The 288,358-nt window shown below is 41.8% G+C and overlaps 6 protein-coding genes across 10 annotated transcripts; 3 read left to right on the top strand and 3 right to left on the bottom strand.

Annotated features, from left to right (window-relative positions):
- Positions 1 to 5,085: 5,085 nt before the first annotated feature.
- On the top strand, positions 5,086 to 54,371 carry ATL2 (atlastin GTPase 2). Of its 3 annotated transcripts, XM_054985348.1 has the most exons (14): positions 5,092 to 5,172; positions 28,819 to 29,078; positions 32,596 to 32,730; positions 35,766 to 35,870; positions 38,308 to 38,358; positions 41,678 to 41,734; positions 42,417 to 42,509; positions 42,744 to 42,882; positions 44,252 to 44,379; positions 46,657 to 46,713; positions 48,813 to 48,884; positions 50,097 to 50,528; positions 52,396 to 52,410; positions 52,507 to 53,002. In XM_054985348.1, the coding sequence occupies exons 1-14, from the start codon at positions 5,103 to 5,105 to the stop codon at positions 52,612 to 52,614; spliced, it is 1,722 nt and encodes a 573-aa protein (XP_054841323.1). In that variant the 5' UTR covers positions 5,092 to 5,102; the 3' UTR covers positions 52,615 to 53,002. The 3 variants fall into 3 exon arrangements, with proteins under 3 accessions (XP_054841314.1, XP_054841323.1, XP_054841306.1); XM_054985331.1 differs by lacking the exons at positions 52,396 to 52,410; positions 52,507 to 53,002 and adding an exon at positions 53,018 to 54,371; XM_054985339.1 differs by lacking the exons at positions 28,819 to 29,078; positions 52,396 to 52,410; positions 52,507 to 53,002 and adding an exon at positions 53,018 to 54,371 and having other exon boundaries at positions 5,086 to 5,172.
- A 1,957-nt stretch (positions 54,372 to 56,328) lies between these two features.
- Positions 56,329 to 68,492, bottom strand: EIF4A3 (eukaryotic translation initiation factor 4A3). The gene is made up of 12 exons (XM_054988986.1): positions 68,194 to 68,492; positions 67,717 to 67,789; positions 65,634 to 65,700; positions 65,401 to 65,463; positions 64,449 to 64,581; positions 63,190 to 63,270; positions 62,217 to 62,358; positions 61,319 to 61,457; positions 61,043 to 61,158; positions 58,346 to 58,453; positions 57,851 to 57,978; positions 56,329 to 56,718 (listed from the first exon to the last, which is right to left on the bottom strand). The coding sequence occupies exons 1-12, from the start codon at positions 68,357 to 68,359 to the stop codon at positions 56,702 to 56,704; spliced, it is 1,233 nt and encodes a 410-aa protein (XP_054844961.1). The 5' UTR covers positions 68,360 to 68,492; the 3' UTR covers positions 56,329 to 56,701.
- A 6,592-nt stretch (positions 68,493 to 75,084) lies between these two features.
- Positions 75,085 to 138,540, top strand: NINL (ninein like). Of its 2 annotated transcripts, XM_054995649.1 has the most exons (24): positions 75,085 to 75,220; positions 91,033 to 91,234; positions 93,470 to 93,566; positions 97,430 to 97,605; positions 98,258 to 98,324; positions 100,047 to 100,237; positions 101,322 to 101,477; positions 103,606 to 103,770; positions 105,281 to 105,417; positions 106,788 to 106,928; positions 108,097 to 108,271; positions 109,095 to 109,205; positions 110,958 to 111,047; positions 117,737 to 117,893; positions 118,546 to 118,608; positions 120,089 to 120,198; positions 121,110 to 121,456; positions 122,463 to 122,567; positions 129,187 to 129,256; positions 130,455 to 130,739; positions 132,271 to 132,384; positions 133,041 to 133,253; positions 136,329 to 136,442; positions 137,707 to 138,540. In XM_054995649.1, exons 2-24 carry the CDS (start codon positions 91,055 to 91,057, stop codon positions 137,890 to 137,892), a joined length of 3,450 nt encoding a protein of 1,149 aa, XP_054851624.1. In that variant the 5' UTR covers positions 75,085 to 75,220; positions 91,033 to 91,054; the 3' UTR covers positions 137,893 to 138,540. The 2 variants fall into 2 exon arrangements, with proteins under 2 accessions (XP_054851624.1, XP_054851632.1); XM_054995657.1 differs by lacking the exon at positions 133,041 to 133,253.
- A 2,885-nt stretch (positions 138,541 to 141,425) lies between these two features.
- Positions 141,426 to 152,608, bottom strand: GINS1 (GINS complex subunit 1). Its single transcript, XM_054987237.1, has 7 exons — positions 152,441 to 152,608; positions 150,405 to 150,469; positions 148,313 to 148,408; positions 147,113 to 147,203; positions 144,047 to 144,163; positions 143,614 to 143,688; positions 141,426 to 141,934 (listed from the first exon to the last, which is right to left on the bottom strand). Exons 1-7 carry the CDS (start codon positions 152,513 to 152,515, stop codon positions 141,866 to 141,868), a joined length of 588 nt encoding a protein of 195 aa, XP_054843212.1. The 5' UTR covers positions 152,516 to 152,608; the 3' UTR covers positions 141,426 to 141,865.
- A 2,110-nt stretch (positions 152,609 to 154,718) lies between these two features.
- On the top strand, positions 154,719 to 217,534 carry ABHD12 (abhydrolase domain containing 12, lysophospholipase). Its single transcript, XM_054985386.1, has 13 exons — positions 154,719 to 155,024; positions 174,471 to 174,595; positions 183,117 to 183,222; positions 191,913 to 192,032; positions 192,608 to 192,638; positions 193,237 to 193,282; positions 195,715 to 195,844; positions 203,042 to 203,079; positions 203,876 to 203,955; positions 205,220 to 205,302; positions 211,306 to 211,384; positions 211,852 to 211,979; positions 214,850 to 217,534. Exons 1-13 carry the CDS (start codon positions 154,840 to 154,842, stop codon positions 214,890 to 214,892), a joined length of 1,194 nt encoding a protein of 397 aa, XP_054841361.1. The 5' UTR covers positions 154,719 to 154,839; the 3' UTR covers positions 214,893 to 217,534.
- A 2,945-nt stretch (positions 217,535 to 220,479) lies between these two features.
- On the bottom strand, positions 220,480 to 271,391 carry PYGB (glycogen phosphorylase B). 2 transcript variants are annotated; one of them, XM_054985405.1, is made up of 21 exons: positions 270,979 to 271,391; positions 258,653 to 258,754; positions 252,460 to 252,538; positions 250,791 to 250,894; positions 249,244 to 249,375; positions 246,098 to 246,209; positions 244,964 to 245,046; positions 243,332 to 243,475; positions 242,005 to 242,097; positions 241,042 to 241,188; positions 238,879 to 239,042; positions 237,994 to 238,108; positions 237,157 to 237,258; positions 234,399 to 234,546; positions 231,107 to 231,165; positions 230,449 to 230,590; positions 227,758 to 227,965; positions 226,963 to 227,097; positions 225,269 to 225,335; positions 224,076 to 224,258; positions 220,480 to 222,545 (listed from the first exon to the last, which is right to left on the bottom strand). In XM_054985405.1, the coding sequence occupies exons 1-20, from the start codon at positions 271,219 to 271,221 to the stop codon at positions 224,106 to 224,108; spliced, it is 2,532 nt and encodes an 843-aa protein (XP_054841380.1). In that variant the 5' UTR covers positions 271,222 to 271,391; the 3' UTR covers positions 220,480 to 222,545; positions 224,076 to 224,105. The 2 variants fall into 2 exon arrangements, with proteins under 2 accessions (XP_054841380.1, XP_054841372.1); XM_054985397.1 differs by having other exon boundaries at positions 220,480 to 224,258.
- Between the last annotated feature and the right edge of the window lie 16,967 nt (positions 271,392 to 288,358).

The raw sequence follows: 288,358 nt of genomic DNA on the forward strand, positions 1-288,358 counted from the left end.
CATTCCCCACAGCTGGCTGTGGGAACCCGAGCTGGGTCTGGGGAACCCCGGAACCAACTCTTTAAAACCTACACATCTAGAGACACCCTCAGAGAAAGGATTCTGGCTGAATCAGGCAAACTGTGTGGAAACCTGAGAGCCTATTTCTGTCTAAGTCAGGCAAACTGTGTGTGTCACCTGGGTTAGTTTGTGTATATCTGAGAGAAATTATTCAATCAGGCAAGCTGTGTGCAAAGGCCTGAGTGAATCTATGTCTATGTGGATGAGAAGAGAGTTTATTCTGTTAGCAACCATTTGTCTGGAAAATTAGTGGAGTCTGTGAAATACATTTAAGATAGAACTATTCTAAAACCAATATGCTTATCAAAACTCTGCTTTCATTTTAACATTCTATTGTAATTCCACAGCTCTGTAAATGTTGTTTCTAATACAAGATTCTGCACAGAAAAATAAAAATCTGGAACATGTGTGTGCCTTTTTCAGTATTCTGCATTACTTGATATAAGGAATCATTTAGTTAGTTCAACAGGCCCAATTGCCTAAAATTTTATTTTATACAAGTTCTTGAGAATACTCTATAGAGGATAAACTTTGGTAGAGGTTACAAGACCTTCAACGGAACTACCAGAAAACCACCTCCAACTGATACTGAAAAACAGCTACAGTCATTTGAAAGTATTACCATTGTTTTGTCATAAGCTCTTGCTGCCTCCAGGCAAGACCCTAGACCAAGCCTTCAGGACAACTTCTAACAAGACTCTGAACTCATGTCAATATTCTCCTCTAAAATTAGCTTATGTGGTCAACTTATTATTAATATTAATGGGAGCACTGACAACCTAGAGTAAAGAAGAAGGGGCAGTTGTATATATTCCCTTTGTGGGGCCAGCTCAAGGGCTGGGGGTACAAGGGCAAGGCAACAAAATGGACAGGAGACAGCGACTGGCGCAGCAAAGGCCACAACTTTATTGGTTACAGTGACAGGAGCATTGGCTCAGCATGGGACGCAAATCCCAGCATTGGCTGACCTGCCTGCCTGCCAGCCAATAACCCCCACACCTCTTCAGCCCGCCTGCTGAAGAGGGGAACTGCAGGATGACAGCTAATGGGATCCACATGGGTGCAAGCCTCTGTGTGACTCCCCAGTAACCTAGAAGAAGGCATGCTCTGATAGCCCCTGAGCTGGACTTGTCCCTGCCATGCCTGATCCAAGATCCTTTATGGGGATTCCAAGCTATGAGTGAAACTGTGCCACACAGGTCCTGTTTCAAGCCAAAGGAGCCTCTCCTAAAGCAAAACCACCACCCCAAAGTTATGACAGCAGGATACAGAAAGTAAAACACCCCCCTAAACAAATCCCTTGCTAAGCTCTGCGAAAAAACCTGTGTCCCAAAAGTCCATGATGCCCCATTTCCAGAAGAAGGTGAGTCAGGAGGGATGCTGGTCAGAGCTCAACTGCCACCCAGTCTGACTGGACCCTTCCTAAATAACTGGCTGGTGGGCCTGAGAGGAAACTATGTCTTCCAGGTTCGGCAGCCAGTGATCTGCCCCCCCACACCCCCATTCCAGCCAGCCTAGCACTGATTGGCTGGTTGGGATTTGAACTTTGCAGCTTGCCGCACTTGCCATGGGAACCACCTAAGAAGGGCCAGCCGGAGCCATGCCCTCACCAGCAGCCCGCAAACTTCGGCCCCCAGTTAGTTCTGGGACCAGGGGCTTGTATTCATTAGCAAACTATTCTCCCTTAACAAAACTTTATTATGGAGTTCCAAGAGTGAACTTGCAGAGGCAGTGTGACTTGCAGCCAGGCCATGTGACAGTCACATGACGCAGGTAGAAGACCCCAGTTCAATGTGACTGGCTGAACTGGTTAGACACCAGGCATCTCTCCAGAAGCTCCTGGATTAATTTTAAGAACCACTTCACATGTTGTGAAGTTCTTGTGTGTGCTATAATGGATGACATGACGACATTGCACCAGATTATCAAAGGGAGTTTTGTCCCCTGCCCCCCAGCTCACATGCCCTTTTCTCATTGTGACCATGGTGCACAGAAGTGGCTTTAGCCTCCCATGCCCCCAGCACCATTTTTGCTTCCTCAAAAAGCCCCACTGAGTCACTATTGACTCCACTGCAAAATATACATAGTCACATAAGTACCATGTTTTTGCAAACGGAGCTAATAGTGGTTCCACAGAGAGGTTTGGGGGAGTCAAAATGGCATGAGGGGATTTGTGCGCTTAACTTTTGAGGAGAAAAGGGCATGGTGAGTTTGGGAGACACTAAATTACCACTGAATATCTGATGCAGTCCTCATGTTGTCCACGAACAAACATAAGGACTTTGTGAAGTGGCCTTTAAACCAGAATACAAATGTATGTAGAGTAGTAAGAGTGTGAGATACAAGTCAGAAATTCCTCACTTCAAATTTTTCCTCAACCATGAATTTGCTCAGTGAATGAGTTAGCATCAAGACATAATCCAGCCACATTCGCAAGGCTGCTTCAACACACCAAAATCCACTGAAAGGTAATGTCTATTGTATGTCTAGAATAATATATTGGTTTTATCTATGGGATAAAGAATTAATTTACCAAGATCAACTGATACGTATGTTTGATTATCTTAAGGATGCTGTTTGAAAGGGGCAAGAGGAATTGACAGCAAATCTACTAATTGCTTCAAAAGTATTAATTACATTATATTGGATGAGTAATAAAATCCCAGAAATTAATGAATGTGTTTACAATCTGGGACACTGCCAAAATACCAAAGCAGACATAATAAAGTATGAAAGTCTGTTCAGGCAGAAAAACTTTGGACAATGTCCAAGCAAGATGGCAACCATTCATTTTGTTTTAGGATGTTAAATATCATCTCCACTTTCTTTTCAGTATTCTGATTTTGCAAGAAACTTTTGTTTCTTTCAACTAATTTTCTTTACTCTTTGTGCTGCAAATTAATGCACACACACATGAACACACATGATCTCTTGACATCAGACTAACATAGCTATCCCTCTGGAATACCAGCACATTTGCCAGTAAGCCTGGTTGGGACTTTTATTTTAATTATTTAAAATATGTTGTTACAGTTTATCCCATCCTCAAATCAATGTGTTGGAAGACATTCATGATACATTAGCCAGATTGACTTGAAACTACCTTAAATGCAACACCACCAACTTCAGAGAATTGTGAATAACTGAAATATGTAGTGTGAGGATAAAGACGGATTACCCAGATCCACTTAGCATAGCATAGTGGATTGTTTTCCCTAACCTGTTTTATTATCCACCATGTATATAGGAGTACATGCCCGTTGCTCTTTCCTAGGTATCAAATGCTTTTGACGTCAGCTGCTCTGAGGTGCAAACTTGAGTTTCTAGGCCTTGATCAGTCTGGCCTTTATTCCATATCCTGAGCCACTGAGAATAAATGCAGCTGATATCGGGTAACTGCTAAAGCACTATAGTGATATCAATTTATCCAGGGCTTTTTTTCTAGGAAAAGAGGTGGTGGAACTCAGTGGGTTGCCCTCGGAGAAAATGGTCACATAGCTGGTGGCCCCGCTGGCACGGAGAGCAATCTAAACTCCCCTCTGTCTGGAGATCAGGGGGCAGGGCCACCAGCCATGTGACCATTTTGAAGAGGTTCCGGAACTCCGTTCCCCTGCGTTCCAGCTGAAAAAAAGCCCTGAATTTATCAAATTCACATCACCAAATTGATGGATATTTAAATCCATAGACTGAAGCCATGAACAGACAAGACATTTTTCTACAAACCAGAGAAAAGCCTCAGGTTTAGAGAAAAATCTGAAATCTTTAAAAAAAAAAAAACTGCGGGGGTTAACCCCACCCCCAATAATAAAAACAGCACCTGTAGCTTTAAGAAACAAATGCCCTCTGTAGCCATTGCTAGGCAAACCACAACCGTATTGCTAGCCTTCATGCCTTGGGTTCCATAAATAAAAGGCAGAGGGAGGGGGCAGGGCCCTTTCCAGGGCTGTTTTGGCCTTTGAGGGAGGCCTTTTTGGTTGGGCTCGGCAGTAATCAGTGGGCGACTCAATACCACTAGGTCCATGACTCACCCAGGCCCAGCAGCTCAGTAACAGCAACTACACCACCACCACCACCACCACCATTTGATTTATATACCGCCCTTCAGGACAGCTTAACATCCACTCAGAGCAGTTTGCAAAGTGTGTTATTATTATCTCCACAATAATCAACCTGTGAAGTGGGTGGGGCTGAGAGAGCTCCAAGAAGCTGTGACTGACCCAAAGTCACCCAGCTGGCTTCAAGAGGAGGAGTGGGGAATCAAATCAGGTGGAGCTTGGAGTTCTCCCAGAATTACAATTGATCCCCAGACTACACAGTTCAGTTCTCCTGGGGAAAAAATGGCAGAGGGTGGGCTCTGTGTACGGTTGCCAGCTCCAGCTTGGGAAATTCCTGGAGATTTTGGGGGTGGAACCTGGAAAGGGTGGGGTTTGAAGAGAGGCGGGACCTTAGTAGCGTAAAAGCCATAGAGTCCACCCTCCAAAGCTGCCATTTTCTCCAGGGGAATTCATCGCTATGGGCTGGAGATCAGGCTTAATTCCAGGAGATCTCCAGCCACCATCTGGAGGCTGGCAACCCTAGCTCTGTGGTATACCTTCGTTTATACGTAAATTCCTTCCCAAATTTTCTCCTCCTCAGTCACTGCCCTCAAGTCTCCAAGAATTTTCCAAGTCAAAGTTGATACCACTAAGCAGAGTCGTAAAGCTCAGAGCGCTTTATCATTTGATATCATATATCCTATGTGAATAATTCGGAAACCTAGTTCACCATGTGACATTTACCCAACGGGCTTTAGGACCCGAGAACATGTGGGGGATCTCACAGACTGCTTCAAACAGTAGACTCGAGCGCGCGGGAAAGCGCTTCGACAAGGTCGCATGCGCTCTAGCTGTTGCAGCGAAGTAGGGCAGCCGTGAGAACGCTAGAAAACATAGGGCGCTAGGACCTCGCGTTGACGAACTACGCCGCGCGCGCGCGCTGCTCGGCGATAAAGGGCTCGCGGCGGAGTTTGACGTCACGGGGAGTTAATTTTAAACCTGGACAAGATGGCGGAAGGGGACGCGGCTCGGTTTGGGCAGCGAGTAGAGCTGCCGCGTCTACAGCCGGTCTTGGCAGGTAACTAACCCCTGTCTTGACTGAAGGGGGAGGCATGGGCAGCAGGCCTTGAGGCTAGCGCCTCGCAGCCGCCTCTGTCCTGAAACTGCCGCGGGCGGGAAGGGGAGTAAGAGGGAGTCGTCTTCCTCAGGGGGCACCGCGGTGAGGAAGGCAAGAGAGGGGGTGCCGGCGCCTGCAGTTGTGTGAGAAGACAGCGACCTCTTTCACTTCCTTCTCCCTTACTCCTCTCGGCCAGGCAGCGTTTGGGGTAGGGGGTCGCGAGGCCTAGTCATTGAGGGAGGTCGGTGGGTAGTCTCTTTCCCGGTGGTTTCGGTGTCCGGCGGCCGGCAGGTGTGGCACGTAGAGCAGTATGTGGAGCAGGCAGATGGGTGACATGGCAGCCTAGGCTTGGTTAGACTTTTTCGGGCGTGAGCCGTCTCCAGTTCAGTGGAAGACATATGATGTGGGGCTGAATGGCAAAACGGTTTAGTCGGAGTATGGGGGAGGGTGCGAGTTGTCTAGTTTAGATTTACAGTGACTTTAGAGGGTTATGACGGGAGAGGTGCGTTCCGGCCAATGGCTGTGCTTCAGGGTGGGAAGATGTGGTGTATCATGATCATGGGTAGGTGGTGGGTTTCATAGGAAGTGGTGTTAGCTGCTGCCCAGAGTGTAGAATCTTTTCCATCGATATGGGTTAGTGATTGAAGTAGCAGACCCAGGTTCTTAAAGTATGACAAACAGCAGTCCGATTTGCCTCTGGGATGTTCTGTTTAGCAAGCTCTGACTGGTGTGTGGAGAGTGTGAATGATGTGCATTACCCATGTAGCATTGTGCCCAAGTTCATTGTTGATCTGTGGTGCGTGTGGTCTTGTAACCTCCTGTGGGCTGCTTCTGAAGGGGGCAGCAAAATTTTTAATCTGACTAGGAGGAGAGTGAATGTATTGGTTTATTTTTAAGTAGGCTCCTTGACTGGGTCAACTTGAGTGTGGTGTTCATTGGACATTGGTAATTTGGAATGAGGGGGTAAGTGTGAGGAAGGTGTGTTTGCAGCATTGACTCTAGTGTATTTAATCGTCAGGTGGTAGAGCTAGTGAAGACCAGCTGTTAAGATGTTGTGCATGACTGATTACTTTCAAGTAGCAGGAGTTATTGTAACAGGGGTATATGGTGTAACGAACCAATTGTGTCATGCGTATGATAGGTGTGGAGGAAGAACTGCCTCTGGTAGGTTCTCTGAAGCTGTGATTTGTAGTTGAGGCAGCAGGGTTATATGGATAAATCTCCTCTGATTATAATGCAATGCGTTCTACTTATTTATGCTGTGACCTACTTTTAATTACTCTGAATGTAATATGATTCTTTGTTCACTACTGCTTTTCCTATTATAGGGAAAGTCTGAGTTGTGCTGCTGTGCAGCCTCTCAACAACAACAACGGAGGAGGAGGAAAAGAGAGAGATATCTCTCTCAACAACAACAACGGAGGAGGAGGAAAAGAGAGAGATCTCTCTCAACAACAACAACGGAGGAGGAGGAAAAGAGAGAGATCTCTCTCTCTCAACAACAACAACGGAGGAGGAGGAAAAGAGAGAGATGTAGCGCTTGTATAATACTGCTTCCCCCTTTCCCTATAAATAAACATTGCAGATGATAGTTCTTTGGCATTGTGTGTATATTGCAAGATCCCTTACTTGCCTACGTCAAAGGACTTGGGAGGATGGAGATGACCATAGATAATGAGAGGTGCCTGCACCTAGTCAAAACTTGTAGAGCCCTGGTATGTACATAGAACATTTGTATTATGCTCAAACATTGCAGCATGACTATGACATATTTCTCACAACATGCTAATAATGGCTAGGTAAAATTACTTGTTTCTGTTCTTGAAAGTGAAGTAACCAAAAAGTAGTCTTAATTGAGGCAATACGAGCAGATTCATAATATCAGAATAATAGTCCATAATATGTGGGGGAAACATTAAAATTAGAGCATGGGCTTTGTTACTTCACATTTAAAAAAACTTTTAATCATTACATCTAGTTTAAATTTTAAGCTGGTCCCTGAATTGACAGATATGCATTGCAGTTGTATGACTTACACTATTTAAATTTTAAGTTAGTTCTTAACTTTAGAAGTAACTGAGCTGATTGCCAAATTTTAAATCAAATAAACCCTGTTCCTTTTTTTACAGTAGTTCAGTGCAACAAGCTGATTTTCAAAAGGTGTGATCAAGAGAGCCTTCAGGACTTGCACTGTGATCCCTCTTTTTTTCCCTGATAGTTTCTTACCATGTGTCAGATGGCTTCTGGAAAGATGGGAATTTAGAAACCTTGCTGCACAGTGTTTGCATCACAGCTCTGTGCATTTGAGGCCAAACTCAAGGCTATTCTGATCCCTACGTGTTTCATTGAAAACAGTGCTCTGGATAGGATGTACCAACAGTTAACGATGCAGTGTTACAAAACACGTAATGCTTGATCAGAGGCAGATATGTTGGAGCAAACATAGTTTTCCCAATGTTAAATAACTTAAAATAGAATGTATCCTGTAGGGTATGCCTACATGATTATGAAACAATTGTTTATTTTTTAGTGATTCGGGATAGATACTAATTGTTACAATGTTTAGTGGAAACCTTGGAACAAGGAGCATATTGTGGTCTAATGGCCACTTCTGATGAAGAGACCATGTGCTTCTACTTCAGTGAAATATAGGAAACAAACCATTCACTATTATTACAACAGCAGTGTAGTTATAACCCATCTTGTCATATCTTCTGTAGTTTCCCATGCTTCTCACCCTTTTCTGCTTTCTCTATAGTTACTTTGCTATGTAGATGTTGGTATCCTCTAGAAGAGGAAGAATAAGATACTAAATTCTATGTAGAAATGTGCAACCTTTTTCTGGGGAGAAACTTTTTAGATGATTCTATTCATTGCAAAAGAGGAAAAAGTTTGGATCCACCAGAGTTTTTAACTGATGGAACAGCTTCAGTCCATGGAGTGTGACTTTCTCACTGCTGCTTCCAGTTGCAGCCAAAAATGCCACCCCAAATGCTATTCCTGTGCAGGAGCAGCATTTAAGCTGCAGTGGGACAGGGGAAGTGAGAAAGTGTTACTTAACAGGTGGAAATTGCTTCATCCATGAAAATGCTCCAGTGAATCCAAGCCAGCCTGTTTGCATCCCTAGTGTCATGGCATTAAAGAAAAAGGCTTGACATTCTGGCCTGGAAACAAAATGTTTCAGCTAGGAATACACAAACTTAGTTACTTTTTGGTGCGTGTTTTAAAATATTTAAAAATCCTCTGTCTTTCCCCAGCAGTTTTGCAGCTCAATTCAAGAGGCAAAATGCAGGATGCAAAGGGCAATGTGAGCTTCCTAAATTGTTTGAAAATTCTGTCAGTTGCATATGTATAATATCTGCTAGTGCCCTCTGATATATGGCCAGGCCGGATCCGTTCACGGTAACAAACCAGTGGAATTGTGACATCCATCATATAAAAAGATTTACAACCCCCTTGCTATATAGTGTTGCACTTTGTCTTTAATACACAGAGTTAATCTGCAAACTAGTAATAAAGCTCTGCTCTGAGTAGACCTGTTATATCCTGGAAACAAAATGTCAGGAGTAGATGTGGGACTACAGAAGTCAGTAGTATCTAGCATACCTATTGTGTGAACACAGTGAAGCATTTGGCTGGAGAATCCTAAAGGGTGGGGAAGCAGGGCTCAAGAAAAAGCAAAGTGGCAAAGCCAGCTGGGTAGAGGTTTTGGAGATAGTATACTTAGCTGAAGACTGTGGCCTTCTGTCTTTGCTTGATGTGTCTATCGTTTCCTGTTCTGGGAAAGATCTAACCACCATGGTTCATGCTATGGGAACCTCAAATACTGGATTACTGGCATATATCCTGTGAGGTGCAAGTAACAATATTGAAAGAGCTGCATGGTTTACCAACATTTCTGAGTCCAATGAAGGATACTAGTATTGACTTTTAAGTAATCTCCCCATATGTAGTCTTGTTTGCCTGAAGATGTGCAAGTAACTTCTGTTTTGGAAGTATAGTTGGTAACAGTGACATCTAGGGCCTTAACTGTGATGGTGCTGCAGTTACGGATTCCCTACTCTGGGAGGTCTCCAATTGTGACTTGGCCCCTACTTGCATTAACACTCTCAGTCTCTGAAAAGGTTGAACAATACCTTTTCAGGAAGGTCTTCAAATTGGTGTGTCATATAACGATGTTCTGTGATGTTGTTGCATTTGAAGTATGTGATATCTTATTGTATCCTAGGGCCAAAGTACAAATGACGGGAGTTCTATGATTAGAGCGCAAAAGTGCAAAAAAAAAGCAGCTGAGAGTGGGGGAAAACCTGGACTAGATTTATTTAAAAGAATTATATGCTGTGTCTTTGGCAACCTTCTTGAGGTGGCTCACAAAATAAAACAAGATAAAACCACAAAAACATAAAATTAATCCATGAAAAACCCAGAGCAGTATAGTATTCTTGGTTTAAAAATACTCCCTCCTATAGCTCTTTTGTTTTGAATAACAACTATCTTAGAACTCCAGAGTTGCATATAGTTCAGCTTTCAGTTGATGTTAGGGTGAATAGGCTGGTGTGTTTTAGGGGAAAAAACTATACATATTATAGCATCTTGGTAGTTTTGTCTAATGAATAAATGCAAGCTAAAGCAAATAAATACAATATTTTGGTGATACTTGAATTTCAGCTAGAAATAACATGTGCAAAACCATTCATGTACCCATTGAGTGCATGTGATATAGGCAGTGTGCATATATATATGGCAGCTTTTAGTGAGTTTTTCACTTAAAGTGGAAGGATAATAGGAACTGGCCACTATGTTTTGCAGTTTTAGAATGAAATGTTTACATATAGACCTTGAGTATGTGCATGCTGGGCATGTATCTCATTGCAGTGTGCCACATCCAAATGTGACTTGGCCCCTTTGGTGTAGTGGTTAAGAGCACGGGACTCTAATCTGGAGAGCTGGGTTTGATTCCCCACTCCGCTTGAAGCCAGCTGGGTGACCTTGGGCTAGTAACAGCTCTCTGGAGCTCTCTCAGCCCCACCCACCTCACAGGGTGTTTTGTTGTGGGGATAATAACATACTTTGTAAACTGCTCTGAGTGGGTATTAAGTTGTCCTGAAGGGTGGTATATAAATTGAATGTTGTTATTATTATTATTATTACTTGAATTAACATTTGGATTCTTTTGCTTGAACCTCAAATACTAAACTCAGAGTTCTAAAAATCTGAAAGGATACTTTAAAATTTTTGTCCAGAGATAAACTTACTAGAAAATTGTCTATGCACTCAGGATAACTATCTGGGGTTCAGTTTCTACTATAGTCTTATATGCTAATAGCAAAGATCAGAGGATACTTAAATGTTTAGAACCATGAATGGTTAAGACAGATCTTCTTACACACCTGAAAAATGCACCAGGTTTGCAGAAAAATCTTTTTAAAAACACAGAGGTGGGGAGGCAACCAAAATAGTTCAGTTGGTATTTCAGGCTTGGGTTTTGACAGTAAAAACCAGAGGGAAGGGGCAGGACCCTTTGCAGGGCTACTTCAGCCTTTGAAGGAGGATAATTGGGCCAGGCTCAGAAGCAACCATCAAGCTACTTGATACCCCATGACTCTCACAATCCTGGCTGCTTGCTACTCTTCAACAGCACCCCCCCCCCCCAATAAGCCAGTGTAGTGTTTAGAGTTTCAGAGTAAAGATCTGGGAGACCTAGATTCAAATCACTACTGTGCTGTGGAAGCTTATTCCAGTCACAAACAGTCAATGTAACCTTCTTCTTAAGGTTGTTGTGAGAATAAGATGGAGGCAAGGAGAATGATGTAAGCTGCTTTGGGTCCTCATTGTGGAGAAAGGTCGTGTATAAATGAAATAAATTAAGAAATATAGGTGAAGATGTGGGGGGCAAATAAAAAGTAAGTTGTTTAGTGGGTTTGAAGGAGAGGAGGACGTAAGGAAAGGTGAGCACGTGAAGGCTGGCTGCCAGGAGAAGATAAAATGAAGTATTTCCCTACAAGTCCTTGCTCCACGGCTCACAATGGGACTTGCCTCTGAATAACATCATAGGATTTCTCTACATATACTGAACAGGAGCCTTTAATGTATTTTCACATTTGTGGGGAAAATATACAAAGTACCATACTTTATCACTTCTACTCAAAGCTTTCCCTGAACTTAATGTCCCATGCTGTAACCTATAAGGGTGCATTGTGCCTTCTTGGCTGCTAGGGAATGTCTTGTCTAGCCAGTAACTGTCAATTGATCCTTGTTTTGGAACTTGTGTAAGGGAGATACTAGCTAGAACACTAACATATGAATGCTTAGGTTTAGACATTACAGTTAAACTAGCATTTCTGACTGGCTCTATTTATGTGGATTAGCTTAAATCACATTTCCCATTCTGGAAGCTATATTTTCTGAAATGTGTATCAGTTGATTAACGGTTCAAACATGTTAACATCCAGTTAAAAATGTTTCGGGAGCATCATCTAGAATACATGACTATATTTGCACGTGTGTGGATAATTTTCCAGAGAAAAATGTAGCATTGGAAAATCTTCTGTTTTGGAAAACTTTCCTTCTCCCTCTGAGGCGGAGGACATCTTGGGTGATTCCCACCATCCAATCAGGGAGGCAGGAACTAACTTTCTTCCTCTTCCTGTCTAGCCTGTGGGACCACCCTCTCTTCAGTTCTGTTCCTGCCTCCAGGGAGAGCAGTTCTGCAGCAGACTAGCTCTGCTGCCTTTTTTCTCTCTATCTCTTGTTTATCTTTCTTCTTCCCTCAAACCATTCTTTACCTTATTCCTTAACTTACTTCATTACCTTACTCTCCTCCCATTTCCTCTTCTTTTACTCCTCTTGCCAAAGAAAGAAAAGAAGAGGACGAGATGGTCTCTAGAGAGTTATCGGACTCTGAGGAAAGCTTCATGGAAAAGAATTTGGGCTGTTCCCATGGAGAGCCGTCCTACCGGCGGCGGGAACAGGCCCATCCAGCACCAGCATGCCTCTGAGGCTGTATGGGTTCCCTGGCAAGGAGAATATGGGCTGTTCCCATGGAGTGCCGTCCTACCAATGGCGGGAATAGGCCCAGCCGGCACCAGCATGCCTCTGAGGCTGTATGGGTTCCCCGGCAAGAAAATGGCCTTGGAAGAGACGCAGGCCTCTCAACAGCTCCATCTTCCACAGAGGGAGCTTGTTCAAACAGCATGCCTCAGCCAGCCAGCTGAGAACAGCGCCACCTGCTGGAGCTCAATTTTGGCGGGAAACAACGCAACACACTTGCCAATCTCCTGGCAGGAGAAACATGGCTGAAACATAATCCAGACACCCAGAGCTCCAGCTGACAAGCCCAGGAGGGCCACGTAAGTGTCCCCCCGAGCATGTTATACCTCCAGAATTCCTGTCAGCAATTAGACTGACTGTGAGGGAGGAAATCCTGTTACTTTACCAGTCAGAAGCACCTTGGCCCTATAAAGATTCCAGGAATCTCCTCAGCCCTGGCTCCATGTGAATGTGGCCATGCCAATCTCCTGGCTGGAGATTTTACGGCAGGCCTTTCCCATTTGGATTTAGTCCTGCTTGTACAACAGGATCTAGCCCTGCCTTTCCCTGTCAGATGGGTAATGTATAAAGGGCGCAATTTTGCTGGTGTCTTTGAACCTTTTAACTCTTAAGACTAACCAGGAGAGAGGAAATAGTGGTGTGGTGTCTACCTCCTCCTCCCTCCATGAGTAACGCTGTAGCTCTGTGGACGAGCTTCTGCTTTGTATGCCAAAGATCCAGGCATGTTCCCCATTAACTCCAGTTTAAGAGATTAGGTAGATAAGGAGAAAAACCTCTTCCTGAGACCCTGGTGATCTGCTGCCAGTCTGAGGAGATAACACTGACCGATGGTCTGAGTCAGAATAAGGCAGTTTGTAATGTTTATCAGTCAGGGATCCCCACGGAGCAGGGGGATCGCCCTCAGATAGAGTTTGTAATGACAGGGAGAAGGATGAATTCCTTCAGATGTGGAAAAGGAAGAAAGATCCCTACCAGAACAGTCAGTCCAGCTGTCAGAATCTGAGGTCTACCAGAATTTACACCTAAGACATTCTCAGCCTTAGAGCTGTAAAAATTAGTCTTGGGGGAGTAGGACCCTTAGACTGGGAATACCAAATCCAACCCAGGGAAACGAGTCGCTTCCTAGTGAAGGTTCCTCAGAAAAGGTCCTCCCATTTCCAGAATATTTGTGGAGAAGGTTCAAGGCTGAGTGTTCTAAACCATAAGCCAATTAATAATCCCCAAACTTGGTCGTCCCCCCCCCCAAATACCCCTGTACTCACTACCTTTCTTTGCTATGAGTTGTTGCAGGTACCTGCAATGGAACCTCCAGTGGCTACTCTTCAGTCATTTGGGCTCTGGTCAGAAGATGGGTAAGGATCAGTCAGAGACCACTTAGACAAGAAGAGAGAGGCCATGCTAACAAGAGCTCACGAGGCCGTGACCATGGCTATTAAGGCTACAGCTATTGTCTCTATTGCCTCAAGAGTGTCAGGAGTATGGATCTGGAAACTGATCCAACTCCTCCTGTACAACAATAGCTGCCCCCATTGAAGGGGCAAACAGAAATGTAAGGGCCAATACCTTCAAGACAGACATCATCCTGGATACATTTACCTTTTTCTTCTAGGATTATGGTCTTGACAGCAGTGACAAGCTGGCACGCTTGAGTAAGAGCATGGCCAGCAGATTCAAACTCTAAAAATATCATCCTGGCTTACCTCTTTCAGAGAGACGAGCTATTTGGGGGTGCCCTGGGAAAGATCTAGATTGAGACCTAGGACAGAAGAATGTGTTGCCAAAAACACTCAAACAATCTGAGAGGAGATCCATTGGCCCTCAGCCTTTTATTCACAACACACACTACTAAGGTCCAGACAAGATTCCAAATGGCCATCCTGAGGTTAATCTAGGCAACCCTTTAATAAGGGGGGTCTTTTTAAGACCGCACTTGTAGTATAGTGGTTAAATAACTGAACAGTGATGCAGTACTCTGCAGGTTCAATTCTCACTGCTGCCATGAACTTGCCACATGGCCTTGGGTAAACCAGTCCTCTCAGTCCCAGCTCTCCAGCTGTATTGTGGGGATAATGCTTACCTTTTCCCAAGATCAAACAGACAGTTCTTCACACAGGGAAAGAGATCAACCTTAATACCCAGATCTCTAAGACAGAACTTGCTAGCTGTCCCGTGAGAGGCCAACTACTCTTTACCATCAAGCTTAGGTTGACAAGCAGGCAGGCCTTACACATAGTCTCACAAGGCTATTCCATACAATTTGAAAGCTGCCCTCCAGAAAGGGGTCTACTCAGTCTTCTTCTCAGTCCCTAAAAAGAATAGGGACTGGAGGGTGTTATTAGACCTCAAGTTTTTTGAACAAGTTTATCAAATTATATCACTTCTGAATGGAGACTCTGTGCTCAGTCGCAGTGATTAATCAATCAGAAGAACACATGACATCTACAGATCTCACAGAGACATACCTCCATGTACCAATTCTGACAGCCCATCAAAAATATCTAAGATTTTATGTTTAAAAAAAATTAAAATTAAAAATTGGCAGTTCTGAGCCATCCTGTTTTGGCCTGTCCATCACACCAAGAGTATTTACAAAATTCATGATCAACCCCATCATAAGTTTCAGAGACAGGGGGTATTCATGTTCACTTGTACCCAGATGATCTCCTGATCGGTTCAAGAGAAAATCTCACCACAACACTCAGTTCACCATTCAGTTCCTACAAGCTTGAACACCTGGGTTAGATCACAGTCACCAAAAGGGTTTTTTCTATCCCTCACCAAAGAAAAGGTCAGGAAGACCAAACTGCTGACTGAGACTGTCATCAGAGTGCAAACTCACTTCTCACAACACTACTGAAACTGATGGGTTTGCTAGTTGCTACCTACAATGCAATACCTTTGGGGTCGTCTATAGGCAAGACCACTTCAGACCTTTCTTAGAACTCATTAACAACAGAGCATGGAGAAGACAGATCTTCCCATTCAGATACCACTTCAGATCAAAACCCATCTGAGCTAAGGTCACCAACCCAATGCAAAGCAAAAGATTCATGATCCCTCGAGAACAACAAATATTTACAGGTGTAAGAATCAGGTTAGGCATGTCTTCCTATCAATGACGTAGAAAGGGGAGCAATTTGTCTGGCCCTGTTCCAGTTCAGAGCTCTGTATGGACAAGGTTGCAGACAAAATATATATAAACAAGCAGGGGGGATTCAAGACCTTGAAGTGACACAGGTGGCAGCAAGGATACTTACCTGGGAGGATGGTCACCTAGCTTCAATCAGAACTGTACACATCAAAGGCATATCCAATGCCCAGGCAGACTGGCTGAGGGGACAACGGGAATAGTCCCTTAAGAAACATCTCATAACACTGCACTTCACAACACCTAATGAACCTGTGTGCGCCCCAACACAGCCATCAACTACCGGGGTACATGACAAGATTTGTTTACTCACAAGCAGATGCCCTGACATTGCAGTGGCCATTAGGCCTCCTCTATGTATTACTACCCTTACCAGTAACAGACCATGCCTTTCCACCCTCCAACAGACCTCTCCGGTCAAGTTACAGCAGGGACCAATTTGGCTCCCTCATTTAGACTTACTCTGCTTAACCGTGTGGAAATAGAAAAGAACACCTCCCTAAGATGGGGATATTTCTGAGAGGTGGCCAACACTCTCCTAGCATTCAGAAAACAGTTTATGCTCAGAATTTACAACTCTTACTGGGAAGCCCTCACTCAGTAGACATTTTACACAGCCCTGACCAAGCATCCATTTGAACCAGTCAAGGATGTTCCCCTGAGAAGGCTGAGAATGAAGACTATCTTCCTTATTATGTTCGCGTCTGCCAGAAGATTTAGTCAGACCTGAACTCTGTATCTTTCCCAATAGTAAGGTGATGCCTCGTACTGTCTTCCAAAACCGTATTCCAAACTGCATAGTTTGCAAGAGATAAGGCTACCATATTTATACCTGTACCCTAAATAGATGAGGGAGAGGCTCTGACACAACCTAGATGTCAGAAGGAGGCTTAAGGCCTCTGTTCCGAATAGTGCAAATTAGAAAGTCAGTCTTACTGTTCTTAAATATATCTCATCTCAGTTTAGGGAAGAAAATGTCTTCAGCAGCAGTAGGTGCCAATAGCAAAACATACATTATCGAAACTCCTAAAAACTCTTTTCGCAGAGGTTCCTTGTGAAATACCAGCTCACTCTTTGAGGAATGCTACTACCAGTGCAGCATTACACAGGAACACTTTTGTAGAAGAAGGCTGCAAGTTTGTCAGTCTTGACCTTATTAAGATGCTACAAATGGCATCTCCTCTATTTAGATATATGATTGCCTCATCTACACATTTTTTTACACTTGAGCCCAACAAAGTGAGGGGGCTAAACATTTTCTTGACCAGTTGAAAATTAATTTACTCTGAGAGCTCAGCTGCTTACATTGCATTATAGCTCACTGATTTGCATTGGCTTACAGAACTGCTCTGAGGCTGGAAACCAAAAGCAAATATTTCAACTGTGGTATGAATTAACTGACTCTTTGCCTTGTTGCATGTGGCTCCAAAGCTGCTTCTGACACTTTCCCAAATAAATTTATTGTGTTGTATCCTGCCACTCACTGAAGTGACTCTGCACTTAGCTGAGTGGAGCATTAACCCATTGTCTCTCTTGCTCTGTCTGCTACTAAGACTTTCTTTCTTGCAAAAGTACTTAATCTCTACCCACATTATTGAAAACAGAGACCAGATGCTACAAAATAAGCAGAAAAAAGCAGATCTTTCAGGTCATGCTGTTAAGACCTCCTCATGTCAGCATATGATGCCTTTTCTGACAAGTAAAGATGATTCAGGCTGCTGCAGGCCAGGGGGCATAAAAGCAAGAGATGGTAAAACAAAAACAGATGTATTAAAGACCCTCCGCTGATCTTCTCCACTGTGTCGGAGGGTCGGCCTCGATTGGAACCATTGGCCTCAGAATCGAGGGCGACCCAAGAATACAGTGCCTCAGAACCATCGGTTCCGACCGGAGCTACAGATCCGATCCCATTGGGTTCTAAGACTCCTAGAAGCTGAACACCTTCGGTGGCCCACGAAACACCTGTTGCGCTGACCCCGACTCACTCTGTCTCTCATTCACCCCAGATCCGAGCCGAACAACCTTGAGAGAAGACATTCTTTCTCAAGCTCAAGGATGCCATTCCAACTCTCGGAAGGGGCATTGAATGGGACACTTACTCTAGATCAGCGTTTTTCAACCACTGTGCTGTGGCACACTAGTGTGCCGTGAGACATTGTCTGGTGTGCTGTGGGAAAAATTCCAATTTCATCCGTAACATGTGGCTTCGGCTCACAAATAGACCAATCATTAGATTCAAATAGACAGGAGGAGACATTGCAGTAGATCGCCGATGCGCAGAAGAGCGCCGATGGATCTGGACTCTAGAGGATTATTGCGGACGCAGCACAGAAGAGCGCTGAGTGATGGATCTGGAGGAGACATGAGCAGAAGAGCGCTGACTGATGGATCTGGAGGAGACATGAGCAGAAGAGCGCTGAGTGTGACGGACAGCGGCTATCTGGAGGAGACAAGCGCAGTAAGTACTGAGTGACAGTGAGACAGGAGCAGATACTGCAGTGATGGACAAGTTTTTGAAGAGAAAAGAACTGGACTCTGAACAAAATTCGGAGCAAGATGAGAGCCCAAGTATGAGTGGGGATCAAAAGAAAGTAAAGATGGTTAGCTCAAGCAAATTCTCTGGCACAAGGCAATATAGTGAAAGCTATATTTCATTTGGATTTACTTTCACCGGAGATGCAAAGAAACCAACTCCACGGTGCGTGGAGTGTGGTGAAAAGCTATCTAACAGTGCTATGGTCCCAAGTAAACTTAAACACCATCTCCAAACGAAATACCCTTCGCTTCAAAACAAGAATGCGGACTTTTTTGTTCGCCTGCGTGAAAACACGGAGTAACAGGCAACTTTCATGAGAAAAACCACAAAGGTAAATGAAAGAGCTCTTAAAGCTAGCTATCAAGTTGCTGAACTTATAGCCAAGTCAAAAAAGTCGCACACTGTGGCAGAGAAATTAATACTTCCCGCCTGCAAAGCTATTGTAGAGGAGATGCTCGGACCTGAAGCAGCTAAGGAAATAGCCGAAGTCCCTCTCTCAGACAACACAATTTCCAGACGTATTAATGACATGTCTGCAGACATCGAAAGTGTGGTTTTGGAAAAGATCCGTATCAGTGAGAAATTTGCATTGCAACTTGACGAGTCTACTGATATCAGTGGACATGCTCAACTCTTGGCCAATGTGCGTTTTGTGGATGGTGATGCAATTAGAGAAAACTTTTTTTGCAAGGCATTGCCAGAAAAAACAACAGGAGAAGAAATTTTTCGGGTCACATCAGAATACCTTGAACAAGGAGGACTTAAGTGGGAAAACTGCACAAGTGTCTGCACCGATGGAGCTGCAGCCATGGTCGGGCGCACCAAAGGCTTTGTGAGCAGAGTGAAGGAAAGAAATCCAAATGTGATTGTTACGCATTGTTTTTTACACCGTGAGGCCCTCGTAGCCAAGTCTTTACCAGCAGACCTAGTTCCTGTGTTGGATGATGTTGTGCGCATGGTAAACTTTGTAAAGTCACGACCCTTGAAAAGTCGCATGTTTGCAGCTTTGTGTGAGGAGATGGGAGCGAAGCATAAAACCTTGCTGTTTCATACGGAGGTCCGGTGGTTGTCGCGTGGCAAGGTCTTGGTTCATGTGTATGAGCTGCGGGAGGAAGTTAAAGTGTTTCTGACAAATGAGAGGTCAGATTACGCAGAGCTGCTTGCAAGTGATGAGTGGTGTGCAAGGCTGGCATACCTGGCAGATATTTTTCATCATCTGAATGAACTGAACACATGAATGCAAGGCCGAAATGAAAACCTGCTTACAAGTACAGATAAAATAAATGAATTCCGTTCAAAGGTGCAACTCTGGCATCAACACGTGGAAAGTGGCAATCTTGAAATGTTCACACTCACCAAGCAATGGCAAGGTGTTCACACTGCTGCACTGTGTGAGATAATAGTTAAACATTTAAAAACTCTCGAGGAGAAGTTGTCATTTTATTTCTCTTCTGTCTCCACTGAATGCCTTGACTGTGGGTTAGGGACCCCTATAGCTCAGCATCAGTTGGTGGAAAGGACATGACTTTACAGGAGCAGGAGGAACTAACTGAACTGAGACGAAATCGTGGTTTCAAGCTAAGATTTGCTGATCTACCTTTGGACAGTTTTTGGTTGGATACTGCCAAGGAGTTCCCCGTTCTGGCAAACAAAGCTATTTTGACATTGCTCCCACTTTCTACTACATATCTGTGTGATATGAGCTTTTCAAGCCTGATTGCTATGAAAACTAAAGACAGAGAGAGACTGAGAGCTGTTGACGAAGAGCTACGTGTGTGTCTTTCTTCGATTCCTGCCAGAATATCATCTTTGTGTTCAGCCAAACAGGCCCAGGTTTCGCACTGAATAAGTAATCAGAAAATTTCTTTGTGTTTATTTGATTTCTTTTGTGTTCATTTTGATAATAAGTAAACAGAAATATGAACAATTATAAAATAAAGTATTATTTCATAATAAAGTAATTATAAAATAATTTCTTTGTGTTTATTTGATTCCTATTCAAGAGAATTACTTTATATATAGTCAATATAGGCACAGAGTTAAATTTTTTTAACATTTTCTAATGGTGGTGTGCCTTGTGATTTTTTACATGAAAAAAGTGTGCCTTTGCACAAAAAAGGTTGAAAAACACTGCTCTAGATGGAGCCCCAATCCTCTGTCCGCCCCCTCACTGGATGATACAGTCAGAACCATGGACAAGCCATCTCCTTCTGATGATTTCCAAGCGTACACGGAACTACTCTTGCGCATGGCTAAGGCCTTGGAAATTGATATTTCATCTTCCGAATCTAGATCCAAAGATAAAATTTTACAACACATCTATGCTGGATCTACAACTAATGTTGCCTTCCCTGTAATTGAAGGCTTTGTTGATAGCATGAACATGAACGTGAGACCGGCTTCTACTCCAGCCACAAATAAGAAATTTGGGAGCCTGTATAAGATCAGGGACGAACTCTGTCCCTACCTTTCTCTACACCCTCCTCTAGCTTCTCTAGTCACCGAGGAGATGCAGACCAAACCGAGGCAGGGATCACATTCGACCCCTTCAGATAAGTAAGGGAAGAAATTAGATGCAATGGGCAGGAAGATGTATGCCTCAGCAGTGTTTAGCATCAAGATCACCAACTATTCTGCTATGATGGCAGCATACCAACTGTTGCTTTGGAATAAGGTGGCTACCTTCATTCCCAAGGTTCCTGAGGACCAGCGGGTTTATTTTAGAGTGATCCGGGAAGAGGCGGTTCGTTTATCTCACCATCCAGTAAATGCTAGCTGCAATGTGGCGGATACTTCGTCCAGGGCACTGCTTTTGGCTGTTGTCCTTCAGTGACATTCATGATTGCGCTTCACCGCCTCGCCCACGGAGACTAGGAATAGAGTGGAGGACTTCCCCTTTGAGGGAAAAATTCTCTTTTCAGAGAAAATAGATGAATATTTGTCCCAAAAAAGGAAGGACAGACTGCTCGTACTTACGGGGTGTTCCCACAGCAGCAACAAAGTTCTGGGAGATCCCAATACAAGTTCTACCCTAGAGGTCGCTCTCAGAATTCTCAGCCTTATGCGGCGTGCGCATTGTCAGAGCCTGTTTAACCTGTGTACAGCCATGTTTAATCCTGTAGTATTTAGTCTTCTTTCCCTCTAGGCCCCAGCACCTGCAAGGAGCCGAATCCATGAGAAAGGAAGCTGTCTTATCTATCTGCTCGACCTTGGCCAGCTCCACGTTCCTCTGAGAAGCTTTGCTGTGCGAACTCAGTGGGGAGGCTGGGCTTGGGGAGTGTGAAATGGAACCACTTTCATTTTATGATTCATTCCTATCAACACTTTGGTCGGCCAGGATCCTTAATCCTGGATTATGTACATCTGGACTTGAATGCTGTCTTTCACAATAAACCTTTTGAAATCAAAAGACCTAGTCTTCTTGCAGAAGGGAGTGAGGCAGACTACCAGGTCTGTAATGACATAGCCTGACATTTTGATAGGAATGAATCATAAAACGAAAGTGGTTACATTTCACGCTCCCCAAGCCCAGCCTCCCCCCTGAGTTCGCACAGCAAAGCTTCTCAGAGGAACGTGGAGCTGGCCAAGGTCGAGCAGATAGATAAGACAGCTTCCTTTCCCATGGATTCGGCTCCTTGCAGGTGCTGGGGCCTAAGCCCTTTAGGCCGATAGCCGAAATGACCCGCAGTACGGGCATAGTGACAACGTTGTAAAATTTCTTTTCTCAGACTGGCTGGTATATACAGTCGATCATCTTTAGCCCAGTCTCCCTCCGCCGTCTGAGACATTTTTGCTTTGGGTGCTCCCTCCTCTTCTTTTTCCACCTCGCTTTTTACTTTTGCTCTCCACCCCTTTTCCTCTGCTCGAGTCTGTGCAGTTTGACTGTGAGTTGTAACTACGCCTCCTAGTTGGTTTGGAGTAAACACTGTGTCAATAGTCTCCTCCCTCTTGCTCTGATGTTGGGGCATGTGTGATAGAGCATCCGCTAGGAAGTTAGTTTTTCCTGGTAAAAAGTTGAGGGTGAAGTTAAATTTGGAAAAGAATTCTGCCCATCTGAGTTGTTTGGCGTTAAGGCGTCTCGGGCTTTTTAGTGCTTCTAAGTTTTTATGATCTGTCCAAACTTCGAAAGGGTATCGGGCCCCTTCAAGCCAGTGACGCCATACTGTGAGAGCTATTTTGACGGCAAAGGCTTCTTTTTCCCATACATTCCAATGCCGTTCAGACTCAGAGAATTTCCTAGAGAGGTATGCACATGGTTTGGCCTTTCCGTCTTCCCCCTTTTGTAGCAGCACCCCCCCCCCCACGATGGCTGCATCGCTGGCATCGACTTGTACTATGAAAGGTCGATTTTCATCGGGGTGTTGTAATACGGGCTCAGATGTAAATTTGGCTTTGAGTTTTTCAAAGGCTATTTGGCATTGTGGGCTCCATTCCAATTTGGAGGTGGGTTTTTTTGCTTGCTCTCCTTTATCTTTTGTTTTTAGGAGCTCCGTCAATGGAAGGGCAATTTGGGCGAAGCCCTCTATGAAGTCTCTGTAGAAGTTGGCAAACCCTAGGAAAGATTGCAACTGTTTACGAGTAGAAGGAGTTTGCCACTCTTGTACTGCTCTTATTTTGGCAGGATCCATTTTTAATCCTTGCCCTGATATTCGATAGCCCAAATAATCCAGTTCTGTTTTGTGGAATTCACATTTGGAAAGTTTTATAGGGAGTTTGTGGCACATTAATGTGGTTAGTACTTCTCGTACCAACTTTACATGTTCCTCCTTTGTTTTCAAGTAAACTAAGACGTCATCTAGGTAAACAACCACTCCCTTATATAAATGTTTATGTAGCACTTCATTGATCATGGACATGTATACTGATGGGGCGCCAGATAAGTCAAAAGGCATTACAAGGTATTCGTATTGGCCCAATGGCGTATTGAATGTGGTTTTCCATTCATCTCCTTATTTAAATCTTACATGGAAGTAGGCATCTTTCAAATCTAATTTGGAAAAGATCTTACCTTGTGCCACGACGTTGAGTAGATCTCTGATGAGTGGTATGGAATAGGCATTGGTTGCTGATACCGCATTGATTCCTCTGAAGTTGGTGCAGAGCCTTAAGCAGCCATCCTTCTTTTTTTACAAACAGTACAGGAGCGGCATGAGGGCTGTTAGCCGGTCGTATAAATCAGGCTATGTCATTACAGACCTGGTAGTCTGCCTCACTCCCTTCTGCAAGAAGACAAGGTCTTTTGATTTCAAAAGGTTTATTGTGAAAGACAGCATTCAAGTCCAGATGTACATAATCCAGGATTAGAGATCCTGGCTGACCAAAGTGTTGATAGGAATGAATCATAAAACGAAAGTGGTTACATTTCACACTCCCCAAGCTCAGCCTCCCCCCTGAGTTCGCACAGCAAAGCTTCTCAGAGGAACGTGGAGCTGGCCAAGGTCGAGCAGATAGATAAGACAGCTTCCTTTCCCTTGGATTCGGCTCCTTGCAGGTGCTGGGGCCTAGAGGGAAAGAAGACTAAATACTACAGGATTAAACATGGCTCTACACAGGTTAAACAGGCTCTGACATGCGTACCAGTCCCAACTTCTTGAGAAGGAAGCAGAACCCTAGGAATAAACGGGGCTCCCAGCAACAGCACCCAAAAGAACAGGCTCATAGCCAGAAGCAGTTCTGACTATTACAGGGCCCTGAACCCAAATTTGGAGACAGGTTGAGTTCTTTCTTCTCTGAATGGTGTAAAGTCACTTCTGATAGTTGGGTTCTTGATATAGTTCTTTATGGGTATGGGTATAAAATTGAGTTTTTGGATTACCTTGTCTGTGACTCCCTAATTTTACTGAACCTGTCTCTCTCAGGGGTATAGGCAGAACTAGAAGCCCTCCTAGTGAAGGAGGCTATTGAGGAAGTTGGTGACCACTCCTCACAGTGGGGGTTTTACTCCAAACTATTTGTCATGGAGAAAAAAGATGGGTGATTACGGCCAATATTAGACTTACGTGAGTTGAATAGGTCAGTAGCTGTACGTAAGTTTCGGATGACCACATTGCAAACGGTCCTGATGCTCCTTCCTCTGCAGTCTTGGACCTGAAAGACACATATTTCTGTGTCAGTATTTCAGGAGCACAGAAAATTTTTGCGTTTCACTTATGGCAAACATGTTTACCAATACCGTGTCCTCCTCTTTGGGTTGTCGACAGCACCTCGTATCTTCACGAAGTGTGTCGTGGTTGTAGTGGCATAGCTATGAACAAAGGGCTGTTGTATTTACCCTTATTTGGACGACTGACTAATCATGGGCCATTCAGTGGATAATGTGGCTCAGCAAACTTCTGTTACGCTGTCCATTTGTTTGGAGCTTGGCCTGTTTATTAACCAAAAAAAGTCTGCTTTGACACCAGCAAGGATGGTACAGCTTATAGAGGCGCTGTCCTTGATGGCAACCGAGATAGGGTTTTCTCCCTCTAGAAAGGGTACAGAAAATTAAAGTTCTAGCGAGCCGATTCAAGCGCTGTAGATTTCCATTCTGCGAGGTCTATTCAAACCCTGTTGGGCCTCAACACTGGCCTTCACAACTGCAGTAGTATCCCTTGCTAGACTACACATGCGGACCTTGCAGCTATGGTTCACCTCAACCTTTCACCCAGAAAGGGATACACAGGAGAAGAAGCTAAGCATCCGTAGGAGAGTTCTCAAATCCTTAGATTGGTGGTTGGAGGCTCCCAACCTCCTTAAGGGAGTGCATTTTGGCCAACTGAAATTTAACATCACTATCACTACTGATGCATCTACTCTCGGTTGGGAGGTGTAAAAACTTTGTAAAATGGGGCCCTCTGGAAATAGATTTGTTTATGTCAGAAGAAAATTGAAAAATTACCTCATTTTGCTCCAGAGGGGGTATAGGCCGTGGATCATTAGGAGATGCATTTTAGTTCCAATGGTCTGACCACTTCTACTAGATCTTCCCACCCATTCTGTTGCTGGCCAGGGTGGTCGGCAAACTCCATGCGGACAAGACCTCAGCAATCGTAGTAGCCCCCTACTGGCCGAGACAACCTTGGTTCCACGGACTGATGAGATTACAGACTCAAGTCTACCACCTTCCAAAGAATCCAGACCTAGTGTCATGGAGGGGAGTTCTTCACCACAGCATAGACAAGCTTCGGCTGACAGCCTGGCTGATACTCCAGGACCCTCTGTCTCTGAGGGTGTAGCCCATGACTTACTGAATGTCCAGCACCTATCGATGCACCAGTCGTATACCATGAAATGGGACAAATTTAGCGCTTGGGAGAAGGGACTAGACCCTTTGGGTTGCTCATTCCCTGATATCTTAGAATATTTACTGTGCCTTAAACAAAAGGGTTTGTCTAATTCTTCTGTGAAAGTTTATTTAGCCGCGATATCTGCCTTTCATTCCCCTATAGATAGAAAGACAGTCTTCTCTCATCATGCTTCTAAATTATTCCTAAGAGGGTTGAATAACCTTTACACCGACTACAGCTATAGTCCCTCAATGGTCATTGCCATTAGTCCTGGCCAGACTCATGTCTAAACCATTTGAGCCCTTGGCTACATGCCATCTGAGGCTGCTGTCCCTGAAGGTAGCCTTGCTAGTGGTGGTCACTTTAGACTGGAGAATTGGCCGCTTTGTGTTGTGAACCCCCTTACTTGAAGGTTCACCCCAAGAAGTTAGTGCTTTGACCAAAGGTTGATTTCCTCCCTAAGGTAGTTTCTAAATTTCATTTGTCCCAGGAATTGGTCTTGCATGTTTTTTTCCACAGTCAATCTACAGAGGCAGAAAGGGAGTTACATACCTTAGATGTAAGGCGGGCTGTTTTGTTTTACTTGGATCGCACTAGACCCTTCAGAGTTGGTTCTCAAGTCTTCATTTGTATTTCTGGCCCCAAGAAAGGGAAAATGGCCAGGCCCCAAACATTGGCCTGGTGGGTGGTCCAGGCCATCGTGTTGTGTTATAAGGCAGCCAACTTACCTTGTCCTCTTGAGGTTCATGCTCATTCCAGCAGGTCCCAAGCATCTTTAGCGGCGCTGATGAGAGGTGTCCCAGTCCAAGACATCTGTAAGGCTGCTACATGGGCATCGGCTGATACCTTCATCAGACATTACTGGACAGGAAGAAGACAACAGTAGGCATGGCAGCCCAGCAGGTGATCTTCCTGTGACAAGACATCATCTGCTCCCACCCCGGTAATTAAGCTTGTTAATCTCCCATGTGGGACTGCACAGGAAGACCGACGATGAAAAACACTGTTGCACTTACCTGTAACTGTTGTTCATCGAGGTCTTCCATGCAGGCGCACACACCCTCCTTCCTTCCCCACTAATGCTCTTCTACTTACCTGAGAGGATGGTGGTGAAAGAGGACTGAGGTAACCGGGGGTGCCCCGCCACCTTAGATGCTGTTTTGGCAGGAAAGCTGCTGCGCATGCATGCTGGGAGGAGAGGGTGCCCCCTAGTGTTTTTAAGCTAGAAAACCTCAGATATCGGCAGGCCTGCACACACGCAGTCCCATGTGTGCCTGCACGGAAGACCTCGATGAACAACAGTTACAGATAAGTGCAACACTGTTTTTATCCCTGTTTACCTCCTTGTTAAAATGGTAATAAAATTGTTCTGGTGGTATTAAATTCATCATCAAGTCTTATTCTTGTGGCACTAGATGAAAACTTTGCCCACATTTTTGTAAAATAGGTTTTCTTTTACTATATTCTATTAACTTTAACAATTTTGATTATACAGGTTATAATTTATAATTTATTCCATTTACATTATTTATAGTCCACCTTTCTCACTGAGACTGCAGGAGGATTACACAGTGTGAATTAATACAGTCAGTTTCAAGGACATTTCAATAAACAATGTAATAAAGTCTATAAATGCAATTTGCCAGGTTTTAAAATGAGCAGTAATCCAAAATAGAGTTTAAGAAATACTGAAACAGAGCACAATCTATTTTAAGACTGACATATTAAACAACATAGAAACTACCCAGTAAGTTTACACCCAAAGCAACATACCCAAGTGTGGAGAAATGCCTTCCGCCCTAGAGATCACATTTATATTTCAATAACTGGGACTGCAATTTGTCTATGTATTGGAGCCCAGCTGCAAATTTGTAGCTGGTAAAGAAGGAAAGGTGCTGGGGATGAGGAATCGAACTCCAAGTATGCCAGTGCTTAAAGATGTAAATGGTTCTGACTAGGGGTGTGCATCCCAAAATAATTTGAGGAATCTGATTTTTTTTACTGAATCTGAGAAAAAAATTGGAATCCCCCCAAATTCTGAATTGATTCTCTAATTTGGTTCAGGTATTTCTGAAAAAAACCCCATTGTTTTCTATGGGAAAATAATTCTTGGAGATATCCGGTGGGCTGGAGGGGTCATTTTTCAACAAACTTGACCAAATTTGGATGGAATCTACCCTTGACTGTCCTCTGTACTTGGTTTTATGAAAATTAGACCCCAGGGGCCAATTTTATGGGCCCCCCAAAGATGGTGCCCCCACCCATTCTACATTATTGTAGCATTTTGTTAGTCAGTCATTCATAGGATAGCCATAGGTGGGAGGTGACTTGACAGTATATAACACACATACTTCACTTTTATTGTAATATTGCCCAGCTGGGCTGTAGTCCCAATTACTAGGCCTTATGTCCACTTCAGCTGCCAACAGCAAATAACACGAAATGTTTGTGTCAGTGAACTGCACCTCAAATTTAATTTTATCTGGATTTAAAAGCATGCAGATTGCATGCCTACATCCCAGCTTGTCTTTAAAACACTTGATCAGCTGTTGTGAAGTATGAGAAGATTTTGCTGGCTATTTTGAGCAAATTCAAAATTTAAGTGGAGACCTTAAACACGCAGCTAATATCTGCTAATGTTACCAGACAAACAAGTGTACTTTCTCTGCTAAGACGTTTTGCATGCAAACAGTTCTTTTAACATCATGATATTATTAGAATCTCTGAATAACCTCCTTGAGAGGTGAAGATTTGACTAGATGCCTGACTTGTGAATATTGTACTATTCCATTCAACATGATTCATTGCAGTTTTTTAAACTTCCATTTGGCCATTTCAGGACAAAGGTTTTTCTATGTTTGGTAGAACAGGTGAGTTTTATTCCCTCATGTTGCAGAGCCCTACTTGCTGATCCCTCTATAGTCACCACTTTTGCAGCAAGCATGCTTGCATAAAAGAGCAAGGGCACTATCACTCTTAACCTAGATAGCCCAGACAACCCTGATCTTGGAAGCTAAGCAAGTAAGGTTAGTCTTGGTTAGTAATTGGTTGGGAGACCTCCAATGATGACCAAGGTTGCAGAGGCCTTTGTTAGTCTCTTGCCTTGAAAACCCCAGCAGGGGTCACTGTAAGTCAGCTATGCCTTGAAAACACTTTCCATCACCATGGTTTCAGTTTCTTTGCATATATGCTGAGTGGGGAATTACATATTTATTTCATTAATTTATACCCTACTTAGATATATTTATATTCTTTTTTTTGCCTTTCTCCCCATTGGGGATCCAGATCAGATCACACTGTTCTCTTTTCCTCCCATTTTATCTCACAAAAACCCTGTCAGAGAGGTTAGGCTGAGTGAAAACCCAGGGTCAGGCAAGAAACTTCCATGGCAGAGTGAGGATTTGAACCTGCATATCCTGGATCCTAATCTGATACTCTAATTTACCATGCTGGCTCCCAGGAACAGAACAGTGATAGAAAGGATTCCTTTGTGGTTTGTATCTGTAGCTTGTTCTTCACTGTGTTATTCTTCTGGATGCTTGGCTTGTATTTCTGGTTTCCATTTCTTTTGGTCTGCACATCTAATGTATTAAAATTTTATTTCCTAGGGGAAAATTATGTGGATGCAGAAGAAAATGCCTTTTTGGCTTCTGATGATGAGGTGGTTACAGAAAAGCCAGGTCCAATACAGATTGTTCTTGCTCATGAAGATGATCATAACTTTGAATTGGATGAATCGGCATTGGAGAGAGTCTTGCTTCAGGAACACATAAGAGATCTCAATATAGTAGTTGTATCTGTAGCTGGTGCATTCCGTAAAGGCAAATCTTTTCTCTTGGACTTTATGCTTAGGTATATGTACAACCAGGTGGGTATCATAAATGGTGGCTGTTAAAATTAGTAATTTGAACATAATTCAGCTTTATTGTATTTTTTAGTAGAAGGATTTCATCTGGGTTTTTAGCTTAGTGATCTAAACTTTAATGTTACATTTTTGATCCAGCCCGGGAACTGGAAAGCTGTAGTTTGGGTATCAATGGCATTTTTATATTGCCACAACAAACAATTGTAACCTCTTAGAATGGCTGAATGAGACTTAATATTGCTGGAGACTTGTATATATTTTCAGTCTGACTGGAAATTAAGGGTCTTCAGTAGGAACAACTGCTTGGGTGTTTAAAGCTTTAAAACAAATAGCTTTGATTTTGACATTAGTTTATTTTTAAATTGATTACGTGGGTGACTTCAACTTATGTACCCCTTATTGGTTTAATACCAGTTCTGAATGCCTTTAGTAGAAGGTTTACTTCCAGTGATACATTCCAGATTGTAACATTTTAATATGGTCCTTTTGATTGCTGAAAAACATAGCAGTGCTTCCCTTCTGTCTTATGAAGAAGTCTGTATGACTTATTCAGTCTTCTTTTGGAGCGGTATATAATAGTTACGAGTTCTGCTGTACCAGTTTCAGTTTTGAAGCAAAGTGGTTTTGTGTGCAGTATGAAATCTTCAGTATACGATCTGGAATATACATCTAAAATGTTCCTAGAGTAGGTGAGCAAAAGAAGGTATTAGAATTCCTGTTATCTACCTCAATAAATGTATTGATTATGGATTATATTAAGAATGAGTAACTTTTCTGTGCCTCTTTGAATTTCATAGCTGTTTATAAAATGAGTTGTATCCATTCTTTATGATGGCATTTGAATGTAGTTTTTCAGAACAAGGATCATCGGTTTTAATAGTTGTGCTTATATTCCTCCCATTGCGTAGCACTCAGGTATCGCTAGTGAAAGTCTTAACTCCAGTTCGTTGTTACCACAGCACTTGTACAACTTAGAGCTTGCTTCTTCTCTGCAACTTGGGATTCTAAACACTAGTTACATAGAAACCAAGTTTATGGGGGAGACATGAACTCCAGTTTGTTGAGGTGCCCAATTTTGGACATCATGTGTAATTAGTTGAACATTTTGGTCTTCTCTCCACATCCCAGGGGGCGGAAGGATCATGCAATGGTGACCCTTAACCAGGTTCATAGTTTAGCATCTAGATACAGCTGAGAGGAATGGAACAAGAAGAGCTTAGTGGTGAAGCTCATAATTGCTTTTATTATGTTTTAATCTGAATATATGCAGGTAGCTGGTCTGCAAAGACCATATTGATCAAAGTATGCATTACTAAGGATCTGATTCACTAGGCAGTGGCTGCTTAGATTGCTGCAACTATCACATTGTCCATTCAGCCTGATCTAGTCCACAGGAAACCAATCTCATGTTTCAGTGACTAGGAGGGTTGACATTACCTAGACCTGTAGAAAATACTGAGAGGACTGTTGAGACATTTGTGCCTCTGCTTCCAATAGTTTATGGCCCCACCTGTGAACACAAGACCATTGTGGAAGGCTTTCAGAGGATGCTTGTTTGTGTTCAAACCAGATGCCTAGGAGTTGAGGAATTGCAGTGTGTGTGGTAACAATCTAGAAATTCCCCTTCAGGAATCTGTAACCTCTCAGGAGCTTGAGAAAGCTAACTTCCCCATCTTTTTTTTTCTTTAACTGTGTTTCCGCATTCTGTGGTCCTAGAGCAATATTCAGTTCTCCTCACACTTTTGGTGTCTGTATAGATAGGTGTCTTTGGCTAATTTTACAAATCTACTATTTTGTATACCTGTGGCGCAATCTTGAGTATGTGGACACCCTTACCTTGTCTGGAGATGGGCTTGTTTTGCTGCTTGTTGTCATCCATATGGGAGCCAACCACTTTTCCACAAGATATGCTTATCAATTCTATCACTGCAACACTGGGTTTATGAAGCTGGTTGTAAGTGGCACTGAGTGCATGTTAAGACTGGGCAGTCTAGACTGCTAACAAATCAGCTACTGTGCTGTTGTTAAGCAAGCCTTAGAAATATAAAATCACTCTGCAAGACTTATGAACATAAGGAAGTGAAAGGGTTCTTAATCACATCACATGCTTGACCTGGCAACTATACAGATGCTGTTAGATACAAGAAATTTCAAACCCATAAGCTTAATCACATGGAAACGCTCTGAGGAAGTAGTCTGGGTTAAAATCCTAATGGAGCTTTAGACTTGCTGTTGCTTAGTTAACTAATACACTAGTTCACTTCCAACTACTGGAAGTAAAAATATAGCTTTCTCATGTTGTCTTTATGATGCTAGGAAAAGTGGAAGGCAGTAGGAAAAGAGGAAGACTCAAAATGAGATGGCTTGACTCAATAGAAGAAGCCATGTCCTCCAGTTTGCAGGATCTGAGCAAGTCTGTTAATGATAGGACGTTTTGGAGGTCTCTCATTCATAGGATTGCCATAGGTCGCAGGCGACTTGATGGCACGTAACACACATGTTGCCTTGGATGCTTCTAGGACAATGCCATAGTAACTGTACTAGTACCAAAGTGCTAGCTGTTACATCTTCATGACCAGGTCTTCCATATAACTTTGAACAGCTCTTTCTGTATTAATCCTTAAGATTGTTAAAGATGATTACTGTGGATACAGAGATGTATGCTGCAGGCACAGTGCCCATATATGGAAGATTGTGATGTGGTTCCCTTGCTGAAATTAGTGCAGATATTGTGACAAGGTCTGTGGGGAAATAGCTTGGCTCACAACTCCTGATATCTCATTGTGCCTATACGTATATATTGGTGGGAGAACAACTCTGTTAGAACGAGCACTTGCATTTTGTAGTGTGAATGGATCGTACCCCTTTTATCACTGAGGCAGTAGATAAATTCATCAGGAGGAACTTGAGATGAGACATTCTGTAACTGGGGCCATCACTAAAGTACCTCCAGTGGGAGACTCAACTTTGCAGATTTGTGTGTTTAATGCAAACACTGTAACAAATGCTTGAAGGCTGGAATGGCATGGATGAAACAGTACAAGAAATTTTCTTTCACATTTCTTTAACTTTATCTAGATATATTTGAACTTTAAGTAACCAATGTCCAGTGTGACAGTAAAATTTGAATCCAGTGACACCTTAGAGACCAATGAGATTTTCAGAGTACAACCTTTCAAGAGTCAGCTCTATGACTTTCAAAAGGTTATTCTGAAAATCTTGTTGGTCTCTAAAGTGCCACTGGTCTCAGTCCTGCTGTTCTACTCCAGATCAACACAGCTACCCACCTAAAATTATCCAGTGTAACCAAACATCCAGCTCCTGAAGAAAGTTTAGAAATAGAGAAATGCATGTTCCAAGATAATCGTCAGTTCTAAATGGCATTGGAGGCCATCAAAATTGAAACTTCACCTTAGAATTATACTGTTGTGATTTTACTAGTCCAAGAAATATACATATGACTGTAAAATTGCCTAGAACAGCTCTTTATCTTGCTGAATAAATATGTAACTTCTTACAGAATTCATCCTCTTGGATAGGGGGGGACCATGATCCCCTGACTGGGTTTACATGGAGAGGAGGATGTGAGAGAGAAACAACTGGCATACAGATTTGGAGTGACGTGTTCGTAATTGACAAGCCTGATGGGACAAAGGTAAAACTCAATGGGCTGTTTATTTTTATTTTTATTTACGTTGATAGTCTGTCTTTTCCACAGAAACTCAAGGCAGATTACATAATGTAAAAAGATGAAGAGACCTAATAATGCAGAAGGACTAGGGCTTCAGTAATTTAGAACAAGGTATAAGTATTAAACATATTAAACCATGCAAGAAATGCTATTAAAGTAGAAATATTGCAGTGAGAGCAAGATATAAATATGCAGCAACAGATAACACGTGTTAGTAGTATAGTCCACAGTCCCATTCTCTCTATTGAAATGTCTTCCTGAATCATTCCGTTATAATGCAGCCCCTTTATAAAAATGCCCTTCTGAACGGTTCCATTTTGCATAGTTTGCGGAAAGCCCAGGTGTGTAGGAGCTTTCCTGACTTCCTCAGGCGGGCCATTCCATAGGCCATGACAGAGAATCCATGCATGGCCCAGCACTCTTGGAATCTCTTCAGCAGTTAACTTCTTAAATGACTAGTTTCCAGCCTTTTGACAGTTGCCCTTATTTAGAGAAAAATAAGTACTAGCATTAGATATATATAGTGTCAGTGCAGTTGATAGAACTCTGTGTCTAAGTTTTCTGTAGTATACCAGAGTCTAGCTTTATGAACTTAACTTCTGGATTCTAACATGTGGTGGCTGTAGGTGGGATCTGTTCAGGATTCTACTTTAGTGCAAAGATAAAGGGTATTTGGAAGAAAGAAAACAATCTGCCCTGGTACTAAAAGCTGAGGTATTCGAGCACAAGCCCCCTGCAAAAAAGCCATGAGAATGTAATAGTCTCCTTGTACACACTAGCAAAAGTGAAATGTATATCTGATCTCATCACTACTGTAATGTTCAGTCTAGCTGTGTAACGTTTTTCAGTGCTAGTGAAATAATAATAATAACATTCGATTTATATACCGCCCTTCAGGACAACTTAATGCCCACTCAGAGCAGTTTACAAAGTATGTTATTATTATCCCCACAACAAACACCCTGTGAAGTGGGTGGGGCTGAGAGAGCTCTGAGAGAGCTGTGACTGACCCAAGGTCACCCAGCTGGCTTCAAGCGGAGGAGCGGGGAATCAAACCCAGCTCTCCAGATTGGAGTCCCGCGCTCTTAACCACTACACTAAACTGGAAATCGGGTGAGCATACTATTCTGAAGATGATGTAAGCCTTGGTTTTCCCCCTGTCATTCCACGTTAGCTAGGATGCAGTCTAAAAACTCCAAATTGAAAGTCAACAGCATAACCTTGGTCTGGTTGCCTGAAGTTTCAAAAAGAATCCTTCTAAGTTAAGCAGAAAGTCTCTGTGTTAGTGCATCACCAGATTACTAGCATGTTTCACAAAATTCTTAAGATGGTATCTGCATTACTATAAAGAAGATATGAGTAGCGTTATGTTCCAAGGAACTTCCAGACCTGCTTGTGAACCCTGTCATAGGATAGGCATCTGGTGTCCTTCAGAATATCCAATAGGTTGTAGGTCTGTATTAACTTCCCTGCTGATATCCAGGTCTGCCCTGATTAATAAAAAATAATTCAATATGAAATGTCTACATCAAGTCTATTCTGACTTTTGAAACTTGACAACATTCTTCTCTGAAGCTTTTATAATACAGAAAAAACTTTCTTTAGTATAATATGGTGTTCACTAGTTTAATTTTCCTTGTGGAAGGCACAATAGACAGATTTAAAATAAGTACTATGCATTCTAAATGTTGAACAGAGATCTAAAGACCTGGTGTCTATTTTGATGCAAAGGTAGAATCCTTCTTAGTATGTTAATATTCAAAAGACTCTCATCCTGTCTCCCCCCCCCACTCAAAATGTCAAGATAACTGTAGTTCCCAGGGGATTCTTGCAAAAAAGTTGCTCAGTCTGCCCTTGACATCTGAAGTTGCAAGGTTACCAGTTAATTCTGGATTTTTGATGAGGCTAATGTATTGCATTGTTGGTTTCTCCCAAGGAAATGTAGACAACAGAACTCTGATCACCCTCCCATTTAAGGATTGTTTTGGACTGTGGGGCCTGGATATATAACTCTCTGGTTTTCTTAGGTGTCTTGGCTTCTGTATGTCTATGGCAGTATTTAATGTACCACTAGTCTGAGAGTTGTAATTAGGAATCTCCTTCCCTTTTCTACAACATTCTAGGGTTAAAATCCTAATTTGATTCAGAGTATGCATGCCCAGTGTCTTTGGCTGTGACTATGTAAATACCTGTTGGTGGGTCATCAGCCATTACATGTGCCCATCCCTCTGGCTTTGGCATTCCACAGGAAGTCTTTAGCAGATTTGGCTCTTGAGAATGGTCTGATTCATGATTGCGTAATGGAAAGGGACAAACATAATGTAAAAGCAAAATTAAAACACTAATCTACAGCCACAGGTTGCACACTCAGTAAGCAGGAATTATATTCTTACTAGTAAGAAACTACATTTAATTGTGAATGTGATGTGAGGGTTTTTTTTTGCATTTTTCTTGTACTATAATTACACAGTTTGGGCACCTGAAGTAATTTTAAGTCTGTAGTCTTTCTGCATTACTACAGCAGTCTAGTGATTTACTTAGCAGCACTTATCTAATCTTTTCTGAAGGCTAATATTGAATTGGATCCTACCAATCGATTCCACCAGTGCAAGAACTTCCTCTGTCTGAGGAGCTTCCTGTATTAACCAGAAGCCTTTGTGAGAGGAACCTGCCGGTGGAATGGACTATAGGAGCCAACACAAGATGAAACCATGGAGTTATTACATCATTGAGTTTTGTGAGTTGCTTTTACTTCACCACTCTGGATCAGAGCACATTACTAGGCTTTTGAAAGCATGTTGGTTTTTTCTAGTCCTTAACTTCTCTGTAGATGGCTGGTAAGACATGATCTGTTGTACACATCAGTTTAGTTGCCACTAGAAATCAAGGGAGTTCAATAAGTTTAATATAAGAATAGCTTTCAGTTGATTCAGTCTAATACCCTAGATATGAAAATATTCTGTGTACTCATTCTGCTTTTTAAAAAACCTGTTTTATAGGTTGCAGTATTACTAATGGATACCCAAGGTGCCTTTGATAGCCAATCAACTATCAAAGATTGTGCAACTGTATTTGCTCTGAGCACCATGACAAGTTCAGTTCAGGTAAGACTAGCTATTCTAAAAGATGGCATCTTTAAATTCCCTTCCCAAGGCTACTGCTTCAAAATAGATCTTTGGCTTGCAAATCAGATACGCAAAAAAAAATTTCAGTTTGCTTAGTTTGTTTTTCCATACTGCTAGTAAATGATCTGATTTCCTGCTGCAATATTGAAGAAGACATAACAATTGGAAAATTTAATGACCACATCTCATGTAGGGCCCATCTGATGGTGTGTTAAGAACATTAAGAGCCTTTGAGTTATAATATATAGTTCTCTAAATATGTTCACTGATATTTTACTGTGTATATTTACATAGATTCATAATCTCAGTCTTAGGTTAAGTAAGTTACTCCCTTGAGAATGTCTTCATAGCCATAATTCGTAACCTTTCGAGAATACCATCATTTTTTATGCAAAATACCTCTTCCTCTGAGATTCTTCTGAAAGCTCAGGAAGCAATGTTTTAGTATTCACCTCTGGCACCTCACAATTCACTTCTGAAGGGCAAATTCAATAATACATTAATACATTTGAGACATTGATAACACAATGAACACAAGCACAAATGTGCTCATACTTAGTCTGCAGAAAGCAGTGGGATAGGAAGCTTATTTGAGATTATTTGTTCATTTATCTATAGCCCATATTTCTCACTGAGACTGAAGGCAGATCACACAATATAAAACAATGCAACTAGAAAGCATAAAGCACTGATAAACAATATAATCCAACTAGAATTACAAAAGTTAGAAAAGCAATGCAAAGAGAAAGGTGTCAGACGTGATATCAAACAATGCAAGAAATGGAGTTACAGAAGTAGAAAATCCAGTAAGATCAAAATAAAAGTTACAATAAATATTGGAGTAGATTACAATCCTGTTCTTTTTATAAAGAAGCATATCCTGAACCATTCCATCATATTACTTCCCTGTTCCTCTTACAAAAACATCCTCCTGAACATTCCTGTTTTACACAGTCGGCAGAATGATAGAAGTGTGGGAGCCCGACACCATTCTGCAAGATGAGAACCACAACCATGAATGCCTGCACACATTAATGTCACCTTGCCTAGATCAATCTCTAGTTGTGTGCTAGATGTGTTAAAATCTGGATGCGCATCCAAACATTATGAATGATGCTTGTATTTGGTTGTATGTGACATGACGGTTCTTAGCCAGTTGAAATTTATACTTGCCAGCTGTGTTGCCCCTCCCCGAAGAAATGGCTAGGGCCTTGTTTTTGCTTTTGAACTGAGTTTTGGAGGCTCTGGGAGTGTCTCTTAAGCCCAAAGTACAGTCTGAAATATGGAATGATTTTCTTCCCTTCTGTTGCACTGTACCCATCATGAGATTGTCTGTGACAGTTGGTGTGGCAGTTGCTATTCCTTCTGATTAGGCTGAGGCTGTTACTGCAACTGCTGGAGCCTCTGTGTGTACTAGAATGGCTTGTTGTGGTTGTTGCCAAAGCACTATGCAGCTCATGTCTCCATCCATTAGTTTTAGCCCACCTTTCCTCCAGAGCTCAGGGTGTGTACAAGGCTTCCCGCTTTTGATTTTATCCTTGCAGCAGTTCTGTGACTTAGATTAATCTGAGAATTACGTACCCAAGCTTATCCCCTGAATTTCATAGCAGAGTAGCAAAATCAAAAAGAGTCCAGTAGCACCTTTAAGACTAACCAACTTTATTGTAGCATAAGCTTTCGAGAATCACAGTTCTCTTCGTCAGATGCATGGAGGGCAAGAAGAAGCTGGTCAGATATAGAGGGGGAGAGGGGAGGGAGGAGGAGATGCAAATTGCGGCTGCTTCTTGCCCTCCATGCATCTGATGAAGAGAACTGTGATTCTTGAAAGCTTATGCTACAATAAAGTTGGTTAGTCTTAAAGGTGCTACTGGACTCTTTTTGATTTTGCTACTACAGACTAACACGGCTAACTCCTCTGGATCTATAGCAGAGTAGGGATTTGAACAAAAGCCCCCCTGATCCTAGTCAGCATTAACCACAATACCTCACTTACTCTGCTGGCTGAGTGGAGATCCTTTCTGATGCTGTTCCTTTCTGCCTCTGCAGAAGCCTCTCATAGTCTTAAGAAAGGGGTGGGGAAGCAGAATGGGAGCCCCCACTACAGCTTTGTCCCCCAGCATGGCCATGTTACCTGAAGATATACAAGGGGGTGACTTAAGGGGTTCTTGCTGCTGATGAGGGATGTGTAGGGCTCTGAAATCTGATTTATGCCTGCAGTTTCTGATCTAGCAAATACACAACAATCAAATGAATTGGGGCAACATTCCTGCATGCTTGCTATTTTCCTAAAGAGATGTGTTCCCATTTTTGTTACAAGATGTTATCTCTGGGATTTGGTGCAGGGTAATTCCCTGTGGGTAATTGACTTAGTGTTCCCTTTCCTGATACATATTGTATAATCTGATACATTTTGTAGGTATACAATTTATCACAGAACATCCAGGAAGATGATCTTCAGCATTTGCAGGTAAAATTTTCTGGTATACTCAATAGCATTCTCTTAAACAGTTTGGATATAGAATTCATATTAATGTTTTGCATTAAAATTTAATAGTTTAGGACAAACCCCTTTCTCCATTGAGCACAAGCAGAAAGTGCAGAGCAGGATATTCTAAGATTGAAAGAGGAACAATATTTGATTTATAGCTGTTTTGTAAAAAAGCATGCAAACACCAGCACTTGTACCAAAATTTTTACTCTGGTGTTCTCTGGCTTTGAGACAATTGCTGCTAAGCATCTCAGCTCCGTTTAGCTTCCTCTGCAGCAGGCAAAGGAAATGTGAACATAAACAAGTTATAGAATCCCAGCTGGCAGCTCCATTATGGCCATTGATAGGCTTATCCTCCTTGCTTTCGAAGAGGATAGATACATTCACTCTAAACTGTTGCTACATTATGTGGCATTGAGTGTTGCACTTCCCTTTGAACTGAGAAGTCCCATACTCTTAACTCTTTTTTGTGAACAAATAGCCCAATTCCCCGATCATTCTTGTTGTCCTCTTCTGTATCTTTGTTAATTTTACAGTATCCAGAAGATAGCATTCAGACTGCTGCTACACCATAAATTTATTTAAGGGCAGCATGATAACCCCTAGCATAGAATAATCTTTTTTCATTCAGTTATCCAACATGACCCCAAGATGCTTTTTCCTGTTGGTCACTACCAGTTTGACCCTATCATCTTATTTGGGAAGTTAGGGTTTTTTGGCCCCATTATACATAGTCACACAGCTTACAAACTGACATAAAGAGATGTGGGCAGTTAGGCACACTGATTGTTGTTACTGCTATCAGGTGAAATGCTCAGTAATGACTGGGCAGTATTAAAAAAGAAACATACTCTAAATCTTGTCTCAGTTGTCCAAGGTTCAAGAGAAAATGCTTATTCTCTTAATCATAATTATTATATCCAATTCCAAACCTGGCTCCCAGCATGTGCATTAAAAAAATTCACACACTTGTGCCTGGTATGGACTAGAAAGATATTTATATGAACCTGAAACAGCCCCCAGATATGCACAGAAATCCAATAGTGGAAAAAAGTTGGGAGTTTTCAGCTTCAAAGCGTAACCTCTTTGGTGGGGAGGTGAGCAAGATTTCTTCTTCATCCGTTTTGAAGTTTGAGTGGCAATTCCATAAACTGTCTAAGCCAGCAGGAGCAGCAGGAAGAAAATGATACCAGCTACTTGGAGGAGCTGCCACTTCTGCTGCTGAACCAGGCAGTGACAGTAGAGGTGGTATGACGGGAAGGGAGGAGGCAGCAAGGGAGGGTGATTCTTTTCACATGTGGCGCGACAGCCTAAAATGCTAATACAGAAATGCTGCTTAGTTTCTGCATTGAGATTGAATGGGAGTGTGAACTTCTAATTGAGAGCAATATTTTGACATCAGAACTACGAAGAAAACTCATTTGAATCTGCTTGAAATGCAGCACAGCTGTTGGAGAGTTACAGGCATTGCAAGGAGAAAGTTGTTTGAAGTGTTGCAGCTGTATGAAGGCATAGAAAAACTTGGTTTTCAGTTCATAATAGGGCTGTGCGCTTCAGATTTTGCTTCGGGTAAAGTTACCTGAAGCAACCCGATTCGGAATACTTTGGTATTCCCCAAAGCTGGGCCAGAAGAATACCGAAGCAAAGCTTTCCGAAGCATTCGGAAATGCTTTGGAAAGCTTCGGGGCTTGTTTAAAGGGCTCCGCCGCTGCTTGCAAGCAGCAGTGGAGCCCTTTAAACATTAACCCCCCACCTCCCCCACCACCTACCTTGCGGTGGCTCCAGGCCAGCTCCTCTGCCGCCGTTGCGCTGCTGCCCAAGCCTGCGGGGTGGTGGGGAAGGCCAGATCTGCCTCCTCCCGCCCTTCCTGCCCCTCAAATGGCTGCAGCATGCTGGCGCCATGGTGGCCATTTGAGGGGCAGGAAGGGCTGGGGGAGGCAGAGAAAGCCCTTCCTGCCCCTCAAATGGCTGCTTCGGCGCCAGCACACTGCAGCCATTTGAGGGGCAGGAAGGGTTGGAGGAGGTGGCTCCGGCCTTCCCCACCACCCTGCAGGCTCGGGCGGTGGCGCAGCGGCAGATGAGCTGGCTGGCTCCAGTCCACGCAGCTTTGTGCTGCTGCCGCTGCCCAGCTGATAACCCAGGTAAGTGGGTGGGGATTGGAGGGATCTCCCCAGGGTTGGGTGGGGGTGGAGGGGTTGCCCCAGGGAGGGTGGGTGGGAGTCCCCCCGCTTCGGTATGTTCCGAATCTTCACGGGGCATACCAAAGGGATTCCCGAATAGAGATGGGCACGATACGCATTACGATCCAAAAAAACCCACGATAATGGCGATCTCACTATCGTGACTCAGCGGATCATGATCGGCCACGGCCAACGATCCAGCGATCGGGAGGGGACTGGATTGTGCTCGGATCGGGAAGTCAGACACTCAGGTGCCAGTAATCTATTCCCGGGGCAACGGAGCCAGGGGAATGCCTGAGCTGTGTTTCCCCTCCTTCTGTCGCCCTGGAAACCCGAATGGAAGCCCAGCTTTCCTTGATCAGCAGGGCTTCCTTCCAACCACGGAGCAGCAAAGCAGTCACCAGTTGGGAGAAGACACCCAGGGGAGGGAGGGGGAAGGGAGTGTTCTGTAGCTGTGGGCACTCCAATCTCATCCCTGCAAACCCTAATAGGCAGCTCTGACGGCCAAACACAAACACAGATGCCGCCGGCATCACCCACCGTTCTTTTCTCGCCAGCACGCTCCTTTTTGGCCAGGCGGGTGGGCACATGGTGGGTGCTGCCGGCGAGCGGCCAGACCTCCTGCCCCCTGAGGGGTGGCGGCTCGTCGCCGTCTCCCCATGCCCGCTGGGCCCGGTGGCCGCCACCAACACCCACCTTCCCACATTGCTGGGAATAGCAGCGCGCCCTGCTTTGGCCTCCATGATCCACGATCCACAGATCGGGAACGGGAGATGATCGGTGTGGAGCGTTTCGTTGGGATTGTCACTGGCGCCGATCCACGATCAGCTGGATCGGCAATTTTTTTTTGGATCGTGCCCATCTCTATTCCCGAACCCCAAATCTGCTTCAGATTTGGGGGTATTCCGAATCGGTTTCCCGCTTCGGGTAAACCTGAAGCAGGAATACCAAATCTATCCACCCGTGCACAGCCTTACTTCATAGTAAACAGAGTATCTTACTCGATGAGCAAGTACTTGAAATTCATTCCTAAGCTACTTTTGTATCTAATATGGATGCCCTGCAGTGCTACTTGTTTAAAATTCTCTGAATGGCATTCTTAATGGTTTTATTAATAGTTGTTTACAGAGTACGGAAGGCTGGCTATGGAAGAAATTTACCAAAAGCCATTTCAGGTAATAATGTGATTCCTGTTACAGTTACTACTTGGTTATAAAAGTTTGTTTAATGTTTGAGAAATAACATATTACAGTAGAACCTGATAAGTATGTAGCATGTGATGACTTCAAATCAGTATGTGAGGTAGCCTGTCATCTGTCTTTTGCAGATTGTACATCAAGGAGCCATGACTTTCCTGAGCTTGCTGACTTTTCACTCTGTGTATTCATGTACTTAAAGCCAAAGAAACCCACTTCAGATATAGAATAAGCATTTTAAGCAAGCTCTAATTGATGATGGTTGTTGTGGGTTTTCCGGGCTGTATTGCCGTGGTCTTGGCATTGTAGTTCAGGAACTACAATGCCAAGACCACGGCAATACAGCCCGGAAAACCCACAACAACCATCGTTCTCCGGCCGTGAAAGCCTTCGATAATACATCTAATTGATTAATAGATTGTAACTCAAATCTGTCTTTATTTTGGGTCCAGCTTTTCCATCTGTACTCATGTGATTAAATGTACTTAGTGTTTTATTAGGTGTAGAATCCTTTGGGAATGGAATTTGGGTCTAGATTTGCATTCATATTTTTTAGGCTAGTTGTATATGGGGGATTCAGATTGATTTGTTGAACTACTAATACCTTTTTGGAAAGACTACCAAAGTTTAATTATTTTATTTTTGTTTATATCCCATATAGACACTAATGTTCTTAATTAGAGATTGGAGCTATCCTTATGAACATCCATATGGCTTAGAAGGAGGAAAACTGTTTCTAGAAAAGAGGTTGCAGGTAAGCTGCATTTTGTACTTAATCCATACTGCTTGTTGCATAAAGAAGAAAGCATCAGTTGTCTTCGTAGAAAAGTTTCATTGCAAGCACCTAGAATAAATTGTTTTCAATTCAGTTTAAAAAGTCTTCAGTAATGGCTTGAAACTTCAAAATGCTACTATCTGGTAGAATAAACTGTGGTGCCAACAGAATCTCTAGAATCTTTCATATTCTGAAAAGTGTGTTACCTCTTAGGTAAAACTACACCAGCACGAAGAGCTCCAAAATGTAAGGAAGCATATTCATTCGTGTTTCAGTAATCTTGGCTGTTTCCTTTTGCCACACCCTGGTCTTAAAGTTGCAACTAATCCAAGTTTCGATGGGAGGCTAAATGGTAGGTTGCTTTGATATATCACTGTCCTGGCTCTGTGCAAAAACTGTACTTGAATATGAGTGCTCAGGAGGTAGTGAAAGGTGGCAGACTTGGGAGGGGGCAGTGTGTGTTTTTCCTACTGAAGAATATTTGAGCATTCTACTCAAAGATACAATTGATATAATAAAAGAGCAAATATGGTATGAGTTAGTATTGAATATGGATATGCTAGACTGACCAATGAAGCTTCTTAAATAGTCATTAAACTAGTTACTTAAAAATCCATTTGCCTTTAGTCCAGTCATTAAATGCTGCAAAGAGTTTGAGTGCACTACAACTGTATAAATGTACTTTTCAGGCTTCAAATGCCCTATTGGTAAAAAGCCTTCAGTGGGGTCTATACTGTCTTTGAAAACTGGCAGTTGCCTTGAATTGTTTCATATTTGTAATACATGTTTAACAGCTTAAGTATTAGCCCCGCTTTCTGAGAAGGCCTATCAGTTATCAACTAAATCTTTGCTCACTTCTATTCTCAGAACAGAAACCTGGTCAAGTACCCATCATCAGTGAGAGGCATTAAGTGACTGAATCTTGTTATGATCATTTGAGTCTGACAACCCTAGGTCCAAATATATGCAGCATTCTAATAAATTGATATAACTTATTCTGGGTATCTTAGAATACCAGTTAAACTGAAACAGACAACATTGCCCTTCTTATTGGCTAGCCTCTAGAAGGATAACCTGCCCTTAACCTGCCCTTCTCAACCTTTAACGCTTAAGCTTCTCAACCTCAGGCTGTGCATAGTCACTTGGAAAAGTCATCTGCAACTTTTTCCACAAGTATTGTAGAGCCAAAAGAGAAGTGCTAAGAGTACACAAAAAGTATTTCCATATTGTTTTGTTTGCAAAGCTGTGTAACAAGGCTCAAGACAATGCATCCACCTGGACTAAATCAAGATACAGACTTCCTGTTTCATTACCAATGCTGCTTTCTCCACACCCACTACCCCTCTGCATCCCCCACCCTATTCAACCACGCCTGCTATTGTCATTCGCCTGCTTATTATCATTCATCTTCTGTAATCACTCCGCTGTCCAAGATATAAGGACAGATTCACATTCTAGCTGTATCTGAAGAAGTGAGCTGTGACTCGTGAAACCTCATACCCTACCACAAATTTTGTTAGTCTTATATGTGCTACTGGACTCTTGCTCTTTTCTACTGCCCTTAACTGATAAATTAGTGTTTGTAAGGTGTTCACTTTTATTTGTGGATGTTCAGTTTGAATTGGCATGTTTCACATTAAGCTTTTATGCTGAACCTGAAGAGGTGATTCATGCTAACTGCAAAAAACTTACAACTCCTGTTCTGTGACTAATTCTGATAGACATTGATGAAGACTTTAAGAGCGAGCTACGGAATCTGGTTCCATTGCTGCTTGCTCGTGAAAATCTGGTAGAAAAAGAGATCAGTGGCTCGAAGGTGACTTGTAGAGACCTTGTGCAATATTTTAAGGTAGGCAAATAACTTGTGATCATTGATCAGCTCTAAAGAACATCTTTGAAGGAGAATCACCCTGTAAAACCCCAATACCTTGTGACCCTGAGCCCTGTTGTGTGAATGAAGTCTGCTGATACCAATGAGAATTTGAAGTGCACAATTCAGCATATTATTGCCAGACTGTTCAAAAGTGTCCTAGCTTTATGCTGTTCTGTTCTTGTAAGTCTCCTCTTGGCACAGTGAGGAACTTGCCAACCTGTTTTGGAGTCCCACAAGGTTCCAAGTACACTTAAATAGCTGGGATTTTCAGTACCTTGTGTGGGTTCTTCTAGCATGCTCATTTATATTGACTCTCTGGCTTGGATTTAGTGGAGAATTTCTATGAATGAAAGAAGAAATGATTTTTTGCCTATTTCCTCCCTCACTGCAGACCTGCCCCCCATGCGCTGTTGGCGGGGGAGGGGGGGCATTTGGACTGCAACAGGAAGGCAGAAGCAGGGAAATCGCGATCTGCTGATGGAAATCCCTTCCATCAACATATCATCACTGCTTCCAAGACTTGTAACTGAAGTCTTGGAAGCAGTGATGGTATGTTGATGGAAGGGAGTAGCCATTTCTCAGCCTTGATTATGCTATATTTGTAAAACAATAACTGTCAGAGTGGAAATCCACAGCTAAGGGGAAAAACGACAGAATATTTCAAAAATATAAATTGATCGTTAAGCATATAAAGTGGCACAGTGCGTAAATTAACAATATTCAGTAAATTACAAATGTAATATAACAAATTTCATACACATTTTTGAACTACAATCCAGCCAACTGTAGAATAAACACTGAATCCCACGTAGGTGGAAGTACAGCGGAGATAAAGTCAGTTCATTGAAGAACATGGAACAAAACTGTTCCTGTTGTATTCATTTAAACAGTCATTTTCATTATCTCTTTACACGGCCAAAAAGATAGGGGTGCGTCGTCCTGCCGCCTGAAAGACTAAGCGGCAGTGTAGCATTTGGAGATACATGGGGAGAAGGTCTGTTGACCCCTGATGCAGTTTGGAAACAAGTGTTATCAATGACCAGTTCCTTGTTGGGTCTTCAGTCCTGGAAGTATATCATCTCCTTGTTCCACCTGTAAAGAGATAAGATAATGAAAATGACTGTTTAAATTAATACAACAGGAACAGTTTTGTTCCATGTTCTTCAATGAACTGACTTTGTTATCTCCGCTGTACTTCCACCTACGTTGGATTCAGTGTTTATTCTACAGTTGGCTGGATTGTAGTGCAAAAATGTGTATGAAATTTGTTATATTACATTTGTAATTTATTGAATATTGTTAATTTATGCACTGTGCCACTTTATATGCTTAACAATCACTTTATATATTTGAAATATTCTGTCGTTTTTTCCCTTAGCTGTGGATTTCCACTCTGACAGTTATCGTTCTGTTTCTAAGGGTGCTTCTCATTTTGGTAAGGTATATTTGTAAAACAGGCAGGATTTGCTATGCAGGATAGCTTTCAGTTGTCATTGGAATGTCACAACCTCAGTTCCTCCATCTGCAGGTCGCTGTTCTGGAAGCAGTAGTAGTCCTATCTGCTCAAGTTGCAACATTTCCTTATCCTTTGGGATATAAGAAATGTAATGTAATAAAATTCCTACCTGTAGTGGAAGCCTGAGCATGTTTATTCAGAACTTAGTTCTGAGTTCACTGGGGCCTGGAATCTGGTAAATGTGCCTAGGATGGTAGCCTTACAAGTGCCATCCTATGCAGAATTGCTTCTTAATCCATTTAAGTTATTGGGCTTAGAAGGATGTAACTCAGTTTAAGATGCCATTGTATTTATGCTATAGTAATTGCAGATTAAATGCCTGCTGCTTTATACAACTTGTTACAAACAGGCAAAGGGGAGGAGTAGTGGGAGATAGGGTAGAAGTCACCTTGCCCTGGATCACGATGAATAGAATCTCTTTTTAAGAAGCATGTCAAACCCTAGTTAATACTCTGAAAACTGTACCTTTAATCCTAAGTGAGCAATTGCTAATCACCATTCTTCCCTGCAGTATTGTGCTCATTCAGGGAATATAGAGATTATAGAATCATCATTCCTCTACATTTCTAAAAGTTATGTGTAAAATAGGTTTAGACTAGTCTGATACTTGCAGAGTTGGTCTTAATCCTATCATTTATCTAATTACATCTAAATTTAAAGAGCACCTGGATGTTTGTGTTAAAAGTACAGCTGTTTAAAGTCAAATGTGGACAGTAAAATATCAATTTCATTTTCAGGCTTATATTAAAATCTATCAAGGAGAGGAACTACCTCATCCTAAATCAATGCTCCAAGTAAGTCCTTTGACACACTTGTCTCTAATGGCATAAGACTTCAAGGATTGATAGTGGTACATGTTGTTGCTAACTTCAATTCACCCCTTTTTAAATTAGCTGCTGTCAGATTTGTGTTCATAGACATAGGGTTGGTGAAGATGGAAAACGGATTTTTGCTGCTTTCCTCTGTAGCTATGCTCACTTACACCCCCCTCCTCCCAAAAAAACCCTGGCGCTGGAGGTTGGCGGCCTTCCCAAACAGTATGCAGTATGGCATAGAGGGTTGCGGCAAGAATGAGGGAATTAGCAGACTGCCCCTGTCCCTTGCGTTGCTCCAAGAATGAGAGGGACTATTTCTGCCACTTTTTCCCTTCTTTTTCCCTACCTTACCACACTGGAGGTACCTTACCTCCAGCAGTAGCTTTGGGAAGTGGTCCAGAGAGCAGATGAAGGAATGGGAAGGCAGACAGAATCCTTTTTTGTGATCTTGTTCCAATAGACTCAATTGTAAAAACTTCTGCATTGGAAAATAATGGTGTGACCTTCACCTCCCTATACATACATTTAAATGTGTTGCTTACATTTTTGAAGGAGCAAGTTTCAGTAGTACACGTACTTTCTCTGTGACAGTACAGTACCTAATATTCCTTGAGGTTCTGCTTGAGTCAAAGGGAAACTTGTGTAGTTGACAAATTCTTATGAATCTGTCTTGTACTGTAGCAAGCCCTTGGTCCGTCTAGATCAGCATTGTCTGCTCAGACTGGCAGCAGCTCTCTAGCGTCTCTGGCAAGAGGACATTCCTATGACCTACTACCTGGTCTTTAATTGGAAATGCTGGGGCTTGAACCTCGGACCTTCTGCATGCTACGTACGTGATCTTCCACCAAGCCACAGCCCCACCCATTCAGACCTATGGTCCCTCTAACAAGTACCAAGGCAATGAAAGTCTTTTCCCCCAGTAAGCCACCTTTCTCTCTTGAATGAGAGATGCTGGACACTGAAACTGATACTTGATTACTGCAGTGTGTTTAGCATGACTACCTTTGAGTTCTGCTTAAAAACCTTAACAGCGCAGAACGCAATGGTAAGGCTTAGACTCAAATCATATTCTCATGCAGAGGTACATCTTGGTAACTTTGAAAGAAGTTAGACTATCTGTGAATTCATTTTCAAGCACAGCAAAATGTCCTTTAAAATTCTGTAACAGGCTGGGACCAACTTTTCCTATACAAATATTTAAGATGGTATCGCAGGCCCTGCCAGTGTTCCCAGTTTACTAAGGTAGGTGGCCATGAGGAGCAGTGACTGTTGGCACTCCCCATTTTGTGGAATACCTGCTCTGCTAGTGGGCCCTGATGCCTTCCTTAAATTTTTAGATGCCGGTTACAAGCATTTTTATTGTCCTCTGCTTCTAGTGGTTCTGCATGTATGACTGGAGTTCCTCTTTGCTTGTTCTTTATATTAATTGAGTTTTATTACTGCTAACCCTTTTCTTTAAAAAAATCTGTCATTAAATGAATTTTTTAAATCAACTGCTGCTGTCTTCTGATGTTAGCTTATGGGTTTCTATTCTATTCTTGTGTACTAGCGCTGAAACTTTTGTAGTTATGAAGCAGTATATAAATTATTTTTTTTCCAAATACATATCACTGAACAAATCTAGAATGCTGAGCACTTAAAATTAGTTCTCAAATACTGGGCTTTTCCCATTTTTTGACATTAGTACTAAATCATACTTTGGTAACAACACGAGAAGATGACTCACTGGAAAAGACAAGAATGCTAGGAAAAGAGGAAGAACCAGTATGAGAGAGAGTGACTCAATAAAGGAAGCCATAGCCTTCAGTTTGCAAGATCTGAGTCTGTCAAATAATAGGACATTTTGGAGAGTATTCATTTGTAGGTTGCCATGAGTCAGAAGCAATTTGATGGCAGATAACACACATTCTCTATTCTGGAGCCTCATAGCCTTAAACTGTTTTAAGTTCATGAAGGATATCCTGAAAATCTGACACTGTAGTATGATTCTGCCATTAAAGGATGCAAGATTTTACAGGTGTGACTGTTAACAGACTCATGCAAGCTTTTAAAAGTTGTGTGGTGTGCTTGTTTTTAAGGCGACAGCAGAAGCCAACAACCTTGCTGCAGTAGCTGGTGCAAAAGATACTTACAACAAAGGAATGGAACAGGTATGTTATTTGTTACCATTTAAGGATGTAAATTGGCCGTAGGTTCTATGTTTCTGGCCTTAATCGACGTTATTTGCAGAAACAGACCTGTACTGGGGAAATGTGTTGGTTCAGACCCATAAACAAAATACTGATTATGGAGTAAATTTCCTTGTGAAGCCAGCGGAAGCAAATTGTGTGGAATATAGAAGAGTCAAAGCTTTGTTATCTGGCATGGAGAATGAAAGTTGATAGTTAATCATATCTGGCAATGCCCAAGTTTATTGCTCTGCCCTTCCCCCTTCCCTACAGAGCCATCCTACACAGCAGGTGCACAAGCAGGACAGCTGCCTAGGCGCCCTCTGGCAGAGCTGGCTCCTGACAGCTTAAGGGGAAAGGAGGCATTCAAGGATGATGTCAGCGTGCAGTGCTGCTTTTCAAAAGAACAGCAATCAAGTTGGCCAGCTGGAGGGACCCAATTGGGCATGTGTGCCCCCGAAGATATAGGATTATGGTGGCTGAACAGGGAGGAGCTTCCCTCTAGGTGACAACAGTTAACTGAATGTTCTGGTTAATCCAAATGCTGGATAACAAAGCTTTTACTGTAATATTACATCACCTCAGGCGTCATTCTATTTTTTCTTTACATTTTATTTGAACTTCATAGAACATAATTGACAGCTTAGCTGATGTCTTCAAACACAGATCTGAAGTGCTGTATAGTTGATCTCTGCAGACGTAATAATGAAATATGGCTGGGATGGAAGGACAGGAATTTGTACACAACAACAAAGAGACTGGGGTTGGGAGTATATGATTCTGCAGCTTGTTCCCTAATTATAGTTAACAGTTGCATCTACAGTTTTCTACAGAGATGATTTAGTAAATTGCAAAATGTAAAGTTGAGTAAAACATGTGTGCCTTGATTGTTCTATATTCATTATTCTGATTTTGCCAGAATCACATCAGTTTGAAATTGCTTGATCAGGTCGCTACGATTCTTATTTATCATAAAGTGCTTTCAAATGGCCTGTGGCCCTCTATGTATCAGCTGTCACTTTATACTGGTTCCTTAACTGTAGGTACTTCCACAACATTAAAGTTGTTAATGCCAGATCTCCAGTGCCATTTCCATTATGTCTCCATGCAGAGGTAGAAAAATAACTAGAACTTTTAAGTGAATGACAATTCAGCTTAGGTAAACTAATTGGTTAACTTTGTTCATTTTAACAGGTTTGTGGTGGAGATAAGCCTTACATTGCTCCTGTGGACCTTGAACGAAAGCACCAAGAACTTAAAGAGTTTGCTATAAAACAGTTTCGTTCTGTGAAAAAGATGGGAGGTGAGGAGTTCTGTCGCCGTTACCAGGACCAGCTTGAAGAAGAACTTGATGACATCTATGCAAATTTTGTGAAGCACAACGATGGCAAAAACATCTTCTATGCTGCTCGCACCCCTGCCACACTCTTTGCTGTCATGTTTGCCATGTACATAATCTCAGGACTGACTGGCTTCCTTGGCATGAACTCCATAGCTACCCTGTGTAACCTTGTGATGGGGTTAGCTCTTGTGTCCCTTTGTACTTGGGCCTATGTTAAATACTCTGGGGAATTCAGAGAAGTTGGAACACTCATTGATCAGCTTGCTGAAGTATTATGGGAACAGGTTGGTATCTCTAAGAGTTTACTTTTTTGAAGGAACCTACCGGCTTATCTACTGAATAGTTGTTGGGCGCAAAAGAAGTCTAGCTGCCAATTTCACAGGAATGTAGCACAAATTGCAAGGTGCAGTAGAAAAGCATCTGGAGGAAATAGCTTTGAAGCATCTGGAGGAAATAGCTTTGAAGTCACTCCAGGATATCTTCCAGTATCTCAATAGCTAATACATACAAGCATTTTTTCAAAAGCTACAGAAGACAGATCTATTCAGATAAGTCAATTTCCAGAGGAATGTAATAGAGGTTTGTTTAAAACCTTAAAGGTAAGTATGAATTATCAAGGGGGGGGGGGTATCATCAGAGCTGTGTGGTTCACCTATCATGCCACTATGTGGTTAGTCAGTCATAATGCTGAATGAAAAGTTCGAAGGAGAAATCTAAACAGGGAAGACCAACTTTAGAATAAATGAATAATCTACAAAATTGTTAAATTGTTAAGTACATAAAAGTGGGAGCTTAAAGAAGGTACTAGTGTGTGTGGCAGCGGGGAGGGGTAATCAGTCATTAATTCATTACCAAGCGACACAAGCCTTTCTACAATGGGTATCCTAGCTTTTAGCTTATATACCAAATTTGCATTGCAGATCTTGATAATTTAGAGTTTGCTGCCTTAGTAAGAAACTTAATTCATTTAAGCACTTTTACATCAGTAGTTTTTCCAAGATGCTGATGTTACTCATTACTGAGATTTTGTATAAGTATAGCCAGTGGAAATGTTCATCTGAACTTGGGTTTCAGGCACACTCTAAGATGCTGTTTGTTGCTCCTTCAGTATATGTGAATGAATTTGTTCTGATTAGGAAACTTGGCTTTAGTCCATATCTTTACATCACAAAAGGGAACTGTGCCTCTCAGTCTGCACGAATCAAGTCTTCTATTATTGTTAAGTCCAACTCCTACTAAGCAGCTAAAAGTATTGATTGCTGGCTGTTTGAAATTTGGCTCCTAGGAATAGTCACATCTTCGCCACTTAGATCAAAATGAGTATTATATCCTTTTAAGTTAAAAGGACTTGATGTTATATAGCCTGTGAGCTGCACATAACTAGGATGAACTTTTCCTCAGGATGTCTGAATCTTGGTACAAAATCATAGGTACAAACCTTTCTGTTCACATGCTTTCTGACAAAAGGCCCTGTATTTTTAGATAATCACTACTGTAATAATGTTACATAAGGCTTACAGCTAGTTTTATTTATAAATTTATTTGCAGGGATGGCTCTTCAGAGATTTGTCACCCAGAAGGACAGAGGTTCTTGTGGGATTTGATTTGACACCTTGTATGCCTTTAACTCAAGATGCTTTACTGTTTAGAATGTCAATACATTGAGTAACAAATCTCCATTATGAATACATTTCATAATACTCAAGCTTGCTGAGTAACGAAGTGTCATTGGGTGCCAAACTACATTTTCATCTCATTAATCTCCAAAATATATCTATCTATCAGGTTTTAATTATTGGTTCCTTGACCCAGTATAAACAATGAATTCTGAGTAACAGGGTGAGGGAATGATCTAATATTCTCCAATGCATCCAAACTTGGATTGCCAAATGGAAGGCATAGGTCCTAGCTAACTTGCTGTCTTAAGTCCTAAGAATAGTTTTCCCTTGTCTAAGCCTTCTGACTTATGGCCATCTGAATTTGCTGTTTAAAATCAGATGAGGCTTCTCAGTTGGCAAGTTTTCTTGCTTGTAAGTTACCAGTTTCATTCTTAAAAGTAACTGTTCTTTCCTGTTGCCTATTTCACATGCTTGCTTGGCTACTAACCTGCTCTAAATTTTTCTATCTACCTTTTTTTCTTCCTTGCTTCAGAGGAGTCCCAAGAAGGTGAGATTCTCAATGGAGAAGGTCTTAGCTTCCATAACTCCTTTATTTTCTGCTCTATTGCCAGCCCACTTTCTAACAACTTGCTTCATATTTTAGGTGTGTTCCAAACTCTTTGAAGTTGTTAGACGTCGAATGGCTCGCCGTGCTCTTACCTCAGTGCAGCGGCAACGACTCTCCTCCAACAATAACAAGAAGAAAAATTAGCCAGTATCTTTACTTTTTCTTTATGTATTGGAAGTGTGAACACTTCACTCATATAGGACAGTAAGCAGGACCATCTGGGCCAGTTTGCATAAATGCTATAAACATACCAGGTTGATGCTGCATTATAGGGTATGAAACTGCACCTGATGTTTTTGGAGCTATAAAGTGATTTGAATTCAGGCCAATACTGCATAGGAGTTAACCACTTGCTACTCTAATTACTAACTTCATGCAGGTAGCAGTCAGTCACTACTTTTTTTTGTAATGTTACACATTTTAGTGCATTTCATATTTATTATTGAATTTAAATTGTTCATTTACCTCTTTTTTACTGTTCAGAAGATCTGATTTGTGGGGGGTTACTTTATTTTTTTTTATTTTTTTTGCATTTCTCATACTACAGGTGATAAAACCCCTTGGGGATAATTTGATTGAGGATACCATGAGACAATCGGTTACAAACTCTCTCAAAGCAGGCCTGACTGAACAGATGTCTCAGCATGCCAGGTTAAAGACAGACTGACAGTTCATCTCCATCTCAACTGCCTGCCCATCTTAGACTTGCTTGCTGTACAATGAGAACTCAATAAACCAAAGTTTACATTCTACTGTAGAAAAGTAGTTTAGTCTGACTGGCTTCCCAACTTGCTGCTGTCATCTTGTGGGAGGGGATGTGGGAGAAGTTTGTTGGCTTTTACAACTTTCTCCAGGGTTTTGCTTCTAAGATGCAACCTAGTGCCAAGGGATGGGAATGGGGAATTTTAACAGATACTAGTGTACTGTGTGCGCCCAGGGGAGGTGGTGTAGCTTCTGTCTTATGGAAACATATCCGCTGTAAAGGGTATTTCAGGGAATTATCAAACTTATACAAGGAAATCTTCTACCAGAATGTAATGTAGCCACAATGTCCCATTGAACATCAAAACTTTGAACACTTGTAGACAGTTTAACATGGATCCAGCTGAAGCTTTCAGCTGTGCAATCATGTTTGAGCCACTATATTAAGCTATTCCTTGCTTTACTGCCTTTTCTACCAGTATTACCTAAATGCATGTGAATCATTCTCTACAAATTACATTTTAGAGGTAAAAATTATAACCAAGGAAGCTATTTTCAAGTGTACATTTGTCTTGCCTTTTAAATTTGGAGATCTTGTCCTACAGGAAATGCATAACAAACAACAGTCCTTTTCTGCAGTCTTAGCCTTCGTGTATATACAATATGCCATTAATATTACTGAGGGAAGAAAATCCATCCAAAAATAAAAACAGTTGCCTACAGCTACAAAGCAACGAGTTAGGATTGTCTGTACAGTGTGTCTAGTTATTTTTTAAGAAACCACAGGGCATGTATAAAATATAAATATATAAATAAAATTTTGTATCAAAGTTTTGTAGTTTATGGCAAAACCTGGTTCTGTGATAGGCTAAGTACGGTCCCTGTAAAGGAATGTTTGTGGCTCATGTAAATGTGTGAATGCATCAAAACGATTTGGAGTTTTTTGATATATTTGTGATATTTACCTGCCTTGAGCACTGCAATCTCACCTATGGGAAATCAGTGGGAATGTTTGTTGTGAAACTTTTGTCTTTGGTTGCATTTTAAAGTTATTTCCTGTAATTTATTTTCCAGTACATGATTAAAATTGTGTATATATGAAATTAAACTCAAGGTTCTTCTTTAGAAATGTTGATTCTAATTCACTGTATTAAACTATGTGACTGCTGGGGCCTTGTTAAGGAAAAGTAAACAGACTTTCATTCACACATATGTGCTCTTTGTGAGTTTAAGATTGCAACTATTGTTTGTTACTTGATGTATGTCTAATCTACTGTAAGATACAAAACTATAAAAAGTTTTATTAGCCTTTGAAAACAGGAAGGGCCTGGATTTGTATCCCACCCTTCCAAAAAAGTACCATTCCCATTACATTGCCTGGTACGCCATTTTGAATAAGCTATTTTGAAACTTAAGGGCCTGGAACTGAAAGTAGTTTGATATGGGGTGTCTATGGGGCAGAAATCTATCATATAAACCATTCTATCCTAGGCAAAGTGGTTTTACCTCCATTCAAGATTTTCTTCACAGCTTTCAGAAGGATTACTACAGAAGAAGAAATAGAAGGTTGGAAATTAAAAAAAAAACTAGGTGAAATTCTCAAGAAGCTGTTCTTGAAAACCATCAGTATATTTCTTATCCTTTCTGGAAAAAAGTTTTCCACTTTTTTTTCTTCAGAAAAATATTTGGCTGCTTTCAACCAAATGTCCCAACTTTGAATTAAGTATGCAATTTGAAATATTCAAGTTTTATACCTGAATAATTCTGGTATTTAGACTGACCTTTTCTAAGTGGGAGACCCATGGAGTTACTTGGCTCCAGCAAGGTTCTAGGAGCTGTAAGCTTTCTTTGACAGTCGTTCTGATAGCTTGCCTCATTCATCTGCTGTTGCAGACATACTGGCTTGGATGATTTGCAGCAGTGAGGGGTGTTTTGTATGGAGGAAGCGGTTACACGTGGAAGGCTTGGAAGTAGAGTGGGGATTGGATAAATCACTATCTCCCCATATGCTATTGCTGATCTAATTCAGTGTGACTATCCTGCTATATAAAAGGCTAAGCATATTCAAGATAACTCACTTCCTACTCACTCCCCCCCCCCAAACCAGCTGGAATCATGAGCGGAGCAGGTGGAAATGTCCACCCCTGCTTCACCTAGCTGGGAACAGGATTGAAGCAGGTGCCAATGCCCATGCCCTATTCACCCAGCTCAGATCAGAAGCAAATCAAGTGGCAATACCTGCTCCCCCTTCACCTGGCTGAGAGCAGCAGCGGTGCAGGTGGCAATCCCTGCCCCCTGCCTTCACCCAGCTGGGGTCTGGAGCGGAGCAGATGGCAATCCCACTTCAGATTGCTGGGATTAGCTGTGGAGCAGACAGCAATGCCCAGCCTCCTTCGGCTGGCCGGGTTCAGCCACGGAGCAGGTGGAAATGCCTGCCCCCCTTCACCTGGCCAGGATCAGGTGCAGAGCATAAGGTAATACCTGCTCCCTTCAACCAGCCAGAATCAGGCAAGGAGCAGGTGGCAATGCCTGCCCCCTGACTTCCTCCAGCAGGGATCAGGAGTGAAGGTGGCAATTCCTGCCCCCTGCCTTTGCACGGGATCACGTGAGAAGCAGCAGGCAATGCCTGCCCCCCATTCAACCTGCAGGAATCAGGCGCGAAGCATGTTGGAATTCCCCCCCCCCCCATCCAGCCGGGATCAGTGATGGAGGAGGGAATGCCTGCCCGCCCTCCCCTTTCTAGAGACTGTTGTATTTTTCCCCACAACGGGCTTTGTTTCTAGTCATTTAATATGCTTTTGTTTATTTAACATGCTAAAACTTCATTGCAGCATTGTTTCAATTTCTGCTTTGTTCAATTTCTATCAATTCCTGCTTTTTCAAAATTCCTGTCATGAGAGAGAGGGTATCGTTAAGAAATAAAAACATGCTTGCTTGCTGGTGGGAGGATTTCACTTCCATCAGTGGGATTGGTTGCTTCTGAGTGGACACAGTATACAGCCTCAGTTTCAGTAGAGCTAGCTTATTTAAGCATCAATGATGTTGTGCATGTAAGCCTTTTCAGAATTTTGAGAATGTAGGAGGAAGGCGACTTGTATACTGAATGCCCTTACTGTCAAAATTGCCCTTGTATATTTAGTGATCATATATGAAACATATACAAAAACACTGTTTAATCAGGAAAATAAGAAAGTAGCAGGCAGGATGACAGTGAATCTTATTTACAGAAATGCTACTTGCAGGTTCCATCAAAAAAATAAATGACTTTAGACTCCAAAACAATGCTGTCTATAAAAACAAAAAAGACACAGAGGGTGTTGCCTGGATCCAATGTTACTTTTCACTAGTACAGGTCAACATCATTCTCTTAGCACTAAAGCACACCTGCACTTCTTTGAGTTACACTGAAAGTTCTTAAGATGAGTATTGGAGAAAAGCAGTCAGAAGCAGCCTTCCAGCGCTGTAGACTACCAAATCATTAACAGGATGAGCTTCTCTTTTCCACTGGCTGTCAACCCATCTTGTTTCTTCAAATAAGGTCAGCAACTAGGCAGAAAGAAAGAAGTTATTGCTACAATGGCTGTTTATCTTCTATTTGATCTTCAGATAAGAAAGAATGGATTCTTTACTTACTCTCTTCGTGCAAATAATAAAAGCTCAAAAACTTAAAACTTGCGTTTCTGTATTTGCTGGAGATGCACTGGTGTGGCAGATACAGTTCTGAACTTGAACCAGAGAGACCAGGATTCAGATCCCTTTTCAGGAATCAAGTTCAGGGGATGACTGTCAGCCAATCACAAAAACTCAGCCTAACCAACCTCACAAAGTGTTTGTGAGGATAAAGGACAGGAGTAACGAGACTCCAGACGTGTCAGCTCAAGGTCTTTTGAGGAAATGGGTTAAAAATATTTATTAAACTTGTATTCCGCTCCCCCAAGCAGGGTCAGAGTGGATAACATATCATATAAACACACTAAAATCACATTAAAAGACAAAATGCAGTAAAACAGAACTCAAGGCGGCAGACCATATTGCTTAACCCAAGCCAAAATATCCCTTGAGATGAGAACTGGTAGCCGATATTAAGCGTGTCAGTGGAAAACGGGTGAGGGGGGTTTTCAGTCCCCCCTTAAACAGGATATAATGAATACATTTCTTTTACAGGAAGTTCAACTTTTATTTAAAAAATATGCAGTACTAGGGAAACCTCAGAAGTTAAATGGGAGCTTATAAGAACTTTCAAGTGCTCTGTAGAGTTCTGTGTCTTATATAGCAGGAGTAAACCATTTACAAATGTAGAAGACACAGCAATAACAGGAACAAGTCAAATGCCATGCCCTGGTAAACTGCAGTTAAGAAGCTCTCCGAAGATGAGACAACAGTGAGCTCTGCCCCATTCCACCCTTTCACAAAGTCTAGCATCCCATCCCAAGGATCCCACCACCCTACTCTTATGTCTAATTCAAAGTGTGTATGGCAGACAACATTCACTACCATGAGCTTCTTCGAGGAATGGTAGGTTAAAATGTGGTAACCAGACAGACCGATTAATCTTGCAATCCTGTGAGCTACCATTCTCATCTAGACAATATAGCTACCAGTGATCAGTTTTCCTAGCTGTCTTCTGTGGACTTGACATCTACTTAAGTGACTACTGGGCAAAGCATTACATACTTACCATTCATGGGCATTTCATCAATCTGGGTAGAATAGTATTGTTCAATGTCTCTTAGAATACGAATGTCGTCATTCTTTACAAAGTTGATGGCAACACCTTTCCGACCATAGCGACCTGATCTACCAATCCTGGAGAAACAAATTCAGGGTCTGTGAGTATAGCAGAAATCACTATAGAAGGTAACCAGTCATGCAGAGCAAATTTCCTCTACTCTTTTCTGCAACAGTGGCAGCACCAGCTATTAATGGAACACAATTATGTACATTTGCAGTGACCTGCGCTCACTGCAGTTTTGAAATCAACACACGTTGCATTTTAAACTCTCAGAGAGTGACCCAAGCATTTTTAAGGTGCTTTGTAAAATATTTCTCACTACGAGTCCAGGTTTTAGAGGGATTTCTTTCGTTTCATCTTTCATCCCAGGTGGAAAGATGCAGCCCAGCAAACCCCCCCTTTTTTCAAGACCTCCCTTTCCCCCTTACCCTCTAATCTTACCTGTGTATATACAATTCTCTGTTGTTGGGTAGATCATAATTAATGATTAAGGAGACCTGAGGTACATCCAAGCCTCTAGCCCAAACATCTGTAGAAATAAGGACTCGGCTGTGAAAAGAAAGGAGAAAACCTCATGGTGAATCGCAGTAAGACTATGAAATCTGGAGTTAGAATGAGAGGCTGAGCTGATATGGCGAGGCTTCCCTTTATGAGACACACAGCCTTGATAGGTCTGTTAAGAGGCATCATACCTTCATATTTTTGTCTGTATACACACTAGTAGCCAAAATTGTGGAAACCTTTTGGAAAAAGTGTATTTTTGAGGTTTGATGGCTCATAACATCACTTTTTTGGGGAGTAATACCATAAAATTATAAAGATAATTTAATCAAGAATGTAATGCAATAACTTTTATGAAGGAAATTTTTTTAGAACAGTAGTTATAAAGAAGAAAATGGAAACACAGAAAAAATGAATTATATAACAATTCTCACCACGTCAGTTAATACTTATTTGGGTAACCTTTTGCTTTAATTACAGCCTTATGACGCCTTCCCATGGAGCGAACCAAGTTTTTTTAGTTCTGCAGCTGTTATAATGTGAAACCACGATTGAGTTATTGCTTCTATTAATTGCAGTTTATTGCTGGGTTGCTTCTCACTAACCAGTTTCTTTAGTCGGCTCCATAGATTTTCGATGGGGTTAAGGTCTGGGCTATTTCCAGGCCATTCAAATAGTGGAATATGATTATCTTGAAACCACTTTTTGCACACAGCAGCAACATGACATGGAGCTGAATCTTGTTGAAATATAAATGCTTCATTATCTTGGAAAAAATCACATGTGGAAGGCTTCAGTTTGGGCTCAAGTATTTCATTTATGTATTTTTGGGCATTTATCACGCAAATTCTGTCCACACCTTTTGATGTCATCCAACCCCATATCATATCTCTAACTGGGTGTTTCACGCTAAGTGTAATGCAATCAGGATGCAAATCTTCTCCGATTCTTCTCACGTATTTTATGCCATCACTACCAAACGGAGATTTTGGTCTCATCACTCATTGGTCTCATTGTTCCGCTCTCCAGTTAACATGGGTTTTAGCCCAGTTTAATCTTTTCAACCTTTGTTTGAGAGATAACAATGGTTTTTTCGTGGAATTCTAGCATTAAGACCAAATTCCTCCAGTTTGCGCCAAACAGTCCTTGCACTCAACTTCACATTGAATTGAGCCATTTCGTTCTGTATACACCCCGATGATTTTCTTCTGTCACCTAGGCTCAGTCTGTCAATTCTTCTATCATCCCTTGCTTGTGTGCACCTTTTCCTGCCTTTACCAGTCTGGTTTTGTAGTGACTGAGTTGCCTTATACCTCTTCATAAATTTAGAAATGCCACCTTTGGTTAAGTTTCCACCAATTTTTCTTCTAATTTCTTCATAACTGTAGCCTTGCTCACTTAATAGTACTACATCGCTTTCTGGGTGACCAGTCAACTCTTTGTGCCATTTCTTTAATTGTATTATGTTGAATGTCTACATTCAAATGAAGGAAAGCTACTTCATATCAAAGTAAACAAGTTGTGCTTCCTTTTCCTGGTTATTTGGCTATAACATTTGATAGAATACAGATTAACTGAACAAACTTTGTTGCATTACATTCTTGATTAAATTATTTTTCCATTGATATATAATTTTATGGTATTACTCCAAAATAAAGTGGTGTTATGAGCCATAAAACCTCAAAAATGCACTTTTCCCAAAAGGTTTCCACAATTTTGGCCACTAGTGTAGGTTTATGACAGACATGGGGCTTCAACATGGGGTGAACTGAGCATTTCAACTCCAAACATTTTCAAGTTGCTGTCTGGAGTGGATCTTTCCACTCCAAAGAGCAAGACACAATCTACATAATTCTGAGAGGGCTGCAATTTGTTTCACGTAGTAAAGGGCCTAATGAATGGGAGGGGAGCACAGCTACTGGATCTAGCATAAGATGCCATGAAGAATACTGCCTCAAAAGCACAAGAGTTATCACCCTCAGACATTCTCAGCCAGTTTGGTGTAGTGGTTAAGAGCAGCAGGACTCTACTCTGGAGAACCGGGTTTGATTTTCCAGTCCTCCACTTGAAGCTAGCTTGGTGACCTTGGGTCAGTGCCAGCTCTTCAGAGCTCTCTCAGCCCCACCCATCTCACAGGGTGATTGTCATGAGGATAACAACACACTTTGAAAACCGCGTTGAGTGGGCATTAAGGTGTCCTGAAGGGCAGTATATAAATTGAATGTTATTACTATTGTTGTTATGATGTAAGATTTCTAAGGGCTTAATGTGATCTCAGTGACCATCCCATCTTCCTCTTCACCTCCTAGACAATGCCAGAATAAATTGCATGATGCATCACTTATATGGTGTGTATTTTGAAAGGATCTCAGGAAACCTTCCTTCTCCTTGTGTGTCATTTTTCTCCACTGCAGAGACAGTTGTTCTTTTCACTCAACTAATCTTGAAAGCTTACATGAACAAGAAGTGCCTATTGTCAGAGGAATGCACTCCGCAATAAAAGGCCACCTCCGCGTCTGGGCCCTGGGCACACAGAAGGAAGGTACAGGATCTAAGCCCTAGTGAATATTTTCTCTGTTAAAGCTCACAGGAAGACCAAACCAAATATGCAGTATCCAAGAAAAAACAGTGACTTACCTAGCCCCAGATCTGAATTCTTTCATAATAGATTCTCTCTCTTTTTGAGGCATGTCTCCATGCATTGATGAAACAGTGAAGTTAGCTTCTCTCATCTTCTCAGTTAGCCAATCAACCTGAGCCCAAAAGAAGCCAGACTTAGTTCTGCACAGCAACTGGAGCAATGCAGAGAAAGTTAATGTTCTTTTCTAATGAGCCAGACATCTAATGCTGCCCTTCTTAGACCCAATGGGAATGATTCACAGTTTTACTGGACTACGTATTTCAACAACATACCTTCCTTTTGGTATTACAAAAGATGACAGCCTGTGTGATAGTGAGGGTGTCATATAGGTCGCACAAGGTATCAAACTTCCATTCTTCTCTCTCTACAGCCACAAAAAACTGTTTGATCCCTTCAAGCGTCAACTCATCACTGGAAAGGGAAGGAAAAAACTATTATTTGTACGTTACTTTTATAATCTGTTATTGCAGAGTATTCTCCACAACTGTCTGTTCAGATGTATGGTTAAACAACCAACACATTTAGCTATTTAGACCAAACATGTTATGTCTGAACACTACAGCATAAATTTAAAGAGCATGTACAGTCAGGAAGTTCTTAGATCCAATCCCACCATGAACTCATTAAGTAGCCTTTGCAAAGCCAGTGTTCTGAGCCCATTCATGGGGAGGGAGGGCTAGAAACTTAATAATAATAATAATAATAATAATAATAATAATAATAATAATAAACATTCCATTTATATACTGCCCTTCAGGACAACTTAATGTCCACTCAGAGTGGTTTACAAAGTATGCCATTATTATCCCCACAACAAAACACCCTGTGAGGTGAGTGGGACTGAGAGAGCTCCAAAGAACTGTGACTAGCCCAAGGTCACCCAGGTGGCTTCAAGTGGAGGAGTGAGGAATCAAACCTGGCTCTCCAAGTTGGAGAGCTCTTAGCCACTACACCAAAGTGGCTCTACACCAAACTGAATAAATGGAAATGGATTTTCTGTCCCTGTGGAAATAATAATACTGATCTACTTTACAGTGGGAGGGTAAAAATGTCGAGAAAAATGTTAGCAAGACAAAGGAAGCATGTGAGATAAGAATTTAGACATGCTCTGTTCTAGCTTAAGTAAGCCATCACAGATTAATGCAGAATGAAATCCTAGAAATCACTAACCGTTTCACCAAAATGCGGATGGGGTCAGTCATGAACTTGTTAGTCATCTCCAAGATCTCATGTGGCAAAGTGGCACTTATCAGAACCACCTGTGTCGCTGGGGGAAGGTATCTGTATACATCATAGATCTGTTCTTTAAAACCTAAGCCAATGCAAAGAGACAACACTGAAGGGCAAGTATGTAAGGAACATAACTTTTATTTTGAGCTACAGGAGGGCATGCAGGCATGACATACCAGTAATGAAAGCTGTACTGGTTTTAAAAGCTCACAGGTTTTCCTGCTTCAGAATATGTTTGTACAAAGTTAAAGGGGGACACTGACTATCACCTATGATCATCCCTCTTACCATTTTAAAGAGAAAAGATGCACCCAAATCCATTATAAATTTTTGGCATGAAGCTTCAGTGTTGGTGGGGCTACAACTGATAAAGACACTTAGCTTCTTGCCAATACTTGTCAGTTTCCCTATCGAATATTTATTTGCGACCCTGCCAGGTGCTCATAACTAAAAAGGCATTTTGACTGCTGTACAACATTTACCATACAGTCTACTTACAATTTCTTAATGAAGAATAACACAAGATTTCCTGTAAGTTAGTCCTCATTCGACAGTCTGGATGTATGTGGGAGAAGCATCCAGGTATTTGTGCAGAAGCACAAGAGTATGCATGTGTGCACACACGCATGTATGCATAAAATTCACATTAGGCAAAGGCATTTCTGTAAATCTAAACTCTGAAAGTTTACCAACTTGCCTGTATATATCTATAGATCACAGTATGACTTGAACACAGAATCAAACAAGTTACTGAAGCAAAAGGAATTGTCAACTTGCACCTGACATGAGCTTAAATGCAGAACTAGCATATACTGCTTCTGCAACTAAAAGGTGTATCTTAGTTTCCCATTTTATATCAAGTCTTACCTGGCAGTATAGCACAATAAACTCTGGGGCTAAAGATAATCCTTACCTTTATTCAGCATCTCATCAGCTTCATCCAAAACTAACATTTTGATGGCACGAGTCCTTAAACTTCTACGCCGAATCATATCTGAAAGATTTTTAGCTTTTGTCAAGAAACAGTGACATGAAAGAATGGCTTGCATTTTCTTGACTGCCAGGTCTTAAAATAGGACCATGCTAGAAAGACATGGGAGGTTGAAGGACTGACTTGAAGACACAAAACAACACAAAAAATAGAAAACTGACAATAGGTTAACTATTTAATTATTACTTTCCAAGGATCCATTCACTATCATATATGTGTTATGGTAGAAGACCATAAATGTAAAGAATTGGGTACAAGACTACCGCTGATGAATCTTCATGTTATAAACATCATGAACGTTTACAAACACATTACATTAATTTCCGTAATTGTTTAACAGCATAGTTGAAAAGGGAGCCACACACTGTCTTCACCTTTTAGGGAATGTTTGCAATCAAAAATTAAAAAGACAAAAAATGTGAATTACTTGTAGACTCAAGATTTTTGTCTTTGCCCTCCAATGCACCCCAAAATGCCCCTCCTCCAGGAATAGTCTGCCTACCAGCCGAAGGAAAGTCTGATAGCAACATTACCTTTAGCATAATCAGTACTTTAGGCTAGCTTTCCCTTCCTGTTAAATAAGATGAGTAGACACCTCAGAGTTCTCTTTGATATGAACAGAAACCACTCAGGCATCCTGTCTTTTACATGGGGTGTCTATTAGATAAGCAGCATCAAGTTACACACTTTTAGTCTCCATACAAGGAGTCACCTTGAACCTGCTGAGCTCCCTGAATGAAAAATGGTCATTGAGTCAGAAACAGCAACGAAGCAAAATGTGATAACAGAGAAATTTCTGGGGCAACTTCTCATCACACAGTGTATTGGGAGTTACAGATAATTGGAAGAAGGCTAGCTGGGAGAAAAGCCAAGTCTGGTATGAAACAGGCAGAAGGCAGAAAAATTATTAGTCTTTCTTCCCATCTGGCCAGCACCCCTCTCAGGTAGGATGAAAAACATGCTAAACTATATCGCTTCTGGGCCACCAGTTGGGTCTTTGCAATTTAAGTACAAACAAATGCAGAATAAAAAAAAGGAAGGATGGGAGTAAAAGGGCCATGGCTGTAATTCTCAGTCTAGCAATCAAACTGAAGAATAAAATGTATCTTAAATATGAAGCAGTCAGAAGTCTCAACTATTAGTGTGAATACTCAGTTTATTCTGCATAGCTGTCTTCTTACCAAATACACGCCCCGGTGTGCCAGCAACTACATGCTGACCATAATCCAGCTTTCTGATGTCCTCACCAACATTGGTTCCCCCAATACAAGCATGACACTGGACATTCATGTAGTCGCCAAGAGCAAGAAGCCCCTGTAAAAACAAGCATACAAATCAGAGAGTTCTCCACAACCTGAAATACAACCAAACTCCAGGATCCTTAACTGGAACTATGTCAACTCTCCAAATGCCTCAATATGTGCGAGAAAGAAAAGACAGACTGCACTACATGCAAATGTTTTCCTTATCTCATTAATTATTAGATTTCTTCCCTTCTACCCTTCTGATGTAGTTGGCCCTGTACTCTTAACACAACAGGAGCTAAATGAGGCTATGCTCTATGAGAGCAACTAATTAATATGCTTGATGGCAGTGTGGACAGGCAATGAGTTGTCAGAATTAAAGTCAAGGAAGTTCACTGGCACTGTCATAAATGCACTTACATACAAAACCAGTTTGCTGACAGATCTGAAATAACTTTATAGGATCCGTAGAACACTGAAGCCTCAATTGAATGCTGCAGACAGCAGCTTGATTTGATTGAGCTGCCACTTTCTGTAGAGCAAGATGAAAATTGTTGTCACAGGGGCCAAATGTGCCACACTACTTACTTTCTACAAAGAATAGCTTTGTAGTTCAAATTTCTAGGTGCAACGCCAAATGTAAAGGCATCCTGAATTTTTTTCTACTCCTGGCAGCATGTGTCTTCCATGAGACAGAATCTACCATGCTACCAGGCATAACAATAAAGTTACATTTCTAGAAGCACAGGTATCAGTGTTTCAATTCTGTTAAGATATCATTTAATTATCAGGAAAATGGCAAGAGGGCATATAATTTAATACATGCAGTCATTTTATTTTTTGAAAGCAACTTAACAACAAGATTTAGAACAACAGAGAATATACTTACCTTCTGAATTTGTACTGCCAATTCCCTGGTAGGTGCCAAAATCAACGCTTGGGTTTCACGAACCTGATTAAAATAATGAGGCAATAGTGAATGGATTTATCGTTCCTTCAGTATGCATTCTAGACCTTAAGTGTTCCACGATCAAGAACAGATTGATATCCAGATACTTGGAATGAAATTCAATGTTTGAAAAGGGTTCATAAAAAAATATAGTACACATAGTCAAAAGTTACCTGGATGTCCAGACACTGCAAAACAGAGATGGAAAATGTTGCTGTTTTGCCTGTTCCAGACTGTGATCTAGAAAAAAAAATTATGTAACTGAATAAATAACTAAACACATAATACACATCATCTAAGCAAGAACAGAGGCTGTAGCTCAGTAGATCACATGTTTTGCATGCAGAAAGTCCCAGGCTCAACCCCTAGCGAATCCAGCTGAAGTATCTCCTAAAGTATCTTTGGTAGCAGGTATTGGGAAAGCCACTTATGTCAAAAGATCATAGAGAACCACTACCAGTCAGAGAAGGCAACAAAGAACCAGACTGATTAACTGTTTGAGCTGGCATAACCAGAGATGTGGGGCAGAAAAATTTCCATCTCTAAAGATTGGTTGTTTCCAGGGCTTTTTTTCTGGGAAAAGAGGTGGTGGAACTCAGTGGGTTGCCCTCTTGAAAATGGTCACATGGCTGGTGGCCCTGCCCCCTGATCTCCAGACAGAGGGGAGTTTAGATTGCCCTCCACGCCAATCTAAACTCCCCTCTGTCTGGAGATCAGGGGGCAGGGCCACCAGCCACATGACCATTTTCAAGAGGTTCCGGAACTCCGTTCCACTGTGTTCCTGCTGAAAAAAAGCCCTGGTTGTTCCACAAAGTTTACAGCAATGAATGGGTGCCACTGTCAGCACAATATTAAACCACTGTGACAGTTTCAAAGTTGTATGGAATGTTTTTGAGGTGATTATCCCTAGTTATGTGAGAGCGCACATGAATGCTTTACTGATTTGTGAACTGGGAAGGAAATTAGTTTAAAACCATAAATATAATGATCCAAATAAAAAAGCAAGTTACAAATTCACATTAGTTTTGTGTGTGTTGGTCAAATCAAAACCAATCTGATTTGAAACTAATAAGTGATGCAAGAGTGATAGCAAAACTTAGGCGCCCCAGTAACCTCCCTATGAGATATACATTAATCTTCTGAAACAGACAAATAGACATTCATAGGTTATCACGCACAGTGCTGCGTTTAGGTGCACCAAAATTAGTTTGTAGGTTTCAGTACAGCTAGTTTTTTCCCTTAAGTGCCAACTATGTAAAGGAAATACGTGCTATATCGTGTTTAAAGTTTTAGATGTAGTATTCCAATAATTTCCACATAAAGCTTTGAATATAATTTTGAAATCATGCTTAATTTTATGTCCTAATAGCAACATATACAGGAAATGAAATATTTATTTTAAAAAAATTAACACAGAATACCTTTTTAAAACATATGTCAAAATAAACATGCTAAATTAGATCAAGCTTTATTTGGAGCAATGGATAATTTTTTAATTCAAAGTTTCCAAAAAGCCCAGATAACTGGGCATAAGGAAGCTTCATGTGTCTATATGATATGACATCAAAACAGCATTTTAATATATATAAAATAATTCAATAAAAATATATGAACACATGAGCATAAAACAATGTCATCTGCTGTACCATCAAACTAAAGAACAGAGCTGTTCATATACAAATCTAAGACTGAACCCATGCAATATATGTGGACTGACTTGAAACTCAATTTAATGGAACTAGATTTGCCCTGGATGTGGATTATACTAATAATTGCTTTAGCCTCCATCTGGTGAGGGCCATTTTACAGTGAATAATTCTGCACAGAATAATAAATACATCATTTTCTGAAATTTTCAAAGCACTTCACATGCACAATTTTAAGTTATCTTTCCTAATACTCCATGTATTTCCATTTGCAGGTTTTTAAGCACTGGAAGGCCACAGACAAAGACAGGTGATCACTAGAGATTACAACTATCTTCCAGGCCACAGAGTTCAGTTCCCCTGGAGAAAACAGCATCTTTGGATGATGGACTCTATGGCATTATATGCTGCTAAGGTCCCTCCCCTCTCCAAACCCTGCACTTTTCAGGCTCCATCTCCTCAAATCTCCAGGAATTTCCCAACCCAGGTCTGGCAACCCTAAATGGATAGATCGTTCTGCCTGCTGGGTGTCAGTTTGCATTTACACTGATAATACTTAAAATCCTAAAGCAAAGCCCTCCAATTTACCTCAAAGTATATTTTTACTTACTGTGCAATCACATCTCTTCCTTTAATGATCTGTTTGATTGCTCTTTGTTGGATAGCTGAAGGCTTCTCAAAACCTGGATAAATATTAAAACAAAAACAGATTTTTCTAAACTTTAACAAATTAAACCCTTAAAAAGAAACATTGCAGTTGCATAAGAAGTAGCTCCTACACAAGCAGTACTCTGGTGAAGAGAACAGCAGTCACCCATTCTTTGCTAAAAAATCACACGATGACCTCACACATACATAGCTCACATAGTTTCAGATGTGTAGCCGTGTTGGCCTGTAGTAGAAGAGCAAGATTCGGGTTCAGTAGAGCTCGACTCTCGAAAGCTCATACCCTGGAAGTCTAGTTTGTCTTTGGTGCTACTGGACCCGAATATAACTCATATAAAAATCCCCTCCCCCATTTCTCTCACGCACTTTGCGCCCTACTCGTTTATCGTCCCCCCTCCGCTCCGTCTACACCCGAGCGTACCGTAGGCGTAGATGCCGCGCAGCAGATCCTCGCGTAGGCCCATGGTATCGAAGGTGGGGGTGACGTCCACCTCCTCGCTCGTCTCGAACTCCACCTTGGTCATGTCCTCCTCTTTTAACAGCCGCTTCCGAGCCGAACCCGTCGTACCGCCTGCAGCCCCCGACATCCTGCTCTGGCGACCCCTAACTTTCGACTTCGCCCCGGGACCCTCGAATCTGGCCTCTCCTGACGAGGTCCACTCGCGCAAACGTGCGGGGAAAACTAGGCCCTGCACCACAGTTGGTCCGCGCCGAACGACCAAGGGACTGCGCATGCGCCTTAGCGCTACTTCCGACGCGCTTTCATTGACGTACATGCTTGTCGTGTCAACGAGCACCGTTAAACATTAGTTCCTTTTCAAATATGGCGGTGCTGTGCTCTGTTCTCATCGCATGCATTTCCTCACGTGGTGGTGGGTCTACATGACGTACCTCGGGACTGCGGTGGTTAACTCTGCTTAGGCGATGGTGCTGCTGATGGCATAGCTACACGGAGAAAGATTTGAAAACTACCCAAATCCTTATTTTATAGCGTGTCCACCTCACTAAAACTACACATTTGCTTTAATAAGGCTTTGGTCGTGGGAGTGAAAGGAAATGGAATCTCCCTGAGGAGAGAAAAAGATTTGCAGAAGTTGATTTCTGAGATCACGTTTGCTCAAAATGAAGCACGTACCTCTCAGGCAGCCATCCCATGACTGTTTAGTGTCCCCCTTCACTGCCACAATCCAGTACACACCCCAGCCTGTTCCCAATGCACCTTTGTTTTTCATTTTATTCAAGGGGACTGGGACATCCCAATTATAACCCTGTATTGGATTGCAGCTGTACTTGGGAGTAAGTTCTGTAGAAAATGGGATTTAGTTAAGATAGGGCAGCAGAGAGTTGTAAACTGACATAGGATAAATGTGTGCAGCTCCTCTGGCTGGAATTTGTATTGCCTTGTACATAATATATATATCAGGCCCCTGAGTCTAATTCCAGCCACTTTACTCAGAAGTTGTTGCCATTTATTTTAATAGAAATTTATTTGGGAGTAAGAGATGAGGATTGCAGTTTTACACTCCAGCTTGTGCACAGAGGCAGGCACGTCTAAACCCACTGAAATCAATTCAATGAAGCTTGCTTGGATAGGATTGTGCTGTTATTTATTGAAATGTCCTTGGAATTGGCTGTACTAACTCACACTGTGTAATCCACCTTGAGTCTGACAGTGCAATCCTGAGGAGGGCACCCAAAGTGTGCAAGGAGCTGACTAGGAGTTATGCTGGCATATCCCAGATTTACACTGGGGTATCCCTCCATGCCAGCATAGTGGCTCACTGCCACTGCGCTGTGGCTCCCTCATGGCACTAGTATAACTGCAGTGTAAGTCTCTACACTGTGGCCAGGGGGCATGCCAGGGGTGGGGCATGAGTTAGTCGGCCTGTTTCGGGCCTGGGAATGCCCCCAGCAGCAACAGAAAGTTATGATGCGAAGAATGACAGCATAGCCCAAATGGAAAAACTCGATTAACTCCCCTTGCCCAGCCCCACCCAAGTGGTCCGGTGAAGCATAGGATGCCGACTACAGTGAGAACCAATCCACTTGTGCCACCACAGCGGCCTGCACCCAATCAGCTCCGCAGGCACCCTATATAACCTCCAGCCAGGGCACCCATGAATGCAGGTAAGTAGGGAGGTAGCTGGAGGCTCTGCCTGAGAGCGCCCTGCTGTGGGGTCTTAGAGCATGAGGCACAAGAGAGTGCTCATGGTGGCACGGCAAATGTGTGCTGTGCAAACTTTGCGAAATTCAGTGAGTACCTTGCACTCACTCAGAAAGAGAGCCAAGTCCAGAATGTCTTAACAACTATCACCCAAGTTCCCTTGCAGGTTACCCGACTCCTGAGGCTTGGGGAAGGGCAAGAGTGCACTGACTGGTAAGAAGGAGCTAGGGAGCCAGCTACCTTGGCTCACTTGTTCCCACTGGCCTCCCCTCCCCCTGCACCAGTGCATGCTCAACACTGGCCTCTGCTGTTGAGGCCTGCACGAGGGGGGGGCAGCCCCTCTCCATGATTCGGTATGATTTCTGCCTGCCAAGGAGGCAGTCACTCAGGGAGCTGTGCTTGACACAGCAGTTTTGGGGGAAGGGCTTCTAGCAGCCCATGTCGGGGCCTCGTTCAGACTCTCTTGGCCGGTCTCCCACCTTGGGCAGAGGAGGGAACGCAGTTGCAGGTAGGGGTGACTGGGTGCTTGTTCTCGTTACTCCCCTGTGTTGGTGGGCACACAACCCCATGACTGTCTCCCTTGACAGGGTCAGTGCTCCAAGCAGCCATGGGAGCAGGGCAGCCAGATACGGACAAGGAGCACTGACCTGCCGGAGAAGCAATCTTCATTTGGTTGCAGCAGCACCTGCAATGACAGAGCCGCCGCTACTGCCCCTGGCCATGGATGCTCTTTCCAGACATGGCAGACCCTGCTATAGCCTGCACAAGGCCAAGCCCCTTGCCACACTTGTGTTTCTCTCAGGCAGGTAGTAACCCATCAGGGAGGCCAGGGAGTGTGGCTTTTCCAGCCCCTGGTGATCCTACCCAGCTGCCATCTGAAACCTGCCAATGGCACTGTTCCCTGGCCAGCCCATGATTCAGTCCCGCTCCTGGGAAAACAGCATGAGGAATACTTCTTTTGACTCTGACTGCCGTGCAAATGGTGCAGCTCTCTTCCCGGGCGAGGGAAGTTGGCAACACATGTTCAGCCATCCTTTTCAATTTAGACAGTTCAATAAAATGTGTTGAATAATGACTCCCTCCCTATCTGTTTGCTTGCCTGTGCATGATAGCAACCAACACCTCCACTTCCCTGTATGGCTGCCCTTTCACATATCCCAGCAAATTGTCACTGGCTCTGGGCTGGGACAGATGGGGTGGCCTCAAAGAGACTCAAGGTGCCTCCATGCCGCTGTGTGGCTCGGCTGCCAAAAGGAGCAGGTGTCTGGTGGCACCTTTGAGGCTCCAGCCTCACCCATCTTCCCTCCCCCCTTCCTCCCCTCAAAATCACTGCAGGCAGTGGGGTGGGACTTGGCGTGTTGACTGTATGTGACTGGCAGGGTGTGTGTGCCACAGAGGACTCTGATTTCCCAACAGCGCTGCTGGCATCTGATAAACCAGGTAGAGGACTGCTGCATGCAGGAAGCAAGGTTGATGTGGGGGGGGGGCAAGTGGAGTGACAACTTGGGATCTCTGGGGCCCCTCCCCTGTGAGCCCAGGCTATTCTCCCTTTTGTTGTTTGAGGAGCTGGGGATGGACTTTGGGAATCTTGGAGATGGGAGGATGGCACCTGGAGCTGTTTCTCTGGACCCACCAGCTGTCATTCCACTCTGGGGGCTGTCATCAGGGGATGAGCGTGGCTCTTGAGGTCCACCCTGCATTCTCTTCACATCTTTTTGATGCAGTGATATATTTCATTGGAGCCACTGCAAGTCGATGGGCATTCATGGCTCCCATCACATCCAGTGGGCTTTCCAGCATCTCCTGTGCTGTCCAATGGGGATTCCCATCATTCATTTCAGAACCCACCGCCACTAGCCTCTAAGGAGCTGCCTCTGACAGAGCAATCCTAAGCAGAATTACTCTAGTCTAAGACCACTGATTTCTGTGTTATGTCTGTGCCCCATTCATGCCATTATTTTCATGCTGAAACCAGTGATGCTGTTCTGAACCAGTTTCCTTCTGTAACTTGATGTCATATTACCAATGCCATAACTGTTTTGCATTCACAGACTTATAGAAGCTACAGATCCAGAGGAGTTAGCCGTGTTAGTCTGTAGTAGCAAAATCAAAAAGAGTCCAGTAGCACCTTTAAGACTAACCAATTTTATTATAGCATAAGCTTTCGAGAATCAAGTTCTCTTCATCAGATGCCTGATCAAAAGTATCTGCCCAGTTTTGATCAGGCATCTGATGAAGAGAACTTGATTCTCGAAAGCTTATGCTATGATAGAAGCTACAGGTGTCTTATCTAACGGACTGTAAAAACTCTCAATGCTGGTGACCTTGTATCCTGCTCACTCCCATGCACTGCTATGTTACAACTTTGATCTCCTGCTTTCTCAGAGCCTAGACTTGATAGTACAAGTATGTGAGATGTTCTCAGGACACATTCGCACCAAAAGTCCTGTTTGGCTGATGGGAAGGGGAAGGAGTAAACGTGTGAGTTAAGAAGAAGGGTTTTCCCACATATTGTCATTCCTGTCAGATTGATCCTTACTGCTTAGTAGCTTACCTTGCTTCTGAGTAACCCTATGGACATATCTGTGAAAATGATTTGATTTCTGAATAAATAAATAAAACCATTTAACCAAGACTCTGGATTCTTGCAGCAATGGTACAGGGATCTATCTGCCATAGCCTGTCATCCATAGCTGTGCTTAGGATTGTGCTGTGAGACTTGGGGGGTGGATCCTGAGGGATGCGGATGTGATCTTTGCTGGATCCTGCTGCCTTTCTGGACTTACTTTTCATGGAAGGGGTGCATGTTTCACGGAGCGGGGGGGGGGGAGAGTTTGCAAGCAAGTAGTGCTTCATCTGCCAGCCTAGCCCTTGTCAGAAATGGGGGTTGGGCGAGTGGGTGGGGTGGGAGCCCCTTCTGCACCTTTGGTGTGACTCTCCCCACACAGGGCAGGGCTCCTCTCAAGGCAGATGGTTCTGTTGGGGTGTGGCAAGCCCAATCACAGGTGTCTTTCTGCCCTGTGTACCTGCTCTCTGCAGGGTAGGGGAGTAGCATTGGCAGTTAGCAACTGGAAACATGGCCTGGCCCGTGGACTGGATATGCTGTTCCCTGCCACTCACAGCACCGTCAACTCCAGCTGCCCTGAAATTGGTGGATTTTGCCGGCCAGGACAGCTACAGAGCATTCTCTCTGAGCTGCACCATGCCAGACTCGGCCACCTGTGCAGCTCTCCTGCCAAAGTTCTTAGGGAGTGGACTGGTGGCATTGCAGACAGTTACACTGGTATATGGCTGCCACTGACTTGGCAGGTCTCAGGATTGCGCTGCCTGTAAGAAAGACAGACTATACATAATGAGTAAATGTTACTGGAACTACATTGAAACGAACATGTTAGATGTTTTACAATTTTGATCTTATGCAAATTTAGGCTCATCTATCTTTGTGAAAATTTGCCACTGTAGAAACTAAGAGAAGCATCAACTTTTATTTAGGAGATTGGTTTCTCCTAAATATACTTCTCAACTCCTCCATAATATTTTCCTCATTATGATAATTTCCACAACTGGGTTTGGAATTGTGTGAGTGTAATGTGTAAACTGGCATTACAATTGTGCCTTGTGCTACAATTTCTGTGATTTCCCCAGTTATTACAACTCTAGTGAAGAATGGGGAAGTGTAAAAGATGATTGTGTCTTCATGAACAGGAAATGAACTGGAGGATTAAGCTGTACAGGAACCGTATGTAAGAAGTGGTGCATAGGATATAGAAGCCAAGCTGGTATATCCAAAGAGATGGTCTGGTTGAAAATCTCTAGGGGTTGGATAATCTATAAGAAGAAAGACCAAGGTTTATGGGACCTGATTGACACATGCAGGAGAATAAGGTGGAAAACAGGTAGTAGAATGGACGATTCCAACAAACTGCAGGTGGAAGATCATGGAGGTTCACATTTTTGAAATGTGTTTAAAGCTCCTCACAAAAAGAAAGCAAGTGTCGTGGGCAAAGAGAGGTGGCGGAAGCTTTCTCCCCATGGGGCTAGTTTTCTATTTGCATTCAAAGCTGGAATCCCTCTTCTGCTATCCTGTTCTACCACCTCAGTATTCTAACATAATACCATCAAGGCAAAAAGCCTTCTCTGTGTAGCTCAGGGTCTTGTTTGAGCTGTTCAGCAACCTCTGCAGAGCAACTACACATGCTTAGTTTGCATACTAGAGATCCATTGCTTTTGTGGATACTGTGGTGGTGTACAATCTAAGCTCAAGTATGCACTTTGCACAGGTTGCAGCACAGTTTAAACAAGACCTCAAGGCCTGCCAGTAAATGTATTACTTTTTTGAATAGCATCTTGTTTGGATTTAGTCATTCTTTGAAACGTTCTCCCCTTTTCTGTTGTATGTATTATTGGCCGGATGGATTTACAATTATGTGCATCTGGAGAAGTGAAACTGACTCACAGAAGCTTATGCTAGAATACATTTTGCTCCTCTTTAAGGTGTTTCCGGACTCCTGTTTATTATATTGCCAGATATCTCAGTTCTTTGCCAGCCTCCTCTTTAAATCAGGCCTTACTTTTCATCATTGGCATGGAATTGAATTTGATATTCTGCCGAAGGTAGGTAGGCAGGGTCATACAGAAAAACATTTCAAAAGATTCGAGGATACCAGCAAACCTCCCTTCCATTCTAGAGTGTGAATGTAATTATTATTAGATGAAAAGAGCTGTGTCTGCCTCATGGTCCGCTGAACTCCCCAGGGCTTCTTTCCACGTGTTTACGATTCCATTGCGCCGCGTCAAAGGCCAGTTGTAATTGTTAGGTGGTGTTTGAGGCAGCCAGAGCCTTTTGTTTCCCGTTTGGCTTTCGCAACCCTGCAGCAGGCACCTGGCTGCGCTCCGGCTGACTCCTCCAAACCAGCAGAGGATGCCAGCAGCGGATGGAGACGAGCTTGGAAAGAGCCTGGGAGGGGAGAGAGCCGCGCGATGAGCTCAACTCGCTGCTTGCGCTGCAGTCCCGCCGAGAACAAGGCACCTACGTGGGCGGAACGGGGAAGCCGGCGGGGAGGCTGCAAAGCAGAGCAGCTCGGCTCGCGGCACAGCTCGTCAGGGGAGGAGCAGCCGCCGCTGGAGAGGGGAATCCGGGCAGGCGGCGATTGGCTGGAGGACACAAAGGGAGCGGAGGAGCGGAGGGAAGTTTCCCCGGCGGTGGCTGCGAAGGAGCGCTGCGGCTGCCTCTGCTCTGGGAATAGACGAGGAACAAGCCGGAGGGAGGACGGGGGAAAGAGGGGTAGGTGCTGCTGGGGTTTGGTTTGGCGCTTCCGAAGGGGCCCGCAATGTCGCTCTCTGCTACTCAGGAAGCTTTTTCAGGGAGAGCAAACTTGTTGAATGGTTGGTTTTGGAGAGAGAGCAGGGATCCTGTCTCTCTGCCGCAGGGTGACCCTAATGTACGTTAGTCTTTTGTTTAGGTAAGGAAAGTGCTCTTGTTCATCTTCGTTTCAGCTTTAAAAAAAATACCCTCTGCAGCCCTTTAACACTCGCTTCTGCATCTCTCCTTCAACAGCTTAATCGGTCCAGAAGACCTCGTTTCTAATTTCTTACGATGTTTTACTTGTGGCGTTAACACTTTCTCCTTTTCTCTCCAGACTGGCCGTGCCTTTTCTTGAACGGTAGACTCCTTTCAGCCTCTCTTTACAGCATTGTGTATCCTGTGATATTTGTATGCATGCTCTTAGAAACAACCCAGCATAGGCGTTGTTTTATCTGTAACGTAAATCTTTAGAAACTTATGTACCTGCGAATGCGTGCTCAATGCAGGGAATGCCGTATGAACTTAGCACCTTTAAGACTAACCAGTTTTATTGTAGCATAAGCTTTCGAGAATCACAGTTCTCTGGATCTATGACCTTGAAAAGCAAGTATCTGTTTAGCCCTGAGCTCCTACCCAAAGATGCCGTTTTTTTTCAACCTCCCCATTTGATCAAAGATGAAAAGAGAAGGCTGCTAGCTATTCATATTGATGCATATATGCTGTTTCTTTACTTTTCCAACTTATCCCACAACTTAGTCATTTGTTCTTTGAGTAGAATTTTAGCCTTGCAGTAAGTCATGAAACAAATGGGCACAGCTTCCTTAAGTGTAACTAAGAAAATTGAAAGGTAGGTTGACTAGCAGAGCTCGGCCTTGTCTGAGAAAAGAAGCCAAGCTTATTATGGGAGGTAAAAAGAAAAGAAGATTCTTTATAAAGGGGAAAATTGAGACACCACAAATCGTGAGGGGCAGAGGTAGTAGCTAGATGCCCTACAATCATGCTTTGCGGAAAATGTCACTCAGAGCATCTTTTAAAATTAGACCTTAATTATTGTTTGCATGTTTAACTTTCACAACTACCTGTGATGTTCACCTTTTTAAGATTTCATCAACATCTTCAAGACTTTTTTATTTGCTGAGAAGCAGGATAAAAATACGATAAGCAGTACTCTGTGGAACTTAAGAACTTTCTGTCAAGACATGTATGGAGATGGCCAAGTTTGTGAATGAGACAAGATGGATGCAGTTGAAATCTAAATTGGAGGTTCAGGAGGAACTTAGTCCCTCCTTTATCTCTTTTGTCCCTTCGTAAGGAGGCTTGTACAGTTTTAGAAGCGACTTCTTACATTTTGTTGGGTTTTGGTATCATTAATCGAAAGCCCTGGAAAGTAGTAAGTGGGGAGGTATTACTATAACAGCTCTTCTTGATGTGGCAATCTGGAAATCTAGGAGGGCCTGGAGAACTTGGCGGGGGGAGGGGGGCACTGAGGAATTTAAGCAGCACCCTTTCCCTTGTGTGCAATGACTACTGAGTGACAACCAGTGAAAGAGAATTGTTTTATACTGCTAACTCTGCTCTGAGGATAAAATCCCAGGTTCTAAATTTCACCATCAGGCCCTTAGTGGCTCCCAGCAACTAGTAATCAAACCTAACATTAAATAGTCAGTGTATGCTTGATCTATGTATCCTATGCATATCATCATCCTCATCCTCATTATTATTTATTTATAGTCAGCCTTTCTTGCTGAGGCTCAGTCATGGTGGATTCCACAGTGCAAGTGAATACAATATAATCAACAGCTAGGACATTCCCTGAGCAAGCTCCATTAAATGTCCTAACTGCGGATCATGTTGAACAGCTACAACAGGGTATAGTAGCAGAAAATTTGAAAACAAGTATAAAGTTGAAACAAAGAGATGAAAACTTTCTGGAACAAAGTGTAACTAATTAACATGACATCTATGGGCAATGTGGAAACTATCCAGTAGGAGAATATCTACATCAGCAGACAGTAGACAACAGTATAGTCTGTAGTCCATGTCCCTTACCAAGGCAGCTCTCTCAGCTATATTTTATGATAAAGCTGTATAATCTGAGTAGAAGGCACTCCAGAATTTTGCATATTGTGGAAAATCAAGAGATTGAGAACTTTCCTGACCTTTTTAGGCAGGCCATTCCGAAAGGTGAAGGTTACCACAGAGTAAGTGGGTGTACAGGCAGCTGTTGATTTAGCCCAACTGCAGAGTGGTATCTGCAGAAGGCCCTGTTCAAATCAGCAAAGCTGCTGTGGTGGAACATACGGAGAGAAGTGGTTTCACAGACTTTGAGTGGAAACCTATATAGAATTAATTCTGGTAGTCTAGTCTCCATGTTACCATGGCATGAATCCAGGTGGCCAGATGAGCCATGTGAAGGTAGAGGGCCATCTTCCAGGCAAGTGAGAGTTGGGAGAAGGCCTTTTTTGCAGCAGCACTTACTTGCTTTGGTAGCAGTAGCGCTGGATCCAGTATAACCCCTAGGCTCTTAACAGGCTCTGCAAGGGTCAGGCAAACTCCATTGAAAGTGGGGCATACAGCAATCCTTCAAGATTGCTGTATTCCCAACCAACAACATTTCTGTCTTGTCTGGATTCAGTTTCCATTTGTTTGCTTTCAACCATTTCATTACAGCTGTCAGACAGTGACTAAAGATCTCTACTGCATTCCGTCATAATTTGGATAGTGATATATAAAGCTGGGTGTCATCTGCATATTGATGACATCCAATTCTGTAGCTACAAATGAGTTCTCCTAAAGTTTTTACATAGAGGTTGAATAACATGGGCGATAAAATTGTGCGTCCTGATCATTTCCACTCTAAAGGTCTTCAGTAGCAATGCTTTGAGTCTGTTAATGATTTAAACCAGTCCAGGGAACTTTTCTTGATACCCACTTCTGCCTCCAAATGCTTCAACAAGATGTATTGTAGGCTGCAAATAAATCCGGGAGGAAAAACAAAGACATACGGTCTTTGTCTACATTCAGTTGGAGATCATCAACTAGAGCCATCTCTATCCTATACCTCAGCCTGAATCCAGACTAAAAAGGTTCCAAACCATCAGATTTATCCAAGAAGACCTGGAGTTGGTCAGCTACCAGGGCCGGATCGAGGAGGGGGTGGGGGTGGGGTAGTCTGCCCCCGGCACTGCCAGGGAGGGGGCGCTGGGAGCAGCTGCCAGCTGCCGGAGCGTGCAGGCGGCAGCATGGGCAGCCTCGCAGCCCCCGCGCTGCCTTTCGCCTGCCCCGCGGGACAGGGGGCAGCCAGCTTGCCATGCACCCCCTGTCCTGCAGGGCAGGCAAAGGGCAGCGCAACCGCCCACGCCATTCGCCTGCCCCGCAGGAGAGGAGGCAGCCAGCCGCCCCCTGTCCTGCAGGGCAGGCGCATGGCATGGGCAGCCTTGCAGCCCCCCGTGCTGCCTTTTGCCTGCCCCGCGGGACAGGAGGTGGCTGGCTTGCCGCGCACCCCCTGTCCTGCAGGGCAGGCAAAGGGCAGTGCGGCCGCCCATGTCATTCACCTGCTCCACAGGAGAGGGGGCAGCCGGCCGCCCCCTGTCCCCCGGGGCAGGCGAAAGGCAGCGCGGGGGGCTGCAACGCCACCCGCGCCATTCGCCTGCGGAGAAGCGAATGGCGCGGGCGGCTTCCCAGCCTCGCACGCTGCCTCCGGCGCCCCGTGTGATGATGTCACCAAAATGACATCATCACGCTGCGCCGGGAGCGCACGCGCGCTCACAAGGCCGGAATAGGGTTGCCCCGGGCGCAGGCAACCCTAGATCCGGCCCTGTCAACTACTGCCCTATCACTTTGCCCAGAAAGGTCAGATTAAAGACTGGGTGCTAATTGGCCATATAATTTTTGTTTAGGGATGTTTTTTAAAATAGCAGATGGATAACCACCTGTTTGAGTGGCCAAGGGAAGGTGCCTTGAGTTAGTGACTGATTTATGATAGACCCTAAGGGCTCATCTATGTGGTTCTTACATGATTTTAACAACCGAGATGGTCAAGGATGCAGTGCACAGTCAGCAGCCTTCACAGATGCCAGTTTCAGGCTAATATTTATCATAACTGGTTCAAAGTGGTCCATACATGAACCACATGGTGTATTAAGCATTTCTTTCACGTTGCCTGTATTACAGCTAGCATCCAGTTCAGAGTGTATCTGTGCTCTTTTATTGGCAAAAAGTGTTGCAAATGCATAGATGATTGTCTTCCTGAGCTTAAAAGGTTCAGATCTAGAAATTTAATTTTTGAAGCTCAGATTTTTGACATCATCAGACACCCTGTTTTGTCCAGTCTATGCTTCTTGTGATGAGAGAGGCTGCAGTTAGAAGCAGGGCCTTCTCAGATGTAATGCTACAATTGTAGAAAGCCCACCCCGTAATTATCATTCTGGTGCCAAGTTTCTTAAGCTTCCAGTTCCCTGGCAAAACCTGCTTATTTTTCCAAGCATTTTGCTGATGTGTGTTTTAGGATTTTGTTGAGCTTTTATGCTGCCCACATTTTTTTCTTTTATTACTAATGATGCTCTACTGGTTTTAAGAAACATTGTATTGTTTAGTGGTTAAGTAGTTGAGCAGTAAATAAGCACTCTGCTGTTTGACTCCCATTTCTGCCGTGAGTTCTTCAAGTGGCCTTGGGTAAGCCACACCTCTCAGCCCCAGTTGTATTGTACGGATAATAACTCTGACTTTGTTCACCACTCTGAGTGGACACTCATTCCCCCCCCCCCGCCCGTTTCCAGCCTTTGTCCCCACCACTACTCACCTTGCTGGTGAGGGGAGGGGCACAGGGAACAGGCACAGGAGGCCAAGTACCTGCTGGGCAATCCTGCATTGGGCACGCTCCTGTTGGGATATGCTGCCGCCACTTCTGGAAATGATGGCTGCAGGAATGCTCTCATGCTTTGCTTGGGGCCAATTTGGTCCCCAAACATGAAAAGCGGGAGTGTTACTGCGGTCAGCGCAATGATGTCACTCCCGGAAGTGATGTCATCGTGTTGGTGCCAGTGCACATAAGGAAAACCTTCGAGGTAAGTGCCAAGTCTCTCCCCACCCCTCCCTGGCCACTTGGATAAGGGGACCTGGTGACCCTGGCATTAATCTGTCCAGAAGGGTGGTATATAAACACACTGTTGTTATTATAAATGCTTACATTGATTCAAAGTTGTCTTTAACTGTTTAAGGTATTTATAATTTGCTGTTTTATTATGAGTTTAGACGGTTGTATGCTGCTTTATGAGCCAGTTGCTTGAGAGTTGCCTGGTAAAATATTGTAAATAAACATCCCAATCTAGATCTGGAAAAAAAAGTGCAGTGAAGGGGCAGCTATCAAGGGATTGCAATATCTGTCCTGTAAGTGGCTTTTTAGGTTTAGAAAAAGGATTAGAGGAGGGATGATGAAAGTTCATAAAGTTACACGTGGTGGTAATAGAGCAGGGAGAGACTTCCTTATTCTTCTTTAATGCTTCTGTTTGGAGCTACCTAATTAAATTGATTAGAAGGTTCATGACATACAAAGAGAACATTTGTTCCCACGATGCCTAATTAATACATGGGATTCGATGCTAAGAGTTGTAATGATGATTAGTAGCTTAGCTGGCTCTAAAGGAAGACTGAGTACATTCATGGAAGATAGATCTAGCCATGATGGCTAAGTGGAACGCCTCAGGGGCACTGAAAGTTGCCTGGGGGACAACAGCAGGGGAGGACTGTTGCCTTCTTCATGTCCTGTGTATGGGCTTCCTGGAAGCATTTGGTTGAAACAGGATGCTGGCCTAGATTGATTTAGGTCCAATCCAGCCAGGCTTTTCTTCTATTCTGTTGTCTTTTCTCTTGTACTACGCTTAATCAATGGGCTATGGCTTTTTGAACTTTGTGGAAGTTGTTCAGTTTTTTTCTCCAAAATGAAAGCACGTTCAAGCAGTAGCAATTTTTTTAAAAAAAAATCCTTTTACACGTGTGTAAGAATTTTAAAAAGTCATTTCTTTTTAATTGCGTTATTGTACAAATATAATATTCTGGAGTACTGTGTCCAGTTTTGGTCCCCACACGAGGAAAAATAAAGACAAAGTGGAATACGTTGAGAGGAAGGCAACAAAAGTGGTCAGGAGTGTGGAAAACAAGTCCTATGAAGAAGGGTTGAAATAATTGGATATGTTTTGCCTAGAGAAAGGAAGAAGGAGGCATGATCCCATTCTTCAGATATCTGAAGAGTCGTCACATGGAAGTGGACAAGCACTCTAAGGATCCAGACAGCAAGACTGGATCTAATGGGTTTAAGCTACACAAGGTTAGATTTCAGTTGAACATCGTGAGGTGAGAGTGGTTTGACAATTGAACCAATTAACTGAACTGGGTGGGGGCGAGTTCTCTCACTGGAGGAATTCAAGCAGACACCAGGCAACCATCTGTCAGATGTTCTATCTTTTGGATTTCCTGTACTCAGCAGGGATTTAACTAGGTGACCGACCCTATAAGGGTGAGAGCAGACAAATTTGTGAATTAGAATCATCTGGCAGGGAGATGCTATATATGTTGAAAGGTTTTGTGCTAACTAGGACTCAAGTCTTCAGTAAATTTTGTTCTGACTATGTATTTAAGATTTTGCAAGTGAAAAACTTGAAGCAATAGTCAACTGTCCCATGTAATGCTAATGAAAATGACATTTCTCAGTGTTTTGGGGTAAATGGTTTGAGGACTGTACTTACAAGTACTGCTTGACCAGTCAGCTTCTTAGTATACCATGTTTCATCTAGTAGCTCAGTAATCAGAAATAATTGAAGTGGTTTTTGTTACGCCTGTACCTACTTTTTCTCTCCTGGAATTAAAAAAAAAATATAAATAGTCTAGTTGGTAGGAATGCTTGTGTTAAAACTTAGATTTCTGGACCTACTTATACTTGTAATTTTATCCTTTTCTGTACATGTTAACATATATTTAAAATGGAGAACTTGATTCTCGAAAGCTTATGCTACAATAAAATTGGTTAGTCTTAAAGGTGCTACTGGACTCTTTGATTTTGCTACTACAGACTAACACGGCTAACTCCTCTGGATCTGTATCCAAGTTAGGCATTGATGATAGCATTAGAGGTCAAATTTGACAGTATTAGAAGAACTTTGTGTTCCTCTGTGATGATGTTCACAGTCTTGGAATGCTTTATTTTTTATGTAACCAATTGGTCTAGTTCACTGACCCACCGAGACTGCTGCCAATGTTTAATCAGAAAGATTATATGTTAACTTCAATCTTGACCAAGAAGAAAAATACAATGAGGGATGGTAGAACTGGTAAGAAATCAATCTCTTCTCCCCTCTCAGCCATGGCCTGCTATGGAATTATACTCTCCACATTCAAATGTATCTTTTTTTCTGGATTGTTTTCAACTGTTTTTTTAAAAAATTGGGTGTCTTAAAATACACAGTCCAATATATGTTTATTGGATATATGTACAACACTTCAAAAACAGTGGGGGGGGGTCAGGTCATGTGAAGCATGTGGATGGGGGGTGAGGCAAGACAATTGACTGAATAAACATTGTTAGATAATATTACACCTGTGGTTTGCAGTGCTGACTGCAGGAGAAAAATGGCATTTGTTTTTTTGTTTTGTTATGCTCATATATGTTCTTAGGAAAGAACGTGCTTTGTTAAATAGTGACAAATGGAGTGCCTGGGCCCTGTGGTGTTCAACATTTTTATAAATGATTTGGATGAACTGTTTACTGTCTTGAATGCTGGTGGTTGTTCTCCACACCTCATAGACTTCCACTCTGCTATGCTGCTATAACATAGTGATCAAGTAGCTGAGTTGCAGATCAGCACTCTGCTGGTTGGAATCCCACTACGGCCATGAGCTCGGCAGGTGGCCTTGGGTAAGCCATTCCTCTCAGTCCCAGTTCCCCAGCTGTATTGTGGGAATAATAATAACACTGACTTTGTTCACTGCTGTGACTGGGGCACTAAGCTGTCTGGAAGAGCAGTATATAAGCATAGTTATTACTACAACGCCCCCTGGGTGTGACAGAAGTGCTCTGGGACTGGAATAAAATCTACGACAACTAATAGTTATTACTGTTCAAACTTGTTCTTTAAAGTGGGTGCCAGGGGAAGGAAGCTGGGCAGTTGCCAAATTGCTCTTTCCCTAGGAGTGCAGAAGTGCAGTACGCCATCTCCATGGTTACCAGTTGCTGCGTAGCAGGGGATGCAGGTACTGTGTGGAGCCTTAAAATGGCAATGCAGGAAGTGAAGTTAGGAGTACTTGCCTTTTCAGTGGGTAATTCCCAAAATGACCGGTTGGTGGCAACATATCAAAGAAGGGACAAAATTCCTCCAATGGTTGGGAGAGCCAAGAGAGTGATGTGTCACTGGGCAGAGACTCGGGACAACTGGTGGGGCACCAAGATGACTTGGAGGACTGAACAGAGAGGTGCTCATGGGTCAGCAGTGCTTTTCTGCCACAGGGGATCTCTAACCCACATCTTTAAATTTGGTTGTATAGTTGATAGACAATTTATAAAGATATAAATTTTGTCTGTGGTGGTGTGCAGATCAGATAGTAGAAGATGATATTAAAGGTGCTAGATTTGTTCATGTGCTTCGTTTTGGTGGCTTTAGTCTGTTTTGATTCTTGAATTGTTAAAAAAAATCAAGCCATTTTGAACATTAAATGATTACAGTGGGCAATAAATAGTTTAAATAATTATATATAGTAGTTGAGAGGTTGAGAACACTTGATAGCGGGCTGTAGCACTCTGATCATGTAGAAAGGAAAGATGCCAAGCATGTATTTAAAAACTAGAATAGAAGAGGGCAAACCATAGCTTAAAGAATGGCTAGGATAGGTGCTTACACAACACTGGAAAGTCTGGTGGAAAATAACAGGAAAGACTGATTTGGTCATTTGGGGATGGAACCTAAGAAGAGAAGATCCTCTTAGTCTCTACTAAAAGGGCATACATCTGTGAAAGCCAGTGTGCTTGCTTTTCCCCATCTTCCAATTCATCTTGTAACAATTTGGGTGTATGTTGTTGGGTTCCTGGTTATATAATATTATGTGTCTTGGGGTTGCTTCATTATATGTTACGTTCCTTGCAATCTCTCCTGTCATGTCTCGCTAAATAAGTGGTTTTTAGTACTTCCCAAAGTGTTTTATAACGGTATATACTCCAGGGAAGTCCGAATTGTTCATAGCTCCCTTCAACATGTACGTGCGTTGGGAGACTAGTGCCATCAAGTTGTACTGTGGGAAGTGGCCTTCAAGTTTTATTTTCTGAGTGTTTAATCAAATGCTAGCCTGCCATCATTAGGTGCTTTGATCTTGTTGGCTTATGCGTGTCAAGATTTCATTGAGCCAGGTATCTGCATAGGTGAGACATCAGTTTTCCATTAAGTAAATACTGGATTTATTACATCCCACCTCCCCTCTCCCCCCGCACATGCATCTGCAAAGGAAATTTCCCCAAATCTTGTTCTCAGTGCTGCTGGAAGTACAGGAAGTGTTATTAACAAAAAAAGGAACAGCGTAAGGGTTGAGTCTTCCATGGCTCTCTTGCTTCATTTTGAGGAGTATGTGCAGCCTTCTGGGTGTCCAGAGGTTACGCAAAATGTGCATTAATATTTGAAGGCAAAAAGGGACCTGTGTATGCTTAAGCGACCCCAAAAGACCTTAATGATTATACGTCACAGCAATTAGAATGAACACTGAATTTTTTTGCTAGGTGGAGGGCAGGGGAAACCAGCAATTACTTTTCTTGTAATGGTGTTTTTGTTGTTTACTGCTAAAAGATGACACAGATGGTCAAATATTCCTGGCTGTACTGATTTTAAGAAGATAAATCATGAGCCCTCAGGTTGCTTACGAGATAAAGACCGAGCTCGTCGCTGTACATTGTGCTGTATACTCAAAAGGTGCCCCTGAATATAAAATGACTCTTTAAAAATATTACACATAAATAATTATTGCACATTACTATAATTTATATGCAAATATAAGATGAGCCCCACTTTTTTGGATGTATACCGTATTTGGTATCCTGTGCACCTCTCAGGTTTTTTTCACACTCCATTTTCAGTTTCTAAAAAATGCTAGGATTTATTTGTGTGAAAATAAAATTAATTTTGTACTGTTTTGTGGGTTAACTCTTTGCTTGTCCTGGTAGTAGTACTAATACTGAACCTTTTGTTTTCTCAATTAACTTCTAGAGGGAGTGGGAGATCACACGAGCAGGTGGCTGCTGGAGGACACTATAGCAGCAGCTGCCACTGCAGAAGTTTGCATATAAATAGAGTTGTTGTGCTAAATGCGGGACATGGGACTCCTTAATAACTTGCATAAGGCGCCCCCGAACATTATTTGTCTTATAAGTTAGGAAGAAAGCTTCACATGCTTCATAGACAGGGTAATATTTCATGAACCACTTTCAGAAATAAAATGAATTGGTGTGTTTTGCAAATGCTAGAATTAAGAAGTCAAGGTCAATAGTACTCAGGTCAATAATCAATCCACCTTGGCCCTGTGTCTCAAACAGAGACTGAACTTAAGTGTTTTCAGGGACTTTTGATAGTATATCTAGTAAGAGTACTAAATGAACTGTATTTCATTTGCCTTTGTTTTGTGTGCCCTTTACTCAGTTCTGTGCTGTTCTTAAGGGGCATGTACAACATAGAAGCAAAGAGCAGAAGAAGCATGATGAAGGAATAAGTAAGGGACTAGTCAAAATAAGGTAGCCACTTAACATGTGTAACTTACTATTTCAACTGACAAGCTGGCTTATCTACTTCCAAGTAAATCCATTTGCAAAAAAATTCTTTTTAACTTGTCTTACTGAGCAGCAAACTTGAGAGTAGGCCAGATCTCGCTGAAGTTAGTAGGAAGTTAGTATTCGTTTTAGCTGGGGCTGTGCTTACAGAAAGTACTTTCAGATAAAGTAATAGATGGCATGAATTGTTCTTTCTGTATCCTGTTAGCTCTCTGGGGGTGGGATTGGGGGAGTTTACGCTCAAATTATTCTAGAGTAGGAGAGTGGATCTATTATGTGGTCAACAACATGTATGCTTCAGGTTTGATCCTCGAAATCTTCTGGGTGGGAAGGATTGAAAGCCCCTCTGCCTGAGAGTGTTCAACTTTGTTGCCTGTCCAGGTTGGTAATACTGAGTTAATCAATTGCTGCTTTGAAGCTGTAAGTATGAAGGCACCCCATTTATGCTGTTCTAAGCTTCAAGAAAGAAAAGTGGGATATGAATGCTTTTTAAAAAAAAATAAAATGGCTGTAAAAACTAGATTATAGCCAAGAGGATAGGTTGTTCACCTCCATCTTATTTTCTTAGCTTTATCCCATCTTTGTCCTCACTCCTGCTTCCTTCTCTCTCTCTCTCTGCCCTTTGGACCCGTCCACTGCCTCATTCCTTTCAATGTGGACATGTAGCAGAAACAAGACCTTGGCATAGAGTCCCTGCATAGAGAGCAGATAGCTTTCATTTGTCCCAAAGGTTGGAGAAGGGTCCCCGGCTTCCCATGCCCTATCATTCAGTTTTAGTAGACAATAGGTATACTGGCTGTTGTTCATCTATGTATGACCATTTATTCCTATTAAGCATGGCAATTCTCCTCTTAGTGTGAGGCATGTTGGCTGATTGATATGCAAATGGATCTGCAAATAAGATGGTGGTTGGTGTAAAGGTTGTTAATATCACTAAGATAGTACTGTCATAGATTCAGGTAGGTAGCCATGTTGCTCTGCAGTGGAATAGCAAGATCAGAGTCCAAGAGCACTTTAAGGACTGAAAAGATTTCCATGGTATAAGATTTTGAGAGTCTCAAAAGCTTATACTCTGGAAATCTTGTTAGTGTTTCAGGATCTGCTGGGTGTGAATCTTGCTGTTCTACTGTCATGGAAACACTAATGACTCTATAAATCAGGAGACAGACATATTTGTGATACATATCTTGGTTGCAAGTTCATCACTTTATCTCCTTACAGCTCTGATTGTGCTTTGCCTGCCTGTGCCAGGAGAAGGCAGTCACAAAGGAGATATCTAGTTGGCAAAGAACTAGAAGCAATGTGTTGGATTGGTTTGTATAGTTTTGAAAGGGGCTTGCTTGCTTTTTTATAGTCCAACTTTTTTTTTGCCGACCCAAAGCAAATTATAAACTATGAAAACTGTATAAAACCTAATGAAGCATATGTTTTGCATGCAGAAAGTTCCAAATTCAGACCCTGGCATTTATAGATAAGAGTTCTTCAATAGCTGGAGTTGTTTCTTTGCCTGAGATACTGAAAGCTGCTAGTATGTTAAGTGGTCTAATTCAGTATAAGGCAGTTTCATATGTTCCATATGGAAACACTTTAGAAATATTGCATATTATAGTTTAAATGACAGGAGAGTTGATTCAGGTTAAACGTTTGGGAAAGCTTAACTGCAGGACAGACTTAGCATCAGAAAAAACCTTCAGGTTTGTCTGATATGCATTTCTGGCATAGACATGCACGCTGTTGGTTTGCTGAAAGGCAGAATTAATCCTACTCAAATTAGTGCCAGCTGTTGCATAGACCGGCATACTTGAGGGAAGGAAATTCTTGACTATACCAAATTAAAATGTGCCTTGGCTATGCTTCTGGGTGTTTAGTGGCTGTGGAAAGATTCTGTTTTCCATTTTCTAACTAGCTTTTACTGCTACCTATTTGAACAATAACAGCAAAACCATCCTTTGCTTATTAGAAAAACTACAAAAACATAGCTATTTTAGTTTGTAGTAAAACATAAAACAATATGCCTTGTAATAACTTTTATTAAAAGTTAATGACTTTTATTTTAGAAAAACAAAGTAGCTTTGGTAAATTGAGAGAGCCTGGGGGAAAAAATAACATTCCCAAACTTGGAAGAATTTGTTCTTTATCTACATTCCACTCTTATGTAATGACTTGTCCTACACTGTGAAATAGGAACATGCAGGGCAATTGAAACAAGCACTTAAAACAACACAAACAGAAAAGAATCAGCAAACTTCCTTAGCGTGAGAGTAATTTGGAGGCCAGTTCCTTTCTGAGGCTGAAATGGAGTTTATGTTGGGAGTTCACGATTGTTTATATAAATGATGAAATAAGTGTTTTACTTCCCTTAACCCCTTTCTTTTATCTGTGACTCAATTTCACATCCTTAAGCTATGACTGCAAACTCAGGGTGAATTCTTAAAATGTTGCAGTTGCATCTAGTCGAGAAAATTTCTTGGTACATGTACCAAGCGGATTTATTTCAAGGGGAAAGAGGAAGAATTGATGAAAAAGCATATAGATTCTAGAAGACACCAAGTAACAAAATAAACTTTTCATTTTAAAACTGGAAACAGTGTGCCTTCTCTATTAGATGTGGGCAGAAGATGGACTGAAATCCATCAATGGTAGGGTAGGGTACTAAGTAATTTTGGGCAGGCCAGCTAGTTTATGATGGCAGTTGAGTTTCTTTTGAAGATTACTGGATTAGACAGACCTTGGCCTGACCCAGCAAAGTACTACTTTGGTTTTTAAAGACTGCATGCTCCGGATTACTTAATACACTATGGGGATTCCAGTAATAATTACGATTATAGAACTCCACTAGTTTCTAACAGTGATGTCTTGCAGGACAGAGGTGAGCTGACTTTAGTTGTATACTATTTTAATGTGTCTGTTTCTCTCTTTGGGTGCACTCCACCTAGCATGCAAATAAGTTCACATCTTGTGCATCCAAGTAAAGTTGCCAACTGCCAGGTGGGACCTGGAGATCTCCAGGCAAAGACCAGTTCCTCTTGAGGAAATGGCTGCTTTAGAGGAGGAACTCTGTCATTCTACCCTGTTGAAGTAGAGGAACTCTATGGCATTCTACCCTTTTGTCTCCAAATAGGATTACCAGCTCTGGGTTAGAAAATAGTTGGAGATATGAGGGATGTGGCCTCTGCAGATTATACCGCCACCCTCCACAGCAGCCATTTTCTCCAGGCGAACTGATCTCTGGAGATGGATTGTAATTCCAGGAGATCTCCAGGCCCCACCTGGAGGTTGGCAATCTTATTCCCAAACCCTGACCTCCCCAGGCTCCTCCCCACCCCCGCATTTCCAGGGGCTTCCCAGCCTGGTGCTGGCAATCCTACATGCTAGGCTACTTTTCTATGTTCTGTAATCAGAAACGGGTTCTTTAGGCATTAGTTTATGTATGTAATGCAGAACTCTTAACTTTTTGTTATATTTGAAACTGCCCTTTGTTAGGGTTTGAGAGGATCAGACCATTACAACATCTAGAACAAAGCGCACTAATGCCAAAATTGTAGAACTGTAGTGAAAGGTTCATAAAGAAAAAAAGGCGAAAAAATAAAAATTCTACTTCATTACTATTCCCATGTTATTAAAGGGCCACTGGGAGATGGAGTCTTTCCTCCCAAGGACAACACTTTCTACTAAGGCCGAAACGGGGCCAAAGAAAAAGCAGCTCCAGGCTGAAAAAAACCTTTAAATGTCAGATGCCCACATATCTGTGGTCTCTGGGCAAGGACAGTGTGGCCTCTGCCACTGCTCGGGAGTCCATGGATGCTGAATTTTTAAAATTTGGTTTTGTAAGCCATCTTGAGGATCAGATGATTGAAAGGCAAGGCATGAATCTTCAAAATATATATGCTGAGAGTTTAATTTTTTATTTTCCTTATTCATTATAAATTATTGATGTATCTGTCAGTGTTGAAATGGGGTCCCCTTAGCTGACAACAGGATACTGTTTTTCTATAACTTTACAAATTTTATTTTTTGCTGAGCTAGCATACCTTGGACCTAAAGCTTGTGAACGGGCAGTTTGAGCAAAGAGACATTGCCCTGTCCAGGATACACTGAAGCAGAAGTAATAGAGTGCAAAACAGTATTAGATGAGCAAAAGGCAACATCTGTGACTCTTGGTGCTTCTGATATTGAGGTAGGAGGGTCGTTTGCACAGAATATTTTTTTTGGGGGGTGCATACCTGCTTAATCCCTCCTCTGACTGGGTTTTCCCTCCACTATACTTGTTTCTGGTCCTCAAGCCAGTGAGAAAAGCCCTTCAGAAGCCCAGAGTTCATTTCCAGATGGGTGATACTTAAATCAGGATTTATTTTTGAAATAGTTTTTTATTCTATATGTGGGGAGGTAGTTGGAGCCAAGGCCAAGAGTCTTGCCTTTAGTTCACTGAGTTCATGACTGTGCTGAGATTTGAAGCAAGGATTTTCCTGGCTTATGCTTGTATTTGCTATGCTACGGCATCTCTGTGGAATAGACTTTTAATTGTTGACTTTATGGGAACTCTTATGCTAATACCACGTTTTAATTGGTGCCGTTACATTATGCAATGTCCCATTCAGTATAAGCAAATGGAGAGTAGACGTGTGGATAACCCATATCAGAGCTGACAGTGTTGAAGATAGGGTTGAAGTAAATTAAGTATGGGAGCTCCTTAGAGCAGCAAGATATTTTTGATGCAGCTATTTCATAAAAACTGCAGGTGGCAAGCACCATTTCCCTTTTTCTCTCTGGTGGAGAAGGGAATGCCTCCATGATACTTACTACAATACATGTTACGTGTCACAAATAAGTTTGCTTTTTGTTTCAGACATTTTTAAAAATTCATATACAAAACTGATTGATTGACTGACAGCCCACTCCTAATGTGGAGGACTTCAGGTTGCACCATTAAACAGATGCAGTCAGGCTGAATTGTGTCACAGTCTTAGCTGAAAGATGTATTTTTCCCTTTTCTTAGGCTGAGTTCTGTATACTATGGGATGGAAGAAGAAGAGAACAAATATGTGTCCCAGCTCAAGGATGTTTATGACAGCTGTGACACTACAGGCACTGGATATTTGGATAAAGAGGAGCTGACAGAGCTGTGCCATAAATTGCATCTGGAGAGACGGCTACCCTTGCTTTTGGAGACACTCTTAGGAAATAACCACTTGGCTAGAGTAAGTTGCTTCAGTGCTTCTGTGCTGTTAACAACTGTAACATCATCCTCTCTTCCCTCCTTCCATTAATGAAATTGTTAGACAGCCCCTTCTCATCCTTCCTGACATGAAAGTACCTTATACTGAATCAGACCATTGGACCATCAAGGCCAGTATTGTCTATTCATACTGACAGTGGCTGTCCAGGATCTCGAGTAGAGGCCTTTCACGTCACCTACTACCAGATCCTTAACTGGAGGTGCCAGAGATTGAACCCAGGACCTTCTGAATGCCAGCAGATGCCACAGCCCTCCTGTTTGGTCCTCTGGCTTTTTTGAACCCCTTTAGCACTGTCAAACATTCATGAATGCTCCCCAAAGAATTTAGTAGCTGAGTTGCTTTTATATTACTTTGCAGTACTAACTTGCAGTCCATGACCCTTGCAAGTTCCAGGTCACTCTGACTGCACTTGACTTCTCATCCCCATTTCCTGCTATCTGGGCTTTGCATGTTCTTTAAATCTTGCCATTCCTGGGCATGAAAAAATAGTGGATGTGGGAATGAAAAATGCATTCTTTTTTGCTGTAGTGAAGTGCTACCACTTGCAAAAAGTGCCCAAGTGTAACTTCTCTTACGATCATGCCCGTACAAACTTATAACATAAGCTGTTGTATACACACAGTCGCATCCCATACATACAGTTTCATGAGTCCAGAAAGAAAAAAAGATACTCAGTTTCTCAAATGCAAATGTGCAAAATCAACAACTGCCCCTACACACTCGTTCTCTGTAGCAGCACCTACCTTATGGTGACACCTGTAGAAGGCCCTGTTCAGTTGAGCAAAGCTGCCATGGATGAGCATAGGAGGAGAGGCAGTCCTGTAGATGTGAGATGCCAAGGCCGTGAAGGTCTTTGTATGTGACAGCCAATACCTTGAATGGAACCTGATAACTGATTGGTGGCCAATGGAGGGATTGCGGAATGGGAGTGATATGTATGCTCTGCCTGTCTCCTGATGATAACTGAGCTGCATTGTTCTGAGTTGACTTTGAGGGGAGACTATTTCTCAAATGGTAACTGTATTATAGTAATGGGCTTGTTGCCTGGGCCCCAGTAAATTTTGCTTACTTTCTTTTTACTCCCCTCTCTCCTTTATTTGGCCTTGCCTGCAAAGCACTATGCTAGCAAATTCCCTAAAGGACAGATTGACTCTTAATAATCTACACTGCATAATTCCGGCTAAGAAAATACTCTGTATTTTGTGTAATTTTTGCAGTCACCTTTCTTCCACAGACAGTGTATCTTATGGGGATAAAACTAAGTCTTGCTTCCTTTTGTTTGCATGGCTTGATTTGAACTCCATAAAACTAACTTCCTGTGTATCCTTCATGGGCATCCTTCTAATTATAGCAGAAATATAAATTATTAATTTCTTCCTTCTCTGAATTAAGAGCTTCTCACATGCGGTTTCCAAAAATCTGAAAGCAAGTTCTGGCGAGTATAGCAGAAGCTGCACTTTTGATCCAAATCATTTGTTTCAGTCATGCATGCTCCAGAAATTGCTACAAGCAAAATTAACTTCTCTCTGTCTAATACATTACAGTAGTTTAGTCTCAATGTTACTGTGATGTGAATCCAAATGGCCAGATTGGTGGTGTAAGGGTAGGGGCCATTGTCTTGGCTAGACTGGTTTGGAAGAAAGTGGTTTTGAGGAGGGGGCAGCTGCATTAACTTCTTTCTCCAGCAGCAATGCTGGATCCTCTATAACTCTAGATTCAGCAAGGGTCAGTAGAACCCCATCAAAAGTGGGAGCCCAGTGTCCTTCAGGATTTCTGCCTTCCCAGCCAGCATCATTTTCATCTTGTCTGGGTTAAGTTTCACTTTGTTTACTTGACCTTTACCCATTTGACCACAGCAGTCAGGCAGTGACTCAAGGCTTCGACTGCATCACCAGGGGATTCAGTTAAAGATACAAAGCTGAGTGTCTTCAGCATATTGATGACATCCATTTCCAAAGCTGGGAATGATTTTTCCTAAAGGCTTTTTACATAGAGGTTGAGTTACATGGTGGGTAGATTTTGGTGTGACCACATAAAGGAGGGATTCTGCTGAGGGACTTGGCATCTCCCTGTTTCCCATCTGGCCTTTTTACCTTTTTCTGAACAAAAGGACAGCAGCTGAGCTTTCATCTCCCTCTGAAAGGGACTTGTTACAATACTTTTTACAATACTTTTCACTGTCTATCTTCCTTCTAGGTTAACTTTGAGGAATTTAAGGAAGGCTTTGTGACCGTGCTATCTTCAAGCATTGATCTCGGTGTTTCTGATGATGAGAGCAGCTACTTGGAGCCAGGTGGGTTAAAAAAAAAGTGAGGTGCCAGAATTTTCTTTAAGTTAATCTGTTTTAAGATTTTTAACTAAGATGTGGGTTAACCCCTAAGCTAAATATGTTATAGAGTGGGCCTGTTAACCAAGTACAATGTAATTGTTAATGTGTACTATCCTTCTCTGTTGTTAGGAGTATCGTCGTTTCTACAAGTGGGCCTTGACAGCTCTTTTCCCATGTGCAAAGCCATCCTAAAAGTGTGGTAGTTTTCCCAGCGCTATCTCTGCCCTGTATACATAGGTGCACAGTTTACATGAAGTGAACCAGATAATCAAATTACATTAATTAAATGAACCCAAAAAGTCCTGTCAAAACTATATTAATGTCCAAATATACACTTTCTGACTCAGAAGGCAATGGGTTTGACTTGCTAGGGCAGGACATAGAGGAAGGGAGAGTTGCCCCGAGTTCCTTGGAGGAGGTACTTTCTCTTGCTACTGCTTTAGGGCAGCAGATGTCAGAAAAGAATGTTTTTTGTTTTTTTTCATTGGGATGTTATTTATTGTATTTGAAACTGGCTACCCATTTCTTTACATAGTGGTAGAAAACTGATGTGCCTAGCTAGTAAACAAGTTGCTTTTCTTTCTTGACTGATGATTGAGGAAAGCATTTAAATATTTTGTTTTCAATGTGAACTATCAGTACTTTGAAGATACTGAAATACATTTAGCTAATCAGTCACGATAGCTATCAGTTTCATTTCTTCTAAATAAAATGTTAAGAGTGAGGCAACAGTCCTTTCTGCATTTGCTCCTTGATTTTAGTGGGGCTCGTTTCCAAGTAAGATACACAGGATTGAGCTGCCAGCATTAAGGCTCTGATGCATTCTGTTTGGCCTTGCATTGCAGATTTCATTAGTGCAGTAAATCCAAAGATGTTTCTTTTCTCAATATCAAGACCAGGATAATAATTCAGTAAATAACTTTTAATAGTTATATGTCCTGCCTGGGCAGCTGTAATAAGAGCTGTATTGCCTTCATTGTCCTGCCAGTTTACATCAATATGAGGGCACTGCGATAAGGCTATTACGATATCCACAAACCCCTGGTAACAGGCAATAATAAGGCCAGTCCGCTTGTCAGTCAGTCTCCCTCACTTCGCCCTCCTCGGGCCCTTGGCGGATGAGCGCCCTCAGGGTGACAGGGTTGTTGGTGCAGCAGGCGCGGAAGAGACTGAGCGGCTCGGGGCTGTCGCCACTCTCCAACTCGCCCAGCGACCAGTTGTCGCCCTCGTTGTTGTCTCAGGGGTGGCGGGTAAAAGGAGTCGTCGGAGGCAATGCTGCACGTGTCCGGCAGCTCCGAGAAGTCCTCCAAGTCCTCGTAGTCCTCCTCCTCCGACTTGCCCCCCTCGCCCTCGGCTCGCCTAGCCGGGCTGCCGCCGCCGCCTCCACCACGAGCTGCCTCGGCTCCCCCCCCGGCTCCCCAGGCTGTGGCCCGTGGCCCGGGAGCTTCTTCCCTGTGCAGGAGCCGCGGCACTTCCTGCCGCGGGGGTCGTCCCTGGACTGAAGCCCCATGGCCGGTGGCGGCCCCTTCGCTGGGGGCGGTGAGGAGGCCATCAGAAAAAAATGTTAAGGTATCTTTATTTTATTTGGCTTATACTCTGCCCTTTCTGCAAGCGGGCTCAGGGCGGCTTCCAACAAGATATACAATTAAAACATACAATAAAAACATAACCACTTGACCCAAAAAACATGAAAAACTCCAGGCACCACTAAGCAAATCAGACTATTTTAAATGATTATAGATCATGGGCACCGCCATGATATAAATTCAGGGTGGCTGCAAAAGGAGGGCATGGTGGTCAGAAGGGGGACAAAATGCTGGCTCCTAATCAAAGGCCCGATGGAACATCTCCATCTTGCAGGCCCTGTGGAACTGTAAAAAGTCCCTCAAGGCCCAGATCTCCATTGGGAGAGAGTTCCACCAGGCTGGGGTCAGGTCAGAGAAGGCCCTGGCCCTAGTCGAATCCAGCTGAATGTCCCTTGGGCTGGGGACCACCAAAAGCTACTTATCTGCAGAGTGCAAGGCCCTGCAGGGGACATAATGGGAGAGGTGGTCCCATAGGTATGCAGGTCCCAGTCCGTGAAGGGTTTTAAATACCTTGAACTGGATCTGGAACTCAACTGGGAGCCAGTGCAGCTGGCATAATACAGGGTGGATGTGTGCCCTAAACAGCGTCCACGTAAGGACACGTGCTGCTGCATTCTGGCCAGTTGTAGCTTCCAGGTCAATCCCATCATAGACCAAGTTGCAGTAGTCCAGTCAAGAGGTGACTATTGCATGGATTACCGAAACTAGGTCCTGGGATGACAGATAGGCCGCCAATTGCCTTACCTGCCAAAGATGAAAAATGTACATCTGGCAATGGCTGCAACCTGGGCCTCCATAGAAAGTGTGACATCCAGGAGCACACCCAAGCTCTTCACTGTCAATGAAGGCTGTAACTGCACTCTGCCAAGGACTGGAAGCCGGATTCCCAATTGCATTGTCCTGCGACCTAGATACCGAACCTCCGTTTTCAGGGGATTCAACTTCAGGTGGCTCTGGCACAACCATCCGCCATGGCATCCAGACACCCGGCCAAGGAGTCTGGGGCAGTGTCTAACTGGCTGTCCATCAACAGATAGAACTGGGTGTCATCAGCATGCTGCTGACACCCTAGCCCAAAGCTACGAACCACCTGGGAAAGGGGATGCATGTAGATATTAAATAACTAGAACCAGTATCTTGTACTTGTAAAAACCAAGGAAGATGCAGCATAGGGAGCCACCAATGCCTTTGTCCCTAAGTCTTATGTATCCTGAAATAGCAATGAGCACAGGAAGAGCTGGAAGAGGCTAAGTATCTACCACTTCACTGTGCCATGTACATACATGCCTGGCTTTCTTTTATTGTTCCAGACATCCAAGGAATGCAGGGTGGTATGTAGTTCTCCCCTCTGTTTTATTATAACATCTGAGGTAGGTTAGGCTGAGGTGATTAACTCCAGCAAACTTCATAGCTGGATGGAATTTGAACCTAGCTCTCTTGAGTTCTAGTCTTGTATATTAATCACTATACTGCAATGGTCTCCAGTGGACTTCCTAGTTGTGTGAGCTGGAGTACCCCACAGTTAATGGTGTTGCAATGTAGAAGTTAGCTCAGTTTCTCAAATGGTGGCTCCAGATTTGTCAGTTGATTGTGGATGGCCTAGTCTTTGAGGTCATGTACGGAAACTGGAACAGTTCAAGGATCTTGGGCAAAAGTCCTGTTGGTGAACCATTCAGTGCTTAGATCTTTTTCTAGAAGGGTAGTAAAAGAGAGCTAAGGGGTTTAAAATGGTTTCTGGCCAGCATTTAAAAAGTACTAATATAGTAGTCTTTTTGTATGGATAACCATTTCTAGAATGTGGCAATATCAGCATTTCCATGATCTGGATCTGTTGAACTTGTGTGTACCATGTATGTATTGCACTATGTAAACAGGGATCCTGCCATTAGTAGAAATGAGAGAATAATACAATGAGAGCAAGTGTGTGACTTGGTGAACAGTATGGTGGCCCTGGGAGAGCTGGGTGGTTTTGGGTTGCAGTCTGTTTGGATGGTCTTGTACGAGAAATAGTTGGCCTTTGATTAAATGAGGCTGACAAAAAATACTGAGTATGCTCTGAAGCTCTCTTTGCACGTTAATTTTGATACAAAAATAAACAGTATAACTAGCCCTTGTTTCTTACTGTTTATGTGGCTACTTATTAGCTGCTTAATTAAAAAAATCCATTGGGAATGGGAAGGGAGAAACAACATGACTCATTTAATGCCTGTATCAGTTGTGTAACATTTTTTGAACTCTTAGTTGTTCCAGATGAAGTAAAGCCCAAGTATATCAATGGAGCCAAGTGCTATGGACGCCGGACAAGGCCAGAATTCCAGGACACCAAGCTGGAAACCTCCAAGTATTTAAAAGAACAGCAAGCGAAAGCAAATATTAAAAGCCAGTTGAGACGCTCAGCATCCTTGGAGAGTGTGGAGGCAAGTCTCTGAGTCATCCACCAGCTATTCAGCAGCTGGTTATATTTTTGTGAACCTTGTTGGCTTTTGCTAAGTATTATTTTTAACAAGAGGGAAAAAAATAGAAGCTCTCTCTAAGCTATATGGAAGGGCGGGGTACAAACTTAATTTTTAAAAATTGCAGTTGCTTGGAAGAGCAACCCGTTTAAATGTCTGAGGCTCTTCTAGAAGTTCTGGTCTTTGCTGCGTAAGCATAAAATTACAGAAGCTGAGTCAGCATTCAGTAGCAGCAATGCAGATTTTCAGAGTTCCAAATTCAGCTTTCTACTCTGTCCTGAGTCTAAATGAGTAGCATAATGTCATGATAAATCCATTTTTCTGTGACCTAATGACATAATTTTGAGGATCTTGACAAAACAGCATAATGATTGACAAAATCAAGATAGACTAATGAAGTATCAAGAGCCCTGTGGCGCAGAGGGGTAAGCTGTAGTACTGCAGCCCAAGCTCTGCTCATGACCTGAGTTCAATACGGGTGGAAGCCGGGTTCAGATAGCCGGCTCAAGGTTGACTCAGCCTTCCATCCTTCCGAGGTCAGTAAAATGAGTACCCTTCCTTTTGCCGTTTTTCCTGAAAGCTCCTGGATAAAAAATGTCAGTCCTTCCCTTTGCAGAGCCTTAAATCGGATGAAGATGCTGAAAGCACTAAAGAGCCACTGCATGAGCTGTTTAAGGGTCAAGGTAGGAAAAAAGTCATATTTCTTCTAGAAATTATTTAGACAGGACTCTTATTTTTAAAAAAGAACTGCTTGAGTTGAGAAGCACAGTGGGGTTTCTCAGGATGCAGGTGCTGCAGGCCTTTGTCTGTGACCTGGAAAAGTTGCTGTCAATCAAGGTAGACCATATTGAACTAGATGGCCTAGTGGTTTGACTGTGGCTATAAGGTAGCTTCATGCTTCCATCATGTCACATAAGCAAAGAAGATGAACTTCAGCCTATCAATACTTTGCTAGTTCGTAAACTGATAAAATCAAACTTATTCTCTTTCCTCAAATTGGGTATGGGATCTGGGCCTAACTGACCGTCGGGGGAAATGGGTAGCTTATTGTGTTTGGATCTTGCACGATGTGGAGATGGGGAGGTGGAGGTTTCTTCTTGGTAAGTACCTCTCCTAGTAGACACACTGGGTTTATTCCAAGAAGGAGGGCTTTCCCCTTAGATCCCCAAACTGGCAGTCAAGCAGCATCTTACTTGCAGAGTTCATAACAGAGCATTGCAATGCCAGTGTTTTTTAGGTTTTTCCCCTCTCTTTTGTTTGTTCGTTAAGGCTCCAGGTGTACTGAGGCTTAACAGCCAAAGCCCTGAAGCTGGGGTGAGTAGGTAGGAGAGGCCTGCTTCTGTAGAGATGGACTTCCTCCCATGGTGAGGAGGAGGCTTGATGCATTACTTGCAGAGGTGGATGTGCCAGTCTAGCTTCTGCAGAGCCTCTCTCTTCCCTGTCCCTAGCTGAGAGAGAAGTAAAACAGCAGCTTGGCTTTAGTGACTTGACTTTATGTGTTGCTTGGTTTCAGGGCATCCTGCTCTGGACTTGTGGTAGATACCTCCATTTTGAAAGAGGGAATTTTAGAGACAAGCTTCATGTTATGTTTTTGGGTGCGTTGGGTCTCTAAGGTTGCACAGATCTAGTTAACTGAGGCTGTTTCCATGCGTCTTACCTGCCACCGGAACATTGCGCAAAACACCCGGAAGACAGCGTCTTCTTGCGCGAAATTGCGCCAGGAAGATGCAATTTCGCGCAAAACTCCCAGATGACGGTGTCTTCCTGATGCGATTTCGTGCGAGAAGACGTTGTCTTCTGGATGTTTTGCATGATGTTCCAGCAGCAGGTAAGACGTGTGGAAACGGCCTGAGTTTGCTGTAAGGCAGAGTTCCAGGAGGAGCTGGTCAGGTCATGTACGTTGTTTGGGGATCTATGGGAAAACCTGTCCCTTTGAGTATCATTAGCTGCAGGACCCTGGTTGTCTACTAGCGGGAGGTGATTATCTTGTAGCAATGACTCTGGAATGACCAAGAGAGGAAATTCGTAGTAAATGGTAACATTTTGTTTTATTTTTCATCACATAATGTTTCCTTCTGCAACTGATACTTGACGGATATTGTTGTAAAGAATGTCTGGTTAGATGCTTGGAGAATAAAATGCATTTTGTATGCCTGTCCCAAAAGATTTTCCAGATGAATGACAACAAGATTCCTATCACATGGGCCACATTTAAGGGTGGTGAATAATGAAGGAATCAATTTGAAAAGTTAACACTTAGAAAGGGAACCAAAAAAAAAGGGTTTTAGAGCAGAGTCAAACTTCTAGTGTAATGGTTTAATGCTTGCATATATAGCTTTTATTGGTGACTTGCAGACTAATTCATGCAAAAATACTGCTTACCTAGTAGAAGTCTACTATTACAGGCCCAATGTGCCCCTGGGATGATGATGATGATGATAGCCCTAGAAAGGCCTCTGGCTCTTACTTTGACATGACTGAGAATCAAGTTCGGGACATCTGGGAATGCCTTGGAATAGGAAACAGTGGGTACCTGGACAAGCAAGAGCTGGCTGTTGTTTGTAAGAATGTTGGACACAAAGAGCTGGAGAAAGAGGTGGGTTAAGTTTTGGAAACTTTCCTCTCAAAATCTGCATGACCTGTGAATGTGAAAATTGTGGTTATGCACAGAAGATTCACTGTGTGTGTATGTATGTGTAACACATTTCAAGAATTCACAGTACTTACACATAATTATCTTTACAGCATCCCCGTATTGTATGCTAGCAATCTTGATCTGCATTGCGGATAAATCCTGAGGGTCCACTCCTATTAATTGTCTTCCATCCCCCAATCTCTTTCTCCATGCCCATTTATGTAGGAGCAGTAGTGACACAATATCCCTTCTCTAACTAGAAAGAAGACTTGGGTGTATTTGCTTACCTTGACCCTTCAATACTGGGAGAGGCAGCGGTAATGTTAGCACTGCAATAATTGTTCACTGGAAATGACAGGGGGCACTTTCAGTACACCTGGAGAACTGGCTGAGATGGAACTGTGAATCAGGAGGTCCCTAAATTAGATCTTATGGCTGCCATGAGCTCACTAGGTGACCTTAGGCAAGTCATTCTCTGACTTTGTCCCCCCCCCCCCCAATCTTCATTATGGAGATTATCTTGGCTTGATTTAAGCTTCTGTTGTAAGGATTACAGAAAGTTTGTGTGGAGTGCTTTGAACACTAGAAAGAGCCATAAAAATGAGAGATACCATTCCCAGTCTTTTAAATGTCTTATCGACTTACTGGGTTTGGATCAGCAGAGCCTGATAGGCTGCTGCTCACAAGGATCGCCATGGGCTAGATGCTGGTTCCATTGGACAAAAAGGTATTTCTTATTCCACAGGCCAGTATTTAGGAGATGAAATTCTCAGGTTACGTTTTTGTTTCCTGTAGCAGGCTTGCTTTCTTAAGGAAATCTCTTCTCAAGGCTAAGTTTCAGTAACTCTCCTTAAGGGTGCCCTTTGTAACAGTTAAGAAGCAAGAATGATCTAATAAGAAGAGCTGTCTTGCTTCCAAGGAAATCTGGTAGTTACACCTGATACTGAACATGGAATAAATCTGCCCGGTGTGTGATGTGTTAAATTGTGTTCCTTGAAGTGAGATGTTTTAGTTGTGATGTTTTATTTTTAATGATGTTCTACAGGAACTTGAGGACCTGTTTAATAAATTGGATAGTGATGGAGATGGCAGAGTAAGTTTTAAGGAATTCCATCTTGGCTTGTTCAGCCACAATCCCATTCTTTGTCCAGTGTCTTCCACACCTCTCAAACCAAAATGGCAAAGGTTACAGAGTTATCAGGTAAGTTGAAGCATGTCTGAGAAGTGCTATAGTCAAAAGCTGATAGTATCTGAGCTCGCTAAAATATTCCAAAGTTTTGTGGAGACAGAATAAAGCAGTCTGTCGATCCACAATTTTATCCCAGTCTTTCTTTAAGGAGCTGAGGGTGGTATATTATATGTGACTCTCCTGTCATCCATTTGATCCCCCCAGCAACCCCTTGAGGTAAGTTAGAAAGGTGAATGGCATGAAGTCCCTCAATGAGTTTCATTGCTGAGGGTCAAACTAGTCAAGACATTTTTATACAAGTTGGGTTTCCTCAACTGACTCTGATACCCTCAGGTGGTAGCTGCTGCAAACTTTGTTCCCAAATGCCACAGGGGGCTAATTTGGATCAGAGAGCCTGTTTGGTGTAGCGGTTAAGAGTGCAGGACTCTAATCTGGAGAACCGGGTTTGATTCCCCACTCCCCCACTTGAAGCCAGCTGGGTGACCTTGGGCTAGTCTCAGTTCTCTGGAGCTCTCTCAGCCCCACCCACCTCACAGGGTGTTTTGTTGTGGGGATAATAATGACATACTTTGTAAATCACTCTGAGTGGGTGTTAAGTTGTCCTGAAGGGTGGTGGTGGTGGTGGTGGTGGTGGTGGTGGTGGTGGTAGTAGTAGTAGTAGTAGTTGTTAACTGCAGTATGTGGAAAGGGGGGGACTTCAACCTTCGCCCCATGCCATTTTTCTAACTCAAAATGGCACTGGAGGAATGCATTATTTGCCCCACCAGAGGTCTGCATATGCAGTATTCAGATCCGAAGTGTGCATTTAAGCCATGGCTCCCCATTCCTGGTCCACCATGCTAACCACCATGTTTCCAACTTTAAGAGATTGACCATATTTTACAGGTGCTTACAATATTGGTCTAAGGACAAAGCAGTTTTGTTACTTGTGCTATCTTGAGATGTCTTGTGTATTATTAGGTAGATCTGGCCTTCAAACACCCTGAAAGACCCCCAAAGCTAAGAGCTTTGATTCTGATTTTACACAGTACTGATGCAGCACAGTAGCTAAGGGACTAAATGGTGAACCAGGAAATCCTGGTTTTAATCTTGCCTCCATCATGAAGTTGCCAGGTATTCTTAGGTGAGCTTTGCCCCCCACAACATGATAAAGTATGTGAAGCGTTTTGAATGCATGTAAGTGCTATGCAAATTCCAAGTATTGCTGTTACTATTTATGATTCATAGAAAAGAAAGGCAGTGTAGAGTGCCTCTCACAGTATAGGGAGATACTACATAATATAGTAGGGAGGTAACTGTGAATTTCCTGCATTGTGCAAACGGTTGAACTAGGTCACCCTATGTTTCCATATGAGTGATTTGTGGGATCTGAATTACCTTCTTCTTGTGCTGTGCTTGAACAGCACAATTCAGAAGGATGTGTGTTCCTATAGAGAGAAATGCAGACAATTGCTGGTGGAGGCACAAACAGCAATCGGGAAATAAAATTGGGAGGTGACTAGAATGATACAATAATTCAGGGTCAAAAAATACATGGCTTGTACTTTTTAAAGACTCTGGCTGCAACCTGGTGCATGGCTAAATATATTTTGGATTGCAGCCTCTGGCTTAGGTCCAAAGGGCTGCACAGGAAGCTTTTCCACATCAAGTAATGTTTCTGCCCCCTACTGCTACCACTACTTTAAACAATAACTTGGAGGGGGCTGCATAAAACACAATGTTGTGCAGTATGAATATTGCTTTCCAGTGACAAAACCCCAGAAACAGACCCCTAATCAATACCTCCATCTGCTATGCGCCCTGGGCATATCCCAAGAAAAACAGCTGGTGCAGGAGCACTCATGGTGCTAAGAGATACTTTTGAGCAGGATAAAAAAGATGTTGCTGAGAACTTCTTGTTCCCAGCTTGATTTGGATGGGGAGCAAGATGACAAGATTAAACTGTGGCAAGCTTTGAAATGCTTCTCTTTGCCTCTCGACAGTGTTGCATATCTCAGCCCAGGTACAGTAGATGCTCACAGCTGTGAACATGACATGTACTTTCTGAATAAGATGTGGATTTTCTCAAGTAGTTAAAAGTATCTTGCTTTTTAGGTTTCTCTAAACTGTGTTTACTATTTGTCCCAACTGACTTCTCCAGGTTTTCAAAGAAGGGCATAGAAGCACAACTCCATCTTTCTTGTCTGGTTCTGTGGGCTTGAATTTTTTCTTCAGCATTGATGATGGTACTGGCTTTGCAAGCCCTGAGCAGGTGGTCTCTATCTGGGCCCAGGAAGGTGTTGAAAACTGCAAGGAGATTCTTAAGGTTTCTATCATTCCCTATTTTCCTGCGTAAAGAAATGTTTTGGTTTGCATAATGAGGACTTTAAAAGTGCCAGTTTTGTGGGGATGGTCTAAGACTTTCTACAAGTCAAACATGCAAGCACTTGAAGTACAAGTGACTGTACTGACAGATCTTAGTATAGTCTGACTCTTAAGTGGTTTTACAGAAAATAGGCTCTCGGAGTTTGTTGTGGGATAAAGAGGAGGTTCTACTCCTTTTTCACCCCTCCAAATAAACCTTCACCATACCACCAAATAAAATCCAATTAGTAAACTGCTGCTGTCTTGTATTAATCAGACAAATACAAGTAAATCCATATTACACATTTTGAAGTAGCATAACCATTGTTGAACCTTTCAAAGAACCCTGGGAATTGTGATTATTTTCTTGCTTGTTTTATTCTGCACAAGGCCATCTGCTTTTGACCTCCTTTGTCATCCTCCTCCTCTTTTGTCTTAGTCTGTATGTCAGAGCACCTCTCCTAAAAACCAGTTATTTGCTGGAACATCATTGGCTTATGGTTGTTGGGGGTTTTCCGGGCTGTCTTGCCGTGGTCTTGGCATTGTAGTTCCTGACGTTTCGCCAGCAGCTGTGGCTGGCATCTTCAGAGGTGTAGCACCAAAAGACGGAGATCTCTCAGTGTCACAGTGTGGAAAAGATGTAGGTCATTTGTATCTACTCAGGAGGGGTGGGGTTGAGCTGAGTCATTCTGTAAGAGTTTCCCAGGGTGTGGAATGCTAATGGCGGGAGGCTTCACTGTATCCTGAGGCGGTTCTTTTGCATATGGATTGGTGCTTGATGTGCTAATCTTCTCTGCAGGGCTATTGTCGGGTGTGGAGTGTTTTGTTGGCCTGGTGTTTTTCAGGCCAACAAAACACTCCACACCCGACAATAGCCCTGCAGAGAAGATTAGCACATCAAGCACCAATCCATATGCAAAAGAACCGCCTCAGGATACAGTGAAGCCTCCCGCCATTAGCATTCCACACCCTGGGAAACTCTTACAGAATGACTCAGCTCAACCCCACCCCTCCTGAGTAGATACAAATGACCTACATCTTTTCCACACTGTGACACTGAGAGATCTCCGTCTTTTGGTGCTACACCTCTGAAGATGCCAGCCACAGCTGCTGGCGAAACGTCAGGAACTACAATGCCAAGACCACGGCAAGACAGCCCGGAAAACCCCCAACAACCATCGTTCTCCGGCCGTGAAAGCCTTCGACAATACATCATTGGCTTAGCCTTTCTGGACTTCCTGCTATCAGTTAACATGCATGGTTGTGTTGTGTATATATATCTGACCAGCTACCTCATGCCACACATTTATTTAACCTGCCCTTTCTCTGTAATTTTATCTTCCCTGCCTTGGACTGTCAGTTTCTGTGGCTGGGGATAATGCCAATTCCATATAAGGTGCCTACTGATAGAAAGATTAAGATGCTTGCTTACATTTCTCTTAACTTTGAGAAGCTGTTTTGAATTTTTATAGAGTCTGGAATTCAACATGGAAGAGAAGGTGAACCTTTTGGAACTGTCTGTGGCCCTTGATGATGAACTAATGGCTTCCAAGAGTGGACCTCAACAGGCAGCTGTTGCCTCCTGTAGATATGCACTTCACTACCTACAGTAAATAATTTTTTGCTTTGGCATTGTGGGATGGGTACGGGAACACTCCTGCTGCCCCATGGGCATCAGTTTCCTGGGCAGAGTCCCCAGGGCTGCTGTAAATATGTAAATATCACAAAATGAGGGGGGTGGGTTTTTTCCCACCAAATCATTGCACTCCTTCCAGGCAGTTCAGGTCTAGTATCCTCATTGCCACAGTGGCCAACCAGATACCCAGAGGCAGAAGCCCAGGGGCCAAAATGTCTCACCCACATCTAATGTTCAGAGGTAGTGTGTCTCTGTGCTCTACTAGGTAGTATGTTTAGAGGTACTACACAGATTCTGTCCTTCATGCCCTTTTAAAGTCTTTTAATCTGGTGGCTATCACTATATCATGTGAGTTCAACAAGTTAACTATGCATGACCCATATAATTGGCTCCACCCATATGTATGGAGATTCTCTTTTGGCACATACATATCTATATCACAGCTATGTGGGATCATACTATAAAGAAGTGGCCTCTGTGTGGCAGTGTTTGTGTGTGAAAGAGGCCTGAGGCTCTTCTGTGTTTATAACACGTTTATATTTGTCTGTTGTACTCTCACTTAGAATTTTTAATAGCTCTACAGTATTGCCTTGGTTTCAACACCTGTATGTCAATGTATGTGTCTGAATCCTTTTATTCTGTAATGCAAACATGCATATAGTTATTTTAAAGGATTTACCATATTTTCATTTTTAGTCCTCCATGTGACCATTTAGAGTCAAGGCCTGATTTGTTGTGTTGCCACTCAAAATCCCTTTGAATGGAACTGGCCATTACATTCTGAGATATAAAAGTACTAGTTGTAGACTGAAATAACTTTGTCTGGCTAACACTCTATTAAAACCATAACAAAAGGAATCTTAAGTACCACAAACAGATGATAATTGGGGGTGGAGGGGTGAGCGGGGCGATGATACTGCCAGTGCATATATCAGGGTGTTGATCCCTGTTTTCATTATGTAATATGTGTATCAGAATGGAATAAAAACTGCAGTTACTATTCCTTTAATTCACAATAAATGCACCTTCCTGCATGGATGCTGAAGTGTTGCATGGAAATCTCCATCAGGGTTGGATTAATTTTTATTTATGCATGGCATATTTTCCTCCACATTTCTTGGATAAGACACTTCTTCCTTTAGTTAAAATCCATAACAGGCACAGAACAAATGTAAGATGTGTGTATTATTTTAAATTGTCACTTTCTCTTTTGACTTGTTACCTGTTCTGAATTGCCTGGGCAGAGGTAGGCTACGGCGCTGAACAGAATAAAATAAATATGCGGCTAATGCTTCTAGATCATTGGGATTCATCGTGAGCAGCACCTTGCACTGTCTTTGTAGAGCTCAAGTGGAACAGATCTCCTTGGAGAGAGACAAAGCGAAAATTGATTTGGAAAAGGCGGAGAAGCGGAACGTGCAGCTTTTAAAAGAGGTGGATGATCACCATAGTGCTATGGAGTACCAGAATGAGAGTAAACTCAAGTATGTGAACTAGCCTTTTGGTAGGAGGTGGTGGCCTCTTTCTCTTGGTGTGTGGCACTTGCCTATGTATGATCAGATGTAAATAGTAGCATTGCCATGCAATCCTGTGGTTCTGGAATGGAAGCATTGGTATACCAGAATCATTTTGATGCTCCAGTGAGAGTTCTATGTAGGAAACACCTTTATAAAAGTCCTTTTAGACCTGTATGCATACTGGCATGATATCCACCCCCCCCCCCCCGGCTCTTCACCCTATCAATTGTGGTGATGATACACAGGTGAAAATTTTGGGTTTAATCTGCTGTAAATTTGTCAGACAAATGTTCATCTTGATCTTGTCTTTTTAGTGATTTCTATTAGCTAGTTTCTTTGAAACATCAGCAGTTTGCTCAAAGAATCTTCAATAATCAATTCAAAAATTTTTGGCATCTTTGTAGGAGCTTGTTGTTTTTTTTAAAGGCAAACCATGAGTGCATTCATTAACAATGCAAAACATATGCCAACAAAAATTAGTGGTGTGAGTTATAAATATGGTAGTTGCCATGCGTAGTGCAGAAAAATCTCCACTCTGAATTCTGATGCTCACTAGAAATGAGGTTATTTGATTGAAATGATCTGGTGAACATTTCTGCAGTTGGAAAAAATCACACTGGCTGCCAGTCCCCATTCTTTTTCTATAAGAAAACATATTCAGCCTGGAGTATTGTCCTTTTTCTGTGCCTTCTTCTACTCTGGAAAACAGAGGGCAAAACTTAATGTTTTACCATGCATCATATGGGCCGTATGTTGGCAAAATCAAAATATGCTGTAATCTTGTCTGAACGGAAACTGTTAGCTTGCAAATATCACTTTTATGGAGAATTTTGTGAAAAGTGTCATGCCATAGATGATAACATACTGAGGGCCAACCATATATGCCATTTACATGTATATGGCATGCAAGACCCATGTTTGAATTGCCCAACATCTTTAACTTTGTTCAAAAACAGCTATGCCTTCTCTCCCAATTGGATTGGGACACTAATGCTGAAGGAAGGCTTTTTAGCCTCCTTGCTCTTTTCTGAGCTGGTGTGGGGAGGGAGTAAGAGACGTCATGGAGATCTGATTCCAGATTTCTGCTGTGTTCAGCCATACAAATAACTTGCAACGATGTTTGTATTTTATATAGAGATCTTGAACAAGATTACAGAGGAAAACTGACTGTCATGAAGTCTGAAGTAGAGATGGAATGGGAGTTGCTCTTGGATCAAGAGAACCATCAGAGATCCAAGTTGGAAGCCGATATAAAATCTCTTCAAGCGGAAGAGTCTGTCCTGAGGGAAAAGCTGACATTGGTGATAAAGGTAAGGATTTCAGCCTTCTGTTCGTCGTCCAAATGTTGGATATGTGACCTGCATTCTACATTTAGAAAATAAATCAAGTACTATGTTGGGGAAGACTGAATTCTGCAAAGGGTATAAATTATGTGAATGTGTTCAACTTGTTGCTTACCTTATTCTACTTTTGCTGGACGTGAGAAAGATATGAAGCTATACAAGGTACTATGCTACTTACACTGAAAACCCCATTGAGCAATTCCTCCCACGTCTACAACTTCATCAGGCATATTCACATTCAAGAACTGCCTTCACTGCCAAAAGGAAGCTAAATTCTACTGCCAGTAGCATATTTGGAATCATACCTATTGGATGGAATAGCAGTGTTTACATACAACTATTCACAGAGCTCCTGTATGATGTTGCCCACTGGAATAAGAGCTGATGGCACCCTCTTGGCAAAGACTTTCCTGGGATTATACTGCTTCAGCATACAGGCAGATGAAGGATTGTGTGTATTCATTGCCCACATCAGTAGTTTCCTGCTAGTGAAATTCCAGTGCATCAGGGAGAATAGTAGCCTTGTCTTCACCTTGATGTCTCTGTCATTCATCTAAGGAATTTTTTGCTCAGGAGAATATTCAAACAGACAGTTACCTATTTTCTAAAGCACGGTTGTTCAGGAGGGCTCTTTTTAACCACATTGTTGACAATGTGGCTTGTGTGAACCTTCTACATATTCAGTCTTCTGTTGTTGAAACTTGTTTGCTCAAGGAGAGCAAAACAAAGAATCCCAGGGTCATGATGTATGCATTTTCAGTGGTTTTCTGTCTTTTTCTTGTTTAACAAGGAAAACAGTCGGCTACAAAATGAAGTTGCAGAAGCAGCTCAAAAGCTTTCAGAATCTGAGAAACAAGTATTGAAATTTCAGAAGGATCTTGATTTTATGTTGAAAGACAAGGTAATTTGTTAAAAATCTTGTGGTTGTATTGTCGAAGGCTTTCACGGCCGGAGAACAATGGCTGTTGTGGGTTTTTCGGGCTGTATTGCCGTGGTCTTGGCATTGTAGTTCCTGACGTTTCACCAGCAGCTGTGGCTGGCATCTTCAGAGGTGTAGCACCAAAAGACAGAGATCTCTCAGTGTCTACTGAGAGATCTCTCAGTAGACTGAGAGATCTCAGTACACTGAGAGATCTCTGTCTTTTGGTGCTACACCTCTGAAGATGCCAGCCACAGCTGCTGGTGAAACGTCAGGAACTACAATGCCAAGACCACGGCAATACAGCCCGGAAAACCCACAACAGCCAGTCTTGTGGTTGTGTAATCAAGTTTTGCAAAGGTGCTGTTTGCACTTATTGGCCAGTGTAGGTGTGTCTTCTTAGCTATGTAATGTAGTAAGCAAATGCCTGTAAACAAATGCTACTTGCGCACATCCAGTAGAAACACAGGATTACAGCCTTCTTTGTTTAATGTCTCCATCATGTGCGAGTATCTGCAATTCCCTTATACAAAGTCTGCCCATTAGTTCATCTAGCTTAGGATCATGTGACTCACAACATCACTTCCAAGGTCTCAGGCAGAGAAAGCCTTTCTGGAACTTTTTTAACTGAAAATGCCAGGAAAAGCATCTGCGATTTTCTCCTTGAAAACATCTGTTCCAGCACTGAACCATGGCCCCTCCCCAACTGTCTTGCAATGTCTTGTCTAATATAGTTGCACTTAAAAAAAAACCCTTCTTCAATCCTTTTTTCATTTCCATTGTCCCATTTTCAGTATCTCTCCAATCAGTTCTCCTATTTTACATCCTCTCTGGTGTCATCACTATTCTCCATTAATCATCTTGATCAGTTTCTTCTGCAACCTCCTGACTTGAAAATTTTGTTGACCAACTGATACTCAAATATAGATGCAAAGAACGAAGCCCATCTAGCAGAGATGAGTGAATCTACCCCTGACCCTGGTCAGGCTTGTACTTAATCCAGTCTTCCTGGATGTCTGCCGGCCCTCCACTCTGCTTTTGAGATGGTTTTACTTCTGCAGACATAGGGCCAGGGGGTTGGAGATCTCCTAAGCCCACTGTAGGGCTCATTGACCACCATCAGCTAAGCCTTGGGGGCACATCTACAGTGTTCTTCCTGGAGTAGTTTGGTTTGGTGCCTCCACTTTTGCCCCTGTAAAATCATTCAGACCATATCACAGTTATGTCATCTCGACATGAAGCAGTCTGAAGACTCCAGCCATTTGTCTTCCTTGGATTGACTTGGGCCTAAACATTTCACTCGGGCTTCAAAATAGATAATCAAAAAAGCCCCTGCCCTCTCAATTTGGTGACCAAGCCTGAGTATTCTGGAGTTTGATGCCAATATCTGGTTTAAAAATGCCTAGGTAAGAGCGGGACTTGAGTTCTGCCCATGAGCTGGTGATTCTGCAGTCTCTTAGACTGTTTCAAACCCCCACATAGAACTTTGGCTTGTTTCTGTTGCCTTTCCATCATGTCTTTGCTGTCGTTACTGATTACAGAATAAAGAAGTAAAGCTAAATTCACTTGCTTAAAAGTATGTTTCTGTGAAGTCAAAGTAATTTCCAGTTGAGGTACCTAGAACGAAGCTGTAGTTTAGCCTTGCATTTCTGAACATCTTGGCTCGTACCAACAGTGGGTAAAGATGTTACTTCCCCATTAATGCATCTTTAAAATCTCTTTCTCTTACTTTAGCTGGGACTACTGGATCCACACATCTCAGAAATCTCTGATCAAGAAGAACGCTTTGCTGAAATCATTAAAGAATATGAGCTACAGTGTCGGGTAGGTGACCTTTCCATGGTATTATAAACAATACAGTATGTACAAGTGTGGAGCAGCTCAGAGGGGAAAGCCCAAGATACGGGTGAGGGAGTAGCCCTCTTTCTGGACTTGTGAAATCAAGGCCTGGCATACCTCATCTTGTGATTAAATAGCTGAGGAATTTTTTGACAGATGATGGTGTCATTTAGTGACATATTTCCAAGTGGCAGTTAAAATTCTCCTGTGAACCTATCCGCGCACTACAGTCATCTTTGGAGACCCTGATTCAGGTGCCCCTGTCTTCTGAGATTAGGTGGGTGGAAACCTGTGAGAGGGCCTTCTCAGTTGTGGCACCAAAGCCTTGAAACTGTCTCCCCAGGGAGACTCGTCTGTCCCCTTCTGTTGCCTTCTTCTGCCAGCTGGTGAAGACATTTATTTCGATTTTTATTCTGCCCTCCCTGCACAGGTAGGTTCAGGGTGGATTACATTAAATAGAAACGTTACAATAAAACTTGCATTTTAAACAGTTTAAAACAGCAGTAACAAGACAACGTAATATAAATATTTAAAAAGATACAAGATAACAGCAACAGAGGTAGTCAGTCTGCCACCCAACCATCACTTAAAAAACTAGATGGTGGATACCTCTAGTAGGGAGGCCCAGCTGAGCCTCAACCATACACCTGGCAGAACAGCTCCGTCTTACAGGCCCAGCAGACGGATAAGTCCTTCTGGGTTGTGGTTTCATTAGACAGAGTGTTCCACCAGGTTCGAGGCTAGGCAGGCCTCCCTGGGGCCAGGGACCACCGATAGTTGTTTATCCCCTGATTGGAGCATCCTCTGGGGCACATACGGGGAGAGGCGGTTTTGTGTCATTTGGTACTGCCTCAGTGATCCCTCCTTCCTGCCTAATGTTGTAGTCATTTTTATCTTTGTGTGTGTATTTTAGCTCTGGTTTTAATTGTTCTAAGTATGTGGATTTTTTTGTTTTAATGGTTTTAAAGATATGGCCTTGGTGGCCCTTATGAGGGCAGAAAGGTGGGGACACACTTTGTAGAACAAAATAAACAAATGGGCTAGAAAAACTGGATATTATTCAGTTTGGGAGGTTAAGGCAGGCTGAGGTGTCTTTTGAGAAGGGAAGCTATGCATATCATTCTGAACTTCTTGGATGGAAAGTGAATTTTGTAAACTGCATATTGTAGTATGTTCCATGAACTACAGAGCCTCGGGTAGGCATGCAACTTTTTGAATTCAAAAATAGGAAAACTGTATATTAAAAACCTAACACAATCTGGTTTCATTAAACCCAGAGATAGCAACCAGAAAAGTGTCTGTTCCATTATGTTGATTCTAGTGTTTGCTTGAATAAAATCATAACATTGTAATTATCCAAAGAGAACACTATTGAAGAGCAATTCTCCTCTTGAGCTCTGAAAGAGAATTCCTCTAGTTGCACTTCCATTTATGCCACATGTTTGGGTGCCAACTCACTTCTTCCCCGTTCTTTCAAACTTTCAACCTTTGGTGCTGCTATAGAGGGTGAAGGTGAGTGCTTCTTCACATGCATGTGTGATTTGGATGTTCATAGTGATTAATGCTATTTTCGCTACTTGCATGGTATCTTGTGGCAGCTTGGGTGTTGACAAGCACTTTTGTTCCTGGAAATACTTCGCACTGTGTGATTTGTATATCACAACTCATTCCTTATGCTTTTTTGTTGATTAGATCATGAAGCTTAAGACCCCTCATCAGTGTTCCTTTCATCTATAAAGTTAGCATATGTCTCCAGCTTTCAGGGTACTTTTGCCATCAGATCCACTGCCCTTCTCTCCTAACTGCTGCTTGGGGGTCCATCAACTCAAGTGCTTTAAATATTGAGCAGTAACCTTGAGTAAACATGTCACCTTGGACACTCTCAGGTGAGTAGTCAGGTTGGTCTGCTGTAGAACAGCAGGATTTGAGTCCAGTGGCACCTTAGAGACCAACAAGAGTTTCAGGGTATGATGACTTTTCAAGAGTCAGAGACAGTCTGAAGAAAGGAGTTCTGACTCTTGAAAGCTTACACCCTGAAAATCTTGTTGGTCTCTAAGGTGCCACTGGACTCAAATCCCAGATACCTTGACCTAGATGGCCCAGGTTAGCCCAATATCAGATCTCAGAAGGTAAGCAGGGTTAGTACTTAGACGGGAGATTACCAAGGAAGTCCAGGATCACTACGCAGTGGCAGGTAATGGTAAGCTGCTTCTATTCATCCCTTGCCTCAAACTCTATGGGGTTGCCATGTGTGGGCTGCAACTTGATGGCCCTTTACACACACATATTTTAACTTGAGTAAACATTTCCTCCCTGATGATATACCAGCTATACTATAAAATGTATAAGCACTTGATGAATTGGGGGCATCATACTTGTAATTCTGAAAAGGACATGGAGTAAGTTTTTCTATTAAGAGTAAGGGGAAATCTGTCAGTGGCAAAGGGATAGTGAAATAACATGCTGTTCCTCTTTTGTCTCACTCTTCATGGAACATGGCTTTTATTGGTTCATAGAAGTGAGGCAAGAGCGAGGTTCAGCTAACAGAATATTATATGGAGGTCTCTTTAAGGCCTTTGTAAATCGACTGCTTCCTCTGGTATCACACACACTTCCATCCAGATGGCAATCTTCTTGTGTGTGCATGCTTTGTTTCTATTTATTTCTGTTACAATACAACACGTTGTTGCATTCTAATCCTAACTGTATTTAATTGGACTGTGAGTACCGTCTGTCTGTGAAACTTACTTGACAAGTGAATGGCCATGATCCAGAAGACTGCACGGATTCACATACGTTGTTTTTTTTAGAGGGCAATTCTTGAGAGTTATTATAGGTACTTTTACTCTCAAGTTGTTTCTGGATGGTTTAGGGTCTGAGTAACCTTCGTCAGCACTGGTCGGAGTATCCTCTGTATTCTTTTGGTGATTAGAGCATAAAAAGAGCCCTACTGGATCAGGCCAGAGGTCCATCTGGTCCAGCATCCTGTTTTAAACAGTGAACAACCAGTTGTTCTGGAGGGCCAACAAACAGTGCATAGAAGATGAGGCCTTCCACTGATGCGGAAGTAAGCAGTGGGATCCTACAAGGATTGTTATTGGGGGCTAGTGTTACTTAATTTTATTGGACTTTTAGTCTGCTCTCCCTGCAAAGTGGGTTCAGAGCGGAGCACAACATGGTAATGTACATAAGAATAAAAATAATGGTAGCAGTTACATTGTGTTAAAACATCATAATGCAGCACACACAGTGCATCCCCATTTTCCAGGTATCAGGGCCCATGGGGCAGGTTGGCCATCTTCCTGTGGGCAACCTAAATTGGTAGGGTGCATTTCCCACACACACATACACTGGCAGGAGGCCGGTTGGAGAACCTGCTCGCCTCAACCCCCACAAGCCTGGTGGAACGATAGTAGGTCCCACTGGGTTTGGGTCTCCAAAGACAGAGAATTCCACCAGGTGGGTGCCAGGGCCAAAAAAGCCCTGGCCCTGGTTGAGGTGAGATTAATCTCCTTGGGGCTAGGAATCACCAGCAGCTGTCTTTCTACTGACTGGAGCATTCTCCAGGGAACATAGGGTGAGAGACAGTCCCGCAGGTATGTTGGCCTCAGTCCACTAAGGGCCTTAAAGGTTAAAACCAAAAACTTGAACCTGATCCGGAATTCCACTGGGAGCCAATGCAGCTGGCGCAGAACTGGTGTAATGTGCATCCTGAATGGTGTCCGAGTTAGAATATACGCTGCTGCATTTTGGACCAGTTGTAACTTCCAGAGCAGGCCCAAGGCTAGCCCAGCATAAAGCAAGTGACAGTAATCCAGTCTGGAGGTGACCATTGTATGGATCACTGTAGCTAGGTCGTGGGCAGCCAGACAGAGAGCAAGTTGCCTAATTTGACGGAGATAGGAAAAACACAGACCTGGCAACTGCTGTGATCTGGGCCTCCATTGTTAAGGAGGCATCCAGGACCATGCCCCATCAAGTGCTGGGAGCTGGATCCTCAAGCCTGGCTGTTCACGGCTCAGGTGCAGAACCTTTGTTTCCGTGGGGTTCAACTTCAGTTGACTCTGCCTCAACCATCCTGTCACGGCCTCCAAAGCCCTGGTCAGATTGTCCAGGGTGGAGTCTGGCTGACCACCCATCAACAGATAAAGTTGGATGTCATCAGCATACTGGTGACAACCCAACCTGAAACTCTGCACCAGCTGGGCGAGGGGGCACATGTAGTTGTCAAACAACATTGAGGAGAGTATCGTCCCTTGCAGGACACCACACGCTAGAGGGTGGTGTGACAAAAACTGCTCCCCGAGCACCACCCTCTGTCCGCAGCTGTGGAGCAAGGCAGTCAACCACTGTAAGACTGATCTTATCCCCACATTGAATTTGTTCATAAATGACCTGGAACTGGAGGATGAGCAGTGTTGTGGCCAAGTTTGCAGATGATATGAAACTATTCAGGAAGGCAGAAACCAGGGCAGACTGTGAAGAGCTCCAGGAGGATCTTCACAAATTGAGTGAGTGGGCAACAGTGTGGCAAATGAAGTTCAGTGTAGGTAAGTGTATCATGATGCACATGGGGACAAAAACCCCTCAACTTTAAGGCAACATCAGAGGAAGGCCTTGTCCTCTATGCCATGTTGTTGGATCTGCAGAGTTAACTGGTTGGCCACTGTGTGAGACAGGATGCTGGACTAGATGGACGACTGGTCTGGTCCAGCAGGGCTCTTCTTATGTTCTTATGCTGCCCCTGCTGAGCATTGGTATTCAGAGGTTTGCTGTGTCTGACTACAGGGTTTTCCTTTAGTCGCCTTGGCTATATAGCCATTGATGGGTCCATCTTCCACAAATCTGTCTACTCCCCTTTTAAAGCCAGCTAAGCTCATGGCCATCATTATGTTCATTGGCAGTGAATTCCACCATTTAATTATCCATTTAGTAAAGCAGTATTTCTTTATGTCCGTCTGAATCTATTGCCTATCAACTTAATTGGGTGCCCTTGAATTCTAGTATTTTGTGAGAGGCTGAAAAAGTTCTTTTGATCTACTGTCTGCATCCCTAGTATAATTACCTCCCCCCCATTGATTATTTTTCTTTTTCTAAACTGAAAAGCCCCAGACTCTTTGGCTTTTTCTCATAGGAAAGGTGCTTCCAGCCCTTAATCAACTTGGCTGTCCTCTTCTGTACTTTTTTCAGCTCTGCAATGTCCGTTTTTAGAACTGCCCACAATATTTCAAAGGAGACCATACCATACAGGGCCATTAAAATACTGGCTGTTCTAATTTCAGTCTCTTTCCTAATAATCCTAATAACCCAGCATGGAGTTTGCCTTTTTCATCACTGTTGCTCTCTGAGTCTGTATTGTTCACTCGGTCTTGGCTGGTTCGTGCACCATCAATGTCTATTTAAAGCTAGGATTTTTTTTTTTGCTCCAGTGTGCATCACTTTACACTTACCCTTACACTTACCATGCTGAACTTAATTTCCCATGTTGTTGCTCATTCCACCCTCATTAAGCTGCATGTGATAATGCTAGAACTGGTCACCAGCAGTGCCGCAATCAAAGCACTGCCTTGGTGCCCCAATGGGGGCAGAAAGGCAAGGTATAATTAAAAGTTAAGCGTAGGATATTCTTTCAGTGGAGAAGCATTAAGAGGAATATCAACAAAAATCTCTTCTGGAAAGTATGATCTTTCACTGGGCTCCATCAGGATTTTTCCCAATTTGGTTTCAAAGAGCATTTCTAAGGAGTCATACTCCAGCTCCAGATGAGGCTTTTATCTTATTAAGAGCTATCTGTCATAGGGAAGAGGCTTCTATGGGTTGAGGTAACATTTTTGTGATGTTGGGGCCAAACATATGCCGAGAGCTGGGCATGGTCAGGATCAAAGTAAATAGTGTTTGATCACAGAAAACCAGACAGTAAGGTAAGGCAGATCTGGGCTAGGTGGTCAAGGTAGAAAGACAGTGACCTCGGGAAAGAGTGGAGGGATATATTTGAGTTAGCCAAATTTAAATTGAATTAATGCTTAGTGGCTTTTCCATAACAAAGCCTGGGAATCGAATTCTGTAAGGGTGTTGAGAATATCAGAAATCCCAGGCCCTTTCGTAGTAGTGCTGCTCCTCAGATTACTTGTCCACACACTGTGACTGTAAAGTAGCCTTTTAAAACAGGTCTGTGGCACATTTTAAAAACAAACCAGTAGTTGTGGTGTAAATTCTTACAGATCAGAATCCATTTGATCAGATGCCATTATAACATTGACCTACCGTAAGACAAATCACGGAAATACTCTGGGATCCTAGGTCAAATCCTCATTTTTAAAGTATCTGTAATAGATGCTGTTCAGCCACCTTTTTGAAAGCCTCCAATAAAAGATTTCCTCTACAACCTTCCCAAGGTAGCTTTTAGCAGTGCTGTGAACTACTTTGTTTTCTACTATTGAATGGGATGAACAATTGCTGCATCTATTGCTGAAACGAAATTAGTTGAATAGACTTCGACCGCAATTCAGGTGCTGTCTGTTGTCAAAGTTCTTCCTGTGGGTTACAAAACTGTCTGAAAGTATTTGCATGCTTGGCTATTCTACTGAAGCCCAGTTGTATTATACACTGAAAGAAACCTGAGAGAGAACTTCTGCATTTGAATTTTAACATTACTTTCACTGTACTGATTGCAGGACTTGCGTGACACTAATGATGAACTACAGATGGAAGTAGAAAAGCTCCGTTCTCAACTTCAGGAGAGCAACAAGCATAATCGGGCCAGGCATAAAATGAAGGCCAAAAAACCAGAAGTAATACTTCTCTCTGATAATGTGGGAAATAGAATTACAGGTAGGTTACTGCAAGGCTTGCGAAAACTGTTTTTTAGAAGTTAAATTTCTTTAAAGGTACGAGGTATATGATGTCTTTTAGCTATTATGGGAAGAAATGCAACCCTGTATGTTCAGGGATGGGGTTACTAGGTAACCTCTGGTTGCTGGATTCTCTGCTTTAAAGGAAGTGCTACTCCTATCTTACCTGTATTTAGGAATGTCTGTAGTCTGAGAACGGTTTCTAGGGTGATGTAAGCCCAGTGTGGCAGTTTAGTCTAATGTTGTAGTCTCTAATTCATAAAGGGCTTTATGTGAAGATTAAGGTTGAGGATGTTTTCTTTATGCTTCCAGTCCTTTCCCTATGTTGTACTCTTTTTAATAATATTTTTTAAAATAAATAAATACACTTTTGCGCCACATGTCCATTAACTGTGAACCATGCCAGTTCATAGCTGCCCTGTGCAAATCCTCGGAGCCTTGTGGCGTTTCTGGCCCAGGGTAGGACTTGTTGCACTGTGCTGCAACTAATAGTCCTGGCATCCAATCACGTTTTGTTGAGCAGAGGAGTGAGCTGTGAATCATTCAGGATCTAGTAAAGTCCTTTCTCTTTTGTTCTGCTATACTAAAGCAGTAATTGAAGAACTGTTAATCATATAACCTTTTATTTGAAGACAGTTTGCAAACAGAAGGGCAGCTCCTTGGATGCAAGCATGTGCCCGTTACAGGCCAAAGTGGTAAGCGATGTAAATGCCCTTTTGTGCATGTGTGTGTGTGCGTGTGGCAAACCGAATAGGATTCTGTAGACTTCAGGAATAATGGAAGAGGAGCAACAAATCCTCATGTTGTCCCTTCCTCCCATTTAGTGTTATCTTGGTTGGGGAAGGCAACTGCCTGGCAGCACCCTTAAACGCTTATCTCTTTTTATAACTCTTTTTCCTAAAAAATAAGCATATCACCTTTAATAATTCCAGTTTTAAACAACACATAAATATGATAATGTTTAATATTAATATCAACATGAAAAACCCAACTATTTAGAGATATTTGGCAGCCTAAATCAAATATCAGTCCCTAAATCAAGTACCCATACCAATGACCCAGAGTGAGACAGTAACCAATTAACCTACTAGGAAGTCATGATAATAGGGTTTTTAACCTTTTTTTCTCTTCATAACTGAGGCAGTAATTCTTACCAACCTAGCTGAAACAAAGTTATCTCTATCCACCAACAGAAACATTAATTTAACCTGATGAAATGGACACAGGAAACCTTTCTAGTTCTAGCGCATACCAGACTATCATGTAGGTCAAATCCTCAATACACGTACAGTACAAGTACAAATCCTCAGTACACGTACAGTCACACACACTTTTATTATATGGAGTCCCATTGTATTGGCTTTCCAATATTGATAAGGGTAAAATGTCCAAACATGTCTTTGTAAATAGCTTTCCAAGTTAAAAATGTGTTAAATCAGTAAAGTAAGCCAGAAGAGAAGAAAGCTATTTTTATATTTACTTTATTTAAAGCCCACATTTTCTCCCCATTGGGGACCCAAAGTGGCTGTCATAATTCTCCTCTCCTTTGTTTTGTCCTCCCATCAACTCCGTATAAGACAAAGCTGTTCTTTGAACACTCACATTTTTAAAATATAGGGCTCCAGTACCTTGAGTTGGGCCTGGAAGCAAAACTGGGAGGCTGTGTAGATGGAATAAGACTGGCGTTATATGGCCCCTATGAACCACTCGAATCAGCTTTCTGGCTGCAGGATTCTGTACCTGTTTTGAAAGAAATGACAGGTGGTCAAAATGAATGGGAGTTTGGTAAAATTTCCATTGGAGAGTTATCTACGATGCTCACCCGTATTAGATTAAATAATTAAAAAAAATCCTTCCTGATAGTCCACAGAATTACAAAGCGAATTCATACAGACAAAACTGTCGCTAGACAGACACCAAACTTTCATTATATCTTCTACAATAAGGCCAGAGTTAACTCTTGCCATGACATTTTTTGAGCATCCCCCCTCCCTTGGAGATGTTTATATTTATTTTGAAGCTCAAAGAAAGACTTTGGGAAACAACTGGAGTGGGCCTACTTAGATAGTATAACTTCTTAGTTGCTTTTTCATATTCAGACATTCTCTATCTCTGGGGCTTGTGCATTGAATATATAAATGAAAGTCCCCTTTTCAAGAGTACTTTTATTTGTAGGTGCCACTTTAGTTGAATCAGATGGCTATTCAGTAAGTATAGAAATGGAGCTCCTGGTAGAAGAACTGAAAGAACAGCATCAAGATCTGAAAATACAGCTGGATACCAAAGTAAGCAAAGTAGAGATGTTTGGAAGACTGTCAGGCAGCTGCTCAAATGTTGTGATGGAATAATTGTGTGTATTTGTGGCAGGAAACTCATAAGATTTTCTACTTGCAATCTTCAGATTTCGTTGCTCAAACTGGGTTGAATCCAGATTAAGTTTTCTGCTTAACAGAGGGCACTTCTGTCAGTGAAATAGAGCTTTCCTGCCAACACGCCCCCCCCCCCCCACAACAGCCCATTGATCTCCTCAAACTGCTGCCTCTTGGGGACAAGGGACTTTCAGGAATGGCATGGAGGGTCAAAGTCAAGGGTCAACAGCAGGATGGGGAGATTGGTGGAAATCCCCTTTCTGCTAGAGGAAAACTGATCTGGATGCAACCCACTGTCTTCAGTTGAAATATTCTTAAATAAAGTTTAAATTGTATTTGGATAGTTATACTCTGTTTTTTTTCTCCCCACTGAGACCTAAAGTCTGTCCACAATAACTATTTCTCTAAACCAGACCAATTCCTGTATTATCTAAGCTAATGTCAGCCCTCAGTGTGCATAGTATGTATTTATAAAGTATGACCATACGTATTTGATGTTAGGTGCACTTGCAAATCATGGCAATATGCTGGAGAGGGGGATAGTAATGAATGTTCAAGATGCTAAGTAGCTTTGACAGGCCTTAAAATTTTGGAAACGTGGCTAAGTCTTCTGATGGAAAAATTCTGTGGTGAAATCTTCTGTGGCATTTCTCTAGGGAAGTCTGTTTTTCATATGAGAAAACTAAATTCCTATAATTCTTGTTCTTGGAAGGCATGAAGGATTATTTCAAGTATCCCAGTGTTAAATATTTTAAGAAATAAAAGTAGCTTGTGTTTCCAACTGTGCTTTCTCAGTTGTGCACAATCAGCATTTTTGACTGTTCCAGGTCAATTACTATGAAAGAGAAATAGAATTAATGAAAAGAAACTTTGAGAAAGAAAGGAAGGACATTGAACAAGGCTTCAAGATCGAGATTAGTGAGCTGGAGGAACAGAAGAATGATCTGGAGGAGCTGAATGTGAAATGCCAAGAGGTAATTGATGGCTTGAAAGAGCAGCTCCAGAAATTAGCACCAGTCCAAGAACTTGAGAAGAAATATGAGAAGGAAATGTTGGAAATGGAGCAATACTATGCCAAAGAAATTTCCAGTTTAGGACAGAGGCTGGCCCAGGAAAGGGACCAGTTGCAAGAGGAAATGAAAATGAAGCACGAGACTGAGATACATCGAACGAGGTTTGGTTCCATTGTCTCTTTGGAGTTCTAAATCTGTACTCTTGCCAACGCAGTTGATCATTTGATTATTTGTATAATAAAATTCGGTTGCATTGTTCCATTTTTGAACTCTTAGTATGTAGGGAGGTAACTGATAAAAAGAACTTGGGCAGGGAAGACAATGGCACAGGCAGCATGGTGGTATAAGCTTTCCATTGGTTCAAGAGAAAGGTGGTGGTAACTTTCCATTGGTTCAAGAGAAAGGTGGTGGTAACTTTGTTTACTGCTTCCCTTTCTTGATGCCTGGTGGCTTTTTGTCCATGGAGATCCCATAACCTCCGGAAATGTCTTTCATGGACTATAAATGTTACAGGAAGGAAGTAAGCTTGCATTTCTGCACATCTAGACATGTTTTTGAGAGCATGGATTACTGATGCCCTTTGTGTTGGGGAATGCTCCAGGGGGACAATTGCATGAAGCCATTCCCTGCCACTGAAGCAAGTGGCCATCTTTGTTCGCATGGAGCTCTTTGGACTCTTGGATTAAACAAAGTATCACCATAATATTTCATAAGAAATTTTGAGCACCCCATAGAACTTCCCAGGCTTATTAGATAGCAGTGTGGCTAGAAGAGGGTGCAGGCTTTTTTGCAGACTGAACCTACTGGGGGAAATGGTGAGTGTTGTGTGCTGCTTTATACACTTGTGGGTAACCCCAAATAGAATCCTATTCTGCAAGTAAGATCTGTTTATCAAAAATACTCTGTTTGAACTTGGTAAAGGTAAACCTAGAACAGTTTCTTTAAAAGTGTTGTGTACCGTAGGAAGATTTATTTAATAAAAAATTATAGTGAATATGTGTTTGCTTTTAGCCAGGTTAGTTGACACAACTGGCTGTTTCCAGAAATCTTGTTTCAAAGATGGCACAGTAGCTTTTCTAGCAGTTAGCTGAGGATGGCTAAGAATCTGCCAGCCTGATCTTTCTACACCCTCAACTAAGTCTTTCAATTTTCTGTTCTCCAATATAGAATTGAGCTCCACAGAGTGTTAGAAGACAATGATCTCCTAAAGAATAAACTGGGAAGACTTCAGCAAGAAGTAGAGGATGCTGATGAAGCAAATAAAAAGCACAGGTAGGTCGGGAATCTGTTGGGATTTCGTTTTCCTGGAACCTTGCAGAGGAAGTGCCTTCTGCTGAAGAGAACTAATCTAGGATTAAAAGTTTTCCCTCAAAAAAGGTGACTCGTGGAATAAAATGTTCATGAGATTAGACGGCAAATGCAAGGGCCAGAGATGTAATACAACACATTTTCAGAGCATGAGTACATCAATAGACCATTGTGTGTGTGTGTGCGCGCGCGCATCATTATACCAGCATCATTTTGTATGTGAACATAGCCTTTAAAAGCAGAGAGAGGGAGGAATGAACACACCATAAACCGCTGTTGTTTTTAGCCATTGCACTCTTGTTAATCTTTCAGAGACTGCATTTCCAAATAATGTTACAGTTGGGAACGTTTATTTATTTATTTGTTTGTTTATTTGCCTTTGTCACTCAGACTCAAGGTGGATTACACAGTGTGAGATTAGTACAGTCAGTATCTTTTTTTTTTTTAAAGATTTTTTATTCTTTTTATTAACTACATTAACTAACGATACAGGGGGACAGGGGAAGGAAAGAAAAAAAAACTAACAACATATAACAACACTACACTACACAAAATGCTTTCCCTTCATACTGCCATTATTAAAAAAAAATTAAAGCTTTGTATGATATTGATGGAGTGGTTGACCTTGCGAAAGACAAATTACAATTCAAATTAAGTCTTCCTCCCCCTCCTGGGCCCCGGACGTAATTCTCTCTGAGCAACTGCAGCCGCAGTGCTCGTTTCCTCCCCCCCCCCCCTCAGACTTCGCCTTTTCTTCTTGCTTGGTGTTTTGCTGGAATTCCGGATTTTTGTCCTCAAAATCCCTTAGTTGATCTTCTGATATAATCTTGCAAGCTTGATCTTTGTAACTGAACCAGATACCTTCCGGAAATAGCCATTTGTACTTTATTCCACGTTCCCTCAGAAGAGCTGTGAGCTTTTTATACTTAAATCTTCTTTCCGAACTAAAAATGGGGTGTCTTTCAGTATCTTGACTTTATTGCCCAAAAAGTCCAGATCCGCATTATATGAGTTGTATAGGATAGTGTCTCGGATCCTTTTAGATGAAAGATCGATGATGATCTCGCGAGGCAGCTGACGCTTCGTTGCATATTTTGAAGAAGCCCGATGGACTTCCAAAATGGCGCTTTTAACCTCTTCTTTAGTTGCCATCGCGGGTGTCGCCAATAGTTCCGAGACCAGACCCCATAAATCCTCATTTTCCTCCTCTTTCACGTTCTGGAGGCGCAAAATTGTCTGTGTTCGTTCCACTTGTAGCCCGATCAGCTGGTTCTCCACCAGCTTTAACTCTTTATTCGTAGCTCTCACGAGTGACGCACTTTCCCGAGCAGACTTCTCTGCCCCCCCGCTACTTCCTTAATGGTTTTCACTTCGCTCTCAATTAAGCCCACCCTTTGATCTGTTTCATTCAGCTTGTCAACAAAGGGTTTTATGGCTTCGATAACCGACCTCTTCACCAATTCCTTGAGCGACTCTCCTTTGCCCTGCAGGGCAGCCGAGATTGACTTGCCCAAAGTGGGACTCTGTTTTTTCGCTGCCATTTTAGGCGGGGGGGGGGGTGACCACCAGCCGAATTCTGAAACTCAGCGAGGGGGAAGAGCAAGCCTTCTTAGCTTCAGATCCCACCACTCCTTCGCGTGCGCTTCTAATAACAGAAGGGATTCGCTCACTTGCAGGCTTCCGCCTAGTTCTGCTCTTTGCCGTTTTCCATGGCCCGGCAGCACTCGAGGTGCCGCGCATGTCTGCTGGCCTCCATAGGGACAAACGGGCAATTTACCCCCCGCATTGATTTTCAGGGGGCTCTTCCCGCAGCGCCCCAGATCCTTGCAGATCAGCCGCCCGGTCAGGGTGCTCGGGCGCTTCCTCCCGGACCTGCGGAGAGGAGCGTCCGACATGGCCGAGAAAACGAAACCGACTCCCGATTAGTACAGTCAGTATCAAGGACATTTCCATAAACTATACCATAGGGTAAATAAATACAAGTTTACAAAGACATAGTATTAGCAAGAATCCAATACAGAGTTGAAGAAATGCTGAAACAAAACATAGTCAATTCTGGGACTGACAGACAACATGAAGCACATGTAGCACATAGCGGCACATATTTAAAGTAAATGGGTAGTATGTAAGGCAACATAGTGGTGAAGTCTATGGTCTCTAACTAATTAGTGAATCATCTGAGACCCCTTCTCTACAATACAGCCCAACTATCTGAGTAAAAAGCCTCTTTGAATAATTCCGTTTTGCATCGTTTGTGGAAAGCTAGGAGAGGGGGGGGGGCTCTCCTGACCTCCTCAGTCAGGCTGTTCCACAGGGTTATCGTTGGTTTCTAAAGATAAATTGCTTTTGCAAACCATTTGAATTGATGTTGGCAACAGTTAGGAAGAGCAATCAGCTAAAAGTTCCATTTATATGTATTCTAGATGGGGACAGCTATTTACAGTTTGACCGTTGCTGCAGCAGCTGCCAATAAATGGGCTCGCAGTAGGGCTTCTTCATGGCTGGTTTCCACACAGTATCCAGTTTGGTGTAGTGGTTAAGATAGGTGGGACTCTAATCTGGAGAGCTGGTTTTGATTCCCTACTCCTCCACTTGAAGCCAGCTGGGCGACCTTGGGTCAGTCACAGTTCTTCCACCTTCCTCACACGTGTTACCGGGAAATAGGTCTCCTTGCACATAGGGGAAATTAGCAGCAAGGAAGACAGCTATATGAGAGGGGTAACAACAGGATCTCCACCAGTAATTTAGGGAGTCCTTTCCCAAGGAGGCACATGAAACCGTTGTTCTTAATTAAAGGGTCATTTTATTCAAGGGGCAAAATTCATACACACATACACACACAAGATTGCATACAAGTGCACAAGAGGCCTAGGAAAAGCAGTGGTGAAGTTGGAATAGATTTGAGGGCTTGCAAGGCGATAATTACCTACCTGGAAAGCAGGGAAGTCCATGGAGGGAGAGCTTCAAATGCCAGTGTTCTCGGCCAGGGAGAGAGACAGACTTAGGGAAGGCACCCCAAGGGAACAGTGCTTGGATCCAATAAGCGTACACTACTCCATTTGAATGGGGCAAGGGTCCCTACTATTATAGGGCAAAGCATGCCCTGAGGTGGGAGAGTCCTCCCAGCCACTGGAACAAAGACTCCCAACGGTCAGTTCCTGGGAATAACAAAGGTATTTTTTCAAAGTTATTTTTATTAATAGAAATAAAAGCCCATAGAAAGGGCAGAAAACAAGAATAAAGAAAAAGTTTAAAAAATGGGAAAAGTTACAAGAAGAAAAAAGAAAAGAAGAGAAAAAGAAAAAGAACAATAATAATACATATTTCATTCTTTACAACATTTGTCTTATTTTTAAAAAGTTACAATCTCTCCACATTTTCTTTTCCACTATTGCCTCCCTTCTATTAGGTTTATATTCCCCCATTATCCTCTTAATGATCAAAACCACAAATCATCAAGTCACTATTCCTCATTTTGTGCAGAAAGTCAATAAAGGATTTCCAGTTAGCCAAAAAGAGACAGTGTTTTGTCTCCAGCTAAAGCTGTAAGTTTTGCCATCTCCGCTAACTCTCATTTTCATAATCCAGTTGTCTATTGAAGGTAATTCCGTATTTTTCCATTTCTGTTTATATAAAAGCCTAGCTGCTGTAATCATATACAGAAATAAAATCCCATGCCAATTTTCCAACTCTTTATCCATTCGTCCCAACAAAAAGGCTTCTGGTTTAAACTCTACAGTAGTCATTATTTTTTGTATAACCATATGAATCTGGGTCCAAAATTTTTTAGCTTTACGGCAAGTCCACCAGAGATGATAAAATGTTCCTTCTTGTTTCTCGCATTTCCAACACTTATTTGACATACTTTTGCTCATTTTGGCTAATCTATCAGGAGACAAATACCACCGATAAAGAATTTTTTTATAAAATGATGTAAGTCTAACACTCAATGTCAATTTAAGCCCCTTTACCCACATATTTTCCCATTGGTCCATCATTATATTATACTCATTTTTTTTTGCCCATTTTACCATACAGTCTTTCTCAGATTCTTCTTCCATTTCAAATTTCAGTAACAACTTACACATTTTGGAAATGTGTTCATCATTTTACATTTTACATGTGTTCATCATTATACATTTTGGAAACGTGTTCATCATTTGAACAAAACTCTTTTTCAAACTCTTGTCTTTTCCTGCTCAAAGCCCCATAGGTTTTTTTTAATCTAATTTAAATCTTTCTAAAAGCTAAGCATATGCAAACCGTTGACATTTATAACCCTTCGCTACTAACTTCTCATCTTCAATTTGCAATCTTCTTGTGAAAATTCTAATAAATCTCCATAAGTCAACCATCCCTGTTTGAAAGTCATCTCCCTTCTGTAGAACGCTACCTGTGTTGAAATCCAAAGTGGTGTCTTCTGTGTTAGTCTCAATTTATATTCGTTCCCAATTCTCAAAATAGCTCTCCTAATATAATTATTTTTAAAGTCTGTGTTGACTTTTACTTTGTCGTACCACAAGTAGGCATGCCATCCAAATCTCAGGTCATCATGACCTTCCAATATCAAGTGTTTATTGGTATGTAGGATATTCTAGTGTGGATAGAGGGAAGGAAATTACTCTTAAATGTGCTGGTCTTGGATCAACTCTGCATGAGGGTACAAGATGAAACAATTTGTGAAATCATTCTATTATCTTGGTCATGTTACATGTGCGTGGTACATGCTGTCAAGCCATGCTCGACTTTTGACGACTCTTAAGAATGAAAGACCTCCAGAATGTTCTATCATTAACATCCTTGCTTAGATATTGCAAATTAATATTGCTTTGTCGAAGGCTTTCACGGCCGAAGAACGATGGTTTTTGTGGGTTTTCCGGGCTGTATTGCCATGGTCTTGGCATTGTAGTTCCTGATGTTTCGCCAGCAGCTGTGGCTGGCATCTTCAGAGGTGTAGCACCAAAAGACAGAGATCTCTCAGTGTCACAGTGTGGAAAAGATGTTGGCAGGTCATTTGTATCTACTCAGGAGGGGTGGGGTTGAGCTGAGTCATCCTGTAAGAGTTTCCCAGGGTGTGGAATGCTAATGGCGGGAGGCTTCACTGTGTCCTGAGGAGGTTCTTTTGCATATGGATTGGGGCTTGATGTGCTAATCTTCTCTGCAGGGCTATTGTTGAGTATAGAGTGTTTTGTTAGCCTGGTGTTTTTCAGAACTGGAAACCATGCTCTGTTCATTCTTAAGGTTTCTTCTTTCCTGTTGAAGTTTTGTTTATGCTTGTGAATTTCAATGGCTTCTCTGTGCAGTCTGACAAAGTAGTTGGAAGTGTTGTCCAGTATTTTGGTGTCCTGGAATAAGATACTGTGCCCTGTTTGAGATAGGCTATGTCTTCTTGATGTTCAGCTGTAATCCTGCTTTGGCACTTTCTCCTTTAACCTTCACCAGGGGTGTTAAGTTGTCCGAAAGGACAATATATAAATTGAATGTAATTATTATTGTCCTTGTCCCAGTCCACTAGCAATGGCCACGCTACCTCCCCTTCCAACCACTAGGGCTTTTTAAAAATTGGTGACAATATTGATATGATAAAATATATAACACATTCTCTAAATGTCCAGATTTCATTATTTAAAAAAGTAAATCTCTGTCCCTTTTTATTGTGGGGATATGCTTTTCTCTCTGTATCTCCACAACAAAAGGGGCTAGGGACTTTTAAAAATAAAAGCTGGGAATTTAGAGGACCTATTACACGTCAGTCTTGGTAAGTAATCTGATGGGAGACCTACAGGGAAGACCAGGGTTGCTATGCAGAGGTAGGCAATGACAAACTACCTCTGTTAGTCTCTTGCCTTGAAAACCCCAGCAGGGGTTGTCATAAATCAGCTGCAATTTGAGAGCTCTCTTTACTGCCACCAATGTTAATTTTTTTTCAAAAAAACAAAAACAAAAGCCCCCTAGTGGCAGGGAGAGGAAATTGCTGCCAAAATCCAAACTGCCCCATCCACTTGGTAGCCATCCAGATTTACTACAGTCTTTCCCAAAGCAGAGTTAAGATTGTGGAAAAGTTGGGGAAACCCCAGAAAGTGTACAAATGTACCATGATGCTGCAGAGAAGCACAATCCCCCCACACTTCCCAACAGCATTGAACACAGAGCAAATAATTCATGTGGAAATGGCCAAATGTTTGATTGGCTTCAGTGGGTCTTAGTGATGACTAAGTTTAGCTCGACTGATTGGGGCCAATGGCTTTAGGATCCTGCACAGTTTTTCATCTCATCCCTTTTTTGCAAAAAATCAAGTGGATTTATAGCAACCAACAACCTCTGAGGCTGATACCTAATATTGCTCATTTCATAGCTGTTTCTGTACTAAGCTCTGACAACTTTTGTATCTTAAGACATTCTAAAATCAAGACTTGTTCTTCCAGGTGAGAGTAGTCAAAATCATTTTGTCCCATGAAACAAAAAGAGTCTATTAAGGCTAACACAGCTACCAGTCTTGAAATACATTATTGTAGCAAAGTAGGTTGTAAAATTAATTTTTTATAGAAAGGATTTGAATTGTGTGGTGTTTTAACCTCCTCAGAAAACACATTGATGAAATGAAGATGAAAAAAGAGAAGGCTAGGAGTGAAATGGAAGAATTAAATCAGCTGGTAAGTATTTTACTAGAATACAGTTAGGTCTTGTTTTTTACAGGCCCTTTACATAGGGCCTAATTAGATGTTCAGCAATAGGCCTGAGCCTGAGAGCATAGGTTGCTACTGAACCTCTGGGAAACCATGGAGCGCTTGGCTCTCTTCACCTCCCCTTCTCACTCTAGCTGCTTTTCCCCAGGTTGTAGGAAATGTGCTTCAGAAACCCCAGAAGGGGGGTGGTTAGGAAGAATTACAGGGGGAGAGGGTGGATAGGGGAAGATTAACCCTTTCCACCTAAACCAGGGATCCCCAGCATCGCATCTTTTCTGCCTCCCACCCAGAGCTTTAGAAAATGGGTGGGGCTCTTCCCCAGGAGTGCTTCTGATTGGCCACTGGAGATCTGATTGGCTGTGCAGATTAAAATAACGTTTTGGTGGCAGTTGCCACCACAGTGGTTTTATTTTCTTACTCCTTTTCCCCAATATATTTTTTTTAATTACCTCTTTTCTCCCTTGCACTTGGGCTTTCTTTGTGTGTATGCATGGCTTTGCCTCCTGCAGCAGCCATTTTGTGATTGCACCTATTACACTATTTCAGAATTCCAAAGGTACCCACAGACTAAAAAAAGGATGGGGACCCCAATCTAAACTTTTGTGAAGCTAACTGCAGATTTCCCATATATCTTTGCAGTTAATCAGCAGTGATCTAGCTTTTCTGATCTAGTTTTAACAGTGAACATTTAGTTCAACCTGTAGGTAGCCAAACACAGACAAGTAGGTAGATTGGAGAGAACTTTTTAAAAACAGGCTTCTGCAATACCTGCTGATTGCTTGGCTCTAACTGTTCCATGCGTTTGCAGTTGAATTGAGGTCTGCAATGCCAAAACAATTATCTAGCATTTAAAGTGTTTTCCTTTTATCTAGCATTTAAAGTGTTTGTTGAGACACTTCAAGGCACTTTTTGCAAAATGTGCCTATCTAGAAGAGGGATTTCCTTTCCTCTCCTCTCTCTCCCTGTGAGAATGCTCCTTGTCAATGTGTAACTGGGCTTAAAATATGAGAAGCGAAGCATAGGTGGAAAGCCCTTGGACCACAGTGCTTTGGGGTATGAACTCCCTTGATGTGGGACTAGGCTTTATTGTGTTGTCCTCTCCCACACAAGGCATAAAATCTTTTTTTTCCCCTAGTGATTGAACATCTGCACCTTCTTATTTCAGAACAAGCAGTACAAAGAGGAAATCTTCCAGTTAAGTTCCAGGACTGGTCAGCTGAGCCATGAACTCTCTCAACAAAGCAGCAATAACAAAGCTAACCAGAGTACCATCAATTTATTGAATCAGAGGTTTGCTGAGCTGGAGAGTGAAAAAGAGCATGAAGCTGCAGTTGCCAAGCGACTTCAAGAGGCCTCTGCTGTACTGACGAAGGAGCATCTCCAGCAACAGTTGGCATGGCAGGGAGAGAAGGCCATGCTGGAGCAAGAGCTTAAGGTCTCAAGAGAAAAGGTAAGGTGTTGATCTAAACACTGCAGAGGAAATGACTAGACATTCACACTGTGACAGCCAAATCTAACGAACACTTTAGGTGCTGTTTCTAGTGCCCAGAAAGTACATTAAGGGCTGGGCTGCTTTTAGTAGCCATGATAGGCTCCTGTAATCTTAAACTATTGCCGTGTTTGGGGAAGGAGGGGAAATAGTTCCATTGTTTACTTTTTGGGCTGTGTTGGGCGGTGATTGTAGAACAATTTTATGTTCATTCCTGTACCTGAGTTGGTAGTAGTTTATGCATATTAGAGATTGAAAGTTTCCAGAAATTTTGAAGCCATGAGGAGAAACAACAGAACTTTGGGGGGAAATTACAATATATGCAATACTTTCCTATCAAATTGAAACTTCTTTTTCTGATACAAAATCTTAGTATATAAAATAGTGGGATTGGGCATATTTATTGAAATTTAAAAGTGTAAATATATTCCTTTTCTTTATGAAGAAATTGCAAGTATACCCAGTACTGGAGGAGTTGTAAACTGCTGCACCCTATGCTACCATAGCACACGCATCTTTAATTTTTACCATCTAAAGGCAGGAAAAATAAAAGATGACGGTAGTACATAAATTAGTAAATAAAAGAAAGTATATTATTTGGACAGAAACATTCTCATAGAATCACAGGAGGTAGGACTGTCAGCATGTTTGAATATTAAGCTGAATTTTATATCATTGAAAACACTGAACTCAGAATGTGTTGTTGTTATACACATTGCATATTAATTGTTGCTAAAATATTTACATTTAAACAAATATTGAAAATACTGCAATATGAGTCTTTTTTCAACGCTCCCCAAAATTTCTCAGTGTTTCCATAGAGAAATTGATGAAGTCTTCCTGACTTTTCATGTTATACAATTTGAACGGGAAAAATCTTGCCTTAAGCGCTTTATTCATTCTAAAAGTGAAATATTTCATACAACTTGGTTTTTAGAAAAAGAATTTTCCCACCAGAAAAGTGTGGGGCTGGGGCTGGGGCGTAGGCACAGCAACCATTATTTCCCATTCTCCCCCCCCCACCCCCTGGGACTTCACGTCTCTCTGTGTGTGTCTTGGGGTAGGAGAGGAGATAACAACATTGTTCAGGAGGAACCTGCTAACAATCATTTCTCAGTTACTGCCATTTTGCTTCCTCTTGGCCCTTTTTACTGGGTATCTTATTAGATTGTCAGGTCTCAGGGCTTTTTTTGTGTGTGTCATGGCTGTGTGCGCTAGAATCCTGCTAATGTTGAATATTTTATGGCAGTAATAAAATGAGAGTTGTACTGGGCAATCTCAAAGATTGTGCCTGTAAATATCACAGTGTAATAGGACTGATGCTTGCCAAATGAGCATTTGTTAAACTTCCCATGTAATGGAATTTGGACTTCATGTTGGGCATAATGGGTTGCAGCTATTGTAAATTGCTACCAATATGGCTTGATTTGCAGGCAATGGTACTGAAGGATATTGCTTCCTCCTCTTCCCTGTTGTGTTACATTTTTCAAAGGCCAACCAATATCAGGAACTGGAGGCTGAAGTGGAGCGTTTAACCCAGGAATGTCGGATGCTGCGACTGACAAAGGCCCAGTTGAGAGAGGAGTTGGAAGAATGCCGGGATCAGGTAGGGTGGCAATGTGAAGGTGCTGAATCTGTCCGCTAATGGTGACCATCTTCCCATTATGAATTAGGGCTTTGGCATTACTAAGAGAAAGCAGTGGATAAAACCAATCTGGACAGTGAGAATGAGCCCAGAGCCTTTTCTCATAGTCAAAGAAATGTGCCCTAAGTTCGTATGATATGTAATACAATTTCCTGTTGCTACTAAGGGGAGGAGGGCATGGTGGGGGGTAGACATATCAGTGTCTGCAACTTTAAATAAGCAGCAACATAGAGCTGGAATGAATACTTCTGAGGCTGTTTTGTGCACCAATAGCACAGCCCCTACTAGGGGCTTCTCCCTCTCCTCTGCATTTTGCAAGTCATAACCTGTCATTCAGTTACTTCTTTACCACGCTAGCTATGTTTTCTGTCAGCTTTGGCTTTCGGATTCCTTGCAAGAATCATTATTGGGATTTAAATAATTTTTATATTTCAAATGCATTTAACTAGAGCTGGTGATCTTGTTTTGGAATATTTCAATCTTTGTCTGCCACTCCCCAGACTACATGCTAAGCTTCATGTCATGTCTGCAGTATGCTGAGTGTTTCCCTTCATCTGAACTTGTGAGTGATTCTCTCCATGCTTAAGTATGATGATTCCTTTTCTCTTGCAATGCAGCTGTTAGAAGCCAACACACGCTTAAGCCTGACACAGTCTCAGTATGTGCAGGAGCTGCAGCTGTTAAGAAGCCAAATGGAAAGCTCAGTGCCTAAAGACTGCCTTGCTGAGCTACAAAACAAGTTGGCGGGAGAAAAGGAAATGGTTAGGCAGTTGCAAGGAGAGCTGAACTTCCAGGCAGAGCAGATGAGACGGCAATTAGCCACACACCAGGTACGGAAGAGGTACACTTTGTTTCCCCTCATCCTAGATAGGGTGTGGTCCAGCGGGGTAGTGAGTGTTTGTGCTGGATGGGTCAAATGGGATGTAGATGGTTCCATGAATGAGCTTCTAAGCCATTGTTGTCCCCCACTTCTATATAAAAAGGATAATAACATTTGATTTATATTCTGACCTTCAAGACAACTTAATGCCCACTCAGAGCGGTTTACAAAGTATGTTATTATTATCCCCACAACAATCACCCTATGAAGGGAGTGGGGCTGAGAGAGCTCCAAGAAGCTGTGACTGACCCAAGGTCGCTGGCTTCAAGTGGACAAATAGGGAATCAAATCTGGTTCTCCAGATTAGAGTCCTGCCACTCTTACCAAACTGGATCTCCAGAGCCAGATCTGGACTGCAGTTCCGTGTGTGTGTGAGAAAGAGAGAGAGAGAGAGAGAATGCACTAAGAACAGTGAGTCAGTAATTCTCTCCTCAATCCTCTGACAAGTGGGAAGGTACTAACGCAGTTTCAGTTTTACCTAAACACAGTTCATTGGTGTAACCCAAACTCCTTAAGGACAAATATTTGTCACTTGTATAAATTAAGAAATTTATTTATATTTTATTTTGCATCTCTTTAGTTACGGGGTGAAGCAAAAGCTGCTGCTCTTCCTCTCCTGCCCCTGAAATCCTGCTCAGTGCACTCACTCCTCACCACCACCACTTTTGAAATTTTACAAGGCATTGCCAGCTCTTTCGTGCCCATCTTCTCATTTATTGTAAAAATAGCCTTAGCTTTCCTATCCTCTCCCCTCTCAAAATAGGTTGAACAGGTACACCTGATGCTATTGAAAGGGCAGAAATGCATTTTCAGAGACACAAAATGTTAAAATTTAAGTGCTGCAAACATGGGACTCCTATAATGAAACTGTACTATTTGTCACAAAAATCTGCATGCAGAATACTGCTTTGTGTGGACGAACCCTGTGAGTGCTGAAATGCGCATGTCACTGTTGGGTCTGTGATTACCACGGAGCTCACTTGGGACAAAAGGTGAAGTGGGGCCCCATCTAGGCTGGCCTCAAGCTCCCTGGAGGAAAGAGGAAATAAAAACCACAGACATTTTGCAGATTACATTTGGCCGCCCGTTGGTGGGATTCAGAAATGACCAGACATAGCTTCAGAAGTTGGCGCATATAGCTCCTGTACTATGGCAGCTGCACTGGCTCCCTGTGGAGTTCCAGATCAGATTCAATGTTTTGGTTTTCACCTTAGCAGACTGGGACCCCAGCGTATCTGCAGGACTGCCTTTGCCATATGTGCCCCAGAGGGTGCTCCGATCAGCTGATAAAAAACTGCTGGTAGTCCCTGCTCTCAGGGAGGCTTGCCTGGCCTTGACCAGAGCCAGGGCCTTTTCAGCCCTGGCACCAGCTTGGTGGAACTCTCTGTCTGCTGAAACCCAGGCCCAACAAGATCTCTGATCCTTTTGCCAGGCTTGTAAGACAGAGAAGTTCCACCAGGCACATGATTGAGGCTGGGCTGAGTGAGCCTTCCTGCAGGTCTCCTGTCTGGCGGAAGGAGCAGCGTAGTCCCCACCCTGATTTTGTTTTTCCACCAGCTAGACCATCGCTGCTCCTCCATCTCCCACCCCATAGAATGTTTGGTTGGGGTTGGAAATATGGGCCACCATCTAGAGCTGTTTTATTACTGAACTGTATATTTATGGTTTTAATGTAAATTTTATTGTAAATTTTAATACTGATGTCATCTGCTCTGAGCCTGTTTGTGGGGAGATCGGATTATAAATTTAATCAATCAGTCAGTTGCTGACTGTCCCACACCCTGGGCGGTGCAAGGACACGTCTCTCTTCCTTCCCATGCAAGTTGGTCCTATCCTCTGGAAGAGGAAAGGGTGGGAGGTCTTGCATGCCACAAGCCTTCTTGAGTAGTAATGTGGCTCCTTCTCCTCTTTGGCCATCCAGGACAGCTGGTAACCAACTTGTGAGGAAGAGGGCTGCTGCCTGCTGTTACTGGAGAGGGGTGGGTGGGCACATGCATCACCTCTGGTGCATTTGGCAGCAGTAGTTGCCTCCCTCCCTATGTTCCTCCACAACAGCTTCGCTCATCTGAACAGGGTCTTCTGTTGGTGTCAAGCTGCACACGGGCGAAATCAACAGCAGCCTGTACACAGGCTTTCTCTGTGGTGGCCCCTACCCTGTGGAATGACCTGCTTGAGGAGGTCAGAAGAGCCTTCACGCTCTTGGCTTTCTGCAAACAATGCAAAACCAAATTATTCAAAAAGTCTTTTTTCTCAGATAGGAGGGCTGTATTGTAAGGATGTGGTCTCAGATATTTTGCTAATGAGTTAGGAACCGTAGACTTCACCATTATGTTGCCTTACATATTATGTTTCTTTAAATATGTACTCCTATATACTACTTGCACTTCATGTTGTCTAATGTCAGTCCTAGAATTGATTATGTTCTGTTTCAGCAATTCTTCAACCCCGTATTAGATCCTTGCTATTGATATGTCTTTGTAAACTTGTATTAATTTATCCTATGATATTGTTTATGGAAATGTACTTGATACTGTATTGAAATGTACTTGATACTCATTGTACTAATCCTCATACTGAATAATCTGCCTTGAGTCTCAGTGAGAAAGGTGGACTATAAATAAATAAAATAGAGGTGTGAGAAGCCCATTAGTGGTGGCACTTGAAACCAGCTCTTGAAGTCACTTTGGAGGCTCCTGTTTGCATTTGTTAAATTATTAAAACATAACTTACAAAAAAAACCCCTCCTGATGCTGAGAGTTCCAATATATGATAAAGAAGGTCCACATTTTAACTAGTGACTGGAATGAAGATGCCCCTACTGGCAACTGATTTCTTGATGTAATGATCAGCACACACCCACAGACATGCATGCAGTTAAACATGCTTTATGTTTTTCTCCCTTCCAAACCAAGTCGGTGGGACAAAGTGTGTGTAAACCAGATTTGGGAGATACTGCGACTTCTCAAAAGTACATGCTGAATAATGGATAGGATGTTCCTGATGCTCCGTTTTCTCCTCTTTCCAGGAAGATCATGCAAATTCCTGTAGATTAATGGAAGAAAAGATGGAGGAGCTGGAGATGAACATGAAGAATGTACAAATAATGCTTCAGGAGAAAGTGTCCCAACTGAAGGAGCAGGTTAGTGTGGGGGATGTGTCTGCACACATGTGTAACACAATGCACTCTTCACACTGGTTACTTGACAAATGTGTTGCCCCCCTGCTAGGTCAACTTTAATCACTGGCACACTGGTATTTTCCCAGCTCACAATCTTGATACTAGCAAGCTAAGAATTAAGCATTGTATTGTACAAAGGGGATAACACCTCGATGGCCCTCACTCAGGCCTGGTGAAACATGACACTGGCTGAGGCAAAAGCCTCTTTCTGTAGGATTTTCAATACACACAGCTATTGCTTTAAACTAGGTGGCTAATTGTGTAAAGCAGCTATGCAGCTAGATCTCATGGGAAAGTGTTCCTGCTTCTGCCAATGTCATGTTTGCATAATGCTTTCCTTAATTCTAGTAGCTGTAGCTAAGTAAGCATGATAACAACCACTTCTCTGTTAAACCACACACTCCCGGTATTAAAGGACTAAACCAATTAGGAGTAAAGCACTTGTTTATATATAGAGGGTCCACTGTGAAAATGAAAGCTAATTGCAGTGTGGATCTCACTTTAACATATTGATGATGTCACGTTTGTGTTTAAATGAGTTAAGAAATTATAGCCCTCTGCCTTCTCTCAACTTTTCTCACAGCTAAACATATTTCATTTTATAGCAGCTTTTTTTTGCATTATGTTTGGGGGTGGTTTTTTAAAAAAATATTCCCAAATTCTTCTTATGCTAAAGCAGGGTTAGATTGCTTTTAAGAGCATTTCTTGTCCCCTTCTGGTTCTGGCCATGGAAGAAACAATGGTTGTAGGATCAATGTGTACATCTACTGCTTAATAATCTTTACCTTACAGGTAAATCACCATGGGTTTAATGATAGCTTGAAAATAAGCTTTGAGTGATTAATAATAATAAACTACTTCCAGTATCTTATATAATCAATTTGGGAAAAGGAGCAGCAGCTCTCTTCTTTCCCATAACTTACAACTGTAAGTATAGGCGCTATTGCACCTGCCTAACTTAGGTAGAGAAGGTACAGTAGAGAATAATGGGAGGAACAGAGTCCATATCCTATATTTTAAAAGTGGAGAATGCTAGATTATTCTATGCAGCATTGTGCCATGGGGAGAAAGCACCAAGCAGCCCAGATCATGCTCCACAAGAGGAAGTAAAGTATAGGATTTCTTCGCATCATTAGTGAAAATAGCTTTTAGAAATCATGCCATTATCAGACTGTGGAGATTTTTATCTGAGTGATGATTAAGGCCTTTTCCTTATACCTTCCAGCTTGAAAAAAATGCTAAGTCTAATTTGTTGCTGAAAGACCTCTACGTGGAAAATGCCCAGCTGATGAAAGCTTTACAGGTTTTGGAGCAGAGGCAGAAGAGCACGGAAAAGAAGAACTTCATCCTGGAAGAAAAAATCTCATCCCTGAACAAAATAATTAGAGAAATCACTCTGGCGTCACAGTGAACAAATGAATCTGTTGTTCCGTTCTTTCTGTTGATTCAAACTGGAAAGGACAATCAAGAGAAGAGAGAGGAGTTCCTGCCATGGCCAGTTTTGTTATGTATTTCAAATGTAGGCAAAATGAAATCTGAGAATCTCAAAGTCCATGGCATGTGGGTAATCTCACTTTCTCCTAGAGCTAGGTGTGGAATGCCCCTGGACCAGAAGGCATGGCTAGGTGTGGAATGTCCATGGACTAGAAGGCATGGCAACTGTCAGAAGAAAAATTCTCAGGGAGAAGAAGAAAGATGGAGGCACTGTCCAAACTGCGTCGATGGCAATTCCCTTACATTTTTTTCCAGTGGAAAAGCTAAAGCTTTTAGTGTCTTTTGGATCAAGTCCCAGAAGCAAACTTTTTGGCCCTGATTCTTTTCAGGACTGGCTATTTATTGTGAAGGCAACATTTTTGCCTCTCCTCCTTTCCCACTTGTCTACACACTGGCTTGTTTTGTATAATATGTACAGTTTTCTACAAGTATATAATCACCCCTTTAATCACATTCTGTATTGTTTGGGAAGATATGCTTAAAAATGGACAGAACCTGGGGTACTTGTTTTCTTTTGCTTTGACTAAAGCCTGACATTTTTAAATTAAATTCTATTTATATTGCGTACTTGCTGGATTTCATTCCTGTATGAATGGATTGGATATCTATTTATTTTTATGGTGATGGCAAAGCATTAATTCCAGAGCTTATGTGGGAGGAAATGGACCGGAAAAGCATTGTATTTTAAAAAGGCCAAATGTTTATCACACCTTTTACAACCAGCTGTTAAAGATGAACTCTGGTACAAAAAGATGTAGGAAAATCTTCTACCTTTTTAAAATGTTTCCCACACCCCCAAAATAGTATACTGATCTTAATTTATAGAAGGGATTTAGAAGAGAACAGTTGGCATGACCATAGACCTTGTAGGGATAGCTGACTAAAATATTGCAGTCTCACGCTTGGAAGTTTGCATGAAAGTCTGGAAATCTATTTCCTCTCCTTACAAAGTACTGCTTATACTTGTTTATTGATTAAAATTTGAAGGTCATTGTTGACAACTGCTTAACAAGATAGATCTGGTGAGGGTAGGCAAAAATGTGTTTGCCGTGCATCTCAGATTCAACGCTTATATAGACTATGCTTTGATGGTTCAATTATGTGAGGCATTAGTCTCTATCTTTGTAATAGCAGCCACACTTCTGCTATGGAATTGCACAGATAAATCCTGTTCCCCCAACCCTTTGTTCGCTTTATGAATGGGCTACCTGGATGGTGTGTAGAGAACAATCAAGAAGCAATAGGATTGAGATTCAGGCTGCGTGAGAATATACTTAGAGAACTTCTTGGTCAAGAGCTCTGGGATGAAAGGTGTTTCTGCTGCTTAAGCAACAACACATTCCATTTGATAAATGATCAACTGTAAACTCATTGTAGGTTGCTTACACACTGATGGATTGCTCCAGCTTGTTTACTTCATTTGTGCCTTGCCTTTTATGCTTCTGGGGAGTGAAGTGATTTTCGTTGTGAGGATAAAATTGAGAAGTGAGCAACAACCCTGTGAGGTAGGTTAGGTTGAATGTGCGTGATTAGTCCAAGGTCACCTAGCAAGCTTCCATGGCAGAGTGGAGATCAAAATCTGGGTCTTCCAGATCCTCGTCTGACACTCTAACCACTACACAACTGGTGCTGGTTTATGATTAAATAGCGTGTGTGTGTGTGTGTGTGTGAGAGAGAGAGAGAGAGAGAGAGAGAGAGAGAAATTTGGCATAAGGCTATGGGGAAGAAGAGTTGATCCTTTACTCCCTGCATCATTTCTTAGAATTATTTCCTCTGCCCACCTGCTATTAGACACAGTAGAGAAAAAAAGTCCTATCTGAACCAGGCTTTGTAAAGAAAATGAAAAATGGACCCAACTATAATTTTTTGAATTCGTTTGGTTTTTTCCTGTTCTCCCACAGCTTCAGGGTACTTCCTGTCACCTCCAGGGTTTCCCTATCTTTATGCTTTGCAGTGTTTTGGAAAAGATCTCAGTGAAGCCAAGGTGTCACTCATGTTGATAGGAAGGTCAAATTCCCTACATATATGCAGCAGTTCTCTAGCCAGGGATGCTAGCTGCAATAAAAGTTCCAGATGCTTGCATAACTGCAATCCAAAAAAGTATAACAAGACTTGTATTAAGACAGCATAGATAAAGTTTCCTGGAAATTACACCTGCACATCCAAGAAGCTCTTAAAAGCATACTGTGCACACACCACTCTACTTGTCTGATGAAGGAAGCTTTGACTCTCGCAAGCTCACAGCCTGGAAATCTAGTTGATCTCTAAGATGCTACTGGACCTGAAATGTGCACATAACAGGAACCTTAGTACCTGCTGATTCTTTGATAGTAGAAGAACTCTTATTTCTGTATCATGATTGCTTTGTACTTAGTACTGAAATTTGCAATAGAGCTGCAATTAATTATATATGTATACGCTTTAAAAATGTATATACATTCATTTTTTTTAAAAAAATCAGCATTTTGATGCCCATTCTGAAACAGTTGTGCTGTGAAGAGAAGAATCTGTGCTTCTGTGAAAGCCACTTCTAGCACTGACTACAATATTTCAATGAGAGGATGTTGTCTATACAAGCAAGTGGACAACTTGATCTGTAAGCCATCTATTGTCCAGCATCTAAATAGATGGCAGCTGCCTTAATAGTGAGCTGCAGCATTTAGTTTTAAAGCAATTAAAAGAACATAGAATTTAAAATGAGAAATCCCTTTTTCTTTTCTACACCAACCCTCTCCAAAGGGAGAAAAAATTAATGGAGCAAAGCTAGGTGCTATGAAGTAAAGGGGGATCTTCTTTTCATAGTCTGTTCCTAGATCCTTGTGGATTAAGCTCTGTAAAATAAAAAGTACCTCATCTTGCATTAAGTCACAGTATCAATATACTGATGCTCTTGTGTCAATCTCTTTAGGAACCGTTAGATGTAGGTAATTTTTTTCTAAACCACTTATTTCACTAAAAATCAACGCTAGTCAAGCAACCAAGGCATCAAACAGACCACCATTTGTGATTTTCATTCATAATGTTTGATTAAAGTCTTTGTTATGCCTATAAATAAAAAGATGGAAACCAATTTAATGCCAGAAAGCATAAAAGCATTTGATCTCACAAAAATTAAGTGCATTAACAGGTTTCACACTAACCCCTCCAACTCATTAAACTGGGTCTTGGCGATTTTTCAAGTCATTAAAGACAACTCTCTTGGCAACACTTGGGACTCCTCACATATTACAGATACTAACTAGCTTATCGTAACTAGTCTCTATATTTTTCTTGGTCAGATTGGAATTTTACATAATTACATTTCACCTGTTCTACATACGTTACATGGTTGCTTGGCCCTACTGTTTTTCATACTACATTACATGATTGCACAGTGAGAGCGACTCATTGCATTCAAAGAAGTGGACTCTACTCCAAGAAAGCTTATGCTGGAATAAAATTTTGTTCATCTTTAATATGTCAGAAGACTCCTGTTTATTTATGCATTAGAGCCATTATTTTAATGATTACAAAGTTATCTGTGTAATGTTACATATACAGTGGGATGACCAATGAAATACGAACATAACATGAGATCATGTTTTGCATTTGTTCACAATGTTCTGTCTTTCCAGCACTTTTGCTGAAGTAGTATGTGAGTGACACTCTAAAAGTTGTCCAGAAAGAACCATATAAAGTTAGAAACATAACAAAATCCACCTGTTTCAGTTATTTTTCTATAAAATAAACCACATTCTCTCATCGCAAGGTATTATATGCCATTTTCACAACTGTAACTTGACAGGCTTTGTGACATGGTAGCCTGCTTGCAGCAATTTAAAATCTGTTACAATTTGGTTTATGGCTACTTCTTCTAAGAGTCCTCCTGCAAACTCTTGCCGATGGCTACTTTAGGACAGGACATGCTCCAAAATTCCTTGTCTTATTAGCTGCTCACATTTCCACCGGGGCAAAAAATGCTGAGGAGGGAAAAAGAGTAACCATTTTAAAATTTGCAGCAAATACTTAAGTTCTTTGTTCAGTTCACAGACAACCTAATATAAACTTAATTCAACAGTATGACAATCTAAAGGGATTTGACAATTGTCTACAAATCTTCAGTTTAGTTCAGATGTCGTAATTGTGTGGTGAGAAGTAAGTTAGTGTATAAAATGGCACTAATTTTGGAGGAAAGATATATAAGCAAAAAAAATAGCTTTCTGTCTACTGATATTTCTACAACATATTTATGTTGAATGCTAACAATAACATTCTTCAAAGATGTGTGTTGGAAAATATTGTCAACTTCTAACTCTTCGATTTATTTTTGCTGTTTGTCTGCTTCTCTCACTGAGACCCAAGGCGGATTACAAAGTTCAAGTCAATAAATTAAGAGCTAGGACATTCGATGAACAAATGCAATAGTGTATGGGTTATAGAAATTTGATAACAGCATAAATCCAAACAGAAATGAAATGTAAAAAAACCTAAGTAATTAAGACTTAACGATGCAGAAACTAATCAGCAGGAGCATATCCACATTAACAGAAATGTAGACTAGTCTACAGTCCATATCCCTTTATGAGGGCATCTCTCCGAGTCATTTCTTACAGCACAGCCCTAGTACCTGAGTAAAAAAGCCCGCCTAAATAATTCAGTTTTGTACAGTTTCCAGAAAGCCAGGAGGATGGGAACTTTTCTGATCTCCTTAGGCAGGACATTCCATAAGAATGGGGGCTACCAAAAAAAAAAGCACATGTACAAAAAGCTATAGATATTGCCCAGCTGCAGGGTGGTATCTGCAGAAGGCCCTATTCAGATAAGCAAAGCTGCTGTGAGAAAGCATAGCGAGAGAAGTGGTCCTGCAGATATGATGGGCCAAGGCCATTAAAGACATTGTGTGTGATAGTCAAAACTGAATTGAACCCGGTATCTGATGGGCAGCCAGCAGAGTGACTGCAGAATGGGAGCAGTATGTTTGCTCTGCCCAGCTCCTGAAAATAAATGAGCTGTGGAGTTCTGTTCTGGACTCTCCGAGTTTACTTTGAGGGAAGAACTTTGTAGAGAATTTCAGATGCAAAGTTTAACCTAAGTTATAGTAAGAGTGACCAAGAACAACCTGCAGTCTGAAATGTACGTATTTCTCAAAAGTAAGCCACATTGAATTCAATGGAATGTACTCTTGGGTAAGTGTGCTTAGGACTGAAGACAAAACATGATTATAGCCATTTAAGTTGATGTAATCTGGGCGGCCAGATTTGGAAGGAAGATGACTGGGCTCCTGTATCTAATAATTATGGAGATGGAGGAAGTTTGGGTACATACTTTTCACAAGGGGAGAGAAAAGCAACATTGCCAAATTTTGTTCCTCTGAAAAGCTATTAACAAATACATAAGCTCCATTCCTCTTACATATGACTGACTGGTGTAATAATTCTTGAACACTACCTGTAGCGCCTGTTTGCAGCAGTGGCCTCTATGAAAAATAACCTATAGTACACTGTCTAGATCCAAAGCTATATAATAATACTGGGGCTCCTTCCAAATAAAAAACACTAAAGTGACTTCACCTCAAATTGTAAACATAAAGAGAAGCAGTTATTTAATGACAGGGCAGTATGAGGAGCCCTGATATTCTTTGCTCTCTTGTCATAAATACCTGGCTATTCTTCTTCAACAGAATTATTGTGCCATCATCAATCTCAAATTCTCCGTAGTCTTTTAAACATCGAACCTAAGAAAGGAAAAATGGTTGTCAGCTAATCACGGAGTCCAAGTGATGTCAAAATAAGGCTGTGTAAGTAAATCAGTAGCTACCTATGCCATGTTATTTATTAATCCTTTACATTTGAGACAGAAAAGAATTTCTAATTCCTTAGAATATTAACAATTCAAGAACTGCATCTGAATTTAGCTTTTAATTATCTATTATAATCTGAATTCTGATAATAAAATACACCAACTGTGCAAAGAATTAAACCATCTTATTTAAGAATAGGCAAACCTTTTAACATCAACTAACCAAAACCCCAGTTAAACCTAAACCCACTTGAGAGGAATAAAAGGACTACATAATTCTCAGGGTTACTTACTTCAATATACAAGCTTTTGGGGGGTTTAATATCCTGCGTAAGGTCCAGCCCTTCTCCTCCTCCTATTGATCTCATATAGGTAGCTAAAGACTTCTTATACTGGTTGAACCATTCCATCTGGAGACACAAAAAGGCCCTCTAATTAATCTTGTGTTTAAATACTATTTTCAGTCTGTCAATAAAAAAATAGTCTACAGGCAAGGAGACCAGAAAAAGATAAAATAATGGGCTAACACTTGAATGCTTAAAAAGGTACCCAAACTATACAGAGATATTAACTGTCTTGTGCTTGCGGCACATATGGGGATAGCATGCTGCTGGAAAGCAGTTAATCCCTCATTCACAGGTCAGTGGTTCCAAGGGATCTGAAATATAGCATTAACGAAGAAAAATGTGTGCACTGAGTAAGGCTGTCTGAAGGACTGCTCATACTAGACATATCACCAAATGGTATTCCTTTATTTCTTCTGGGTTAAAAAATACAGCCCACCCCAATTTTGCAAGTGTTTTGGAAATATGTTATCACAATTTGAAATGTATGTTAGCTCTAAAACTAAAAAAAGAAAATGGTCAGCAAGTAATTTGTGAACATAATGCTTTTCAGAATACTACTTGTTCATTGGTGCAATGGTTAAAATTTATTTCTTTAAACATTTAACAGAAGATGTGTAACAAAAATCTTCAGTACATATACATAGTTCTTCTCTCTGATTTTTAGCATACTGGCTTCTCAGCAGGGCATGTATTCAAATACAGGCACAACTTCACATAACTTGATGTACCTTTTTGAGCATTAGCATATGCTTAAAAATCTGTAAACTATTGGGTAAATTTGCATCATCAACCACCAAATATATATAGTCAGAAAGACTAAGTTCTGAGGTACAACTGTAGTCTCCTACAGTAGGGTGGTTAAATTTTCCACGTTCAGGAAGCTCTTTCCACGTCAACGTATTTGGTGAGGAGCCCCTGTACACTGCGGAGGACTCTGCCTGCTTTTGTTTCTTGAAGGTCGGAAGCTTGAACATCACAGTTATAGGACACCGAAGCTTCATTCATACGTTGTACCAAGTCGACGATATGCTTGAATAAGTATGAATCCAGCTCGTGTCAACTTCACATGCTCACTCTTTCCTCCTGGTTTAAAGTTAACTTCAATTGCTCAAAATGTACAAAAGCAGAAGCATGGCTCAAGAAGACTTTGTTGAAGCTCCCCCATGCACCCATACTCTCATCAGTCTAAATGAGGATTCTAATTTAATCCAGAATTATAATTCTGTTTTGTGGGGGGAAACCCTAGCTCAGCTTAAGAACACGTCTTCATTCCTACATCATGGATTTCACCAGAGTGAAACTTAAATTAAGATTTGTCACTGTACTTCACGTGAGGAGAGAAAAGCAAGTGTCACGGAAATATGGATTAGTGCACAATGTAATTTAGTAATATAAGTATATTCTAGTGAACTTTGTATGAACTTGATGTAGTTTTTTCTAGCAGGTTGTATAACCACACAGATGTTCTTTACAGCTTTGACAGCCAGTTAAATATAGTGGACAGTAGCAGATAAATGGTTCTCTAGCTGTTAGAATGGACCAATGATGATCTGTTCACTTAATGTTTCTAGTCATCTTGAATGATTTATATAGTTTATCTTCCATCTGGCCATAGTATCACTTTTTGAAGTGATTGAAATTCTGAAGAATTAACTAAATTTATTTTATATTGTTGTCACATATAAAATATCTTAGATTTCTTCACGAGATACCATATGTCAGTTATAAAAGATGCTGCTCAGATAAGGAGTTAGGATCTTGCTGGAAGAAATCTCATGCAAGATCTCGGTGAAAACAATGTAATTGTCTCTTTGTGCTGATAGAAATTCAGTGTATTTCATGGTAAACTTGACTTTGAATCAATCTTAGATTAAATTGAGAGATGCTAAGTGAATTAATCCTTGTAGTTTGTATCTGTTCCATTTTTATTGGTTCTATCTTAATAGTACTTTATATTTTGATATCTTGCTTTACTAAAAAGAATAGAGTTTATTTCACTAAAGAATAAACATAAAACTCTGAAGAGAAGTCTCTGTGTCTTGGTGGAGAGATTACAAGCAAGAAGAACCGATCTAAATCATTTTTACTAAGTAACAAGGCTCAAAAAGAGATCCCTATTTTAAGTTTCAATTTGTAGGAACTGAGACCTAAAATAGAGTTGTAATATAAATTTTGACACTGAACAGTTAGAAAGCCTTAATGAAACGTGAATAAGCATTCCATTACACAAGGGGTGCACATGAGCCTGGCAACAATTTGGGTCTGTGCACAGTCAGGCTTAAAGTGATGTCTGAATGCAGCCTTAAGACTGTGCATGGGGATATAATGTGGCACAATAGTTGTTGGCCTCACTGGTGCATAAACTGAAAGGGCACTGTAGAAACCACTCAGTTCTTCTGCAGCTCTGTATTGAGTGGAAAGATAAGAGAAGCCATAAGTATTGATCTCCTCATCAAAAGAACCCCTAGTAATGTTCCAAAGAATCCTAGACTTCTTTGGAACACAGTTTGAAGACACAGAGCTATAGTAATTTGAACAGCAGTAACGGTATGGTACTCTTTACCAGAAATGTATATTACTATGTTTAATTTAGAATAGTTCTATGTGTTCGGAAAATACATGTGGGACATGTCTCAGGAGACTGTACCCTTTCAGAATACAGGCATGAGTACTGCTCCATGTTGGACCTTCCTGCATATGGAAAGCCAGCATGTGAGAGTTTTGGAGGTTACATTTGCTGAATAAAGGAAATAAAACACTATTTTGTGCCTGATATGTGCCTGATTTTTGCTGATTCCTCCCTTTTGCTACACCCCCCTGAGCCATACTCAGTGCTGTTCTTATAGGTTTCCTGAGTTCTGGGAGGAAGCATTTTAGGGGGCACGGTGGGCTGCAGTGGAAGAGAGGAGTCCTGCTCTGCAAGTACAACTGTGCTTGTAATACTTTAAATACAACTGCATATTTGTAGTGTTCACTTATCCTCTGAAACTATCATGCAACAAAGTGACTTACTTCTTCAGCTGACATATGAAATCGGACAGCGTTTGGTAAGACACTACCATATTCCCATCTAAGTGCTCGGATGCGAAGTAAGCGGTCATACCTGAGAAAACAACGATGGCAACATAAGCAATGTATTTAGAATCCAAAACAGAAAGTTTAACCCCATAATACTTCCTGAAGGAAAAATTAGAACTTTATTATAACCTGAAAGCCTACTCTTCTATGGATGCTGCACAGAAAAAAGCTATTGTTTTGGTGTTGGGAGTCTGCACAGTCCAGCTGCTGTGTAACAGGCTGTCAAGTACAGATGCTGCAACTGGTTGGAGCACTTGCAATGATTTCTGACTTGGAAATACAGTGCCACACGCTTGCTCCTCCTCACTCGGGCTCTTGCAGCGACTCCCACAAGATGGTGGACTTATGTGGTCTTTTGACCGGAGTTGCCTGTGTTAGTTTATTTATTTATTTATTTCAAATTTCTATTCCGCCCTCCCCGCGAGCGGGCTCAAGGTGGATAACAACTTATTAAAATACAAAATACAATAAAAACAACATATTAAAATACAATAAAAATCCATACACATTAAAAACAGGATGGTGGACAGCCTTCACAGGGAGGGTTAAGATTTTATACCCCCTCCCTTTTTTTAGGCTGGCGGAGGCCCAGCCTCAGCCATATGCCTGGCGGAACAATTCTGTCTTGCTGGCCCAGCGGAAGATTAGTAGGTCCTACCAGGCCCTGATTTCAGCAGACAGAGTGTTCTACCAGGTGGGAGCCAGGACTCAAAAGGCCCTAGCTCTAGTCGGCGGGCCTCCTTGGGGCCAGGGACCACCAACAGCTGTTTGTTCCCTGATCAGAGTGTCCTCCAGGGAATATATGGGGAGAGATGGTCCCGTAGATGCGATGGTTTAGGCTGAAGGCATGTCAGTGCTTCTTGAAGCACACAGTACATCTTCCAGTAGAGCTGTGGATCAAGCCTCACATTTTAGTGTGTGTAGTCACCTTAATAATCACCAGTAATAAACAATAAAAATGTAGCCAAGCAGGTTAACTCTATTTTTTTTTAATCATGCTGGGTTGCTTACAGAGTATGATTTACCAAGTTGCCTTAAGACTCATCGCTGTTGTGCAAGTCCAACTACCCTGAAAACCTACTCTGAAATGTGTTGGTCACATTTTCCTAGTTACAGAAACAATTAAAAACTTACAGGTATGCAACTATACATCGTCGATTTCTTAGTAGAGAGCAATGGCGAAATTTGATGGTTGAAATCAACTCGCTGTGCCCTGACTTAGCTTCATTTCTAATAATAGAAGAACATGTTATATTACATACATTTTAACATTGTTAAACTTTATAAGCATACACTGGGTTGGAGCCAAACCAAAAGAACCAAAAGCACAGAAAAATATCAAGCAAAATATTCCCCTCCCCCACACACATATATTTGTGTAAGCGTCTGTTCCATTTATAGCTCTTGTGAGGGATGAGTGGGCATGGGACACAGTGAAAGACCCTACAGGGACCATCTTTCCATGGTCATATTTGTACTTAGTATTTGTTAGCTACCATGACATTCCCTCCTCCTCCTTCCCTCTTCTTTCAGTGCAATCCTAAGAAGAGTTACTCGTCTAAGCTCATTGAAATCAATGGGCTTAGTCTGAAGTACCTCTTTTTAGGATTGCACTGTTTGTCCTTAAACAGCAGAAATGGCACCAGATGCATTTTTAAAATTCAGAAGTAACTATTTTATTTATTTTAGAGGGGAAAGGTCAGGTAAAATCAGGGGCTGAAAATTTCTGAGGTAATTCAACATAGAAATCTCTGAGGTAAAATCAGTACATGCACAGACTTTAGTTCTTATGCTCTTCACACATACTTAAATTCTTATGTTTAAAGGCTTTTGTTCCTGGGTTCCCCCCCAAACACTCTAGCACACTCTCTTTTAGTATTCTCTTTCCCTTTTAGGTTTAAGAATGCTGGTACCCACTTTCTAGTACCCTAAACCCCTTCTCCACTCTGGGTGGGGCACTAATCTGTCTAGAAGAGCGGTATATAAGTGCAATTATTCTCTTCCAACACCAGTGCTTTCCTTCCGTTTTTTTTTTCTTAACCGAAGGTCTCCAAAGGCAGTTTCCGACCATACCTGACCAAGGATCTCGCTACTCTCCAGAGCTACCTCCCTGTTTGACTGGGTAGGGAAAGTCTCCTCTCTTTAGAAGATCTATCCCCTTTCTTTGGCCCGAATGGGAGTCTGCACCTACTTCCCAAACCTCCTCCAACTTTTCCCTAGTTCTCCTGTCAGTGTCAAAACTGCTCTCAGTTAGAACACCTTCTCATGCTCCATTCCTCTCAGCTAGGGCTGAAAACAGACCCTCCCCTTTCCAGCTCATGCTACCCAATCAGATCCCTTGGAGTAGCCTCTCTCTCAAATCTATCTGTCTTTGAGGGATTAACCCTTAACAGTCCTTCAGCTGTTAGTACAGCACTTCCAGGCTTTCAAAAAAGTGCAGTCTGTCACTGCTACCTCGGATTTTTTTGAAAAAGCCAAGATATAAATGTAAGTAAAACCATATGCTCTTTGGTTAACTCTTTTATGAGAATTTGTCCAGGGTGCAACTCTGGCACCTGCATGACTCCTTTACAACAACTCAGAAACCTCAGCCCTTCCAAATTCTCCACAGAAAATGAAGGAGACAACCAAAAGAATTGTGTAATTAGAGATTTTGCCATTAATAACCAAAACAGACTTCCTTGTAAAGGAGAATACAACAGCAACAGGATGACTGACAAAAATTGGGCACGTTACAATTATTTTATCAAAATGTTACAAAATTTATTTAATAAACTATCTACATTTAAAACCAACAAATTAGACTTTCCATGTAGTGCTAATTTTCTTGCTTACCTTAATTTATGGCAATGCTATTTTTCAAAATAACCCTTTTATATTTGTCAGAATTACTAGTTTTAGTATAAGCTGTTCTAAAAGCTTTACTAGCCACTGAGCCTTTTAATAATGGAGTTTAATTTGATTAACCTCTGTGCATTTTAATAAATATTATATGGGCCTTATTAAATGTTTATTTTTAGCCTGGAACACATTGTTTTACACAGAAAAGAGCATTAAAAGAGAATCCATAACCACTGAGGATCTTCTAACATTGAGGACTATTTTTGTACAAAGACAATAGTTTAGAAGATGCCCTGATTTTTCTGGTGGTTATCAAGCCAATTATCTTATAACAGAATAAATGTGCCTTTATGTCTCATTTTTGCATTTGATTTTCTTTACTTACACATCAGCTTGGTTCTGCTCATATAAAGCTTTCATTTCCTCAAGCACTTGTCTGATACCATCTTCCTGCAACAGACAAGTACCAATTTCATCAATCCTTTTGAAAGATTCTTATTAATAATTTAAGGAAAAAATTTGATTAAAAGGTGCAAAGATTTTTCCATAAAAAATGAAATCACCTAAGGTTTAAAAGGAAATTATCTACATGTGACCAACCCAGTGAAGAAAAAACAGTGTATAAGCAGCCAGGCTATCACAATAAGTATAAATGGAACGTGTATCTAAGTGCATTTGTTATCTGTACTATACTGATGATTATCCCCACCTCCATTTTAGACATAAGCAGAACTAGAACATAACTCAAAGTATATAATCAACTCAATTGTTGATTGAAAGATCAGTTGTTGGACATTTCTCTCATGCCTAGCCCCACCACTTGAGTCCAGACACTTCCCCTGCAGCCTTGGGCTTCTGCCCTCAGCCGGACTAGTCCACTGTGGCCTTGGTTGTCTCAAGGGAACATTTCCCAGCTGTGCTTGTTGCAGCTTATCCAACATTACAGAGAGTGACTTTGTTTCAAGGGTGAGATCACTAATTTTTTCTGGTTAGATGTTGGACTATGATTTGGGAGACCCAGATTCAAATCCCCACTCTGCCTTGGAATTTTGCTGGGTGACTCTGGGCCAGTCACATACAGACAGCCTAACTTATTTCACAGAACTATTGTGCAAATAAAACAGAGGAGTACAATGTAAGCCTTTTTGAGTCCCCATGATCTTAATTCATTAATTTGGCAGCTAATGTATATATTGGCAAACATTTCATAATCATAAAGACATGTCAATAAACTATCCTCCGTAAACTGTTATATACTGATACTTTGAATATATTTTCTGTTAGTTTAAATCTAATTCAAATGTAGTGATGGTTGTTGTGGGTTTTCCGGGCTGTATTGCCGTGGTCTTGGCATTGTAGTTCCTGACGTTTCGCCAGCAGCTGTGGCTGGCATCTTCAGAGGTGTAGCACCAAAAGACAGAGATCTCTCAGTGTCACAGTGTGGAAAAGATGTTGGCAGGCCATTTATATCTACTCAGGAGGGGTGGGGTTGAGCTGAGTCATCCTGTAAGCGTTTCCCAGGGTGTGGAATGCTAATGGCAGGAGACTTCACTGTATCCTGAGGAGGTTCTTTTGCATATGGATTGGTGCTTGATGTGCTAATCTTCTCTGCAGGGCTATTGTCGGGCGTAGAGTGTTTTGTTAGCCTGGTATTTTTCAGAACTGGAAACCATGCACATCATGGTTAGCACATCAAGCCCCAATCCATATGCAAAAGAACCTCCTCAGGATACAGTGAAGCCTCCCGCCATTAGCATTCCACACCCTGCGTCAGGAAATTTAAGCAGCATCAATGTGATTTTAAAATCTGCAACTAATGCTGGTACCTTCTCCTTGTAGCAACTGTTTATTGTTACTAACATTAATTGATCTCAAGTTCTGGAACGGGGATCTTCAGCGAGGCACACATGGGAACACTGACACCTTCCTGGCACCTACCACTTTTTAGAAAGTGGGCAGGGCCAGACGGGGCTTTTGCCCAGCGGGGATTCTGAGCGGCCATTGGATAAATGAAGTCAATATGAAACTCGGCCATCTAGTGTGCTACTAAAGAGGGGGTTATACCCGAATCAAAGGCCGAATCAAAGTTACCTCCGAGGAAAGAGAAACAAGTTTGATCTGGCCAGCGCATAGGAACCTTGGGGGCTTCATGATGGAAGGCGATGGAATATAAATGCAATACAGCAAATACTCTAATGTCGCTAGTGGGGTGAACGACTGTCTTCGGCTGCTTAATTTCCTGAGGAGAACAAGCCGAAGTTCCCCAGTGGTTCCGGTCTGGGGCGCGGTGGGGGAGAGAAAGAGAAGCTGAGAGAAGCCGAATGGTGTCTCTCGCGCCCCTTTTAGAATCGCCTCTCCCAAACTTCCGCTGAGGCCAGCCTGATAAATAAGCGAATGAAAAGAGCCGAGGAAAACGCTTACGTTGAAGGCTGGGAGCTGCCCGTCGCTGGCGCGGTGGAGCTCCCGGATGAGCTCGATCGCCTTCTCGCCGAACATGATAAAGCCCCGAGCAAAGGGCTCCTCTAGACCCCAAACGGCGCAGCCCGAGTTTCCCTTCCGGTTGCCTCAAAAGGCGCAAACGAAACTCGCGCCTCCGCACCGCCTGGCCAATAGAAGTACTCGCCTTCTGCCGCTTCATCTCGCACGGAAAGGCGAAAGGAGGGGCAAACGTGGCCGGTCCGCCTGTGGCCAAAGGATTGAGACGACGCACGGAGGAACCCAGCGCAAGGGCGACTCGACGGGAGCTTTCTTCTTCTAAAGTACTTCCTGCAACCCAGCTGAGCCGAAGTGCTAGGCTTACAGAGCAATCCCAAAGAGAGTTACTCTAGTCTAAGCCCTCTGATTTGAGAGTCACTGCAATAACTCTGTTTAGGATTGCATTGTTAGTTCAGAGAGTTTTCTGGCTAGAAGATGGCACATAAAGGGATGGATGTTACTCTTCTCATGACTGAATGCAATCTTAAGAACATTTGCCTGGGAGTAAGTACCATTGAATAGATCTGAGTAGACCAGCTAAGGATTACTCTGTGAAATATGTGTGTGTTATGTGTCCTGGAGTCTGTTCCGATTTATAGCAACCTCCAAATAAAGACCTCCCAAACCGTCCGATCATTAACAGACTTGCCTAGATCTTGCTAACTAGAGGACATGGCTTCGTGTATTGAGTCTAGCCATCTTATTTGGGGCATTCCTCTTTTCCTGCTGCCTTCCTACTGTGACGGAAGTACGATAGCCTCAGTTTTATCATTTTAGCTTCTAGGGAGAATTCAGACTTCATATGATCTAGAACCCACTTATTTGTCTTTTAGGCCGTCCATGGTATCTGCAGAACTCTTCTCCAGCACCACATTTCAAATGACTTCAGTTTTCTTGTCAGTTTTCTTCACTGTCCTACTTTCTGTGACATATGTGTGAAATATTTCCAGGGTGGGGAGAATATTTTTGTGTTTCTCCTTTTCCCCATGGTCATAGATTCAGAGGAGTTAGCCGTGTTAGTCTGTAGTTGCAAAATAGTAAAGAGTCCAGTAGCACCTTTAAGACTAACCAACTTTATTGTAGCATAAGCTTTTGAGAATCACAGCTCTCTTCATCAGATGCTGATTTTTCGCAGGACTGTATTTCCCTTTTTTCCAGCAACAAAATTTCTGGGCAGTTTTTCCATTGTCGTTCATACAATTGATTCAGTTTTAATCTCAGGTTGCAAAGGAGATCTGCTATATATAGTTCTACACAGATGATACCATCTGGTTCATGCTGATGAATTTGGCTCCCCTGCAAAAATCATGCTGAAAAAAAATGTGACGCAAGGACGCTGATATCGGTGTCAGTTCTTTGTGAGGCGAATCACTTGGAAACATGCGATTCTTCTGGAATTTACGTTTGTTTACAACCGAAAAAGTTGAGCAGCAGAATTGGGGAGTAAGGCAGAATGCTCTAGTTCTAAACCAGCATCAGCCTCCCAAAAGAATAACACCGCAATGTAGAATTACACACATAGATACACGAATCAAGAAGATAGGCGTGCTTAACTACATAGCATAGGGTTTCCTAACATGTTTGTGAATTCCAGTACAGAGAACAAATAAACTATTCCACTTTCCCACAAAAGCATCGCATTTTTACATCTCCCATAACATGAGTGCGTGTATAATTTGCCACGTCTCCTCTCATTCTTCTGCTGAGAGGTTGCAGGGTATTAATTTTTAAACGAATAATTTAAATTTAAAATTAATAAAAGACATAAGCGCCAGTAACAAACAGGCTAGCATGCGGCAGGACTAAACGCGAGTTCCAAGTAAACACTGGTCTTCGCTAACCCGCGTTCAAAATGGCCGCATGTGCTACCGTGCCCGAATCTTAAATGGCTGCTTGATGTTTCTTTAGAGAGAAGATCCAGAGGAGTTAGCTGTTAGTCTGTAGTTGCAAAATAGTAGAAAGTCCAGTAGCACATGTAACTTTATTGAGGCATAAGCTTTCGAGAACCACAACGCTCTTCGTCAGATGCATGTTAAGAGAGAGAAGGATTTTTTTTATTAGCCGGAGCGAATAATTTGTTTCCTTCCTTTATATGCACGATAAAATCCAGCGGCGCGGACGCCATCTTTTTCCTGGTCAAAACAAACAGAAAAAATGGCCGCCAGTCCGCCCTTTCCCAACTATCGACGCGTCTAAAGGTCACATGGCTGAGGCCGCTTCTGATTGGTGGTAGATAGGAGATGCTTGTTAGTCCTTCGGTTGCCGGGCTGTGGCAGATATAATGTAGGGAAAGGCAGTGCAGCTGGCTCGTCTTCCCTCGGGCAAGCAGAGCAGGTATTGCCGGGATGAGAAAACGGAACGAGTCTGTTACTTTGGAGCATGAGCGCTTCTCCTCTTCGGCGTCAGCTGCCGCTTCCGCTCCTTCCCAAGCCCCGCAGCTGGACAAGGGCTTCAGCCTAAGGTCGAGCCTGCGTCTGCCTGGCAGCGCCCACCCGGCTGGAGACTCCGGCATGAAGCGGCCGCTTGGCAGGTGAGCTCCTCCCCTCTTACGAGGCTGCATCGCTATGACAACGCGGCCTCGCTCGTTCTCCCTCTACCTGGTGGTGCGAGCCTGACCTCGGCCTTGTTGTTTCCATGGCAATGAGGGGCCAAATCGATGCCACCAAGACAGCCAAGCTTCCTTTTCCCACCCACTCAGACCTTGGCATCGCTATGGCAGCCCTCCCCAGAGCTCCGTTGTTGCCATTCGTGCCACCTGAGTAGGGTGTCCTTCTGTTACTGGGCTGCGAAGCTGGCCCTGGTTGCGCATTGAAGCCAGGTCTGAGGGTAATGCCCAGTTTCTGATTAGAGAAAACTTGGAGACTTCCCTGCGCATCTTTCCCACAAGGGTGTACTAGGCTTACAGGCTGCAGCTGCCGGCAAAGAATGGGTGTGTGTCCCCAAGACTGGTATCATGTAAGATCTTTCATTTGAGCTGGCTCTGCGTGGTTGTATGCATGTGTATTAAAAAGACGTATATTTGAGGTGTGTTCAGGTGAAAACTAGTTTCTGTTGATTTTGGCACCCTTCTGAAATCCCAAAAAGCTAGAAATAAATCCTCTTTTGACATTAAAACTAACAAACAAAAACAAAATGTTTTCAGTTTAGAAAAAAACTATAAATAAAGCTTTTACTAGAATTGCTGCATTGTAATTATTTCAAAATAGTGGCTGTTTGTTGTAGAAAAAAAGGAGTGATGTGACTTTTATGGATTAGAGTTCCTGTCTTCAGATGGATGGTACCTATGCAGTGTTGTCCAGGGGAGGCTGTAGGAAAAACTTTTCCTTTCATCTCTCTCCTGAAACCCTGAATCTGTCTCTCTTGCTAGAAAAATGCACATGTACACAAATCAAGTATTTTCACTCTTTTTATTCTATTGATGTCCATTGTCATTCCCCTTGGATTGTGGCCAAGTCATTTCCTGTGTTGGAAAATTTGGGAAGAGATTCCCCATCAGTAGAGGGTTAAAGGATTTATTTATTTATTATTGATAGCCTGCCTTTCCCACTGAGCAGATTATAGAATAATAAAAATGCAATCATACAGCAATGAACATCAATGAACAATGATCAGAGCACTCAAAGACCTTCAACCCAATCCTGTACGTGTTCTCCTGGAAAGTTCACTTAAAACTTACTCCATGTAGCCTTTTTCTTTCTGTTGACAAATCAAGAATCATACAGTATTTCTGTTAAGAAAAGGAAAGTCAAAACCCTAAATTGTTGACCCTTCAGTTTTTAATCTCAACAAGTGTTATCACTTGTTAGCTAGTCTTCCAGATAAAAGGAATTTAGCAGCACCTTAAAGACTAACAAAACTTATCCAAGCACAAGCTTTTGTGAGTCAGAATTCACTTCATAAGGTTTGCAGTCCTACACATCTAGTGAACTGAACTTTGTCTCAGAAACCTTATACTGGAACAAATTTTGTCAGTTTTTAAGGTGCCACTGGCCTCCTTTTGCTGCTACAGACTAACATAGCTACTTGTCTGGAAGAATATTTCAGATGTCAGATATAAGAAAGGCAAACAAAGTTTTCTGGGTAATATGAGATGTCTCCTTGGGTCCATCCTACTTTGAGTGCAGTTCTCGGTGTAATTTAATTTGGATATTGTAGCATTTTATTGTGATTCATAAATCGCTGGAACCAAAGTACCATTACTGTTTTGTACAGGGGCACTGGCTTTGCTTATATTGTACCTGTAGTTAAGTAATTTAAGTATCTTCTTTACATTATATTAGTTAAACTTTCCTCTACTGCCATCTGACCCTTCCTCTGCTCATTCAGCAGTTCTTTATCACTTCTTCCCCTCTATTTGCTTATTCATCAGTTCTTTACAATGTCTCACACTGCACTCTGTTGTTTTTCTATAACATATGCTAGTTTACAAAGTGACTTGTAATTTATGAATTGCATTTCTCGCAAGAGCATCTGAATCAGCTTAGACTGAGGGAGGGAGTGGCTTGTGCAGACCACTCAGTGAGCTTCAAAGTTGAGCAGGGATTTGTGTAGCTCCATCTATGACTGAATTCACAATTTTAATGATAGAAGAACTGATGTCATCAATATTAGAAATAGGCAAAAGTGACCTTGGTTCAAACTGCAAGGCAAGCTGGGTGAAAGTAAGAAAACAATTCTAAACTTATGTGTTGCTGGCCCACTAAACTGTTGTTTCCTCTTCAAGAAATTGAAGCCCCTTTCAGAAAGTTCACTTCCAAATGAATGGATATATTAGAATATGAACAATATTAGAATGTTTTATGTGAAAACATGCTTTACCAAGTTAATTGGACTTGCTTCCAAGCAAATACACACAGAATTGTGGTGATAATTCTGTTTTGTGGCAGTTCTTAGCAAGCTGTTTTCTTACACCTGTTTGTCTTCCAATTTGAACAGAAAGTTCACGTCATTCTGCTTATAGTATTCAAAACATTGGTTCTCCTGCCATTACTTTTCTATTCAGATCCTGTTTCATTTAAAAAGGCATTGCACCTAATATTCCAGATTTCAGAGTTGTAGGAAAACAAAACTAACAGTGAAATCCTAAACAGAATTACTGCAGTCTAAGCCATTGAAATCAGTGGGATTAGACTGGAGTAACTTTGCTTAGGATTTCACTGTAAACGCTTTCTTTTCAAATAGATTACCCAGTTTTACCTTACTGGGTTTAGAGGGCCAGTGTGCTTCAGTGGACAGGCATGTCAGTTTCTGTACTACTTTTTGAACTTTTTTTGGTGAGCATAGGTTGATAGCAGATTTATGTGTGCTTGTGTCAACATTATGTTGAATCAGTATAGGTTTAGTAATTTCCTTTTGATATTCTCATGCAAATATTTGAACACATACTTCTGAATCAGCCCAGTATTTTACTTCCACTACTACAATATACTCTGACAGCAGTTTTCCAAGGTATCAGTAAGAGGTCCCTCTCAGTCCTGCCATCTGAAACCCTTTATCTGTTGATACTGGCTGCTGAACTACTTAAATTGCTTTATTTATTACTGAAATTCATTTTGCCAGTCTGTCTTTGATCAGGTTTTATATTAACCTAAATTTCTCAAGTCATTTGTTATAAATAGCTGCTATGCCCTTCCCTCCATTTGTCTAATTTATTATTATTTGCATCATTTATACTTGGCTCTTCTCTTAAAGTATTCAAGAAGGCTTACAACAAAATATAAAAATAACAGAAGTTCTCTTGGAGAGCAATCCTAAACAAGCCTACTCAGAGTCCTACTCTGGTATGTTCAGTGGGGCTTACTTACAGAAAAGTAAAGATTACTTTGCTAGCAATTTAGAGTATTTTTGTCTACTTTGTGATTGTCTGATGGCAAAATGTAAAGGCCATTTAAATACACTTCTTGCACTGTTAACAAGCAGTGTAAAAGTAGAAGCATCTTGTTAGAACACGGCCTCCCTTCTTATTGTAGCCAGTTCTGCTGCTAGAAAAAAACAGTTTATAGTTTGTGTTCATAATGGCAGCATCATTGAAGATTAAAAAAAATCACATTGATAATGATCATCTGGTAGGTACATTGCTTGAATTTGTACGTTTGAGTTATCTTGCAAGATAAAAGGTCTTCAAAGTTGTTGGTGCTCTTTCACCCTCTAGCTCTCATTCCCTCTTCCAGAAGAAATTAGCTCTTTGATTATTGTGTCCTTGGTAGGAAAAGGGGCTCTCTTGACCTCCATCTTAGGACCCCCTCCCCCCAATTTGATAGCATTTTGCAGTTGGTCAATTAAGGATCATGTCAGAAAGTCATAGCTCCTGTGTTGTAGCTGCATGTAACTTCTTTGAAACTTGCATCATCTTCACAAACTTGGATGTCCAAGTACAATTGGCACAGATGTTGCATTTCACAATATTAATGTTCAGAAATGTGTTTGGGCCCACTTTTGGAATAATAATGAGCTTTAAAAGTTATGGGTTATAAAACAGAGGAATTGAATTCTGTTCTGTTGCCTCCTTTTCCTTCGGTTTTGTTTGCTATTTTGCTTTAAAATTTCTCTTCAAGAATGCTAGCTGCTTTTTTTAACTGAAACCTGGAATTCTTTGGACAATACAGGTACCTTATAGGGCAATCCTAAGCAGAGTTAAGTTCACTGAAGTCAGTGGGCTTAGAAAGGTGCAACTCTGTTTAGGGTTGCACTGTCAGATACTGCATATGGTTTTTATGTTGTTTGTCCCCACTTATTGCATATGAGATGAAATTATTACCTTAACAAGTAGCACCTACAGTTACTTTGACTTTTCACATAGGCTCTTCACTGAAAAGCTCATTTGACAATGTTTATTCCCTTTTAAGCTTCCAAGGGTATAAAAACTATGACTGGTCACAAGGTGCTGAATACGTGTATTTTAATTACTATTTAAGCAAGCAATTTAGTTACTAAGACAGCTTTACTTTATATGTTGGTTTTTGTTCTAGTTAGAAGAACAAAAATCACTATTTTCTGTACTTCATGTCCTTAAAATGCTTAATAAGATGGCCTCCAAGTCCTGTAGTCTACATTCATTTAGCTGGTAATGCAGCTTGTTCAGCTTTATGATTGAATCAGTTTGATATGATTTGAGGTAAGGTCAAATTGAGCTCCCTCTTTTTTTAAATTGCTGCAGGTGCTTGGAATGAAGCTATTTCCATAGTGTAGCTAGAAATATTTTAAAATGACATTTCATTTTTATATATTGTTACTAGATTTTTGTGCACTGGCTGACTTTATTAGTATTTTGTGCCTGATTCAGTGTTCTGTTTCTGTGCAACTTATGCACTTGCTCGTTTGCTTTACTATTGCGGAAAGAACTGCTTGTCCTATGTCCAAAATCACCTAGTGACTTTCAAGAAATAACTAGCAAAAAACAGGCCTTGCAACACTAACTACGGGCTTTCCAGGTCTGGTGCTGATCCAGAATATAACTCAAGAAACCTCATGAATGTTCTAAACAGATTGGAGATCATAATTGCACCACTCTCAGGGGGCTCAAAATTCTCTTGACTTTTGAAAAAAACTTGACTAATTCTCTCCCCAATTTATCTGCTTGCCTTCTTAAAACTTTCTTCTGCGAAAGTCCCCCCCCCCCCTCCCCAGTCCTCATACTATCTAAAGTTTGAGTATGTGTAGCTGGTATTTGCTTACATTTCAGCTACTTAAATTTCACCTACTGTTGAAATTTAGACTAGCTTTTTGGGGAACAGTCTTTGTATGTTACTTTAACGAATACATTCTACATCAGTTGCACTATGCTGTGTATCACTTCCTGTCACAAACTACCATAGGGTAAAGCAACTTGGGTAGATGCTACAAAACTTACAAACTATTTATATGCTACAAAAGTATTTTATTTAAAAACTTTATAACCTTCATTCTCAGCTGTAATGTCATAAAGGTGGCTTACATAGTTTGAGCAGTAAAACAATAATAAGTGAAAAGGAACCAACATTAACATCTACAAACTTTCAGTGAAAACCACAGCGAAACCCAAAGCAATAGAAACGAAAACAATAAAAACAGAGAAGCAATAAATGTTAAGAGTAGCAGAGCAGTTAAAATTAGTAAGACCAGAACAAGCTTTTTTTAAACAACAACAACAACAACAACAGGGCAGATAATACAGAGAGAAGCATAAACAACCCAAAAAAGTTGTGCAAATTTTCATCTGGCAGTTGATGGTTGATGCTAGCTGAACAGCTGTGGGAAAAGCATTTTGGAGATGAGATGCCAAAAGCAGGAAAGCCTTGTCTGTGGTAGCTACCAACTTTACCTCTGATGATGGAGGCACACACAGTAGGGTTTGTGAGGAAGATCATAATTGTCAAACAGGCTCAGATTGCCAGATGTTGCATAGATACCATGGCTTTGTTGTTTTGGTATTTCTTGGGAGTTTGTATGTGATATTCTTGCATTGGGGGGATCTCATTATATATTGGAGAACTTTTCGCTTGTAAGCATAAATACAATAAGCAGTCAAGACACTGAGCTTTTGGAGGAAGGGTAGCAGAAAATGTATTAAATAAGATGAGCCAGAGAACCATTGGCTTAAATCCAATCCCCTTGGCTGTTTTTTCCATCTCAAAAGTGTAGTAGTTGCAATCTCCATCGGGAATAATTATGTAGTGTTTGCACAAAGAGGTGTAAATAGCTTCATCATCTCCTTATTTCTCCCTTGAGACTATTGCTCAGTGCTAGACCATGCACTTTGCTTTATCTCCTGATAAAGAATCCTAGGTACCAATGTAGAGGAGATATCTCTGGGAACCTGAAGAGCCACTTCCAGTAAGCAGTACTGGACTTTGATGGTCTGGCTTGGTACCTCTCTAAAATATAACAAGATTAGAGTCCAGTAGCACCTTAAAGACCAACAAGATTTTCAGGGTATAAGCTTTTGAGAGTTAAAGTTCCCTTTATCAAGTACAAGTAGGAATGGAGATCCCCAAGCTTTTTATTCCAGCCAGAAGGTGGGAGGGTGTTGCAAGGGACAGGGTGGGTTGCTACCCATCTAGTCTCAGATGGTGGGGGCACCTGAAGCACAGCCTCCAAAGATGACTGGAGCGAAAAAGTAAGTTCTTATGGGAGAAGGCAATCCTTAAAGTATGCTGGCCCTAAGCTGTAATAAGCCTTTAAAAAACAACTCCAGCACCTTGAATTGGGCCTGGGAGCAAATTGGGGGCCAGCGTACATGGAACAAAATTGGGGTGATATGGTCCCTATGACCCATTTCAGTCTGCATTCTGGCCCAACTGTACCTTCTGGACAGCTTTCAAGGGCAGCCCTAGATTTAGGGCATGTACTACAATGGCAAAATCTTTTTCTGCCAAGAAAGGGCTGCAGTTGGCTCGCTACCCAAAGCTAGTTGAAAGGCACTCCTGGCAACTGCTGCTACCTGTTTGTTGAACAGGCTGCCCAGGTTCAGCAGCACAAACCACCTCATTCAGGGGGAGTGCAGCCTCATCTAGAACCCATTTCCTGGGTCAGACCTTCCCTCCGCCAATAGCACCTCTGTCTTGTTGGGATTAAGTTTCAGCTTGTTGTATGCAGATGTTATATGTGCATGTGCATACAACTTTACAGGGAGAGCCCAATTTTGTTTCCTGTTGTGATTGTTTCCCTTTGCAGTAAGAGAGGATGAGTGTCTGTGTTCATCCTTCTACTGCTTGGGGTGCTCCCATGTGGGATAAGGAAATAATGCAAAGTCAGTCATCAACTTGTGTGACTTTAAAGAACATTGGGAGTGCATTTTTGAGCCCATCTTTCTGCCATGTATGTAGAGCTCATTTGCCCCCCCCCTCAATTATTTACATTGAATGCAGACTGGTACTTTAAAAACCTTTACCTTTAAATCTGTAATGAGAAGTAGGCAATTCAGGTGTGGAAATATGGTAATAATATAGTATCATTTTAATTAATATTACTTTTGTTCCATTTTCTCTACATAAAGGGAGGTCAAGGCAGCATATAGAAAATTAAAATTCAGTATAAGCAACGAATACCACCATAGAATAACCACATTTTAAGAAATATACAGCCTACATAAATAAGCACATGTTTAGCTGGCGCTGGAAACCTTAGTGCAATTGGCACCATCCAATTAGAGGTGGGGGTGTTCTCTAATTAAAGCACCACTGCAGAGAAAGCCTATTTTCTTGGCCACCCACCTTTTCAGACAAAGGTGGCACATAAAGTACTGCTTTAGATGATGTCCTTGTTAATCTGGCAGTTGCATATGGGAGCAGGCATTCCTTCACGTAAGTCTTAGATATTGTGGGGCAGTGAAGATCAGTGCCCGTACTACGAATGGTGTCTGCAAACAAATTAGTAGTCAATTTCCCATTGACTTCATGTTCTCTCTCTACTATACAACACAATGAGATAATGGTTTACGGCACTGAACTGAGTGTGATTCTAGTCCCAGTTTTTCCACACATCTTCAATAACTGGCTGAATTCTCTGCTCATAAAGGACATCTCCCACTTCTTTTTACAGAGTTCCAAATTAAAACTGGGAACAGTGGCTTTTTCCTTGTTTCTAATCTTTCCCTGCCTTCTCCAAGCAGCCCTGTGTCTGCCCTCCAAAACCTTTCTGACAATTGGGAGAGCCTTGCAGATAAAATGCACCATGGTGGTGGGTGCTGCAGGGACAAGGGGTATCATGTGCAATCACTTCCCTCTAGTTGGCAGCTTGCATCACTGGAAAAGAGCAAAAGAGGCTATTTTACCTAGTTTTTCCCTTGTCATTTGTACCACAGTGAATTTTGTTGCAAGGTCTCCCAATTCTCAGGATTTGAGGGACAAGAGGGTACCAAGAGGATTATGGGGAAAAAACCAGTACCACCAGTTTCTTCCAAGAGTTCTCCCACAGGATCCAGCCTTATGATTTCTTGAAGTGTGTAAACATTGGCTGCAAGCACAGAATAATTACAAAAGTTGTCTCTTCTTGTTTTTTCTTCTGAGTCATACATAGTTAATATAGGTATGTATGGGTCAGTGGTTAAGAAAATTGAGGTAGAATAATTGATTAATTGACTTTCAGGGCAGAATAAACTCTGTTTCAGTTAAAACTGTGTGGTTTTTCAGACTGCCGCATCTGATTGGTGAGCCTTGCGTGATTTCTTGTGTAACTTTGTTTGAAACAAAGCCAAGTCATTAGGGAGCAGCCATGGAATATATTCACATCATAATGAAGTGTGAACAACAACAACAACAACATTCCATTTATATACTGCCCTTCAGGACAACTTAATGCCACACTCAGAGTGGTTTATAAAGTGTGTTATTATCCTCACAACAATCACCCTGTGAGATGGGTGGGGCTGAGAGAACTCTGCCAGAGCTGTGACTGACCCAATGTTACCCAACTGGCTTCAAGTAGAGGAGTGAGGAATCAAACCTGGATCTCCAGATTAGAGTCTTTAACCACTTCACCAAATTGGCTAGGAGATAATGATCAAGTTGTGGGATGAATCAAAAGCTTAGTTAACAGCCAGAGAACATCTAGTAATTCCAAGAACAGCCAAAGAACGTTCAGTAATTCTGCAGGTGGTTATATGAAATTCCTCCTTATTCAGCTTGGGTTGCAACCCAGAGACTAATTGTGATGACTATGTGTGCACAGCCAGGCCATTTGCAATAATTACCTTAAAATTTGATTCCCGGAATGATTTTCCATTTCCTATTCCTCCTTGCCTTCAGAGATTAGGAGGAAATGGTGGTGGGGTAGAATTGGCTTATAGGTGGTGATAGGTCCAGCTTTTGGATTGCTGAGCTAAGAGCTGTCAGCATGATCTGAGGTCTGTTACAGCAAGTTTCGCTTGAAGCCTGATATAGGAATATTGAATATACAACCAGAGGACCAACATGGACTTGCAGAGAGCATCTTATTTTCTTCTACCCTACTCTTTCCTTTATCTGCTCCCCTTCAACTATATTTGTTACTTATTTACTTCACATATCACATTTATTATATGTATCACATTTTTCTCCCAAATGGGGAACCAAAGCAGCTTACAACATTCTCTTCTCCATTTTATCCTCACAACCATGTGAGGTAGGTTAGGCTGAGAGTGTAAATGGCCCAGGGTCACCCAGTGAGATTCCATGGCAGAGTCGGGATTTGAACTTGGGTTCCCCTAAAATTCAACTACTGTTGAACAGTAGCAAGCAGCCAGGGCTGAGTAAGTAATACGAGTTATACTATCCAAATATAGCATAGAGATGCTATCCAAATAGAGATGCTGTCCTGGAACAGAAGCCCTAGGTTTACTTTACAAATTATTAATAGTACTGGAGTTGATTTCTTTCAATATTCTCTTAGAGAAGTGCTCTGTGTGTTTGTGGGAGGGGAGAGAACGTGCCTGCCAGTTAAGTTGTCCTGTTGTGCCTGTCTTGAGTTCAGTGAAGAGTGGAGTCAGGTGAGACACTTGTTCAATAACAGATCCAGACTAGGTAACTTTGGAAATAATCATCTTCCTAAGTCAGGAGTCCCAAACCTCTCTGAGCCTATGGATACTTTTGGAATTTTGAGAGGGGTGGTGACGTCGGCGCTGGCGACAATCCCGATTTAATGACCCGCACCGAGCATCTCCCGTTCCCGATCCGTGGATCGTGGATCGTGGAGGCAAAAGCGGAGGGGCTCCCTGCTGTTCCCAGCAATACAGGAACGGTGGGTGATGCCGGCGGCATCTGTGTTTGTGTTTGGCCGTCTGTGTTTGGCTGTCAGAGCTGCCTATCAGGGTTTGCATGGAAAACCCTTTTCTTTGAATGAAGGCACCAGATAACAAGCCCTGCCTTACAGTGGCCCCATCCACTTTTCTGAACAGCTCAGTGGGCACCAAGGGAAGTACTGATATGTGCCATGTTAGGGAACCCTGTCCTAAATAGTTAGTGATTTCTAAAACCTAGAAAAAAATGTCTTGAGTATTCTGAGGATTTTTGCCAAATTTGTTTGTGTATGATGCTGAGGTACTAAGACCAAAGGAACCAATGAGATGTAAAATTTTGCCTGTCAGATTGTAAGCAAGGAATGGTGGCTGTTTGGGGAGTAGATGGCACTGGCATGCTTTCTGAGTTGCATGAGGAAGATTTAATAGTTTATTCTTATGCTTCTTTTTGATTGAATTGGGGTGATTATGTGAAAGCATTTAATCCTACAGGTATTCTTGATTGCGTCTCGTTGCCCCTGTGTACTCTTGAGAAATGACTTGCCATGTTCATAATCACTTATCTTTTTTAATTTACAAAACTTAAGATGTGTACAAAAATATGTCATGAATAATTCAGGCTATAAACTGTTCTAAATTACAATTATATGTTTAGAAGGACTTGCTGCTAGTATTTGAGTGTAGAGAGCTGGAGTACCATAACTCTTGCCTCTCTTCCATGCACATTGAGAGGAAGGATGGCTGGGTAAAGTTATTTGGTGGTAGAGAGGATTCCTCTTTAGCAGGTTCAGAGACCTGTTTGCAAAAGCTTGTCCTTGCCATCTCTCTTCTCTTTCTTCAACACCATCTAACCACCCCACCCTACCAACTTGTGCTCCTGAGCTCTGTACACATAAACAAACCAAAGCAGAGTTACCTGCTTTGTAGAAACTTTCTTTCTTGCCTGTAGTGCAGAGCCCTTTCTCCCTAAGAAATACACTTTTTGCCAGTATGATTGACTTCATGGTTAAGCAATGGAGAAGTATTTCAAACAACTGGTGGGTTTAGATGATTGACTACCAGTAGAGAGAAAGCAAAGGAGAACTTCTATGAGGGTCTCTGGACCTGCCTGTATTGGGTTGTTCCTCACTTTTACTGTTCAGCTTCTGTTACTGGCTCACAGATGTCTTGGTCTTTTGGTAACGATCCTGACCTTGTCAGCAGAGACTTTATAACTCTGGCTTGTCCTCTTCCTGTCATGTGACTCTGATGCTACGTGACTAATATTTCGTGCTTGCAGTTCAGTGGGTTCAGTGCAGTTCTCTGAGGTTAAAGGTAGATCTGTGGGTAGAGAAGCACAGATTTTGAAGGGCATTTTACTTCTGACCTTTGATGGGGTTCAGTTGAGCCTGGTTGACTCAGTTAAGATCCTTGGAGTTATACTGGATCCAGCACTGCTACTAGAGAAGCAAGTTAATGCAGATGCAAAAACAGTCCTCACAACTCAGACTAGCCTTGAAGATGGCCCCCTACCTTGACATGGCTGATCTAGCCACCTGGATTCATTGTACAGTAACATCAAGACCAGAGTACTGTAATGCACTCTACATAGGACTCTCATCAAAGCTGACATGGATACTCCAGCTGGTAGAAAATGCTACGGCTCATTTACTGTAAGGAGATGGACAGGCCATGCATATCACTCCCATTCTGCAGTCACTCCATTGGCTTCCCTTCGGTTACCAAGCTAAATTCAAGGTCATGACTTTCACATTTAACACCCTTCATGGACTTGACCCTTCATATTTATGTGACTGCCTCTCCCTCTATATTCTGCCCTGGCAGCTTTGCTCATCTGAGCAAAGCCTTCTGCAGATACTGCTTTGGAGTTGGGCAAAACCAACAGCTGCCTGCACCCTTGTTTTGTCTATGGTAGGCCCCCCCACACACACACACCTTATGGTATGGCTTACCTGAGAAGGCCAGGAAAGTTCCCACTTTCCTGGCTTTCCTCAAACTATGCAAAACTGAATTATTAAGAAGGGCTTTCTGCCCAGATTATAGGACTGTGTCTTATTAAGTAGCTCAGAGAGATGCATATGTAGGGACAAGTGGATGTATGCTACTCTGCAGACATGCATCTGTTAAAGAGTTTCCACTTTGCTAAACATGCCATGTAAATTAATTATGCTTGTTTCAGAAAGATTTCATCTCTATGCTCAGCTTCATGTTTGATTTTCAAATGTTCTGCTACTATACCATTGCATCTCTTTCACTTAGTGTCCAGTTGTTCACTATTGTAGTTGGCTCAGTGAATGTCCCAGGTATTGATCATATTGTATTTTCACTTGCACTGTGTAATTTGCCTTGGATCTCAGTAAGAAAGGACTAAATAATAATAATAAGAATAGCAAAACACCAGATCTCCTCCTTGTCGAAGATCACACATGCATACAGAGACAGAAATCTCTGAGTTTTATCAGTAGCGCTTCATTGGCTTTATTCAAAGGGTTTCATTGGGTGAAGAGAAAATGAAATAAAGCCCACCTGTTTCATACAGACATATATTCCACAAATCACAAAATTGCACTTCGTTTTTACAGATTATGTAGTTGTTTGCTTTCTGGGTCCTAAAATGTATAACCACTGTGTTTTGAGCCATCGATCAAGCCTAGTATATGAAAACAGCTGCTTTCTTGAAACGCCTTGTAGTACAGGCTGACCCTGTGACTCCAACTCTCAATTCCTAAATTCAAGATTCCTGTCAAGGAACTAGTTTTTGACTGTCCTAAAGTCATCTACTGGTTAAAATCAAATTAAGGTTATGATGGCAACAGGTAACTTTATTCTAACAACAGGTGTATTAGATGTAATACTGTAGGCTGATATTAACACAGATCCATTTGTGACAGGAGGAGAGCCAACTTTTCATTTCCCTTTTTCTTATTTAGGGTATCTTTGTCGTTTTTCTAATATTTAGCTATAGGAATCTTTGTCACCATAAGTAGATGATAAATAGCTTTTACTTGCTGAAGTGATTAAATATCCCAGAGTTAGTAGACCCGTTGAAGTGCTAATTTCTATAAGCAAGGCAACTTTACCAATTATCATTTCAAAAATATGAATCCTGTCTGTTTTGGCATGTTACTCTGTCAGCTGTAATCCTACTCTTCTAATGTAGATCAATGCAGCTACCCACCCAAACTTCACTGTCAACTATTTGCTAAGGGATAGACTTTATAAATTCTGTATGGTGTAAGCACCATCTAGCCATTTGTCTTGGAATTCTTCATCAAAATGTCTCACAATGATAATCTTATGACAATAGTTTGCATTCCATTACTTACATTCTATCCTAAATCCTTTTCCCACTTTCTACAATAACTGTTCCATTCTGAACTGTTAATAGTTCTGTTTGATAGCGTACTCATTCAATCACTTAATAGTTGTTTAAACTACTCTTAGTTAAGAAGCTGGGTTCAAAGTAATCTAACAGTACTGAGGAATAGGCAATCTAAGAATTTATCATTGATTACAAGATCTTTTAATCTCTATATTATGTTCTCCCCAGTATGCATGGAATTTGTTCTGTTTAAAAAGATTCTCATAGTGAAATAATGAGACTGATATACTTTGATGTTTAGACTATTTGTCCAGTCTTCTGTTGTCCTCTTTAGGACAAGGAATACATTTCAAGGGAATGTGCTCTTCCTGCTCTTTATTATATGGAATACAATTTTTCTTCTGTCTAACCCAAGATAGTAGTAATGCCTGTTTGCCAGGCATCCTTCATGTTTGAGTTACGAAATTTTAATAATATTCTAACTCAAGAAGCAGAAGTTCTGTATAATTTTTTGCCATTTAAGTAGATTTAATATGATTAACTTGAGGGGTTTTGGACATCTTAATGTATTTTCACATTCATAAAATTCTAAGATTCCCTCAAGTCCTAACATATACGTTAAGTTTTTCGGTTAGGTTGAAACTTATATCAATGCTAGTTTATTTTATAGAAGAATACCTGAATATTTCATAGAACAATTTAATTAGTCCCAGATAATTCTTGAATTCTTTTCTTTGGATCATTGTCTAAACAGCTTTCATTCAGTTTTTAGTTCATTGATTTTTATATCCTGTCCTATTTTCATTGTCTTTTATTCTCATCGGAGATTGGCATATCATTACAAGTTAGCGTGAGGTCATCAGTAGATACTAATTTTGGTTTCCGTCTGTCCTGAAATTAATATTGTGTTAAAGTTTCAATAAATACATTGGGCAGGTGTCAAAGGTATCTGGCTTAGATACCACAAACAGAAAATTCTGTTAATGTACAACTTAATCTTAGCGTTCTTGTCATGTTAAAAACTCACACTTCGTCCAGATATCTTTGCTGCACACTATCAAAAAGCTTTTTAGCATCAGGATACATTAAGATTAGTTTTATTATTTATTACTTTTATAAAATATAAATATCTCTTGATGATCTTTAGCAGATGATCTTTGATAAATTCTGCTTGATCTATGGCAATAAGTATACAAAATTGAATTAATTCTTCCAGTAATTATCAAAGTCATTATTTTAAAATCTTGATTCAATAGTGCAATTGGACAATATACTCTGAAGTTCTGAGAATCTTCAGTAGACATTGCTGAAGAATATAAGATGCTTGTAGTAATTTCCGTGTTCTTCAATTGTATCAGGAGAAACAGGTGGCATTATCAGTGTCCCACGCTCTGTAGGAGTAAGACAGTTGCTTGGTCAGCTAGACTCCAAAGCACAGAGTAGCAGGGGCCTGGAAACATAGGGCTTGCACCTAGTGAACCAGTTGGTCAAGCAATGCAGCCTTCTCTAGCCTCAACTTAAAGATGCATCTGCTGGTAAGTGTAGAGGCTTTTGAGGCTGTGCCAGGGTCTGGCCAGGATCTTGTGAGGAATCACTACTCTCAGAACTCTGCTCTGGGTTTACTGGGAGGTTACGTGCAGCCAGTCTGGCCCTTCGCCTCCTTTGTGCTACCTCAACTTGGGCCTTCTGCAATAACTGTTTATATTGTATGCTTGCTTTCTAATTTAATTTTATCTTCAGTATTTTCCTTAATTTTCTGTGTGTTTTTACAAAGTGATATAAATATACTTCATGTAAGTGTTTTAAATGAGTCACAAACAGCATATATATCATCTGATGGCCTATTAATCTGCCTTCAGTTGCTAGCATTTTTAAAAGCTTCAGTAGGCCTGAGTTTGTTTGCAAGACCTGAGCAAAGCTGTTAATGATTGGACATTTGAAGGTTATTAATTCATAGGGTTACTGTAAGTCATAAACTGCATATGCAACCACATTTATCACTATCAATTTATTTCTGCAAGAAAAAACACATCTTGCTTTCCTCATCTGTACCTAAATCTTCCTAGATTTTAAAGCTTACTGAGAACTGAAGCACTCTCTGTGTTTGAAGGAGTTATATATGTAGGGAGGTGAAAAACTGTGGCTCTGAATTAGAGCATCTGCTTTGTTTGCAAAAGATCCCAAACTCAATCCTTGGCTTCTCCTGCTAAAAGGATCAGGTAGCAAGTGGTATGAAAGATATCTACCAGAGAACATGGATAAGCCAGTGCCAGTCTCAAGTGACAGTACTGATTTTGATAGACCAATGGTCTGGGTCATTGTAAGGTAGCTTCAACATAAAGTAAATCAGCAACTGCGAGATTTCAAAACCATTAACTACAACAGATGTTCTATCCCTTGGTAATCACTTAATCTCTCTTGAAATTGTTTCAAAATGTCATTAATGTGTCTTGGTAAATTTTTATTTTTGGTTTATTTAAATGGTGCTATGAAACCCAAACAACTTATTCATGTATAATTACCTTTATGAAGTTTTATCCAGTAATAGAATCCAGCTACTTTACAGAATTAGATTATTGTCCTAATTTTCATTTAATACACTTACTTTATAATTATTCCAATTAATGGATTTGTTCTGTTCCTGTAGATTTTAACTAGTTCATTCATTGTTCTTATGCACAGGCTTCTGTTTCATGCAGTATTTATTGATGTGAAGTCAAATGGCTATTTTATTACATTTTTGTCCAGCCTTTCTACCTGATTAGGGCCATCAAGGTGGCACACAGGTTAAAAAGTTGTTTAATTTTTTTTAAACTACACATATACAAAACAGCTGTTATAACATAAACAGGAAAATAGGTCAGTAAGGGAGTGCCAGAGAGGGGGGAAGTCTTCATCCACTGGTGGAAGACAGTGATGGAGGGGACCGAACGACTCTCCCTGAGGAGGGAATTTTTGGTGCCTTGACCAAGAAGTCCCTTTCTCACGTTGCCTTAGATGATGGAGGCATCCTCCAAAGATGACAGTAATGGTTGGATAGGTTCATGTAGGAGTAGGTAGTCCTTAAGGTAGGCTGGTCCCAAGCCATATGGGGCTTTAAAGACCAATACCTTGAATTGGACCCAGAAGCAAATTGGGAGTGTAGATGTCACATGTCTGGAGTGATATGGTCCCTATGCCCCACTCCAGTCAGCCTTCTTGCCGCAGCATTCTGTACTAGTTGCAGTTTCCTTTCCAGATGCTCTTGAAGGGCAATCTTTTAATCTTTGTTCAACTTCACTTCCACTTGCTTCAGTATGTGACCTTGTTTTTTGTAACCCTATTTTTTTTCTTTATTTTTGTTCAGGCATATATAACCCCTTTGCCAATTTTTCTCTAAGAGTTCTAATTTAGTAGCTAATATACCCCCAAATTTCCTGCTCTAGTAGTTCTTCCTGATCATTCTTATGAGTGTCTTTATTCTCTCTGTTTTGCATTATTATAGCGTAGCAAGATATTTGGCTTCAGGCCTCTAGTAACTGTATATATATTATATACATAATGATCTGTGTCACCTGTTTTCTCTCACATGACTAGGCAAACTATTTACAAAGGCTTTTTAGAGTATTTAAGCTTGTGGAGGCCACAGATATGAGACATGTTCTCAGAATGTCCCAAAATTCTGCAGAGTCTGTATTTGTGGTCTGCCTACCATGGAAAAGGAAGATTCTGAACTGTACAAACAGTTTAGCAGACATGCTAATTTTTGCAGTAGGCTTTTGAAATATTTAAAGATTGGGTTGCAAATGAGAAGCTGTTCTGAGCATCCACCTGCTTGAGTTTTTGTAATGTTTTGATTTGATTAAAAGCTTTCTTTATTTTGAACGTTTTTAGGAGAAGCAGGTCTCGTAGGAAAACATTCTTGAGCTAGGTTTTCATTCAACACAAGCAGAAAGTTTATGATTAATAGTCATGTGTTTTTTGGTCTGAACTACTTGAGTAACAAAGTTGCCCTGGTAATCATATGACTTTGAATGAAGTCTTTTTGTGTTGATTTTTCTGCTCCTTTGTGAATTAATCCAGAAGATATTTGGTTGTAGATGTTTCTTATCTATAATATATGAAGTTGATGTTGATATAATGATATTCTAGTACCTATTTTTTTTAAAAAAATTGTAAAAGCCCTGGTGGCCTAAGGAAGGAGGGATGGCCACTGCCTGGGAATGTGTGGAAATCTTCCATGTGGAAGCCCCATCGCTGCTGTATTTTATCTGCAGCTGCATCAGCAACAAGGAAATCACAATATCCTGTCCCTGTGTGCAAAAGACCAGAGGGAGTCCGTATGCCCAAGGCATTTGCAGCCAACTCACTGTAAAGTCTGTCTACCAGAATCTCAGCTGTGTTATTTTCATGCAGATACACATCTAGGCTCCCTTTCAGCTGGGGGTGGGGCGGGTGGTTCATCTCATCCAAGCCCTGGTGGGTGCTTGGACAAAACTGTTTCCTATCAACTCACCCTCTGAGGTACTATTAAGAGGTGTTAAGAAATGGTAATGTTGTTTAGCTGGGCCAATGGATAAAACTTTTATTCTAACTCTTCCTTCCCAAAGTAGGAAATTAGAAGAGAAAAAGGAAGGTAATTTTGCTGTTGTTAGCAAATTATTAGAATTGTTCTTTTTATTATTTAAAAATACAGTTTGATTGTTTTGGACAAGGTCTGTAACATTTTGCTCACTTTATCTTTGCAAATCCCAAGGCACTAGAATCCCAGTATATGACAAAATGCCAAATTCAGTTTGAACAGGTACCTGCATTTGTATTTTACAGCAAATTTTAGTTTAATTTACAGCTTCCCAATCCAGGAAGCTTTCAATTACCGTCCATACAGGAAGAGAGAGGTAGGATGGGAATGTGTGAGAACAGTCTGTATTCATGCCTATCACTGACAAAGAGGTCTGTCATAATGTCTGAATTGAGCCTTTAGAGTGTCATTTAAATGACTGTAATTTAATGGTAGAACTCCAGGAAATAAATCTTAAAAGTGTGATAAAATATCTATATCCTGTTAGGTATGACCTTCTGTGTTTCTGTTTTTTTCTCTCTTCTAATTTCAAGGGCAAGTAATGAATGCTGCAAAAAAAAATGGTCCCGGTTGAGATCCAGGTAGATCATAAGGGCCCTTGTACGTCTAGATTTGTCTTCTTCCCTGTAGGTGCATTTCAAGGTTTATATATTCAGAATAGTGCAAGAAATACTGGATTTTGTCAGAAGTAATCCCTTTATTTTCTCTCTTCAAGGAATACCCATTCAAGAAAAGGTGTGTAATCTTGCTCACCTTCATCCCATATTCCCCTTGCCTCTCCTTCATACTTTATTTTTATTTTATTTACATTATTTGTAATCTGCCTTTCTCACTGAGACTCGAGGATCATACAGTGTTTCCTCGCTGTCAGAATTTAAGTTGCAAGTTTCTTCTGTGGGGGAATCTGTCTTCATTATGGAAAGTACCATGTATAGTATTAACATTATACAAGTTAAGGTTGGGTCCAAGGCTCACTTTTTGCTCTTTGAAGGCCACTTCTGCCAGCAGATTAGGGGATGGAGAGAACTTTTTGCTGATTTCTTGTTGCAGAGCTCTATATCATACTCAGTGCTATTAGTGTGAGTCCTTGAAACCTGAGGCCACAGGGTTTTCAGTGGTGGTTTTGGGGTGGGTGGGTGTGGCTGCATGGAGGGAAGATCTGTTCTGGATACAGAAGAATATTTAAGAATTTTCCAGAATTAATTACCCATGCTGAATTACTGAAAATAGGAAGTAGTGTATCAGAACTCCAAGCAAATATATAGCTTTATATGTAAACAGTTCAATTGAGCGGTCTGATTTTTTCATAGATACCCACCACTCTCTTGACTTTATAAGAGCACTTGCTCAAAGGTATCTTGAATATAGTGTGATCTTTATTTTTTTCCATCCTCTTTTACAGGAGACATGGAATGTGGTTTCGGTTGCGGAAGCTAGTAATCTGGTTGTTGGGAGTGTACATAGCCATTCCATTTATAGTAAAACTTTGTCCTGGTATTCAGGCAAAGCTCATCTTCCTAAATTTTGGTAAGATTCATGTTTTTTGTTTTGTTTTGCCTTGAAATTATGTGGAAACTTTATATATGGATTACTGACTTTTGAAACAAAGGGCACCACTGTTAATTTTTCCTCCTCATTGTCTTCCACAAAAAGATTATCCTTCTTTGGTATTCAGTAAGATTTTAGAAAGCTTTCATCTATTAAATTCCATCAAAAAGGTTCAAAGATGTTGGCAGTTCTTATGATAAAGGTTAGTTATTTGTGCAAGACATTTCCATGAAGTGTAAGCTCTAAATGAGAGGTTTGGCAAACATCTAAAATGTATGTTAAGAATGGCTAGTTTTGTCCCAAAGCAACAAAATGGACTAGGCTGCCTTCTAAAGCCCATAAGACACAGATCTAGGTGTTAGAAATGAAATTACAATATAACCCTAAAGTGATTGTATCCATACCTCTTCCACTATTCTTTCAACTACAGTAGTCTTGCCTCAGAATCTGTTGTACCACTTCTAGAAGACCTGTATTCTTCTGCCATTATGCCACTACTAATATCCTTCACAGCTGAGCTCTTATCTGTCTCATAGTTTCACTTTTCCTTCCCTTAGTACATTTTAGCAATGATGTTTTAAAAAGCATACACGTTTTTATTTTATTTAACAAAATTTACATCCCTGCTTTTCTGCCCTCGTAAGGGGCACAAGATAGCTAACAAATTGAAACACGTATACAAAAATCACATAAAACCATTAAAATAAACCAACACACATAATTAAAACTTAAAAGTAGAACTTAGAAACATAAAAACAACAATTAAAACATTTGAATAATTAAAACATTGGGCATAAAGGAGGGATCACTGAGGATATGGTTATCACATACAAAGCTCTTCATGGCCTTGGTCCAGCATACCTACGGGACCGCCTCCCTCCCTATGTTCTTCCACAGCAACTTTGCTCATCTGAACAGGGTCTCCTGCAGGTACCATCCTGAACATGGTGAATTTAACAGCAGCCCGTACACACAGGCTTTCTCTGTAGTGGCCCTTACCCTGTGGGATGGCCTGCCTGAGAAGGTCAGCCCCCACTCTCCTAGCTTTCTGGAAATGATGCAAAACCGAACTATTCAAAAAGGCCTTTGTATTATAGGGAGGGGGTTTCAGATGCTTCGCTAATGAAGTAGGGACTATAGACTTCACCACTATATTGCCTTACGTACTATCTGTTTTAAATATGTGTTCTTATGAGCTACTTGTGCTTCATGTTCTGTGATGTCAGCCCGAGTATTGCTTATGTTCTGTTTCAGCATTTCTTCAACTCTGTATTGGATTCCTGCTCATTCCTGCCTCCCCCCCTTTAACATAATGAATAAACAAAGAAAAACTGATTATGTTATGCACTTCGTCAGTAGGTGATGTAGCATGACTTTTTTGGTTATAGTTTTCAGGACTGTTTTCTATACTAGCTATCGTTGAACATTTGAGTGATGATAAAATATATAGTCGCTTGATATGTCAAATATTGGCATTAACTTTATTAGGATGACAGGTTTAATACACAGATTTGAAAATGAATTGGCAGACTCTTTAAAAGCAATGACATTCCTTTTTTAAAAAATTAAAAAGTTTGCATAGTCTTAGGCAGTGACCTTTACTGCTGCTTCCTATTGAGAAATACCTGCAATTACAGTAGATGACAAATAACAAAGCTTTTTCTGCACTGGTAGATTTGAGGTTAGCACATAACTAATGATACTGTAATGAAAATTTTTTAAAAGCTGCCACCCATACCTGTTTCGTTGTAATATTTGGAAATATTTTACTGTGGTCAAAGAGTAGGCAATCAAGTGAGTGGCATGCCACCCTTAATACATCTTTCATGCAAACACTGAGATTGGCTCTCTCAGATGTGTCTCATCTTTAGAACAATAGCATGTGCTGTGGAATTTGGTAAAACCAAGACTATATGTCGCAATCCTGCAGAGTGTCTTCAGTGCTAGTCTGACTAATGTTTTGTGTTGAGTGTTGTGCCTGCATTTGTTTCTTTGGCCTTGGTTCTGGAATAAATCTCACTTCTATCATTTGCTGTTGAAGTGTCTGCTCTGTTTGTAACAGGCTTTCTGAGCAGGTGATGACCAGACCTTAAAAGTGTTGCAACACTGAAGGTGACTTAAGGTAATAGAGATGTCCTAGAGAGAGAGACTAACCAACTTTATTGTAGCATAAGCTTTCAAGAACTACAGCTTTCTTCATCAGATAAAGTGGTTAGTCTTAAAGGTCCTACTGGACTCTTTTGCAACTACAGACTAACATGGCAGGCTGACTCCTCTGGATCTAGAAAATGAGTTCATGTGACAACCCAAGTATTATGGGGAAGCCATATTTGTTTGCATTCCTCTATAAAGCAGGGTGTGTTGGTGTCTGTTTCTTTAAAATATTAAAAGAATCACACTGCCATTTCTGGCTGATGAGAAAATTGTTTAAAGCTGTGGGAAATGTTCATTTTCCCTCACCTGCATGCTCCTTTTAATGTAAAAACAGACATACACCCCCATTTTATATATGTACATGGATGTATAGTCTGCATTTAATTGGCCCTGACAGACATGTAGGCAGTCTGAGACCATTAAACTGTAGCCACTAAACTTCTTTCTCACATTGCTGAAGAGCTTCTCTAACCACAACTCATGTGCAGTTTTCTCCACTGTTTTGTGTGCCATTGCCACCACTTCATCCATGCCCTCAAAAATCTTGCCACTGCTCTGAATTTAACTGGCTGAGCTCAAAATGAAATGGTAGCAATTCTTTCCCCCAAAACTTGTGAGGCTTGGTACTGTAAGCTACCTGTTTCTTTAAAATATTATTTATATACCTGCCTTGTTCTTGACAGTCAAGATTCAAGGTGTGTAGTGGCTAGCCATAATACTCCCTAAATTTATATTTTTTAAACTCCACAAGAGTACACCCTAATATAAAAGCAACCAACTACAGTCTGCCCAGTGATAAAACCAGACCCAGTCAAAAAAATCTCCAGTGATACAATCAGACTTCATCATAAAACCCTTATGCTGCTCCATTAGCCTTTCTAAACAGTTTTGTTTTATGTATTGTCGAAGGCTTTCACGGCCGGAGAACGATGGTTGTTGTGGGTTTTCCGGGCTGTATTGCCGTGGTCTCTCAGAGAGATCTCTGTCTTTTGGTGCTACACCTCTGAAGATGCCAGCCACAGCTGCTGGCGAAACGTCAGGAACTACAATGCCAAGACCATGGCAATACAGCCCGGAAAACCCACAACAGCCACAGTTTTGTTTTGTAGCCTCATTAAAGATCAGGTGAATAGATATAAAATAATTCTATGATAAGTTTGCAAAAGCACTTGGACTCAGTGTCCTATATCAGAAAAAACCTGGATCTGTCAAAATCTGTTGTTGTTGTTGTTGTTTTTGTTGTTTAATGTGCTGAAGAAAGGAAGACTCGGTGCTATCTGGAATTTGTTTTGTTTGTGTCATGTTCAAGTACCAGCTAGTGAAAGGAAATTATTGTTCTGGCTGCCCTATCCAATAGCATATTCTGTACTGTTCTCAATACTATGTCTGCTGATATATATTGAAAGTTTCCTGTTCACCTTCACAGATCTGTAAATACATTAATGAAAAATAATGCTTACTGAAACTATTTCTTGAAAAACTCTCCCACCCCATCCCTGTCAACATATTTAGCAATAATATCTCACTCCATTTGTGTCTGGAAGAGAGCAAAATTATCTGTGTATATGTATTTGTGTGTATATGGATAAAATACTTGTGTCTGTAAGAAGAATCTAGTTCATGGCCTCCTTAGACTATTTCTTCTGTCATCTCCAGACTGCAGTATCTCAAGCATACATCCCCAAACCGGCACACACTGCAATTTTAATTACTGTATAGAATTATGGTTTGCATTTCGGGCTCTGCTGATTGTTTTGTCTGACTGTGAATTACTCTGCCTTTTACCCAACCGCATGCTATTTGGTATATGTGGTAGATCAAGGGACTGAGCCCAGATCCCATTACATCTCATCCTTTCTAGAGCTTTAAAAACAAACCTGTGTCTGTTCATTCTTTCCCTTGCACAACAACTTTTGCCTGATCATATATCAATAATAGGTATTCCAATGATGTATCCAACTAAATTAATTTATATACTATATGCCTTTCTCACTGAGGCTTGAGGTGTATGCAATCTAGGAGTACAAGTCAAGACTCTAGTCACGTCGCCTGCATACTAAGCAGAATTAAATCTACTTACTGACAGAGCCAAATTCATTAGCAAGATCACTTAAGGGCAATCTAGATAGCAAAACAGCAGCCATATTTGTTTAATTGCATTCCTGCCTTGGAGTCAGAGGGTCTGATGTTGATCTGGAAAAGAGCTTGCAGATAAGAGTTGTCCCGTCTCTCATGTCACCTCTCGATGCTCAGTTGACCCAGTTTATTTTTTTCCCCTATCTGTTGTTATCTCTTCAGTGAGGGATATGGAGTAATGCTAATTAAACTATTATAATCTTTTTCTATCCATACATTAGGTACAGAATGTAATAAAACACTCAGATCTGTTTTTTTTTTTAAAATTCACCATGTCCTGAGTCTTGGAGACAGAACAGAAAATTCATTTAATAAGTATCTGTTTTGACCAACTGTGTTGGCAGTGAACAATTATTATTTAATAAGGACCTTATTTAGGTATAGTGACTGCAATCCTTGTTTTGTAACAGATTGCTTAAGGGATTGTATATTCCATAGTTTGTCCAATCTCTGTATCAAGTTGGGTAATATTTCTGTATGTAATTATCATCAGGGCTTTTTTTCTGGGAAAAGAGGTGGTGTAACTCAGTGGGTTGCCCTCAGAGAAAATGGTCACATGGCTGGTGGCCCTGCCCCCTGATCTCCAGACAGAGGGGTGTTTAAATTGCCCTCGGCGCGGAGGGCAATCTCAACTCCCCTCTGTCTGGAGATCAGGGGGCGGGGCCACCAGCCATGTGACCATTTTCAAGAGGTTCCGGAACTCCGTTCCCCCTGAAAAAAAGCCCTGATTATCATCACAAAAACTGTGGCAGAAAAAGCAACTTGCCGAAGGACTTACAGCAAGGCCAGTAGGATTTGAATATAGGTCTTCTGTTCTCTTTTCTTGATCATGAAATGGAAGTACATAGAAAGTGGCATTCGTATTTTGGGATCTTTTCTGTAATATGTGGGAGAGGGGTTTGCAACCTATGGCTCTAGAGCCAAAAGGGTTCAGAACAGAACAGTGTGGCTCTTCTGATATAGAAAATAAAATCTTTTACGGTGCATTGGTGTGACGGCAGAATAACTAGTATGTGAATGGTAGACAAAGATTGAAGGGCTTCTTAGAGATGCTTTACAGAACAAGTAAAAGTGAACAGTTGCCAGAAATCCAAGTAAGAATTTTATTTATTTAGTGGCTTACTTATTTATTTAGGAGATTTCAAAGCCACTTTTCCAAAGTCCTGCTTGTGAACCATGTACAGGTTTGATTTAGTGCACTGGCATAAATCGTGCATGCTGTTCCTATGTATATTCATTACTTATTGTGATGTCTCCTGTTTGCCACTTCCTAATAAAGAACTCATGATGAGCCCCGTGGCGCAGAGTGATAAGCTACAGTACTGTGGCCCAAGCTGTGCTCTGCTCAATCCCAGCAGAAGCCAGGTTCAGGTAGCCAGCTCAATGTTGACTGAGCCTTCCATCCTTCCGAGGTCAGTAAAATGACTACCCAGTTTCCTGGGGGTAAAGTGTAGATGACTGGGGAAGGCAATGGCAAACCACCCCGTAACAAAAAAACTGCCAAGAAAACGTCGTGATGCGATGTCCCCTGGACTACAGAAACTTTATGGCTTCTCCTTCTCCTCCTCCTCCTCCTCCTCCTCCTCCTCCTCCTCCTTCTCCTCCTCGTTCTCCTCCTTCTCCTTCTTCTCCTCCTCCTCCTCCTCCTCCTTCATAATAATAACAATAACAATAACAATAATATGGGAAATATATAATATGCTTGCAAAAATTATATGAGAAATTAATAAATTATTATTATTATTATTAATCGGCATGTCAGTTATCAGTAATGTTAAGCTGTATATTTTCTGTTATGCAAATAAGCTTTCTTATGTTGTCTCTTTGTTGATCCTGTTTTCTGGTCAAGCCTGACTCAGATACAGATGTGCACTTAAAAAGCACGAAGCATCTAGTTTGCTATCCTATATCAAATCATTTAACTCCTGCCAAGAGGTACACCACAAATAACATTTTAGGTTTGTTACTGAGTATAGTACACAAGTAATACTATTACAGAATCTCTTCTGTTCTAAGTTTTTATTAATATGATTATTTAATATTCTTAGTATCAGCTTAATCAACAGAAAATCATACTATCCATTATAACTACTTAGATCATTAAAGGAGAGCAGTTAACGTGAGTCCAAAAAAGTATCTTACCCAAAGTCACAGGCAAGGAGACCCTTCTGGGAAGGGTCCTGGAAGAAGCTTCCAATCAGTTTAGTTCCTCATATTTATAGGGTTGCAGAGCCATCTCCTAACAATAATTGTCCTGCTTCAAAGGGCTCATATTCTTGGCTAACTAATTATAGCTTCCAATACCAGACAAGGTTCAAATACCAGACAAGGTTATCTATATTTGAAAGATCTTCTTAAAGTATATAAAATTGTTAATTTATTCTTGCTACATTATATCTTAACACAGTCTCTGTAAAATGAATGATTACATATTTCTCATACATAAGAATACCTTTTGGCCTTCAACCATCTATCCTTAAATCACATCTTCAAGGAAGGTAGACATTCTTGCTGTTTTCAGACGCTCTCTGCAACTGTGCCTCAACACACAGTATCTATTGATATGGGTTAATTAGCTCTTCTAATCTACACAAGACCATGTTTTTTGCCCATCTCCAAGGTGGTTCTATTCTAGGCCTCTAGACTCGTTTGTGGCATGTCTAGCTATGGGGCCAGACTAGCCCTGTTTCTGTGTACAAAGACATCTATGATTTTCTTGGCTGAATCCTATAATTCTAGCTACATCTCTTAACAATCCCATGCTTGTAGCAGGTTGCAGCCCCCTGATGTAGGATCCCATTTGTACCTTATCTCAACCTGCTTTGCTCCACATCATTGTCTCCTGGTGGTAGGGAAACTTAAGGTATAATGTTACATCATAGAATAAGTGACCCTGTGGATCACAAAAGAGAGCATATGTTCACATATGCTGCCAACGTGCTTAATTGTGTTGCCATTTAATATGTAGTGTTGTCCTTCAAAAGTACATGAATCTCCATATATTTTCCTAAACCTGACCATAAACTGTACTCTCATGGGCCCAAACTTTATGGAATTAAATGGTGGCTGTTGGCCGGATAACTTGGAATCAGCTTTTGATTGATTTAGTAGGTCATCTAAACAGACAGTGCAAGTTGTGTGTTTCTAGAGCTCTCAGCATTGGCTACATCACATGAAATTGAAAGGAAAGATTTTTTCCAATCTTTCAGTAACAATTAATTTTAAATAGCTGCTGCTGATCCACAATTCATGAGTCTGTAGGCAGCCTTGTGACATTTTCAGTAGATGAGGTAGTCCTGGGCTGATGTGCACGCACACAGTGGACCGGATCCTCCAGTTGCTCTAGGAGAAGGAACTTGTACAGAAGAATCTTCCCCTTCTCCCAGCACGCCCACCATAGTCTCTGAAAATCATGTGCAGAGGGTTGGGAGGGTGTCTTGTAAATGTATTAAGGCATGTGGGGGGCTGTGGTGAGAGAGAGGAATTTTGGCAAAATGGCTCTCCTTATCATCTGCTAACAGAGCAAGCACTGAATGTTTGCAAGGTTTTGCATCTTTCACCATTAGATTGTGCTGAGGAATATGATACCAGTGCTAGGTATATCTGAAGGGCCCAACAACTGCCTGCCATGAAATGAGGTTCTGTTGCAACCATTGCCTTGTTTCACCTGGAGAATGCTGGTATTACTTTTTAAGGGTTTGTATCTTTCAGCTGGATAGCTGACCAAGAAGATGCTCTTGGAGACTCTTGTGAAGTTTGAGGTTTAATGCAGAGACTTTTTATAAACAGTATTATGTTTTCTGTTTTAGGAGATTAAATGTAAGAAAACTATAGACTGTGTTCCTCTTGAAGTCCCTTGTGTTCATTTAACATATGAATGTTAGAAATTGAAGCATTTTTAATCTGAACACTAGGTACGGTTATTCATCAAACTTTTCTAAATGTACAGTGTATGTCTTGAAGATAGCTATGCACTGAGAACAGCTGCATACCAAATAAAGTTCCCTTTTTCTTATTTCTAATAGTCACATGTATTAAACAATCCCTCCTGCCCACCTTATCACTTAAGTGTCCAGTACTTCATTTCTGTCTGAATGATTGCTTTATTGTGGTAGCCTTTGTTGTGTTTTGTATATTTAAGTAATAGCTGTGAGAGCAATCAGCTGTTAAGCAAAACAAAATTTAGTTTCTTCTGATTCTTCCATTTCAGTAAGGGCACCCTACTTCATTGATTTGAAAAGGCCCCAGGACCAAGGTTTAAACCACACCTGTAACTACTACCTACAGCCAGAGGAGGGTGTAACAATTGGAGTCTGGTAAGGAAAGCTTTGTTTATCCAATCTTTTAGTGGAATCTGTTCATCATTCTGTGTATGAGGGGCATGCTTTTGATCTAACTACTAGGAAAATTTGAGCATCTCACAGATCACTCCTGCAAATACAGCTTTTTCATGTATAGGTTTATTACTTATGGCTAAGAACACTGACATTTTGAAGATACACTGTTCCATGAACTAACTTCAGTAATGCATTAAATATCAAACTGCAAGGAAGGCTGTGGTGATACAAAACTGGAAACTTTTGTTCTTTTTGTACCTTGAAGTAGCAAAGACCTTAAACTGTCCTGACTTCTTATGTTACGATGAAATGGCCTAGGTTTCTGTAGTACAGGGATTCCCAAACTTTTTAATCCTGCAGACTCTTTTGGCATTTTGAGAAAGAGATGTAGGTGCCACTTGGCAATGTTTATGAGGACAGGGCCTGAAATGTCAGAGGTTCCAAGCCAAGTATCCTCCTGCTACAGCAGTAGCTGTTTCTGAATAGATAGCGGCCTCAGATTAAAGGCAAGCCTGAGTTGGATGGAAAGGCAACATAGAAATGTATTAAATAAATACCTCCTTGGCCTGAAGCACATCCGTCACCAAGAAGGATGGCCAAAGGGAGAAGTTTCGAAGCCCAGATATGTAGGAAGAGAGTCTGTCTATGGCAAAAGGCAGGTATGTTACGTGGTGGTAACATACCTGTCTGGGATGAGGTCAGCAATGAGATCAGACAGCTACTGGGTGTGGGTGTGTGACCTAGCATTCCTTGACTTTTTTTTTGTTCTGTTCAACACTCTTTGGATTTTATTCTGCTTCTTGCCTGAGTATTGGGATATCAGGAAACACATCATAATCAGTGGGTGCCGTGTTAGGATCTCTGCTCTAGAAAGTTACTCTGTTCTATAGAACATAGTATAGGAAGGATGAGAAATTACATAAACAGGTCAACACTGCAGTCATCTTAGAAAACCAGGTGGCTGCAGTGGCTCAGAGAGCTTTTACCCAAGTTTGGCTGGTGCACCAGCTGTGCTCATTCCTGGCTCAGTCAGATCTAGCCACAGTGATCTATGCCTTTGTTGCATCTAGATTGGACTATTGTAAAGCGCTCTACTCAGAGCTACCCTTTAAGAGCATTTAGAAGTTGCAACTTGTGCAGAATGCTCTAGTGCTGGTTAGGGCCAGCTATTAGGAGCATGCAACCCTAATATTACAGCAGTTATACTGGTTACTAATCCACTCCCAAGTGCAATTCAAGGTACTGGTTTTGGTCTTTAAAGGCTTGCGACCAGGGATATTCGAAGGACTTGAGGTATTTGAAGGACTGGCTTCTCCTGTATGTTCCTCCCTGGAAATTAAGATTGCAGGGAAGGCCCCCCCTTGACTGTCCCATCAACTAAAGATGCTTGAGTCCTGGTGGGTACACCAGGCAATCCCATGATTATGGAACAACCTCCCCAGGGAGGTGCGCGAGCCTCCTCTCCACTGCTGATTTTCAGGAGGCAGCTGAAGACATTCTTATTTAGGACTGCTTTTAATTAACTTTATGTTTATGTTCATTGACGGTCCTAAACTGTTTTTCAACTTTGTTTTACTCATTTTATGATTGTTATTGTATTTGTATTGTGAGTTGCTTTGGGTATCTGCAAGGTAGAAAGGCAGCTAATAAATGTTTTAAATAAATAGTTGTGATATTTGATATACTTGGAGCTGGTGTAGCATAATGCCTAAAAGATTGAGTTGCAGTCCGGGCCTTCTATAAATATTATGCGAAACTATTCCAAAGTAAGGCAGTGAATTTGGAAGAAATAGATCAATGTTTCCAAAAAATAGACCTACCAAAAATATCAGAAGAAATGAAACAGAGACTGAATGCTCCAGTAACAGAGGAAGAAATTTTACAAGCAATAGAAGTAGCAAAGATTGGAAAAGCACCAGGTCCGGACAGGATCACAGCTAAATTCTACAAAGTAATGAAGGAAGACCTTGTTCCGATATTAAAAAATATAATGATTGATACACTTCAATGAAAAGGACTTCCAGATACATGGAATGACGCGAGCATTGCTTTGATCCCGAAAGAATTACTAGACTTGACAGATGTGAAAAATTACAGACCAATTTCACTTATAAATAATGACTATAAAATAATGGCAAGAATACTACCAGACAGACTTAAAATATGGCTAATGGACTTTATAGGAGAGGACCAGGCTGGATTCCTACCAAACAGACAACTAAAAGACAACCTGAGAGTGATTATAAATGCCATTGAATATTTTGACAAGCGACCAGACAAAGAAGTTGACCTTTTCTTTGCAGATGCAGAGAAGGCTTTTGACAACTTGAACTGGGACTTTATGTTCGCATTAATGGAAAAGATGGACCTAGGTAAAGAATTTATAGAAGCAGTAAAAACAATATATAAGGAACAAAGACTGACAATCTGTGTCAACGACGACCTGACAGAGAAGTTTGAAATAAAAAAAGGTACAAGACAAGGATGTCCACTATCATTGTTGTTATTTGTGATGGTCCTAGAAATATTACTAAGGCAGATCAGAGAAGATGATAATATAAAAGGAATAAAAATAAAGGGATCTTCTTATAAGTTAAGAGCATTTGCAGATGATGTGATGTTTATAGCAGAAGATCCACTACAAACTTTGCCAAGATTACTTGATAAAATTAAGGAATTTGGAGATTTGGCAGGCTTTTATATAAACAAAAAAGTCAAAAATAATAACCAAGAATATGACCAAGAAGAAGCAACAGGAACTGAGTGAATTAACAAACTGTGAAGTGGTACACAAGACTTAAATATTTGGGAATAGAGCTGACAGCTAAAAATTGATTTATTTAAGAACAATTATGAAAAGCTCTGGACACAAATTGAAAGAGATATGATAAAATGGAATAAATTAAACTTATCGTGGTTCGGTCGGATTGCCACAGTCAAAATGAATGTGTTGCCTAGAATTATGTTCCTAATGCAAACAATACCAATTATAAAAGACAAAAAACAAATTGAAAAATGGCAGACGAAGATATCAGAATTTGTGTGGGCAGGAAAGAAACCAAGAGTAAAGATGAAAGTGCTTTGTGATGCTAAGGAAAGAGGTGGAATGCAGTTACCTGATCTTCGACTTTACCACGAAGTGATATGTCTAGTCTGGTTAAAAGAATGGGTGTCTTTAACCAATCATAAATTACTAACTTTGGAAGGTTATAATAAACTATTTGGATGGCATGCATATATGTGGTATGATAAGTATAAAATGGATGCAATGTTTCAGCACCACTATTTGAGAAGAAATTTATTGTTGACTTGGCTAAAGTATAAAAAATTTATAGATCAGAAGAAACCACTGTGGATTATACCAGCTGAGGTGATCAACCCAAACCTAGAATACAAAGGAAGAGAATGGCTTGCCCTCAGGGACCTAACAGAAGTAGCAGATAAGGAGGTGAAACTCAAACCAAATGAGGAGTTGCCATTCAAATATGGTTGGTTACAATATAGACAAATTAAAGACTTATTTGACTCAGACCAAAGAAAGACAGGTTCTAGAACCAAGAATTCAGAATTTGAAGAACTATTGTTGGGAGATAATAGTAAAGCAATTTCTAAAATGTACAAATTGTTTTTGAAGTGGTTTACAGAAGATGAAACAGTCAAGTTACAAATGGTAAAGTGGGCTATAAATTGTAATAATGAAATAACGATGGAAGCATGGGAACAACTATGGAAAAATACTTTCAAAATATCAACATGTTCCAGTATTAGAGAGAATGGCTATAAAATGTTATATGATGGTATTTAACACCGAAAAAATTAGCCATAGCCAATAAACAGCTATCTAATAAGTGTTGGAAATGTAAGGAGCGTGAAGGTTCTCTGTTTCATATGAGGTGGACTTGTCGTAAGGCTAGAGACTTTTGGACCAAAATATGTGCTGAGATGTCTTTGATACTTTGCTATAATCTTGCTAGAAATCCAGAAATGTTGTTACTATCTTTGCATTTGGAAGATGTTAACAGAAATGATAAGATATTGTTATATTACATGATAACAGCAGCTAGAATAATATATGCTCAGTACTGGAAGAGAGAAGAGATACCTGAAATTGAAGAATGGACAAGGAAATTGTTGTGCATGGCTGAAATGGACAAACTAACAAGAAACTTGAAGGATCAAGATCCAAAAGCATTTTTGGAAGATTGGAAAAAGTTGAAAAAATATATGGAAAAGAAATGGGATGTTAAGGGACAATTATGGTCTTTTGAGGGGTTTTAATGATACTAAGTAAGATAAGATATAGTTAAGATCTTTACTAATAACAAGATAAGAACAATTTTAGTATAGAAATAATTTGTAACTAATAACGGGGGGTTGGAGTGCTGTTGGAAGTCAACATCGAAAAGGGGGGGAAGGGAGGGGGTGGGGAAATATATTCATGGGAATTGAAATGGATTATATTTGTATCTTAATTTGATTATATATTGACCCATCCAATAAAAATTTATTATAAAAAAAAAAGATTGAGTTGCAGTCCAAGTAATCTCTACGCCAAATTGCATTGTAGCCACAAACCCAACAGATGATCTTAGGCAAATCTCTTCACCACCTCTCTTCAGTTCCCCCATCTGCAGTATAGGAACAGTAATATATTCACCAGAAGCTATGCCATTCCCCCTGATATACGCAAAGAGCTCAGAGAGGTGTACATGATTCTTCCTTCCTTGTTTTATCCCTACAACCTGCCCTACAAGATAAGTTAAGGTGAATGAAAGAGACTGCTCCAAAGTCACCCAGTTTGCTTCATGGACTAGAGACTGAACCTGGGTCTCCCAGATCCTAGTCTGATATAGTAGCCAGTCTCTCATTGGCTTACAGGCTGTTGCACAGATTACTTTAGTAATATATGCGAAGCTCTTTAAACAGAGAAAGCACAAAATGCTGTGGTTTTTATACACAGAAATGACTCATAGGAGCATACTTGTGTAACTGATTTGAGGTGGGGTGGAAGTCCAGATTCTTATTTATTAATGACCCCCCCCCCCATAGCCTCTATAGAACAAACGAGGGCTGATTTTATACCAAAATGTCTCCTTGGGCTAGTGCTACTTGTAATGAGGCAGATGCTGCTCACAGTAATGAGGCAGAAGAGCAACTGGGTGGTGGGCCAGAGTCTTGAGTTAGCCCCTGGTAGAAAGTATAAGCTCTGGTAAGGTAAAGATACTTAGCTTTATTTGCTGCACGTTGTGGCGATATGGTGTAGTGACATACTTGGCACAATAGCTGTACTGTGGGTTTTTTTCTAAAGAAAGGGCAGTGACTCAGTTGAGCATTTCTAGAAGATGGGAAAGGTGGGTTAATACACGGCATGTTTGAACTTTATAAAGGAGCTAAGAAACGTTCAATGTAGAGAGGAGATTAGAAAAGGAAGCAGTGATGCTAATGTCATGCCCCCCCCCCGCAAGTTATTTCTTTGGGTCTTTCTGAATCACCTTGGTTATTTGTAGCCTGCATACAGTAATGCTGAATTTACTAGCTTGCACCCAGTGTGATTCGCTTGCAGAGTGAACACAGAGTGAGACTGTCCTGCTTCTACCTTACAGTGAGTCCCTTAAATCTGTTCCCAGGGTTTATTGGACTCAGGAAGAGCATAAGGGGCAAAGTGAAGATCTGCAGTGAGAGAGTGGAATCACTGGGGGATTGCTGCCCCTCTTCCAAAAACAGAAGTATCCTTGAGTTTTTAGAACAGTGCTGCTGAATATAAATCACTTAAAAAACAAAACGAAAGAGAAATTGAATGGTTTTATTTTAAAACCTTGACCCTAAGTGGCTTTTTATGACGCTTCACTTACTGATTTGCATAGGTAGTGCATGTCCCATTTATTTTTTAAGTATCTTTCCTACAGCATGATAATTCTGCATACTACAAAGATTAAATTAGGAACATTACCAATTTCCAAGAACAAACCTACAGAAGGGGTTGGCTAGCTAGTACAAGTTACTTGTATAAGCCTTTTTTGCATCCTAGCTGTTTTTTGAACAGCATAAAGTTATTTTTAATGGCCTCCATCCAGCTATGCAATTCCAAAGATTTAAGGGTACTTAAGTTTTCTTGAGAGGGTAGAGATTTCTGCTGATCCTTTCCTCTCACAACAGACCCCTACTTTGCCATCCAACGCTGTTCCTGCACAAAATTTAAAGGGACTCAGTGGGCTGCTATGGGTGGGGTGCTCATTGGGAACCTCCCCCTTAAGAAACCTTAAGTGCCCTCAAGCCTTCAGAACTGCCTCGTTGGATACAGACCATGAAGTGATTTAGAGGGAATACTTTGAAGAAACCACAAGGCTATTTCTCTCTAGCAATGAAAGCCTAAGCAGAGTTTCAGATTGGAATAAGTCTGTTTAGGATTTCACTGCAGATAAGGATTTTTTTTAAATGACAAAAGACTGGATTCCCTCCTCTCAGCCTGTATTAAAAGTGTTTAGTTATAATCCTTTTTGTTTGCCATCCATTTCTCTGAACTCCTAAGCTTCTTTCTTGTCAAACTTCCTAAACTTGTTGCTTTTTGTCATTTACTTCTTTGGAAAAATTCTCTCAATGTTGCTTGAGAACTGGAACTTAATGGAAGGAAGAGTAATATAATATACTTAAAGCAAGAAATGTCCAGTAAATGGACTGTGTTTTTTCATTTGTGAATTTCCATCAGTCAAGTGATTTTTGTTTGGCTTTCCAGGCCTCTCTGAGCTATCTTGGTATTACTATGCAATTTGGTGCTTGCTTTAAATGCGGGATAAGTATAGTGAGCTATATCCCTGGTTTATAAGCTGCTTACTTAATGTAATTAAACGGGATAGAAAACTTTGAAGGATAATCTTAGATTTAAAAGGAAGTGAGAAGTTGCTGGTGCTGCTAACTGGTTAATATAGTTTGCTGCTTGAAAGCACTGACAAGCGAAGAGAAACCTGTCCTGAATGTCCAATAATGTAAATTCTACCTTAGGTTTTTGCTGATAATCTTTCAGGTTTTCAGGAGGTCTGTAACTAGTGTATTATTTAAGAGTAGGCTCATTTCATTCAGCTGCTCTCTGATACCAGGGCTACACATTGGCTTCGATGCAGTGATGCAGAAGTGGAAACACGAATGGATTTCAGTGCTGTTCCGCCTGTGCAAAGAACTTGTGCAGCACCTAGTACTTTATTCCCTATATATTATGGTGCCCACATATTAGTTGCCCAATATCTTACATAAGCAGAAGTGCAAGAGGGGATACAATAAGCTTAGCTTAGCACATGTGGTTCTCCTGGCATTTTCCTGTGTTTCTCAAAAATACTAGCACCAGCAAAAAATTTGCAGTGGATCCAACCCACTATATGTCATCCCATTATTATTTTAAGTCTTTATGTCTCTGGAATGCTGTGGCTGCTACAGTGAGGAGAAAGTCAAAGAAGGTGGGTGGAGGGGTGCTTTTAATTGTCCCCTCCTGCCTTCTTTTCTCTGAGAAGTGTTACCTCTATTCTTTATACTCTTATTAAACTACACTTCTCAATATTCTTCTGAGAAATATTGATTTGCTCTTGTACTGTAGCTGTATCATGTTTTGTTTTATAAACACAGTTCAGATATCCAGGATGTTTTCAGAGGGTAGCTTTCTCCATTGCGGATTGAGTGCTGTAAAATAGAGGGGGGGAATATCTCAAAGAAAACTTGAAATGTTTGAAATGCAGTGTACGCTGTCAAGTGGGAAAACTGATTACATGTGTATTCTCAATACTAAAAGATATAGCTGAAAGGTAGAGCACATGCTTTAAAGGCAGCATGTAACTTCAGTATCTGACATCTTTTCTTAAGAGGATATCAGGCTGAAGTTCTGAGAAAGACCTTGGACAGCTATAATATTCATTCATTCATTCATTCATTCATTCATTCTGAGAAGTGCTTTGGTTGTATAAGATCTGACCTAGAAGAGCTGTCATATATCCTGGCTTCTTGTAGAAAATGAGAGCACATTTCAAAGAGTGAACTAAAAATGGTACAGCCCTCAAGCTAGTTAATACCCCAACCATAACTTGCCATCTCAGTGCTGTTATAAGTTGCATTTCCCTACCCACACTCTTCCCCCACTAGCAGCAAATGGAGGGTGAATGTATATTGTAATCTAGAAAATGAACTACATGTTGCAGAGAGTGCATGAATCTGATACAGGGCTGCCTTCTTTTGTTGATAGTCCTCTTTTAATTGTTAAGATGTAATTGTTGCTTGAAACACTAGTCCATGTAGTGCATGTAAGTGGCATGACTAAGGGCAAACTCTTAATCACTGTAATATTTAATAAGTGGCATGATTGAGGGCAAACTCTTAATCATTGTTTTTAAACGAATATATGACAAACTCTAATAAACACTCTGGGAAAAAATGAATGTAGGAAGGAATTGGGGTGAAGATAGTCAGTATCACAAATGGTGCGTGTTCCATAGTAGGGCAGTGGTCTAAAGAAGAGTAGCCTCTTGCCTTTCAGCTCTTAGTGCTGAAGCAACAGAATTCGGTTTAGATAGTGCTAGATACGTGACTGCATTGGATTCATCTCCTTTTTAGTGGTCTAGGTCGTTGAAATCTATAGATGGAATATGCAGTGAAGAGATGAAACTTCTGATTTGCTTTTTTGTTTCTAGGCACACAGTTCCTACAGCTTTATGGAAGGATGCTCAAGGAAAGGACCAGCTGTGGTATGAGGATGCATTGGGCTCTAATAGCCCCGTAGTCCTGTACTTGCATGGAAATGGAGGTACCAGGTAAGAAAATTGAAAAATGAGCCGACTCCAAAAAAAGGATAGCACTTTTTATTCTATGGTTTAAATTCTGTTAGGGCCAGCCCCACCTCAGGTGGCAGGCATGTGATAAAGACAACAAATTGTCAGTTATTTAGGTGCTTATTTTACCACCTTTTGGGAGCATCATTTACCAAACACCAAAATGTCTCGGGCTTTTTCTGCATTAGGTTACAACATGAAAGGGAAAGAATGAAGCAGGAAAGTTCCAGACTTTTTTCTCATTGCCAATTTTCAGTTTATTGCATCAAAAATTACTTTTTGTTGGAATAGAAACCATTTCAACAGTTGTCCCTCTCTTCCAAATTCTGCTGTTTTATATACACAGGTGTCCAAAATACTGATTGGGTTGTTGCCTCCATTTAAAAAAAAAATGATCTACAGAGGAGGTATTGTCATAGACATTCAGTTATGTATACAGTTATTAAATTAGTGTTAAATGTCAGAGTATTTCTTGAGAAACACAGAAGGAATGCAACAAAGCCGCTGTCTTTAAAAAGTCACAAGCTAATGTGTACTTTTTCAAATTCTTTCAATAGAGGAGGAGAGCACCGTGTGGAACTTTACAAGGTGAGAATTGCCGTATTGTTAGTCACAGCCTAAATACCATTATGTATACAGTTCTGATAATAGCTTAGGTATCCAGGCTTATGACAAGTAGGTTGTTTGTCTCTTGTCAGGCAAACCTATAAAGTCCAGGTGCTATTGTAGACATTATCATATCATTAATCTTCAGCATATGGTCTCTGAATTTTTATCCTAGCCTTCTTCCAAAGATCTCAGGATTCAATATATGGTTCCTTCACCTTCCCACTTTATTCTTACAACATCCCTGTAAAGTAGATGAGACTTACAGAGTATGATTGACCCAAGTTTCATGGTTGAATGGAAGTTTGTACTTAGGCTGTCAACATTCTAGTTAGATGCATCAACTGCTATAACATGCTGGTTTCTCAGGGTCAGGTGAATGTATAAAGTGGAAAAATTTCCTGAATTTATAGGTAGGGAGATTTGGTTGCCTGGATGTTTCCCCATCATCACTACCAAATATTTTTTAAAAACCTCCTTACATGCAGGAAAATAACATGTAAGGGAGAAGAGCCATGTTAAAGTGCATTATATCATACAGCATCCTTTGTAATTTTATTATTTGTCTTCTGTTTTTCAGGTTCTTAGTTCTTTTGGTTTTCATGTAGTCACATTTGATTATCGAGGTAAGATCTTCCTAGCCTGAATGTGTATGTTTTGTTTCTGTTCTGCATTGGCATATGTAACATATCCAATTTGTCATTACTATGTAAATGATGATTAGGTAATTCCTTAAATTTCATTAACAGTCTAAAATCTGGGTAAAATTGTTCTGATTACACTCAAAATATTTTCCCCCTACTGCTAAGATAGTTGGTGCCTGATGGTTTCTTAGTTTGGTTAGCCATTTGGAGAATGGTAATTACTGCAGCAATGAGACCCTTTCCAAATCTTTTTTTAAAGTGGAGCATATTATTTTCCCCATTTTTTCTTTGCTGTTTCTATCACCCCATCCACTCATTAATGTCTTCTCAGCTTTGCTCAGGCAGATTCTATTATGTGTCTGATATTGGGGAGTTGTGTGTGTTGTGTGTTGGGGGGGGCAGTGTAGAATAGAATTTACACTATCCATTGTAAAATCTAGCATAGCATATAATGACATTTGGGCTCACTCCCTCCCTTTCACCCATGATTCTTTACACTTCAGACTGGATTTTTAAAATATGTATCCTAATTTTATCATACTTTAGACAGCCAACAGACCTCTGTAACATAAACCTCAAAAAGTAACGCAAAGCTCCCCCCCCCTCCGCCAATACTGAATGTACATGTACAAATCTGCATCATCAATTGTTTCTTAATTATAATGTAGCATCAAGAAGGCGGTGAAAAAAGTTTTGGAATTCCCAAAAACTTCTGTGCTTGTGTGGACTTTAATGAATAAGGTATTCCACAGAGGATTATGAAGGCCCTGCTCAGCATCCTAAAAAGATGTCATTTTTTTTAGTAAAGGGCATGTGAAATGGAGCTTTTGTTGCAGATCTGAATAGGAAGGCTGCTATGGAGAGAGACGCTGTATTGGGTATGCATGACCAAGTCAAATACGGGCTTATCTTTCTGCTGTTCATTAAAGGCACTTGTGCTGATGAATAGCTAAAACTATTTTTAATACTTTTGTTGCAGCTTCTCGGGTTACTGTCTCAGTGTTCTAGAATACATGCTGTTTATATTTGTGGTCTGCTGATGACATAATCCTTTCAAGATCCATGCATGGTGTAAATAATGGGCTGGGTCCAGTGAATTTCCATGTACACTACGTAGAGTCTAAGTGGAAATACATTAAAAACGTGCTGGCAGTTTGTCCTACATTAAACGTATCATATCCCAGCTTGCATTTCTGCTTGTGCAAGACAACATACAAGTAAATACCTTAAAATAAATTCTGAAGAATTCTCCAGCTTCCAAACCAGGTTCCCCCAACAATCATTTCTAAACAAAGCTTCTCAAATTTTCAGCTGCTATTTATATCTTCAAAGTGTGTTCCAGGCTAGCTTGCTATGGACCAGGCTTGGTTTTCATCCTCCTTTTAGGTTGTTTGGACTGTCTTTGTTCAATTAAGAGCTGTACTATATTTTTATGTAAACAAGGAGTGGGTTCAGTTCTTCTGGGAAGGTTTTGATTTTGAAGTGAGGCCTTCATGAGGGACTTGATTTAATTGAGCTCATTCATGAACTCTAATCAGACAGATGTAATTTCTTTTATTCCTTTTCTGGTTATAAAGTTGGGGAAACAGTATATAAATCTGGACTGCTGATCAATAAATACAATAGGGTGGGTCATGCAGATTAATTGTGTTTGTGGAGGTGCTTTCCTCTGGAAGATATCACCTTCTCAGTGTTCTGGGTCAGCAGAATGGATCCATGGAATTCAGCCAATCAGATTTAAAGTTCTGGCTACCTTGAAGATATCTCTTAATAGAAAGATGGGATTATATATCTTTTGGCTAACTCCCCTTGTTACCACAGTATAGTATTGAGGGAATTCTCTTGAGAGCAAATACCTTGGTTTATACCTCTTGGAACTCTGTGTGGGGTAGGGAGAGAAGAAAAGGAAATAGCAGTTTTGAATTCTTCAGTGTGTTAAACTTCCTGGAATTAAAAAGTCGGCACAGAAAGCAAAGATATGAATTGTAGTCTTTTGGATATTCTATTTTTCTACAACATACTTTTTAATGTTCAGGGGGTGTTCAGGCTATAGGTAGCCAATACCGCTTTTGAGGTGGCACCATCCATTTCACAGGATTATTTCCACCTCTCTGTAAACCCTATCACACTAAACAGTATGGATGAGGCTTCTATCCCACCTTGAAATGCTGAGACTGTACTGGAAGTAAACTGAATGAAAGATGCTAGAATATTCATTTTGGAGATATGCCATTTTGTTTTAATGGACATCTTAGCGAGGTCTAAAACTGTTCAGAGGCAATTTAAAAGTTGGTATGTTGAGTCAGTCCTGAGCCTTTATTGTTTGGCTTTAATTCAGACATAAAACCATAGCACTTTATTTTGACTAATGGTTTAGAATATGATTCCTGGAATAAAATGCTTTTCTTTTTCAGGGTGGGGAGACTCAATAGGCAGTCCTTCAGAGAGCGGACTGACTTATGATGCTCTTCATGTTTTTGACTGGATAAAAGCACGAAGTGGAGACAATCCAGTTTATATATGGGGGCACTCCTTGGGCACTGGGTAAGCCTTCAGATTCCAAATGGTGCTAGGCAGGTGTCTGGATGGAACAGCACAAGTGACTAATGCGTTGTGTTGGGTTGATAGTATGTTGTCAAAGGAGGGTTATTACAGTCTAATCTGCTTTCTTTTGGATAGCGTTGAATGAACTGTAGTTTGTTTCACCACAGTTTTGTCTTTACTTTTTAAAAAAATCAAGATCTGCCATAATCTATCCTGTACTATGATTTTATAGGACAGATTGTGATTGCTTTTAAAATTCCAAGACAATCAAATAACTCTGTGTATTTTCATGAGATAGAAGTGAACTATATTAAATGTTAGGGAGCAGATTTCTTCTTAAATACAGTTTTAGTGGAGATGTGCCCTGCTTTCCTGGCTAATTTTGTTTGTGTTTTGCTGACACATTTCTTACAGCAAGCCTACACTTTAAATTAAGACCAGTTCTAAATCTATTTGATTGGCATAACAATTATCTAACATAATTCCCAGCAGCCAACTACAGACAGGTCTTTAGCTGTTTTTTGTTCCTGTTCACTTAGATTAATAGTTTTGCTCTGTTTCAGAAGGTCTGGGACATGGTTTGACTGCTGGTCAATCACAAACTTCCAGTAGCCTGCTGTCTGCCAAAGAACAGCTAATGATGGCCACCCCTGGCCAACTCTCCCTCCCTATCAGTGCCAAAAAGCTGATGCAAGCAATCATGCCCTGAACCATCACTTGTTTGCTGATGGAGAGCAGACTCTCCCCTCCCCCATCAGCAGACAATAGCTGATGTAGACAGAGCTCACCTGGCTGACTTGAACCATCCAGTCATGCCCTGCTTCCATTAATTGTTGGGATCCTGGCTGGCTCAAGTTGGCCAGGTGTGCACTGGCTATCACCTGTAATGGGCCAGAGTCTTCCCCCATATCACATCTGAATGGCTGATGGAGCCAAGGCATGCCTGGCTGATTCTAAAATCGTTTGACTGGGGAGTAGCTTGGGACATTGTCTGCTAATGAACAAAAGGTTGGTGAACTCTTGTTTAGGCGTTGGTAGATGTGAGTTTTCCTTGAAGTACCCTTTCGTCCCTAGGATGAAGATGCCTGGAGTCTTGCGACCTGTGTGGGCAAAAAAACTGCATGCCGTGTTGGGGCTACAATGAATTGGGTAAATCATGAGAGGTGGCTTTTTGAGTCACAGACACCTTACAACTCCAGACGTCCTCTTTCTAGAGGTCAAAAGAAACTGCTAGGAAAAACATTGCAAAATATTTGTTTGTTTATAGTCCGCCTTTCTCACTGAGACTCAAGGCGGATTACATAGTGTGAGATTAGTACAATCAGTATCAAGGACATTTCCATAAACAATGACATAGGATGAATAAATACAAGTTTACAAAGACATAGCATTAGCAGGGATCCAATACAGAGTTGAAGAAATGCTGAAACAGAACATAATCAATTCTTGGACTGACATTAGACCACATGAACCACAGGTAGTACATAGGAGTATATATTTAAAGCAACAGATAATGTGTAAGGCAATATAGTGGTGAAGTCTAAGGTCCCTAACTCATTAGCGAAGCATCTGAGACCCCCTCCCTACAATACAGCCCTCCTATCTGATAGGTGGTTGGATACAATTTAGTTATTTTAATGGGATATAGTAGTGTAAAACGTCTTTTTAATGCGAGCTGTACAACTATCTGAACAATATTTGGGGAGGAAGTTGTTGAAAGCTGCATTTTGGTAATTCTTTTTTTGCTGAGAAAAGGTGGGTACCACCAAAATATGGGTGCCTTTAAAAGAATACCTACTACAGCAAGCAACAGTCCCCTGCAGCCAGTCCTCTCCTTTCTACCCCTCCCAATTTGGGCCATAGAAATATGTTCTGTTCTATCTGTTAAAGAAGCCATCTTTTTTGAAACTTTGGTTCAGAGGCTTTCTGCCCGTACCAGCCTCTTGCTAGGAAAATTCCTTCCTCCACACTCCCCCCCCTTTTTCTTGTTACGGGGCTTCTGAGAATCTGTGTCTCTGTGAAGCTAGTTGGTTTCACATTCTCAGCTTCTGTCCTTGAGATAAAATAACACACTTCTCCCTCTGAGGCAGAGGACATCTCGGGTGATTCCCACCATCCAATCAGGGAGGCAGAAAGTTGATTTTTCTTTCTCTTCCTTTGGTGTGCGTGGGACCACCCTCTCTCCTCAGTTCTGTTCCTGCCTCTGGGGAGAGCAGTTCTTTACAAGGCTAGCTCTGCTGCCTTTCCCTTTCTCACTGCTTTTTTCCGTGCTTGCTTGATCCTTGATTCTTGCTTCAGATCTCTTCACTCCCTATATGTCTCCATTCAGTGTGTTAGCAGTAAGTTGAGCCTCCATGGCTGAGTTCTCCTTGAACTAATTGGAAAACAGTTTACACCTGCAGGATTGGGGAGTGTGCCAAGTTGCACCCCTCCTTCCTCACATCCTTTTCAGGTAATGTCAGCAGTTGCAACCTGATTGGCTGACCAGGCCTGGGCCACTCTGGTTCCAATTGACATAAAAATGGCTACTCAGTAATGGAGCTTAAGCTTGTAGTGGGTCTCAGTAACAATAACTGTAACTCGCCCCTTGCTTCATTCTCCGACTTGAGAACTCTGAGATGGACGCTGAGGCACTCATCTATTCATTTTGCTGTGCTGCCTAAGTGGCTCGATTTCTGCCCAAAGACTTTGGCTTCTACACCTGTGATAACAACTTGAATTGCCTCCTTGTGGATTGCTGTGGTATGTATTAAAAAGTGCTTAAAAGTATACATAGAACCATAGAGTTGGAAGGGGCCATACAGACCATCTAGTCCAACCCCCTGCCCAGTGCAGGATCAACCTAAAGCATCTCTGACAAGTATTTATCCAGCCTCTTCTTGAAAACTGCCAGTGAGGGGGAGCTCACCACCTCCCTAGGCAGCTGATTCCACTTTTGAACTACTCTGACCATGAAAAAGTTTTTCCTAATATCCAGCTGGTACCTTTGTGCATGTAATTTAAGCCCATTGCTTCGGGTCCTACCCTCTGCTGCCAACTGGAACAGCTCCTTGCCCTCCTCCAAGTGACAGCCTTTCATATATTTAAAGAGAGCAATCATGTCCCCCCTCAACCTCCTCTTCTCCAAACTAAACATTCCCAAGGCCCTCAGCCTTACCTCATAGGGCTCAGTCTCCAGACCCCTGATCATTCTCGTCGCTCTCCTCTGCACCCTCTCAATTTTGGCCACATCTTTTTTGAAGTGAGGCCTCCAGAACTGCACACAATACTCCAGGTGTGGCCTGACCAAGGCAGTATAGAGAGGGGCTATGACCTGCAATTTCGACGCTATGGCCCCTTTGATACAACCCAAGATTGAATTAGCCTTTTTTGCCACTACATCACACTGACTGCTCATATTTAGTTTACAGTCCACTCTTACCCCAAGATCCCTTTCACATATACTACTACCCAGAAGTATATCCCCCATCCGGTATTTGTGCTTCCCATTTTTGTTGCCCAAATGTAATACTGTGCACTTGTCTTTGTTGAATTGCATCCTATTCACAGCTGCCCACTTCTCCAGAGTATTCAGGTCTTGTTGAATTTTAATTCTATCTTCTTGGGTGTTTGCTACTCCTCCCAATTTGGTATCATCAGCAAATTTAATGAGCAGCCCTTCCACTCCTTCATCCAGATCATTGATAAAAATAATGAAAAGTACCAGGCCCAAAACCGAGCCCTGTGGCACCCCACTGGACACCTCCCTCCAATCTTATGAAATGCCGTTGACCACCACTCTTTGAGTGCAGTCCTCTAACCAGTTGCCTATCCACCGAACTGTCCTATAGTCCACTCCACAGTCTTCCAGTTTGCCCATCAGAATGTCATGGGGGACCTTATCAAAAGCTTATACGATTTGTTTTATCCTTACATTCTGTCCTGTGAATTTTAGTAACCTTGCACTTAATAAATAATTATATTTCACTCTTATGTGGGTACCTTTGACTCTGAAGCCTCAAAGCTATAAATCACTTTGTTGAACTCACTTTGTGAAAAGCTCATGAACCACCTACCATAATAATATTTCATCTTGTGAACTCTATGTGCAAGTCATCCTTGCAAGATAGACTTCTGTTTTGTTAATTCCCTAGTAGGCATGGAGGTTTGTTCCATTACTCCTTTGCCTTGGGATAGTCAAAGGGACTAGTGGCAGTCTACCTGGGCAACTGTGAGACTTTCATTTACTGGTTTTGTAATCTATGTGATACCAGCATACAGGGCAGCCTGCTGCTCTTCCCCTCAGTTGGGTCGAGACAAGGGGTCCCTGTACCCGTGACACAAGCACCACTACAGACATCTTCCTTTTGTGTACATCTGGCAACCAGGTAGTGCATATCTGGCAATTAGTAGTTACACACAGTTGCCCCAAGTTTTTTGCCCTTGCACCCTCCAAAAATTTTAGAAATGAACTACTTTTAGGGAGAAGACAGCAATAAGATGGAAATCAGAAACATTTTACTTGTACTTCTCCAGTGTGGGGAGGAGAGAAATGAAATTTGGAGACGTTTGGGGAGCGGGACAGTTCAGGGTGTCTCCGTCTATGCAAGTCCTGGAGTCTAGAACTATCTTCCTTTTAATGAGATTAGGCATGGTGGTGGTGGTCATAGGGGACCAACACCATCCTGTCAAGGCAGCAGGGCAAAGCGAAGAGAAAGAGAGCAGCTAGGAGTAATGTGCAATCATCAGTGTGCTAGCAAGTGAAGAGGCACTGTTAGGCACAGAGGGAGGAGATAGGGAGGTGCACCATGTGTTCTCGTGCCTGCCAACCCCCACCCCCCCTTAAACTCTACAATGCCCAGTCCTTGGAATTACAGTAGCATTGCTCATGCATGACACAAGAGACTGATGGAGAAATAGGAAGATAGGCAGATTAGATAGGTTTACTTTTGTAGCCAGAGGCCATAATGTCTTCACATATACACTAACGTACAACATTACGCCATAACAAAACGGTTAAAACATTTTTACATAACAGGATAAGGCTTAAAAGTTTAAAACTAAGATGTTAAGAAATAAATGCAAAAACCATGAAATAACATGAAATTACAGTTTAGCTAAAATTCTTACAAAATTAGCAGGTACTAGTTTCTTCCTTATATTTATTGATAAGAAAATAAAAATAGCCACTTTGAGAGTAACAGTAGCATCAGCCAAATACAAAATTGATACATTCCTCATCTGAGCCAGAAAAATGTACAAAAAATTGATTCAGCAACTTTTTTGAATGGACCCATAAAAGGAGAAATGTAAAAACAGTGTACTATGTCTTCCACCTGGTTACGACCAAAAGGGCAGAGGCATTGTTCCACAGGTATTTTTTGAAATCTGCCATGTAAATACTCGAGTGGCATAGTTTGAAAGTGAGAACTAGTAAATGTATTTTGTAATGTAACATTAGAAAAGTCAGCTAAATAACAAGAAAAGAATTTGTTTTTCTTGATCTGAGGGTACCACAAAGAAAATTTAATTGTCAGACTACACCTATATCCCGAAGGGCATCTTTTTCAAAAAGTCAACTACAAATTTTGCTTGGGTCCCAAAACTTTACAGCCTCTAAGGAGGGCAAGGAATATAGGAGAGACTGGTGGAGTTGTACCTCACTGTGTGCCAGGGCTGATAGTGGGAGGGAGGGAAACGTGCAGTGGCATGGTGCGCTCTTGTGGAGGCACATTGGGCATCACTGCTCTAGACCAGGGGAGTTCTTCAGCTGCAGGATGTCTCTTGTTGTGTGACCTTGGTACATGGGTAATGGCCTCGACATGATGGTCTTGATTGTTTTTAAAGATAGTTCCATGTGCAAAATAATCTTCTCAACCAACTCCAGCATCTATAATCTTCCTCAACATTGAACAGGGAACTTGGACAGATCTAGAAGTGTGGTGGAATTGTTTCTGGAAACTGTTTCCTAACAAGGCCCCAAGATATTTTCACTAGGCAAAATCTAAACATAAGGGGCAGCCCAGCAGTTGATACATTATGCCTATCCTCCATTCAAAGATAACCTCAGCTCAAACTAGTCAGACTTTACACAGAGATTCTAGATTTTCCAGATCTACAAGATGTATATAATAATGTTTCATATAGATAGCAAAATTCCTTAAGGGGGAAGAACACAAGGCTTGGGGATATCTTTCTTATTAGTTGCTTGTTTTTTTTTAAAAAAATAAGTTAGTGAGGTTTTGAATATGTTAGTAGTCTGACAGGTGTGGGAAATGTTTCTGCTAGATGTAAAACTTTATTTTAATTTATTAAACTACTTTTACTATCTTTTTCTTGGCCTCCAATCTATCCTGGTATTGGGTCAGCTTGAAAGACTCATTATCTCGCGTTCATGTTCCCAGAATCTTTCTCAGTGATGTCAGATTTGTACACAGTGAAGCTATTTGTTCCATGGTGCATATTGCGTAGTATGTTTGAACCCGTTGATAGCATGGTTCATCCAGAATGCTGCCAAACACACTAATGTATTCAAAACAGGAAGAGCTTTGTTTGTGGTCAAAGCAGGCCCGAAAGCCTGAGATTGCTTGTTGTTGTGTATAAGAAACTCTAATGAATTGAAGTAATGCCAGAAAAACAAAAAAGGGAAATCCTGCTTGAATTGAAGCACAATAATTTAAATACTAGGAAGGGGAAAGATGTCTCAAATTTGGTTTACTTTATTTTAAAACTGATCGGCTTCCTTATTCTGTCTAATAAGAAAAGTGATGTTCTTTTGTGATTGTCTCTTTAGGGGAGAGAAGGGAAAGTCACAAGTTTTGAGTTTTTTTAGAGCTCCCATCTGAAATAAAAAGCAAAGTGGGTAGTGAATTCAGAGCATAAAGACTGACTTTCTGTGTTGTCCTATTTAATTTACAGTTCAAATATTTACTTTCTGATAGACAGTGGGTTGGATCCAGCCAACTTTTTCACTCAGCCAGCCTGATTCTCCTTCTAGGTACAGCCTTACTCCCACATGGCTTTTGTGTATGCAGGTCTCATGATCCCCCTTTTTGGTGATCAGAGAAGCGCCCTCTAGCCTAAATTCCACCTCTTTTGGAAAGAAAATCCCATTGACTGAAGCAGGACTTGGCTCTAATGTTTGTTCAGGATTGGACTGTAAGATCATTATAAATCTGTAATCATTTTTAACTCTAGATTAATGCTTTGTCTTTCTAGAGTTGCAACCAACCTAGTAAGGCGTCTTTGTGAAAGAGGTAAGAGATTTATTTGCCATAATTAGAGTATTTAGTTAGTTACCACCTTTCTCTTGTGTTTCAAAGGAGTGATAACAGTTTGCAGTGATAATCTCTTGGCTTTTCAATTGTGATTTTTTTTCCAAAAGAGATACTAGATGTGTTAGGCTTTTATATCTTTCTGTGTTTTATATATAAAGAGACCTGTGAGAAAAGGTAAGTGCTTAGCAGTTTTCAGAATAAGTGGGGAAGTGCTATTCACTATTTTGTATTTGGTTTTTTAAAAAAACCTTCAACCAACCAGTCACTGGATATGATTTTAGTTGCCATCAAAGCTCACTTTTATAATGTACTGAAAAAAACGTGGTAGGCTAAATCTCATTGATGAGTTGGGTATTTTGAGACTTTTGCATATCTGATCTTTAAAAAATGGTCCATTCTGTATTTTTACTTATTTCCTGTATATATAGTCCACTTGCTTGCTGAGACTCAGGGTGGGTTACCCAGGGTAACTTGAGGCAATCAGTAGGATGAGACATCTAATGAGCAATGGACTAGGATTATAGACATCTGAAACAAACTTCCTCCTGTAGTGAATGTGTCTGCCCTCTTTAGTCAGTTGAACTAGCTTGTGTAGTATATGTTAAATGTTCACATAGCTCCTTTTTCTTACTCTGAGTTGTTCAGATATCCTTGAGCTTCAGTGTGATGCACTAAGCACCACTGGTTTGAAACTTCTATCCATTTTAACGAGCCTGGCAGAGAGGCCTCTGTTTGTCATGGCCAGCATTGTAATCTGTTTAATTTTATTTTCCAGAAACTCCTCCAGATGCTCTCATACTAGAATCTCCTTTTACGAATATACGTGAGGAAGCAAGAAGCCATCCCTTTTCAGTGGCAAGTACAGATTGTATACTAGAATGTCTGCCTTCTGTGTCTAATAATATGAATAAGCCAACTGCTCAGCACATCTTTTGAAATGTTGCATTTGCCACATCTGTGTGGTGGGCTTTTCCTCTGTAGAGTTTTGCTAGTCTTCATTTTCAGGGAATACCATTTATAAGGGACAATCAGCAAAAGTATTGGTGTCTGTTGTTTTTACCAGCACAGGAAAGATAATTATACAAATAAATGATAAATATTAATGCTGACGATGACCAGAGGTAGTTTATTACGTTTACCACATAGGCCACAAAATCTCAGTTGAAGTGGTAAAGCACAATAAATGTGACTGTGCATAGAATTTGAATGTATAAGTTAATGCTTGTAGGAGGTTTCTGTCTGTGCCAAGGAGGCTAGAGCATAAGTTATAAGTGCTTGTATATCCTAAGAGGAGTCAGTCCCATTCACACACAATCTCATGTGGAATTGCCATCCTTTTCACTTACTGGGCTGATTGGGGGAAGGTAAACTAGCTTGTTGGGCTTGCTTTTCCCTCAGTACATTGTCCTGTCTCATTGGAAAGAGGAGAGGGGAGTGAAGCAGGAGGTGCCCCTCCTTGCAAGCAAAAGCCACTGTCCTACCTTGGAAATAGGCTAAAGGCTGCAAGCTGTCTTGTTCTTCTCCCTCCCCAACCGTGTGTCCATTTAAGGAGGACAATAGTTTGCCCTTTAATATAGTGGCCTTCCTTGTCAGAAGTTATACCATTGGAGAAAAATCCATGAGGAGCAGTGAGTGGTTTCAGTTGTCCACCTGGAAGCAAATCCAACTGCCCCTTCCCCCTTCAGTGGAGCTATTTTGTGAATAATTTCCAAATGGGGTACTTGCTCACAAATCCTGTACTACTTTTACATTATAAACTACGGAAGTGCATAGATCAGGACATGAAATTGTTGGGGTAAAGGAGGGGGCAGTGATCTTGAGAAGTCGTTCTCCTGTAAAGAACTGGGCTACTGCATGCTCACATACATGTTTTAGAGAACTGAGTTGTAAAATCATTCACAAATGACTAAAATAGCAAAGAAAGTTTTAATTACGTTTGCAAAGCAGCCTGTGCAAAGCAAGATCTTGCAGAAAGGCTGATGGCAGTGCAAGGTGTTTTTGAATTCGTGTGTGATTAGACTTCATTTTAAAACAGTTTTCATTTAGAAATGGAATGTAGGAGTCTTTCTCTAGATGATTAAACCCATGCTCACATACTTGTAAATGTTTTTTTATTCAGATATATAGGTACTTCCCAGGATTTGATTGGTTTTTCCTTGACCCGATCACCTCTAGTGGAATTAAATTTGCAAATGATGAAAAGTAAGCAGACACTTTCTCTCTTGAATCTTCCACCATTCTTCTTTAGATGTAGAAATGTAAGTGTTTAGAATTTGTGCTAAGGAAGTATACGTGGAATACACTGACTTTCGCCAGTTAGGCTGTACAAAGAGGAAAGAGGTTTATGGCAGAGAAATCCGAAGGATGTAAATGTGAAATTGCTACCCATTTATCTTGCCAAGAACATTTTAAAAGCAACAGAACTCCCAGATGGAGATGCAACTCCTCTCATGCCAATCTATACCATATGACAGGAATCCCCAACCCTTATGAGCCTATAGACACCTTTGGAATTTTGAGGCAGGCTGGTGGGCCCTACTAAAAAATGGTTGCCACAGGAGGCAGAGCCCAGCACACATACAAAGATAAGAGGAAGGGGGACAGGGAATATAAACATGCAGGAGATGCCCATGAGGGTGGGTGGGTAACACCCACACACAAACACAGAGAATGATGACCAGTGGGGGAAAGGGAAAACAAAATATGCATACAAAGAAGGTGACCAAGGGGGAGACAGGAGTCTTCAGGTACTCTCTAGCCCCACGGCCTCACAGTTGATCCATGAGTCCTGTTTACAGGAACCTTATCTAGGGAGTGGGGGTGGGGGAATCCAAGTGAAAAGCACCTTTATTTGTATGAAGGCAGCCAGTTACTGGTTCTGCCTTCACAATGGTCCTGCCTGCTTTCTGAAGCACATGGTACTGGTGACCCCTGCCATATGGCTATTCTTGCTTCTCCCTTTTCCCTAGATAGATGTAGTTAAATATATTTATTCTATCTTGAGCACAGCTAGTATGACTATTTTCTGCCTATTTCTTACTTCATTATATGCCAAAAATACGTGTGCTTATCAGTCATCAAGAAGACTGGATTTTGGAGCCAGGATGTTTGTTTTGTGATGCTTGTGGATGTAGACGTGACAGTTATTTCAAGAGTAAGATGTAGCCTCCCTTCTGTTTCTGTGTTTTGGGGTAGAGAGAGTTTCATAGGGGATCTTTTCCCAAAGGGAGTCTCTTCTGTGCACTCTGCCTCATTGCAGGAAACTTATGGGATACCTGCTGTTTTCAACAAAAGGCAAGGTGTGCACTCCATCCTGCAGTGAAAGTGCTTGATGTTACAGAAATTAATGTGGGGGAGTAAACTGCTAAAGAACATGCCCTGCTTCCTAGGTAAATGATTATATGGTTAACTACTAATAAAATGCTTGCCCCTATGTCAGGCAAGTTATATGCAGGAAGAGTTTAGATCTGCAGAACATACATGGTGCATGCACATAAGTGGGACCCTTCTCAGTGGCATAATGCAAATTTAGCTCCCACTGCACTCCTTTTATTTTTATTTATATGAGTCAATGGCAGCCGTTCACTTGCATTGGAGGAAAATTAGAGCAATTAATGGATGCCATTGGGAATGGGCTGGTTCTGCTTCCTGCGTCTGGTGGGGACCCACCTTTTACCTGCAGATCTGCTCCTAGAGACAGTTCTCTCAGCACCTTCTTTCATAGATCATGGCCTGAGCATGGTCTGACCATGTTACTGCTCGATGAGAACAAGGGGAGGGGCATTTCTTTTTTTAAAAAAAAATTAGAATTTTATTTGAAAGGAAAAATACAAACAGCAATAGAAAGTGCATAGAACTTTATACAAAATACAGAAGACTAAATTTAAGCTACAACAGAAAAGAATGTTTAGAATATGTTGTAACAGCTAACTTATGGAATGTTTCTCCTCTCCCTCTCCTTAATTATTTATACTTTCATATCAATAATCTTTTATACTCAACATTTTAAGGTCTCTAATTTGTAATTAATCTATTACCATATTAAATGTTCTTAATTTTGCTTAACTTGGAGCTATGTAATCAAAGAATTTTTTCTACTTTTTTCTGAAATTCCGATACTGGTCTATTAAGAAGTTAATTTAGTCATCGATGCATATTTGTACACTTTATCCATCCACTCAGATATATCTGGGCAAGACTCTGACTTCCATTTTGCTGCATCTAATACTCTTGCAACTGTCACCATGTATTTGAAGTTTGCCATGTTCTTTTGTAATAATAGGTGTTTATGGTGGTATCAGTGGCGAAATTGGTGGGCTTAATCTGTTTCTGCATTGAAACCATATTTTAAGTAATCCATTTCTTTGTTTGTGAACATCGTCTTGCTTTTTAATAGTTTTTAATGATTCCTTAACCCATAAATAGTTGTGAATTCCTTCTTTAGTGTCTGTTGTTTCCAATTTTGTGTGTCTTCTGCTTGGATTTACGGTCCAGTCTTTTATCCAAACTAATGCAGCAGCCTGGCAATACAATGTAATATCCGGTACTGCCAACCCTGAGGGTACTGGGGCGTTTCTGAGGGTACAGACCAATCTGAAGGTTCAGTCTCTGTTCCCACCCTCTTCCCAAGGGAGCATGGTCTCTAGTGGCAATACAGGTTTACCTTAGACATGGGCATGATCCAAAAATTAATCCCGATTTAGCTGATTGTGATTCCGCGGCGGCACCAAACTCAGGTACCCAAACCTCACCGATCAAGTCCCATTTCCGATACAGAACCGGGAATCGGGAAGGCCGACGCGGGAGGGCGCCCCGCGGTTTCCAGCGCTAAAGGAATGGTGGGTGAGGAGGATGGCAGCCGCTGGGCCCGGCAGGCCCGTGGAGGCGGCGGCAAGCCGCCTCCTCTCGGGGCAGGGGGGGCCCACGGGAGTGTGCCGGTACTGTCACCGGGGGGGGGACCAGAGGAGATAGCTCCCTAATTCCCTATCCGCTGAAGCCCAAAGCTAAAGCTCCCTCTCTCTCTCTCTCTCTTGCGCTTTCTCTCTCCAAAAGCCGCAAGCGAGAGCTCACCTCTGTCCCACTCCACCCGCGAGCGGAAAGTGAAACTTTGTTGCGCAGCACATGGCTATTTATAAAGCCTGGGTCTGCTATGCAGGAGGGCTGTGTTTGGCTGTAAGAGCTGCCTCTCAGGCTTTACAGGGATGAGATTCGAGTGCCCATGGCTACAGAAGAACACCCCCTTCCCCCGCCCTCCCCTCTCTGCTCCCAATTGGACAAGACGGGCGCGCGCTTTTCTGGCTGCTCCGTGGTCGGAAGGAAGCCCTGCTGATCAAGGAAAGCTGGGCTTCCATTCACATTTCCAGGGTGACAGAAGGAGGGGAAACAGCTCCGGCATTCCCCAGGCTCCGTTTCCACGGGGCTCCGTTCCCTCGGGAACAGATGGCTGGCACCAGACTGTCTGCAGACTGCAATCCCGAATGTAAACCAATCGATCCGATCGAGACCCGATAGAGCGCCCCACCCGAGCGCTGAACCAGGAGCCGTGGACGGAACTGATCAGCCCGGTCCCGATGGCACAAACGCCAAAATCGGGGCAATTTTCAGTCCGTAATTCCGATCGTGCCCACGTCTAGTTTACCTGAAGCGGGGGAAAATCTGGAATTACCAGAATCCCAAAGTGGCAAGCTGCTTTGGAATTCTGGTATTTAGCTCGCTTCGTTATGCTCCGTAGAGATTTGGAGCATACTGAATTGAGGGGGAGCAACCCCCCCCAACCCCCATCCTCTTGGGGTAAACCCAGTCACCCCACTTACCTGACTGGCAGGGAGAGGGGAGGCCGATCAGCTGGATGGTGAGGAACTGCAGAGCTGGCTCCTGTGGGGCCTGTGCCCCTGCCTCCGCTGCCTTAGTGGCCAGCTGAGCAGCAGCAAAGGCCGGAGCCGGCTCCTGCAGGGCCCACACTACCACCTCCGCTGCCTTAGCAGCCAGCTGGGTGGTGGAGAAGCACAGAAGCGCCTCCTGCGGGGCCCTGCGCCGCTGCAGCAGCCAACTGGGTGGCGGGGAAGCGCAGAACCGCTTCCTCCACCGCCGCAATGGCCAGCTGGTTGGCGGGGATCACCCTGCCAAACAGCTGATCCATAGGTTTAAATGCCCCTTTCTGTGCTGCTTTGCAGCGGCACGGAAAGGGGCATTTAAACCGCTTGACCTGAAGCTTCCTGAAGCGATATGAATCACTTCAGGAAGCTTTTATTCTGGGTTTCTGAATTGGGCCCAGCATGCTGGGCCCGATTTGGAAATCCAAAATCATTGCCAATCAGGTCCGATTCAGGTACTTTACCCAAATCCAAAACCCGAATCACACACCCCTAAGCTGCAATAGCCTTGTGAAATAACATCAGGAAATATATGGCAGTTAGATAAGCATTACATGACCTAGTAATGACTATATGTCAGTATAATTTATTATTGATTCAGTATATGTTGTTGTTACTGTGGACTGGACATGAGATCTCAGCCACATCATCATTTAACACTTTTAAAGTAGTTCAGTCAACAGACTTTTTCTAAGGCACTAATCCTTGTCATAGTGAAGTTTATAACATTTGCTCTCATAAAAGTAGCTTGAGCATTATCTAGCAACTAACAGTCTCCCTTCCACAGCATGCATTTTAGGTCACACGTTGAACAGTGGAGGTTTATATAGTGTGGAGCATAAATACCAGCATTTAAAATAAAAATGATTTATTGAAAAAGTCCACAGTCTGAGCAGCATCAAATCAAGCATGGAATACAAAGAAATGGTTTAAACATGCAGTCCTCTGGTTACCACATTCTCAAAGCTTCCTATTACCTTGGAGTCTTTGTTAACTCCACATGGCAATGACAGCCATCAAGATGGAACTCAGGTGTGAGAGCTCCTTCTTCAAATGAAATCAGCCAAAATGGAACCCATTCCTCTGTGCCAAGGGAATTTAGCTCTTCTGTTTGCCCCAACTCAGGGTCATATCGTCTCTTTCTGAAGTCTTAAGCATAGAATCATAGGGTTGGAAGGAACCTTTAGGGTCATCTAGTCCCATCCCCTGCTCGATGCAGGAAATTCACAACTACCCCCCCCCCCCACTCGACTGCCCTAGTTACCCCTGCTCCATGCCCAGAAAATGACAAAACACCTCCAGGATCCCTAGCCAAACTGGCCTGTGGAAAATTGCTACCTGACCCCAAGGTGGTGATTGGCATTAGCCTGGGCATGTAAGAAGGGCCAGAAGAACTAAGCACTGATGTAAGCCATTCTGCACTGATGTAAGCCATGTTCAGTCTAGCTTCCAGTATCCCAAGTTTCTATTGCCTTTGAAGTCTCATATGCCAGGTAAAGTATGAGTTGACCATTTCATTGTCTTCTGCTGGGAGAGCCATTTGCATTTGTAAATCTTTGATGGTTGGGTACTTGATGGTACAGATGACTGGCTGGGCAGTACTTGAAAGCTTTCTCCATATCTTCCTTAAACTTGTAAGTTGCCTCAGAGGCCATGTTTAGCTGAAAAATAAGATAAACGTGTGAGTAAATGAGCATCAGCACTGCAATCACATAATGGATTTGATGGTGCTTTTATAGTGAGGCCCAAGAGTATGTGCTCTGGTCCTTTGCTTGTAAAGTCTGTTGCTGCTTCACCCAGCCTAGTTAAAAGGACACTCAGGGTAGACTGACCATCAACCGTATTTCTGGGCTTCATAGGAAAACTGTTTCCCCTTCAGTGTCTTCCATCTGCATATGTAGAAAGTACAACTTTTCATCATTAGAGACAAACACTAGTAGACAATCCTGCTGCTAGGAGCTCAGCCTTTTATAAAGTACTCTTTTAAGTCTTGTATTTTTCAAGCTGAGTGACAGGAAATTGTTGGTAGCTAATCCATGCTACTTTGTTTTAGCAGTTTCACCCTGGTTCAGAGTCCTGGCATAGGTAAGAAATAAATCCTGGGTTGTCACAGTGCCAGAATGTAGATAGTACTACAGATTATGTTTCAGTAAAGAAGACATCCTGTTGTTAGGTGGTTTTTGGTCTCTGCTCCAAGCATGATAGATGGAGAGAAAAAGCATGTCAGATGGTCAACAAACCAGGCTCATTCTCATTGCAAACATTCTATGTTGATCCTATTATCTGATCTCAATAAGTAATACCAACAATACTTGTTTTTGTATTTTGATAGCGTGAAGCATATTTCATGCTCTCTGCTTATTCTTCATGCTGAAGATGATCCAGTTGTGCCATTTCATCTTGGAAAGAAGGTACTTTTAAAAATTGTCCTGAAGCATTCATTGCCTTCTGTCCTGTCCTCCCTAAGTGCATATAGGATAAAATTAATGGGAATGGAATGGTCATGATCTGTTACACAGAGAATGAAGCAGTTTTACAAAAGGATGGAAGCAGAAAGACAAACATCTTACAAGCATCAGTGAATGGTTCAGAAGGACCTGATGGCTTACTTAAAGTGGCGCACTCAGTGAAAGAACTGAGGACTCTAAAAGAGAGTTCTAAACCAGTTATTATTATCTCTTGTTATAGGGCTTTTCATGGGTAAAATTAATGTAATTAGTTTCCAGTGAAGGGAGAAACTAGTGTGGCTCAAATTGTTTCTTACCTAAATCAAAGATTGATGTAGAAATAAGCAACTTCTCCTTGTGTATGATATCTAATTAGGCTGCACCTCTCTATATTTCATTGACTTACATTGACTTTGTATTTCTTTTTACAGCTGTACAACATTGCTGCCCCATCGCGGAGTTTCCGTGATTATAAAGTGCAGTTCATTCCATTTCACACAGACCTAGGCTACAGGCATAAATATATCTACAAGAGCCCAGAACTACCTCGAATATTGCGGTAATTAAAAGGATACAGGATAAAATTAATGGGAATGGAATGGTCATGATCTGTTACACAGAGAATGAAGCAAAGGGAAATTAACACATGTATAGATAACTCTTTTTTACTGTGTGCTAATTAATCTGGAGCAACTATTGTTGCCTGATTCTATACTGGGAATTGAGTAAATAATTTGAGGTGATACAGTACTGGAGCTCTCGGATGCAGAACTTAAAAGTCTGTATATCACACACATCAGTGAGGACTTGTGTTCATATTACTTTTAGGAATAGGGAATCGTTCTGCTTTCACTAGGATTTGGGGTTGGAACCACAGCTTTGGATGGGAAGGGTATGTTTCCAGGAAGGATCTAGTGATCACTGCTTTCTTGCAGGTTCCAAGCAAATCTGGTAATATTTCTTTATTTACTATATTCATATTCCGTTGTCCCTGCAGAGCAGGCTTAGAGCAGATTACATCACAATATAAAACAGAAAATATAATAAAATAAAATTCCATTTATAAAATCCAACAGCACTCAGATTGTCGTTCCTTCCCTAAAACCTCACTAAAATTTCCCTCACTAAAACCTCACTAAAACTACCTAATAAAGTTAGAGAGCTGCAAAGTAGGGATTGTGTTTTTGCCTTCCTTCTTGTAGCCATGGAACATGTGAGGCTTCCAGAAGTGTAGAACCACTCCAATGAAATAAAAGTTTTCACACGCCCACCGTTTCTGTTCCCGCATCCAAGACTTTGATTGGAGAAGGTCTAAAACAGGCAGCTATTCAGGACACACACATCCCATTTGACAGCCTCTAAGTAAGTGGGCGGCAGCTGTATTATGCTTGTCATCAGAACGTTTCTTCAATGAGAACAGCATGTAGGACAAATTAAAAAATCCCCTGCATCTCAGATTTTGGGGGATGGGGTAGGTCAGATCAGGGTACCCCCCTGATCTGACAGTCTTGGATGCAAACAGGGAGATAATTGTGGAGTGAATTAGAAAAACTGTTCTAGATTTGATGATCAATTTTAGAGTTTTATCAGGTCAGAATAAATTCTTCTTTGCCAAAACTTAGTGAGGCAGAACCAGGTAATTCTGCTAGTCGGTAGTTAAATTTTCTTATTTATTTGTCCTGGAATAATTGCCTGTTTTTGCATGTTACTCTAGAAAACAATTGGGACTCTAGCCAGGGTAACTAGATTTAACTCAAGACATTTTGGGACAATGCACAAGAAATTCATTTTTACCAAAATGTCCAAATAATTATAAACCAATATAAAAGTTTATTTTAAAATGCCATATAAAAGAATAAGCATAAATGTAGCCTCTTGGTGGAGTGGTTAATAGAAAGGTACAGTTGGGGACCTAAGAGAAACCCCTTTTCCACACAGCTGCATGCCCACCTTTTTCTCACAGGTGAGGGCTGGGACAGCAGGTGGGGAAGGAAGAAAGGGGTTACTGCTTGCCCATCTTTGTCTTTGTCTCAGTGCCACTGGCAGCCACCTTCACTCCTGCCTACATTGGCCAAGATTCTTTACATTGCACACAGAACACTTCTCTAATTCAGGGGTTCTTGTAAATGTCCAATTTTTTTCTTGAATATTTGTGATGTTTTTTCCTGCAAACCTGGTTCCCCTGGATTTGTGTAAAATAATTATCTGTACCTGGCTCCAGCATGTAGGTTTTTCAGTCTGCACTCTGTGGGCAAGGTTCAAAATTAGTTATTTTGAGATGTGCTGAAGCCATGAACAATACCTGGGGCTTCTTTTGTAATCCTGTTCACTTCAGTGGAGGTTCCTGCTGAAAGTGTCTTTAAAATGTGCATTGCTGTATTCTGTAAAACATGAATCAGTCAAAAGGGCGCCTGTTGGGAAACCTGTGTTCTGTGATGCAGCCTTGTGCATTTGCATTCAGCCATTCATCCTAGGCAAATATGGCTGAAAATAATGGCAGTCTCCCTTTGGTGAAGAGGCCTGATTGGCTACTCCCCAGTATAGGTGGTCAGCCAGAGCCCATAGGTTTTTGTGCATATGAGACAAATTTTTTGCACATTGAGGTAAGTAATTTGGAGGGTGTTGTTTTAAGGACTGTACAGTGTCTTTAAGTTGCAGAGTTTTGATAAGCATATTGGCATCAGAATAGTTGCTAAGCTTGGTAGTTGCAAAAATAAAGTTATGTTCACAAACTCAGTCACATAGACTAATTTTCTAAACAGATTTCGCTAACAGAATAAACTCTCATCCACACAGACATGGATTCCCTCAGGCTTTTCCACACAGCTTGCCTGAACTTAGAATAACCTCTCTCTGAGATAACACAGACTGACCCAGGTTCACATAGTTTGTCCGACTTAAATAGAATTAGGCTCTCAAGCTCCCACACTGTTTGACTGCCTAACCCAGAATGAATACTTTTCCTCAGCACTAAAAATTGCAGTTCACTCTGCCCCCTAAGGTACAGCTTCCCTCTAATCACAGCACACTCCATTCACCCATCCAGCCCCCTTCTTCCCACCTTTGAGGCCTGCATTTAAACCCACAGTAACAAATAATTAAAACCCTACATTAATAATCAGAAATATAGTAATTCATAACAACAAAATAACAAACTTAATTTACATGAAAAACATTACCCCAGCTCTCTCCGGTCCGGATTCATCACTCTAACTACACCATGCTAAGTATTGTGGATCCGTCTTAGGAAGTGGGATGTCACCTCTGTGTGTGTGTGTGTGTATGAGAATCGGGTGTAGAGCTTCCAAATGGTGTTGGTGTCTGTGTGAAAAAACACTGAGCACAAAAGGTCATGAGGGATGAAACTCGAAATCCAAAGCGTTTGGCCCTTCAAAAACGGCTGATGCTTTCCCCCCTTTTTTCTCTTAGGGAATTCCTGGGAAAAACTGAACATGAGCATCATCGTCACTGAAGAGATACCTGCATGGTAGAGTTAAAATTGTGTCACTTTAAAAAAAAATGCCATTTTTAAAACAAAGGCACTGGATAAGTCCCAGATTCTTGCTTCAGTCCCATTACATACCCGTGGATACCCGGCCCTTGGGACAGTAGATATGAAGAGAGAGAATATAGCTGGCTTTTGTCTTTTCCAGTTTTTACTTTAAAGAACAAGGACAAGAGAACCAACTGCATCTGAATAATGCAAGCACAAGAAAGATATGGCAAAATTCCTGAAAGTTGTGAACTTTCCTACAAGTATCCTGTACACTGCTTTAGAAGAAGAAAGCCTCTGAAATGCAAATAGGGTGTGATTTATCTACGAGTATATCTGTTAATCATTCAGTGGTACATCTGTTGTACCTGTGCTACAGGCTCTTGGTAGAATTTAGTTCAGTGAGTTTTGTTGTCATTGAAGCATTGAATTGGGGAGTTCCTGATGGGTTGTATACTGGTTCTTAAATTGGCTTGAGAAATTTTTGAGATCAAGATGTTTGCAAGAAAACATTTCAGAATTAAATGAAGGATGTTTAAAATGAGGCAACAACTTAAAGTGGATAGATTGTGATAAAGTGTCCCGTTCTCTACTGCCTTGCTTTCAAGTTTCAAAGCTTTTTACCCTATATTGATAATAAGCATCTTAATTATACTTCATATACAGACGCATCCTCTTGGAGATTATTTCTCCTCATCTTTAAATGGTTTTTGTTAGATATACAGGTCTCAAGTGATGTAAAATATATTGAATGCAAATGGCAGTCAATTATTTTTTAGAACAGTTTCTTTTGTTTTGCTTCTTGCAAAGAGAAGGGAGGATTTTAGCTCGAGTGTAGAATGGTAAGATTACTCATTTTTCCACTGTGGTGAAGATGTCTTCCAGTCTCCTCTAATCACAGAGACATATACAAGCACTTTGGGAATAAGAAAAATTGGTCTCCATCTTTAGTACTTACGGTTTTGCCTACAAAAAATACGTTCCATTTCCTAAAAAATACTCAGGTGCATAAGAGGTGATCAGAAGTTTTTAGTTATTCTAAATACCAGAGATTCAGCATAAAAACAAAACCACCTAGTTTGAGTTCTTGTGTTTTTCATTGGGAATAAACAGCTTTCTGCTTTAGATACACTCCAAACAGTGCAAATATTATCAAAAGCCCCAAACTTCATCCAAACCAACCAAAGGTATTAAAAGCTAAACACTTTCTGCTAATGAAACCTTATTCTTTTTCCTTGAAACAACTTTATTTTCTGCTTAAATGTTGGAGACTGGCTTTGTTTTTGTCTTTTTTATTATTATTTAAGAAAGAGAGATGTACAAAGACTTCCTGACCAGCCTTGAATGTTTTCCTCCTTTGGAACAGGTCAGGCACAAAAAAGAAAAGCAACTATTTCCCATTAGTTTAGAAAGCCATCTTTCCTGTGCTCAAAGTTAGCAGACAGCTAATGTACCTACTGAGTCTGACTCCTACTGAATCTAGCTTTCTTGTTCCCCACCCTGATTTGCCTTGGCTGAACTCCCGTACCTTAGATTAACCATGGGTCGGTCTCATTGAAAGTGCTGGTGGTGACTCATTCTGACACTTGTAAACTGGATACCTTTGTGACAAGACTCTCCAGGCATAGGGCAAGTGGCATGATTATTCAAGCAATATTTATAACTTTCCAGCTGGCCAGTGATTTTTTTTTAATTGCCCATGTAAATGTTTAAATTGCCTATATAAATTGGAAAAATCTAGATCACTTAATGATCTGTGGAGATAGTGGAAATTGATGCAAAAGTAGATTTTCAATCACCCACTGTATGTCTTCCAGGTTGCCATCTTCCCCTCTGCCACAAAGCCAGACATGAGTTCATGATACACTTCCAATGCTGCTTTTAGGATTTTGAGTCACCATTCATGCAGGCATGGCATGGCAGACAGTGGGAGGCATTGTGAGCAGGAGCAAACGATATTAATGAATCATGGTCATTGTATCTGTGGGCCCAAGCAGATGATTTTTCATCAATTCTAGATTGTGGAATTGGCCTTGAAATGTGCCATTCCTCAAGTGTACCATATCAAGCATAGTAGTCTTAGATACTTGTGTACAGAAGTGAATTTTCCAGCCTTAAATGTCTAGAGGGTGCTGTTTGCTAATAGTGTTTCTATACAGAATACTTGGTTTCGCATGCATCAAAGTCTTATCTTAGCAGATTTGTTGTAATCGCAAAGCAGACAGTAGCTTGTCCTTTGCTTCGAGGTTTCCTGCTGTAGTAAAGTGGACTAAGGTTTTAAGTCATGATAACATCTGAGCTGATTGTACCACTTAAAATTCTGTCTCCCTCCCTCCCCCTTGTGCTTGTTTTCTGCATTTAAAAGGACAAAAATTCTTGACTTTTTGCTGAAACAAAGGTACATTCCGTCTTAACGCTGCTGCTGCTGCTACCTTGGTGATGATAAAAGTGCAAACTGATGTGGAAATGTTAACTCCTCTGTGCAAAAAAAAAATTAGATTCCAAAGCATGCACCAGTGCTGTTTATTCCGACACATGCCAATTATTAGGCCAGTAACATGCATTGAAATGGAAATGTTTACCTAAAAGTGCGTAGCTTTATTAAAACAAATGAATTCTGACTTTCTGTTGGCTTTTTATTTTAAGTGTTACAGGCTATTGGTAGACCTCGAAAGTTCATATTTGAGTACGGCTAGAAAAATGCAATGTTCAAAAAATTGAGAAAATAGTGGGCCTGTTGTAAGTTGCTCTGGGGAAAGTGCAGAGAAAGATTCCAAGTGATTGCTTCCACCAATCCATTTGGCAATAGAAATATTCCGTGTAACCAAGAACTTGCAGTTCATCAAAGGCCCAAGCCAGACAGTGTTCCCTAGGGATTTAGTTTTGTTCTTTGCAGGAGATGCTGCAGGAAGAGGATTTCAGGGGTCATTGTGGGCTGCTGGGTGAGGGGGAGAGATCCTTTCACCTTTGGAAAAGCTAGTTTGGATTCAAGCCAGTAGTTCTGCTGTCCTCCAGATCTTGCTTGTATTTAAGTAGTGGTTAGATATTTGTTCTTTATAGCATATTCATCTATATAGTGTCTTGGCTTTCAGATTTCACCAGCTGCTACCTCTTTTAAAAACCCCTGCCTAACTACAGCAGCCTTTAAAACTATTGTTGGCTTCTCTCCAGCTGACTTCCCCATTACAATACTGCTGTTGTTGACCTTATTTCCTCCCACAAACACATCTTACTTCCTCCCACTTCTATTTTTTCCCAGTTAGGAAAAGAACACTGTGCATTTGCTTCATACAAAGATTCAAAGGTTTCAGTATACCACTTCTGCACTGAGAGGGAGGGTAGCTGAATCTGAAGGCTCCTTCGTAACTGAGGAGTTGAGAAGTGAAAACTAGCACTTTTAAGACTACAGTTGAGGCTTGGTCCCCAGTTCTTTATGAGTTCCTAAGCAGCCTGAATAAGGAGCTGGTATTTGCACATTTTTTTTTTCAAATGAGCCCTGCCACACCACAAATCAGCCCTCTTTTGTTTAGTGTTGTTTTTAGAGAGTATGAGAGCATGCTCCCCCTGTATTTTGGGAAGGCTTTGCATAGTGTCACCCCTTAATTCAAAACAACAGAAGACATCTAGCAAGAGAAATCCAGTTTTTCTCATGATGGGATCGGGGGGCTAACTGCCTGAAATAATGAGAGGTTGGCTGGAATAGTTTATTGACTCTACAAAACTGGTAAGGATCAAAGTAAAAAGTGGAAAATTAATTCCAAACTATTTTCAAATTTAACGCCCAAAAGTTGAAAGGTAAGGAATCCTTTCATACAAATATTGGTGAATTGCTTTTTCTAGGAGGAGGAAGGATTCACCTACATTATGAGAGAGTGCTAAATCTGGAATTTTTGTGTTCATCTATCATCTTTGAAGGTATTACAAGAATCATTTTTGTCTGGCCCACAAAGCAGGCTTTTGGAACATTGCCTTCTCTCTTTGTAAACTAACAATAAATCCCATTAATCCAGCATTATTGGTGTTTGTGTGCATTAATTACTGCTCTTGTTTGCTTCTGTACATTAATAACCGTAGGCTAGATAGTGAGGGGGAGTAGGAAGTAGTAGTCTTAACCTGGAAATGTATTTTCTGTATGTAGAAAGCATTTTTTCCCACCTGGGGACCATTCAAACGTGGAACTGCCTACCTGCAATATAAAAGGGGTGTAAGGGCTGCTCTTGGGCTGTTCTTTTTTTAGCTGTTGGAACAAAAGGAGGAGAGCCACGTACATTGCTTAGAGCTCGATAGAATAAAATAAAAATGTAGTATGTAATCTTGGGTTGAGCGTGAAACCTGGAATACCACCCCCTTCATTCTCTCCAATTTACAGTTCTCTCTCTGACAATCAAGGAGTCCAGCCTATGATTTGAATGCTCTTGGAGAAGCTAAGCAAGAATGGGTTGGGTCAATAGGGATATGTGATTTGGTATATCTGCTACCTGAAAAAACTCTTTTTTGGTATTTAGTATTTTTGGGGTATATTTGGGAATAACCACCAAGATTCTCGGATATGCTAATATTGGCAGTCCTATTTAATCCTGGAAATATTTGGGATTAATCAGCTCTACCATTTCAAAGATCACAGCTGTTTGTTTTTTGATGTTTCCCAAGCAAATGGCATTGCTCAGTTGGGGGAGCGCAACTCTCTGTCCAGTTACAATGATGTTCTCGTGCTCTTGAGAGAACTCTCATGATTGGATAGACAGTTGAGCTTCCCCAATGAGCAATGCCATTTGCCTGTGAGAATTGCTTCATCCCCCTCCCCTATCCTTTTTTGGGCCGGGAAACCCATGAAGTGGAAAAAGCACAAGCTCCTGCAACTGGCTGCAGCTTCAGTGTAAGTTTGTCTTTTTTGAGTGCATGCCTTCTGCTGCTAGGTTGGTTCTTGGGATTCTCTGTTATGGTACTGGGTCTCTTGGGCTTTGATGGTTCTTTTTGGTCAGTGATTGCTTTTGTGTGTTTCATGGTCATCTTTGCCCTGGAGAAAGTATTGGATTCTTCCTTTCCCCTGCTCTTGGAAACTGGTGAGGTGGGATCTGTAGAATTGGACCCTTTGATCCAATCTTCTTGAAACTTGGGGGGGGGGCTTAGTGGACAGGCAGCCCTCCCTCCACTGCAATGTTGGTGTCATTTGCTTCAAAAACTGCCCCTCCAGCCTCTCTGGAAAGATTCCCTAATAGAGAATTAGGGACCTGGCTAATTTCAGAATGCTGGGGGGAAACCCAGATCCAGAATACAAAGACAGCCCAGATATAGGATTACCAATATTTATAGACTTCTCAATACTTGAATACAAAATACACCAAATTTTCTTTTGTGCACATACCTTCTGCCTAGTAGGGAGATGGCCTGAGAGCCTCAAGTACACACTCTTCTGTTGATGAAGAAATGTGGACTAAAATGCAGCAAAGGCTAAACAAAGAATGTTGAAGAACTACTGCTCTAACTTGTTAACTTGTATGGCTCTATTATAGAACAGTGAATTTGTCAATTCCACACACAAGGCACAGACAAACTGAGATGCAAATGGAAGTGTGTGCAACTTGCTTTAATAAAGTTGAATGCACACAAGAACAACAGGAATATTGTAAACACACAAATGTATAGGCCCACAGAATAGCTTTGGATGTGCTATAACAGTGACAAAATACATTTTGCAAGCAACTGAGCATTTTGGTACATCAGAAATTCAGCAATCACCAATCTCTTGTTTAAGCCTATTGTAGGCTATTCCTTGTTGGAAGAGATACCATTTTTAGTAATTAAGAGTTGCTCACAATGCTAAAATGCAGATGATAGAATCTCAAGAGATACATCAGCCAAGAGACAGTACAAAAAAAAAACCCTCACAGAGATCATGAGACTGTTGGCATGCATGCAACTGCTTATGCTTAAAGATGGTGATGTGGCTTTAGTGTGATAAAGAAGTGATGTAATTCCTAGTTTAAAACACAAACAAATGCACTTTTCTTTTGTAATTCATTCTCTTGACAAAAAAGGACATTAAATCTTGTTCTGGAATTTTACATGGGTAGCAAGACAAGACATATAAAAATACAAACTAATAATATCAATCAGAAAGCATTAAATAATTAACTGAACAGCTTTAATTCTAATACATAAAACTGTGTCCTGGCAAACTCTTATTTTGTTGTTGATCAAATGAATCAAAACCATGTGTCATACGGCTCTGTCCCCACGGCTCTGCTCTCTGAACCTTGTGTGCATATTTGCATGCTGGTCCTATAGGTACATGGGCTCCAACCCTATTCATTTCAGTTGATGGCCAGTTCAGTAGAGGCAAAGCATGTAAGCAGAACTGCTCCACTGAAGAGAAACGAACAGCCCTTCCAGAGAGCAAGCTAGTTGGGGGGCATACTGGGAGCTCTTGTAGGCAAGTTATGAGATCAGGGTGATTGATGGAATGCACCTCATTAGAACAGAGGAAAAGCTTTTCTTGGAATAAAGTGCAGTAATCTCTGTAGTTGTAGAAAATTATTTTTGAAGAACAATATTGGAATGCTCTGTAAAACAGCAATGGTTTCAATAATGCCTACCCATTGAAAGGCTAGCCCTTGTCTTAAACCCCTGTTGGGAATGTTTTCACATACCTGTTCTTCACTAGATGATTGCAACATCAAATGCTTGTTCAACATGTGCAAATCACCCATGATGCATGTTACAACACAGAGAGGGCTTTCATGAAAATCAATGGAGTCAGTTTGCACTTTCTGCCAGTGAACTACAGTAAACAAGTGTAGAGAAATCAAGCAGTGTGTGTGCATGTGTGAACCAGCCTTTACTTCCTAACTGCTTCTAGGTATTTTTATGGAAAGACAGGAGTTGGAATGGATCAAATAGACCACTTAGTCCAATTTTCTACGATACGATTTTCTATACCTGAAGCATGCTGATGCGCTTTGGGCAGAGACCAGAAATGCAGAGCTTGGTAAAGTCATTCCTGAACATAAGAACTATTGCCCAAAGACACTGATGTAACATAAAAAGCCACCTGCCTCGTTGCCAGTAGTAAGGCTTTGCCTTCAGGTGACATAAATCACTTTCATCAGTTTGCATAGGCATGTTGCCTACTTAAAAACCGTCGACTAACAACTTGTAAGGGTGAGCTCAACTAGTATTCTGTCTGACAATAACTGGGTTCTTAAGCTGGAGAGTACATATTCATCATCACATCTGTGCAGCTAGCTCCATCTTGTTTTGATGCATTCTGGAACATTCTAGATGGTACTAAGGGACCGGTGAAGACTATGTCAGAAGGCTGGAAAAAACTGGTTGACTATTGTTCTTGATAAGAATCTTCTATTTATTAACATATTTTAATTGCTTGATTTAATAGGCTATTCAGCACACACAGCTATTCATAAGGATCTCCTTTGTGAACTACCTTCTTAAGTGGGATTCACAACAGAATTAACATGGTCAGCTTTGATAATGCAGATCACCTACGTGGGCAAGATTTTTCTGTTGAACAGATGATTGATGTTAATATTGAGTGTGCCAACCATCTGTTCAGAATGTACATGATTGCCACCCATTACTCTATATACAGATTTGTCACCTGGGGGCATCTGTCTAAGGAGAAATAGAAAAAATAAGGAGATTAATACTTCACATTAAGTTTTTCAACATACCCTCACAATACTAGCTAGACACCATTCCTAACAATTGAAACAGACAATTTAGCAGTTTTAATGAACTCATTGATTCTGGAACTTGATAGTACATTCATGTGACTTACATTTCAGATCATGATATTTTGCATTAAAGTGCAAATTACACTGCTAGTCTAGTGGGGAAAAAAAGTTACCTGGTAACTTTCCCCCAAGCTTTCATAGACTAACGTCACTCATCCACTTAGTTAGTAGCTCATGTTGCAGAGTAAATACAGATAAAAATAAAGACCCGTGAATATTTTACTGGAAATTCAAACTTAAGGGTTGTGAATATTGGGTACTATTTTATTTAGTAAGTAGGAATGCAACATCTATTAATGCATGGAAGTGTGACTGCCAGAAGCTGGGCTTCTGGCTACAGTAGAAGTGAGACTATAATAAATGCCCCTTAATACAATGGCTGTGGAAAGACTGTACCAGTTGTAACTTGACAAGTCAAATGCAGCCCCTCTACTAAACATGGTAGCTTACTCAATAAATACCCTGTCTTTGCTACTTGCCTTGGGGATGGTCAAGGATGTGGCAGATCGCATAACACAGGGGTGGTGGGTTATGTTTGGCTTAACAAGTCACAAGTTGTGTTGGCCTGGCCCTAGAAAGATGGCAGCAAGGGAAACCACAAAAGCCTGTGCTTTCACAGTGCATTCTGTGTGCTGCCTTCCATTATGATGCCGCAATAGGCAGTTCCACTTTCAGCACTATTAATGCTGTTCAAGTGTCTCATGACCAGCTCTTTCCATATAGTTATAAATTTATGTCAACAGTTCCTGCTAAATAATTAATTATAGCACATGCAAATTGCTCATTGAAATGGAAGTGATTAATGAGAACTGTTTCCGGCCATCAAGAGTTTACGACAGGTCAAAAATCTCTTTATGGCAAGTAATTGGGAAAATGCTCTTCTTGTGGTTATAGAAGGGCTTCAGTGAGACCTTTTTTTAGGCGCCCTCTAGAGGGCAGCATTATTTATTAAGAGGAAATCATTCATTCGATCCACTCCCAAATATTTGCTCACAAGCAGACTTTCCAAATAAACCTAGGCTTCTCCTTAGTTACTAAGCAGGAGGACTTGCTATAAACGTAAGAGTCAGAATTCAGGTACCATCTTGACATACAATACATGCAAATAAACTGCATTGGTTAAATATGAGCATTAACAGAGAGAATGGCACCATTTGATTCCCTTTCTTAAGTTCATCGTTTTAGATCTTGTTTCCCACCCCCCTTGACAGCTGGACTTTGGTCAATTCTTCCCACCACCACCCATTTCTTCTCCTATCATCCTCAGCCGAGAGCACCAGTCATCTCCATTTCAAGTAACCGCCATGCCTTTTATAAATATGAGATTATTGACGGGTGGTAAAATGCACGTTGAATTCATCTGTGGAAAACTTGTTGGGAGGCAGGAGTGCCTCAGCGGCAAGCCTACCAGGGCGTTCGCATGCACCTCTGTAGTGGATTACTCCCTGGGGATGTTGGGTGGGGGAATCTTCACAGCAGAAGGCTCCACACCCCAGATTTCTCTGGCATATTCCGTGATTGTCCTGTCGCTGGAAAACTTGCCAGAGCAAGCAATGTTCTTGATTACTTTTTTAGTCCACTCTCTGGGGTTCTAGGAAGAAAATATGCACTTGGAAAATCTGGTATTTTGGGACTTCAGCAGCAGGGTTACCAAAATACACATAACAAACACTTCTCATAATACCACCACACTCCAGTATATGTTAAGAAATGCAGCCCAGTCTACAGCTATACAGATGGCTCCCAGTGAACTCTATAGGGGGGAAAAATAAATGGGCTGCCATCTGGGACACAGACACCAAGGACTCCAGGATGTTTAGCCCCCAACCCTAATGGTGTCCCTAAGCGCACCCTTTCCCTTGTAAAAATGAATGGCTGCTTTTTATAATTATGGGGAAAAGTGAATGTTGAGGACAACGCTGCAGTGGGAACAAGACCTCCACAGATCCCTGAACAGTCAGCAGCCTGGTCTTTACCAACTAAGAGTTGGGAACAAGGAGTTGGGGGCAGAAGGTGGCAATTTGTGCACAGAGATGTGCTGCTCCATCTCCGCTGTGGCTGTGGCATCCCTGCACTCCCCACCCTGGAATCTGTGCAATATACATTCCCTGCCCCTCATAATGATGCCCGTGTTTGCAATGGAAAGATCAAGCTATAGACCCAACCATTTCCTCTAGGTTCACCCAAAATATTTCACTGTTAAAATTTACTTTGATTATTCAGGGTCATTGAACTGGACTATGTGAAGCCACATTTACTTAAATTTACAATGTTTGGCTTTATCAGCTTTGAGGGTTCATTTGCTAGCTAGTGTTTCCTTGTACAAACTCCTGGTAGGCCTTGCTCCCTGTCAAGAGCCTAAGGCAAAGAAAACAGGGCATCCACTCCACTTTTGACACCAATAACAATTTAAAGAAAGGAGTCATGGATACAGATAGGACCACAAGAGCCCTTCTCCTTTATGGACAGACCTGCCTTTTAATATCCAAACAGGGATTTCCCCAATAGCCTCATGCTACGGAACCAAAAGCTTAGTAGAATCTTGCTTTTTTTTCTTATCAGCCAGTGAGTAAGTCACACAGTGACAAAATTAACTCTTACCATGAACAACTGGTCCACTTGTCCTTGACATTTGATGTAGGCTTCATAATCGGCAAACACCTTAAACCTGAAACAAAGGTGAAGGACAAAGAAAGTGGGTTGAAGGCTCTTCTGAGCTTGAGGCACTCACAGGCACAAAGGATTGTGGGTAAATAACAAGCAGAAGGTGTACTTTGATCAATACAAGGTTCAGTGTCTCTTATCTACCCTGGATGTTCTTCTCCTTGACTATAAGACCAAGGAGTGAAGCTCTGTTCTGGGTACCACAGTCTTCAGAAATAAGGTTTTTGGTGGTAAATGGCTGGGCCTTTCTGTGGAATTCTCTGACAGGCTTGATTTTAGGAACTTGGTTCCCATTCAGGCAGGCCTTTACTAACTGAGTAACACTGCTGGAGTGGTTCGTTTTTGCTGTTTTTACAGCGAGTTTAATATATTTGAAACATACATTTTAATGTGGTATATGGTAGTCTTTCATACTGGCTGGTTAACTAAAAGCATTTTAATAAACAAAAATGTATCAAAGCGACAGTCATTTGCAACTGGGCCTATTTACAGAGAGCTGGCTAACCCACCCTTCTCTTGCAGTCTAATAAAGGTTCATCAACTGCTTTCATACAACCAAAGGGGAATGACCTCAGAAGTGACTGTACTGCAAACATTTGGCAGGGGCCATGACTCTTTAGCAGAGCCAAGGAGAGCCAAGATTCAATTTCTGGCATCCACAGTTAATAGTTTTCGATGTAGCAAGTTTCTGTATTAGGCCTTAGAAAAGATATTGCCAATCAGAATAGACAAGACTGGACTAAATGAACCAATGGTCTAATCCAGTACAAGAGAACTTTATGTTTTGAAGGGAAACATTTTTCAGAGAGCTCCTTTCATGGCCTTTTCACATGTGTGGACAAATTTTTGTTTCTAGATAATAAAGATCACCGTAGCTTAAACACAATTTGTTTTCAACGCAGGCCTCAGCCATGGTGGTTTTTTAAAAATGCCCTGAACACGTACAAAAGCATTTTCATCACTGCTGAATAATTATAACCACGTATTTGGAATAATTATAACCACATATTTGGATTTAGAGCTAAAAATCTCAAAGATCTAGTATATACTTTTAATTTTTTTTAGTGTTCATGGATGCATGTCACTCTCATTCATTCTTTATGATAACCACATCAAAATGGGTGTACTTAAGGCAGACAGGCCTGTCACAACAAGTGTGAAAAAGTCCTAAAGAGCGGATCTTCTGTTATGTCCATTTTGCACATTGCAGAAGGCAAATGCAGTGCTGACCGGCAGCAAAATACCCAAAGGTCCACTATTGGCCTGCCCTCCATGGAAGTATGCCATGGCCCACCATTAGTGCACATACAGCAGGAGTCTCCCACAGACAGCTGTCAAGCTACCAACAGTTCACCAGGACTGCTGCAGAGTAGCTTGTGCATCCTGAGATGACCCAGGCAAAGATCACACCAAGAGCTGCTCTAGGTTTGGTTTGTTCTTCTGAGCCTTTTATTTCATAGGATTTTTTTCTCTGTGCAGCCTAGGTGAGAAATCCATTTCTAGTGCTCTTCCTAGTCCATGTTCTGTTTCTAGACTGAGGGGCGAATAGCTTGGAATATTTCCCCTTAAACAGAAGTAGCTCTCATTAAAGCAAAGGATCTCAAAGGTGCTGCTGGATTGTGAGCTCTCACCTGTCATGGTACATCAGCATGCTGACAACATCTCGGAAGCAGCCTGGATCATTTGGTGAGAAGAAGCCATTATTAATTTGATCAATAACTTGTTTGAGCTCTGGGATCCTGTCATAGTATTCCTTAGCACTGTACCTGAAGGAGAAGAAAAAGGGACCCCTTTTCAATCCCCCTGCATCTTTTAAAGAAACACAAACTGTTGCATGTGCTCTGCTTTTAAAAAGATTACTCAGATTTAGAATTTCAGTGGAAAAACAGCAAAAAAATGAAAGTTGATATATGTACATTGTCTAATATAATAGGAGTGCTAAAATACAATATGAACAATACTATTTCAAAAACCTTTCCCATTTTTCTTTCAACAGTATATGTTTTCTCTGTCCAGAGCCTGAGAAAAGATTCCCAGAGAGAATATGTGTAAATACAGAATCACAAGGTGTAAATAAGGTTTACTGTCACTACCCCATCCCACAGCATCCCCTTCATTTTATTTGTACACTTTTCAAGCCACTGAAACAGGAACATGACTAGAACCACTAATGCAGAGCCAGTGTCGTGTCTGCCCCAAGGTTGGAGAGAGCTGAGTTCTATCACTCAGCCTAAGCTACCTCACAAGGTTGTTGCGAGTATAAAATGGAGGGATGGAGAGTAACATACCAACCTTAGCAGCTTGGATAAACTGTGGGATGCAAATCCCAACACATACTTATCAACTAGACACAACTATTAATCCACAAAGATAATAATCTGTTCCCCTTTCTACTGAGCCTTCCTCTTACTGCTGTTCATACAAACCCTTTCTTATCCATTGCCTCCACATCGTCCACCCGCATGCCAAAAATGAAGAGATTGTTTTCCCCAGCTTCCTCTGCCATCTCCACATTGGCACCATCCATGGTCCCAATGGTGAGGGCGCCATTCAGCATGAATTTCATATTTCCTGTTCCTGAAGCTTCAGTCCCAGCTGTGGAGATCTGTTCAGACAGGTCTGCAGCTGGAATCACTGGGAAAGAGCCAAAGAGAAAGATGAATGTGTTGGATCCAAGAACCTTAAATTCAGGTACAAGCTTTGCAATGGACTTTCAGGCTAACCACAAGCAAACCCTGCTTAGTTCCCATTATTCTGAACAGACCTCCTTCACAGAGTTGTTATGAGGTTAGAACACTGAAAATTTAGAAGGAGCCACAAGATTTCCCTGGGGCACAATGAGCTAAAATGGCATATGGGCAAGCACTTGCCTAGTGTTAGAACAGGGTTTAGTGACTGGTGGCCCCCACTCCCACTGCCACACTTACCTTGCCCTGCGGGCCCGCGGTGTCCTCCCCCTCCTCCCGCGAGGGAAGACCATTTTTGGCTTCTTCCGCCACTGTGGCGGCCATTTCAGGGGCAGGGAGGCCGTTTCTGGCCTCCTCCTCTGCTGCTGCGCAGGCTCGCAGGGCGGCGGCGGAGGCCAAAAACGGCCTTCCCGCCCCTCAAATGGCTGCAGGGTGGCGGAGGAGGCCAAAAACAGCCTTCCCACCTCTTGTGGGAGGAGGGGGAAGATGCCACGGGCACACAGGGCAAGGTAAGTGTGGGGCTGGGGCTGGGGTCTGGGCAGTTTAAAGGGCTCTGCCACTTACAAAGCAGGAAAGGGCCCTTTAAACTGTCTCTTTTCCCTGCCGCTGCTAAGCAGATGGAAAGGGGCCCCCACAAACCAGTTTGTAAACTTGCCCCAGTTCGTGGTTCCTGGTTCATGAAAAACCACAAACCTCATGGTTCAGTTTTTTTGTGGTTCGTGCCCATCTGTACTCTACTCTACTCTACTCAGTATTCTCTAGTCAGAAAAGGGGCAAGGGAAGGACGCGCTGCTCCTTGCACTCTCTCCTGCTTTCGGCCAGGAGATGAGGGGCCAGGAAAGAGCTCTTCCACATGACCCTTTCTTTCATGACTTTCTCACATACTCACAGAATAGGATTAGCCTATTTTCCTGTGTCTCTTACCTCCTATAGCTGTTACATGGAAGAACAGGCAAGTGCAGCACAGCTAGACTCTCCAGCAGGCCTTGTGGGACTAAACCCCCTCACCAACAGTGCTTTGCTGGTAACATGACTTGCCAACTCAGGGTACAGATGGTCCTGTCTGCCAATTCCTGACATCTCCACTAGCAAGGCGGAGAAATACCTTTGCCTCTGCTACAGATGAGGCACAGCCAAAACTGGGCTATATGTGGAGTCCCAGTACGAGGCAAGAGTCCCAGTATGAGGCAAGAGGTGGAGGTCGCCTCAGGCACTGTATTTTGGGAACAATTAGGGCAACAGACTAGCAGACAGATTTCAACTATAGGGCGCACAGCCTGCTAAAATGTTGCCTGCTGAGGGCAAGCTCCGCCAAGAGCTGTGGAAAATCATCCATGTGTATTTTAAAGTGGTCTACACAAGAGAACTTCCTGCTGGACTGTGTGCCTTGTGTAAATTACTGTGTGTGTCCTGGTAGGGGACAGTTGGATTTTCTCACCTCAGGTACCAGAATGCCTTGATCCATCTTTGGTACATGGACCAGTGATGAGACAGAGAAGAAAGCAATACTAAATCTTCCAAACATATGCACACAAAACAAGATCTAGATGAAGCCTGCTGGAGGGCTGCTGCTTCTGAGCTGGTACTGAAGCAAACTGGTCAGTATGTAGAGGCCTGCGGCGGGCAGTTGACTGGCATGTGATCAGCAAGTAGTAGAGAGGCTAAAGGAAAGACTGCAATGTAATACAGAAAAAAGGGTCTTCCTGAATGGTAATTGCTACAATGAATACAAAACACTATATGCCAAAATAAATTGTCTTTCATTCAATGAAAAGTGCAGCGTGCAAATATTAATATAACCATCAATATCGTTAATGACAATGTTAACAATACTCAAATTTCATATTTACAGCACACTCTAATTGTAATATTTCTGTGTCAATACAATTTCACATCATCCAAGTCACTCCAAAGTACTGTCCGTCAATAACACACATAACAATAACCGGACTGTATGTTATTGACAAGACAGTATTTTGGAGTGACTTGGATGATGTGAAATTGTATTGACACAGAAATATTACAATTAGAGTGCTGTAAGTATGAAATTTGAGTATTGTTAACATTGTCATTAATGATATTGACGGTTATATTAATATTTGCACGCTGCACTTTTCTTTGAATGAAAGACAATTTATTTTGGTATATAGTGTTTTGTATTCATTGTAGCAATTACCATTCAGGAAGACCCTTTTTTCTGTATGCCATGTGATCAGACCATTTGGGTCAGTGTGTTTCTGCTCAACGTATGATTCTTGGACATAGGGGTACCACAGCAAGACCAGAGACTTCCACTGCCCTTTGTGTGCCCATATGCGCTCTGAGGGGCTTTCTGGGGTCTCCCAACAAGAAAGAAAGCAGGTATCTTCTGTAATACCTGCTTTGTATCTTGCATAGAAGACACTGAAATTAGGGTTAGGGCCATCTTACCTTTCTCAGCAAGAGAGACTCTGTAGTTCTCCAAGAAGATGACTTTCAGTCTGTCTCCTATGTAAGGATCATTATTGATAACATCCCCGATGGAAGTGATCAGCTTAATAATCATTTTTGCCATGTGGTAGCCAGGAGCAGCCTGGATGCAAAAGATATATGTCCATTTAAAAAGTATTGGTGGAAAGACGTTCATAAGAAGGCAAGCAACTCCACAATGAGAGTTCTCTGGTTTACTTATCAATAGAGCCTCTGTCCAGAAGAAAGATATTTAATAATACCAGAGATTTATAATCTTAATTTAGTTATCCCCAAATTGTGTGCCAGGGTACACTACTATGCCATGCAATAAATAACTGAAAGCTCCTGTGAGCCCTATGGAAGAGGGTAGCTGCAGTCTCTCTGATAATTTAGTATTTTGGTATTGGTTCCTGCATCAAGAGGAAAGCACACCGAGATGACACCCTTATGAGATATGCCCAGATCAGTGACACATTCAGAAATAATACTGGGTGGCCTCCTCTGTACATCTCAAAGGAAACATTTGCAGGTGCAAGAGTGTTCCTTTAATTTAATCAGGGAACAAAGAGTGTGCCTCGGCTATTAAAAATTTGGGAAATGCTTCCTATCTGTTGGGCAACAGCAGTAAATCTCTTACCTTTCCTCCAATCATAACCGTTCTTGGTACATAGGATTTTTTGGGGTTCTTTCTAATACCTGAAACAATTGTAAGAATGATGTTGTCAGTGAACACAGTCATTTCTAAGAATACATGATACAGTGCATTTTCAAAAAGAACAACCCGTTTCAGAAATTGTGCAACACTGCACACTTTCAAGTGCCACAATATCTTCAAGGAATTTAGGATGGGATTTGTTTAAACAAGTTGTGTTGACAGTGTATGTCTAAGAATATTACAGATAAATGCAGCCATTTCAGCAACTCTGCTTTAACTCCTATCATGTCCAGAAATGAAATATGCAAACCATACAGAATCTTCCCGCAAAATACCCGTATTATCTCTGGCCTTCCAGATTAGGACAAGTTTCTATTTTGGATTCTTGGTGAAGAACAATTTGTCACCCTCTCGTTCAACTACGTAAGATTCTGGCCAAACTCCTGAACACACCTCTGAATGGCACATCTTCTGGTGTGGTACAGACCACTGCCTCAAGAGCTGGAGGGGAATGGACCCAATCTTTTGTTTAAATACTTATGAATCTTGACCAAAAAAACAGCAAATGCTATATATGATAAGAACAACTGCAAAACCTTAATGCAAACTGCTTCGGTTCCTAAGTGAGAAAAATTATATAAACTGCACATGTTAAGGAACAAAAAACGAAAGGCAGCCAAAGTGCAGCCAGAGAGGATCCAACTTGCCTCATAGGCCTAAACCAGCGTTTGAGGTAGGCAACTGAGGAGGTGGAGCAGAAGGCTCTTTAGCCAATTCATCACAGGTACATCATTATTTGTAACAAAGTTTAACATGCCACCTTAACTTGCAGTGGTAGCAATGAGCATTGCAAGACATTCACTATCAGGAAAAAAACCCTTTTCTCTTATCTAACTCCATGTCTCTGCATGGTTTCCTTTGCAAGGAAGATAAAATTGGTTTGTTTCAACTGAAACAATATATAGTCACTCCTTGTGACCAGTATTGGAGGAAGATGGTGTTGATGGTCCAGGGGTGCTTGCAAAGATTAAGGTCTGATTTCTAAATTTCAGTTTCCCTCTCTTGCTGGGTTTTCTGCATCAACTGTGGAGTCTAGCAAAGTCTCCCAAACTGGAAAGCCTCTTCATCTTCATGCATGGGTGAGTCAGTTAACTGCCAGCATTTCTCCTGCCTCTTGCAGAGCAGTTCCTGTCCATGTTTGCCGTTCTTTATGGATAATCAATTTGAAGGGGTAGCCCCAGTGCTAAGCTGCATTTGCAGCATACAACGGCTCTATGAAACGGCAAAGCCGTGCCTCTCCTGGGCATACATTCTGAAATGCTGCAGTTAGTGTACTGTTAAAAGAGATTGGTTGGATTTGGGTTAGTTCTTGGAGCAAGGCTTCTTTTATAGAAAATCTCTCAAAGTACTCTATATGATCTCTGGAAGGGCCTGATGGCAGAGGTAGACCTGCTCAAAGTTATTTTCTGAAGTCTTTCGCACTCAGCCTTTACAGCACATTCATTACCGTTTCGCATCCCATGTTTTTCTGCCTTTTACGCTTCCGAGCTAGTTATGTGATGCAGCTCTGGGCTAAGTTAGGTTTTCCCCAGGGTATCTGACTACGGACATATCGCAACTTTTTTTTTTGCCTCAGATGCTGACTGGCACTTGGGCCAGTGAAAGTAAGTGTAAAATGTTTGCCTCTCTCTCCCCCCTTTTCCTTTCCTATCGCAAGTTGATTGGTCAAAGCAGATTTAACCACACCCACCCTCGTCAGCTCCCCTAACCCTTCTTTCGCCATTGGGCAGCAGCTGTTGCACTAAGCAGCAGCGCTCAGCTGTGCCCATTGCTCACCTCCTCTGCCCCCTTCCCTTCTCATCTCCCCATCTGATTTTTTTTCCTGCTTCTGAAGGGCAGTATCGTTGGTGTCAATCACTTTGAAACAGAATTGTGGGCATTTAACAGTCGTGGAGATGAAAGCTTTCCCCAACACAAACCTAAGAAGATTCTCTTTAAAGCGTTCAGTTGGGCCCTGGCTAAATGGAGTGGTTCCCCCCCCACACACACACACGTTTCCGTCCTGCAACCTTCTCTGCGTGGAACCAGCTTTCTCTTATTGCTCTTCTCTGGTTGCAGAGAACAGTAAAAAAGGCGGGGGGGGGAGAGAGAGAAGGAAGATCATTCCGTGAATAGTAGGCAGTGGGGGTGGTGAAAGGATTGGTGTTAATCTCAGTGCTGCTGCTCTTGTGCTGTCTTCTAAGTAACTTTCAACAGTTAGGGTTCGAAATGGCAGCACAGAAAGAGTGGAGATTCTTAGTCTTACCAAGCATGCTCAAACTAAAAAAAAAAAAGTGATGTGTATTCAGTAGCCCATAAGGCTCACAGTAGAACAAGTGAATATAAAATGCAGCAAAGAATGTGAGACCGAATCAGGAGCAGAGAGTGTAAAATGGGGCAGTTCCAAGCTGGTGCGAAGGCTATAGGGCGGACTGCTCAGATCATTCACTTTTACACTTGAGTGCGAAAGGGTTCTCTGTTATGGAAAGTTTGGGGAGGAGATCCACGAGCCATCTTGCTAGAAATTGGGAATTTTTTCCCCTCCTCAGATCTTCAAATTCTGTAGATATGAAGGTTCAGTCTATAATTCCTATTTTTGCAGTCTGAGTTTTAGTTGTGACTCCTATGTGGTTCTTGACAAAATTGGTATTTTGGGTTTGTGGCAAACATGTCCACTGCACTGAGGGCTGTCTCAGCTATTCCTAAAACCTTTGTAATTGGACAAGTTGGACACCAACTAAAATTAATCTCCAGTATTGTTAATGCAATGACTATCATGTTTTTTTGTCTGCTCTCCACTTAACTAAGGGGATATGAGTGTCCCATATGGTATCACACCAACATCTGATCAACAGCTGATTTTGTATTTTCAGTGGAGAATGTTCATTTTTTTGTTTCTTCCTCCCAAGGGTACAACCTAACACCAGCACCACTTTAGGTTTGCATCCAGCATTTCACAGAGGAAGCTTATAGGACAAGGTCGTGTTGCCTGGACAACTAAAATATTCATCTGAGGGGCCAGCAGCCGTGCATCTAGTTCTATGTTCCTCTTTTGCAGCATCTCGTAGAACTTCTCTCACGCCACTAAGTTCTGGGTTTCCATGCCTCCCTGCTCCATATCATTGGCACACAGAATGTCATGTCATCATGACATAAATTAAATTTTACTAAATGTTTCAGAGGGAACACACAACGGCTGTTCTGAAATTAGTACTTTGGTGGTTAAAATACTCACGGTTATAGAGAGTGATGATATGTAGGCAATTGAGCAGTTGTCTCTTGTACTCATGAATCCTCTTGACGTGCACATCAAAAATAGAGGAAGGGTTGATTTTCACCTTGTACTGTTCTTCCAAGTAAGCAGAGAACTTCAGCTTGTTCTCCTGGTAAAAGGGAATTAGAGGCTGTTACGGGCTGGGACATACAGGTGAAAATCTAGAAAAACACCCTAGTCTAAGCTAAGATGTATAGAAAGGTATGTCTAGCTAACACACTTGTAAAACCCGATGTGTATGGAACACAAAGAAACAACAACCAAGTTCAAGAACAGAGTTCTCACCCAGCTTTGACTCAGTTTAACAAAGGCACACAGATGCCTGCCTTCTTTATGGGCTATCCCACACACTATGATTTTCATCAAGTGTACTCTTCATATACAAAAAAAAATGCCACATAGGAAAAAGAGGAATGCATAGTTGGAAACATGTACATCGTATAAATGCAATCATCAGAAAGCACCCTGTTAGTATTAACCATCTGAAAGACAAAACTGGCTGCAGCTCTCTGAAGCATGCACTTGGTGGCAGCCTTGGATCTGCTACCTTGCTATGTGTGGAAGGGCCCTAAGTCAGATTTTTAGAAAATGTTACTGTTATCACATTGTAATGATTAATGAGCCTGCACAGTAATTCACAGACACTGTGAGAGAACCTTCTTTTCGTAAGTCTTTAGGACTGGAGTACAGTGTCAGAAAATAGAGAACGAGAAAAATAAAAATGATGCAAAAGGGGGTGGTGACTTATTAGAGATTGGACTTGTCCAGCACTAGAACATCACATTTGGAATGAACGTTATGGAGAAATGCTTTTATTTGTAGGTTTGGACTGTGTCAAAACCTTCGCCCTCAGTTTAAAAAGTGTCTCTTAGTTGAGAACAAGCAGGAGGGGAGAGGGAAAGCCAGATGCTTTCTAAGCAGCACCCGGCCTTGGGCTTTAGTCATCAAGATGTGTCCAGACTTTCTGCTAAAAGCTTATCCTTCCAGGTGTGTGTGTGAGGGGGAAAACAGAAACTTGGAGGACTAAAATGCCAGAAAGATTTCTTCCTGGAACCTCCAGGAAAAGCCTCTCTGACCTGCACCTTTGACCTGTCTACGGGCTGGGCAAAGGGAGAATAAAAAAAACCTCCTGGCACAGGGAAGAGGGTTCCTTTGGCTGACCGGAGCTGGAAGGTGAAGGAGGTGAGAGCTGGCCCCCCCTGCAGGTGGCGGCCATTCACCAAGTGGAGGTAGGAGGCCTGAACCATGAAAGGTATGAGGACATCCCGACAAGCTGGAACTTTCTAAGGCAGAGAGCCTGCCTCAACAGAAGATCTAAGTTGGGCATGTACTCAGGAAGGGATAGAGGAATCGTGTTTTTACCCATTTCTTTTTGAGTTCCCTTGCTTGCTTTGGTGCTGTGTTTAAAGTATGAGTGTGAACATTTTCTTCTCTTTCTCTTAAATGCTGGTAGCTGTTCTCTGTGCAACACAGACGCCAACTTCACAACCACGCTATCTAAAAGGGGGTGATCTGTTGGCAATTGGCTGATCCCTCAGTGGTGTGCAATTGCAGTAAACAGTCCCAGCAATAACCAGGTGCTGGGTAGCAGGAGGCAAGGCTCAGAGTGGCAAGCCTGCCCAGGGAAGGGGGAGTCTGGCTCTCTCCATAGGCAATTCTCACAAAGGCCAAGTAGCGGCAGTTGGAATAAGAGAGGAGGAGTGAAAGCCCATCAAAGGATTGGGGGGGGGGCACCACAGGGGCAGCCTGTGTCAGACAGAGACTTGGATTGCCATGGGTTGCCTCTAGACCCCCCAGAAGGCCAGTACTCATGGGTCAGTAGGGTTGTTGAGCTGGAAGGGTACCATTTATCTGCATATTATACACAATTAAAAAAGCAGTCATTTGTATGAATATTGAGGCTTGACTTTAATTGGTGTCATTTGTCAAAATTCTAGCATGCGATTAGAAGTGATAAATAGTGATCTGCATTGATCTCTCTCATACTTTTAGTGAGCTTTACACTTACCTGAGTTCCAAAAAAAAAAAATCAAAACGGTCATTTAAAACCTTCAGTGCTGTCACCCAAGAGAAGCTAAGTTGGGACGTCTAATTTGTTGTCCTGGTAACATGAATTGCAAACATTTAATACTGCCATCCTTTCACAAGGGTTTAGAAATCAGAAACCCAAAAGATAACACGTGTGTGGCTCTTCCTTTTAGACTTCTGAATTCTGGGGTTTTAAAACACAGTGGGTTGGATCCAGGCTAAATTTTCTAATGGCAGAATGCAGCGTATTTGCCTCCCCACTGCAACCTGCTGATCAGCACAAAACGCTGCTTCTAGGGGAGAGGGAACCCTGAGAAATGACGCGAGGGGAGGGTCTGCAGTGGGAAATCAGTGGAAATTGCTGAATTAATCTGGATCCAGACCAATACCATCACATTTTGCAAAATCTTCCACAAAAATATGTAATGAAATCACACTGTGCAACCTTTTTAATAGCAGCCAAGATTCCAGGAACCTAGCAGAAATTTCTGGTATACACACAACAGCCACTGTCAAGTGTGTCCATTTTAGAAGTTGCATGTTTTTCCACATCCTGCCTGAAGGATCCAGATATGCTACTACTGCAAATAAGTCATGCACCAAAAAAGTCAGTATCACTGCATCCTTTTTCTTAAGAATTTGAGTCTATAGTCCTACCAATTTGCTGCTGACTTTGCTCTTCAAATATTACCTGTTTTACTTTGGCCACATCCCTGATAAAGGCCTCATCATCAACAAAGTCCAACAGCTTCTTCAGCTGACTCAGATCAGTCAGAAAATCCTCTCCGATTCTCTGCAACATTAAGAAAACCACAATTAACAATCCAGTTCATTTAATGGTTCACTGGTATAACACTCGTGGATCTCAAACCCTGTGCCTTCTATAATCCGGAACAACATTTGTGAAAAATGGGATGGAACGCTTCTGAACTTTGGATACACAGCGATAGAAGGGTAGAAGGGAGTGAAAAGATGGCAGACTGATCTGTAAACAATGTCCAAATACTGCATTGGTTGGCTACTAGATCAGCCAGCTGGCTATTCCAGGGCCAGCCTCTGAATACAGCCAGTATGAACCTGGTTGCAAAGAATGCAGCTGCTGCCCCTGCAGGTTCTTTTAAACCCAGGGGGGGGGGCTGCTCATGCTCTCAGCAGTAAAAGAGGCAGGAGCACCCCAGCCCTCATCCTTGGGGTCAGGTGGTGGCCTTCTGCAGGCTAACCTTTACAACACAAGGCTAACTTGGGAAGCAACTTCCATGCTGGAAGTTTCATCTTAGACTGAGGAGAGCAGCCAGGCAATAACTGTTTATTTCATGGTCTCAACAACGATCTGATGCAACTTCAACATCCTAAGAAGCAGCCAAGCAAAAGTCACATGTGCTTTTCACCCTTCCCTTGTGCAACCTCAAGGGGAAGCTTGCTTGCATTTCATCTCCGCAGTGCAGTTTCACCAATCCTCTTCTCTTGTACAAAAGAGAAGGATTATTGTCGGAGCTACTCCTATTGGCTGAAGCCTCTCATGACTCACCTCCACGATGACATCAGAGAGTCCTGGGTTGCACAACAGAAGCCATCGCCTAGGAGTGATGCCATTTGTCTTGTTCTGAAACTTCTCTGGCTCCAGCTCATAGAAATCTTTGAACCTAAATGGCATGGGTTAATAAGATGTTTTGTAAAAAAAATAAGACTAGCACACCATTTCACATGGGGCCAGTATTCTCTGCACACAGACATGCCAGACTTCTTTGCACATAGTTAAATGGCATGTCAGAGAGATTGGCAAAAAACTTCTCCTTGACTCAGTAGTGGGAAGCTGTTGTCACGATGATGAGTGAAACACGTACCCCCTCCACTGAAATAGTACAGTCCCTGAAGAGATCAAGCCCTTTTGATGCTGTGGATCATGTAAACTGGTCCTTCACTTCACCAGCCCTCTGCGACATAGTGCTTTAACTACAGTATCTTGCCGCTATTATCTAAACTATGTTCAAAAGTTTCAGCATTACCCCCAAGAGGACAAGCACATAAATTCATAAAAGATTCATAAGAGAAATTCTTAAGAGAGCTTTTGTTGTTTCTGAATGTTAATATCTACATTTGTCTTCTCATTTCTAAACCCTGTTTATATTTTCTAGTCCCAGAGAGAAAGATGCAAACAAGCAAAATGAAACAGATTTGATAATGATGCATGTGAGTGAGTGAGTGAGTGAGTGTGAGAGAGAGAGAGAGAGAGAGAGAAAGAGAGAAAGAGAGAAAGGAAGGAAGGAAGGAAGAAAGGAAGAAAGAAAGGAAGAAAGAAACTTTATTCCCAGGTCCCTGGGGAGATTCTACAGTCCTGGTCTGCTCTCTGCTTATACAGCGCCGAGCTGACCGCACACCATAGACAAGCAAAGGAGAAACAACCAGGACTCACACAGAGTTCTTCACAATTTCTGAGTGAATCCTGGCCACACCGTTGACTGCATGAGCCCCAATAACACAGAGATGGGCCATGTTGATCCTCTTGCAGTCGCCTTCCTCGATCACAGACATCCTTCGGAGGCGGTCGACATCTCCCGGGAAAAGAGCTGCCACATGCTGTTGGGGTGCAAGAGGGAATACTGACAATCAAGAGTTAAGTTATGTACTGGATCCTTGGATGCAGAAGAATGTGGAAAAAGGCTGCCTCTGAAGATGGGCATTCATTTTGCCATTTCCCACAGCTTTTAAACAAGGACCGACCCATAAGGCACCAGGAGTTCCATGTATGGATCTCCCAGCAGTTTTGTCAGGCCATGACAAAGACGGAGTGTGTAGCATTGGGGGAGGGGTGTGTAAACTTTCCCATACACTATTTTCTGGCAAGAAATTACCCCACAGAGCTGTTATTTGCACTGTATGGGGTAGGTGGGACGTACAGGTTTAGTACCATAAAGTGTATCAGAATCTGTATGTTTGTCCAATGGGAAGAACTGCAGTCCACACAGGGCCATCTGGGTTACAGGAAATGGTGGGAGGAAAGGCTTAAACTCATCCTCCTATACCATAGTCCTAATCCAAATAAGGGTCCTACACACCAAAGAAAGAAAGAAAGAAAGAAAGAAAGAAAGAAAGAAAGAAAGAAAGAAAGAAAGAAAGAAAGAAAGAAAGAAAGAAAGAAAGAAAGAAAGAAAGAAAGAAAGAAAGAAAGAAAGAAAGAAAGAAAGAAAGAAAGAAAGAAAGAAAGAAAGAAAGAAACCTTTGGGAGCTCCATACATGGAACTCCTAGCTTTTCATCTGATTTGGCCCTAACCTGTTTAATAGAATGAAGGGTGCTAAGAAACTGGCTCAGCTCTGTTTAGCTGTGTAGGTTTGCTGGGTGTATCTACATCATAAATTTAAATTGGTTTTATCACAGCTTACATTCAAATAGAAAATATTTTTTTAAACTAGTTTAACTGTCATGACTGCCCCCAAATAGTCCTAGGAATTATACTCTGATGAAGGCTAGGATCACCAACCTTCAGAAGGGAATTCTCCCAGAATTAGAACTGATCTCCAGGCCACAGAGATCAATTTCCCTGGAGGAAATGACAGCTTTGATGGCAGATTATACGGCATTACATCCCTGCCAAACTCCCTCCCCAAGCGCCGCTTTCAGATCTCCAGGAAGTTCCCGAGCCAGATATGGCAGCCCTAATGAGGGTTCTGTAGAGGTCTCTCGCTCTCCCTAGAACTACAGTTTCCAGGTTTGCCTGGGAAGACAGAATTACTGTTAACCCCGAACAGATTATGTAGTGCAAATATTCCCCGTGATTCAGTTATACAAATCTGCAACTGTTTTTTAAAGGTGTAACAAGTTCTTCTTGTGTGGTAAATCTGCAGATTTCAGATTCCCAAAAAAAGCATTAAGGAGAGATATTGGTATTAACCTATGGAAATATTAATCCTAGTAAACAGCAGGCCATCCAAGCTAACAACATAATGCATCCAAGTAGATGGTGATAATGCTTGTTCCCAGTGAAGTCAAGGGACTATCCAAATGAAGGTGACAGTGACATCTGGCACAGAATATTTGACTACTCCCAGTGTCAAACAATTGGGGCCTCTAAGCTAATTCTTATAAGGTGCCAGGAAAACTTCAATAGGACCCTAGCGCCTTGATCTCTGTGCAAATATGGCATTTTGCTAGAGACAGGAGCTGATGGCCTGCTTTCTGCTCTGCCACAACACCATCACTGAAGGTGGCCAGAGGATGGCATTGCAACCACCAACTTATTTATTTAACTGTTTAACCTTTCCACCTAGTGGGTCCTCAAGGCTAACAAGTATGTTAAAATATAAACCAGTTAAAAATAATTATAAAGCAGCTAAAAACAACAAACAAGGTTGGCTCTATAAACAACATGCTGTCCCCTGTTTCAGTTCCATCTGAAGGCCTTGCAGAAAAGAAACTTAGCAGGGACCAGGTGACACAAGGGACCAATAAAGTTGCTGGCTGTGCCCTGGTTCCTCTGTCTGAGTGCTCAAGTACACGCTAACCTACTCTCACGCAATCAACCCTAGCTTGCTTCTAGTCTTATCAGTTCTCTTAATTCCTCCCATTCAGATTCCTTACATCCAGATGTTTTTGGTTGATAGTATAAACGATCTCCAGGTGCCTTGGCAGGAGTTTCTCAAACATAGAGACAGGCCAGCGCTCCAGGGCTTCAGGCAGCACCGTATGGTTGGTATACGCACAGGTTCGTTTTGTGATTTCCCAGGCCTAAGGGGGGGAAATGAGTTAATATGACTAAAAGAGATCATAGTTGGATGAATCTGATGTCTCGAGTGATTTACCCACTACAATATCCTTTGTTTGATGAGCAAGTTAAGTCAGTCCTGATCTGCCACCTGTCAAGCGCCACCACATCATTTGGGGTACTAGCAGATATAAATGAGCAGCTGTTGGCTAGTGGCCCCAGATGACCACTACAGCTTGTGAGACGGCACAGACACAACAGTCTCTGTATACAAACCTGAATAGCTTTTTAATAAACCCTGTGTTATACTCAGGGCCAATTTAGATAAGGTGTTGTATGAAGTTGGGAAAATAGCATACTGGAGGAAAGGGTTAAACCAGGCCCCTCTACCGTGGGCTGTTCAATAAAAAAACCTGAGAGGTCAATTTACAGATTCCAGCATTTCATCTAATTTGCCCCATACGTTCCTAATAGTCTCCCATCCAGGATACTGATCTGAGTCCACATTTATTTAGATTAGCAACTCATTCCTTAGCTGGATCCTCATTTCTGGTTTCAGATCCTGTTTAGGAGAAAAATGACTGAGAACAATAAGTATGTGTGTCAGGGAGTGAGAGGAGAAAGCTATGGATGAGGGAAGTCTGACTGGCTCTTCTTTGCTTCAACCTGCCCCCCCCAGCTGTTTTACAACAGTTTAGTAGTAACATTACAACTGTTCAGTCTCCCACCAAATGTGTAATTGTGCCTTTAGGGGGCCTAAACTTAGCTATCCTCAATAATTTTGGCACAAGAACTAATTTACCATATCATGCAGCTCTGCCATTTCCTTTTCTCTCTACCTTATCCCAGTCCATTTTTTCAACATCAATGAGGATCCTCATGAGCTCAGGAATAGAGAGGGCGGGATGGGTGTCATTTAGTTGAATGGCAACCTGCAAAACAGATAAGCTCTTAGTGTGAAACCCTCCCATATTCCCATTATATGAAGGCAGCATGGCTCATAGGCACTTTGGACCCAGGACACCAAGGGTTCAAATCCAACCACAGCCATAAACTCAGAGAGCAACATCATACAAGCTATTTGTTCTAAAATTTAGTTCCCAGCATGAATATGCGAAACAAGTGGCACTCAGATGCTTTGGAAAACAACATGTTTAATACTGCATTTATCATGGAATCCAATACTTTGTACCAAATCTTGAATCTGATTTAGGTAATAAGTACAATAGTCAGGGAAGGCAAAACAACTTTTTAATTTAGCATCTGTGGCTACTTTTTCCATCACTTCCTGCAACTCATCCCCCATCTTCAGTTTTCTTCCAGATTCATCCTCCTCCCCTCCCACTTTTCCAGGGGTGCCAAGTTGCCAACCCTTCTTCCCAGATCTATACAGAAAAATGAAAACCCTCCCTCCCAAATTCCAAATTAAATAAAAGAGCAAGAGAAGACTCTCAGCTAAAATAAAATGTACAAACTTTGCAAACTGGCTTTGATCCAGCAGAGGCTTTGCATGAATGGAGAGGAGGAGGTGAACTTTGCCGATCCCCCCCTCCAACTCCTTCCTCACGGTCTTCCTGGGAGTCCCCTGTCCCCCAGGAGCAGCATTTTGGAGGGCATTTTGAGCTACGGCAGGAGGGGAAAACCCTTCCCATCAGCAGAAATTACTGCTGGATCCAAGTTGTTATACAAAGCATAAATATGAAAGGGAGCAAAAAGTAAGTTTACTCAACTTTCATTACTGATACCAACTTCAGAATGTGGGTGCTGTGACCACACAATTTAGAAGCACACAGAAGTTCAGAACACATAGGTATAATTATAAAACTCACATGCATTTTGTGGCGGACCAAAATATTAAAAAACAGCAAAACATGTTGTAAACTGATTTAGCTACATAAATTATTAAGGTATGCATTTAATAATAATGTGTATGACAATGCTGCATCAATACTAACATAATTACAATTATTTCTCATTATTGCAATTATAACGTTAATCAAAATGAGGATAATGGTCACAGTTCTGCTTCCTGGGTTTACTTAGAAGCTCCATGGCTACCCCAAACTGTTAACTAATTTTCGAGGAATGCAAAAAATTGACAACAAATAGAGGCATTCCCTGTAACCACAATTGTGTCAATGGTTTTGGTTCAGCCCTAGAATTCACCTTGTCAGGGAAAGTTTCAAAACAGGTTCTGACGGGGTCACGACAACCAAATTTGGAAGACTTGAATCGCCGTATGATATCCTGGAGAGTGGCTGCTACCACAAAGTACTCCTGTTTCAAACGCAGCTCTTTCCCTTCAAAGAACTTAGGAACATGGAGAAAAGGGTCACTATGGCAGAAGCCCATGACACACACTGCAGCATCCAACCCAATGAAGCTAGTACCCAAAGGGCTGCAAAATTATTGTGCTTCTTCTTTAATATACAAGTTTTATCTTAAATAGTCATACTTAATCCTGAGAAATGAACGAATGCAATTGTCATTCTTTTTAAAAGGATTCTTACAAAGAAGACGGAGAATACGTCCATCATTGGATGAGTTGAACAAAATATCAAGAAGGTCAAAACTTGCTTCATCCATTCAGAAAATCAGCAGGAAATCAACAGGACTTTATTGTATTTATAGTCTGCCCTTCTCACTGAGACTCATGGTGGATTACACAGTGTACTCAAAACATGCTTACTTCTCTCTACACTGTACCTAACGGCCCCAACCTATGTAAAATCAGTCATGCTTAAGCCCAATAAAACAAGACAATCAATCCCTTTAGGTTCAAGGAAAAGATATTACAAATAAAAGAAACAAGTAATAAAAATAAAGAACAGCAAAGTAGAAGGAATCAGTTACTAGGAAGTTGTGTTTGCTGAGTGTGTATTTTAATTTATGCAATGCCCATTTGCCCATAGATCAAAACATTTTTAAAAGACCCATCTATGATGTTAGCAGACCAACAAGATAAAATCAGTTCACTGTTAACCAAAAGAGGTCAGTTCAATATATTTGCCTAAAACTATAAAACGGTATTCACAACTATTATTTTATATAACAGAAATAATCAATACATGCATGCATATATGTGTATGTACATGCACACACACATTACATACACATATTACACATACAAACATACAGTATTCCCTAGAATATCCTCTCAATTAACCAACAAATCAGTATGAAAACATCTCATAGGATCTATCTATATAGACTGACTCATTAACACCCAGCCCAAACCCCTGAACCTAGAAATGTGAAATTTGGGGAGAACATGCCCTTCATTTTTTAAACACCCACTAAGAAGGGATTTTAAGAAATTTGCCCCCTAAGGGGGTAAAAAGGGGTAAAATGTGTTTTCCCAAAGGGATACAGCTTCCTTGTATGGCCAGCAGGCTCTTGCCTGCTTACACCCCCCTCTCTTTGATTGGTCAGCTGTAGAACTCTGTGTTCTGAGTTAAAATCAGGTAAAGGAAACTGCAGACAGTTTAAGAAAGATAATACAAGAGTCCTGAATAGGGATAACATGTTTCGCTCTATTCAAACTCCTTTGTGAAGCTTGGGTACTATACTATTATACTACAAAACCAACTAAAAAAAAAAACACCCCACAAACCAAAAAATGTTACATACCCATAAGTATTATAACTGGATTTAAAGTAGTTAAATACTCTAGCAAAGCATGGGTATCAAGCTAGTATTACAATAATCTTAAATTAAATGGTCACCGATGCAGGAAACAGCAGCAGGCTGCATAGGCTTAGCACAAGAGACTATGAGTAACATAAAACAGTAACTTACATTATCATTTGGATATAGTACTCTGGAGATGTTTTCTGCCAAGTTTCTGTCCAACACGGCCTGGATATAATCACCGACATTAACTACATCAAGAGAAGGAACACATGTCAACAGAAAAGCCAAACCACCGCCATAAATGTAGAACTTCTGTAATTATATATTTCTACTCTTTTATTTAGAATATCCTCTCAGTCAAGCACCACTCTCATTTTTAGCAAAGTAACTATGTACGTCTACTGCAGCCCAAACAACAAAGTTTCCTGGGGTAACTTAAAGACTAATGGATTTATTCTGGCATAAGCTTTCATGAATCCGAGCTCGTGCATCTATTCAAGGGAGCTCTGATTCATGAAAAGTTATGCCATAATACATTCATTAAGTCTTTAAATCTACTACAAGACTCTCTCTCATGTAGCAGACTCTTCCAAACAAACAGTCCATTTAGTTATTTCATTCCTATAGCCGATTTTGCTTCAGGTAAGGTTTTTTTGAGGGGGGGGGAGAACCTTTGCTGAATATATTTCGGGAGTCTAAATAACAAACTCAGACTTGCATAAATGGCAAGAGGAAAACTCAAAGCTGAATTTAATTTAAAAATGAAAAGCCCCAGAACAGACTTTTCCCTCATCTTAGCTGCCATCTTAGGGTAGGCCAGATATTGGTTACCTTGAAGGCACATTGCTGAGTGAAGAGCTGATGAACACAGCAGTTTCATACACAACCACTCAGAACATGGGTGAGGAAGAAGGAAACCGCTTGTACCAATTTGTTGTACATAGGAGACACAAAATCGAAAGCCCTCAGTGTTCTGCACTGCACTGAAGTCAGTGGATTTATAAGAAAGAAAACCTCAAAAGATAAATGGTGGATGAGGCCTATCAACTGCAGATACCTTGGAGGCCAATCCACCCATTCCTGATTCTGTACATGCTGGAACATTAAGCTGTTCTTTGGTAGGAAAGACACTGAGTGGCTTGTATTCATCTACCTCTGAAATCAAGCCAAACCTCCAACCTCCTGATCATTCAGAAATCCAGTTTTGCTTCCCCCACCCCCCAGCAATATGCAACCAACATTTTCAAAAAATAAAAATAAAGAACAAGGTAACTGATTCCAGGAAGAGACGGCACTTACACTCTTCAAGGTTGAAGTCATTGGGAGCTTTGGCGGACCACAGCCTCATAGTGTTGACTGTATTGTTCTTGTATCCTGGAACAGGCGTGTCATAAGGCATGGCAAGCACTACCTAGAAAGGGGGGAAATGCTCCAGATGGTTAGGCAAAACAGTGATTTGTGAAACCTTTTGCCCTTTTGGGTTTACCAAGGGGTGAAGGAACCAGTACAGAAGCATTTGAGTAATAAACTGAATAAAAGCACTACCTAGAGGAGGAACATTGTCCTCCTCTAGGATTGGCAGTTCCCAACCCCTGACCTGGAAGTAAAGCTGTATTGACTCCAGCACTCCACTGTTGGCAGTTTGGCTACACTACCTTTCCCCTCCCCAAAGTCCTGTACGATTCCACTGGTGGGTGCCTATCCCGTTCTTTGGAGGCATGTGAGGTAACAGAGACTCTCCATAGATAAAACAGGCAAGGCAGCAACAAGGAGGGAGAAAGGGCATGCCGAGAATGTATTGTGGTACCTCATTCACCACTTTAGAAATCAATTCTGAATTAAACAGTGGACCTCAAAAAAAAAATCAGTCCAAGTTAAAATGTACTCGCGTACCAACTAAGCACACCCTGTGCCCACCCAAGTCAGCAAAGCATCATATAGGACACATACACTGGCCTGAAATGAGGGTGTCCTCCCCATCCACTTTTGATGCCCTGCTTGACGAAGAACTCAAAAGCTGTCACATTGTGTTGCATTACTTTGATTGGTCTTCTAAATAAAAGGCATTACATGGCTTTTGGTTTTGGATTTTGTTATGAAGCAATACAGATTTTTTTAAAATCTTCATCTCAAAAGGCATTTCAGAACCATAAATAGAACATGATACATGCTGCTACAATCACACCAGTGAAAGTTATCTGAGAAAACTTTTCAACATGCTCTAGTTAATACTTCTCAAGTAGCAACTTGCAGTTAGGGTTACCAGTCCCCTGCTGGGAGCAGGGGATGCCCCGCTCCCACCCTTTGCCCCCCACAACCACTCACCTGGCCAGCCAGGGGGAAAGGTGCAGGAATGGGCCTCCCAAACACACTCGCAGGGCAGTGCAATGACATCATTTCCAGGGAGTGACATCATCACGCTGCCTTGAGAGCGCTCCCATGCTTTGCAGCGGGCCAATTTAAGCCCTAAACAGAGGCCTGTTTGGGGCTCAAATCGGCCCATTGCAAAGCACACGCATCCTCCTGCACCTGTGTGATGACGTCACCCAAAAGTGACATCTCCTTTTATGGTGAGCAAGGGGGAAAGAAATAGGAACAGCACACACATATATATTGAGAAAGATAGTTTGATGCAATACTGGGTTTTGGCTAATATTGAGTTTTGATGTAGGAGCCCGGATTCAAATACCCACTCATCCAAGATAACACAGGGCAGCTTTGGGCAAGTCCCCATGTCAGAGTTTGATCTATTTTACAGGATTATAAGGCTAGAACACTGCTCAGAGAAACCTGGAAAAACAGGAACCAACCAATGTAACCAAACTTCACAATCCAGTTATGTATCCTTCTAAACATCAGGGGGAAAAGTTCCTTTTGAATTATTCTCTATCAAAGAATGGCTGCTACCTCAGTCTACCTCCCCCTGCCTGAATTTCTCAAGGGTACAACCCAATCGTGTAGGTAAGGAACTCATAACCTGCCGGGGAACAAATGTATTTATTCATTTAAAAATCTGTACATCACTTTTCCCAGTGTTCAAGACAGGTTACATAAATTGGTCTGCACAATTATATGGAATTCTGTGACCCCTGAATATATGGAAATGATCAAATCATGCAACATGCAGCAGGTAGGATTGCCCCAAATATGATTTGGCAAAAATAAGTGAATACATATGGGCATAGCATATTTGAGGAAGCATTATTCTCTGCACTTTAAGATCCAGTTTAGAGAGCCTTTTGATGTCTTCATCATCTGTTATTGTAAAGTGGACTTCTTTCTTGATGAATAATAGTAATAAACATCTCTCTCATTTCCTAATCCTCACATTGGAAGAATTTAGTCAGTCTTGAAGGTGTCACAGGACACTAACACTGCAATCCTAAGAAGAATTACTCTAGTCTAAGCCCATTGAAATCAGTAGGCTTAGACTGGAGAAACTCTTAGGATTGCACTGTAAGTTAAACTAGATGCAATGGAAGGTGCGGATGTCCTGCATCTTTTAAATTATAGCCACACAGGACCCCAGTTCAGATAAGGGCTGCATGAGAAGGATAAAGGGGGGTTATCTTCCACCCCTCCAGGGTTTTGCTAATCAAAACCAGACTGTTCACATTATTATTAGCCCTTTAAAGGAAAAAAATGAAGATAGCCATCTTTTTTCTTTAAAGAGCTATAACTGCATGTGATGCATGTGTTAGGTTTGATTAGCAAGCCTATGGATATGGAAGAGTAAACACTTTCACCCTTCTTGCACAATCCTGATTCATACTGGGGTCATTTGTAACACAATATTAAAAGATTACAAGAAGATCCATTCATGGATCTTTCAGAATCTCATCTGTTTTGTACATTCGAGCTGGGGTTGTTTAAAAAAAGTTGTAAGATGGGTTCTTCTGAGGACAGAAAATGAAGAATTATCCAAGTCTGGCTTTAGAGGCCTTGTTGTGTTCTTGAGCCAGTTCTCTTCCACTAGCAATGAACTTGCACAGAAGGCAGTCAAGGTAGCCGAACCCCCCTGTGTCTCTCTGCCCACACAATACCATTTTTTTCACCATGTGCTGTTGTTCAGTGCGTCATACTCCAGGCTTAATTATGTCTCTTTGGAAAAGGTGATAATTTAATTACACACAAGAAAAAAGTATATTCAAGAGACAAGCTGACAGGGAGTGGGAGAGGGCAGAAGCATGTCCTAAATATTTCTTGGTTCCTGTAGAAAGGCTGATCGTGCCAGAGAATTTCTTGCATGACCCACACTTTGAACCCTGTTATGATGTTTATTTATTAGTCACTAGAATTAGGATTGCTGTAATACATTTCAGTGAAGGTGGGTGTTCAATGTCGACATCTTCAATCCTCTCAACTACACTGCATTATGCTAGCTCTTATGTGTGTGTTTTCGTCCTGATTTGTGTCTTTGCCTAAAGAACTTCATGATACTGCACCTGAGTTTCCACCCATTTAATGCCCTCTGGAGTGTGTTCCACTCGGCCATAGAAGTGTACAGGGAGCATGTACTCTGGGCGAGCTTTTTCCCAAGGATTGCCATAACGGAGCCAATCATCAGCTTCTTCCACCTTAAAAAAAGGGAAGAGACAGAATGTTCTTTAGTTAATGTTCCCTTAACATAAAGGGTTTCCAGTCCTGCAAAAGCTAGAGTGCTTCCCCCGCCCCTTTACCAGTCAACAGTAATAAAAAAGTGTGGCTAACTTCTATCATAGGAGTTTTATAACCTGGATTCTAATCCTTGTAACTCCCCTGCATGGAGAGTCACCACCAGTGGCTCCCAAGAACATCCAAAGAGGGTACCCATGCTTTTCACACAATAGCAGCAACTCAGAGGGTAAGCTGCTTTGCATAGTGAGAGCACACCATGGGGGTGCCATCATGGAGTTTCCTCCTCATATGACATTTAAATTCCCCAAATCACAACAGCCATCCTATCTGTATCTCACACCATATCATAAGAAAACATGGCAGCCAGAATTGGAATACAGAGAAAGGGGAAGGGCAGGGTAATGGCTGGAAAGCAGGCCCAGGCTCAAACGGGCCTACAACTGAGTTCAAACTGCATCCTAGATAGCAGGCACAGTCTTTTGAACTCCTCATTCAGCTGTGACTCCTCTCGCCCATTCCTCTCTGCAGTTCACTGCCCTTCTCTCATAGGTGTGTGACACACTTGGATGGGGGGAGTGGTGAACTGTAGAACAGATGGGTGGAGGAAGCTGTGACTGCCTCAACTCTCTTTAAAATCCTCCTACAATAAGAGACATGTTTGGTGCCCATGTTACAAATTGGTAACCTTAGCCAGTTGCAGATGCTCTGTATGGCTTTCAAGCCATCTGTTGAGAAAAAAAAACTCTAAGCAGTGGATGTTTTGTTTTGTTGTTTAGAAAGGGCAGTTTCAGCATTTCCTGGCAAACTAAATGACCCACACTGGCTACATACCTTATAGGCTTATCTTTCCTAGTACTCTGTTCTGCCTACCCACTGGGCAGCTTTGTATACAGAAAGCTCCAGATTTAGTCCCAAACACATCTCCACTTCAAAGGGCCTTAGGTAGTGGGGCAGGAAAAGATCTCTGGACTTAAGAGAAATGCCAGTTGGAACAGTTAGTCCTGAGCTAGATGGACCAATGGTTTGAATCAGCGTAACATGGCCGTATGATCTTCTCAGGTCTGCGGTCTCTAAATGGGCACTGCCTGTATAATCTCTGTCATTAGCCAAGTTTGTAGAGTTCCAAGCTTGGCTGGCACAGGTTCTACCAAATGTTCTCACAGTTTGTTCCACTGCATCCCCCTCAGGCACCAGTTAGCAGAGAGGGATGGAATAACAAGGCATCTTTCTGAAAAAGTGTCTGGACAGCTTCTAACACAATGGCAAAATGTCTACTTTCACAGCCCTCTCCTGAACACGGTATCTCTAGGAGCAAATGAAATCCAAGCCAGAAACATAGTCAAAAAGAATTATTACAGTTCTCTCACCAACGTACCTGCCAGCCATCAGCAATCTTCTGATTAAAAATGCCAAATTCGTAGCGGATGCCATAGCCGTAGGCTGCAAGTCCTAGTGTTGCCATAGAGTCTAGAAAGCAAGCTAAAATGGCAATGAACCAAATTTTCATTAGCAGGCAGTTAAGAAGATTTTTTTTTAAAGTAGCTATTACCCATGTGACCCTTTGTGCTTGTGTTTAAAAAGCAGAAAGAAAACATGGTACCAGGTCAAGGTTGCACCGGCAGAAAATAGATTCCACTTTGTGGAAATCCAGTTTGAGCACAATTGGATATTTCAGTAAACTTCATATTAAAGTAGGTATGTATTAAAGCATCACAAATCCATCACAAATCCTGGTTTCAGACCAGTATACGTAACTCTCATGGTTTCTCCCACAGAACTCCGGAATCTGTGTCTGCAGGGAAGAGAAGGGGCTGTCAAGGATTCCTAAGCCTAGTGTACAAAGTTCCCCACAGTAAAGAATGAATGAATAAGGCTGTTTTAGTAAATAATTGAGGCTGTCTTTAACATGCCAAAGGACTCTTCGTTGTTTTGTTACAACAGATTTATACAGCTTTCCTATCTGTACATATCAAATCTAATACTAATTTTAGTCTAAAAAGCAAAAAAGTTTACCATTTGGCCATAGCCCTCCCTCTCCCACAAACTCTCCAAATCCTGGCTCCTGCTTTCCAAGATCTACTGGTCTGTTTGTGGCCAAGCCCTGCAGAGTTTCAGAAGGCAGAAGGGCAAGGCAGGGCGATACCCAGCCTGGGTTTCTCTCTTTGGAGGATCCTCCTAGGCAGCAGTAATTCAAGCACAAAAAGAGCTGTGGGGAAAAACTGGTTGTTTGTTTTTTCCAAAGCCCTTGAAGGACCCTTTACATGGTACTTTTTAAGGCCAGTGCACAGCTTTGGCAACAGAACAGTATCACGGTGACTTCAGAGTTTGTTAAAACATCCCAATGGTTCTTCCTCTGTTGAGAAAGAAACAAAGGCACCTTCTATATGCTCAACCAAATCTAAAGTGTGTTTAAAGCATGAGAGACCATGAATTTAAAAAGTAACTTTTCTGCATATAGTCATAATTTCAACGAGGCTTTTCAACAGACTGAAATATGGATTTCATAACTGCTTTGTAAACTGGGCTGAGAGATAATAACTTGCCTTAGGTGCCAAACCGTCGTAATTATAATACCAAATAATTATACTTCGCATTCGTATAAGGCATCTCAAAGATTCAAGACCTAGAGCTTTGAAGAACATTTGTATTTCACCTTTCTACTGAATAAAAATCAGCCCATTATGCTGATAGGTAGTTGATTAAAAATATGAAAAGCACGACGCAAATAATTTAGTAATTCAGGATTGCAGATGAGGAATGGAAGCAGGGGACACCTAGTGAGTTTGGCTTGGGATGAGTTTTAAACCAAGCATTTTTCAGTCTGTAACTCATATATTTTGCAACTACATCAGATCTACGAGAACTCAGCCTGCCTGAGTTCCAATAAAATCAGATTGACATAAACATACACCTGAGTACATAATGGTATCAGCAGGTCTTAGGAGTACTTAATTTTCTCTGAATGTCGCCCCTGCATATTGCAACACTCTGACCCTTTTGAACAGCAAAATAGCACTGCCTTCTTGTCAAAAATCGCCACTCACCAGCTAGACGCCCAAGACCTCCATTGCCAAGGCCAGCATCTTCTTCAATTTCTTCCAGCTCTTCCAGGTCCAACCCAAGCTATTGTGAAAAGCAAACAAAGCACACTATTACTGTTCCTTTCTCTACCTAGTAGAGCACCAAAAAGAGTTAATTCCTGAAAAATTCCCCTAATGAAGACTGTATTGTACGCTAATAAAAATCATACTGGCCGGTTGAAAATACTGCCTTTTTATTAGAGCTGAATCTATGTAAATCAAGATATTTAAACAGGATTTAATGTATCATTCTAAGCTGAGTTACACCTTTCTAAGTTCATTTGTGGTGCATTTAGAAGGCCGTCACTCTGTTTAGGATGACACTAGAGCTACAGCTGATTAATCAGCAAGAGACTTTTAATGGTGGTGATGACAATTTAATTTATTAGATTTCTCACCTGCCCTCCCCACGAGTGGCCTCAGGGTGGTTTACTACATTATATAGTGGTACAATAAATTAAAACAACGATACAAAATAAAACCTAAAATACACAATTTCATAATTCCAATACAAAAGTTCCAATACAATGCAGAGTAGGCACTCCTGCTTATTTACCAAGACTACTTTGCTACTCTGAGTTTGTGCCACAGGGAATGAAAATATTAAATGATTTCTACCAATGAATTGTAAGTTTTTGTTTCTGGAATTGTTAAGTTAGGCCCATACCTTTTCCATACATTAAAAAAGAGAAGCTGCTACTCATATACAAGGTTGCACCAATTTCCACCAATTCCCCCATCAGGACTTAGGAGAGCTCCCTTAAAAGGTGTCAGTACTCAGTAGTACTGGTGAGTATCGCCACAAAAAAGCCCTGTTATATCACCTTTCAGAGATATAATAGATTTAAACACGTACACACAAAATCAGACACACCAAAACTAGCTAACGCTTCATTATTATAGGAGATTTAAGAACTTTCCTTGTCCCTGTTTACTTTTCGGAGGCCGGCTAAGTAACGAGGAGATTCCAAGAGACTCGGGAAACAGTAACCCTTGTGATCTTGGTTACACTGAATAACTATGTCTAGATCACCCAGTAAACTGGGGTGCATGCGTATATGTGTGTGAGTTGGGATTTGAACGGATCTTCCCAGTCTATCCATTACACCATTCCGGATAAAACTGCAACAAGAAAAAAAACCCCTGTATAACATGTATTATTCTGTAAGACTTGTACCATTTGGTGTTTCCCAGCTTAGAGGGATGAATACCCAGACACTGATCCAGGTATATCCCATATTAACATGCAATGTGTGTATGGATGTTGCACAAATGAAGAGTGCCATTTTGAAACAGAGTCTGCACTGCTTACATAATTTGATTATCACTCCTGTTATCTCCGGATATTTTTCAGCAGTATTTGCTAGTTGTTACAGAATCAACTGTTTATTGCCATTGCTCCATCCAGCTATGTAAAGTTTCATACTGACATTTCTCATAATTAGTATGAAACTTCATAGTCCATGGAAATACTTACCTTTGTTTTTTCCATAATGAACATCTTACACTTGAACATCACCCAAATAAAACTGCCTCTCTTTACTGCCTGTCCTGCAAGAATGGTCTACATCTTCATGACCTTAGCCGTATGTGAGTTTTCCAGACTCTTATAAGATAACTGTCCAGGGCAAAAATATGCTGAAAGGACTGGAAGCTATGCTGAAGGGACTGGAATTCATGAATCATACTACTTTCAGCAATAAATATTAAAATAAACAACTCGGGCAGGTTGGACTGAAACTCAAGAAGGCTGTAAAAATTAACTGGGCTTTCCATTAATATATTCTGATCTCCAGTGACAAGAACAAACAGCAAAGGGTATTAAAGAACAAAAGGCTTACATAAAAAAGAGGGAGACAGAAAAAGGACGAGTTTGCACCACTGACTAAAGTCAGTTTTGGGGTGACATGTTTATGTGTTTTAATCTCTTTTAGGTTTTTTAAATCATTTTGGTTGTTACTGTTTTTGTAAGCCTCCTTGGATCCCTTTTGAAAACCATGCTAGAAATTTTGTTATAAATAAATAAAAATTGGGACCACCACTTTAGTGCTGAACTGGAAACACTAAGATGTTACTGGAAAAACAAATTCCATATGTGAGAAACTCCCGTCGGCGTCTATTAAATAATTATTCCTACTCTAGACCGTGAAAGAACAAACAACTTGCACAAGTCTCCCCTCCCACCGGCTTTTTTCATTGTACCCAGCATTTGCACTTTAAAAGTTTCAAACATATTCCGGACGGTGAAGATTCAGTTTATAAATGGATGGACTTTGAGATTTTGAAATTGTGACGATTTTGATGTTCTATTGGACGGACTTTGTATTTTGTAAATGTATTTATGATGCATGTTAAACTTATTTAGCACTTTTGCACCTTGCACTTTGAAAAAATATATATAATTAATTTCTAGAATTGTGGTTCCCCGGTTTGTTGGTTTTCTCAGTTTCGACCTGGGGTCGCCCCTTGTTTTCTTTTCAACCTCCAGGTAGTAGCTGGAGATCCCCCGGAATTATAACTGATCTCCAGGTGACAGAGATCAGTTTACCTGAAGAAAATGGCTGCTTGGGAGGGTGAACTCTAAGACATGATACCATTCTGAGACCCTCCCCTCCCCTCCCCAAACTCCAGGCTCCACCCCAAAATCTCCAGGAATTTCGCAGGCTGGACCTGGCAACTCTAGAAACTACGCTATAGTGCCAGGAGATCACATGCTGATAATAGTCTGCAAATATGGTTAATATCAGTTAATTAAAATCTCAAATACTTAAATTCTTACCTTTACCCAAACAGAGAAAACATGCAAAGAGAAGCACAAAAGCATTTTCTGCTATAAGTATATGATTAGGCAATAACTGTAACTATCAATTGTCCAAACCATTCATATAAGAACACAAAGAAACCATTGCCTTTCATACTTTACAAATATGCATTTCACCCTAAATCAGAAATTTGCCTTCATCTTGGATAAAAATAATCTTTGGAATAATTAAGATAAGATTTTATTGAACAGGTTGTTTAGTTAAAACAAGTAATATAATTTCTCTAGCTACGTGTAAAGATGGCACTAGGCTAAAAGAAAGAATGAAATTAATAGCAAATTCTTCCAGTTGGCACAGGAAAACAAGAAGAAACTTAATGGACCAATTAGTACTCCGGAAGTCTTGGAACAAATAACAATGCTCTAGGCCTAAATAGCTTCAGTGCCAAAACTTTTCAATCTGCCCCCATATTAACAGCTGTAATTAACAAAAGCATGTAGAATAATTCTATTCTAAAACCCTGAATTCATCTTAAAACATAAGAAAGGTAACAATCGATCATGTATGGGATCTATTAAGCCTATATTACTGTCTAACATGGACTATAGAATTCTAGCACAAGTACTAGTATTAAGAAAAAATCAATAACAGTAACCATGCTGAGACAGATTTGAGTCCAGTAGCACCTTAAAGACCAACAAGATTTCCAGGGTATAAGCTTTTGAGAGTCAAAGCTCCCTTTGTCAAATATTTATGGTGATCATGTAGGTTATTGTAATATAATATAAGAGAATGATTAATATAATTGACAGTGCAACATAACATGAAGTCCCGAAATCCTTACTTTTTATAGACACTGAGAAGGCATTTGATATGGTTGAGTGGCCTCTGGCATGAAATTTTTTACAAAAGTACAAATGTTCTATGAACGTAGGACTACCACTTTTATTTTCTTTTGTTTTTACAAAATGGCAAAATTTGATTGGTGCTTTTGTTTGGCACATGGAAGCTGCACGTTGCAGGAAGGGAAGCCTGGCAGAGCCTAATGGATGAATGTATTGGTGAGTTTAGTGGAAAGTACTAATAAAATCATGGAATTCACTGCCACAGATCAGGCATGAATGCTAGTTTAGAAGCCTTTAAAAGAGGAAATGTATGGGAAAGTGGTCTATTGTAATACCTTTTAATCACAATGACTAAATGGAAATACAATACACAAAGTTGAAGAAATGCTGAACAGGGCATTAACAGTTCTAAGACTAAAATACTGAACAATATAGAACTACTCAGTAGGATCATACTTAAAGCAATAGACAGTACATAGTAGCACACTGTAGTAAAGTCTATGGTCTCTGTCTCTTTAATGATGCATCTCTTTGTGACCAATCCCTTACAGAACAGCCCTCCTATCTGCATATAAATCCCTCTTGAATAATGCAATTTTACATAGTTTGTGGAAAGCCAGGAGAGAAGTTTTTCTGACCTCTTCAGGTAGACCAGTCCATAAGAAGGGGCCACCACAGAGAATGCATGTGTACAGGCAGCCGTTGATTTTGCCTATGTGCAAGGTGACACATGCAGAAGCCCTGTACAGATGAGCGAAGCTGCCATGGTGGAACACAGGGGGAGAGGCAGTTCTGTAGATATGCCAGACTAAGGCCACAGAGAGCTTTGTATGTGATAGCTAGTACCTTAAACCAGGGTTTTTTTCTGGAGAGATGGGGAAACTCTCACCCGGGGCAATTCCTGGAAGGAGGTGGCGCGCTTCTCACTACATGGGACTGTGCAATGACATCACTTCCGGGAAGTGACGTCATCATGCAGGCCATGGCTGCCCCAAGAGCACTCCTGTGCTCCATGGAGGGGCCCGTATAAGACTAAATTTGGCTTGTATCGGGCCTGAATTGGCCCAGAACGGGCCACTCCACTGCAGAAGACCGCTCCACTGCAGCGCAGCACTCCCCCGCCCTGGCAGTGGCCAGATCCAGGCCATTTCGAGCCCAAATTGGACCAAAATGAGCCCAAAATGGCCTGGATCTGCACAGACTGCTGCTGCACAGGAGAGCACTCTCCTGCCTGGCAGTGGCCCAAATAAGGCCATTTAGGACCTGATCTGGGCCATTTTCGGCCCAAATTGGGCCAAAATGGGCCCCAAAAGGACCAGATCAGCCTGGAACGGGCTGCTGATGCATGGGAGAGCATTCTCCGACCCGGCAGCAGCCCAAACCTGGCTGTTTAGGGCCCAACTCTGGCCGTTTTGGGCCTGAATTGGGCCCAAAATGGCCCAAACGGCCTGGATCAGGCCTGAGTTGATCTGGAATGGGCCACTACCAAGTGGGGGAACCCTACCCCAAAATGGCCAAAACAGGCCATTTTAAAAATACCCACACATGACACCAGCCACGTGGGTATTTTAAAGAGGTACCAGAACACCATTCTGGAGCATTTCAGGTCAAAAAAAGCCTTGTCTTAAACTGTGCCCAGTAGCTGACAGGTAGCCAATGAAGTGACTGCAGAATGGAATTAATATTCATGATCCTCCTAGCTCCCAATAATAATCAAGCTGCAGCAACCTGCACCAACAGGAGTCTCCAAGTTAACTTAGAGGGCAGGCCTATGTACAGCGCATTATAGTAGTCAAGTTTCGATGTTACCATGGCATGGATCAGGTGGCCAGACTGGCCGTGTCAAGGTAGGGTGCCATCTTCCAGGTTAGAGCGAGTTTGCAGCTCCTTAAGTTGCTTTTCTAGCAGCAGTGCTGAATCCAGTATAACCCCTAGGCTCTTAACTGAGTCATCCAGGGTCAGACGGACTCATCGAAAGTGGAGAGTACCATGACTTTGGATTATACCCAAACAATTTAGCTTCTGTCTGGGAACTCTCTTAGATTTTTTTTTAATTGGCTCTGTTGCCTCCTGCTCCCATGCAGCTACTTTTGGATGGTTGCCATAGACCTACTCAATAGCCTGCAGGCTCAGAAACCAGCTGGAACTGGATATCAGAATACACACACACACACACACATCATGTTCTTCAGTTCACAAGACACCATGAAGGCCAGATGCTAACTTTTAAAACAATAATCACTAAGATTTTCTGTGACACGTGTGTGAATTCTTTTGACCCAGACAAACCACATTCCTTCTCACACACAATGAATGATGAAGCTACCTATCAGGGGCCAATCTCCAGTGAAGATTCCATGACTCCCCTTTGACAAGTTGCTCCACTGCCCAATTTTTCTTACAACACTTTTCTTAATATTTGGCCTAAATTAACCTCTTGCAACATGAGAAATCCCTGGGCATTTTGCCATCGTTTTACCATTAGAGCAGGAACAAAACAAATGAATCCACAAGCAGCAATGTCAAACAAAGCCTTAAGGGATAACGTACCTGGTAAATTGCTTCATCACAGGCATTCTGCAAACCCAGGTTCACCATTGTGTTCTGAAGTGTTCGGCCCATGTAGAATTCCAAAGACAAGTAATAAATACGCTAGAAGAAAGGTTGTAGAAAAGAGCAATTAGACTGAAAGGCAATGTAAAGATTCTCACCCTGATCTACACTGCCACAGTTCAGATACAGTGAATTGAGACAGTGGTAATGTTACAGACATATTCATTCTAGAGTGAAGGGTTGCTTGTGTATTCCACAATTCTGCAAAAGCACAGAAAAAGTGAAGAATACGTCTTTGGGTAGAGGACTCCGCTTCCTGAGAATCTAAAGCTTTCATTTCTTATGGTGGAAAGCACAGGAATAATGCCTAACAAAATCCCAGAAGCCAGTCATCAGGAGGCAGGGCTGCAACTTCAAGAGTCACGACTGGCAGAAGCAGGATAAATTATGCAAAATAAAGGGAAAAAATGATACAAATCTTTATAATGTGCATAGCCTGCAAAATCTGAGTTATTTCAGCGCAGAACTTTTATTTTTAGAAAACATAAGCCCTTGGATCAACACACCAACTGAAAATGAACCCCTAAGATCTGCAGTGACCAATACAAAGGTTGCACCAGATGGTACAGTGAGATTGGCGGGGTAACAAAGAGGTCAGTGTGGGTGTGTGAGCTCCGCCAACACTGATCTTCCTGGGTGGGAAATTCTGGCAGAGGGACTGCCAGCACTCAGGATTTTCATCTCTGGGGTTCTGTGAAACAGCAGGGGTCTGAGAAGAAAGAAAACCACAAAATAGGCACATGAAAAAGATGCACAGCAAGTGGGAAACTGCCCCCCAAATCCCCAAGGAAGTTCAATTCCCTCCTCCCTTCATGAACCTACCAGCAGCAGTGAGGCAGCCCTCCACTGCTGGAATAATCCTTGGACAGTTCTGAGAACGTGCGCCCAGGGGCCTGTTGTCCACGGAGCCCAATTTCCTCTCTCCTCGCAACCCCAGTGGAGGAAAAGAGGCACCTGCGCTCTGCCTTTTTGCTGCCAGAGTTATTCCCTAACAACATACAGGAGATCCATTTGTACAATCCATGCCTGTTGTGGTTCTGAAGTCTGGGGGAGCAGAGGGATGGGGGGGCTGCCAGACCGAGCCCCTGCCATTGTTCTGCAAGGTTAGAAAACCTTCCACCTCCCTCCTGCTTTGCATTGTCTAATGTGTAAAACAGGAAAACTTGCAAATGGTTGCTAAAGTGCCTGACAAGTACATTATCCTTGCAGAGTTGCAACAAATGCCAGGGTCTCCTAGGTCCTACAATATTGAGTTTCAAGGCCTCTGTCCCCCCAAAAAACCATCAACCAGGAATATTTTCATGAACCAGTAGGATAAATACACAGAGACACAGGTGGAGGTTTTAAGATCAGAGCTGAAATAGGTCTTGCTGAGTCACGAAACAGACATTTATCCACGAGGCTAGAAAAGCAACAAGACTACAAAAGCAGATTCCTTGGCACTAACATCCAATTTTCTGTATCAAAATCTTAAGGCATTTCTCACCGTAAAGAAAAAAGGTCAAGTTTCTACTAGGTGCCAGGAATAATGTATTCAGTGCCTTCAACTGTGCCAGCCCTGCCATTCTTTTAACGCAACTTGTTTTAGAAGAGTCCTCATGCAAGTAAGCACAAGTCCCAGAGAGGTTTAAAAATAAAATCGATGGATCTAGACCACTTATGGAATTTTAAAATATTTATTAGCTCCCAGTCTAGCTTTCAACTGAAGACAAATGGGGCGAAAGCAATCGACAAGGAGAGGAATATTATTTGTTTTCACCCTCTCATGGCTACTCAGATGCACTTTACACTTCCTGATGACCTTAATAACCTTCCATGACCTTGGTGTGCATGTGCTGCTAATCAGAACAGTTAGCATGAGCATCTTATTCAGCAGCTCACTTCATTCCAAGCCAATGCAGGAACAGCTCAAACAGTTTACCCTGCTTTTCTTCTGTGTGGTTTCTTGTTCCACCTTCACTCCCCCCGCCCCACCCCCGTTTGCTTGCACTGGATTCGTTATGCACCTTTCAGGATGTACATCTCCTGGATTAGCTATCTCTCATTATTTAATCTCTCCCAATAGTCACACTGCATGCGTTCAGGTGATACAGGGAACACGGCAGTTTTTTGCAGAACATAAAAGAAAATGTAAGTAGCCTCTTGGCCAATTTACCACGTATCATGAACTGCTATTACCGGTGACAGCCCCATGTGCAGAAGCAGAATACCTCTGAATACCACCTGCTGGAGGCAAAGAGCAAGAGTGGCCTACTGCCCTCCCAACACGCTTGCTGCAACTAAGACACTGAAGGAGATGAAGCTTGGTCTGATCCAGCCAGGCTCTTCTTGTGTTTTTAAATCCAGTTTTGCAAGATTTCTGTTTGTGCACCTTTTTTGTACACAGATATGCAGAAGAAATGCTGGTCAGAGTTGTAATTGGTACAAAACAGCAACTGCCCCCATATGAGCACCTCAGCAGTGACTGGATCTTATCTAGGGTTGCCGGGGGCCCCTAGGGCTAAAGCAGGGTGCAGGAGGCTGGGAGACAGGCAGGGTACTTACCTCCCTCGCACATATGCACTCCTGCGCCTCCCCGTCATACCAAAAAAGATGTCTTTTTAGGGCCAGCTTATCCTAGCGGTTACTTCGCTATTCTTTGCAGAATTCCCAAAAAAGATGTCATTTTCCGGAGCAATAGAGGAGCTGCTGAATGCTGATCTGTCAGCCAAGCTCAGTGGAAATCGTCTCCAAATGAGCTATTTCCCACTGAGCTCGTCTTCAGCATGTCCAGCAGCTTCTCCATTACTGGCACAACAGGGAAGCACAGGAGTCTGTGTAGACACTTTCTCCCTGTGCTTGCCCCCCCCCTCGTGAGCCAGGTGAGCATGGTGGGAGGGGGCAGGTGGGGTTGGGTAACTCTGTTCTCTCACTTCTGCAGTCTCTCGTGTCCGGCACTCTTTGCTTTTTTGTCAGAAAGTCAAGTAGCTTGGCTGATAACCCTCAGGGTCTAGAAGAGAGGGAGCCTCAGGAAACAGTTAATCTGGATCCAAGTCAGATAGCGGGAGGATGTGGGAAGAATGGCACCAGCACAGACAACTAGTATAAATCACACAAACAAACAAAAATCACATGCTGAGTGCCTACCCTAAAATTTATTTGGACATTACTGACGGTATAGGGTGCAGCATGACTTTCCTCCCTTGGCGCTTGGGAACCACAGATGACTCTTACAGTGCAACCCTATGCAGTACTACACTCTTCTAAACTCAGTGGAGTCATGCTTCTTAGTGCACCCGTAGATACTTCAGAGAAGGTCTGCACCTGTTAAGGTAACTGGAGACTCCTCGGACACGTATTCAGCAGAACAGCCAGGACTAGCACTAGCTCGACCCTTTGTGTCTTTGAGAAATCAGATGGGCAATCAAAAGCTACTATCTGTCCACTACTGCCACAATCCACGCACTGCAGCAATTTTATTACTGATTTTAATAGAACTATTCTGAAGTAAACTGTTTGCAATAGAGGAGCATAAGAGCCAACCCTGACTTCCCAGCACCACTCCAAGGGTACATATCACCCTCTTGCTCCAGTGCTGGAATCTGGCCATATCCTCTGCTCTGCTGCGATACTGAACACTTACACTGCTGGCCAAGCCCTTACTTCAAGTCCTTACATGTCCCAGCTGTCTCAAGCAACAGATTTCTGAAGGATATAGAGAAAGTAGGCTTGTCCATGGTCTCTTATACAGGCCATTGACTGGAGCAACCTGACTTGTTAGTGCTGGTGCAATGTGACAACAGAAAACAGAGGCTTTGGAGCTTGTTAAAAGACAAGTTGAGTCAGAACTTCTCTGTTCTGCCCCCTTGCTTGGCACAAACTTACACTTTGCTAAGCTGACCAAAGTGGAACAAGCATCTGCTTGCACTGTTGTAGCTAAATAGCACCCAAAGTGCCAAGAAATAGTTCCACGAAAATATGTACATGCTGATTCTTTGCACAGCACCAACAGGTATTGTATGCTTCTAGCAGAAACTCCAATTGCAACAGGAAGCAAAAATGGTTATAAAGATGTATACTTATAAAACATAGTCCAACTCTGCTAGTTTTACATGCCTGAAGACAGTTTTAGAACTGAGGTTTTGGCCATAACTACCCCAGCCCTGCCCCATGCAATGCAGCATAGCACAGCCAAAGGAGGTAAGCCTTTCAAAAGTAGTTTATAATAAAGCATGGGGGCTGGTTGCCACACACATGAAAAGAATTTTAAAATTCCTTTAAAGAGCAATGTTGCTCTTTGGATGCTAGCTGATCCTAGGATCCTTTGGATCCTAGCTGATGAAGCTAATAATATATAGTATTTATTTAGTGCTTTAGAGAGTATGCGTCAGACAGAAAATCTTGTAATCTTTTCTACTACACTTTAAGGCACTAACAGCATTACAGATGGAGAGCTGAGAATGAGTGAGGCTCTCTGCTATCATATACATGGATCATGCACACAGCATTTGCTAATGATGTTTAAAGGATAATTTTTTGCAAACTGATCACATCGGTTGATATAAGGATTTTTAAAATAAAAAGTTGCAAAACCTTTTCTAGCTGAAATATTTATATAAATATTATATATAAATAAAAGCAAATGCACAAGTTCTACTGGTGCATCTTAAAACAACCAAGTTACAATGTTTTATGTATAACACGTGTTGGGCTCCTATTATGGGATAGTCCTGATTTTGGGGCAGTTCTCTGCTATAACAAGCAATCGCCTATCCAGATGGCTTTCTGGCCAGACTGGACAATACTTACTGTTATTCACTACAGTAAACCCATCTTAACTGTTTTTAATCATCAACAGAATGGAAATGATGCTATTCTCAATTTTTAATTGATTTTTATTGTGTGTTTTTCACTTGAAAGTTTGGCATCACAGTCTATAGCACTGTCACCTTGTTCTTAAATAACAGCCTGAGAAACCAAAATAATATCTGATTGCAGAGCGGCTGGAGAACAAAGCTAAACTAACTTCATTGTCAAAGGTAAAAGAAACACAGTGAAAGAAGAGAAGCACAGAGATGAGTCATCATTGGCTCCAACAGACAGACAGATTTGGGAGAACAGAAGGAACTAAAACCACATTTCTTCTCTATTGATCTTGAACGTACTTTTATAGTTAGTTTAAAAGGATGCCTGAATCAGCCCCCGTTTTTGTACAATATTTTTAACCATATCAAAGCCATTATACATCCAGATTAAGGCTGCATGCCCATCCTCTATAAATTAATATGGAAGTATCATAAAAAAGACTATTCAGGAACAAGAGGGGTAAAAAATCAGGGGTGGGCAATCATGGGTAAAAGTCACTCAAGAGTGACCAATTTCTCCCGAAGCAACTAGAAGTAGCTCTCTGCTCCTCCTCTAGTGCTGCTATAATCTTATTTTCCTTCCCTTTAAAGCTGCTGCAGTAGCTGTTTTCCTCTGTGATACACAGGGCTCATACTAGGGCTGCCAGTCCCCCAGCGACTGGGAGATGCCCACTCCCAGCCTCTGCCTCTACCCCCACCCCCCTGGCCGACAAGGGGGAAAGGCATGGGGAACAGGCCCAGGAGGCCAGCGGGAGAGCTCCCAGTGGGGCGTGACAACATCGCTTCCCAGAATGACGTCATTGCATTGGCTGCGGGAATGCTCCCACACTTTGCTTGGGGTTAATCTTTCAGAGTCGGCCCCATGTGAAGCATGGGAGCATTCCCACAGCTGGTGAGATGACATTACTCCTGGAAGTGATGTCGGCGCGTTAGCACCAGGAGCAAGTAAGCACCTTGCACACATATGAGGAAGATATTCACGGTAAGTTGCATGATCTCCCCCACCCTGCCAGGAGGGTAAGGGAACCTGGCAACCCTAGCTCATAGCCAGATTCTCCTTTGCTCTCAATGGGAAAACAACAGCACAAGCTCCCTTTCCTGTCTGCTTCTCTTCCTCCTTCACATGCACCCTTACTCTGGACAGGAAGGGAGCATTCTATCAACTCTTTCCCCCTGCTTCAAAGCTGCAATCTGCCTCTTCTAGGAAAAACATAGTGCCTGTTTTCCCCATTCAAGGCAAGTTACTATTTGAGGTAATTCATTTTGCGAAAACAGCAGAGGAAAGGCTTCCCCATCTGAGAACTGCATACCTGTTCTAAAATGCTGTAATTTTAGCACAAGCCACCATTTTGTGACAGGCTGCACCCATCAAGCCACCATTTTAAGACTAGTAGCTTTTACAAGGCTCTTCAAAACAATTAAGCAGCTTGCAGAAATATAGAGACTGCCCTCTCCTCATTTAAATGGCAACCATTTCAAAAGCTATTCATGAAGGCCAAGAAGTTGATCTGGAAATGATTAAGAAATGTACAGTGCAGTTCCTATATTAACCAGGAAATATCTTTTATTCCACAGACCAATAATATGGCTGACCAACTGGGAATGAAGACAGAAGAAAAGTGCGGAGGGCACAGAAGATGGCAGCATAACATCCTCGAAAGCCCTGGGCACATTTTCATCTTCAATCTTGACTCTTGTTTGAAAAATAAGTGTTGAGTACAAAATGACGTAACAGAATCCCCAAGGGCTCAAACCATAGTTCAATGGTAGAACACAGACTTATGCATCATAAATGTGTAAGTTTTTAAGATGCTACAAGACTCTTTTGTTGTCTTTAATGCAACAGATTGACATGGCTACTCACTCTGGAATTTTACAATAAATTTCCTTGAGCTCTGGCTCATTTTGTTTTGAGAAAGTTCCATACGTTCCTTTCTCTCTTTTTTTCTGACACCACTCTTGAAAGAGGAATGATGTAGCATGTTTGTTCCCTTCTGATAAGAGGCAGCACCAATTCAAAAATATTAATAGCTTTGTTCCACTGAATCTATTCTCAGATAACATGTCTCTATTATGAACAGAGTTTACCAAGAATGGAATCTTAGGAGCTGTTCCGTAATTGAGAAAGGCTTTCTTCTTGTTGACAGTATTTCAAATCCCCAAACTTCCTGATTCCAGAAATACAATCCTTCAGATTTGATACCTGCATGAAGAATTCTCTCCCCTACTGCATAACATTGAATAAGCATAATTACCACTTTTAATCTTTACTAGCTAAAGGTAAATTAATAATTCACATATATCACATGATACCTGTGACATGGTAGTATTTATTCATTTACTGGCTTTATTTATACCGTCTTTCCCTCAATGGGGACCCAAAGTGGCTTACACTGTTATCTTCTTCTCCACAACAACTCTGTGAGGTAGGTTAGGCTACCATGTGTGACTGGCTCTACTGTAATCACTTTAGGACACTGATTCTCACTACCCCATCCTGAATGTGGGAGGCAGCCACTACAAGTTCAAACAACATAGAGATGCTTTTGCATATTATCAGAAGCAACAAAGAGGAATCATATGGCTGAGTAAGCTTTTCTATCAAGCAACCCTAGTGCATTACAGAGGATTTGCAGGAGTGTTCTAAGGTGAACCCAGCCCTGATCACTCCCAACAGACCCCTGTATGAGTTCAGTGTTACCTCAGAACATACCCCAAACTTTCCTGCAGCTTACACATTGCAGAAGGCAGGCATTAGGGACATGCTGATTTACACAGAAACATGCCCACTCAACAATCCTCCAACTGTGGAATGCCCAGTAAGTGTCTGAAAAGCTACATAGTTCTCCAGAACATAGTATGTATTAATGCTGGGCTTTTCATTCCTGATGTCCCTTAACAAATCTTTCCTGAAAAGGTGGAGGCACAGTGACTTCACTTTTCTGCAATTTTCATACGTGCTTAGGTATGCCAAACGGTGTATAACTGTACCACAAGGATCTATCCTAGATACCTGAGACATAGCCTATCAGAGCTCTTTCATACATCTTAGATGGCAGGCTTCATCCATCCATCAGTTAGATTGTTGCATTCTGTGCTGCTGATGGAAAAATTACAGCCTGACCTATGGACAAAGTTGGAACAGCTTTGAGAGCAGCAGATTTCGAAGAATAGTTTTACCTGGAGGGTTAATTATATATGTAAGTGATAAAGGTACTGCATTAGAGACCTAAATGCATTAATGCATTCGAAATTAATATTGGCAGGAAAGCTGAAAACCTTTCTAGTGACCTTTCGGGAGTCTAAGACAGTTAAAAGGCATAAAGAAGGTGCAAGGAAGCTTTCAACTCTTCCAGATAGTTCCCCACCTCCTCCAAACCCAGCCTCGCATGGCAGAAATAACCAGATGCCAAGCTGTTGTACATTAAGAATAAGCAACTGAACATCCAGGGGCCAAATACAGCCTCTCATCAAGAAACTCACCCACTTATAAGAAGAGGTCCCAGGTTCAAGCCCCAGTATATCGTTAAAAGCATCAGGTAGTAAGTGATGCAAATGACCTTGACCTGAGACTTTGGGGATCTACTGTCTTTCAGAACAGACAAAACTGGCCTTGATAGACCAATGGTCTAACTCAGTACAAATGTGTTCATTGTGCATTGCAGCCACTTTCTCCAAAGAAGCAAATCAGGCAAAGGCCTCATTTTAATAATAGTAAGCAGCTGGGGCTTGTAGAAGAAGGAAAGGGTCTGCCGAAGCCTCAGGGGGAGTCAGTAGACAAAGCCAACACTGTTAGCTCTTCTTTCCTTGCTCAATTGTTAGGTGGGACTCATACTGTGGCCCCTGCTTCAGTATGGACAGTTCAGCTTTCCTTCCTTGCTCCTACCTCCTCCTTCTTCTCTGGGGTTCCACTAGTGGTTGTTTCTAGTACTATGGTACCTCCTCACCCCCTTCCTTCTCTACTCCAGCTGCCTCAGAATCTGTTCCTCCTTTAATCAGAAAGCAGTTACCCTTCATCACCTCTACCATCTACGGTCAACCCAAAGTCTCCTACTCTCTTAACCACTTCTGACCACTTATTCTCCTCTGCAGCTTCTGAGAACACCTATTTGGTGATACTCCTCTCTTCCCTCCTCAGTCAAAATCCTCTTTTCCCATAGCTTCTTCACCCCTATTATCCCTCAGACCAACAGAAAGAAAGCCTAAGTACACACTGTATTTGCTCATCTTTATCCTTTATTTACTCCTTCTGCTCTCTCATCTTCTTCATTTTAAAAACATAGCTTAAATGCTCTTTGAAGCAGGAACCTGTGGTCACCTGTAGAGAGCCACATACATGGATAATGCTACATAAATGATAATTCCATAAAGATGTTTAATTTTCTTCACTGCCCGATTTTTTTCACATGTAAAATAATTCTCTGTAGTGCAAAACCCAAAATGTATCCAATGCCCAAGGGTAGCATTTATTTCTTCTGGGAGCTAGACATGTTATATATTTTACACACACACAAGTAATGTATAAGCAGTCATACAATAACAGATGCAATTAAGAGATCTATCAGTGTACGAGTAAAAAAAATGCAAAGACTGACACTTCAATACATTCAAACCATTCAAGACCATAATGATGAAGCAGATTTTTGTTCACTTGCAGGGCACAAAAGCTGCTAGATACAAAATGTAGGTTTGGGGTGTAGTATATGGAAGATAAAATTCATATTTCAAGACATGAGTTGTTGTCTTAAGGTTTCTTTCTAAACTCTGTATTGAAAATGAGTAATTTGATGCAGGAATCTGATTTTTTCCCATCTTTGGGCACCTTTTTCTCTTTAACAATCAACAGGAGCTCTGCCCTTGAAACGTGTCACTCTGCATAGAAACACTGTACAGGGACATTTTGTTTTGAACTCATTTATATTAGTACAAGAGCACGCAAGCTTGTGTGTTACTGTTCCAAATGTGCTATATCCTGCAATACAAATTATATATATATTGGTACCTACTGCTCATCTGCAGTTTCCCATATACCTCCCTCCCTTCAATCAATAAATTAATTGTATCTTCGATTGCCCTTCATTCAAGAATGCCCCTGAATGGAACCAATTTTTTACATAGTCCCTTATTATTCTTGTTCCATCCCTGGTTCTTTTCTGCTATGTATTCTCGTTCTTCTGGAATTGCCTGCTACTGTGATAACAGATGGCAGGGACCTTTGAGGTATGTGTCAACAGTGAATTGTATTCTTATTACTGTAGAGCAGAAAGCAAAGAAATGGGCAATAAAACTTACTGGTATGGAAGGAATGAACAGAGAGAAATCATTTTCTCTCCAGAACACTAAAATTCAGGCTCACCTAATAAACTTGTTTGGCCAGGTAGGTTTAAGACAAAAAGAAGATAATGCTTCCTCTTTACACAACACAATAATTTTTGGAATTCTTTGCCACAAAATGCAGTGCTGGACACTTAATGTGGATACATTCATGGCAAATAGATATACCAGTGTCTAGCACACGTAATGACCAAACATCCACAATGAAAGACAGTGTATCTTTAACCACCAGATGCTGAGGACCAACCACAGAGATGATTATCTCTACCCCTGGCCTGTGAATTTCCAAAGTAGAGCTGGATTTAATACAAACAAAGTAAATTACAGTTTAGGGGCTCAAATTATGAGGGGTCTTTAAATACAAAAAAATGACTGAACATTAGTAAATTACCTGAGAGGGGTGATACTGTGGGGTTTCTAGGCATAGTTTAGTACCTCAGAGTGTCTTACTCTGGCCCTGTTCCCAAGGGACAATTAGGTGGCTACTTCTGGACATGAAGTACTGACTAAGTGAATCCACTAACTGAGCAGGGCCATCCTTTTTCCCCCCTTATGAAATGCTCTCAGGTACTTCAAGGCCTTTCAAAGGTAATGTTCAGTTGTCAGGAAACGTATTTTCTTTCAAAACATTTCTATTCCATAGCACAAGCATCCTTACTTCAACTAAATCAGTGTAGACCAAAATCTCCTACAACCTCCCAGTACTTCCAGGGAAAAGTGATATACATAGACCCCCATAACATCTCTCTTCTGTTCAAAGGCCAGCCTAACAATAAAATCAAAGAGGGGCCTAAATAAATGCCTTGGAGTGAGAAAGACACAGCCTACACTTCTAGGCAAGGCACACAGAGGCAACATAGCAAGCAGTTTGTGGGCAGTTTGATATCCTCTGGTGTTACTGGGGTGTGCAACTGAAAACCATCTGATCTCCAATGGCTTTCAAGGGCACAGATCAAGCAACATAACATCCATCAAAAACAAAAACCACAGAATAGCATTCCAGTCAGCTCTTGATTATTTAGGCCTAGTTCCCTAAGAAATGGTAAATTTGTGTCATGACTGTACCACTTCGGACTGCAGTTGCGTCTTACATGAAAGAACGTTCTTCCACGCAAAAAAGTTCACCCCACATAAACCAGTGGTTAAGATTTCTGTATGAGTCTCCTCCACCGCTTGATAGTTTTCTATGATGCGCTGAAAGCGTTTTTTGAATGTGGAAATTTCAGGTGGGTCTGTAGTTGAAGAATAAGATCTGGGTCCAGTAGCATCTTAAAGACCAACTAGATTCCAAGGTATGAGCTTTTGAGCGCCTTTGTCAGAGCTTTGGCTCTCAAAAGCTTATACCTTAGAAATCTAGCTGGTCTTTAAGATGTTATTGGACCCAGATCTTGCTTTTTAAATTTGGAAGATCAAGCCTGTCCAAAACACCACAAAATTGAAAGCTCTCTTGCTTTTCACTGGAAAGAAGCAAGAGTCCAGCAGCCTGAAGTGGCTCAACCCAGTCTACCCCTTCAGCGATAATTAGGCTTGTGCCTACCCCAGCAAATGCTGCTTGCCATATTACAAGGCACAAGGGAGCCAGCGGCAAAATTCTAATTCGCCTGAAGGAGGGGAAAAATGTAATTGGGCTGCCCCTCCTCCTTCTGAATAGTAACAGTCTTTTAAGTGCTTCATTCGGCCTGTGCCGCTCATTCCTCTAAATTCCAGGGCTTGACAGACGCCAATCCTAACTGCTGAGCTCATCCATCACCCCCGCGGATGTAAAGCCACAGTAACATAAAAAGCACGCGGGGAGTGGGACCTGCCACTGATTTCGGTGTCAACTGCGCCGGTGTTTGTTGCTCCGCACTCGGCTAGCGCGGGGAATTCCTGCCCGCCACGCTCCGGTGGGTTTCTGGCGCACCGTCTTCCTGCAGAGGAACCGGCAGCTGGCAAAACAACACCTCGTCTCCAGCAGAGGGGGGATTTCCAGCTGGCAAGGCCGCCCGGCGTGCCTTTGCACACAAGAGACCGGGAATGCCCTGGGAGAGGCCGGGGGGGGGGTGGAAAGAGGAGGTGCGAGCCCGCCCCAGAGCCACCTTTTACCTTGGGGTCCTTCTCGTAGTAATACTGCTGCGTCCGGATCCAGCGCCCCACCAAGTGATCTCTGACGGTGTGCGCCAGAGCGAAGTAATAATCCCGCGGGGTGGCCACGTTCCTGTCTTTGACCAGCGTGAAATGGAGATGCCGGTTGAAGCTCTTCCGAATCTCGGCCACATCGCCCAGCCCGGCGATGCCCCGCACGCTGATCTGCTTCCTTTTCTCGCTGTCGGTCAAGGGAACGGCCATCCTGGCTCGCCGAGGGCGACCGCTGCAGAGGAGGAGGCTGGCGGCAGCCAGTAAAGGGCCCTCGCGAGCGAAGAGCGCGGCTTCGCTTCCGCAGGCAGGGCAGGAGGGAGGGCAGGCAGGCAGCTAGCTGCCTTCTCTCCTCCTCCTCCTCCTCCTCCTGCTGCGGCTACTTTCCGAGCTCGGGATGGATGCGGGAAGAGGGGTTGTGTGGGTGGGACCGAAGCGAAGGCGGCCCCGCGACTCCTCCCGCTCCAGGCGCGCTGCGGCAGCAAGGAGGAGGCAGCGCCTGCGCTCTGAAGGAGCAGCCGGCTTGCCATGAAAAGGCCGAGTCGCTGCTTTCGCGCTCGTACGGCCCTAAGCGGGGATCCGGAGGAGCGACGCCGGAATGGCCTAAAATAAAATGAAAACGACGGAGGGGTGCTGGGAGCAAGAGAAAAGATAATAGGCAGACTCCCTGTACACGCTTTTCCTCCAGCTCTTTCACACGTATTTTTATTTGAAGAAAGGATGTGTGATTAATGGCGAGCCAAATAAAACAATACAAGGCACTGTACACGCTTTCGAGTTTCTCAGAACTCTTCATTAAAAAAAAGATTCACCACATCCTGCCTGCACAATGTGATAGTGTTATTTTTATTAGTTTAATAAACGAGTTTTGCTTGTGGATAAACGGGGGCTCTCTTCTAATGTGTGCCTGGTGTAATACGCCATTTGTTCCACTAATGATCATTTACTTGCGCGTCTGGAGAAGGCAAATTTCTTTGTTTAAACTAGAAAATAATTATAATTGAATTATGTTATTCTACTTAACATTTCAATATATGAGGGGTGACAGCAGATAGTGTGAAATGGCTGGATGAGAGGCCCGAGGTTGGAATGTTGGGCCTAGGAATGGAGCAAGCTGGGTTCAGTTCCCCCTCAGCCATTGATCTCAGAGGGACATGGGGCTCGTCCCTCTCTCAGCTTAGCTGTGCCATTTTGCACCCTTTATGAGACCTATGTTATACTGCCTCTGTGCCTTTCTCAGTGTTGCCACCAAAGGCTCTCACCTTAGTTCCCCCTCAGTTTCACTTATATTAAGTATCTATACTAAGATGGTAGACTGACAGAACAGTCAAGGTATGGAGTAAAAAAGGGATCCTTTATTCTAGATGAAACAGGTATTTTACTTAACTAGAAATAAGAGTTTATTGGTACCTAGGAGTAATGGTTTCAGAGTAATTCATAGGTGTATTGGTTTCAGAATAGTTCATAAGTGATAGTTTCAAGATAGGTACAGATTTTCAAAAGTTTATAAAAGGACTCAGTCACAAGGACTCAGTCTCCTCTCTCACACATAGACTACTGCCTGCTCTTCCCTCAGATCCACTCTGACTAAATTGCAGTTCACTCCACCACCTAGAAAACAACAAATATAACCGTCACCAACTAACTAATACAACTCAAAATAATATTCAATACTCTTATATGCAAAATTTACAAAATTTACTCGTACAACATTAAACATCCAATTCAAATAGAACAGCCGTTTTGGGGCACATGTACTTCAAAAGAAATTCACATGGGGAGGTTTTCAAGCCAAACCCCAATGTTTTCTTTGCAGAAACCTAATCACTTCAAATAGGGCTAAGAAAAGCCTCCACCTAAGTGGGTACAGATTACGGTATATACAAAGCACATATATGTTGCTCCAAACAATGTTTCAGAACATTTTGCACAAAGTCAACATATTTTAAATTGTAACTGAACGGGTCAGCCAGCAAGAGGTCCCGTTTCCGGTATCCCCTTCTTCAGAGCAGTTACAACTGTGAAAAATATGTAAAAGGTACAAATCAATATAAATGAAACTAACGTACGGCAATCCTTCATACAATGGTTCTGCAAATGAATACTTACATATGATGATTCAAATAATGTTTCTATCTCACTTACAGCTCGCTCAATGGCGTATGCAGAGTATCAGATCCCATCCACTCCTTAAGAAGTCTTTACTTAATTGTGTTCACATGTCTCCTGGAATTATTTAAAGGAACACAGTCCTACGATAGTCCTCATAGATAGGGCGTCAGATCACAAGAAATATTTAGTCCATATGGTTCCTCTGTATGTAGTTTATAAATCCACCATGCCTCTCGCCTTAATAAATCTTGCTGTGCCAACGTGTCTTCTTTAAATCGGCTCACATATAACACTGTATATACAAAGTCATTCTCCCGATGTTTCATAGTCGAGAAATGGGACACCAACGGTGCTTCCTCCACTCCCCGACGGATTCTTGACCGATGTTCCTGTATACGTGTTTTAATTGTTCTAGTGGTGCAACCTACATACATTTTATTGCAATTACATACAATAAGGTATACTACGTTCTTGGTGTTACAATTCGAAAAATCCTTCCAATAGAGTCCCAGCGCTTTAAAGCTATGTACAGGCATTACCAAATCACAGCGGTGCTGTGGGCAAATGGGCAGCGGTGCTCAATAAATGTTCTTTAGATCTCATGCTGCTAGTGGTAGAACAATCTAAATTGGAAGTGGAAACCTTAGATAAGGAAATCAAGACCTTAGAGTCCAATCTTAAACAGAATATAGCACAGGCTTCTTTCGATTCAAAGTTAGCGGAGTTAGAGGTACAAGTCCTGGACTTTGATCGGAAATTGAAGGAGGTGAAGATCAAAAAGTTCCATAGAGATACCAAAGATTATACTAATGGCCGGGTATACTCATGGTGGCTAGAAACTGACAGTGCCCGTAAGAAGGTCACATGGTCAAACCCCCTAGAAATGAATTCAGAATTAGAAACTACGGATGGGGAGGATACAGACACCTCGGTTGAGGAAAATACCTACATTAATGCCCGTTCGGGACGCTTAAGTAGAAGTAAAACCAGAGGGAATTTTTTACGCGGGGGCTCCAGGAGCCGAGGTCGGAAAACTTAGTGGTTAATTTATCCAGGAGAAAGTTATCCTCAGAGGAAACTAGGGTGCTTAATCTGGGGTTGGGCTTTGTGCCTACCCCCCGTTATAATGCGTTTAAAACTAGAGTTGATCTGTTTAAATTGACAAGGCTTCTCAAACTAAAAAATTTTTTTGGGAGCTCCCCACTTACCCAACAGATTCCTGCTAACTTGCGGCCACGTTCCACCTTTATTCCTGCTACAACAGACCATCGCATTCAGACCTTTGAAGCCGTGGTCCTCAAAGATGTGGAAAAAATTGAGCAAACACATCGTCATATGAGACCTAATCTTAGCAAAATAGATCAGAGAGCCTTGAGTGAGCTAATGAAGGATGAGTCCATAATTATTAAAGAGGCCGACAAGGGGGGTGCTATAGTAATAATGAACAAGGAAGATTATGTTGGGGAAGTGCAACGTCAGTTAAATGATAAAAATAGCTATAAGGTAATCCCAAAGGACCCTACTAAAAGCATCACCAGTGAAATTAAAAATCTTTTACATGAGGCGGTGGCAATGGGTTGGATATCGGAGCAGATGTATAGAGCCTTGTTGAACATCTACCCTAGGATTCCGATTTTTTACATACTACCTAAGATCCATAAACCTGGCTCCCCGCCCCCCGGACGGCCAATAATTTCAGGATCTAATTCTGTTTTAGAGCCACTGGCTAAGTATTTAGATTCTTTTCTCCAACCATTTGTTAAGAAAACCAAATCATACATTCAGGACACTAGGGACTTCATAAGTGCTGTAGAGGGCTTAGTCCTGCCCCGAGAAGCTATTTTTGTCACCTTAGATGTAAGCTCTTTATACACAAGCATACCACATGAAGAGGCTTCTCAGACCGTTCAATTGTTCCTGGATCAGCGAGATAGTCGGCATCCACCCACACAGTTTTTGTTAGACCTATTGGACTTAGTACTTACTAAGAATTATTTTCGTTTTCAGGACACTTTTTATTTACAGACGTGCGGAGTAGCCATGGGCTGCTCCGCTGCACCGAGTATAGCCAATTTATTTATGTCACGGTTAGAGGACAATTATTTTTTGAATTTGGACCAAAATCCTTTTTTCACTGATATTTTGTTTTATTGTCGTTTTATTGATGATTTATTTCTTATTTTGTCCAATAGGTCACACACGGTTGATCTCTGTAATTGGATGAATACGATACATAGTAATATAAAGTTCACATGGTTAGCAGATGGCAAAGAGATTAGTTACCTCGACGTGTCAGTGTTTAGAGCAAAAGGGGATGTAGTACATGTGCGCCCATATAGGAAGCCAACGGATAGGAACGCTTTATTACATTACCAGTCCTTCCACCCCCCCCCCACTTACGTTGTAATCTACCCTTCAGCCAGTTTCTACGCCTCCGCCAAAATTCAACCACGGTGGAAGAATTTTTAATTAATGCAGAACAAATGGGAGACCAGTTTGCAACCAAGGGATACCCTGAACAAGTGATTGCAAGGGGCAAAGAACGAGCACTTCGAAGAAATAGGCAGGAAATCCTTAGGGAACGTAGGTCGGAGAGGGAGGCAAGGATCTGCTTCGCTCTTGATTATACACCTTTAGCAAGGCAGATTCAGCGGATAATTTTCAAACACTGGCATTTAATTGAGGATATTCCGGGGTGCAAAGATAAACCGCTAGTAGCCCATCGGAGAACTAGGAACTTCAGAGATCAGCTCATTCATACAGACATGACATATAAAAAACATCTTAGGACGCTTCCAGAAGGACATTACAGGTGTGGAAGTTGTAATAGCTGTGATTTGGTAATGCCTGTACATAGCTTTAAAGCGCTGGGACTCTACTGGAAGGATTTTTCGAATTGTAACACCAAGAACGTAGTATACCTTATTGTATGTAATTGCAATAAAATGTATGTAGGTTGCACCACTAGAACAATTAAAACACGTATACAGGAACATCGGTCAAGAATCCGTCGGGGAGTGGAGGAAGCACCGTTGGTGTCCCATTTCTCGACTATGAAACATCGGGAGAATGACTTTGTATATACAGTGTTATATGTGAGCCGATTTAAAGAAGACACGTTGGCACAGCAAGATTTATTAAGGCGAGAGGCATGGTGGATTTATAAACTACATACAGAGGAACCATATGGACTAAATATTTCTTGTGATCTGACGCCCTATCTATGAGGACTATCGTAGGACTGTGTTCCTTTAAATAATTCCAGGAGACATGTGAACACAATTAAGTAAAGACTTCTTAAGGAGTGGATGGGATCTGATACTCTGCATACGCCATTGAGCGAGCTGTAAGTGAGATAGAAACATTATTTGAATCATCATATGTAAGTATTCATTTGCAGAACCATTGTATGAAGGATTGCCGTACGTTAGTTTCATTTATATTGATTTGTACCTTTTACATATTTTTCACAGTTGTAACTGCTCTGAAGAAGGGGATACCGGAAACGGGACCTCTTGCTGGCTGACCCGTTCAGTTACAATTTAAAATATGTTGACTTTGTGCAAAATGTTCTGAAACATTGTTTGGAGCAACATATATGTGCTTTGTATATACCGTAATCTGTACCCACTTAGGTGGAGGCTTTTCTTAGCCCTATTTGAAGTGATTAGGTTTCTGCAAAGAAAACATTGGGGTTTGGCTTGAAAACCTCCCCATGTGAATTTCTTTTGAAGTACATGTGCCCCAAAACGGCTGTTCTATTTGAATTGGATGTTTAATGTTGTACGAGTAAATTTTGTAAATTTTGCATATAAGAGTATTGAATATTATTTTGAGTTGTATTAGTTAGTTGGTGACGGTTATATTTGTTGTTTTCTAGTTTTACACTGTCACCCTCTCTTTTTGTGATTGTCACTCCACCACCTAGGCAACAGCTGCCATTCAATCAGCATGCTTCATTCACCCATCCAGCCCCTCTTCTTACTTTAGAAACCTGCATTTCTAACCATAGTTACATTCAAACCTCCGTATTACTTACCTGAAATAAAATTCACATATATTTATGTGACAAAACATCACACCAACCTATTTCACAGAATTGTTGTGAGGATAAAATGAAGGAATGGAGGAGTGTGTGCTCCCCTGAGCTTGGAGGAAAGGTGGGATAAAAACATTCAGATTCTGTTGTCACTGAGTGGAGTACGTCCCTTAAGTATTCATGTTTACATGCATGCACACTAGGATCAGGATTCCTTCACTCATACACTACAAATAGGCATAGCAACACAGGTGCACACATATCTTTTATAAAAAGTTACAACTTTTATAAAATATTTTCCCCATATTCAGGGCTTTTTTTCTGGGAAAAGAGGTGGTGGAACTCAGTGGGTTGCCCTTGGAGAAAATGGTCACATGACCGGTGGCCCCGCCCCTGATCTCCAGACAGAGGGGAGTTTAGATTGCCCTCTGCGTTGCCGAGCGGAGCAGAGGGCAATCTAAACTCCCCTCTGTCTGGAGGGGCGGTGCCACCGGCCATGTGACCATTTTCAAGAGGTTCCAGAATTCCGTTCCACCGCGTTCCTGCTGAAAAAAAGCCCTGCCCATATTTCCCCATAAGCCAAAACTGAGATTCTGTTTTATCAACAGCATGTGGCAGGAAATAGGGACTGCCCCTGATAAGGACAATTGGAACAGATGTATCTGGCTGCAAAATTTCAGAAATAGTAATTTTAAACCAGTTTTTCTGTGACCCCAAATGTACTTTGTAAAACAAACATTTGCTTGCAAAACTGGGAAATCCAGTTCCATCTCTGACAGATTTAGGCCAAGCAAAATAGTTACAAGGTAAAAATGGCTTATCTGAAACCAGTATACATGGAGAGGAAATAGATTTAGTTGGAAGGTACAGAAATGGTAGCAGATTATTTTTTCCACATACCAGTGAGTATACCAGTGAGTATATTACTCAGTTGTATGGCATAGTGAAAATTACCTACATCTGCAGCAGTTGGCAACTGGTATTTTTCTCTTCCTGCTCAATGCATGCCATTGACCAGGCATTCTTGACAGCAAAATATTTGGTGCTATCAGATTCTTCAGTGTTCTCCTTTTCACTAAAATTTCCTTTGATATCTATGCCAAGCTCTTCCTCTATCCCTCTTCCCTCAGATTTCCCCCCACAATATGACAGAGACAGATGACTTTTCTTCCCTGAGAAAGTTTAAATTCCAAAGAGAGATAACTGCTTGTGGTATGTAGATGCATCCCCTTTTTACCTCTGCAAAACCTGTTTGACCAACGGCAAAATTGAGACAAAAGAAATGTGGGAAGCAAAACTTCTCTCAAACCCAGTTTTGATTCTTTTGAAAAATGTCTGTCTGATGCTTTGTGGTCCTGATGTACACTTGTCCACAGCTGCAGGGTATACGGTATACTCCTGCAGAGGTGAGGGGGTCTCTACTGTCTTTTGCTGATCGCAGCTGTGGACAAGTGTACATCGGGACCACAAAGTGTAGCATCCAGACAAGAATAAAAGAACATGAAAGACACTGCAGACTTGGACAACCTGAAAAATCAGCAGTGGCTGAACATAGAGTAACTCAAACAGGGCACAGTATCTTATTCCAGGACACCAAAATACTGGACAACACTTCCAACTACTTTGTCAGACTGCACAGGGAAGCCATTGAAATTCACAAGCAGAAGCAAAACTTCAACAGGAAAGAAGAAACCTTAAGAATGAACAGAGCATGGTTTCCAGTTCTGAAAAACACCAGGCTAACAAAACACTCTACACCCGACAATAGCCCTGCAGAGAAGATTAGCAAATCAAGCACCAATCCATATGCAAAAGAACCTCCTCAGGATACAGTGAAGCCTCCCGCCATTAGCATTCCACACCCTGGGAAACTCTTACAGGATGACTCAGCTCAACCCCACCCCTCCTGAGTAGATATAAATGACCTGCCAACATCTTTTCCACACTGTGACACTGAGAGATCTCTATCTTTTGGTGCTACACCTCTGAAGATGCCAGCCACAGCTGCTGGCGAAACGTCAGGAACTACAATGCCAAGACCACGGCAATACAGCCCGGAAAACCCACAACAACCAACTCTCATTGGCTTACTTTCTTTTTCTTTTTTTTGAAATAGCTTTTTATTAGTTTTCTCATATAGGAATAGGGGAGGACAAGGGAAAAGGTAGGGATAGGATATCAAATATATATCATAGAGTCTGCTTGAGTTAGAATTCTACTTATCTATGTCCTTTCCACATAACATTTTTATCAAACATTTAACTGTGATTATTAATAATACATTGCAGTAGTGTCATCATCTTGTCTATCTTGCAAGGGTGACTTGCACATAGAGTTCACAAGATGAAATATTATTATGGTAGGTGGTTCATGAGCTTTCACAAAGTGAGTTCAACAAAGTGATTTATAGCTTTGAGGCTTCAGAGTCAAAGGAACCCACACAAGAGTGAAATATAATTATTTATTAAGTACAAGTTTACTAAAATTTACAAGACAGGATGTAAGGATGTAAGGATAAAACAAATAAATCATATACTTTTAAGCTCTTTCTAAAAGTATATGATTTATTTGTTTTACCCTTACATCCTGTCTTGTTAATTTTAGTAACCTTGCACTTAATAAATAATTATATTTCACTCTTGTGTGGGTTCATTAGCTTACTTTCAAATAAGCATATTTACAGTGCAATCTTAAGCAGCAGGGTGGAAACCGCATATGGAGAGAACTAAGCCTTGCACGGGCGTAAATGGCACTTATGTTGTCGTAATCCCCTCTCCACCGGCGCCCACCCGAGGCACATTACTGCAGACGGGTTGTCACTGGCAGGCACGCTTGGCGGCCAGGCGGCGGTGCAAGTCTGGCACAAGTCCCTACGCCAGCGTGGGAGGGGGCATGGTGGGGGTGGGGCATGGGTTAGTCCGCTTCCAAAGCCATTCCAGCCCTGAAAACACCCCCTGCAGTGGCAGAAAATTACGCCAGCAAAAAAGGAAGCGTAGCCCATAGGCGCCCATTGAATGGGAAGACTCAAGCCCCTCTCCCGGTGCCCAGCCCTGCCCCCACTGCCTGAAGGAGCATAGGATCATGGGGGCCAATCTGTGCACTTCCGGGATGGGCAAGACCCCCTCCTTGCACCCAATCATCTGCTCACGCTCCCCACAAAACATCCGGCTGCACTGCTCATGACCTCAGATAGATGCTGTGTGGATTTTGTGCATGAGGCAGGAGAGTGTACTGGAGGGGACTTAGTGGGAAAACTGGGAGAACTTTGCACTCACTTAAGGGAAGAAGGGCAAAGTCCAGAATGTCCGGCTAACTAACAATAACTACTCAAGTCTCCTTGCGGGTTATCTGACTCTGAAGTTCCAGCTCAGTAAGGAGCGAGGTAGCACTTTCAGGTAAGGAGATGGGATGGTAGCTAAAGTGGCTCGCTGATTTGTGCTGGCTGCCCCATCACCTGAAGTCACCTGACTGCTATCCTCTTCAGGTGAGGCTCGGCAGGGGAGGGGACGGTGGCAGCAGCCCCTATCTGCCCCAGAGGCAGTTGCCCAGAAAACTACTCTTGACCGGGTGTTTGTAACTACCTGTTGACTTTCTCCCCTAAAGGTAAAACCACCCCAAGGCAGGGTGCTTCCTCACCAGAGGGTCATGCATCAGCTGGTCGCTAGCTGCACCTGTGGGGCTGCTGCTGCTGCTGCTCTCTACTGTGTGCATCTTCCCAGATGTTGGAGTGTGGGATTGGTCTAGGCCATGGACTGGGCTGGGTTACTTGCAGCACATATGTCTCTTTCCCTTGTAGGCATGTTGTGACTCATCCAGGAGACGACAGAGCATGTCTGCTTCTGCCCCCCACCCCCGGAATCCTCTGCGAGCGCCATTCAGATCCAGCTCAGGGAGCCCCAAGGCAGTCCGCATCTCAGCCTCGCCCCTGGGTGTGCAGAACGAGGGCTGTGCAAACTGCCTTGGCTCTATTTCCATCCGAGGGACATTGGCACTTTCTCCAGTTTAATAAAACGTGTTGAAAAACAACAACACTTCTATTTTAGCCTGCCTGTCTGACATTGTCAATAGCTGCCCTATCAACTCCCTGTCGGAATGTCCTCTCACACATCCCTGCAAATGTTCCAAGTGGCGCCCCATCCAGGCTCCCTGTCCCCTTCCTCCCCTCAATGTAACTTCAGTCAGTGGGGCGGGAATTGAACTGTGGCCCATGAATGTCTGCGGGGACGGGAGGGAGGGCACTGAGGAATTTCATTTTCTGATAGTCTGAGCTGCTAGCATATCAGACAGAAAGATGGGTCATTGCATGTGGGAGGTTGCTGCCAGGGGATGGGGGATGTGTTTGCGGAAGCAGGGATGGACTTGGGCAATCTGGCGTGGGGAGGGCCTGTCAGTCCACCCCAGGACTGGGGCGTGGCTGTTGAGGTCCAACCAGCATTCTTGCATCATAGAGGTGCAGTGATGTGTTCAAGTGGCGCCACCACAAGTTCGTGCGTGTTTTTCATTCCCCTCGCTTCCAAACAGCCTCCTGGCCTCCCCCATGGTTCCCAATGGGTGTTCCTGTCACTCACTGAAGGCCCTGCCTCCCCCCAACCTGCTTCTCCAGAGCCTGGGGACTAATTAGGGTTGCCAGTCTCCAGGTGGTAGCTGAAGATCTCCCAGAATTACAACTGATCTCCAAGCAACAGAGATCAGTTCCCTACTATCCGGCCCTGCTTTTCCGGGAGGGGGAACCTGTTTCTTGTGGTGGTGGTGGCGGCGGCGGCAGCAGCGGGGATTTGCAGGCGCACCAAGCTGCAGCCACAGGCCTGGCCCTCATCGGCAATGGGGGCTGGATGGGCGAGAGGGTGGGTGTTTGATCTGGACCTTCACTGTCACCTCTGTCTCCCTCTGTCATATATGTGCCACATCCATGCCACTACTTAATGCTGACCTGTTGTTTCTGAACCAATGTTTCATGCTATAACTTGATGTCATATCATCAATGCCATAACTGTTTCCTTTCACAGGCTTATTGAAGCTCCAGGTGCCTTATCTAACGGACTGTAGAAACTTTCAGTGCTTCTGACCTTGTACACTGTGCACTCCCATGCACTGCTATGTTTCAACTTTGATCTCCTGCTTTCTCAGTGTCTTGACTTGATAATACAAATATGTGAGACGTTCTCAGGACAAGTTTGCGCCAAAAGTCCTGTTTTACTGTTGGTTTGGGAGGGGGAAGGAACAAACATGTGTGTTAAGAGAAAGATTTTTCCCACAGGTTACGGTTCCTGTCAACTTGTTCTTACTGCTTAGATGCTCACCTCGCTTCTGAGTAATTCTATGGACATATCTGTGGAAATGATTTGATTTCTGAATAAAGCCATTTAACCAGGAGCCTGGGTTTCTTGCTACAATGGTACAGGGATCTATCTGCCATAGCCTGACATCCTCCCTGGCAGGGATGCCTGCTCTCTATTGGCGGCAGCGGGATTGCAGCCTCCCCATTGGCTGCGCCACTGCTTGCCCCTCACCTTCATGTCTGGGGAGGGGTGTGGCCATTGGCTGGTGTGAGCGGGATTGTTGGGAATGGCGGGCAGGTGCTCCTGGCAGTGGCTGCACCTCGCTTTGTCGTGCTCGGGTGCCAGCGGGACTCTCCTGCAAAAGTCCATGGGGAGACATGGAACGGCACCCCATTTACGTCAACGCACGAGCAACGACGCTGTCTTGGGGGTAGGATTGAGCTGCCCGAATCAGGGATGGCACAGAGGTGGCACAGAGAAGGTGAAGTGCCAGGCTGACTGTGCACCACCAATCTGTAGACCAAAGCAGAACATGGAAAGTAGTAATTCCTGTCAGGATCCTGGCCAGAGCCCAGCACAGCTGGGAGGGCCTCTACACTCACCAGCAGATGCAGCTGAGACAGATCACCACTCAGTCTATTTAGTCTGAGACCTAAGAAGATACATTGCTGGATCAGCCAGTCCACTTGGTGCAAGCCCTGTGGTCCAAGCCTAGGTGCTCTGTGATCCTGAGCCTAGCCTGCCAAACTGGTGGCTCTACCCTAGAGGAGTCCAGTTCAGACCAGGCCAGCTTGCAGAGCATAGGGCAGTATGCCACCTTTCCACCCAACTTAGGCAGTGAACAATCAAAACAATATTAAAATACAGATAAATATTTTGAAACAATTAAATAAAACATATAAACACAGAGAGAGGATGGTCAATGCGAGTTATTGAGGGAATGTTAAATAAAACAAAAAGTATTCACCTAGTGGTGGAAGACAACAATAGCGGGAGACAGACAAATCTCCCTGGGGAGGAATTCCAGAGGCCCTTTCTCAGGTGGTCACCTGACTAGCCTCAGATGGTGAGAACATTCAAAGCAGATGACCTCTGCAGATGACCAGTGATCAGTTAGGTTCATATGGGAGTAGGCCGCCCTTAATAGAAACAGGCAGTGTGTGAGCATTTATGTCCTTCTCCTCTAAACAGAAAATAATGTGGTAGGAAATCAGGAAAAGTTACTACTACTATTCACTTCCAACTTTTCCTGTTTGTGTAAAGTGCTGTCAAGTCAGGGGTGACTCATGGTGACTTCTGCTTGGGTTTTCATGGCAAAAGACTAACAAAGGTGGTTTGCTATTACCTGCCTCTGCATAGCAACCCTGGTCTTCCTTGGTGGTCTCCCATCCAAGTACTAACCATCACCAGCCCTACACAGGCTGAATCCACATTACCTTTTTCCCCGCAGTTTTTCCGGATATCTTCCGTTTGCCTCCAATCCGCGATTTTGTCTTTTCCGTTCACATCTCCACCTCCAATCCGCCTTTTCCGCGCGTCCTCGCGGTCACACGCCTGCCCGAAAACCGTCTTTTTGGGCGGGACCTTTTTTCCCCGCCTTTTTTTTTTTTAAAAAAACCTTTTCTGTTATAACGGACATGCGTAATAAAGAAACATAACCTATTCGAAACATCAAATGAGCACAGCAACACCATTGGTCCGCGTTTCTTGGCGGGGTTTTTAAAAACGTTATAAAAGGGGAAGTGTATGGGGAAAAACTCTTTGTGGGTTTGAGTGGTTGTTTGGTGTTTTTGGAGTTGGTGTTTTTGCAATCTGTGTTTCTTGAAATGGATCCTATTCTGGCTATCATCGGGCATGTGCTTCTGATTATGATGGCATGCCAGTCTCAGATGCTGCTGGCCTACTGGCGGTACCGTGCCCAAAGGCGCAGGGCTGTTGCTAGATTTTTGTCCAGCAACTCGTTTACCACCTTTGCAATGACGCGTGCACGAAGACGACGGCGCCAGCCCCGACACCAGTGGTTTTTCCTGGCAGAGATGCAGGAACCGAGGCAGCATTGGGTATACCCACGCAGCACGGATTGGTGGGAGAACATCGTGCTGCGACATTGGGATGAGCATCGGTGGATTCGCCGTTTCAGAATGTCCAAGGGCACATTTTTGGAGTTGGTCGCCGCTCTCCGTCCAACGCTTCAGCGAAAGACAACAACCTTCCGCTCCCCGATTTCTGTTGAGCGCAGAGTAGCTGTTGCGATCTGGTGGCTTGCAAGCGGCACGAGTTACCAGGTAACCAGTGACTTGTTCGGACTTGGCAAGTCAACTGTTGCCTCGGCAGTTGTAGAATTCTGCCTTGCCGTCGAGCTCCACCTGCTTTCCCGAACGGTTCTCTTTGGAGACTCTATTTCCCAGGTAAGTTATATAGTGAACTAGCTGAATTTCGTTATGCCGGTCATCCTTAAAAAAAAAACTTTTGTGCTGCCTCTTAAAAACCTTATAAAAACCCTTTTATTCACAGTGCTGCCACCCTCCCCTACGCTTCCACCCCCTGAAAGAAACCATTGGTACACTGGAGTCATGGTTTGCACTGTGTCTCATGCCACATCACTGTAAAACTGGATTAGCAATTCCTACACAAACACATTTGCGGATGAAATTTTAAATTGTGGTGAGCGGCATCACAATAGTGGACATGTGTCTCTGCTATGGCACGTCCACTGCTGCAATGTTAATGCCAGCAGAATTTAGGCAACAAAAATTTTACTTTGTTCCAATTCTCATTAAGTGAAATCCGAACACATCCTCTCTTAGTGCCAGTCACCCACCACATTCAGGTTATGATGGCATAATTGTGATTTTGGACCACTGGGGTCATTGTCTGCACAGCGTGTCATGCCACAGAATAGTGCAACTGGGTGGACAATTCTTTCCCGTGTTCTTTGTGTTAAAAAAAAAAATTGTTCAGCTTTGTTATTGGCCCCATGGGACTGCAATGGTGTCTCCAGTTGCGCATTGTTAATGCTTGCTATCCCTGGGTCAAAAGTAGACCTCTGTATGGAGACTACATCTTCGATTGCTGTTGACATGACTAAGGCATCAATTTGACAGTGTCTGATGGTTTTTTTTTGGTTCTTCGGTTACAGTTTAATCGAAGCTGCATGATGGAGCAGAGAGAGACCATATCGTTCTCTTTCTTGTTTTGAATGAACAGAATGCAACTTCTATGGTCTTATCCCCCCCAAAAATAAGTTATTCGAATGATGCCACTACGTGAAAAATCCCCTCTCTATTCCTCGGAAACATCTCAATGACATTTGTAGTGGATGTCCCTGGAACAAAGCAAGAAACATTGTTACACAGTAAATGTTCACATTGCTTTCATGTGCCAATCACTGTAACTTTCATGGCAACTGTCTTTGAATCATTGGACATGAGAGATAGGAATAGTCAGCAGTGAAATAGATGTGGATTGAGTTAAGTAAGGGCTTTGAACACTTCAGAACACATTTAACAATCTGCTACGAACCCATTTGTAATAGTTCCTTCAAGCATCAAGCTATATCAACCCTGGGCATTTTGTTAATTGGATTAATGTGGAATCTTTTCCTTCTATCAGTATTGAAACAACACTTTACCGTGCTTCCAAATTTTTCCCTCAGTTTAGTTAAACAATAGTCTTTGTTCCCCACCCTATCTTTTCAAACAGATAATGGATGGCTTCAGGAGGATGGGGTTTCCTCACTGCGTGGGAGCAGTCGACGGGACACATATCGCCATTTGTGCCCCTGGTGGCCGTCCAGAGCAGTATGGCAACAGGAAAAACTTCTCCTCGATACTGCTCCAGGGGACTGTGGACCACAGAGGAAGGTTTGTGGACGCCGAGGTGGGGTGGAGTGGCAAAAACCATGATGCGTTTGTTTTTGCCCACTCCGCCCTGTGTTCTGCGATGGACTCTGGCGCACTGATCCCCGGTAACCACGACATGGTTTTGGATGGGATTAGAATTCCACCAGTGATTTTGGCTGACGGTGCATATCCCATGCGCAGATGGCTCATGAAGCCATACGGCCGAACAGCAACAACGACCGCACAGCGGAATTTTGATCGGCAACTTGCTCGCTGTAGGAACGTGGTGGAAAGGAGCTTCGGTAGATTGAAATCCAGGTGGAGGTGTCTCTCACACAGGCTGCAGATTAGAGAGCAAAATGTCATCTCAGTTGTGACTGCATGTGTGGTGCTCCACAATTTGTGCGAGAGCAAAGGTCACCCGATAGTGGGTGGCGGTGAATGCCCCTCACCGGTGCTGCTGTCCCAACAGGAGGAGCAAGATTACAATGGCAACACCGGGCACCTTGCGGAGGGCAAGATGGTCCGCGATGCCCTTGCCAGACATATCTGGGGAAGGATGGACTCACTCTGAGATTGCTTGTGTGTGTTGGCCAAACGTGAATACCGGAACAACACTCATGTTAACCGGGCTCAAGACAGAAAGAAACACTGTGATTGGGGTTGCAAAAATTCTTCTTTCCTCTTGTATGTTAATAAAAATTACTCTACATAAAATTAGAGAATCTCTCCTAATATTTTTCTTACTTGATTTAGAACATTTAAGTTTAAGCTTTGGAAGGAAAATTGAAATGTGTAGTGTTGTTGATTTGCCTTACAGAATGCGATAATTCCTGTTTGTTTACATGGTTAAGCACAAGGCGGTGTTACAACAGATTAAAAATTGATATTTCCAAATGAACCATCATTTTGGAAAGTTCCAAAGTCTCCAACAATGACATTTTCACAGCCAACCATTGCTTAATATGTTTGTCTTTGAAGCATTAGAAAACAACGTTCTAGGATACATCCAAGCACGCAGTCTGGGAAAAAGGGGGAGAAATCGGCTTAGGAATGGCCAGACACATCAAGGAAAGACACAGCAGCCACTTTGCAGGATGTGCTTTTTAGAACAAACCGAGATCTACTTGAAATAACTCATGGGTTACTGAATTATCTTTGTCATGTTCCAACTCACCCTGAGAACACTGGTTCTTGAAAATCAAAAATGCACAAATCATTGTTAGTCAGAAAGGTGCTTCCTGTCCCATAAATATTTTTTGCAAGCTTAGCTTAAAATAGCGGACTCCGCGATCCATTGGCTAGATGCATCAGTGTACAAACATCTCGGAGGCAATCAAATCATTGATTATCACAGGACATGATTTAGATTTAGATAACATCTTCTCACCGCACATGAGAGAATACATCTTATCCAGTAATTGAGTTTCTTTCATTTGATCAGGAAAGGGTGACTAGTTTGGAGACACAAACGTAACATGATTGGGGCTCCCCTTTTGGGGGGGGGTCGGGTACCTCCAAGAGCTGGCTAACTGTGTTATTAGATATTGGGTTGACACAAGACACATCTTGAGTGAGAATGGGGACAATTTTCGCCATTGTGTATGCCGGTGCGGTTTATTTGGGAACTGTCCTTTGTCTCAGTCAGACGCCTGACAAGTCATGGAATTGGATATAACTAAGGGAAGACAGGAGGGGGTGGACAAAATTCAGATTGCACATGCCATGACTGATCTAACCAAAAAAGGGGGGGACTGCGGTGTTGAAAGCACGGGACTGAGTGTGTGGGCAACGGTTGAGATCATAGAAACCCAACAATTGCGAAAACACTGCCCATAAGTGTGGTTGAGGCCATGCCAGAAAGAAACCACCATTATCGGCCTGGATCAGAATTCTCATGGAAAAGCCCATCCATGTCGACACACTACTGGTGTGCTCCTGCTGGAGCTGGGCGTGAGTATGGACCATACACCACGTTGGCCTGGATTGATGTGTCCTCTGCAAGTGCTGAAAATGCAGTTTGCAGAAAAATAAAAATGCATGAACGTCATAAGAAGGTGCAAACATTATTTTTTTCA

Source organism: Eublepharis macularius, chromosome 1 (assembly GCF_028583425.1).
Source record: "Eublepharis macularius isolate TG4126 chromosome 1, MPM_Emac_v1.0, whole genome shotgun sequence".
NCBI lineage: Eukaryota > Metazoa > Chordata > Lepidosauria > Squamata > Eublepharidae > Eublepharis > Eublepharis macularius.

Bases quoted from the DNA above. Each gene is read 5' to 3' on its own strand.
- ATL2 (XM_054985348.1), top strand. From the start codon at position 5,103: ATGGCGGAAGGGGACGCGGCTCGGTTTGGGCAGCGAGTAGAGCTGCCG. The intron at 42,510-42,743 runs GTAAGCTGCATT...GTTACCTCTTAG, and splicing joins TTCTAGAAAAGAGGTTGCAG to GTAAAACTACACCAGCACGA. The intron at 46,714-48,812 runs GTAAGTCCTTTG...CTTGTTTTTAAG, and splicing joins ATCCTAAATCAATGCTCCAA to GCGACAGCAGAAGCCAACAA.
- EIF4A3 (XM_054988986.1), bottom strand. From the start codon at position 68,359: ATGTCGGGGGCTGCAGGCGGTACGACGGGTTCGGCTCGGAAGCGGCTG. The intron at 63,271-64,448 runs GTAAGAAGACAG...AAAATCTTTCAG, and splicing joins CACACCGGGGCGTGTATTTG to ATATGATTCGGCGTAGAAGT. The intron at 62,359-63,189 runs GTAAGGATTATC...GCATTGGCTTAG, and splicing joins TGATGAGATGCTGAATAAAG to GTTTTAAAGAACAGATCTAT.
- NINL (XM_054995649.1), top strand. From the start codon at position 91,055: ATGGAAGAAGAAGAGAACAAATATGTGTCCCAGCTCAAGGATGTTTAT. The intron at 97,606-98,257 runs GCAAGTCTCTGA...TTCCCTTTGCAG, and splicing joins CATCCTTGGAGAGTGTGGAG to AGCCTTAAATCGGATGAAGA. The intron at 122,568-129,186 runs GTAGGTCGGGAA...TAACCTCCTCAG, and splicing joins GAAGCAAATAAAAAGCACAG to AAAACACATTGATGAAATGA.
- GINS1 (XM_054987237.1), bottom strand. From the start codon at position 152,515: ATGTTCGGCGAGAAGGCGATCGAGCTCATCCGGGAGCTCCACCGCGCC. The intron at 147,204-148,312 runs GTAAGTTTTTAA...TTGTTTTCTCAG, and splicing joins CGATGTATAGTTGCATACCT to GTATGACCGCTTACTTCGCA. The intron at 144,164-147,112 runs GTAAGTCACTTT...TTGTGTCTCCAG, and splicing joins TTCATATGTCAGCTGAAGAA to ATGGAATGGTTCAACCAGTA.
- ABHD12 (XM_054985386.1), top strand. From the start codon at position 154,840: ATGAGAAAACGGAACGAGTCTGTTACTTTGGAGCATGAGCGCTTCTCC. The intron at 155,025-174,470 runs GTGAGCTCCTCC...CCTCTTTTACAG, and splicing joins ATGAAGCGGCCGCTTGGCAG to GAGACATGGAATGTGGTTTC. The intron at 192,033-192,607 runs GTAAGAAAATTG...TTCTTTCAATAG, and splicing joins CATGGAAATGGAGGTACCAG to AGGAGGAGAGCACCGTGTGG.
- PYGB (XM_054985405.1), bottom strand. From the start codon at position 271,221: ATGGCCGTTCCCTTGACCGACAGCGAGAAAAGGAAGCAGATCAGCGTG. The intron at 241,189-242,004 runs GTAGAGAGAAAA...TCCCCCCCTTAG, and splicing joins AAAAAATGGACTGGGATAAG to GCCTGGGAAATCACAAAACG. The intron at 238,109-238,878 runs GTGAGTCCTGGT...CATGCCATTTAG, and splicing joins GAAATTGTGAAGAACTCTGT to GTTCAAAGATTTCTATGAGC.